This window comes from Pempheris klunzingeri, chromosome 23, assembly GCF_042242105.1.
Source record: "Pempheris klunzingeri isolate RE-2024b chromosome 23, fPemKlu1.hap1, whole genome shotgun sequence".
In the NCBI taxonomy this organism is placed as follows: domain Eukaryota; kingdom Metazoa; phylum Chordata; class Actinopteri; order Acropomatiformes; family Pempheridae; genus Pempheris; species Pempheris klunzingeri.
The window spans coordinates 9,166,885-9,410,677 of NC_092034.1; the positions used below are offsets into that span (position 1 = coordinate 9,166,885).

The 243,793-nt window shown below is 40.2% G+C and overlaps 2 protein-coding genes across 2 annotated transcripts; both read right to left on the reverse strand.

The window, feature by feature from the left end:
- Positions 1 to 63,716: 63,716 nt before the first annotated feature.
- On the reverse strand, positions 63,717 to 69,218 carry LOC139222774 (caspase activity and apoptosis inhibitor 1). The gene is made up of 6 exons (XM_070854636.1): positions 69,062 to 69,218; positions 67,394 to 67,588; positions 66,410 to 66,494; positions 66,245 to 66,302; positions 66,063 to 66,130; positions 63,717 to 65,928 (listed from the first exon to the last, which is right to left on the reverse strand). Exons 1-6 carry the CDS (start codon positions 69,164 to 69,166, stop codon positions 65,435 to 65,437), a joined length of 1,005 nt encoding a protein of 334 aa, XP_070710737.1. The 5' UTR covers positions 69,167 to 69,218; the 3' UTR covers positions 63,717 to 65,434.
- A 36,269-nt stretch (positions 69,219 to 105,487) lies between these two features.
- LOC139223010 (phospholipid-transporting ATPase ABCA1-like) lies at positions 105,488 to 243,194 on the reverse strand. The gene is made up of 50 exons (XM_070854934.1): positions 243,046 to 243,194; positions 236,745 to 236,874; positions 232,716 to 232,809; positions 232,335 to 232,476; positions 232,064 to 232,191; positions 229,911 to 230,038; positions 228,761 to 228,958; positions 226,194 to 226,280; positions 225,882 to 226,077; positions 217,704 to 217,843; positions 216,845 to 216,961; positions 213,027 to 213,224; positions 209,811 to 210,016; positions 208,794 to 208,970; positions 201,614 to 201,836; positions 197,156 to 197,377; positions 193,455 to 193,659; positions 193,011 to 193,127; positions 192,221 to 192,392; positions 190,763 to 190,894; positions 189,919 to 190,058; positions 189,020 to 189,157; positions 183,751 to 183,965; positions 181,999 to 182,077; positions 178,843 to 179,045; positions 177,063 to 177,135; positions 176,345 to 176,452; positions 176,155 to 176,187; positions 175,428 to 175,567; positions 171,820 to 171,947; positions 167,838 to 167,936; positions 166,838 to 167,027; positions 158,017 to 158,111; positions 157,232 to 157,337; positions 153,632 to 153,706; positions 151,296 to 151,465; positions 146,999 to 147,176; positions 145,800 to 145,915; positions 144,621 to 144,765; positions 138,519 to 138,642; positions 136,688 to 136,817; positions 136,095 to 136,224; positions 130,308 to 130,370; positions 128,693 to 128,799; positions 126,058 to 126,199; positions 124,944 to 125,078; positions 122,944 to 123,047; positions 121,702 to 121,794; positions 112,462 to 112,705; positions 105,488 to 105,912 (listed from the first exon to the last, which is right to left on the reverse strand). The coding sequence occupies exons 2-50, from the start codon at positions 236,808 to 236,810 to the stop codon at positions 105,784 to 105,786; spliced, it is 6,780 nt and encodes a 2,259-aa protein (XP_070711035.1). The 5' UTR covers positions 236,811 to 236,874; positions 243,046 to 243,194; the 3' UTR covers positions 105,488 to 105,783.
- Positions 243,195 to 243,793: the final 599 nt, after the last annotated feature.

Consider the following 243,793-nt stretch of genomic DNA (forward strand, 5'->3'; position numbering starts at 1 on the left):
GCTTCAGAGCTGGAGTTGCTCCCTTGGCGCTGCGCTGTGGCTGCACCCTGCTCCTACGTAGCAAGGAAGGGTCAAAAGCACTAGAACAAATTTCCCCACAGGGGCTAATAGCAGTGCAATTTTAAACCTATAACTTGAACATTAACTCACACATAGCGTGCCTGCAGAGGAATGCAAAGGAAAAAAAACAAATAACTGCATATTAAAACAGACACAAAACCTGTAAAATACAAAATGTAGTAAAGTTTTCTCATGGGACACTTTTAAAAAAGTCCAACGAAGGTTTGTGCAATTGTGTCCATCTAAGAATTAAAGTTCAGGCGAAGGCAGACCACAGCGACAAGATGGACACCTTAACGGTAATGGTAGCTGACAGTGTGATTAGCCACTGACAGCACCATTAGCTAGAAGAGTCGCCCACTTTAAGGGCCGTCCTCACTTTCTTTTATTTTCTTGTGGCACATCTGAGGCCCTGTGTTACCTGAAATCAAACATGTTTCTATCTTTACACAAGGGAAAAGTGATACTGATTGTGCAACACTGAAAGGTGTTCTTGCTCCTTAAGCATGTCTCAAGCAATTTCTGATATGTTTTTGCTGTTATTGATACAGGAAAGGCCGCATGCATATGACAAACAACTCAAGTGCTTCAAGCTGCGGTGCAGCTGACACACTCAGAGCTACCGAACGCTATAGCTATGGATCAATATAGCTTTCTTTTGACAGGGAGTGATTGATCACTGACCGACATGAGATTTCAAGATGAAAACAGCAGGTGTCTTCTCTGGAGGAGGATGTCGAGTAACAGAGCGATGCACCCGCTGATGAAACCGACAGGCCGGCAAAGACATAGAAACCAGAGCCTTCACTCGCCCACGCACCATACGTGACTAGAGAGACTCAATTGAAGAGCCCGAGACTGTGGATGCAGCAGCTCTTGCCGCTGCTGCTGCCTTGGAAGTCTGCAACCCCAGTCTCCCGCTGTTTTGAAATGATTTCCAATTGAGGTTTTTTGGTGTTGTGTCAGTTGCAGAGCGACAGGCCCTGACCACTGTTAAAGTGAAGCTCTTTTTCAGTGATTATGTGCCTTCAAAGTGTCGGCTTTGATGGTTTTCAGTGTTGTCTCAGGATCAACTACATGTTTTACGTTTCAAGGATTTTTATGCTTTATAAAGTGAAACATTCTGAACATGACGGACATGGTGAACAAGGACACCTTGACATTTCTAAACTGACTAATCCAAATTTATTCTTTAACAGGAGGCGACTGTTTTTCTGCTTTCTTTTGCTCTCTGTTTCTCTACTGGCGTATGGATTGCTCTCAGTCAGATATACACCTCTCTAATATACCTCTCTCTGCCCCTTTAAATCATGTTTCTTTCACATCAGTCACAGAAAAGCTGCCTTGGATGTCCCTTTAGTGTTTTAACCAATAGACTGTTTTAACATAGAACCCTGTTATCACTGCAACCGCCACTGATAAGGCAGGCTTTTATCACAAAGCAGATGTTTTAAAGGGACAAAGCATGTAAGAATTCATATGCTGCACATCTATCTCCCCTATTGTCCTGCTGTCTGTGTCACCCTTATTATATATCTATAGAAATTACAATGCAAGGAGCGTTTGGAGCATGAGGCATCCATACGGGATTGATTACATGGGTATCACATCCCATCAAGGACATCAGTGGGGTCCTGGCAGGCTTAAGTAATTCAGCTGCATGTTCAGACATGTTTAGGCAGGCTTTTGATACTTCAAAAAGGTTGAAATGTTTGTGATAACATCTCTTGACATCTATTCATGTGGTGGTCTGAGTCTGTGAATGCAACGTGTTGCATGCTTTCTAAAGGGCAGCGGCGACCATGGAGAAGCAGAGGCATGTTTGAATCATGACATTTCATGAGAATTCATGACAATACGGACAGCTTTAGTAGATGTGCGTGCTGGCTTTTCACTCGTGCTGTCACTTTAAGATCTTTTTAAAACAGATGTATTGTTGGGGAAAAACACCACTCGTTCAATTGATATGCTCGGTGAATTAGATAGTTGTTATGCTTTGCCTTGTGTCGCGTAGCCACATGCAATCCTGATGAGATTTAAGACGCTTTCATTTACACACATTCGTCTCTGTTGGTCAGATCACTAATCTGATCACCTGTACAAATGGTTGAACTGATCACAGATTAGATAAACTCTACAGCAGTTCGCTCAAAATTCCTGAAACCCTTTTTCCCTTGTTATTTTTCTTTAGCAGTTAGTGGTATGTGATATAAAGCCAATTCTTTGGCTATATATCACATACCAGTAACTGGCTACTTTGCACATAATTTCCACTATTTTAATCATCTTCATGGGTATGTGAGATATGTGGTTTGTGATATTTAGTGCTTAATCTCAAATATCACAACCAAACAGAAGCACAGACTCACCAATAAATAAGTGTACTTAACAGTAAATTGATGGTACTTCAAGGTTCAAGGTTTTGAGGCTGTACAAACTGGATTACTCCATGAAAATAAATCTACTTTTGCACGGTGGTCTAAATGTGTCAATCATAACTTTTTATTTGTTTAACAATGCCACTGTTATAGCTGAGGAGAAAATAACAGACCGATTGAGTGGATTTTAGCCCTCGGAACTCAAACCTTGATCCCCTTAAACCTAACCTAACCTAACTAAGTTGTTTTTGTGCCTAAACACACTAAACCTTAACTAAAGAATTGTCACATCACAAAACAGAGTTGCTTTTTTTAACAAAGACCTGTAACCTGTAAGGCATTTTCTTGTTTAATTTGGTGGACTTCTTGGTCATAAATGTGCACCAGAAAAAAACATGGCAAAATGTTTTTCATATTTTTTGTAACAAGTCCATATGACTGGTAAATAAGCAGTCAGCCACCACCTATTTACTTTTGAAGAACAATCCGGCAAAGTCTGGAGGTCAACGCACAAAAAGCCTTTCAGTGTGCATGGCAGAACCTTCTTTGTGTGAGTAACTATGTCTGCCTCAAGCAGCACCTGAAAACAACACTATTGTGCACATTACGCTCACCAGCTATGGCATTCACAGAATTGACACACATGGTAAAATGTGCAAAGTATAATAAAATATAACACCTTTTTTTTTATCCTTGCTGCATTAAAGTATTGGTTCCGAACTGTTTCACCATGATTTAACCAATTCTGTAACTAATGACCAAATAGTTGCAAACCGAATGACATTCCCATCAGGCTCAGCTGTAGGCTGCTTTGCTTTTAGCACCGATTAGCAAAAATTATCATGCTAATGCGCTAAAATAAGTTGGTGATCACTTTGAGCGTTCTACCTAATAAACCTCAGCATGTTAACATTGTCACTGTGAGCAGTGTGTGCATATTAGAATGCTGATGTGCATTTAGCTCAAGCACTGCTGTAAGTGAGTGCAAGATTAATCTTTTGATCCATTAGGGTACAACATTTTAGTAATCTCAATTAAAAAGACAAAAAATGCCTCAAAGCTTCAGGTCATGCAGAGAAGCTTAAATCATCAATACATGCCTGTTATTCAAGCTACAACAGCCTGTAAATAGCGACTAGTATCAGTGGCTAATCCTCTCTATTGATTAAATATGTGTCTGCTGTATCATAATTCTTCTGGATCCGCTCATTTGGAGATTTTTCACATACAATATCTCAACTTAGCCCGATCAGAGGTCAACATAAACAACCCCCAGAGAGTCATAAGGATCTAATACATTACTGGAGCATGGAGTCAGGTTGAACTTGTTTAGTGGGAGATGAGTTCCCACATTGAGAGGGTCTCCTCCTCCTCCTCAGACAGGTAGGGTCAAGGTTGGGAGGTAATCCAATAAAGCTGATTCACTGTGTTGCTGTAATATGGGGTCACAGTGTTCTCAGACGCTGGGGGAAGAAGGAAAACCAATGATTGTCCTTGACAAACACTGGTCGAGTAACGTGCATCAAGTCAGTCACGAGTTATACTGATGACATTATTACAGACCGGCAATTAAAGCGCAAAACTTTGCTGACTCTAACCTTTTAAGAAATTTAAGTCTTTGGCTTGTTGACTTTCCAAACGAGTAAATGGAGAACAGCGCTAAGATGCATGGCAGCGCCTTCCCCAGTGCTGTGGGACTGGCCTTGAGGGTGCCAATCGCTCTGTTATGGAAATTACATTGGCTACTTGTCAATGGTGATGTCTTGGGAGGCAGGGCCACCTAATTGGTTTAAAAAGTATTGTGCCAGCGGGGAGAGCATATCAATGCTTGATATCCAGACCTAGATTGAGGATTCAAAGAGTAAGACCCCATGAGAGGAGAAGACGGAGTTGACATGATGCAGGAAGACAACATATGTAGACATGAAACCATTTCTATGCTCATAGCTGCATATTCAACTAACTCAGAAGGGAGAAAATGCAGAGATGAATTAATAAAACAACAAATGAAAAATATATAAAACCACAGCCTATCAGTGTGCAAATTTCCCTGAACAAATTGTAGATAATGATCACTCAGAAGTGCACAGTTCTTAAAGGAACCCAGCACTTCATATTCCAAATTAAAAAGGTCATGTCTCTCTATCTCGGTTTTGCTCATCTCCCTCCTCGTTTTGCTTTTAAATCTTTGTAATTGTTTTCTGTTCTGTCCCACTGCTTCTCCTCCCACAACATACAGTAATATCTGAACTAAGAGAAATTGATTATGCTGCCCTTTCTCTAGATAATTTATATGTTGGACTCGGCTAATATTCGGTAAATTGAGGTCCAAACTTGTAAAGGTCACAGATCCCAGTACCTCACGAGGATATCTGTCCGAGCTCATCAGTGCTTAGGGTTGGCACACCGGAGGTGACAGACAGCATGGGGGTTGATCAATGTGCCGACACCTATTAGGTAAGTGAGGCTGAAAGGGCAAGTGTGTTTAAGTAAGCCGCCAGGGAAAGCATGGTTCCATCCCTAAAATTGAACATCAGCATTGAGATTAGCTAGTGATGGTGTGTTTACAGCCACAGTCTCAAATCAAATATTAGACACTGACACAAGCTCCCTCTTTCTGACTGGAAGCTAGTTAGCCTTGCTTGCTAGTTTAAATGGTCTGAGTGGAGAACAAACTTAACAGCATGATGGGGCTTCTGAAATTTTGTCAACAGGCAGACATCTTAAAATGCTAGCGACATAACCACCACTGTGCGGACCTGTTGAAAAAAGGGGAAAAACTTCTTGCAACAAAATTTGTAGTCAAGTCTATAACTTCTTTTTTAAGCAATTTTTAAGCAATTTCCCCCTGGGGATTATTAAAGGAATTCTGAACTTCCACCAGTCAGTGGCGCACCTTGGAAGTTGACTACGCGTCTCCTAGCAACGGTAGTTGACTTGCGCGTCTCCTAGCAACATCGGCTCTCGCTCAAATGTCAACAGCTGCAATGGGAAACGCCCAACCTGAGGCCTGAAGCTTAAACATTGTTAAAAGGTTTCATCCTCTCTAGCACAACATCAAAACATGCACAATATCTGCAGTATCGTTACAGTTTTTAAACAAACAAGTGAGGAGGAGGATTAGTTGGGCTTTAGAAGGGAGGTTTGTGTGGTTTGTTTTCATCGTACCCATCATCTCCTCGACCAAATGCAGTATCAAGGCCTCTCTTGCAAAAGAAATATAAACTTCTCTGAAACCAGCTCATTTCTCAGCACCGCAGGCCCATCTGTGGCAACTGAAAGCCCAAAGCACTATTTCTAAATTTTAAAAAGGTCACAAAGATGTAGAGGAAAGGGCAGTCATGCCTTCCTCTCATCACCCTGTCACTGATGTGTGTCCACTAGGAACGGTAAAGGACAACTGGGCCTGTGGCAGCGTTTGATTGTGCAATGACCCCCATAAGGGATCTATGCGTGTTAACTAATGCATTCGACAAGAAATCCAAGACAAATGGCAAATTAATCAGCCAACAAAGGCAGCTCTATTTTTTTTAATCTTTACTTAAACACATAAGACTTGTAAAATGGGTTGCAATAATAACTGACTTATAAATGATTGACACAGGACAATTGATTCCCATTATGGATGGTGTGAGCGAGACCCTGAGTCAGGTCACATGGGGGGGGGGCTTACGCGTTAGTAAATGAAAACAGATGCATGGAGGAATTGTAATTTCGAGGTATGGGGGAGAATGGAAAAGGAACAATTCAAGGTCTCAAGAGAATGAAATAAACTAAGATCCATCCCAAGGTCTCTATGTTTTCCACAAGTGAAAAGAAAAAAACCTCAACCTGCAAGGAGCGTTTTATCACAGTCGAAGCACAACATGAAGCAACTTTCTGCTTAATGAAAATTTTCTGAAATCAGGTTTTGTGTCTAAAAATTTTAGGAATGTACTATAAATATACTACGTGGGATTGGTATCGTTACACCCTTAGGATCATTAATCTGGATCTGGATTTCTCAACGAGATATCAGTACATATTAGATACTGACAATAGTAGTCAATACACTCAGTCGTTAAGGCTTAGACAGGGTCATTTGAAACAGCATTCTTCCACGTGTGGGTCAAATGACCTGCATTAAAATCAACAGTTTTGTTATTAGTTTTGCTCAAAATAATCACTTGAATTCTCCACCAGCATTCTGCAAAAGCCCCTATATGTTAACCAGTGATATCAAGGTGAGGTTAATTAAATTCAAATAACACAACTCAGTAAATATGAATTAGGCAAAAAGAAATTTGAATGGAGGAACATAAAAATTAAAAAAGATTTGACAATGCCTGGACTATGAAATACTGAAAGAGTTCTGTTACAATAATACTGCAATAAACACCACTACAGTATGCACTTAGGGTTACCTTGTGTCTATTCATTGGGGCCATATCACTCAGATTTTTAATTTCAATGTTCACTATATGTCTGTTGCCTCATTCCAAAGATTTTTCTTCAAGATTGTTTTAATGGATTTCAAATTAAAAAAGTTTGAGGTCCATCCCTGAACTGTTCTCACACCCATGGCAAAGATCATGACGTCTGTACAGTGATCATCAAAATAATCAAAAGAGACAAAATTAAACAAAATTAAACAAAATTGAAGAAACTATGGAAATAATCATCACGTAATTCCCTGAAATGTCCTGATGTGCCCTCTGTTCATTTCCAACCTCATACCTTGTCATGACCCAAGCTGTATTTATGGTAAATATGATCTGATCTGATGTGACTTGAGTCGCAGCAGTGGCAATCTAGCAGTTAGTGGTGTCAGTTATTTCCAAAACACAGGGGGCCGGGGCTGCCAGCTTTCACTTCAATCTGATAATTGGCCTGTCCCAAAGATCTGCAATTACAGCACATCATAATTAATAGCCTTCTGTCTGGAAATGATTTAACTTTTGTCCTCTCACAGCCTTTTTCTTTGTCTACAATTAAAGCTGCCACCTGAGGAAATGCAAACGCACAATTTCAACAGACAAAAAGGATTGGTCATCACAGGTCAGTCTAATTTCAGTACTCATCACAGGCGATGGGTAATATCGTAAAGGCTGTCCTGTGGAGTTAGGCTGGCTGTCATAACGCTGGACATCTTTGCCATCATGTATGACACTGATGTTACAGAACAGCACTATGAGGCCGCCAAACCCGCACGATAGTCAACTGAACATCCACTGCCAACTTTCCTTAGATTCTTGCTTTCAACAAATCTGCACATGGCAACTATGGTGAGGTTAAGGTCATGTCAAATAAAATTTGGTATTTGGTTGATAAGTATGGTTAGGGTTAGGCAACTAAAACGCTTAGTTATAGCTTGGGCAAAGATCTTGGTTATTGTTAATCACAGGCAAACATTAATTGTTCTGGTCACTGGCATGAAAGTGTTTTATGAAAGGTACATTACTTCACTGCAGTTGTATTGCTCGTAAATCACAAGGTATGGAACTGTCCAATATGGACATAAATACCTATGAATACAGGACTGAACCGTTTAGTTTAGACAATCACACTTTACAGCGGTTTAATTTTACCATTGCTTTATGGAAATAACCATTATAACCTCAGGTTAGAAGCAGGTCATTAAGATGAATTCATTTGTTGCCTCAACTGAGCTACATTTATTATTGTATGAGGTATTTTCATAGATTAAATTAGCCTCCAATTCACTTAAAACTTGACAGTGATATAAAAACTGAGCAGTGAATTAAAGCAAATAGAACTGTGATACAGTAATTAAAATGGTGAGTCAATTTACAATTCTATGACAACAGAATTTACAGCAAGACTGAATCCAAGAGGATTGGGAATTGAGAAAATGAACAAATTTGGACACAGCTCATGTCTCCTGTGACATCTGGTGGAACACACCAGTGCACTGAACATGAATCACGTTGCTGAAGCTGTTTATGCAGTGCAGGGAAGATGAAGCACATATGCAAAGTGGAAAATTGGCCTGGACATTAGGTAACCGACCATTTTTGCTGCTTTACTTTGCTCTATAGTGGCATTATGACTGTGTTAAAACTCCCGCAGTTCGGCTCACAAACATCAACAAAACAAGTTCTAAAGTACAAAAAACAAAACGGCACATCATTCTGTTCCATTTCGAACAGGCTTCGTTATTGATTTCTCCTTGCATCAATCAATCAGGCATTAGCATTAGTCAAGGACGCCATCACGCCCTGTCTCATTCCCCCTCAAGAAAATAGGCTGCAGCTGCTTAAGTGGCCAAATCACACAGAGGTAAACAAATGGGCGGCGTCACATTTAGCGTCACTGTCGCTAACGTCGGACATTAATGCTTTGTCATGCTGCGAAGTGAAATAACTCAGCATAAGTGATAGAGACGAGGATGAGCAATGATCTTCAAAATAAGGTGAGTTTGATGAGTGCATGTGCGTGTTCATTTGGTTGAGCGATGGATGTTCAGCACATAATTTATTCAATGACTCACTTGTACTCTTCAGATTCGGCACAATTACATGAGCCTCCATTCTCGGCATCAACACAGTGAATTTTTTGTGCCTCATTTCGTTAAAGTCTGTGGATACAAACCTAATTTCTAAAAGCACTGCGGGTTGACATCAACGTCTACCTGCACCTCAGCTTTTTGACTATGAGATCACTGAGGCCCTCTACACATGATCGGCAGTATGAGCCGTGCTCAGAAGCAAGGCGGGGTGTAGGGCGCAGTGCAAAGGCAATGTGAAGGTTTCCATCACTGTGCACAACGGAGCAGGAAAGAACCTGGAATTTCAAAAACAACAAAACAATGAGCCTAGCAAAAATGCTTTTGTTTCCGGGCAGGATGTGGAAATGGCAAAGTCACCACTAGTTGGCAGCGCAGGTAGGATTGTTTGCCTGGGTGCAGATACTTTATATCTGCAATAGGTTTGAGGTGCCAGGTGTTGTTTGTGCTCATTTGACAAAACACACAAACAGATCTTGGACTCTGTTTAAAACCATAGTGGTGGAGAGGATTTACTCTGCAGCTCCAGTAATTGGGCTTCACCTCATACTTCCATGAGATTTCACCATCTGGATGTGATGGCCCTGAGTGTGGAACATGCTGTCCTGTCAGAAAACGCAGGTGTGACCTCCATCTCTGCCAACTTCCTATTGATGTTATATTATTTCCCCTTGTGAATAGTTTTCTCTTTTACCCAATTCAGGCAACTTAATATGACTCTACTACCACTCTGGTTAGCCTAGAATAGAATTGAGGGAATGTATAAGTACAAATATGGTTTGGCCCTCCTAGGGGATTTTGAGAGACCGATAGGTGTTACTTCAGACTTCACACTAGAGCTGTGATGTTCTCCTGAATAAGTGTTACTTTCCTGAGCTGACTGAAAGGGCACAAGCTTTGTTCTCTTAAGCACAGAGAAACCCTAATATCACTTAGTTTAAAGATTTAAGGCCTAAATATGCACACTAAATCTAATAAATGCTCTGCTGCTTAATTGCATCTTTTTTAAATACTTTAAAAACAGCAATGCCCAGCATACAATCTGTGTAAAAAATCGATATCTCCCACTTGCTTTATCAGCCTGGACAGTTTCTGAGCACTATACAAGCTTCATTCAGAGTCTCCGGCTTGTCTCTTCCATTCTGGCCGCGGTCCATCCGGCCCAGATCAGCCATTCCATCGGATTATCATTGACAGGAAGTCTGGACCTGCTGAGAGAGGCACTTTCCCTCCTGATTCTCGATCTGACATTGGGACGGACAACAAACAACTCTTTTCCACGGGGAGCGCAGTGCTCCATAATCCATACTGACCTTCCCTGGCTGCAATTCAGCTTTATTTTTAGTCAGGCTGAAGAGGAGAAACCTAACAGTGTGTTGTTGATGCAGAGAACATTGCTGCAATTTTCCCAGCAGCGCTCCACCTTACCATCGCTTTTATTTGATGAATAGCAAGAGATTACTGATTTAGTTCCTTGAAGCATAAACCTGAACTCTCTTTACGACTCAAAATGTATCTTCATCCTCTTAATCACAGTACATACTGGGAGGTAGACAGAATAGCACAAATAAAAATAAAGCTGATGAAACAGGACATACAGTAAACTGTTTACCATGCTACAAAGGTCATATCAGGGTGAATGCCAATTTACAATATGCCTATTATACTGACTACTGATTATATTGACACAGACCTCCAGTGGTGGCCCAAAACTATTAAAACACATCATCGAGCCGCAGTGTTGAACAAGGTGACATTATTTAGCAACTACAAGCATGGACACGGTAGTCAATTTTGAGACAGTCCCGCATACATCTTTCTGCTGCCTTTAACACTCACTAATGAACCAAAAGTGTGGTAGTCCGCAGGTGAAAATAGTACCCAAAAAAAGCAGTGTTTGCTCCTGTTAAAGCAATATTTGCTCAGCTGTTCCAGGCAATTAGTTAGTCCACTTTTAAAATGAAACTTAATATATGTGAGATTTATCGACTTGGAGTGAACAAATGAGCTGGAGGTTTGAGATACACTGACAGATGGATACAATATTTACAACAGCATATCATTGGTGTAATTATGGTGTGTTGAAATGTGTATATCATGGTGTAATTACATTACGCACCGTAGTATATCAAGTGGAAATGCAACTGATTTACAATTTATCGATAAACCAACCAGGTAGAGTTTGTTTTCTGTTAGCACAGTGAATTATAAGCAAAAGGACAAGACAAGATGCACATTGATGCAAAATGTCTGCAAATGCATTTGTCCATGAAGCAGTAGATACAAGCAGAGTTATTAGAAGACAAGATATAGTGTATAGAAAAGAATCTTTTATGAATTACATATTTCTTTTGTCTCAAGGTTTTACATATTCATTATAGAGCCCAACCCTATATTCATTAGTGTAATAACGTCAAATACAAAGTGATACGACTATAATTCACTTAATTAACCTATTTACTCTTTTAAGTATGGATGTAGCCGTCTCAGCCACACATATTTTGCTTCGTGAATGAGCATCGTTCAAATAACCCGACACTGAGCTCAATCTCCACAAATGCGGACACATTAATCTTCAGACTGATTATAATCTGCTGAAAAAAACATAGATATCCATTTTAGCAAATCCCCCTGTCCCAAAGAATGACAAAACATCTGTTTGTCTTTGATAATGCTACTGCTAAATCTCCTCGGCTCACTTTAGATGACAACATGCTTAAAAAAAGGATGCTGTGTTAATGGTTATGGCGTGTTTTGCTTCTTTAAAAATCCTTTAATTATTACAAAGACTCCTCTGCTATTTGCATACTTTGGTTGAGCATCGGGGATTGTCTAGAGACCGGAGCGCCTGGAGCAAATTAAATGAAACTTTGTGCCAAAGATAATTCAGTGATTAATATTTTGGAATGTTAATATCAGAATAAGTAGGTAAGGAGAAAAAAAAGGCGACTTTACCTAAATAGAGTAACTCTATTGCTGCCGCAGTGTGTGTTTGTGTGTAAAGCGTGAGTATGTGTGTTGTGTGTGTGTGTCTGTGTGTGGTTCGTGGCTGTGTGCTTTCAAGCAGCTGCAGTGCTTTCAAGTCTCAGAGAGTAGAAAGTACAGAACCAAGAAATGGAGAACAGGGGGAGTAAATGTTAAAATTACCATATTGATGGATGTTACAAAATAGGGGCTTCATCTTTTTCATCTGAATTTCAATGATGCATAATCATAATGGTCATTTGCTTTGCCTATTTGCATAGTTCCCAGAATTATTCAATTTTTAGGTCATTTTACCAACAAAGAGAAATGAAGACGGAAACTATGTTTTTATGTGGGTCATGATTACGTGTCACAAACCACCACTTGTTGCAGTACACCTGATGGGGTGAACACACTGTATTTTTCAAGACGTTAACTGACTGAAAAGAATTACAATCACACGTTTAAACGGCTGATTTTTGCAGGTTATGAACACAGGCAAACACACTGTTCAGATTTGTGCCACCGATCGCCTCAGCTACGCTGTCAGATTGCATTTGGAGTCGAAAGAATCAAAGTGAAAAATCAAAGAGTCCGCGCTGACCTGCCCTTTTTACATTAACCATTGCTCTCTCTAGAGTCTTTAAAATCACACATCAAGGCTGTATTGTGCTTAGAATTGGGTTTTAAATGTGTTACTGCCTTGACAAGAACATATTAGATTAAATAATGGCTTTGAATTCTAATTTGAGGTACTACTAACTAATATGGTGACATCCACTTGGTTGATATTTTGGTAGGAAGTCCATTGGCCTGGAGTCCAATATCTTGTCAACCAGGTGCCATATGATACTCTATGAGGTAGAAAGCTATAAGCTGTATGTATGTGTATAGTGTTTAATTACCAGCATGGACTCCCCATTACTTCCAGCTATCGCACATTCCCAACCAACTACCAGAAGCCGGGCTAATCAGAGGAGGAATACCAGAACAAAGCTAGTCAGATTTTTTTTTCAGCTTCTGTGAAATCAAGAATATCACGAGCATTCATTTACAAGCACACTGCTTCCACTAGATGCTGGTACCTCTCCACAAAGGGGTTAAGGGGTTAACCTATGCAAAATCCCAGGCCCGTAGGCTCCCATCATCAACTGCAAGACATTTACATTTACCTGACTTCAGAAATGATAATTCTGAGTTACAACTAAGAACCTACACTGGATGTTTGAGTCAAATATCAATTTTCGAGGTTAAAAAAGTGGATGATATACTGTACATGTACATTTTTTAAATACGTTTGTCCCTTAAACAGTAGTGACCAAGATAAGCCCTGTGCTCGTCATTTCACAGATGAAAAAGATTTACGAGTCTTTGGCCATGCTAGCAGGATGTCTTAGGCAGAGTCGTGCTCTGAGCTTTGATACTAATCATCTTCATTTAGTGTTATCATGTTAACATTTGCTAACTGGCAACACACACAAAGCACTGAGGCTGTTGTCATTAGTTTTGCAGGGAGTTATAGCAATTCATCTAAAGGGGGACATGAAAGTTTGTACCAAATTTCATGGCAAAGCACTGAAGACATTTTACTTTAACCACTACTATATACAACCAATGTCTACCTCATGCGAGATGCTAGAGGTAAAATCAGGAGATCACCAAAGTCATTAGGATTCATTGTCTGGGCTGTGACAATATCTGTACTAAATCTAATGTAATGCATTCAATAGTTTGTGAGATATTTCAGTGTGGGTAAAAGTGGTGGACCAAATCATTGACCAACACAACAACATTGCCATCCCTAGAGCCATACTGCTAGGGTGACTAAAAATACACTTGTCAATGCAGCCTGGTAGACAAATTATGTAATGCTGACCACAAACATTTTAATACAGTACATCTGTGATATCTGCCAATAACATTGGAAGGCCAACTGTTTGGTCAGGCTTTAGTTACAACTGAAAAATAAATGTCAGCGGAATCATCTGCAGACAACATTGTTTGCTTCAAGGGGTCACATAAAAATCCCACCTCTTGGCACAATCGAGTTGACATAGCCATCGCATACTGTACCACTTTTCTGTCTTTGTATGTCTGATTTGGTAAGTTCCCAGTCAAAGAGATTTCCCATGCGATATTTCACCTCTGAATATGATTCAATATTGTCAGTGTATATTTCATAAACAAGATTTTGTCACACTGCTCCTTTGTTTTAATCAAAATACCCAATGTTGCTGAGGCAGTGTTTAACCTTGCTGCCTTTGATGTTTTCCACAAAACCGTGCCATAGATACACTCATCTTTGTGTTTGCATAAACTGTTCACGGATAGGCTGCTGCAGGTTCCTCGCTAAGGTCTCCATAGCAACACCTTGTCATCTGTGTTTAAGTCAGTCGGTGTAGCAGTAGTGTCACAGGGAAATACAGCCTCAGTACCCATCACAAAGTGACAGTGCAATTTACTTTACTCCCTAATCCTGTTTTCCCCCCTCAAAGAAGCATCAACACCTGCATTACAAAAAGAGAGCATCACTAACTTTAAAAGCTTTTTGTGTCAAAATTGATATTTCGGTTTATGACTGTAAATTTAAGTCCATACAGAGTCAGATGGATAGTATTCTGAACACTGTCTTCTTTATCTTCTTTATCAGCCATTTCTCCACACTGCATTTGCAGGTTACCTATGGCGGTCCAGAGGCCATTTTCAAATTCATAACAATAACTCATGTCACGTAAATAGATGAGATTGTTGTCATGGTCTTATATCATGGCGAAGGCAGCTCATCCAAACGCTGCAAAGTGAATCTGCATAATCTATCAATATGCTGTAAAGCTTTGGGCCTTCAAGAAGACTCAGGAGATCAATACTTTGCTGCAGGTATTGACAGGACTTTTAATGGTGGCTTAACACAATGTGCAAACTCTTGAAACATTTTTCACAGTTCCCCCATTATCCTGTTACACATTTGTTTCAAAGACACAGTCTATTCAACAGCAGCCTGAAGTTCTCTGCGCGGGACTGAGGGCACAAACGGAGTGAGTTTTAAAGGGCGAGTTAATCAAAATCTGTTCATCATGTCAGGTTGATATGAAAGGCTTCACTGAGCACTGAGTGGCTGTAATCAAACACGCATCATCCAGAATTTGCTAAATCACCATAATGGACCATGACTTGTGTGTCTCAAGGATCAAAATGAGTGCTGGCAGAGGTACCTGATGCAAGAGCAGTCTAGTTTTATTGGACACTGGCTTTTTGGATAAGCTTGTGACAACAACAATAACAACAACAGTGTAGCCAGCAGTGAACGAGTACCGACAATCATATAAAGGATAATTTCAGTTTATCACTATGTGGATATCATTTTTGTAGGTTTGACCATTGTTTCTGTAGGTTATGATAACACTGGATAGGATGTAGCAACATCATCAATAAGAAACAAACAGGCAACAAAGACATGCAGTCAGATGTACAGAGTCAGACTAAACTGGCTGCTATGTTCCACTGCTGTACTACACTGTAATTCATACTATGTTATATATGTATATACAGTGGACCCCAAGGACCAGCTTTGGGAAACGCTGGCATAGTGTCTTGCAATCAATGAAAATTGAAATTAACATACTTTACAGTTTTATATTGGGAATAAATGATACAATACTTGCAGCATCAGATGCCAGTCAGACTGTAACTTGAAAACATTACTGCCAATTAAACTTCAAAAAAGTCCCAGTAAACTATTTTTGTAAGTTCTTTATATGCTCCTGCAGCTGCTTCACCACCCACCGCAAATTAGAATTTTTCCAGCTCCTTCATTTCTTTAGTGCATTGCGATTTTGGATAAAAGTGTATATGAAAAACAAACTGAAAAATCAACAAGCCATGCTAGCAGTGTGGCTCCATGTATGGCCATGCCACTTTATACAACTATTATATGGATGACAGTGGAATATTCATGCTCTCCAGGTGATGAATCCTACTGACTTTGGTGATGCCCTGACCTTTCCGGTAGCTACATCATGATGTTGATATTTTGGGCTCACAACAACTCTTTCTTCACAACTACTGGAAGGATTTCACTGACATTTGGTACAGGTGTCCATGGTCCACAGAGGATGAATCCTACTTACTTTGGTGATTCCTTTGCTCTTTTAGTGCTACCAGCAAACCAAATTATTGACTTATCATATGATATATCTAAACATCAGTAAATATATCAACTTAGAGGGGTGAGGAAACCAGAAAATGTGTATATTTAAGAGGTTAGGTTTTTTTATTTAATTCAAAACATTACACAAATCAATTATCACAATAGTTTGCACTTTGTAGTTAGTATTAATTAGCAAATGTTAGCATGTTAACATCCTCAACTAATATGGTGAAAATGGTAAATATCATATCTGCTTAGCATCAGCATGTTACCGTTGTCATTGTGAACAATATGCATGCTGATAATCATTTAACCAACTCTAGTTTAGGATTAGGCTGTTAGTCACCCCTGTGACTAAGTACAGCCTCACTTCTGAGTAAATTGTCGGTTGTGCAAAAAAACAGCTTTTCTCAAACACACATCTCCCCTCAGATTGCCATTTTGGAAGGTCATTGTCATCTCATTATGGGCTTAGCACCATGATAATCACACAACACAGGCTGCTTTTTACATTGTCCAAGCTTAAAAATGGGCTTTGTCAGACTATTCTGCACTGTTACAGAAAAACCTGTGGAGAACTATCCGGATTATCAAGGCTAATGCGATAACATAACAAACAAGGTCCAAATTTATTCCATATCAGCTCCTCACTAAAATCTTGTAAAAGAAAACCATTTATCAAGAGTTCAATTATAAATTCTTCCCATGTCAGACTCCTTAAATAAAGTGCCATATTGGCAGCTATAAAATCCCAAATTGTCCAGTCTTCTGATTTCTTACGAGGGTGAAAGTGTACAACATTTGAGGACTTCAAGAGATTACTCCACCATTAAGGCTGTGCAGTCAATATGTAATAAAACTAATGGTTTAACAATGAATCCTTACAGATGGGCTTTTTTAGAGCAGTGATGAGAATGTCATGAGATGATGGTTACAAATGCTGGTGCTCTTTTGAATTAGTGGCTGAATTTGGTCAGCTTACAATTCACAGTGACAGATAATAATATTATTAATAATTATTAATAATAATAAGCAAAAGGGAGCAATATAAAGACATTCCACTCCTATCCAAGAGGTGGAGGTAATGTACCTAAAAGCTGTTTTCCAATCACCATTTGACAAGAAGAAGAAGTAGAAGTAGTAGAAGAAGACAAAGAAGAAGAAGGGAGGATTTGTGACAGGAGATTTGTGACATCCCACAATGCAGAGTCTGCTTGTTTCATTTAGACACCAACAATAGAAAGTCTTGTGATTTGTAATTTTACGTGGAGAGAAAGCCAGACGCTGCTTTGTTTTGTGTGTCGTCAATATGCTTCGAATGCCACAAGAGAATCAATAGCTTAATTACTGGGACCTCAACAGTTGGCCTGATGCAGATCACTGCAAGCGAATGTTGTTTCGATTCTGACAATAGCATTTATGTCACTGACCAATTCTTGAAAGCAGATAACACAATAATTTTTTTCCTTTTTTGTGAGGAGGTGGGAGGAATGTTTTTGTTCTTTGCTTAATCTGCCCAAGTCATCAAATGTAACTTCCATCAGTTCATGGCGTGTGTGTGAGTGTCTGTGTATTAAATGTGTATGTAAGGGGGAGAGAGAATATGTCAATATATTTTTACATTTGAATATTTATGTAATCAAATTAATTCAAAAAATCAAATCAAAAATTCATTTTCCTAAAAAATCATGCTTGAATATTGTAGATCTTGTTTTATTATTCTTTACATCCAGTACAAACAAGACAGTGGTTTATAAAAAAAATTTGAGTGACTGTTAGATTTTTGGAACCACCAGTGGTTCATTTTCAACCCTGGAACAGAAAGAATACAGCAATTCACCTTCAGCTGCCTTTTCTTTTCAGTTACAATTAAATAAGAGCTTTACTATGAATGCGCTGAAGCAGCACTATAAAAAGACAGCCATTTCTTATTAAATGTTGAGAATAAATAATTTGTCAACAATCTAACAATGTTCTGTTTTAATAATTGAAGCCATTCTCTTCTCTGTTTCTGTCAACCGTTAAATGAATTGTTGAAGAACAACACATCACTGTGCTGCTGTTTGAATATAATGTTATGCCGACCTGTTGCTGTTTGTTACCTTGTGCTTTATCATTTTTTACTCTCTCAACAACAAAGAAACTAATTGATGTCTAGTAAGGAGACAACAGGCATGTGACTAAAGAGCTTTTGCCAATGGACGTAAATACTGGGGGGTGAGGGTACTTCTAGGACAACACAAATCTCCCACGTTCATCTCGATTATCGACACTTAATTATTATTTATCTACTGTCAAGTGGTGCAAATTAACATAATAGACAGCACCAATTTCTCCGGTGGAGTGCTGTGTTTGTTTACCCCAAAAGGTCTAATTATCTGCAGACTCTATACTCAGCCCTCTCTCCCAGCCTTTCATCAATTACAGCTTTTTTGTCTTATTTTGACTTTGTGCTATTTGTTATGTTGTGTGTCCCAGAATGATGCAGACCCCATTGAGCATGATGGGCAAATAAGCGCAGAAAAACATCTTGGGCCAACATAAAAGGGTGCGGAGTGAGGAGGAATGTCTCGATCTGGAAATGCTGTCTCACACGGTGAGAGCCTCAAGGTATTCCGCACTTGAAAAGACTGAAAACTGACGACTTCTCCCCTTTTGCTGCCTATGATGTGCATCTTGCGAGCTTCTAAGCACAGGCAGTTTAAAAGGAGTCAACAAGAAGCCCAATGGGTCGCCGTTGAACTAGTAACAGCAAAGGCTGTGTTGAGGTGCTGGGGGAATATAGGCTAAGTAGGATATGAAGGTTTGGAACACTTGAAAGTGGAATCTGGCAGGTTGACTATTTACATATCTGGATGGTTAAAAATGTGTGAAAAGACAACGTTACAGTAAGTTATATTAAATCGCATGGCTGATCAAACATTATGAGCCTTGTCTCTGTTTTTGAATGAGGGTACAACAGTTGGCAAATACTGTAAAACGCCTCTTTTTAACACGTTTATTGAAATGGCTAAGATATCTCAGAGAATATAAATGCTTCAAGGAATAGAAGTCCAAGTTCCACATCATCACAAAATAAGGACACTAGTTTGAGATTGCAACCAAAAAATATTTTCCTTATCGATTCATCTGTAAATTTATTGTTTGGTCTGTAAGATATCAGAAAAGGTGACATCTTCATATTTCTTGTTTTGTCCCACACACAGTACAACAGCCACAGACTTTCAATTCAAGATCAAACAATTAAATGTTTGATAAACTGCTTAAACAATAATTTGTCAAAATTGTCGACAATTTATTGACTTTCAGCACTACACTAGTCCCAGACTATTTGGCAACTATGTTGTTTCTTTATAAGAGGTTTTATAGACTATGTCCAAAATCATTTACTTGCTACTTGCACAATATAGAATGCTTTATTTTCCACTGTTTTATTTAAATCAATTTATTTATTGATATTAACAAGGGATCAAGTGCCTGTCTAATATGAAAGAGACTGATTGTAATGATGAAGACCCCAGAAATGATCACGTGGAGCGTTTTAGCGTCTCTCAGTTAATTGTTTTGGGTTTAAAGTTTAATCTCACTGCTCTCATTAACCTTGTTTTGAGACATCGCTGGCATTTTCTTTTCAAGTAAAAAAGCTCTAATAGACAGGTAGCAACTAGCGAGTGACCATAGTAGATCATTCAGCCACTGATGTTTCACTCAGTAATTGGTGGAGACCAAAACAGAACTAAAAGGAAAGGCGACATTGGACTTATTTATTGTGTGGCCATGCCAACTTTATAAGGTGATTCTTTATCCGTGTTGTGTTTATAACTTGGTGCGCAGCCCTCAAGTTGCCATAAAATCAATTAATGTGTCTAAATTTTAAAATTTGCACTCTGTAGGCAAACGGCCTCAATTATTCCCACAATCGAAAGGTGGACATCAAAAAAATGTCCACCTTGAACGTTACTTTTGTTCAAAATCTGATAATGCAATGTGTCACCTTTGATGGATCCATGCATCACTATCACCTGAGTTATAGCTCAAAATGATGGTGATTCAAAAGTGTCATGAATCCTATTTTACTGCTATCTGAAGTGTAAACTGAATTTAATACGTAGAGAGTGGTGAAGGCGTGAAGTAGGGACTGATTTCAGACACATCCAGTCATAGCCTGCGCACAACCTCTGTTTCATACTATAACACCCTTTCAAGCAAGGAAAACAAGGCGACTGAAATGTTTTTGGAATGTGACAAGGTTAAAAGCAGATTCTTTTTTGAAGCTTCAATGTCACTTGGACTATTTCAGCATTTGACATTTGAAGGAAAAAGCCACCACTTTGCACTGAAACCTCAAAATAATTCAGTGATGAAAACAAGCTACCGCTAGTGTGTGGAGCCTATGAGTTTTGTGATCGACAGCACCCCTCTTGCATTGAGCTGCCTGCAGCCACTGCTGTGATTATGGGCCTACACAGGGGTAACAGTGGGGCCCTTGATTCCCCCTGTGCTATAGTCATCAGAAAGTCTGGCCTTATTCTGCCATATCCATCTCCCACTTACTGGAAACCTCTTAATTGATGGATGAGGACGTTATGGGAAATGGCAGGAGTCGTTATGCTGGTGATTTTCCTTCAAATGTATCTGCCACTTGGCTGGTGGAGGAAGGGATGAATGGCAACTTTCTTGGACCCTGAACAGGCAGTGAGGCACGTGGGCTGGCGACGCGACATCAGCAGGGGGTAAAAAGTGAAGAGTAGATGATTGATAGAGACTTAAAATGGAAGAGGGACACCAACCTTCTCTCTCATCATGCCCATAGCCACAGTGTCTGTAATTTCCAATGGCTAGAATCAGGATGGGTCTAATGAAAAAGGACTGTGCTCTTTTCCTCATCTTTATAGGCTTTCTCTATCTCTATGTCTCTCTGTCCTTCCTTGTTACTCGCACCCCTCCACTTTCTCTGCAGACGATTTCTCTATTGACAAAGTGTACTAATGAAATGTCACCTCCGACAGCTGGCCAGGAGGATTGATGTGCCAGAACTTTTTTCACTTTATTTGAATTTTCCTTCCCTGCACTTTCTCTTCCTCACATTTTCTCCATCGATTTTTTTTTTCTCCCTTCCATTTTTTTTCTCCCATCCATTTCACAGTAGAAACTAAATTTTTGCCCATGCCCATTTGTAAAACAAACTCACTGCATTGGTTCAGAGATATCATGTCATGCATACATGCATGACAATAACATATTTGGCATTCAAGTGTCGGAATATTACTTGTTTAGGAAGAAATGTCAGAAAATAAGATTAATTACTTCTATTCCACATGTAACCCATGTAGTTGAGATTACTATATCCCGTTAAGCGAGTTCAGAGGCCACAAAATATGCAGGATCATGAATTCTCACTGCTTAGTACATTGTTTGCTGGAATAGGACATTATGCTAAAAAGATAAAAAGCAAGCAGCAGTGGTAACAAGCACAATACCAAAGTAAACACCGTGACATTTCCAGTTTACATAGCAGAAAAATCCCCCCAAAAAATTGGGCTCAAAATAGACACATTGTATGTATGTAAATATTTTTTCAGTTCAAAATTAGCATAGGAAATTTTTATTTAAAGGTGCAACTTTATTTCCTAAAGTGCAGTACACTATCTCTTAACCCTCTGCTGCATACTTTTGCAATGAGACAAATGAATGTCTTGTTGACCCCACCACCCTCCCAATACCTCAATGATGGGAATCTATTATAACATAAAATTATGACTCTGGTCAGTTTTTTTTTTTTTGCTATTAACTGCAACTTATTTCCAATTGTGGACATGGTGTAAAGAGGACAAATGAACCTTCGTGAGTGCTTCAGGTAGACTAATAATGAGAACAGAGTGTTTGAGGGCAGTGGCAATGAAGGTGAATGGAGGCACTTATATAGGTTTTCACCAGACTACACTCAGAAAGCACAGATTATATTTCTGAAACCAAGAATAATCCATTGTTGGCATTTATGATTACAATAACAGCATATTGTGAGATATATATTGTATTTCTTTCGCTCTATATTTCTCACACAAAGGCAGTGTACGGAAAATGTGATGCTCATGTCTGCGTCATGAACAACGTAATGCTGTCGACGCATTACATTTCTTTGGGAAAAAATGCATCTGGACTGATGCATTGCTGTCATTTAAGCCTCACTGCTGATCTGGTAATCATTGGTGCTCTGCAGGGGTGGTTATACAGGGTGAAACTGTGTGTAACCGCCAAGGGAGCTTGCCAACCCAGCTGCCACCCACCTGCTCATGTCTGAAAATTAAATCCAAACTTTCTTTTAGCACTGGGTCCCTGCACTGCCTAAACTCATGAAATAGGCACAAATAGGCGGGGGGGTGATCCATAATTCAAGATGCCTCTCTCTACAGCCAGCCCACCAGTCCCCAGAAATCTAGACACACCGCTGCACAAGACCACTGCATGTGCTGCTTTCTCTCAGCCTGTTAGGAGAACTCAGCAGGGAAAACAGTATGACTGAGTGACACTTGAGAATTGCTTTGCATTGCACGCTGAGCTGCATCTCAAGGTGAAGATGCAAGTTGTAGCTTTTTTCTGGGCAAAAATTCAATCAGAATCAAGGCAGCAGCGAATGTGCTCGGAATTGGATTTGGTAATTACAACATTTCTATTAACATAGCAACAATTACCTAAGTAGACGCAATTGAGGTCAAGCTTTTGTCACTGGATTTAAAATAGCGTATGTAGTTCATCGAGTCTCAAATTTAACTGCAAATTGAGTCCGTTGTACAATTGTTTTGAAATTTTAAGGGAATCAGCGAGGAGATAAATTGACATGCCTCCCTGTTAATAATCTTCCATTGTGGTCCAGCATTCAGAGCGACTCTTGTACAGGGTTAGACGTTACATTTCCAATTATCGACATCCAGAAATAGCTGTCTCTTTTAATTAGAAGTCACTGTTCGGCAGTTTCTTACCATAAAAACGCATGACACATACTTTGACATGCACTACATTTTAAATGTAAAGCTGGCACGTTGGCGTTATATGTCCTATTCTGAGTAGATAATCAATTAAAACACGCTACAGTATTTCAACTCTTGCTCATTACCAAATAGCGAATCAGCGCTGAATCACACTGGACAGAACAGTGTTGCAGCCCTGCTCTGTAGGCGTCAAACCTTGCCACAGTGTTGCACGTCTCACCACACCCTAGTCATATGTCAAAGCAGGTGTTTTGCTTCTGACAGCTGATGGAAAACACCTGCTTAAATTCAGTGGTGATTTACCATTAGAAACTCCAGACAGGAAGCGTCAGGGGATGCGCCGACGCCTCAGGTTTTCCTGCAGCCACTCAGAACAATAGGTGCAATTGTTGACACCAGGGTCCGATGCTGTCTTCCTGCCCAGGGCTTAAATGCTGCCATCTGTATTCTGTCACTTTTATTTAACCTTGAGGGGAGGAAAAGAACTGCCAAATAATGTTACATCATGACTTATCCCTTTAATTTGCTCTCTATATACAGCTACAACACAATTCCCTATAGATCAAAACTGAATTATGTCCAAATCTATTTTTTAGAGTAAGACTTTCTCCTATTCTGAAGGCTCGAGGGGCCATCTCACTTTAGTCCCCGCTGCTGTCTGTCCAGTGTGCTTGCAGCCATTCTGAACATGATCAAGTACATGAATGAATAAATGGAGAAAGAAAGGAATGAATTTATCTTACTCTGCAGCTAAAAATAATACAGCCCTGGATGGGGCTGGATGATTAATTGAATTCAAACCGACATCGCAATGTGATACGACACAATTACAAATCCCAAAAACTGCAATGTAAAAAAAAAAAGAAAGGTGTTTGTTTTTCTAACCTGACCCCAGTGGGCTTCATGTAAACATGCTGCCGCGTCGAGCAAGAGGTCACTTTGGTGTTGAAAAGGAACAGTTCATTGGTTGTCTGAGGTGGGTATTGTGCAGAACGTGCTTTGCTACTGTAGCTACAAAGTGAGTCAACACTTCAAATCTATTCCAGCATATAAACAAGCGTTATAAGGTGCATGTGTATGAGGATTGCGTTGCTACCCGACTACCAGTGTGTCAAGGATGGACTTGACTTAAAAGTTTGAGAGCATAATTCCTTAAGAACAAGATTCAAAATGGCACCACAAAATCACCCAGGGGATGCGATCCATATGTTACACATTTGCAACATGGCTTTGAGTTACCTAAATATTGTGGCAGCCACAGTCAGTGTGCAATTAAGTTAATGTGATTGCATATTTACTTTTTAATATTCAAATCAATTACATCACACTGGGCCTCTGATGGGTTGGGGAGAAGGGGTTGTTGAGATTTTATTCACCAGACAAATCCACATGCTGACATTGGGCTATAAGTTATCAACACAGCGATGATCACGTGTTGAGATTTGCTCTTTTTTTTATATTTCTGCACTTTAGTTTGTGTGGTTGTTGGTGTGACTGGCTGGAGATCATGTTTATCTTTCATGTTTTAGTGCTCACACCCTCCTGTTGCTCCGCAGTGAATTGTTTTTCTAAAAGTGAAGCTCATGATGATCATATTACATGTTTACAAGACTTGAAATTATTAGTTTCCTACTGTTTCTACTAAGTTTTTTCCAATTCTCTTACAAATTAAGATGTTATTCTGCATTCATGCAGCAGTTAATCTCATTTCATCTAAACATGTGGGCCTGGCCTGGAGTATCCAGTATCCAGTGCTGTGTTGGTCAGACTACAGAATGATTTATTACTTTTGTATAGTGAATAATATAGCAATGGCAATACTGGTTGAAGAAAATGGAAATTGTGATGATTTTTCCATATCATTCAGCCTTAATCCTGGTTTTTCTAGATCACTGTTTGACCTTTTTGCTCAGTTAATCCAGTGTGTCAGAATTATTCCTCTTTTTTTTTGGATACATATGTTTTCATGCACTTTGTTAAAGACACATCACCTTTGTACATAGCCTCGATTTGCATGGATAGTTGACTTCATTAAGCAGCGGTGTCAAGCGCAGAGAGCCGGCAGTCATCCTGATGTCAGATGAAAATGATGTTGTCAGACTGGATTGAGATATTTACAGAGCACCTTACTGCGAGACAGCAGCATAATGTAGTCAAAACCCTGCAGTGCTGTCAAGTGCCGCTCTGACCTTTCAGACATGAGCACATTTACAAAATTATGTGAAAGTGACCAAACAAAATAAACTTAACAGAAATGGAGACTAATATAAATCTGCATCCCAGTAAAACACAAGGTGTACTTTGTCTTTTTTTTATCTTAGCTTACCGGTTGAGCAGAGCCACTTTAGATGTGGTGAAAAGAACACTTTTAAAACAGAATATGTGCTCAGAAGATCCCAGCTGACTCTTCCATTGTCCTTCCACCAATTACTATCCACCCCATGTGAAAGTCAGCTTTTTACAACGCTCGATATAGCCCAACCAGTCAACAACAAATCCACTTCCTTAACTTTAACGGCCCCATTTGTACTATTATCAGGTTATCGTACTTTGCTGTAAATGTCCAAACTCCTCTATACAGCACCGGTATAGATGATGCACATCAGTCACAAGGCTGTTCTGCTTAAGCAAGCAGGTTTAGCACGTCACTGAATGAACAAAGTGCACATAATCCACAGTCAACAAGCTACGAGCTAGAACTCTTCCTGTTTCAGTCATGCAGTCGGTGCATTCAGACTCAGGCAACATGCAAATCAACCTGCTCCCACACTTAGAAAAACAAAGGAGGAAACATTTTTGTGCTTTCGTCTCTGACTGTTTTATTTGTTTACAAACTGCTCCTTCCCCCCTTAATTTATGTTATTTGCATTTAGTGCAAGGTACTACATGATAATAATGACATTTTTATTGCTAAGTCTCTTTGGCACTCTCAAAGCGGAGATCATAGGCACATCCTAGGGCTAAAGAAGGATTACTCTGTAGTGAGGCACCACACAGCAGACATCACATTAAAACACAGACACCTCCAAGGATGTTATTTGCTTGATTTGTTTCTTAGATGGAAACATACAAAGGAATGGGGCAATAAAAAAAAACGAATACAATAAAAAAAAATGAAAAAAACGTCTTTGCTGGGATTTGATTTCCGGGGGGGAGAGAGGTGTGTGTGAGGTGCCCCTGAGTGACTTTTTGACAGCTGTTTGTTTTTGAAGAAGAAGCGCCGGGGTAATTTATTTATTTCTCTGACAGATTGTGGATATGCAAAGCGTCTTTGCTCTCTTTGCTCTCCGTACGGAAAATTCCTTGAGCCCTCTTTGTTATTCATTGTTTGAACAACAGCAAGACGTGGTGTGCAATGTTAACAAACATTTCCCCTCTTAAATGCACAGACTCTTAAGGAATAAATCTGCTGCAGGTAATATTAAATAGAGACACATTTCGTCTTTAACTACAATATCATAAAAGATAATAAATTAGTTAATGTGACCGGCGCATACCACACCCACTTTCATAATGCTGCTTAAAAATTAACTGCTTCAGTTGACTCTCGGGCTTCAAAGCCAATTTGCCGTGGTAATTGAAGGAGATGAAACTCTGAGCACAATGGACTCGAGGCAGCATGTTGATTAGAATTGATGACTGCATTTAGTGTCTGTACATTTCTTGTGTAATGAAACGGCTGCAGAGCGTCACTTGTTATGTCGAAGACGGTGAAAAAGTGAAAGTTTACGTCCTTAAAGTTCAGTTTTAATCCTATTTTAGTAGCATTTTTCTCCTCCATTGGAACACATCAGACAATGGCCTCATGTTTTCATGGTAATTTTCTATAGAAGTTTGGGAGACGGTGCTCTAATTTCGCACAGCTTCAACAGAAATTGTCCCACGCTACCTTACTTACTGTCGTCTAACATCCTAAGATACCTAATGATGGTTTTTGAGAGTTAACTTAACTCTGATATTAAGCAGCGCTGTAACTCCTGCTGGTCTGTAATCTTCTCAATATTTAACTTCTTTCCAAGTTACACCCTCAATCTGTCAGCTATCTGAATACTTTAAAGTGGAGTCAGTGCGTGTTGCTCTGCAAAAATGTTACAAGCTTGCACAGGCTGATAGGAAGCTTTGTGAGAAATAAATAAATTACTTGACTGTATGAATTATATTTACTGCAATTCCCTCCTATACAGCCTTTATCTGCCAAAGGCTTTATCGATACAGCCGTGACTTTTATTAATTTCAGTGCTCCACTGAGGCATTGATCAGAGCTTCTATCATTCCTATGATCTCATTTCAGGCTGTAATGTGAAACAAAAGGGTCAATAAAGACATCTTATTTAATCCCCATATTTAGCCAGTTCAGTGGTTTGAGGAACTGAAAGCATGCATCCCTACAATAAGCATCTTCAGTTTCATTTAAGAGCTGGTAATAGCTGCTGCCATGGTCTGTGTTGCAGAGATGTTTGCTTAGTTTCAAATGACAAGTCCCTTTGGACGGCACTATTTTTGTCTTCTGTTACATTACATTTTCTCCATGTCCTTGCAATATTAAGTGTCCTTTTCAGTTGGTGGTGGTCACAGACAGATTTTGTATTTCTATAAAGTTTTCTTTGAACATAGTAAACACTGTAAAACACTATAAAAGCTGGATTTATATTGCAGAATATCTTCCATCTGACTCAGAGATGTCAGTAGATAGTGTCATAGAGTCTTATTTGGAATTAAGATATATATCTATTATCAAAAGGTCTGGTCATAAACGTATACCTTGGAAGATTATATTGCATCAAGCCTTGAGGTCCAGCATCATTCATCAAAGCAGCTGAAGTCTGTTTTTGTTTGTTTTCTCTAAAATAACATCTCTGGCACTGCCACCGATGGCTATAAACTTTAATTTCCTGCCCAAAAGTACATTTTATACAGCTTTTCCATGTCACTGTGCACTTTTGTCTTTTCTACAAAGACAAAGATTAAAGAAACGGAGAAAATGCACAATGGAGCAGATAATGGCGATAAGCTTCATATTAACTGTAGGGGGAAGCCTTGATATCACCACACTCCATAGCCTATTCTTTGTTATCAACACAACACAGTATCATATCGCAAAACAAACCTCAGAGAGGATTCTGGAGACACACCGTTATGTACGATAACGCTGTAGCGAGGTGCCCTTTACTTGCAGACAGGGCTTATAATGAGGTAAAAAGAGGGAAAAACATTGGATTAATAATACATGGGTCATTTGTAAATCAATGGAGGGGCATCAGGCCAGTGAATAGGCTTGAGGATTTATTCTGATTACAGAACGGCAATAAAGGGCCATTTACAACCTGAATGGGACAGCTAGTAATTAAGAAGCCTGCCTTAAAACAAAGGGAGAAGGAGTTCTGTGGGAGTGCGCCGTTAACTCTGGGGAGAGCCACTGCATGTTAATGGCCATGCTGTATTTCACCTGCACTTGGTGGACAAGACCAAGAAATCCAGTCCTCCAGGAAAATGTGCAGTAGCCATCCATCTTATTATAATATTTGGACCGCACTGCAGTATAATACCATTGGCCTACAATGGATTTGCTGCATTGTGAGGTAGAATGCATTGGAGATTAAATGAATGGAGTCAGAGGGGACAGTGAAGTTGTTATGCCCAACCGGCATTGTTAAAAATTTACACCTCACGAAAAAATAATCCAGGCCTGTTGTCATAGTGCAGCCATTTTCATACCAATCATCTCCTTCCTCCGGTTACTCTAATTAACTTGCACTTTATTGTACACAGATTGCAAATACACCAACATATCGACTACATTAGTGTCGATCTGATTTTATCCCCGTGACAGCATGATGGATTAAGTGCTGGTGGCAGCAGTCAGCCACCTCTTTAATTGGTTTGTCTAAATGTTTTATGAAATCAAGATAAAATTCAATCAATCCCTCAAAACTGCTGATTCATCCTAAAACGGCGGCGGACATTTTGATTTATATCACTAGCCAAGGGGGCTGCAAAGGTGATATGTGCCCGTGTAGCAACAGCTCAAGGTTAAACGGCGGTAGCAGGGTTTTTTTTTTTTTTTTTTTTTTATGACAGGAGGAGGGAAACGCCAACGCCCACACATGGAGGAGAAGCCTGTGGGTTTTACTGCAGGACACACTGCAGCTACAAACGCAGAGCACAAGGAGCTCTACAGACGGGATGAGATGCTTGAGACATTTAGAAGACGGATTGTACAGTATGATCAATCTCAAACCCTGCACTGAATCGACTGTGCTCACCAGATGAAGCATTTCACAATCCGTTCATTCATTTCACTATCAGACTTCCAGTGGAAATCAATGGTCATCAAGCTTTACCAACAAAAAGCTGCTTTCTTTATTTTTCTGCTTGGTTTGGCAACTCTTTATGCAACGCTGTCCTCACAATTTGTCATGTTTTAAATCATCTTATATGTCAAACGGGTTTCACAGAAGTCACAACTTTCTCAAAACCTCAGTTGGGTTCAAAGCGACATTCACATATCTAAGAGTATAAAAAGACATTAGCTTGAGCCTTTTACTTTTCTTTTTGTTTGACTTCATTCTATGATGCTGTATTAACTACAAGCTAATGATAATGACTTTGTATGTTTGAGGAATGCCGTCGTCCTGTTTGCTAAGTTAGAGAACAGTTTGGCGGATTGATTTCATTTTACATTCTGTTTGAAAAGCATTTATTTCTATTTGATTCAATTTGATTTGATCCATGCAGTTTTACAATTCAATCAATCAATCAATCAATCTTTATGTATATTGCGCCAATTCATAAGTGTCATCTCAATTGTTTCGATGGATCGATTGAATGTGATTATGGTTTGCCTTTGCTGGTGGGTGCGTTTAGAAAACATTTGAAATCTGCTTTGGTGTTTGCTTCATATTTCTGCATATATTTTTGATAACTGTTTTGTAAAAAAAAGTGTAGTGTGCGTTCGGACCAAAGTGGTGGACCAACAGATCCCTAAAAATAACGATTTACCACGAACATTGCTGCCGATTATGATTCTGTCTATTAATTAATCTAATTGTTATGGCTCTAATGATGTTTTAGTCGAGAAAATGACACAACGCCACTTTGCAAAGAAGACTGAGAAATGCTCTGTTTTGTCTTGATGTGATTTTTAGTGTGAAAGTCTAATTATGCTTTAATGGGTTTTGTAATTGCGGATAAATTGCTTATTTTGAATGAGGATTGATGTTTTTATTCAAATTAGATTGATTTCTAATTAAAAGCTAATTGAGCGTAAATCAGGAAATCGTCTTGTATTGGAAGCAACCAGAAATAACCACTGAGCTCTCCTTATATCTGCACATTTTGCAGGTTGGGCTGTAATAGGAGTTTGCTGGCTGCCGACAGCTGTGATTCACAGAATCCTTGCATAGATATTTTTCTACAGTGTGACACATGCTATCTGGGATGTCAGCTGAAATGAGAGGACGGCTGAAATGCAAAGCCATTTCGTGCTTGTTCCATTGTGGAGCTCAGCCATGTTGCTTGCCTATTGTATGGCTTCCTCCAAGTTATCTGTCAGGCCTAGCAAGCACCCTATTATTTTCTGCCATTTGACTGTCCCCTCTGCCACAGTGCAACACTTCTGTCGTGCCATGTGATCAATCTGATTCTTTTGACATCCAGCGAACAGTATCTAGTGATCTGTAATGGCGGTAATGTTTCCTGTCAGAAAATGGTCCCAGGAAATAGGGTGTGGGAGAGGGAGAGAAAGCTAAAGTGAGAATAAGAGACTGAGTGAGAGGAAGAGGAGATAACAGAGAAAGGCAGACAACCTTTATGGGAAATATCACAGTCCAGTCTTTCCCCAAAGTCAGAGCCGCAGCAGAGTTTTATTGTTGTTGCTTCCTCTGCCTTCGCCTTATATCTGCAGTCTCATCCCATTTTTTTTTCTACGCCTGTGAGAAAGACAGAAAGCCAATCACAGAAACCGGCTGTGTATGTGCACACCACAACAAAGCAACATTGTTTGAGAAGCTGTTAGTCCAAAATGACTTATTCCTTATTGATTCTTTGAAAACTTGGAGGTAAGAGACAGAAAAAGCAAACAGAATTGTAATTCCACTGCTGCTACTTACACGCTGCTTTAAGGAGACACTGTGGCCAGTTATTACTCTATATACGACATCCCTGTCACACCAAACTGACAAAGCTGTAAAGTGCCTCTTGCGGCCGTTGCTCTTTTTGATGTCACAGAGAAAGGTCGGCTTTGAATAGGGCCTCAATCACTTCCAGTTTCTAGAAATCCAATGTCAGATCAGACTGTGAGGACAAAAGTTGAAAGAGAATTTTCCCTACATCTCATTTGGCCAAAAGTTTAAAGAGGAAAAATCCAGAGCCTGATTATGACGTATGCCAATTTCTACAGGACATATAATGATTTAGTATTCCCTAAACTGTGTGCATAAGAACATACAATTATTGGGTGTATTGGTACATTTTGTACTCTCATGGCTAGGTGAGAATGTTGGCTGTGTATTGTTATCTAATTGGTTTCATGCCTGTCAAACATTTATTTCTGTGGTACATTCAGCTACCCATGCAGGGGAGAAGCTTTTTGTAATTAGTTTAGCTTGCAATGGAAATTCTGCATTCAAAAGTTGTCACAAAGGCAGCACTTGGAGGAGAAATAAATCAACAGTAAGTAAGCTAAGGTGAAAAATTCTGCAACATTCCTAATAATGGCAAACTACCTCGGAATGGGGCATGATACTTCCTTGTGTGCTTGCTAGCCACTAACTATATCTCACTAGCTGCTATAATGATGTTTTGTGTTGCACTACACACTAGTGAAGGTCTGCAAGACTGCATGACAATAAACTAACTGGTAGAAATTTTGATGCATGTTATAATATCTACTGGAAACACAAAGTCCTCTAGCAAGAAATATCATTGAGACGGAACAGAGCAAACAAAATTCATCTGAATTCATATCGTTTATGTTATACTAATCATTATTTTTAGGTTAACAATGGAAAAATGGCAACATATCACAAACATATCACTTGTAAACAAAGGTGAGAACCATCTCCTGACTCTGCAGGTCCCCTCTGCTGTCCGAAATGATTTAGCATCTTTCAGCTCATTGTTTTGGTTTTAACGCCCCCAAATTTTGCTGTCGTGTCTCAGCCGCACCACTCTAATCAGCATTGCTTCTTCCATAGCTATCATTAGCAGAAAAGCTTAAATCAACAGTCTGTGCTCTGCCCACAGCACAAACTGTAGTCAGGGAAAGTTAGCGACTAGCAACTAAAATTGTCCATCTGTTGGGGACTATTTTCGGGCGCGGATTAATGCACATTTGCTTTTCCATTAAGTATTTCCAGGAGCGAGGCGGTGTCATGTGGGACTGATTAACTGCTGTGTCTGTGTGTATAAGTTACGTTTAACTTGCGTTTTTAATAGCTGAGCTTCTGTAATACAGAGGAATGTTATATCAGGCTACAGCCTAGTGTTAATTAATTGTTTGTTTCATTTGGTAATTTCATTCGATTTGTTGACAATAACAACTTAATAGCCAGGGTAGCTGTTGCCTTCTTTTTAGACTTATTGTGAGACGAGACCTATAACATGAAACTATCATTAAACTTGTTTCGCATATTGGAAATGATGTGTGGCACTCTATATGGAGGGAATATCATTTTGTTTACCCAAGTGCAGAAAAAGATACAGCCATCGAGCTCATAAGAATTCAATCCGAGAAAAGTCTGCAATCTAAAAAGGAAAGACATGAACATTGCAGCAAGTATTTTGGACTGCATTCAATTTTGTGGAACTAAATAATGAAGCTGCAAGTAATCAGAACAGAGCAGGAAATAGCTTGTTTTTTTCTGAGCAGGTTCCTCAATCAGTTATTTCCCTTTTGGTTTGTCTTTATAGCCAAAGTCACTCAGATTTGGGAAAGTACATATTCATAACACTGGAGCAACAGTGACCAAAGTTGTGCAATGTAAGTTTCAAGAAAGATCCTGAAATCTTAAATGTTTCCAAAGTTTGTTTCCTGTCAACACATTCTCTGCCCCTCTCTCTCTCTCTCCGTTTCACAATGACAGACCTTAAACATTACATCCAAATTGGATCTGGGAGATGCAAGCGTAGTCTGCATCTGCTCTGAGAGACATATACACTGAGGCGGCTGATCGTTCGAGGAGGCACTGAAAATTGTGCTGTCATGGTAGAAAATGCTGAGAGATTAATATGGGTGCATTTCGCTGCCATCATCTCGCTTTCATTATCAAGTAACAAGAGCTGGAGAAAAAAAAAAGACGCTGCTCCACCGCTCAACCTGAGATGTGAGTGTGACATTATGTTGACAATTCAGTGTGTGGGTACTGTTCAGACAGACACAGGCATATCAATGCAAACCATTACTGTCTATAGTAGATTGGCTTAGCTTTGTGCTGAGGTGTAATTGCGCAGCTGTCTGGCATTAGTCCTCACAAACAAATTGGCTTGGGTAAGACTGCCTTCCAAATGTACCAGCAGAGATACTGTATGATGCACACTGGGTGCTTTTGGTTTGCTTCTAGCTACATATGATTATTGTATTGTATTATTATAATCTTTGATGCTCTTTTGATAAATAGGTCACAATATTAGGACTGCATGACATTGTTGCCGACTGGCCATGACAAGGTGAACCTGTGTGGTCGACACTCCAGGAAGTCTATCAATATGCAAGATGTTGGTTTTACATCCTAATATGGGTTTAGGTCTGATATGCTCTAAGATCTCCTAAGATGTGGGGGTTGACAGTGTTAATCTATTCGTGATCATGCCGTTAAGGTATCGTACAAAGCCCAGGTGATGTGAGATGTTGTAGAAGGGGGATTGCGTGTTCCTGGTAAGTAATACTTACTGTATCATCTATTGGGAATATCTGTCTTAGCTAATGCAAGCTAATAAGAGCGTTAAAAAGCCCTCGCGGCTACACAGAGAAACCTCATGCATGAATGCATGTGTTGCTTGGTTTGTGACACATTGAACAACCGTGTAGCTTTTTCAGTCCTAGCAGTGCAGCTTAAAGTTGATACACCTACATCTAGCTAACACTTTGACTCAAAGCAAGATATTTAGACACCTGTAAACCAGAAATCAATGAAATTAGGTATGAATATTCATGGCCCCAGGAGGATTAATTATAATCATTTTGGTGGCTCTTTTGGCTTTTGTCAAGGGCCAGAATTCCCACTTAAGTTGCAATCTGAATACTGGATTGAGATTGGATTCACAGGAAAATGTGCGGCGTTTAATTAGTCCCAAAAACCTTGCACATAAATACCAGGTGCATGCACATGAAAAGCATCCTCACAAGGCTAAATTTGATGCTAATAAATATGACAGTGGCATATTCCGTCATAGACTTCCCATGTGAATTTCTACATCCATCCATTCCATCCATTGTCTATACTTTACAAATAGTGGTGTATATTGAACATGGCAGCCTATAATGTCTACACATGGTACTTCAGTATTTTAGTCCTCATGCTTTTTTCCTGTGCAGTGTTATCGAAACTCAAGGCAAAAAAAAGGAAAGATTTTATTTTGTGGCAGAATTTGTCTGCAGTCAGCACAAGTGTGCTTATTAGAAAACTGTTAACTGGAGAAAAAAAATGATCAAATGGGTTTCTATGACAACTTCAAGTCAGCAGTCTTTTAACAAATCAAAACATGATTAATCTCTCCCATAAAGTCGGTGGAATGGAGCCTCCCTTTTTATGAATGGACCTTCAAACTCCTCAAGAGATGATTAATCAATGTCTGCTGAAGACAGAAAAAAAACTTTCATTTTCTGAGAGAAATGCGTAACTTTTGTCAGCTTTGATTCTAATGAGTTCCGCTGAAGAATTGCAGATTACAATTAAGGTTTTCTTTTACTTTTCTTCTGCCTTTGTATTCGCCATCATTACTTGACACACATATTGTCAAATACAAGTGTGAATTACAATATAAACTGTAGTTTTAGTAATTCAGTGTCTGAGCTCACATCTCAAAGGAATTACAGAGTGAAACATTGAAGCTGCCTGAATGAAATGTGCTGTTTAATTAATTTAATTAATTACTTTGTGACTGTCCAAACAACAATTAATCAAAGCAGATTAGGCATTTGTGATTATATATTAACTTGCAGGATTTGGATAAACAATATGATTTCATGATTTTGCAGTATCATGACATTGTTTTTCTATAAACCTATACATATTTACAGTTTTCTTGGAAATATAATTAAGCACACACTCATTGCAGTTATTTCCAGCTGATTGCAGTGATCATAAAATAAAAAACATGTATACTGTTTCATCAGAAAATATCCTCACTCTCTGTAAGTTCTCAGTCAAGCCCCTACCCACTGGACTGGGCAGTTTCAGACCGCTTAGTAACGCGGCGTGAAATGTAAATTTGGAATTTTACTTTCAAAGTAGCTTTGAGCATTAAGGAATAGCAAACTGTGCCTATGAAAGTTTTATTCCAACCTGCTGACGGTAATCCCTTTCTCATCACTCCTTTCAACGCTTTCCGTGCAGTTAAAAGAGGAACAATCGATAATGAACTGAATCTGGCCACATTAGAGCCCCCATCTGGGATATGAATGTTCTCTTTCCCCCATAAATCCATAACATCACTGGCGAAATGCAGTGACAGAGTTAATGAGAGAATATGCTCTCAGTGCAAAGAGCTTTTTTTCTACAAGCTGAAAACAATGCAGCACTCTCGACTGTTTAGGAATCCATTGGTATCCATCCACTGAGCCCACCATTATTCCTCCATCAATGTCATTCAGAGATGTCATCTCAATGTGGAACTGTCTCAGGATGATGACTGAAATCTGTTTTTTTTTATGTCACCTCATTTTTCCTCAGCTCATACGCCACCACGTAAAATAAAGTAATTATATAACATTACAACGCAGGAAGCATATTCTCCTTAGCACTCTTAATCTGTGTTCCTCTTTGGCTTTACCCATTGCTCATTTCGGTCACGTTTGCCCTCTTCCCTCACCTGTTTCCGACACGGTTATATTCCACCACAGTTAATTGAGTAATTAAATATTTTTATATCCATGCTTGTGCGGGTGGGACAGCCATATAAATACTGTAATAACAGGGCAGACTTTCTGCTTTGAAGGTCAAGCGTGTGTCGCACACACTTCTGTCTGCCCCTTAAATATTTTATCACTTCAAAATGAAAAATTGTACATCCAATTCAAACATACCTGCAAGTAATTCAGAGAGGCTTTTAGATACAGTGTTCACAATATAAGCTGGGATGAGTTTTTATTCTTTTTTAGAATCATGTTTAGATCATTGTTTTTATTTGTTCACCTCTATAATCCTTGAAATAGAGATGTGATTCATCATCATTAGTGGTTCAAATTGATTTGATCATATGAAGGTTACAGGCTATGCACTGAATCAGCCTACGTTGATGGTAAAATGGGGCATAAACAACAAATTCTGGACAAAAATTGTCATCTTCGGAATATGTTTTATATATGGAATATGAAATGCCATTGTCTGCGTTTCCACCACATGCTACAGACCCATAAAAAAGCCCCTCCTCCCTAGCTCAGCAAGCAAGCAAGCAAGAAGGAGAGAGAGCAGTGGTGGTCAAACGAGCTGGTGAGAGAATAAAGAGAGGCCGACATTAGCAAGAACAGGCAGCAAATCAGAGAAAAAACATTTTCTGTTTTGATCTCCTCCTGTACCTTTCATGTAATCTGGTCCCTACGTTCCATCAGGAATGTTCAGCACTGCAAGACCCACAACCTCAGTTCCACTACTTCTGACAAGTACTACCCCTTGAGAAGGGACTTATTGGGGGGTAAAACAATGTCCTCGAAACTTAATCTAGACCCGGGCCCCTGCTGTGGATTGTACCGAGTTCCTCCAAAGGTTCAGAGTCCCCGGGGAAAGTTTCTGCAGTGGAAATGTGGCTTATGACAGACAAACACACATGGCCCATTTCCCTTCCTGCTGTTATAAATGCTCCCCTTGATTCAATAAGCAATAAACAAATAAATGAAGAGACAATTAAATGCTGAATCCAATGTCAGCCCTGATCCCTCCCTTGACCCCACCAGGCAGCCGCTCACAAGCATGCTAAGGTTAACCCAGGCTAACATTAACACTGATCAGGCTGCAGCCTTCCTCCTCACAGGGTGCCAGGCCCCTGCTGTCCAATCTCCACCACCACGTTTACCTCGGTGCTGTTCGATCATCCACAGAGTAAAGACCCCAATGTTTAGCATTAATTATTCCAAAGGCCGGGACTCATTTGACTAATCAGCAGTTATGGGACTGAGGGGCGCAGCCGCCTGAGTGGCAAATGCCAATATCCACTCTGTCGGTAGGAGCAAAGGGAGGGGTGACTATGGATCAACAAGCCAATATGGAAGAACTGATCCATCATTTTGTCAGACATTGTCCAGAGGGTGAACTGCGTGTTTTGCCAATGAGCTGCAGCAGCAGTGGTGTGGAGGGTCAACAGCTACGCCTCCTTGATGAATGTGTGACCATGCTAACAACTGCCACTTAAAGCTTTTAATTACATCAGAGGAGAAGGCAGAGGTGAGGGAGATACATGCTGCTCTTTCATCAGTATTACCACTGTGCAAAACCCTTTGGTGTCACTGATGGCGATCTACCAGTAATGTGAATTTTATTAATTTGTTTGAAAAGGCAAAATGAAGCAAAGGCCACATGTTGCCATCATCAAGTCATGATACCTAGCTATCAAAACAGTCCCGGCTCATCTGAATGATGAGTCTGTTATTAAAGACACCGGATCAAAGGGTCACTGAACTCATCTTCAAACAGATTGTGTACATGTTGAACCCTGTTGAATCAAAGTGGCAAAGAAAATCACAAAGAGGCCATATTTCAATGGTGCATAAATTATAACCCTCTTTCCTAAAAATGCACTCAATTCCATTCCAGCTTCCCACGCTATACAAGCATAGCCTTTACAGAGAGCTTTTAACCGATTGCATTATTTAAAAAGCCACCCCAACGCACAAAAGCAATTTGGTAGAATAGCAGCCGTAAAATATAGCTTTCAGTATTCCGTAGTGGGCACAAATGGTTTGTCTTTCATCAACGCTTTTTCCTGTGACTGCTTCTGTCCTCTTGTCAGACATGGCATCCACCACCCCCACCCCATTGCAGAGAGCATCATAAGTGTTACTGCTGCACTCCGATACAATTGATCTCACATCAGGTACACTTGAACCCTCCAACCCTTCCCAATTTACAGAGCATTTTCTAGGGCTCTATTTGAATTGTTTCATTTGATTTTAAGCAATGCCTTTAGAGTGAGCAGTAGATGCACAAAGACACCACAGATGTCCAAACTGTCATAAGGTCAATGACAAGAGTTTGTCGTGTTTTGAAAGACTAGAAGCACTACTCCCATTTTATAGGATCTGCAATTCAAAGACATCTGAGAAGTGGATAGAAAACTCGACGGACTTTTCATTGGGCTCATCTGGTTGAAGGATGGAGAAGGGGAGGGGAGCTATGCAGCTAATTAAAATGCTGAAATGGTGTAACCTTCAGAGTTTCTATGTTTAAGCATGGCTTCTTGCTCCACCAGAAAGTGGCAAATTAAATCAGGTCTGAGCAGTGACACGCCGTGAGAGACAAGTTCAATATGTATGATTTATCTACTTAGACAAATGAAATCAATGTCAGCTTATTCTTGCGAAAAGGTTTCAATGTCTCCTCCTTGGGAGGAAATGCAATTTGTATCAAATTTGATTTTGTCAAAAGTTTTTTTTCTATTTCCCCCAGTGGCCCATGGGAATGGCAAGTGGCAATGGCAATGTGAAGTTATGGTTTGTTTACATACAGGACAACTGCAAATGGATATCCACTGGCATTACTACAATACAGTGAAGGGGCAATCTTACTATGTATAGTTACTCTCATCTAGTCTGGAAAAAATACACTTGAAACACATTTGAAAATCAAATTTGAAATTTAAAGTTCTCATCTTGATAAAACCTTGCTCATGAAATCTATGCACAAAGTTTCATATTTGCTTCTCACAGCAGAAAATTAGATCCTTCGCTGTGTCAGGGAATAATGAGAAATTAAAGATATATTATTTTTGAGACGACCCTGTCCCTCCAACAGCTGCACTGACAGTGATGACACCCTCAGTGATCATAGGAATGATGACTCTTGTCTCTTGGGAGCAACAGAGGAAGCAGTTTGATGTTGTTATACAGTAAAGCTACAAAGTCTGCTGAGGGAGGAGGTCAGGATGGACAGACGGATAGTGCTGCTGATAGATTTTTAACGTAGTGAGTTCAAAGGGCCAACAGGTGGTGATTTGAGTGGGTCCAAGGGAAATTGAGTGGGTCCCCAATAAAGTATAAAAGTATTTATAACCCTCTTAGATCAGCTGCAAAATGCATTGACAAAAAGCTGAAACCAGGCTGCGTTTCTGAGCTCATGAAAAGTTGAATTTTTAAAGATATGTGGCTCTCACAATACAAAGGCATTGTGAGCTTGATGACCATGATGCATTGCTGCAGATTGAATGACTCAACGTAGATAAAATAGTGAAAATTAGCACAATTTTGCCGCAGCTGCAGTCAGTTCATGCTACTTGCTGTAGTTATCTCAGGCTAAAGTAGATTAAGTGAGCCTTAAACCAGAGGTCTCCCAAATACGGTTGCGAACTCCGGAGCTGGAAGCCATAGGTAGCGTAACAAACATGATCAGATGATTGATTTTTTTGAGAATGAAGTTCCCTTTGTTTATTTTTTATATGATTTCAACACAGATTTGTTGTTAACAACGTAGCATTATCAGGGAAAAAAAGGATTTCAGTGGGTCCTAGGGAAATTTAAAACCCCCCTGGATGGCAGCTGACTGATAATGAGTTTACTGCATCCTTTCGGATATTAAGGCATCAGAGATTCAGAACACAACATCGCTGATGGCCACAATTGTTCCCTAAGGACTGGACTATTCTAGAAAATGACGAGTTAGTATAATGTTTTGTCTGGCCACATCTGAAGGCACGAGTGTCATAACTGTTCATCATAGCAAATGTTTAAATACGGCAATAATGGAACACATTTTCAGACATACAGTACATTGTGTTGCGCTTTGAAATAGATGTCTAATGAAGGAAAAAAGAGAGCTTGACAGAGAAGCTAAAACCCTTTGTACTTTCTCACCTCCGAACAGCTGGCCAATCACTCCATGAAATGGGTGTAAATGGTGGATTCTTGGTGTCATAAAGTTAGAGCGATCTAATACAGATGACTGATGCCTTAACCTTCACCGGGCGATTTTCATTCTAACTATGATGATAAATGGATCGCCAACAAATCGGAATCGGAAAGATAAGCGCTGTGTACGTTTGCTGATCCAGCTACAAATGTTTACCCATAACTGCAGAAAATCATCCTGCGTCATCTTTGTGGCTAATGGAGCTGTATCAATCTGATACCATAAAAAAAAGGGCTTGGAAAACTTTGTGTTATCATTTCTCCCCACAGGCGACAGAAAAAAAGTGTATAAAAAGTGCTGACAGTGGATGTGTTAAGCAGCCAACCCTTTCTAGTTTTCAAATGATGCAACTGTCAAATTCATTAGTTCCAACCAGCCTCTTTCAAGTAGTAAATTTGAAGGCTTCTTGGATGTAGTCTGCAATGTGAAGAGTGATACAGCTCCGACTGAAGCAAACGCGCTTTGAAATGTGTAATCTCGGGATGGTTTGTTGATATCTAATGCCGTCACCTATGGATACTGAGCGCTTGAAATTATTTACTGACCTTTTCTTCAAATGTTCAATTATATAACCATTTATCCAGCCACACTGAAGACGCCTAAAAAGAAGAGCTAACAGATGTAATGGCTGAATTTAAGTGCTTTTCCCATTTATCCTCAGCCAGCCTATTTAGATCCCCTGGTGTCATCATTTCCTGAGTAGCATCCTTAGCGGCCAACACCGGTCTGAATGATAACAATGAAAAATGTGCTTACTTTCATTCTGCAATCACCATCACCTCCAAATCCATAGTAATTTTCTCCAAAAAGGATATCCACATTAGCTAACTGAGTGATTTATGAACTCGTCTGCACAGCTTTAAATACAGAAACCACAAAGGGGAAGTTGGATAATCCTCATTATATCTCTAAGTGGAACTCTTAAGTTATGTGTCCATGCACTTTTCAAAGCAATGATTCACTGAAAAATGGGAATTAGGTAAATATCGATTAAAAACATCATGTGAACAGCAACAGCAATATATCTGAATACAGTAACAGGATACTTAATATAATACATGTCCTTTGAGTCTTTCAATTTATTGAATTATATTAATTTTAAATGTATTTTAAGATGAACTGAGGAATAATACAAACTGATACATTATTTATCATAATTAACTTCAATTTGACTGTTTTTCTGTGTGATGAGTACAGCCTTTTATGATAAAAGATAAAACAGCAATGACCTTGCTAGTTTTCATTGACTGGATATAAAGCAATCCAAATCCAACCACATAAACAATCCTGAAGTAATGAATAAGAGGGAAGGACGTTTTAATTGGAGCTACTGGCTATCACTTAAGGTGACTATATAATAGCAACTATTGTATCAGCAGAACTTTTGTTCATGTCTGCATAAATGAACTTCCTTTTAGGATGTTATAATACCTTTGCCAAGGTCAACGTGACTGTAAAGGAAAGAGTTTAAATGCTCGCAGCAACAATTTTGATTTAAACAAAGACACTTTCATGGATAGATCTTGTGCACCAAACTGGTTTTGCACATGAACGAGAACAGGAAGGATGCAATTATTGATGAAGCGCAACAGAAATATGGAGAATAAGAAGTTGGAACAGACAGGTGGCAGGAGAACAGATACTATTGGCTGGGAAACTGTCAGCACTAGCAAAATACCAGACAAAGAAATGTCACATATACAAATGAAACATAAATACAACAGAGTAGCATCTGAGGCTCAGCAGTGAGGCTGACAACCCAGGGACGGCCCTGTGGAAGACGGTGCCAGGAAAACGCAGCATCTACATCCACCACCTGTTCATACAGGCAGACGTCCTGGCATCACTGCTTAAATTTAGTCATAAAAGGTAAATTCCAGAGCAGCTGACAAGAGCAACCAGAATGGTTAAAAAGGGAAGATACTGTAAAGCAGCCTAAAGTATAAAATCTAATGACTAAGACGGTTGCTTAAGTGGGAAGCTCCATACCACCTTTCCTTCATCTTATATAGTAGTAGATAGTTACTCTTATTGTATATGTGAACAAACTATAGCCCAAATGAAAATTACATGAAATTATAAAGTCACTCTGGTGACACATTAACTGTAACACTTCTAATAAAGCTCATTCGGGGGCACCCCCAAGGCTTAGGGATTAAGAGGGCAATCATGAACTACAAAGTACTCAATTTGAATCAAGCAGGACCCTTTGCTGCAACTCTGTCTTCCTCATTTCGTGCCATCTCTCCACTATCACTAAAGGCACGAAATGGCCAAAAACAAATTGTGTATTTGAATAACCAAAATTTCCAAATTTTACCCGAGAAAATGTATAATCTGTAGAGCTACAATGGTAAATGGGCTAGGTAGGCTGATAGTAGTTTATGGTAGAAACCAGATAGCATCACTTCACTGTTATATGAACATTTGTGGAGAGATAATCCATATTGGTTTTTTAATGTTCCTTCTTTGTTGTTTAGTTTTGGTGTTATTCCCAATGTGCTAATTTGCATTAATGTCTTGCAAAATCAATTAAATGCTTTAAAATGCAGTTTTAATGATCAGGCACATACAGAGCCGTAGAAAATGAATAATGCTCTTTGTCCATTTTAATGTAGATTCAAAGAGACCCAATGCATACCCTGATTCAGCGAGAATTGATGACAGCGCCTGCAAACAATGCTGAGGTGAAAGGAAACACGCAGAAGTTCATTTTGTTTACTGAGAATCCTGATTCGCCTCTAGTCCTGCAACTACTTTTCTTTTCACAATGCGCCCATCCATACTTGAGAAAGCAAGGACTGTAATTTCTAGCTGTGTGAGAGTGATAACGTGAGGGACTCTAAGTTTCTTCAGTGCGTCCAGTTTGTTGCTTTTTATTCTATTATGTGAAGGCCCAGGCTAAGAGGTATGGAGTAGAGGGATATAGACTGCCAATCAAGCTGTGGAGGCGGTAAGGTCCAGATCTCATCTGTAAGTACCCACTGGCTGACAGGGGGGACCCTGTACTACAGATAAGCAGTATTGTGACCTTAATCCCCCAAATGGAGCTTCCTGTGGCCTCAGGAAGTCAGACGAAGTGGTGCTCCAGCCAGTCTACCTATACCCACTACGCTCTCCCTACAGTATCACTCAGCTGTAGCTTAATTTTTCATGAGGCATCCTGCCAGTAAATGCTTGATAAAAAGCGATGTAAACAAAACGCTTGGAGAAAGCTCTAGGTCTAATCACAATTAGGGATATAATTGCTTACTGGTGACTATTTTCAAAGCAGACAAGTAAGGCTTTCCAATGAGTCTTAAAAAGCTAAAAAGCAGCAGAAGTTGAGCTAAGCATCAGTGTTGAGGGGATACTTAAAAATGCCCTCAAGATATCACTCTTTTCATTGCCAGCAGCACATTAAAACCCATATTTACAGTGCAGGTAATACACTTTTTATTTCCAGTGCCATTTAACTCTCTGTCTCTTCACACTATTTTAGCTATGACGTTTGGTCTAGACATACATAATATGGTGTTTACAGGCACTGCAATTATATAAAGCATGTGTCCTTTTGTCTAAATTTAGCAGATCAACCAATGGCATAAAGTTCACACTTTCCTTTTTGCTCATATATATTCGAAAGAAATAAAAACAAAAATATACAACAAATAAAATACAAAAGCTTGGCACTGAGGCAGAATCCTACTAGCACATTATGGTTTCCTCTCCAGCTAAACTACCCTGAAGGAGACAGTGTTGAAATACCATCCAGTAGGGGTCACAAGTGTTCTGGCAAGGATTTGCCAACTGCTTTCCACTAGTGAAAACTGCCAATTGTGTTAAATAAGGACCACTGTCAGGTATTGAGCCTCAGCCACCGCTATTGTGAGACCCTTTTCCCTGCACTACGTGGCCCCTCAATCAGCACTTCAGCTGACTTCACTGACTAGCTCCCGCAAAAGTCCACCAACCCTAAACAGCAAAGTAGGCGATTTGTCATTGCCTTCCAAAATTAGTATTTACTGATTTGATGCCATTGCCACATGTTCCTGGCATAAAAATCATGCATGTGGCCGTTTTCTGATCCGACATCTTTGCGGTTAAGGTTCAATCAATTTTATGCTACAGCAGTGATCAGCAGTCACCTGTGTCCAAGTCCTCCTCCCTAAGAGGCTTTGCAGTGCTATGACAATACCCCACTGCGTACACCGTCACTTTTGACACTTACTAATGTCAAAAGAGGTCCTTGTCAAAAGTAGGTTGTTGTATGTGTTTGAACAAAGACAGAAACTGACATTTTTGAGGAAAGTCCCCTGCTGTAACTGCAGCCTGAACAGCCTACAAATGAGTACCTTGAACTATGGAAAACAATTGCACCTAATTGCTACACATAAATGTTCATAGAACAAGAGTTTTAAGTACATGTTCACACGTTCAAGTGTGTAACTTCAAAAAGTTAAAAACTCTAATTGAGACACTGAAAACCCCCTCAAATGTTAAACACAACTCCTCTTGGCTTGTAGTCAAATGTATGCAATGGCTTATTTGTAGATAATGAAACTTACTTGAGAACAATTAAGAACAATTAAATCTATAATGGGCAGGTAATGGATAATCTGCCCGTTGTGGCACCCTGAAAAGTCCAATCAATTCTCAGTCCATAATTACACTTTACCTTACATTAATAATTGCGGTGGGCTTCCAGTGGATGCAAGCTTGAATGTGTCTCCAGATGCGAAGGTAACACTTCATTATCTATTCATTACTCATCATTAAGAATTATAGTAGCTTACTTAATACACTGATTGTGCCTGTAGGTAGTATTATGAGCAAATATTGTACCAGTCCAACATTTCTCTTGGGTTTTGCTCCCTGGATTCAGCAAACTGTGAAACACTTGGGGACTTGCAAACAAGTATGACATTTTCACCCTGCGGGACTGCTTACATTAAATATTAGCACTGACAGGTGTAGATTTTCTCATGCCAGCAAATCATCTTGGGAACTGCTCTCCTACATCCATGGGAGCAAGGGCTGCCAAGAAGTCAACCTTAGTCATGTGCAAGTCACCAGACCAGGTCCAATCAATTCTGAATCAAGACCAGGTCCTGAGAGGATCAAGACCAGTCCAAACTGGGGCCAGGGAGACCCCTGAAATATGAATACCAGCATTTAAAAAGGCAAAAGAAAACAGCATCCATGGCTTTTCTTATGCTAAAAATGTGATTTTTGGAAGATGAACGATGATACATGAATATTTGTAAAAACTCAAATCTATATCCTTCAAAATGTAACTAATAAATCAGGTCAGTTCAGTGTCTCAAAGCACCATGATACATTAGCAGGACATGTATATACTTAATCATGTACCCCTAGTATACAATAGTGGCAAGCATTGTTATAATGTTCGCTAAATGTTTCTATTGGATCTTTGCTCTAATTAGCAAGCTTCTTTGTCACATTGTTAAACTGTCACTTTTATATTACTGCCCATCTTTAACCTACATAAAACTGTACCAGACACGTGTCAATATTGTTGCCAATTTCTTGGTTGCCGACAGAGGTTGATAAAGTCATAAATTACTCAGCACACTCTGTAAATTGTTTATATTGCTGGGAAGAAAATAAACAGAAGTGAAACAGGTGGAGAATAGATCTATGCAGCTCTTGTGATAGGCTGGTGAAGCAGAAGTCATAATAAGCACAACAAAATAGACATGACATGTCAAGACAAGGGATTGTAACGCATCTATATGTATATGTACACATGTATCGAGCATTTTGGAGTGAAATGTTATAGAAATTCCTGACAGAACACTGCAGCTGCCTCCCGGCAAAATACAAATATGCAATCTTCACAGCCCACTGTCCAGAGGATCTACTTTTTGTGTATGCAGTGGGTGTTGGAGAAACCTTTTTTTTCCAACTAATTTGTTATTACAGTAAATTCAAATTAAAGTTATTGTTTTAAAACACAAGTTGTTTGGGCAGCATGTTTTAAAGCCAGTTTGGGGCAGATGTACGGTTTAGTGAGAATTAGTCTGCACCTATTACAACAGGTATGTTTTATTTGAATGGCACAAAATAAACTATTTATTGCTGTTTCCTTCAAAGAATGCAAATGGAATTTAGGGTACAGGGACAGAGAGACAGAGACAGTGAGATTTTTAGTGTTTGAAAAGTATTTTAAAGACATCTCTGATGTATGTAAATCGATGCCTCCTCACTCCTTTGTGTATCTGAAAGGACAGACAGGCTGTGGCTGCCTCTAGAAAGAAGGAGGCACCATTGTTATGAACTCCTACACTGCCCCCTGTTGGTGAAACCAGGACATGCACATGAAAGCATAGATGAAAGACTGAGCTGGTTAAGCGCTTATAGAAAATGGCTGGCTGGATGGATGATGATTTTGCCATGCATAAAGAAGGAGAGATATTCTGACCACATGTGCTGCTTTACATGCTGTTCCTGTGCAATGCAAATACTATAATGTAAAAATAAATCATGTCTGTGCAGCACATAGTGTCTTACTTCTAAATCAAATATTGGATGACAGGCTACTAGGCTCTCACATAAAAGCAACACAATCAATTTGTGTGCTTGCCATTTAGAAATTAATAAACACATTCACAGGCTTGTTAAAAATGTGGCTTTCAAAGACATTGTGTAACGCGGGCAAATCAGAAACTGAAAACCGTATCTTGAGGGGTTGGGGAATTTTCATTTTATGGGGACTATTGTTGCTTACTGCCTGAGCAGAGTGGATAAATCAAACCAATGGCCTGGGAACACTCCTGGTCAGTCGCAATGGGAGAGCGGGGAGGGGATGGTCAGAGTGAAAGCCCACACATCGGAAAATGAACTGCTGTCTTTCAAACCAAAATCCCACATGATGGGAAAGCAGCGAAGTGGCACTACACTGTGACAGCGCCTTGTTAGTGACTTTAGCTTAAGAACTACTACTGCATTTGGCTCCTTCTGAGAGGGGAGAGAGCTGGGAAAAATGAATAAAAAGAAAAATCGTGTGGGGGAGCAGAAAGAGAAGTTATAGTCGAGGGGGGGAGAGAACGGAGGAGAAAAAAAAGGAGAGGGCGAAGAGAGAGATATGGCCATGGATCACCGCTCTTCTCTAGTTCAAGGAAAGTTCATTGGAACTCTTGCTCGGATTCATCTGTTTAGCTGTTCATTGGTCCCGGGGGTACATCTCTCTGCCTTTACAGTCTGTTCAACTTGACAAAAGGGCAGGAGGCTTATCAAATCTCCAGCAGCCAGGAACAGGTTCTCAGCCAAGTTACATATTGTATTTCAAATGAAATTCAAAACATCAATTATGGATCTCTCCCAGTATGGACAAAGCGGTTTTGGTTTCTCACTGGCAAAAATAAGCATATGATGGTTTGGTGCTTCTGAAGGAAAAACAACCAGTAATTTGGCAGACAGTAATAGTAGTCTAATTACAAACAGTGCCTCTGTCAGTGAGTAAGTGGGCATGCAGAATGGTATGAAAAATTGCTCCTTCTGTCTTTGTCCAGATGACTGAAAAGCAATGGGAATACAACGAGTCATATGTAATTGCTACAACAAATGCCAAAATGGGAAATGGCTGTTGTCAAATGAGAGACATGTAAACAGGGAAATTAGGACGAAGACAGTTCATAGAATCAACTCTCTTGAGAAAAAGTATGTGCGAGCTTAATGTATTAGTTAAGTTTTGTATCAGTTCTCATAGTCAGTGAAAGTCATTACCAACCTATGTTATTCACTGCCAAAACAGGAACACTATGTGAGAAACAACAACAGCTTCTGATTAAGTTAACAGTTCTGAAGGCTGCTACACAAGTGAGTATTATTCAATTTAATGTTGAGGCTATGTTTAAGCTATATGGCAGGTTTTAGTGTCCTTCAGCTCATTGTTTTAGTCTTACAGCCTGCAAAAGCATCGTGTTGGTCAAAGAACTCAGCAATTTTTAATGAAAAAAAAAAACTTCGCTAAAAATCCACTGCTAAGCACCAAATAAGAGACAGAAAATGTTACCAAAAATCTGGTGAACTTACTGGAGTGTTTATTAGCTAGAGAGTAAACACAGAGCCAAAAGACAACTACATTCATAAAGTGAACACAAACATGACTCCAAGTTATGCCTAGTAAACAAAATCTAGTTCTGGCCAGTCGTCTTGATGCAGAAAAGTTGTCTGATAGAGTTAGCTGGCCTTTTCTGTACAGGGTGTTAATAACCAACTCACTAGAAGAATACAATTTCTATACAGAGACCCAAGCACAATGACCATCTGAGGCATACGCTGGGGCTGCAGGTGGAAATGGTATAGCTTGCTATACTACTTCTTATCACTACCCGTCAGTATCCCAGAATCTCAGTTTACAGCATGGGTTAAACAGATATCCTGGTTTATCTTGACAGGAGCTTGGCCAAGGGTAAAATTTAAGACACTCCAAATTGACAAGGAAAATGGTGGCAGAGCACTGACAACTCCCAGAGAATATTATTACATCGGCCAAATGAGATACATTGTCTATTGGTGCTCCCCGGAGTAACAACATGGAAACACACTGAGCTAAATCTGGGCTGATCTCAACCTCAGGCCAGGCTAGGTGGAAAAGAGTATACACACGAAAAGGGAGAAAATCGTAGAGGAATTTATGAAAATATTGTCAAAAAATATAAATTAGAAGGAGACAGCTTGATTTGGCCTCCTCAGACCCCAGGTTCAGACCTGGAGAGATAGATAATATATTTGCGAGGTGGAGAGAAAAATGAATAACAGCTGTATGTACATTCACAGAGAGAAAAACTGTGGACCTGTCCAAATATTTACAGCTAAGACATTTCTATGATACAGAAATTAAAAAAGAAATTTCTGCAGAAGGTAGTGAGGTGATTGGAGTGTTGAAAGGAGCACACAAACAAATCCCCTCAAAGATTGTTTCTAAACTGTGCAGTAGTGCAGTAGTAGAAATTCTTTGTATGTAAAACTGAAATGGGAACTAGAACTGCACATTAAGCTGGAGAAGAGTGATTGGCAATCCAAGTGCAGAACTTTTAGTAGCTCTAAAAGATGGAGGGAATTTGGTTGCAAGGATTAAATCCAGTTTTTTTTATCAAGACCCATATAAAAACTGAACAACTGTATGTACAGCAGCAATGCTGGAGACAGTGTGGGCAGATGTGATGAATTACTCACATATTGTCTGGGTTATTCAGATTCCTAGGGAGATTTTATGCTACAAGATTCCCAGGGATCCTAGGATTGTGTTCCTGGGATTGATATGTGGTGACATAATTACAAAGAAGGACCATCTTTCTCTTTAAAATCCTGATATTTGCATGTAAAAAGGCCATCACAAGAATTGGGCTGAGATGTGACCCTCAAGACCAGGACAGTGGTTGGACAACGACTTAGGCAGGAACCCATGAACTGCATAAGAGCAAAGATGGGTTGTGTTCTCAGTTGTGATAAAAGGAGCCAGCTGCATCCAAAGCAGCTGTTATTGCCAGTTTAAATGAGCATTAAAAGATGTTATTGACTTGCAGTAAAATAACTCCTAGCTATATGAAAACCATCGCTCTTGATAAGTAATTAGCTAGTCAGCAAGTTGTTGTTGTCAACTTTAAATTTTTTGCTTTGTTGTGCTTTTTGAAACACTGTCGTAACCTCATATGAAGCCCTTTAAATTAGGCTGTGTTTGAAGTGACATATGGCAAACTGTTTAAAAGATGCAATACAAATAAATGTGTCTCACCCTGCTTTTTTTTTTTTTTGTATTTTTTTTGTTTTTGCAAACGTATTCCTCCCACCTTTCACCTCCTCAGTTCTGACCATCTTTCTCTTTATAAAACCCTCTGCATGCATGCAGCTCCTTCCTTAACAGCCCGCCACCTGTTCAGTGAAAAATAGTGCAGGCTCAAACTCAGAGTCAAGGTCATGCTGACTTTAAAAGACCAGCTTTAGACCATAAACGCAAGAAACTGAAATGACGCTCAGTTATTTGTGCTATAGAATAGTCTTGTACTTTCTCTGTTGGTTTACTTCACCTTTATTCATGACGCCTCAGTGCTTTGCAAGGCTTGCCCTACTTTGTCGTCTGAGTGGGCATAAGTTTCACCGTGGGAGACGAAGAGGAGGATGGATGGAGAATGGCTTAGCTGTGAGTGTAGATTGCTTTCTAATCTCTATAGCATGTATCACTTCACCTCTGTGGAACATATATAATTGGTATTGAGGATCTGGCACTTGTAAGCCATAAGTCTACCATAAAGAAACTGTTTGGAAACTTCCCATTCATTCCCAAATGGTACAAAAACATTGTAAACTTTTAAAGGTGCTTCATTACTGTAGATCAGAGGCTACTTGACGCAAAGTTGTAGCATTTGCGTTTTGTTTTTCTCATCCTCTGATTTTCACGTTTTCATCTTCCAAATGAAACTAAAATTCTCGGTGGTTTCATTAAGACCCGGCTCCTGTCAATCACAGCACAGTCATGCCCACACACAGACCCACCTCTCCAACTGTAGTTCATAAAATTTGCAAGAAAAGCTAGATTTCACACAAATATCATGAGCATTTTCTACTGGGAGTGCCTCTAACTATGTCACTTTTGAAGAAATCAAGACTAATAAACCAGAGCAAACAGGTTGGAAAAAAGGATGTAAACCACGAAAACAACGTAGGAAATAAGCCAACGCTCCCATACACACCAGAATGATCCTTTATGGGAATTCCTGGAGTGTGGAGTGCAGTGCAAATTTCTGCCTCCTTCATCACTGTAAGAACTACAAGTTTTCCTTCCAGAGGGATGCTTTAACTTCCCACTACGCACAGTTCAGCACTTGTACGACATTACAAGGAAGAATGAAGCTGCTCTGACGGCCCTATTTCTTGCTAGGTAAATAATATTCAGACAGTATATTGCCTCCTCTTTCCATTACTTTGTTTACGACCTGCTGTATCTCAATATCTCATTATGAGATCCACATGTATACAACCTGGGGCGGTCTAAAACTACATAGACAAACAGAGATGATATGTTATTGAAAAGCTCGCGATGTGACGGTTGAAGACAGATTACATTTCATTTCTATCATGTCTATAATGCGCTGCTGCTAAGCCTCAAGTGCCTCCAGACGTTCAATAGCATAGCATTCAGCATGCATGCAGTTACACGTGTGAAATATAAACAGCCCTCAAATATACCTCCTGGTTGAGTCAAATGAAAAATGAAAGCTGTTAAAATTAGCCTCCCCATTCGTTTTATTATTCTGCTTAAACCATGCGGCAATGTGATTAAAATAACACCAAGTGCCGAAAAGGCTGGGATAATAAACCAAGAGGTTGTGTGCATGTATCATAATGCTTCATTTAGGCACTAATTCAAATTGAAAAACAATATAGGCTCATAACGGTGACATGATTTGCTCATGCTTGTTTTCAGCAATGGCTTTGCTTTGAGCTGAGAACCTCTTAATTCGAGGAGCTGAGGCACTTTACATATTTCAAACAAAAGCAACATTATATTGCTCACAAAACCTAAATACAAAGCGAGCAGACTAAAATGCATACATATGACAATTTATCAAATGCTTCTCTGCTGGAAATGATATATTTCGGAGAAAGGCCAGAGAAAATTGTATCTAATTTGTCCATCAGTGCTGTTGACATGTTCACAAAGAAACCAGTTCTTCAAAGTTGACTTCTTGTAGAGGTAGTTTGAGATAAAACACCCAATGTATTATTCCGTTTAGTTTTGGAATTACTAACACTTGAATGATACCTTTCTCCCACTGGAAATTACTGAAAGGTTGGAAAGCTCAATCATTTTAAGCTACAGTTTTGATTATATAATAGTACAACCACAACAATACTAAAATGGTAAATTAAACTGTCTTAATATTTTAGGATTAGAAAGGACAAACACCTTTTATCTAATGCCTTAAATTGCACGTGTGATGATGATTAAACTCACTGATTAAGACTGTAAGACCTTACAAAGCTGGAAAAAAAAACTAGTAGTGGTGGTGTCTTTTTTCTAGCCTCTGAAAAACCAAAAGCCACAGTTGTTAGCATGCTTACTTCCTGCAGGAGCAACACAGTGTTACATCCAGGTTAATGTAAAATTTTTAAAACGCCTTGGGCACAACTTGCACATCCACTGTGTAGTACTGTGCAAGCCGGTACAGGATGCTATCAGAGTTAATAAGCATTCACTGCCCACAGAAACTTGGTGTACTTGGAGTCAAGTTATGGAAGCACTAGCAACAGTCAGTACAGTGAATCAAACCAGCAACCTTTTCAGTAAGCATGAGGCCGGCCTCCCTAGCAAACTTCCCAGCTTGCTTACTATTCTGTTTGGGTTGCCTCCACGCTTCCTTTTATTGAACAATTCATGACAGCCCATAAAGGCCATTATAGAGCAGTTTAAAGTGACAAAGCATGTGATGTGAACAAGAAGCAGGGATGCCATTATCACTGTCTAGGGCCAAGCTGTGGTGCCAAGTCCAGCTGGTACCCGCAGCCCCTCGGCAGTGCCCCCATGGCGACTGAGCGTCCGCAGAGTAACACTTGGGTCTCACAACTGTCGTGGAATACCGCCGAACATCATCAGGATTTAATGAGGTGACAGTGCATTGTATCAAAAACTGGCGGGGGGTCCACTGCTGCCTTCCACTTTCCTCTCATTAAAACCCTTTTAATGGGCTCTGAGGAGCGCAAATCTCCTCTAACTGGCTTAACGCTTGTTCAGGTTGTCAAGGAAAATTATTTTTGTTTAAGGACAAACTTGCCATTCAGCACTGAAATATTGATTCAAGTAAGCAAGGGAGTTGCTGGCCGGTAATAGCGCAATGAGATAGTGTCTATGGAGCTGATGGCTTTCAGAGAGTTAAAGAAATAAGAAGCAACACAGACTCGACTTTAAATGTAGTGAGCTGCGTGAAAAGTAATACTGGAAGTGGTTGGAAAGACTGTAGTGAAAATTGGCCCTTGACACCCTTTCATGGCCACTCGGCAGTCATGTCTAAGTACAGCATGAAGTCAAGTTTAAACAAAAAAGGAAAGGTTAAGGTGAACACTGTAAATCGTTTGGGGAAGGTTTGACATTTACAGGCAGGCCTTTGCAGGAAAACTGATGGTATTTTCTTACAATAACAGCACAGCATGGTTGGTAAACAGATCAGATCAATCAAAGTATATAATAAGTTTAAAGAACATCCCCCACAGCAGCTTTTCATGTTTATGTTCATTATGTGCTTTGCACTTTTTGAGTTCACGCCTCAAAAGCAACCCTGGAGCCATTCAAGATGAATATATTCTCCATTCAATGTGACAGCTTATGGAAATCAAACCGGCGCAGGCATTACAGCCCGGGATGTAGAGTGGGGGTTTTTGTTGTTTTTTCAAGAACAACTAATTACATCATTAACCACATTAAAACGACTTTGCATTTCAGAAAAGGGCGAACGACTTCTACAGTAGAGAATGAAATCTGTTGGGTAGTTTGCCCGTCATAGTGCCATGGCAATAGGAGATGGTAGCTCTTTGAAAATTAAAGACAGGGCCAAATGACACGTTAATTAGTGTGACAGTAATTGTGTATTTACCCAGTTAATGAGTGCAGATGCTTAAAAGTAGATAATAGGCCAATATGTCCTTAAGGTACTGTAATTAACATAAAATGAGCTTTCTTTTTCCAGTCAGGCATGGCCACACTCCTTATCAAGGTTTACGACACAGCCATGAGCCTCAATGGTTATCTAATACATTGTGTTCAGTACTACAAAGCAAGCTAGCACACATGGATGTAAACACTGCACGATTTAAAATATTTACAAAACACACAAAGACTTAAAGGACACACTGAATGTAAAAATGTGTTTGTTTACAAGAAAGCTCCAAAGAGGCAGCTTTAAGTTTCATATATTTTTCATGCTAAAGGAATCTCACATTATATATGTTTCTATTTTTCAGTTTAAATGAGGGGATACCAATCGACTAAAGTGGCGACCTACGGTTGTATTTCCTACATTTCTAAATGGAAAGCATTAGCATTACAGATGGATGTACAAAAATGGAGGCTTCACTATCAATTGACCTCTGGACAGTTCTTACAGGTAACGCTGAGAATGCAAAGACTGATGGGATTCATGCTGCCATTACAATTTCTGTCACTCTAAAATAAAAAAGCCCACGAAGATGACCTCCATACTGGTGATTCTGGTGACAGTGAAGGACGAACCACTGCTAATCTTAAAAAAAACGTAATGAATCGCTTTTCCACTGACTGTCAGACTCAGTAATGGGGACTGACATTCAAACAGCCTTGTCAAAAAGTCTGGAAACAAAGTTTAGGGATGCGTTTTTGTTTTTTTCCGTTTTAAACAAATGCACATTTATCACGAGTTGTGCTCAGTGAAATTGAGAGACAAACCTGAAATCCCTGAATGATTTTCGCATAGAAGCACTTTCTGTGATGTGAAAGGAAGCTATAACTCTTCAAAACACCAGTTATCCCCAGCAATCTATAAACATACATCATCCAGTAACAACACATTCATCAGAGAATGGCAAGAAAAGAGCTGAGGAAGAGGGGGTTTGCGTAATACCTCTGATTAAATCTCGGGAAAGCGGCAAAAAAGTTACATTCTCAAGCAAAATCATTTGTTCTTGGCAAATTAGTGTGGGCAGGTGCTATTATTCTCCCATGAACTCTTTGGCTTTGGGAAAGAAATTCATCTTTTCAGAAATAGGAGTGAGCAAATCACTGTGAAGTTATTCAATCACTACCTGGTGATTCAAGTAAAATTACCTTTTTGCTTTGTATGCAACTACTGAGCTTCAGTGTAGATGGCATTTAGAACAATGATAGCGACTGTCAAAAAGTCCTGGTTCACAGCACCCAGGTACTGAAGAAATATGAAACTTAGTGGACTCACTGTAACTGCACAATTTCACTTTAAAGCTTCATTTAGCCCTTTGATGAATAACCTATTGCTCCCCTTGCAAGGGCAAAATGCCACTGCCCACGACTCTGCCTTTAAACTTGTCAAATTTCCACCAACAACACCTCAACGTGTTTAACTGACCTGTTCTTGCAAAACCGCTACTGAATGCTGCTGCAATATGAATAAATAAGCAAACATACGCTCATCTTGTGCCCCCTCACACAGCGTACAGTTCTGAACTCAATTTCACACTCCACTGCTTTCTCAGACAATTTAGACAGGCTGATGCCAACAGCAGAAAGTGAAGAGACAATGCATTTATTTATCGACTTTTTGGCAAAAGGGAGGATTTGTCAGACTGTGTGTGTGTGTGTGTGTGTGTGTGTGTGTGAGTGTGTGTGTGTGTGTGTGTGTCCATGTACCTATATATGACAGAGACACATTGGAGGGAAGCAAGAGGAATGTGATTCAGCCCCGAAGAGACACAGAAAGAGCGCACGGGAGAGGAAGAGCGAGACAACAGGCATATCCAGGGGAATTGTTTTCTTAGTCACTCATCCGGTGTTTGTCCCAGTGCAATGTGTCTGAGGAGGACATGAAACGCTCCACATCCACAGAGAGACAAACTCCAACGTGAGAATGCTGACAAATAAAAATGACTGTGGTGAAGTTTAAATACAAGTAGGCCAGTTGTCAAAACAGCCCAATGCAATTACTGTACAAAAATGTATGTTTCTTACATGTTTTATGTGCTACAGACACTATAGTCAGTATATTGGTCCAGCTGTCTATACACTGTACACTGACACTCAACCTTTCTTGACATACACTGAACAAAATAGTTCAGGGAGCTACAATGGGAAAGTGAGTGTTTTTTTATTTTGACTAGGGACTAAAATTCAGGATATAGTAGCCTCTGCTGCTTCAGTTTTAACCATTTTTCCTTTTTTTGCATAAATCTGTTGCATGTCCTCAAAGTGAGCGCGAGGCTAAATTGATGGAGTGCCCTTTTAAACCAATAATTCCACAGTGTGGCACCACGGAATAAAGTCTATATTGAAAAAGGAAGCACATAAGAAAAGTGAAAAATGCTTTTTGTTCTGTCTAACAGTCATGAGACCATTACTCACTGCATTTTTAGCCTCAGCCTGTCACTCTCTTTATGTGCAGGGTCTAGGAAAAGCAGCCCGGGCTCCTCTTAAAAGAGATCTTTAAGTCTTTATTTGGTATCAGTTGCACACACTTTGCAAAGTGACGTCAAGGACAAAACCTTTAAGCTGGCAGGGGGAAAATAGAGTGCCTTGCCAAAGAAGAAATTCTGCCTGGAAATTATTCAAAGCACAGTCGTGTACAAAATATCCAAGCATTCCCCGAGCAGAACTGGGGGTTCAGGTTCACTGAGCAGTTTGTTATCACAAAGACTGGGTAATTGACTCAGACATATCAAATAAACTTTCTACAAAATTCACAAGTAAGCAGGTATGACATTCTAATGGGCTTCTTCATTAAGTCTTTCGGCAGGGGGTAATGTGTTTGAAATTAATGTGACATTTTCAACTCCAAAGAGCTTCAGTCTTCAGTTATTTCGCCCCGCCTAATACTCGCTGTGGATGTAATTTATGCACAGTTGTGATCTAATACAAAGCTGTGTTTTCTAAGCTGCTGGAATCCGACATCTAACACCGAACAACACGCACATGTGCGCGCATATCAGCGCCGGGAAAAGAGCAACAGAGTGCTTGTGGGATATAAACAGGTATCTGATTTGAGCAGAGGTTTCTCACTGCACGGGGAGTCACCGGGTCAAAAAGCCTTCCAGGCTGTGGCAGCCACTTCTTAAAGCCACCGTGTGAGCAGTTGTACATAGATATTTTTCATTTGTATGAAGATTTCCAACTATTTTCTACAAAATATGCATCCACCACAAAGAAGCCAATTTCTTTCGTGTGTCAGTCTGGATTTACAAAACAGTCATAGGAGCAAAAACTTTCACAATTAAATAATGCTGCACCTTATTTTTCAATAGCTGAAGGACTGTATGTAGGGTGTGGCGAGTTTTAAAGAAGCACTATTCACCAATCTGACAGTAAAAACAGTCAAGAAATATGAATATATCTGACCATCTCCACTGTGTCTCCTTGTGCTCTTTATTCTTGAAGAGTTACTTTCACTGTCTGACAAAAGTGCGACACGTGAAATGATAAAAAAAAAAGAAAGAAGAAAGCAGTGAGTACAACATGCTGTGGTATGGGGAAGCAGGGGAAGCAAGTTTTAAAAAAAAACGGCTGCAAATGAAGATGAACATCATCTCTTTTCCCTGCAATATGAAGGGGTTAGTCTTCCCCGGTTGAGTTTTATCCAACACTCTGCGCTATTATCATCATTTCCCACTAAGCAGAAGCTCCCCAGATACTCCCCAGAGAGCGGCATTGAGCCGTAGTAGCGCCTTTGCCATGTTACCATGGAAACATTCCCATGGCATAGCCCATTACAGAAACAGACACTTACACATGATTTCGGAATGAGCTTTCGGGGGAAGATTTCAACCCCGGTGTGAAAGCACTGCAACTGTCTTTTGCTCGAACTTTAAACCTGAATCTTGCATTACCTGTGCAAGAACATATAGGGTGCTTTGTTGGAGATTTTTTTTCTCTGCAACATTTAATGCTGTCATTCCAATGTTGGCATCCCAAAATGTGAAAAACAAATTACACAGAACTCTTCTTTTAATACAGAATAAGAATGAATCATATAGGAAAATGTACTAATGTAATTATCACTAAACGGCTGATTCATTTGATTAAGCGTAAATTGAAAACTAACAAACATCCCCCGTCAGCAGCCCCCCGCCTCAGCCTCTGCGTCCTGCGTCACCTAAATGAGGCCCTTGATGAGGTTAAGTACAACAGTAGCCCCTGTCCAACTGATTCCCATATTCAGTAGTGGGGAGCCATTATTCTGGAGGCCTGCTTGGTTCTGAATAAGTCATGGTATATTATGCCGTCTCTGCGCCCGTGTAATGAGTCTGGCGTGAGGATGATAAAGTTTTGAGAAAACATCCAACATGGCCGTTATGACTTCTCAGCTTTCTAAAATAAATAAAGAAGGCTTTGGTGAATGCGAAGTCTAACTCTCACAGGCAGGATGCTGTTTGTTTACCTTGGGGGAACAGAGCAGAGAGAGATAGGGTGGGCATCTTTTTGGTCCCAACTGCAAATACCAAAGCTACTCCAATCAGACGTGTGCTGCATCACGTCTTGCATGTCTTCGCTCAGTCATCGCTCACATCCAGAGCACTGATTGCTCTATTATGACATATCATTACGTGTGTGACTAATGAGTCACCTAGGAATAGGTTGAGGGGAGGTTATCAATATTGAGGAGCGCTTTAATAGGTGGACCTTTGCTGTGAATACACAGTGACTCATGATGGATCTCTTGGTTTTACAGTGTTGATTTTTGAAGTGACTCATCACTTCTATATGACCTTTAATTGTGCAAAAATGATGGCTAATTCATTTTAGCAGCAAAAACGGCACAGAAGCTCAATGGTGAAGTGTTAAGGGGGCTGCCTTGCTTGCTGTTGATTAGTTTGGGTTGTACCAGATTAAACTGAAGGGAATGTTGATTAATGTTAGAGTCACTTCAAACTCACCTTGATTAATTCCACAGAAATCGTTATTAGTGCTGAACTACTTTAGCCTCTGACAAACAAATAGTTCATTTCCTAAGCTCATAATCACCAGCGCAAATTCATCTGACATTGACATTTTTGCTCATCAACATTTGCAGCAAATGGTTGTGTTCTCATTTGTTATGAATACACATGCTGGCATCGTTTTCCGTTGAATTATTTGCAGAGGACAATGACTGACAATGTGCAGCCACACTTTGTGCAAACTTACCGCTTCAGGCAGGCTGTGCAGGTCCTCAGGAGATGGAGCCAATCCAGAAGCTTTAGGCACTTGGACACAGAGATAAACAGCCACCTCTTCTCCTCCCAGCATGCCGACTCCATTTACCAGCAGGCCCAGTAACACCTGTTCCTGCTGAGGTACGTATCAGGAATGACATTTTAACATCTGTCCCCAAATCCCTCATTGAAGCTGAACTAGCTTTAACATTACTGATATGACAACGCTACTTTCAAAGGCAAAACTTGAGAGGTTTATTAATTAAGCAAGCACAATAGCCATTATTATCCAACTAAAAGAACTCTGATTACAATGAAGGGCACAATAACTGAACAATATGCCACCTCAATAATATGGAAAATACAATTATTTTGTAGTCTTTAGTTTTTGCTGGGAACCTCGCCATACTTTCTTTAAAAAGACAAAGATATGAAATAGTTCTTAAAATATAGATGATGTGACAATTCACAAAAGATACATTTCAATTAGCCAGTTGTGCATAGAAAGTCTGGGAGATGTACTGCAGTTAATTACAATCTATTGTACTAAATATGGGCAGCCATAATAAGAGTACTATATTTAACGACAGGATAAAAAGTTAGAATAAACGCTACTATTGTGTTAGGTTCATCTCTGCAAACACTTCCCTCTGTTCTGATTCAAAATAAGAAATACGCAAAGAGCAACGCTTGAAGTTCCACTGCCACCTGTAAAACTATTTCTTCTGATTGTATTTTCGTCAAAAGGAAATTTAAGTTGCAAAAGCACTGTTTCTGTATAGCTCCTCACAATAAGAGCAACGGATAAGCGCAAAGCAGACACTGGCTGCTTAATTGGCTGTCAAGAAGTGCAACTGAAATAGCATTCCATTCAAATGGCGTGATGAAGAAGAGAGAGTATGGATGTTGGGACTTGAAGTGGCGGTGTGGGGGTAATCTTTTGTGTGGCTCGGTTTATTGGTCGGATGACTCATGCCTATTGTATAATAGTTTGAGCGACTTAGACAACAACTTCCTATGTCTGACTTATTACCCTCCATAACTTTAGGATTTGGAGGAATCTGAAGGTTGGGTTCTACCAAGAATCCTAAAAGTTATCTGCTAACATTCAAAAGTCAGAAATGACACTTGCCCTACTTGTCATTGGGAACTGTAAAAAAGAAGGTATAATTGAGGCTGGTGCCACCAAACAGAAGCCAAGAGAGACACGCGAAACCTGTGTTCAAAACTGTTGCTGTCAGACTTAAAATGCAATGAAAAAAGAGTTAAGATTAATTTTCACTCTTGTATCGAGACTATAGCTTCACCCTGGAGAGCTACATCCTGCAATGTAGTTAAAACACATGACAGGGCCATGAAACGAAGGCAAGGAACGTAAAACCCTGATGGAGAGACAGACAAAGACTCACCGAGCGATATACTCCTCTCTTGACATTCCTTCTGACAATTACTTATGTAATACAATTGCTTGCCAGCTGATGGTGGGAAGCAATTTGACAGTTTTATCACAACTTTGACAAAAGTAATTTACTTGGCTCAGTCCTTCTGTGCTTCTGTGGGAAATAAATCATCCAAATAAAAATAAATAAAGGGCACCCCACCAGGATTTGACAGTTCAATGTCTTCCAAGCCCAGCACAAATGGTGCAGTCTTCACCCAGCATCATAAAAGTGAGAGTTACCAGGGCTGTGTGCTGTGATCCATCATCTGTCTAGGGGACACTTTGGTGGTCCATTGCTGTTCATTGGACAGCTGGGACTATAACCATGCAGCTGTTTAAAGCTTAGCTTCACAGAAAGTGTGATTAGTTTAAAGAAACAGGATTTAGAACGGCTTTAGACTTGATTTTCACATTAGGATCGCTGTGTATTCCACTACAGTACACGGAGGTCTGTTCCTGATATATATTTTAGGGTTAGTTGGATCGCATCGCATCTTTTACAGTAAGACTTCACTCAACTCCAAATTCCAAAAACATGTGAGTAGAAAATAGTCAAGTTAGGCATGTTTGTATAGGTATGTTTTAGTGTCCGTACACATTTATGAAATGAGATAAACCGTATATATACATACACACACACACACATCTTTGCAAGCTGTTACGGATTAGGATTGCAGTCTGCATATGTATTTCAGTGAGAATCAGTGACGTTGATTTATGGAAGATGAACCATATATTACATGAACATTTCAAAGCCACACAATATAAACCTAAGCCTAATATAAGTCTATTAGTTGTGAAATATATTCACATCAGGTCACCATCCCCAGCATTTCTGTGAGAAAGCAGTGATATCACTCGGATTGGGTTTGTTGATCATGTTGCAGTTGCTGCCGCGGTGGGAGTTGGCTTTGATGTAATATTGTAATATTTCATTTGATTATGCTGATTTGATTGTGTGAGGTCATCCATCCTGCCTGATGCCTCTGATATCCTTCAAAAGCATTTTGCTTTATTGGCTTGCTGGTCTACACACCAGAATTTCAATGGTTGTTTGATGGTATTAATGCACCATTTAAATGCAGACCCTGGAAGTTGAGGGTGGTGGGGGTAGGGGGGGGTCCCACATGGAGAGAGCATGCATGGAATCTGAAAGTCAGATGTCAGAGGAGTCAGTGGAGGGGGGAAATTTTCTCAAAATGCAGATACTACACTGGAGTGGAATATCAAATGTTCAAATCTCTTTCAGGGATTTTGTAGGGAGCTCTTCTCTTTCAAACAGCACCAAACTCACAATCACCCACTTCACATTTTTCAAAAAGGGTTCTGCCAAGCTTATTCCTCTTGGAGAAAAGCCAAGCATGCATGCATGCACGCAAATGACATGAATAGTGAACAGATGTGCAGCACACCTGAGATCAAACTACAACCATTGTCACTCTTTTCCATTCAAGGGAACAAAAGGATCCATTTTTCTCGAGCCACCACTCAAATTCTATACAACAGCAAGGCTAGAAATGAACACAGAGGAACAAGTTAGCCACCATTTCTCAAGGTATTGCTCCACTTAAATATATTCCACAAGTTTATTACATTTTCTACAGTCTTTGAGATGGCAGTCATGATTATTGCCAACTAGCACTATTACAAACATTTAATCAACGCAAACTGCACTAGGATTAAACATCTCCTCTTCTACTCTGTTAAGAAAAGCAGCGTCTGAAACTCGAAGAAAACAAAATGTGTCCGATGAGTCATTGCTTGGGGAAATCAATTCATTTAGTCATACAGAGGTGCTAAGTTATTTATTGCCTGTCGGTGTGAGCTGTTAGTTCAATTTAATTCCTTGCTGCAGAAAGAACAGAGATGCTACAGAGGAAATTTGAAGAGAACTACTTTATTTATGCAAACAGGATGCGTTCGTAAAAAAAAAAAAAAAAAGAAACTAATTTTTCAACATTTTTCAATGCCTTTTTTGTCCCTATAGTGTTTCCCTGTGGAACCACAGTAACTATATTGGACTAACATGTTATCTTTTTCACATACATGTGCTTCTTCTGCTACTTTCAGTGGCTACAACACACATTAAGAGAAATGCACCCCAAGTTATTGAGAACGTGCTCAAATTTAAAAAATAAAAACATTGCAAATATGAGAACACAACACAACACACACACAAGCAGAAATGTGCACAAAAAGAGAAAACAAAATTGCATTCAGGTGCACTTTACTGATCCCCAGCTGTACTTACACTCCACAGTAACTCTAAACACTAATGTTGGCATCTCAAGCACGCAACATTATTAGCCTTGAATTACAACTGACAGGAACATTTTCATGTTAAACGTCTCATCATGAACTAAAGGTGTTGGACAAGTGGATATTTTTTTAGTTTGTGGCAGTGCTTGGTGAAGCACGAGGGTCAAAATGTTCATACTCTGAGGACCATGGATGTCTGATCAAATATTAATGGTAATCCATTCAGTAATCGTTGGGATATTTCATTCTGGAGGTGCCATGCTGGTAAAACTTGCAGTTTTCGTGCTTTTGCTTTTGGTATTTGTAGGTCTGGATTTGAGTTGCATTCCTTTTTTCCCTTAACTGGGCTTTGCATCACATCATTCTAATGTACATTTTAGGGAATTCGTCTCAACATACTTGACTTGACGACTGTAGCTCAGAAGTTGAGCGGGTTGTCCAACAATCAAAAGATCAGCGGTTCGAACCCCCCCGGCTCCTCCAATCCGCACGTCAAAGTGGCCTTGGTCAAGAAAGTGAGCCCCAAATTGCTCCCAAAGCAGTTTCTCCATGAGTGTGAGTGAATGGTTTCCTCCTGACACCAGATTGGCAACCACCCATCAGTGTGTGAATCTAGATGCAGTGAAAAGACGAGAAAGGCACTATACAAGTGCAGTCCACTTACCATTTACTTTGCAGTGCCGCAGTTGAAATCGATGACGATGACTTCCAGGGAGAGAAGGTGATTGCGGACAGCTGGCATTTTATGACACCCATTAAGTATTCATCACAATAATAAGTGCACCAAACCTATCAATATATTTACATCCAGCTAGAACACAGTTTATAAAGTTCTCCAGACAGTTAGTGATCACATTATGGTCACCGTTTTGCTGCAGAACTAGAATTTCTTAAAGTTTTGAGAGACTGTTACATAGAAAAGGTTATCAAATTGAGAGGACAAACCACACAACAATTACTTTTGAGGACAATAGTATAATGAACATCTAACCAGATGCTTGGTCACAACACCAAGGAAAATGACAGGTGCAGTTATTACACAGATGAGCCCCTGGGCACAACTTTCTTCATGACCTTGTTTTTGACTTTCATAATAGCACCGATCATGGAAGCGTCAGACCCCGCATGGTTCATGAGGCTCATTTGAAAACCAAAAAGTACTCTCTCAAAAAACACAGTAACATCTCACCACCTATAATCCATTTTTCAGCCCACTCATTTCCAGGTCTGCTTAAAAAGCCATTTATCTGCTCACACCAAATCATAATTGGCATTCTAATAGCAGCAAAATGACACAGATAAATACTCACCAATCATTGACACCACAAGCACTTTAGAGTCGTTGTATCCCCTTTTTTTTTTTTTTTTGCTAAAGTGAACGTTTTCCTCTTCAAATCATCAATGAGTACAAAGATACCTGCACATAAATGCATACAGAACGTCGCATTTAACCGTCCCCACCCTCATTCCTCACATGAAATAACCCTTTTAAATGCAAATACCCAGGAGGCAACTGGCTTCTTATCATACATTTCATTGTCTGCTTTGGGGTAGCGGGGTAGAAGGCTGTTTTGCTCTGCATCTGCATGTAATTGCACACACACTCACTGCAACCTTACAGTTTATACAGGAACAAAGCAGCTTGAGAATAAATTACAGCAAAAATGCTTCAATATAGGGCGAGTGGATGTTCTTAATTCTAACCACTAAGTAGAAGTAGAAGAAAAAGAAATAAAAAATCTATTTTAAAGTTGGAATAAGTGGATAAGACTGGAAACTTCCTTAACTTGATGTATGAGTGACAACAGCTGGTCAAATGATCTCAGATTTATTTCACTTCATTTTGACTGTAACGCCATGGGAACACTTTTTGTCCTCTTTGCCTGATGGATATCCTTCTTAACCTGGTGTTAAGAGGCGTCAGTACATGGTAATACCATGCATGCTTCACCCTGATCAGACAAACAGGTGTTCAGTGAAAAATCACTGCAGGCATGGCTCCTGTAAAGCCAATACGACACTGCTGCCACCTACTCAGGCTTTCAAAGCATGGCTCCATAAATAACATATTTCTGATACCCTCCAACATCGACGCAAGGACAACCTCAACCACCAATTTTCACCCTAAGTGTATTCCTACATAACATCATTACTAAGAAAACTTGACTTTCATGCTGCCCTCACCATTTTGATTGTAACATGTGCAAATAAATCATCTCTTGCTCACCTCTGCACAGATTCGACACGATGTACCACGGCAGGTTAACACTGCTATCTAGTGGCCAGAGAGAAAAATACACTTGGAAATATTATGTTTATCAACCCACAAAACATTCATTCAGTGACAGGCCTTCGTGTGTCTCATTTTGCATGAAATAGTGTGTAAAATCAATCCAATATGGAGTAATAACACAACGTGGTTTGAATGGTACACTCACAGAACAGTAAATTAGAGCTTAAAAAGAGAAAATCAGTGTCAATTAAATCATTCACCATCATTCTTCAACGGTAAAGTGAATTATTCAAGTATAAGCCATTAAACCATAACAAAAATAACAAATAAAACGTGCTAAACATTTTTTGTTGTGCAAGGCCTTTTCCCATCACTTGCTTTCATCAGGGCCTTGATGGCCCTCGCCCTCATTTCCAGTTCCAGGAGCTCCAGCTGCTGGATTGACGGCTGACATGATGCAGGTGCACGATTTGACACCGGTCCGCTTTGGACGGGCGGACTAACATCTGTAGCCTGCGGAGGCGCTCTCTGTTCTTTAGCCGCCTCTTTGCTGGAGGTGGCCGAACATGCCAAAATCTCGCTGACGCTTCTGTCTATGTCGCTTTGGATGTCTTTCTTTGCTTCCACCCGCTGAGAGGCGGTCTGAGGTTCGTGATTTGCTGGGACAGGGTTTACCGCTGGGTCAGCGCCTTCCCTGCAGCTGTCCGCTACTTTAGCCGCCCCGCCCACAGCTTTGACAGCCTGCTCCTCTTTGGGTCCCTCTATGTCACTGTCGTAAGTGTCTGCGTTTATGCTCAGGACGTCGCTCTCCTCGCCTGACCCACCTCCCTCTGTTAAAAATAAAAAAATTACACCGAGACACTTTAAATGTAAAACGGTCCTTTTATAGCTTTTCACCATCTTTGAAGTTTTTGATTGAGTGCCTGGGGGGGAACGTTCTTTCTGCGCATTACACATTAATTACCTTGCTTAGGGTCCTCAGTTTTTGCAGTTTCTTTGAGGCAAGATGTAGAGTCCACATTATTGTCTTGCCTTGATGTGGAAAAAAATGAAATAAACACATAAAAGTATGAGAAAAGCATTAGAAGGCACCCTACTTTCTGTCTGAAATTGTGCTCTGAATAAGTTACCAAACTGTTCACTCACTGGCTTTCCAAGGTCTCCTCTTTGTTTTCGTCACTATTTCCAGATGTCAGTTCTTCGCCTGAATACGAACAACAGCTCTGGGTGAATAAAACTGCTTTGTTTGCAATACTAAATTGTTTTAAGCCCCAACAATTCAGACATTCAAAAAATGGCCGCAAGTCTTACCTGCTAAGATCTGAATAAGATTTTTCTCTGAGATCGGCTCCAGTTGCTCCCAGCACAGCTTTTTGATTTCTGCTAAACTACAGTCCTGAGAACCACAATGTGTTTAAATAGTATCTCTGATGATGCGTTGCTTTAACAGCAACAATCAAACAGCAGGAGCTTAACGCTTTATTTCACTATGCTTTATCATTTTCTAATTATAATTACATTTCATTTCACACACTTTCTGGAGTAGGCACAAACATAGATATACTCTTAACTTTACTTTAAGTTTCTATTCAGCTCCATAGCTAATTTATAGCTATAGGTAAAAAAAACAACATACCAGCAACTAAACACACAGTATGAAAAATAACAGTGACAGCAGCAACTTTCTACCCAATATCTGAAAAAGTAAAATGTGCATAAGGTGACTTAGAATAGAATGAAACACAATTCATCGTGTGCATCATAATGCAGTATATGCCTACAAAAAGATGGGACAAACCTTTTCATGAAATGATCACTACTGCTCAAGGTGTTGTTGCTTTTTCAGCCAAAGCTGGTGCTACTGGAATGTAGCCAACAGTTGAAAATGTGGCCATAGATGTTTGGAGGACAACACTTGCCACAATGCACAAACTGTGGTCCATAAAACCACATTAGTCTGCGTCACGGCAAATAAGACTTTTAAGTTTGTGGCGAATAGATGTCTTTCACGCAGTGTTTAAAGAAGTAGAGTATCAGTAGAGTTTGAAGAAGTACAAAGCTACAATGCAACTGTTATGGTGAGCATCTGTGCTTTGGCCCACGAATGCCCAATGATCAATAGTTCATAAATATTTTCTTCACTGAAAAACATCTGGATTTTATGTGTGAAAACCTTCAAACACTGAGAAAATGTTATTAAAAACTGACATTTACATTCAGCTGGTCTCTGCCAGGCATACTGAGATCATGAGTTTAGAACTGCACAACATGCAGTTCACATGATGGCACGCTTACCTTGAGTTCATCAGGCAGCATTTTCCTCAGCTTCTTGTCCCCCAGCACATGAAAACACTGCTCGAGCATCTCCTGCTTAGCAGTGACATAGGCAGTGATGGGCTTGAAAGGCAGGCTGAGGTCGAGTCCCCCTTCTTCAATGTCACTGCCAATCCTGTCCAGCTCCGGGTCAGCGAGTTCATCCTTGGAGTCGTGCTTTAGGAAAAACAATATGTTACTCAGAGACTGTTTTCTTTGTTTGCGACTTTTACATGAATGAATGCATGAAATCAGCTACTTTTGTTATGTGTCAAAACCTTTTTACATCTTTATGTTAGTTTTATTGTGAAAAATGTTAACCTTTGGTGTTGTTTAAATAAGTTCCAAAGGATAGCTTCAGTATTTTTAAACCTGGGCCCTGTTTTTAAGTATTTTTGAAATGACAGGTAGGTGCAAAAACATTTGGAATTATCTACTAAATCACCTCAGCCACTATACACAATTGTGCTACGAACAAGCTACAACGGCTGCAACATAATGCTTCTGGGCAACTGTGACAGTCAAAGTACATCCACAAAAAGTCCTTGTTTTCACCAGTAACAGCTTCAGATTATCATTCAAAGTGTCTGACAACATTACAGAAAGGATCCATTCAGATATAGACAAACAAGATCCTTTCTGGCTAACCAGAAACAGCCTTAAGTCGCTTGGATCAAGCAGACTGTATTGACAAAAACAGGTGGTCTACTGCTGCCTTGTTTAGTTTGTTATTGTGTTTGGATACTATCTAATAAGTTAACTAAATAACAGTTTCTTGGAGGTATAAACGTTCTTGTCACTGTTGAGTCTGGTGGCTTTGAACCAAGTGATCTAATGGTTACAACCTACACTTGAGCAGACAGCCTGTAGTACAACAGCCCTCCGATAAATCCTAATCCATTCATGAATAAACAGTGTTTGTGGAAATAATAATTAAAAAAAAACATTGATTCAACTTCATGGTCAAGCAGAGTCCATGATTTGTGATGATCTGTATTGTTTTACACTGAAGTGTTTCTGACATTTTAACCACCTCACATAAATATTTTACATTCACCTAAATATGATGTCAAACATCTCAATTTCTTTATTTTACCTAAACTTTCTGCTCTGTAGTACAAACAATCTTTATTATAATTTCCATTGATGCGCACAATGAAAATTAATACAGAAACCCAAAGTTTAAAGTTTTATTTTCTCTGCTTCCTGTTTGACACATCTAATATTTTTTGACAACCAAAACAATATTAGATGTGTCAAAGTATTACAAACCCACATATACATTTCAACAGCTAGCTAGCAGTGTTATCTGCACTTAAGTCACATAGACTGTTTGTGGTTAGTCTCGAACCCAAACCAATAAAACCACTAAACTTGTTGGCTGCATTTCACAATAAAGTTAATAAAGAAAAAGAAAAACAGCGCTACAGTGCTGCAGTATTAAAACGATGGAGCAGCAGCAGGGAGACTTCCCATGAAGTTAATTAGTACATTTTATCAAGCTTGTTGTCAAATTAACCTTTGTATATAAACATTATATTTTCTGGGGAACTGTTTCCTGTCAACGTCTGAATTCCGTATTCTTCTTCCGCCAAGTTAAACGTCTCAGCCCAAACTGACGTTAGCATGCTGCTAGCTTAAACATCTCACCTCCGGCTTGGACTCCGTGCTTCTGCGCTTATTGCCGTCGAGTCGCTCGTCAGACTGCGAGTGTTTCCTTTTCTTTTCAGTGTTGCTTGATTTCTTTTTCAGCATCTCGAAGGAAAAACACGCGGCCTCGTCTCCTGAGAACTGTTTACGCCTGAGCTCACTCTCTGAAGTTGAATGTCGCGGGAGAAACGTGTCATCAGCAGGCGACGGCTTCTTCTTTTGAAACACCAGCTTGGCTGTTTTGTTAGCGCCTCCTACCGGGCTGGGGTGTTATTGCTAGTCTTTTTCTAAGAAATCTAACAAGGTTAAGACTAAAACTTCAGCTATTTCACTGCAAATTATCTCGTGCTAATTAATGTAATTAGTTAATATTCAGTTTTTTTTATCAACCCCACAGGTTTAGCAGTGTTTTTAAATGTTACAGCATTTACTAACAGCCTTATTAAATGAGCATTGCAAGGCTAGAGTACAACAAAATGTCCATAATTGGTGTGCATACCCTCTAGATTCCCACATTCGAGCAAACAGGTTCTCTTCCAGCCACAGCTACAAAGACTGCCAGTCTGGCGCTATATTATATTCTCTGACTCTTTCAGCTGCTCAGCCGTTTGTATTTTGACTGAACCTTGAGAGAGGTACCGTTCCTGTGACCTCTCAAGCTGTTGATGGAAGTGCAAATACATTCAAACTGTATCCCATCATCATTTTACACTTCAAAGCTTGCCGCGGATTAGTTGTGACAGTCAATCACAAGTCCTCTTCCTGTATTTCACACGGTCTTGCCATCTCCCAGTTCCCATCTGCCTCACCATTTCATCAAATACAGTGTGTATCGGATTCATTACTGCAAAAACCTTCAAACCCAGCGCCGCTGCTCATTTACATCATTCGGGTTTTTACATTTTAAATCAGCCGGCACTATCCTCAGTGTACGTTTGTTTCAAAGGACTTCACAAAGCAGTTTGGGGTCACATAATAATGACACAAAGGTCACAAATGCTTGTAGAGCGTAGGCTACACTAAAAATAATGCAAAACAAAGGGACATATATGAAAATGTATCTGTATCTGGAGTGCATTATGTACGGCCCATTGAAAATATGTAAAACAGTGAAATTATTACTTTACAAAGGTAACATATGACACAAAGATGTTATTTTGCAGACAAAATTCCACGTGAGGCTACACATTGTTCTCAAAAACAAAACCCATCCTCTGACAAAAACACACTACTCAAGACTGAATTAGAGGCATTTACATACAGCTTCTCCCTCTGAAACATGACTTCAAATCTTTCTTCAGACAAGTCCATCGTGTATTCTAAACTATCCATACAGAGCATTATAATAATCCACGGCTCTGTAGAGAGCAGCTTTGGAACGTAACTAAGTACATTCACTCAAGTACTGCTGAGTTTCCCCATTTGATGCAACTTTACATTTCTACTCCACAACATCTCTGGGGCAAACACTTGGACTTTTTGCTCCTCTACATTTGTCTGACAGCTTTAGTTGGAGGTTTTTCATCCCCTTTCCTATCCAGTGAAAACCACGTGTCTGCAAATTTGATGAGTGTTTGTAATAAACTGAAGGATGGGAGAAATTCTTATACATCTTTAACTATATAAACTATTTAAAATCCTTTTGGATTGGTTGGTAAATGCATCGTCACAAAGGTGTTTTTCTCATGAAAAGTGGACTATTTAGCTCACTCTTTAACATCTACAGCAGTAAAATGCATCAAACATATTGATGCAACTGTAATATGAATCCAAAAACACTAACAGGGAACATTTCTCTGCACAATGAGTACTTTTACTTTTCATACTTTACATTCATCTTGCTGACAATACTTACATACTTGTACTTATATGAGGCATGGTTTGAATGCAGGACTATTACTTGTACTGGACTATTTCCACAATGTATTATTAGTACTTTTACTCAAGTAAAGGATCTGAATACTTCTTCCCCCACAGGCAGAGAGCAACTTTATACTCCTACATCCCCTTAACTAGCTGTAACGAAGGGAGAGGCTAACATTAAACAGGCGTCCCATCTGGAGCAGAATCACATTAGCTACATGTCTCCAATAAACAACTCTGCTGTTCTCTTCAGCATGCCCTCTTGACTACCACCCAGCTAGCCATGCATTTTCTTTAGCTGGACCGAGACACAGGTTTCAAGGTGGTGACGACACAAGCAAGCAGTAAATCACTCTAATTGGCTTCCCCGCCTCTGCCTGAAATAAGGCGGGAGCCAACGCGATGGCTGCCCAGGCGCCATGGCGACAGCTGTCTCCACATAATGCAGGTTGTTATCCTGATGCCATCCGCCAAATTATGCAGTGGATATGGTGGGAGGTGCGCATCGATCACAATCACGTCACAATGTGTTTTCCTTGCAACATCTGCTCCCATGTGTCTGGATATCACCTCGTTAAAAGGGCAATGATGGAGCTGGCGCTGTTGAAGGGGACATCGCATTTGGGAGCCATGGAGAGGGTCGGAAAAACAACCTCAGTCTGCATATGAGTGTGTAAATTCTGAAAACTACAGTCAAGCCAATTCTCAGTGAGGTATGCTGTAGAGGTTTGTGATAGGAGACTTTTCTACTCACAATAGCACATTATTGCTTTTTTAAATAAGAGGGTGCTCATGGAAATAATTCTTATTTCATGATTCTTGCTTTGTCTTCAAAAGAGCAAGAGTATCTGTTGAATACACATCAAGGCTCTGTTGTCTAATGAGGACATTTTTGCTAATCAAGAGATGTGTTACAATGAGTTGAATGTTTTTTTTTTTTTGCTATTCCTCTCACTTAACTCAGTTATAATACATGGAAACGAATCACAGAAAGAGAAGAATATTTCAATAAGTGAAAGTGAGACTGAAAAGCTAGAGGAGCTTATGAGAATGGCTCAAACAAAAGCAAACAAAGGGGGAAAAAAATAAAGAACATAAGTGGACAAGAAACTAAATGAAAACCTACTCAACACAGAGAAACATGTGTTTAAAACAGGAAATAAAGCAGTTCAATCTGATCCAGCAAAATACATGAAACTTACAGTTACAGTATAATATATTGTGGTGGTGGATATGTGTCTGTGTGTATGGGAATCAACATTGCTTTCAGGCCATAATACTTTTCATTATTTTAAACAACAGGTCTTCTGTTTGAAATTTGCATTCAAATAAATAAAATAAATACATTTTTGGCAATAACAGGCTTTGATTTCATTCAGTTTGTTACATCTGGGCATGCTTACATGCAAACAATAATGCCCCTTCCATGGTCTTGGTGCTACATAATTACATAAACTAATCCCAAAACTGTGCATTGTCATTACAGATTGCTTCGATAATGAGACATTTTCATATAAGGCTTTGAGGCTAATTATTAGAGTGCTGATTTAATGTGGAGCGCAGAAATCAACCTCATTCTACAGCTTATCTAAATCCACACCCATCCGATCTACTCATTTCAGCACTTCTGGCAGTTATGAACAGCTTTCTTGAAGCCATATAAGTTCCATGTGTGAACACACTGACTGACAAATCAAAACTCATTGACAGTGGGTTTTTTTTTAGTGTAGAATAACAACTTCTCTGCCAGCTGAGATAGGTGTGCTTTTTTTTTTCTGATTCACATGACACACATGTGAGATAAATAAAAATAGTAGAGTTTTTGACATCTGAAAACTTTTCTATTTCATCCAGTGATGCAGTTCAAAGAGTTCTTCCATACTGTAGGCGTCCTGCTTGCTTGCTCCACCAGCACTCCTGACTGCTGAGACAACACGGGACGCTCAAATGCTATGACATACATGTAGTATTTACATACAGTGAATTGTGAGTTTAAAGGAGAGAGATCACGCTCATTTTCAGGATCAAACTTACATTTGGGGGTCCTAGTAGAATGTGCTTACATGTTATGTTGAAAAAACATATTATTTTTCTCATACTGTGCATACTGCTCTCGCCAGCCTCTTTCTGAATGCTCTGTTTTAGGATGCGTCTCTTTAAGGCCCCTCCCTCCAGTCTACTCCGATTGGTCAGCTCCCACAATCCTGAGCAGGCACCGCCCACCAACTCCCCGCATTAGCTCTGCCGTCTCTGAGGGGGAAACACCTTAGCCGAGCAACATGCCAACACAGACTTACCAGCCAAATAAACCACATAAAACGCGCAACACTTACAGCTTCCAAATCTGAGGTCGGGTCACGGACAGGTCACATGATCAACAGATCCCTGCGTGATGTCACACATTCACTGAAAGATGGAGCAGGACAAAAAGAGAGAGGATTGTCTTTTCTTATATTCTAAGAGTCTCTAGATGCATTTATTTGAAAAGACATGGAAAAAGTGCCTTTTACATAATATGTCCCATTTAAAATCAAAGTGAGTCGGCAGCTAAGAGTTAAGCATTGCGACGTATTCCCAAGCGAGATAGCAGAATTGTTAAATGAATAGATTAGACCTGAACCACATTAATCTGGAAACGTCTACAGTTTCAGCCAGCTGAAATCCAAACACGCACCTCTGTGCTATGCTATGCTAGCTGGCCACCCAAGCTAACATTCAAGTGTTGTTTTATGTGATGTAACCGCCCCCAAGTTCAAGATGAGTCATTCAAATCGTTAAGGAGCGATTTTTTTTATACAAAACAAAAATATGTATATATTTTATTTTTTGACACACATTGTGCATACAAAAAGAGATTAACAGTGGCATAACATGATTTAACATGGAAAATGTATTTTTCTTTCACCCTGTCTTTGAAAGCACATGACTCACATTGATCCAGCTGTACAGCAGTACAACCAACCTGACACATAACCTTCCACTTTAAGCGGCAGATAAATCTAACCAAAGCCATGTCTGAGCCTACATATATCTAACATCTCATACTTAGTGTCCTTGGAGATTGAGTCCTGTGTGAGACTATTGGCACTGAGACACCTTAATATTGTGTTACAGGTCCAAACATGTAGTTATACAGATAATGGCCATCAGTTGGGTTCCTAATCCAGCCCATTTTAATGGCTGTCCAGACTGTCCCTAACTACGCTGTCATCCCTGATAACAGTTTGCTCTATAAGCTTCAATTATCCCTACACAGCTTTGTGCAGCAGGCTGACAGTTGTCAGCAATTAAATTTAACTAATGGATTAGCTGTCAGTTGTTGTAAAATTATAACCAAAGGATATAAGTCTTAATTACTACTTTTTTCCACATTTTAGAAGTGCCTCTTTTAACATGAAGCAATTCATCTACCACTAACCTGCCTTGTTTAAATAATCAGTTTTGGGCTCCAACACTGTAACATGTGAGGCAGGTGGGCCGGTATCTTTGGGCTTGCTGGGGTCGCACAATGACAAAGAGGTAAAACAACTTCCTAAATACAGCTAAAATTCTTCAGTTTGCTTGGATTTACAGGAGTGACTAATGAGCCTGTGTTGCAATAAAAAGATGAAATGGTTGGAAATAACCAGGTATGTAATAATGAACAACAATATTGGTTAAATATTCACATTCAACAGTTTTAGGTCACATCTTTAAAAAACAACTAGTAGCACCACATAAAAACACTGAATAATAGAACTAAAGAACTAATCACTCTCTTTTTGGCACAGGATCACAATACAACAGCTCTCCTGCTTCCCCCATTCAGCATGTTGTTAACTTAAATATCAATTGTTCTCACTTAAGCAGCAGCTTCTCTCCACAGTGCTGCTAGGCAGCTTGTTAGAGGATTGCAAAAACAAGGCAGTGTGTACACGGTTGTTGCCTTGAGTTATGAAAGCAAGTGATGTCTATTAAAAATCTATTCATTGCCTCGCACTGACTTCTAGGAGTAATGTAGCTCGTCAAAAACAGCAGTAACTGTTGAGTGAAGATGTTTTAAATCAGGTGGGATTCAAAAAGAGGCAAAACAGGAAAAGAGAAACTCTTCTAGTGTTGCCTTTTGGCATATACTTGTCAGTTCAAGTTCAGATTGCATATTGTCAAATGTACAGCAATTACAGCGAGACAGCTTACACTAGCAGAGGCATCTTCAAAATATTAACAAGCCCACAGAGGTTTGAATGAGACATGTTAAAGCCCACCACGTGTTTAGCCTTGTTGGAATGAAACAAACAAACAAGAGCTTTGAGGGATCATCAAGATTAAAAATTTGCCAGACAATACTGTCTAAAGAACATGTGAGAAGGTACAGTTGCAGTTACAGTAAATCCAGAGTATACAACTAAAGTACTTCGAGCCACGTTGACTTTGCCCCTCTTGGATGAAACATTCACCTGCAACAAATAAACAGATAAAGATATAATGTTGTGGGCCTTAAGGAAAGTCAAACATTTTAAAATAAGTTAATACTGTAAATAAAAAAAATAAAAAAACAAGAAGAATACTCAGGGTTCACTTATTAGCTTCATCATGTGCTTTCAAACTTATTTCATGGTCTTCATCAGCAGATTGAGTTTGCCATGTTGCCAGTTGCCATGATATGTTTATGTTCTCATCTAGTTGACTTAAAAGTTGAGGGCATTGTGAAGCTGTTAAAAGTTTCAAAACCAGCAAAAGAAGTTAGTGGATGTTGAGTATTCATGGACCAGTGCAGCATGTAATCAAACATTACTTATTTTATATTAGTTTGGAGTTGCAAATATTATTGGCTGACTATTGAAACTATGTGAGTTTGTTTGGCTGCACTACATTTCTGCACTGCATTTCTGACAAAGCAGCTGCTTTTAGGAGCTTTAATATCAAACCGCACTTGTTAAATTAACCGGGACTGAAATCCTCAGGATGACAACTTTAAACTCTGGACTGAACTGTCAAGCTCGAGTGGTTAACGAGTGGTTAACACATTAACATTGGTTAAGGTGCCCAGAATGACAACGGAGCGGGAACATGTTATATGGTTGAAGGCTCCAGAACAAGTGAGTCAGTGGACCTCGATTTAAGATTTGCTTTGTGTTGTGATGTTGCTTTGTCAATTGCGGTTTCCAAGGTCAAGAATGCTGTCAAACTCAGTAGTAACAATTTTGGTTTGAGTGGTGTAATGTATATAACATAATATTTTTTAGTATTGTTGGTTGAATTGAGAGTTGATTTGACACAGTAGTCTGTACTCTTGCAGTCATGAAATTGTTTTTCTTAAATTTTAAGAACGATTCCAAAACGATGGTGTATCAGGGCCATTCTAGGTAAAAAAAAAATAAATAAAATAAATGAATTAATTCCAAGACTTTACAAGAAATAGAAAAGAAATGTACAAGAAATAAACTCACATATTTAAGAGAGTTGATTTTCTTTCCTGTAAGCTGTAAGTTGACATGACATGCAGTTACCCATGAACCATATAAAACACATAAATAAATTCAGACATGAATAAACAAATAAATGTGAAAATATCTGAAAATTCTCGTAATCATTTTTTATTTGTCTTGATACTTCCATATTTATTCTTTTATTCGCATCTCTTTATACATTCATTTGTTTTATTGTTTTTACAAATGTATTCTTTTTTATGGCACTCCTATGACTTCTTATCCATCTATGAAAAACAGAAAGATAAATAAGGCTGCATGACTTATTGACAATTGCCAAACACCTAATGCATTTCTTTAACAGAGACTGGCTTTCATTATGTTTTTTTCTCATGAGAGTTGGAACACATTTACGCCTTATCTCTCCATCCCAAGCAGAAATCATCCTGAGAACATCCATCTTAAATCTACAATGTGTCCAAGGAAAATAAAAAAGAGGCTTTTTTTCACAGTCGGTGTGCATTACACATAAACCTGTCAAGTGATGTCAGTCATATTCACATTCCAGCTGTCACTGCAATAGTTCTTCTGCTGGCACAAGCCACCCTCTATCTATGCCATAAGCTTTTGTGTTTAATAAATAACAAAATGAAAAAGTAGGGGATAGCGGGATGAAAACGGCGCTGACGTGTCTCATCTGCACACATTCATCTGGGAGCAGCTTAGGAAAAAGCAACATGTAAAGGAGTGAGTGAGAAAAAGCGGTATGGAGATATCGGAAACTCACCCCATCTGCGCTCCTGCCAAGAGAGCAATGAACTTTGATGCTTCTTTGGAGCACAACCAGCAGCTCACTTGCAAGGTCCCCAAGAGCTGCGCTCTGTGTGCGTTCGAGTTAGAGCGAGTGAGAAAGCAGGGAGAGATAGCCTGTCAGGTCTAGCAGGGTGAGATGAGGACCAGACGCAGGATGGGATTCGGTCTTCCTCTCGCCTTTGATTCCGTAATTGAGGGCTAAGATTGGGAGGGAAACTGACAAGCTTTTGGCCCTCAAGGGTCAACCCCTAGCCTCCCAGAATCCCCAGGCACTGGTTCATTCCCAGAACACTCAGCCTAGGTTGGGCCCATACATTTCTCATTTAATATAGAACAGAAACTGAGAGAAATGAGTTCATTGTTATCAGCTTGCTTGGGGATTGTCTCAGGCAATACTTACCACCTGGCTGCCTTCTTTAGACAAAGTCAGAGCAACTCATCAGGGCCAAAAGTGCCTAAAAGTAAAGTTTGCAGACTGCAGGAAGGAAGGGTTAGCTGAATGTTTAGAACGTATCATATCCACTCAACATGAAGCCTATTGTTTACTTATTGAAATGACATGTTAATGTGTACATGGACGCTTGTTTGAGGTTTTCCACATCATGTTATCAGAAATATTGTACTTGTACAGTAATCCTCACCGTACTAAAATGTAATATATCCTAATGTGTGCCCTACAAATTCAGTGGCAGCAATTCTGGCGACACAGAAAGGTTTGATGCATCCCAAGGTAGCTTTGAGGGGACAAACGTTTGCAGCAACCTCTAAGTATGATTGACAGCAGCCAGGCCTGACATATTAGCGCCATTTCTAACTGTCAGAGGGATATTTACAGTCACATAAGCCCTGGATTTATCCATAACTAATTTTTCGAGCAATTTCTCTCTCCCTCGCTCTATCTCTTAAATGCTCTCTGAGAGAAAATCTAAATCAGGTCAGATAAAAATATATAGAAAGTAATTCAAGCAGCATCATTCATAGACATTCGTAAACCTATATAAATGCCTGCACATGTTATATATCCTGCGTCAGTATTTCCACAGAGGATGGTTGCATTAACGCTGCCGTAGATTTGTCTGCATTAAATCCAGGCCTGACACTGGGTGTTTCCATAGATGGCACTGTTTCATTGCAGAAGAGACACACGGGCTCTTTGCTGCCCAGAAACAATGATGCAGTGGCAGACATCAGTTCAACATGAGTATGATGTCATGCTGTGACAAGCATCAAATCAAAATTTCTTTAGACCATGATAGGTGCTGTTATTTTACAGTTACGTTTAACCGAAAAAACACATGTAATGTTTATAGGAGAAGTACTTGCACGCATAATTCAGTGGTTTTTCTTTTTCCCCTATGATCTGTTCCACTAAAGGATGTAAATAGGTTGATTTTTTTCATGTCTTGCATGTATAGTAAACCTTACATATGATATGATTCCTGTTTAAGAATCTGTACGTGTCAGAGACATCCAGGTAGCGGAAGAGAACAATTATTATTCTCCCATGAGTCTCTGTATAGGGGAGAAGTGGGCAGAGCAACTCAGGAGTCTGGACTGTCTGAACAAAACTGTCTTTTGTGAGTCTCAAGTGTATATTAAAGCCCGTCTATGCTGAATATTAACTTCAGCGAATCATTCCCAATTTAATTTTGATTGCACAGAATGGCTGTAGAGCACTTTTAATCACGGTGTAATTGATTTACTTTATGTGTTGACTGCGGCTGAGTGCTAGGTGATGTGAACTGTGCGGGGGCGACTCATGGCGTAAAGACCTCAAAAGGTGACTGATTTTCTGTACTTAAAAAATAAAACCAAACCTGATATACATATGAAAAAGCATTTTGGCTCATTGTAATTCTAACTGAAATATTTTCTAGCAAAAGCAAGTCTGCCTTATGCTGTCAGTCAGTCAGTCTGCATTATGTTAGCCATCCGCAACAGCTATATTTTATGTTAAGTGTTAATTAGCAAATGTTAGCATGCTAACACACTAAACTAAGATGGAGAACACAGTAAACACTATAATTGCTACACATCAGCATGCTAGTATTGTTTTTGCTAGCATGTTCAGGGAAGCACCTAAAATGCCTCATTTCAATTAGGGAGAGTCAATGCAGAGATAAATGTGAGGCGGTGAGTCTGACTTTGCCAGCCAACAAGTAAACTAGAAAAAAAAAAAAAAACAGCAACAAAAAAATGCTTGAATGCAAAGAAAGTTGAGGCCCAGAGCTGTCGCTACCCTCAGTATTGGCTGTTAAGGTGCCCTTGAGCAAGTCATTTGGGTCACCCGTTCCTTTGAAGCAAACAACAGCAGGCGGCAGTGCAAGTCAGGAGATGTGTGTGAAGGTAAAGCCGGGCGTCGGTGCTGAAGGAGTTTGCATGCTGCGCAAAACTTAACAGGATGTGTTGAGGTTAAACACACACACACACACACAAGACTCACACACATAAACACACTGACATTATAGGGCAATATCAAATAGGCAGGACCCGGGACTTACAATGTGAGAGACTGACATGCACTGTCAATCAGACGCCCTTCAGCTCTTTGGTTGGAGGAACAAAAAGGCCTCCAGTGAGCGGGCTGATGACTGATTATGCCTGACAATAACATTTCAAAAGCATCACGCCTCCTAAATATGACAAAGCAAAGTGTTGGGTGTGGGCTGCTGCAATCCCCAAACTACTTTCAACTTCAACTGAGTGCTGCAAAACTACAAAATGCAATACATCATTGATGCTTTAACTATTGATGTTCTCCCGTCACTGGTCCACTGTGTACCCTCATCATCCATCACAAGTTCCTACCTGTCTCTTCTCTTTCTCCTTACACCTGTACTCTTTACAAATGAGCTCCCAGGATGCAGCTTGTCTATTCCACCAATATCAGCCGTTTCACACTATTCCTCACAGTGGAGCTGAAGTGTTTGCTCAGATAAAACAGCTCCATACCTGCGCCCAACGGTCAGATCAATAACCAGGACGGATATGAATGCAGATCATGATTTTGCTTCACTGTGAAAATAAAAAGCTTCACAAATGAAGGAAAACAATGAGCATTTTTGACTCTGGTGGGACCTGAAACATCCCATCTTGGTTTTCTAATCAGAATTGCAGATTAGACATTTGCACATCTATCAGAGAGAAAAACATATGCATATTAACAGTCACATAATTTCACATTTTGGCAGATTAGCAGGGTAAAAGTTAAGGTTACAGACAAACCTGATAATACTTCACTAGATGTGACCTCATGTGTTTCTGCGCCTACATGGAGCCAATCAACATCTGAATCTTCTCTGCTGACCAATATGGAGGCGCATCAGACTGTCAAGTAAGGTGTAAAATTCAGATGTCTACGGTGTGAAAATGTTTCCTGGCAGGGATAGTCCCTGTGGCGTCTGGTGTTACGCTCACTTTTCTCTTTTTCACACACAGAAATGGTGCAAATTTCCAAAACTGAGTATGTATCAAGCACAATAGAAGGCAAAGCTCTGGGTTGTGTGGTGTTTACTGGTGCTTCCATGTCTGGATTTGACTCGATTTCCCTCATATTCTAACATATGCTGTAGTATTCTGTCCATTTAGGGGTTGAATACTGTAAATCTTTCCTCAAAGGCTGAGTTGTTTTAGCTTTAGAGGATAGGCTCAGTTATTGGTTGATGTGATCGCTCCTCCTGTTCCGTCCACACTACCCTTCCTAAAGCAACTACAATGTAAGATATGCACGACAAACTCCACATGCAAGAATGTATCAGAAATATTTTCCTCTGAAACTAATTTGAGGCTTTAGCAAGTGAGTTACAAAGATTGAGTTGGTATTTTTTGTGGGTCTTTTTTAATACAAAATTTACCTTTTTGATAGACTTAAAACAACATCTACAATATGAAAAGCACTACAGTGTGTTCTGCATCTACATGACCCACTGCTGACAGTGGGTTCTCCTTCCTCAGACAGCTTTCTGTCGCGGTCACACTGCAAAGTGACATTTGCTCACCGATGCGAAATAGGCGGGTGACATAATGAGTACTCGTGGGGCTAACTGTTAGCTCAGTCACAGTAGCTCCCACAGCTTCTCGCTATTGTCTCTCTGCTGTTCAATTCAAAATACTACACAGACGGCACTATTCTAAAGTAGAATCACACAAAATCTAACCAGATGTTCCTCCGGTATGTGATAGATGTCGCTTCACGAAAGCAGATTCAAGCCATCATTTTGTATGTGCTCTAAAATGTCTAAAATGAAACCTTTTTGATACAAGAACCATCACTGATCATCCTTGACTCATGTGAATCTTACCTTGAGCTCACATACTAGATGATAACCTCTTTCCCAACCATTGAAAAGTGTGAGAAAAGCTCTAAAGCTTACATTTAGATAAGACTCAGTTTGCTTTAACGAACAAATTCTTTAAATTTGACCCCTCATTATGTACCATTTAGCTTTAACCTGCATTTGAATATTTCAGAGCATCATCAGTATCATAATGTAATGAGTGAGTGAGTGAGTGAAGGTATATCTGGAGTTTGGGTGGGTTAGGGTGAGCTTCTCTGTTTTCTTGTTTCCTTGCTGAGCTTCAGTGGGGGGGCGACCACTTCATTTAGTTCTCTAGAATTGTTGATTCTGTCCCTCATCTCTTACACTCACGCTACAAAGGCATCACTTCACAGCCAGTAGAGAGATGATGATAGCCACCTGACCAGTTTGGCGCTTTTAGACCAGTAGCACTGCTTTACAAAGTAGTGTCATTTTTTTCTGAATGAGCACCAGCGTTGGGATCAAACCCCGTCGTTACCCACTGCACTGCATGCCACGAGGCGTGGCCTCGCCCCATTCACATGGAGGATCATGGCTTTGTTGGAGCAACCTCACCTATGTCCCTGTGTCCTACACCGCTTGGCACAACCCGCTCATTAGCAGGTCCAAGGGTCCAAAGCTGCCATCTGTCCCAAGGCTAAGGTTCAGAGGGCCCCCACTGTGCCCCATTGCACTCTTCGTTGCCCTCCCAGTCGAGATGCCAAGGAGCAGAAGGTGACATTCCAACTTTCTGTCTCTCCCTCGCTCAACTCCAACTCCAGTCAACTCCGGGTTAGGTTTATTCTGAGAAGGCTTGGATCCAAGTGAGGCGCTGCACTGCCAACACTGACTACAAAAGGAGGCGGAGAGAGTTTGGTGTGCTTGTTTATTTTGCTTACAATGTGAAGAAGGAGCAGGGGAGAGTGCGTCTGCGTGAGTCTCAAATCGGCAGCATCTGGCTTTGAATGTCTCACTGTGCTTTTCTGTGTGCATGCACTCCCTGTGCACATTTACTTGTAACCCACTGGCAGTGTGTGCAGGGGGAGATGGAGATGGGCAGGAAGATGTTCAAAATAAACAGCTTTTTTTTTCCTTTTTCTTCTTTTCCCTAAAATACTTCTCCAGGGGGCACTGATACTTGATAGAGATGTGGAAGCCAAGCTCAGCATGACAATGTTCACTGTTCTCCTCTAAAAGTCGCGCAGAAAGGCCAGGGAGCGGTACACAGAGAGAGGGATCAATTGTGGTGGGAGGAAAGAGTGAGAGATGGGAGACAGTGCTGCAACTCTCCTGTCAGAGCCTGAAGCCTGACTAGCGCTGACGCTCATCTCATGTGTCACCCAGACTGAAATTAGGACAGGCTTCGACAGTCATAAATCAGCGCCCGAGCCTTCGCAACTGTTGCGGCTATAAATGAATTTCTCCATTTAATCACTTTTAATCTCCCCTCTCTGCAGGTACATCTCTCCTCAACTGGCCTTTAACTGAAAATAGATTTTATAAAGAATGTAAGTGATGTCTTTAAAGGAAGGCTGTTAAAGAATAGTCCAATTTCTTTTCCTCACTCCATTAGACGTAATGGTGTTATCCATTTGTTTTCAATCACAGTAATGAAAGATTTGAATGCTACTGTCTGTAAAAAAAAGAAAAAAAAAGTAGGTTGAGGAACAAAGTGTCCTTACAGGAAGTCTTTTATCTGCTTTGTCGGCATATGAATTAAATACAGTATGTCCTGCTAAATCATTGGCAATATAAAGTACATCAAAAACATAACATTTAATGTATGGGTTATAAAGCAGAATTGCTTATAAATTTCCCAGCAGAATAAAAGCTTTGACAATTTGACAATTAATGGTACAACTTCCATTCAAAGTAATGTGAAGAGTAGGATTTTAGACTATACATATAAGTATATCTAAATCATGTCACATAATCTTTCCTGCAGGCCATATACAGACACCTGCACAGCACACGCAGCACATCCACACTTCTGATACTGCAATCTGATTTTCTGGCCTGAACCACTAGGGGCCAGTAACAGAACATCTGATCAATATGTACTCAGCATTTCAACAATACAGCATGCGCCCTGACATTGCTCACAGTTGGACAGTTCACCAACATGCTATTTCCAAAGTGATTATCTGAGATATACAAAAGCACACTGACAGCAGGCACTGTTCTGCTGATGGGTAATAATTATAATTTACTGTCTGATGTTGTTCATAATCTCATGACAAGAAAAATTATGACGTCTGCCATAATGTATGTGATATACTCTGCTGGAACACAAAGGCAAGTTTTCCTCTCAGGTGCCCCAGCCAGACCTGCAGCAGGGTGAGATGAGGAGTCACTGCAGCGAGGACGAGGTGTAGAAGAGAAGGAATAAAACATGGCGTTAATGCTGTGTTGCAAATGACTTCATGCTGCATGCCTCTCCAGTGAGCGTTTAACATAGCCACCTCTTTGTCTTTCTCTCTCTCTCTCTCTCTCTCCTGTTTTCTCTCTGGTGACAAACTCCAGCCCAAGTCTTATATGTGAAGTTTCTATAGCAACCCTGTTGCCAGCATGAACTCATCAGTTAATTTCCCCATAGGGTGTCTGACAAAGAGAGAAAAACAAAAAAGACTTTGGGCATCAGGTTGACTTTGCGGGGGTGAGGTCTGCTTCTTGAACTGCACTTCTACTCAAGGTTTAATCTGCTAAATGACTGTCACTGCTGAATTGTAACCAGAGGCAACCAATCAGGGGAGGAGATAAATGTTTTCGATCAATTCTGTGACCTAAGACTCACTTGCTGTCACCAGGTGGTGAGAGACATTATTGTTTTTGCAGAAAAAACAATGTCAGCAATCACTGCAAGATTGGAAAATGTGTGTTCGGGCTTACTGTAGGCGCCTAAAGGCAACAGTGCCACATTCGTCGGCTCTTCACAGGAAGTGCGTGGTGAGGACACAGTAAACAGTGAGCAGAAAAGACCACGAGTTAGAGAGCAGAGGACAGGGCACAGCCTGCCTTGTTAATGTCTCCCTGACAGCGGGAGATACCTAATGTGGGTGGAACACACACAGCCTCGGCATTGATGGGCATTCGAGGGGGCCGCTCACACTGCTGGAAATCCGGCAGCTTTTAGGCTCTGACTGTGGCTCCAGAGGTCTTTGGAAATGTCAGTCATGTGCCCTTGGGCCACATGCTGGGACCTGGACTTTACAACATAACTTGGCACTGCAATTCTCTCATAATCTAAGACACCTCAATAGGCCATTTCTTCTAATGGCAGAAACGCATTAAATGCATTAAACTATAATAACTCTGAGAATCTTGAGGAAGTGACCCACCATTGAAGTCCTATGGCATAAAATCCTGACATACAAAATTAATCCGGGTCATTTTGAGGAGTAACTTTCAAGACTATACTGATTCTTCAGACACGTATTCTTAAAGGTACAGTCAGACACTTCTGCTGCCTGAGAATGGAAAGGTCAAATGAAAAGATCCACATAACTGTCTGTAACAAATATCTGTTAGTTATTTATGGAGCTACAGCGATGAGACAGCTATCTTAACTTGGCTGGAAACAGGTGGAAACAGCCAGTCTGGCTTTTTCAGTATCAACATACACTTGCCAGTGCCATGAAAGCATGTTAATTACCATATTAGATCTCTTTTTATCCATACAAAAAAACCCAAAAACAACTAATTGTGGTTTTACAAGAGGTATCTTATGCTGGACTATGTGTCAGCCATGAGCAGTGATGTCCTGGATTTGTTTTGTCTTTGACCAGAGCCAGGCCAGTAGTTTCCCCTGTTCTGTGTCTTTATGCTAAACTAGACACAGATATGAGAGCAGTGTTGATCTTCTCATCTAAATCCAGGTAAGAGTCAGGAGAGCACATTTCCCAAAATGTTGAACGACACCAAACGTGAAATGACACCAAATAAACAGAGGCGCGTTTCCTGATTTTGATATTTCCTAATTGTGCAATACAGAAATAAGACAAATAACAAATAAGAAAGGTTCTTAATTCAGTGTTTCAGTGTCAGTGCACAGCAGGTCTACTGAACAAGCAAAACTGTGAAATGTGTCACCAGACAAGTGTAAAATTCAACATTTACAGAGAAGTTTCCAATAATAAGTGAATGAATGAATATTTAAAGTTCTCCTCCACAGATGTTTAAAGACACTTGGAATAATAAGTTGTGATTGATATGGGTTTTCAATAAAAAAAAAAGTTACCTTGTGAAAAAATTCTTATTCTCTTCTCTCTTCTGTGTCTTTAAGGAAGCCCTGAGAGGCCAGTGAAACAACAAATGTGGTGATCCATTTTGTCAGTCTGATCTAAATTGTTTTGTCTCCTGTCAGGTAATTAAAAACTGTTTTTGCCATGATAATCCTTCCACAATCATTCTTATTATCTGTGAAAACAACAACTTACGATAACTGTCTTGTTGCTGTACTTTCATAATTAACCAACAATGAGATATGTCGGTCTTCTCATTCAATCTTCTCCTCTGCAGGAAAGCAATATTTCCCAAAATGGGAAATTGATAACTTTTGTTCAGATTTTTTTTTGTTTCTAATTTGTGTCTCTGTAATTCTGTACTTTCTCCATTATAATAAAAAAAAAATCAAATTCAAAAGTCGCCTAAAAGCCGGATGTTTTGTACAGTGTAAAGCACTTGCACAAGAGACTTGTGCTCGTACTGCGTCTTAAATTCAGATTTAAGGAGTTTAAACTCTGCACCTACGATATCCTGCACAGAGAAGCTCAAACATCCAAGGGAAGCAACAAAAATCAAAACATATTTTTGACTGGAGATTGGCCTTGAATAAAGCTGCTTTTAAGGAACTTCCTGTCCTTAATAAATGCAACACAAGTGACTAAACTCAAGTAGAAATATATTCCTATTTTTGCTACAATTAGTACTAAATTACAAAGAGCAGCTGTCCAATGAAAAACCGCTGAGAAAATTATGAGCAAACCGAAACCCTGCTTCCTCTAACTAGACACATTTTTAAAGGAAGAAGTAAGTGCTTTTAAAACATATCTCTGTCATAAACTAAACTTAAAAACACTGTAAAACTTGAGAAAAGTGGCTGCCAGGTTGAAATGGTCCAATAATCCAAATCCAAATGCAGGCCAATATTTGTTGCGTTATTGATTTTGCCCTGCTGTTTATTTTTTTATGAGCTTTCCCATTTTCCTGCAAGTTGACAAGAAGAGACATTAATTCGGCTGTGTATAATCACTGAGGCATCTATTCGTTTTCCCATATATGGCCTAAAGTAATATGATTTATTACAGCTCAATCATTTTATCTACGTCTGTAAACATTTTAAAACATCAGTCTGCCACTTGTCATAACCGATGCAGCCTAATAAGTTCAGGTGGAGCAGCCAGACACTCACACAGACATTGATTTGCAGTTCTAATAAACAGCAAGGCTAAATGTTTGTGCAAAAGTTATTACTGCTTGGTATGCTGAAAGCTGGAAATGCAAGCATCCTATATTAGGAATGAAATTTTAATATTGGAGGTTTAACCAGGGAAATGTTCTGTAAGTAATAAAAATGTTTTTTTTTTTCCTTTTCAGGTCCTGAGCAAGGACTCAACTGTGGACAAGAGTTCCCACAACTAAAGTTTGAACTTTTGCTGACTCTGGCAAACATATTTGATTTATTAAAGGCTGCTTTATTTTGTTTCTTAAAGTTTGACCCGTTCTGCTCAAGGCCTGGAAAGCTGAGCATGTTATTTGTCTTTTGAACACACTTTTCCACGATCTTGAGAAACGCACTCTCTACAATCAAAGTAAGCACATCCCCAACGCCGTGCAATCTTGCCATTCAAAAGCTTTTCCTGCTTTCCGACTGACTGTGAGGACAAAGATATTTAAACCATCTCGTGAATTGTTATTGCTCTTTTGTCCTTGCTGGAGTCGACTCAGAAGAGAAACAGAAGCTGTCACCTCAGTGGTAAAATGCTTTTCTGTGCGACAATGGATGGATACCAATTCATCCACTTTGTCTGAGCAGATTAAATGACCAGTTATATTAAATGTAAAAACGGCTCGTTCAACAATGCAAATGCGACACACAAAATGTTTCCTTGCAACAAATAAAGCAAAAACAAGAACTATCACTGCTAGAACTATACTGCTCAATCTGCTATGAGTTTAATTCAAAAGTTGATATATTCATGTTGTGTAACTCCACCTGTTTACTAATGGAAGAACAGTTCTTTATAATGTATGAGCTGCTGTCAAAGAACACCAATTAGTAAAAGCTGTGGTTCAGAAGGAGGCTAAGTTTGCCATTCATCTTCAGGATTGCTCTCAGTCGCAGCAGTTTTGGTGCATAGAGCAAAGTCCCTTGAAAGTCTGCTGCATTTCTAGGTATCCGCTTTCACAAAGTGCTCTCCCCTCCGCCTGCGAAGAGGCCTAATATAATCATATCTAGCCATGACAGTACTTCAAACCAAGCAGAACAGACAAGACTAAAATGGCATCAATGATATTCCAGCGCAAAGGGGGACAGGAAATCTTCTTAAACTTTTACATAAAGATCCAAACAATTTCATCAGGAGCCTCATTCGGTCATGCCAGGTAAAAGCTTTGACATTGTCACCGGCACATCATAATATAAACTGCAGGCTACCGGTGTGCCTCTGCCTGTGTGGCCGTGACACTGCCATCTCTATCTTTGTGATTGTGGATGGACCTGCCACTCAGCTCACCCCGCCACCTGTCAATCACACGTTTCACCGACACATTAATGACCCTCATTAGGTGGTGTGTTCATGAGGCACAGCGCTGTGTGTGTGTGAGAGCACGTACGCCTGCGCCACCGCGTCTGCTCTGCCGTCCTGAAAGCAGATTGCACTGGAGACGAGGCCAAGCTCTTGGTCACCTCCCTTAGAATCTCATTGCCGTGGTTACGCTGACAGAGGAAATATGGCTGCGGAGCTGGGGGGCAACTGTAATGGACTCTTTGCATCTGCTTCAGAATGTCATCCCAGATGTCCCCTTCTGTCCGGCAGAAGCGGGAAAATGAGCAACGGGCAGAGCCAAGTAATCGCTGTGTGAGGCCACTGAGGGGTGACTGGGAGGCTCTGAATGGTACTGAGGGTGCAAGTCACAGTTCTCAACCTTTAGATATTAAGGGTGTCCATCTTTGTGACAATCATTTCTGTCTGAAAAAGGGCTTTATGTGGGTTCTGCAATCAGAAAACAAATTTACACCTCAGATATCGCTACCCTACAGAGGAAATTAAAAACTGATATCGATTTGAAGATTGGCCCAAGACATGGAGACCTCTGCGTCTTTGGGGTATACACACAATTACAAAGTTAAACTGCTTTGTAATGGCAATTTATCTCCTTACTGGAGAACTTTGGAGGAGATTCTCTCAGACATTCATCCATTATCTATACCACTTATCCCTTAGGGGCCTAATGGGGGATGGGGCCAATCCCTGCTGGCACTAGGCGAGAGGGACACCCTAGACTGGGCACCAGATCTTATAGAGGGCCCACTCACAGAGACAATCATCCTGACCTGCATGTCTTTGGAGCGTGGGAGGAAGGAGAGAGCGTGCTAACTCCACACAGAAAGGTCCCGGTCAGACACAACCAAGGAGGCTCAAACCCAGAACCTTCTTGCGGAATTATTGTGTTTGAACAGGGTGCACAGACTCAGCCTGTCAGGACATTCACAGTCCACAGTTTTCCTAACAGACGAAGCTAGCTAGCTTCCGTGCCTGCGTGTTGTGCAGTGCAGTCGCCTTCGGGGCTCATTTTAGATGGGAGGATAACGTTCCCGTTGATACGATGTGATTCAAGATTCGATATGAAGCCAGGACTGTGCGACACCGACAGCTGTTGTAGTTCTTTCAATGCACACAGCTGCTTCATCTGATCCACCATCAGAAGGCGGCGGGTGACGGTACTGCCACCAGAAAAATTCAGCTCAACCATAACAACTGTGCACCTAATGTTGACCAACTTCCAAATTATTCAGCATAATGATTTTAATGATGAGAAGCAGCATGATGGAAGTATTTATTGTTGTAAGGCAGCGTGGCCATCACCAGCTGATGAGGCAAAATGACTAATGTTAGATGGCAGAAGCACTTCTTGTAAAATCTGTTGTATGAGAAAGCAGAATTGGTAACGGTAAAAGCTGTCTGACTTCTGAACTGCATACTCCGCCTTTTCTACCGGCTTCTCTTGGCAGACCTGCGTTTCAACCATAATGGTAATTGAGCAGCTGCTGCACTGATGGTGTGGTGTGTTATTATGTACATAAAGATCTTTTTGCTTTCACCGGCATATAAATCGACCCTCATGGAGTCTCTCTAAGAGGGCCACTCACAAAGGTCACAAAAGACCCTACGAGAGAGAGAGAGAGAGAGAGATGCTGCCTCGTCCTCCGACTGTACCTGCCCTCCTTTCCAGAACCAACCACAAGATCACCGAGGATGATGCAGCTGGCCTGTATTTCACATAGCACAGCACAGACCGTCAGTGTGAAAGAGCACATGCGTTCTACAATTTATATTCATATGAATCTCAGCCACAGAGGTAACGTACTCAGTTACATTATTTATTCGTGACATTTCTGAAAAACATGGTAAGAGAGATTTCGATGAAATCTGGTAAACAATTAACTTCTTGTTTGTTTGTTTTTTTAAGTTTTCTGAATATTGCAAGAGAGCAATTTACATTTTGCACTTTTCATTTATGGTTATTGTACTCGGTCGGAAAAACTATGGTCTGTGTGTATTTTGATGTAGAGCCAGATGCTAATTAAAAAAATGCTCTATTAATAAAATATTGAAGATATCACAGCTTTAGCTGGGAATACGCTCACTGAGTGCTTTCGGTTTTAAGTGGGTCAACTGGTATGTTTTCTTTTGGTGATGGTACATCCACATGCATATTTTCAAAGGCCAAATCTTGTGTCTTGAGTTTTGGTGGTGGGACTAATTCTTAGTTTAAGTCTTCTTAAACTTTTTCATTCTCTCACAAAACTTTAAGTTGGGTTCGTGTTCAGCCAGGCTGTGGTCAGAACCATGTAGACAACCACAACACTCACCGCTTTATTAGTTAGTAAATAATTTTAAGGTAAATTCCAAATAATTTTCAGTTCTCTGGTCTTTTGTAAGAAAGTGAGCAGCATTTGTTGATGGACACTGACAATTGTAGGAGGATGTTTTAAATACATTATACAGACTAAAATCAATTTAAAGCCACCTAATTTGGAGAATTTGTGATGGGATATTGGTATAAGTTCTAAATTGATGTGATTATTTAGACACTGTTTAATCTCATTGACTTTAAATGTTTTATCACATTTATTAGTGTTAAACCTGACTTTTTTAAAGATGTAAAATTCCCTCACAAATAAAAGCATTTGATGTGAATGTGCTGTAATGCTGTAATCCAATTTTCTTTTTTCTTTTGGACATTGCTTATGTAGCATTTGGAGTCTATGGTCCATGCTGGCCTCCACCAGTGACCCCTCTATAGCTCTGTGCTCCACTCCTTTTTGCATTTTTTGGCAAGTGTGGCTTCCATCTGTATACCTCACAGTACACAATGTAGTACTTAAAGACTACAATTCCCAAGATGTGGAGCCTCTACCACTATGGGGTACATAGGTGTGCTGCATGCTGTCAGTGATTGGAATGGGATTGGTTACCTTTACCTGCCCGTCCATTGTTGTTTCACGTGTGCTCTGATGAAGGTCTGACAGACCAAAAACTCAAACATAAAGCGACACACTGCACAGATCTCTGTGTGGAAACAAGCGTAATAAACACAATGGAAACATCTGTGTTGCTAGGATGCCGATTCATTGTGGCTGTGATTAGACTGAACTTTGCAGACTGACTTCTTGCTGTCAAGATCCAACTAATACTGCTTTCACATTACAGTATGTTTTGCTGAAACAGTAAAAAGTAAAATCATACTTAAACTGCCAATAGTATTTTTTTTTTTCTTTTTTGTGAGAAAAAAATTTCTCAGGAATTCTCCTCCAACTCCCTGATTAAGCTGCCTGTTAATTCACAGTGAGTCTCATATTTAATTATCTGCAAAATATACCCTGATAAGACGTTTTGAAATTGAAATAAATATTGAAAATTAACATTTACACACAGCTATTTATTTTGATTTGGATTTATGTGGATTGGCTGAAGCACTTAATGAGAAGTAGGGTTACCATTGCTGCTGACTTGCGGCTCATGATGCCACCAGCTTGTTTATTTTTAGATCGCAGTATGAATGCTACATATTTCTCCGTCTCCCTCTTCAATCGGCCCTATCCTCAGAGACGACTGTGCGCAGAGGAGCATCGCCCCCTCCTCTCTACTGTCAATGTATTCCAGTGATGTGGGACGCCAAGTGGGCTGGAGCGCAGTAATCAAAGCCGCTGGAAACACAAACAACCAGCTGCAAGGCTGGGACCAAACACACAGAGTTTTCCTCTCACACAGCCAAGAGCCATTGTGCTCGGTTTCAGGTGATCCATTTGATAAGTAAAGGGGTTTGATTAACTGTCTAACAGCGAGGTTGAGATAAGAACATGCACAGGTTGTAACACTCGGTGAATTAGTCCAAAATGTGGTTTTGGTTGATAACAAATTACCCGACTCTAAAAAGCAATCAATTACTGGCGATCATTTAGAACTACTGTGTTGCTAATTACATTTTAGCCTATTTTGTCTGTTTTAGTGCATCTAAATTAGCAGAATAAAGTATTTTTGTTGCAAATAATCAACTCAGTGCTCCTCAACAAAACACACTGTTGGATTTATGAGATTTGTCTTTAAATACCTGGTGTTTTATTTCATTCAAGAAAGCATAGAAATGTAAGATGATACCACCAACGTACGAGTGAGCATTACTGATTTTTGCTGTGGGTATTGTTGGATCAGAATTAGAATACAAATGGAGACATTTATTTACTCCTAGAGAGCTCAAAGGCTATTTATTTCCTTTTACCTACAGGCATATTAGAAACCTTTGTAACTTCTATAAATAAATCAGTCACTTTAGCACAAGTCAAGAACAAAAACATTAAGGTCCCTACTACGACTAATGCTGGGATCTGAGGCAAGAAGCTAAAGTCACTCACTCAGGCTGTGTATCTGTGCTCAGGCCTCTTGTGTCCTTACGGGCTTCAGATACAGTCAGACAACTTGAGGGGGTAAACGGAGAAGACATGCTGAATCCAGAAGTCCACACTCGCCCAGAGTTGCTGACCTGCGGGCTTTGCAGAGGGGTTACGGCGGGCCTTTGCCAAAATTCATCTAATCTGTGAGGGCTCTCATGCGAATATTTGGTGTGGGCTCCACAGAGTGCACACTGTAGCCTGTAGACTGTACTAGTGAGATTTTTCACAGTTCACTGCTCTGCTGATGTGATCATATAAGACATCAGGTAACAGGGGCTTGTTCTTGTCTTTGGAATGAGATCTAGAACAAGGTCTTCAATTCCCGGCAATAATAGCAGGGAGCTAATAACGTCCATCTGGTGCTGGTGTGTCGAGTTGACAACCAAAATATCTGGGAAGTTGCTATATATATATATTGCTTTTGACAGCTTTGCATAACTATTAAAATGTGTTAACATTAAATCTGTATTTCTCTCAGTGACGCGAATGTCAAAGAGAGGAAAGACAAATCCTTTAACACCCCTAGAATCTCTTGACCTTCATCAAGGCCACATTTGTCCCATTCAGCCTCCCTTGCATCCCTACAAACTCACACTTTCACAATGAGCACTTCAGTCATTGTCAGACTTCCTAGAATCCCAGTCCGCCAGGGCTCAGACTGCACATACGATGTCTGGACATTTGAATTCACCAATAGAACAACCACGGCACAAGAAACCCACAGAGCGTAGAGCAGCAAGCCAAAATGTGCTCTTTGACTAAAGCTGTTAAGCCCCTGCTGATCGATTGGCCTGGCCTTTTACAAGCACTGTACACACACACACACACACACACACACACACACACACACACACACACACACACACACACACACACACACACACACACACACACACACAGTAGGACGCTATTCTCTCTTGCCCATACATGCATGAACAGGCCCAGATACAAGCATGCACATGTGGAACAGTGATATGTAAATTCCTACAGACACTCCAGATGTAAGATAATATAGTTAGTTTATACTTACATTTCTTCTTCCTCCCTACTTCTGCACCTGCTTTGCTCGGGGACCAAACCCAAGGACTCTTGTTGCTATGGATAACTTTCAACACTGTCTTCACCACATCCAATGTCTGTTAATCACATATTCAAGTTAATTCATTGCAGCGCAAGTCAAGTCTCAGTAAGATCTCTTGACAAAGGTTGCATAGATGAAACACTCTTGATACTGAGATGGAATTGAAGTGAGAATTCAAGTTTGCTCAATGGGTTTAGGTCACATCTAAAGTTATATTGGAGCAAAGCAACCATTGACATATGACTATAAGAATAGTCAAACTAGAAGCAGTAGGCCCAAGACCATTTAGCAAACAATATCTTTGTGAGAATCCATAGTAGCCTTGACTATTGTGAAGTTTTCTAACACTGATTCAGTCACAAAAAGTATCTCAAGTGGATCTTTTTTCTATGATTTAACATATTTCCATTTAAAACATGAAGTTGGAGTGGGAGAGTAAAATTGGCAATGAAGGTTAAAAAGTTTTATCTGATGGATATAAAATCAAAAGATTTAGTTTCCAAGCACTGAGATTTTGATACAGCAGTTCAGCTTATTTTTGATGCATTGTGCCATGTTGTGCTTTTATGTGTGAGACTTGTGGTCAGATACTTCCAGTCATTGGTTACGGCTATAGCAGCTGCTGTCAGACTACCACATCAAAGTGCCCTAAATGTCTAAGCTTCTCTCTTCTCAAATCTGTTTTGGGGAAATGTGCTCTTGAAACAACAGTAGTGTTCATTTCATATATCCTTGCCCGTGTACCCAAACAAAATTAATATCAGAGCTAGTCGTAGCTAACGTGGTTATTGTTGGCCTAACTTTAGCCACCATAGCCAGTCCTTAAGAGAAAATAAAACCCCACATCATGGAGCCAGTTACTCATTTTATGTACTTATGGTGAACAATAAACGTCATCTGTATGCTTGGTTAACGTTTTGCAACATGAAGTTTTATGCCATTATGATAGCAAGTGGTTAGTCATTAAAAATCATCTTTAACTAATCCAGTTAAGCTGGTTAGGTCAGATGAGGGAAGCGAGTTCCTTTAGTAATCTAATAAGAAAATGAAGATTACTTGAATGGTTTGTCTGGCTGCTGCAGCGTTTTGAAGGTCAGCCATTTTGTGTGTCCTTAACATTTTTCCCTGATGCAGCGGAGTATAGGGATGGTAAACATATGTATCTGTTTCCTTTTTAGCCGACTGCGCTTATCTGTGGGAGTGCAGGGTGCTGATACTGTTAGTTTCCAAGCTGTGGCACCCTATTCAGATCTGGCTTTAAACAGGGGCCCTCTTTCTCGCCTACTTTGTATTCCAACAACAGTAAGGTCAAACCTCATTTGATTTAAGTGAGGAGAAAATATATTGAAAGAAAATCCCCTGCCTGTGCAAAATTTAGGGCTCATATTGCCACAGGCCTTAGCAACAGGCTGCTGTCTGGCGTTTCATGAAGAGACTCGCAAAGGGATGGCAAGGTGGTTCCTCAAGTGCGGTCCTGAATCGCTCCGTCAAAATAAAGGCCTGGGTAAATCATTCTGTGCTCAATGAAGCTTTGCAGATCAGTATGCACCTGCAGGCGGATGTGTGTGGTGCATTAATAGGTTATTTCCTGGCTTTCTTTTTCACCCCTAACCCTGCACTGCATAACAATTCAATTTAAAATCAAAATTAGTGTTTTTCATTCCCTACATGGGCTGGGTTATTCCAGCTGTCTTTGCTATCATGTCGACCCCCCAACGACAATTTTCTTGAAAATAAACACGGATCACAACCCCAACTTACCCATTTCTCTTTCAGTTTATTTACTGTGAAAGTCTCCTTAGTCAGTTGCGGTTTGATAACAGTGCCATAGCTACAGATTCAAGCATCTGCTCATGCTCCCAGAACAAGGCAGGGCATAGCTGCTGGTTCATAAAACCCTGTCAAAGTGAATAATGAGGTGGTCTCCGAGGCTGAATCTGTGCCAGACCAGGTAGGTGACGTGCTGAGGGCAAAGCATGCTGGGAGCCGCGTGGTTCTGCCGACAGGCTCAGCAGCGCTTTGTCATCTGGCGAGCTGGCTTGTGTGCGCACTCCGAAGGCTTTGGGCTGTCAGCGGATCTGGGGAAGCCGAAACCCTTCATGATGTCAGATAAACACTGGGAGTGGAGTAGCATGCCTGGCTAAAAAACAGATTGGAAAACGCTGGGAGGCATTAGGAAGAGAGAGAAGTGAAACAGTCGGGCATGTGAGTGTCTGGGCCATGAACTCTCCTTCAGTTTTCTTTTCCGTCTCTTTTACTCGTCTTTGCCTCCTATAGCAACCTTGTTGGCAAACCGAGCCTCTCCACAAACCCATTAGACAGTGAGGTTTTGAAGTGGCAAGAGGCAGTGAGAGCCTGCTTGTTATTTCGCCTCTATTGTCAACGAGATCAGTGGTGCCCTTTCAAGCGAGTGCATCACTTTCCAGACAAGATTACATACAAAGTCACAAACACTGTTGAGACTTCAAGGCACTCTTTAATGGACAAGACAACGCAAAATAAAACAAACCCTACGAGATGATAGAGGGGGGCTTTAGAATGAAAAACTGTCTGTCAGAAAGCTCTCCCAAGCACATGTTAGCATGCTCACAATGCCGTTAACATAACATAAACTCGCCCTAATGGAAGGACAAAAGATATAATTAAGATATAAGATATAACATTTCTTGCTAAGGAATGTCTTTGTATGTTCTGGTGGTGACGTCGGCGTGCAAAGGTCCAACATGCATTTCTAATGTTACAGGGACAAGACTGAGATTAGTTTTAACTCAGCTAACTGCCAAACCCTCTAACCTTTCTGGATGACAAGCTACACGACCTCTGTCCAACAAATGAATTAATTATGAGTCCATCTGAGTTTTACTGGGGAGACCTGGTTCACTTGTGGCATTTTGAATTCAAACAAAAACAGAAAAAAAACTGAAAAATGAAATTAATCAAGATGATTTCACCCTGTCTCCTAAACAATTATATATATAGTCGATATAGTAATTGACCATTTTACAGATACATTCATGAAATAATTCCTTATTTTGCCTTACACTTCCTTGAAAACCCATTTGATGTTGCAATTTAGCAGTATAGAAACATAATCTTAAGTAGCCAGTGATATTTCATTCAGCTCTTAATATGTTATAAAATGACCCAGCTCACTTATCAGCCGGTTTGAGCTGAGAATGTCACAAATTTTATAAGAAACGAAGCTTTCAGTGACAGCTTTTCTTGGATAAATCAAATGTATGTGAATGCAATGCAAAAATAAAATGGACTTGACATTCTCTTGGCGAAATGTGTTGGTCACCTACTGCATTTTTTTGGGTGAATACTTGAGTGTAGGGAAATGGAGGGAAAAACTTGGGGAAAAAAAACATTACTGAATCATATTTATCATATTTAATCATACAAGAATTAGCACTTAACTTGATTCAACTGCTGATCAGGTTTGTCCTCAAGGTGTCTGTGGATGATTCATTTCCCCGTATTATTATAGAGGGATAATAATTAAATTTCCCCCAAAAACATGATTTTATAATCGAAGTCCAAAGAAGACGTGATGTAATGAATCCATAAAGAAAGTAATTCACCACTGATTGTAAAGGTGACTTAAAGAAAGCTAAATTATCCAAAATGGCCATCATCAGTCAGTGCACCAGACAGTTCATGCCTGACAGTGCAGGGACAGTGAACCCCACCTTCCCCAACTAAAAACCCCCAACTAAACCACCTTCAAAAGACAAGCAACACTTTGGAGACGGCAGCCGGACAGGAAATGAATTGGTGCTGAGAAATGTCTCTGACTTCTCAGCGGTGTCGCAGCATTCATCCCTGTAGGAGGTCCTAAATGAACACCAATCAAAAGGGAACAGGGGCCCTCACAGCAAGCTCGAACCCTCATCATCCCTCAGCATGGTGCCCCAGAAAGGTGGGTGGCTGTTAAAAAAAGGCATCTGGTGTCGGTGGACTAAAAGTGCCACAGCACTTGGTCACCATAGCTATTTCTGATGCAATCTCGCCCTGTTAAAGATCAGAGATTCGATCAAATCGAACCCAATCAGAGTGTGTCATCACAACCTCCTGGTACCTCAACAGCCACATTTAGTTCCCAGAATTACTCTGTGAACTTGCTTAAAATAGTCCAAAGCTGTGTATACGTATCACTGAATACCCACTGGGTGTGAGCTTTGCTGCATCTACTACACGTCAGAGAGGAAGTTAATAAAAGCAGAAATATCCGCGACAAACACTCAGAGCTGTAATAGCAGCCATAAAAGGGAGCATGTGAAAAAATATTTTTGGAAGCTCATGTGAAGAAAGAGGAAAGAAGAAAGAGGAGCTGGCATTTTCATCCTCTAAATCAAAACCGGAGACAAGATGGAGAGTTTAGCGTGGCATGTATGCATAAAAATGTCAACAAAGGCAATTAAGTGGAGAAAGGGGGAAGCTTTTCTACAAGGCAACACAAGCAAACGTGATATTTCACACAGGTTTTAGACAGGGGTCTACACTGGGGTCTGCTCTTTGAAAAATGCATTAGTTCAGGCACAGAGTCCAGCATTTATTTTCCCCTTTTCTTTTGTCTGCTGGAAGCCGCTGACATTAATTTCCACAGCAAATATACTGCCTGCACACATATTCCTGCAAAACATGCAAAATGTAAGTGCATGCCAGATTTTGTTTAGGTTTGGATGATACAGGAAATGTTAGTCATCAGGAAAATTACCTTCTGTACATGTGTTATGCAGAATTCAGAGCCTGACATCTAAGCCTGTGGAGTTTATGTTTTTTGTTACAGCATTTATCATTAAAGCACAGCTTTTGAACTCATATTACTATTATACTAGAAATTAATAAATCAGTACGCATGCAGGTGTCATGTCAAAATGTCCTCTGTGACAAGAGTCAACAGGATGCAGCAGAAAAATTACTTAAAGGCATTCAAATATTTTAGCAAACCACTTTCATTTCGCAAAACTGAGAGAGCAGATTGACACCAGCTATCAGGAGTCAGTATTTATTTCTGTTAATAATAATTAACAGAAATAAACTTATATCACATTTGACTTTGGGGCACCGCCCTTCAAAAAGGAAAAGTGATAGCCAATTAAATCATTTAGTCTTGATCTGAAGGTTGCTACGGAGATCTTGATTCATGTGCTGCCACTGCAATACTTCATACACACAAACCATGTCGTCAAGTTCTTTATAAAAAGAAGGGCTAATTGAATTACATGCACGCAACTCACAGCTAATAAAACACACATGGATGAATGAATGAAATTATGACTGCAACAATTATGAAATGCTCTGAACACAGCGATCAACAATTAATGAATGAATGAAGCCATGAATATTGTGATGGACAAAATGAATGAGGATCACCATAGACCAGATGAAACATGATATCTTAACCATTAGTTAGTGGCGACCCAGTAAACGGAAACTTTAACATTAAACAGTGAAATTCTCTTGAGGCAGCATTCAGCAGCTTGGAGATACTGGATGCCAAAGGAGAATATAGATATCATAGAGTTATCAAGTCATGATGATATCATTCTATATTACTGGGAGATCCAATTTTGAGCTAACGCTTCTAAAGTATTCTTGTCCATCTATAGCAAAAAACCCCAAATCACAAGCTAAAGCTCCCGTTCACCTGACTGTTCACATGGGCCGGGGAGCATTAGCTCTGGAGGGAAAGGCCTCTCTAGTGGTGACCCGGTCATTTGGCTCCATCTCTCTCAGCTGGCAGATCACACACCCCCACTTGTGCGGAGGTCTTGTTTCTTGGGTTTGACTTTTTGTTGTGTTGGCACATAGATGTTAGCAGGCTTCTTTCAGAAGCTTCGTGCTTTCTAAGTTGGTGCGTTCTGTGCGGCTTGAGCGCAGCTGACGTCCAAACGGGCAGTTATATGCCTTTAGGTTTATTGTCCCTACATCAAAACATCAGCATGTTACAACCAATCTTTAGTGCTTTTCAGACGGTCAGTTAAACATAGCATATTAATTAATGTACACTTTAATTCTGCATGGCAGAGCCAATGTCATTTGTCTTTTATTGTGTCCTGTATGAGCCCTGAGGGAAGCCAGAGACCACGGGACACTGGTTTTTAACAGAGTCAGAGTTGGGTGGTGCCATACACGATCTGTGAGAGTAAGTTGAGGTAAACTGGTGTGACGTAGCTTTCCATCAGTGTCCTCTTAGAGTCTCTGCATGCATGTTTTTGAGAGGTCATGTGGACCAAAGTGTTCAGGGGTGTTCATCAGTTCTCTGTGAAAAATGTCAAAATCTTCATCGTCACCATTTTCATCACACCACAAAGTGTTTATGGAGAAAAGAAACTATTTTCCCTTCTCTCTGCCTGAAATGTTTATCACGTCTTTTCATTCTTATCGATACTTTTCATTTATAGTAGAGAGAAGATTAATGATTGTGGAGTGATAGAATGCGTGAATATAACTAATATTCATATAAAGTTCCTCCTGGTGCATAATTACATCCCAGCTGCCTCGTTTCATATGGGAAAAACATCACATAAGAAAATGACAAAGTTAGGACGTTTTACATGACCACATTAACCAATACCAACATTTACTAATAACATTGTCTGGATAAGCCTACTTCGCTCCTGCAAGATGGATGGGGGATCCAAATAAAGAAGTAAATAAATAATGTCAGACATAAATAAAAAACATCAAACAAACAAATACTTAAAGTAAGCTCAAAGTTAAAAATAAATAAATAAAGCAACTCAGAACCATAATTAGGTTTCAAAATAGCTTTCCAATCACAACAAAGGCTTTAAAAGGGCAATTTTTCAAACACTCAGATTTGGGACTCAATCCCCAAATGTCAACTACTTTCTTTTAAGTGAGGAACAGCTTCAGGCAGCACATTGTTATTGCCACAGGCCATGTGATTCACATATGTTTTATACTTTAATACACGTAAAAATATGAAAATGTAGTTTAGTAATGAAGCCTGCAAAGACTGTCCATCTGGATATTGGATTAAGTTTCCTACTTTGATAATTAAAGAGTTTTTTTTTTTGTTTTTTTTTGTGAAAAATTAAATATCAAAATCCACGTCTGCTTAACACCTTAATCAGTAACAGCATGACGCCAGCTGAAACATTATCAGCCCATTCCTGTCACTATGGAGACCTCTCAACTATTCAATTGAAGAGATGCTTTCATACATTTTTAAATTACTGCACGGGCAATCAGTTCAAGGATTGCCAGTGTGAGAGTCAAAGGGCAGCATTTGAATGTTGCAGAGTAGCCATCATACAGTATTCAATTTAAAGAAAAAAACACAGTGCAGCACAGTGAAGATACACAAACAGTTAAAGTCTCACCAAAAAATCCTATGTATTTTGTCTAGATTCATTCATATGTTTCCTGTTGCATAATGTCTAATTTATCGATATCTAATATTGATTCCAACTGTGAGAACACATCCTGTTTTTAACATTTTGCAAGATCTATACTTATATACTTACATATTTCTAATGAACGAATGGTTAGTTAAGTTGAGTCTGCAAGTAGGACAAAACATAAAAAGACGATCATTAAAATAAAATGAAAATGAGAAAAAGTAGAAGATAATTTTAAAAATCACTCCAGACAGACAAAAAGTACAAGTTCCTGTGAAGTGTCTATAGTGGTTTGACTGCAGTGAGATGAACAGAGGCATTGTACCAATTACTACCTATTCTAGACAGCCTATAACAAGTACCCCGAAGCAAGAACAGCAAACTCAGAGTACAAAGGGTGATTACAGTCTGAAAGGGTGGCAGAGATTTCTGTAAAGCTCGCCTGTCGAGCAGATCATTGAATCTCCTCTAACGCCTGTAATCTTCCCATTCCGACTGACAACGTCTTTTATTGTATTCTTGTGTTTGACACAGAGGTGGGCAAAATATCAAGTCATGGGAAAGACTACTGTATATACAGTATGAGCCCTAACATCACAATCTGTGTAATATGTTGTTTGTGAACTTATCATCCAAAAGCACAAGTTCGCCGATTTTACAAAAAATCTGATAACAAGACGAGGGTGCACTGCCTGGGATTGATTTCTTTTTAGAAGAAGCAATGACAAACTTCACTCCAAAAATACTGGTGCAGCATTCAGTTCCTCAAAATGGAAAATAACTTTTGTGTGTTGTTACCTGCTGTTCCTGGGTGTATTTTTCCACTCTCTTTCATTTCATGCCAAGTAATAATGGTTGCTGCAGCACAGAAAGTGGCTATCATGCAGGAGGCGGGCAACCAAATAAACATTTAATGAAAGGCCTCGAATATTTTGGTCTGTGTGGGAAAAATCAGGTGTGGCCCTGCTATTTTAAATAAACATGAACAGTTCTGCACACTTAACCCTCCTGAACGTGAATGTAACCTCTGCTCATAAAGCTCCTAAGTATTACACCAGGACGAAAGGTGCGAAGGAATGATGGGGGAATGTGACAAGTAATCTTACCTTAAGACTTGAGTTTTATCGCCTCTGCGAAGTTCGTGGCCGACAGATTGCCTCTGGCAGAGTGCCCCTGAACTCGACGCTCTTGTGAGTAAAGAAAGACAAGCAGATACTGTGCATGCAGCAAGCCCAAATGCTAATTCAGGATACTCCAGTTAAAGTTTGCCAAGATTAGGAGGACGACTTAGGTGGGGAACATGAGCGGTCTGATGGATTTAAGGGAGCTGCTGAAGAACGAAAGAGGTCATATTAGAGCCATTAAAACCAACATGAATAACCAAAAGGCACGTGAGTGTCTCACATATACTCTCTATACATACATTTCAGCTCTTCATCTAGATAATCTTTAACAAACATTAATCACAGTGCATTGGCAGTGGAATTATATGTAACTGAGCGTATTTATATCACACAACTAATCTCACACCTCATCAAACAAATTCACAGATAGGAGATTAGTATATTTTGCATTTTACGACACAACTTGGTAAGTCATTAACACGTGAGCATGACACATACTTACCTAAATAAATGAATCAAACTGTGGCTGCAAGTCGTCAGAGATCTTTTCTTTTTCTCCAACTGCCAGAAAACAGCGAAACGTCCTTAAATGTCCATAAGGTTTCCAGCGTCCGCTTAGTAATCCAAAATCTAAAAACACTCAGGCTTAATGATATAAAATAGAGAAAGCACTGCAAACTGAAACGGGCAAATATTTGGCATTTTTTAATTCATAAATGACAATCCATTATCAGAATTGTTGTTGATAAACCGTCTGTCTATCATCTGTGCACGAGGAGCGTTGTTCGCGGGATCAGAGACAACTCTGATGTTTCTGTGGTTCAAGAGGAGTCTCAGTAGATGCTTCAGCCAGGTGAAAGACAGCAGAAACTTACAGGAGGGGTGCAGCTATCCCCCTCTTCACGTGACTGCCACTCACTAGCACAAAACAAACAAATCCATCTGCACTTTAGACAACAAGCTGAAAATCCATATACGTTCATCTCTGTAATAAAGACTGAAAAGTAGAACAGATGGATGAGGTTTGATTGTCTAATCCTGAGGGGAAAAAACAGGAAATTGGTATTGGAAATGGTTTCAGCGTTAAATAAAAATGAGACGTCTTAATGAATTAGTGGAGGACAGGCTGTTCAAAACAAGAGCTACATATTTTGGTGGTACTGAGATGAAATTGAGAAAAACAATTGGTTTAACCTTAAGACACACCAGCTTTGAATTTGCTGGAGGAAAAAAAAGTAAAATAAATAAGAAAAAAGCACTCACTAAGTGTCTGTCTGATAGTTTGACAAGAAAATGAATCAATTCTCTGGCATCTGGCAGACAAAACATCTCTTCCCCTTTGAGAAGGAGCGACTCCACCAAATAAAAAAACCTTACCCACTGTGGTGCAGTCTGTACTTTGGCATCCCATGGTCTCAGCTAAAGAATAGACCATGAGAGACTCAACAAATGTGAGCCTGCAATGAAGACTACACTCAATGTCAATGCCATGAAGGAGTAAAAAGAAGGGCGAAACAATAAAACAGCATGTAGAAGGTTGAACTACAGAGACTTTCAAACTGGGACCATGCGAATCGGTGGGCAAATACAGCAATGGGCAAACATTAAAGTCAGAGTCGCATTACAATTTGTGCAAATGTTTAATCATTTGTCTTGGCGTGAAGCAATATTCAGTACAAATAGGATTCATTATTCTTTGCAACGGGCATGATAGTAATGTGAGGACTTAACACTGCATACAAATTATGTCAAGCTCTCAAAGTAAACCAGAGCGCCAGTGAGGGGCAAATTGAAGAGGTATTTACATTCTGAAGTAAGTGCCAAGTAATGTATGCTGCATACGTAGGGGATTTGAATCGTTTGGCCACTTATAGTCTATCGATGTAAAATAATAAAAACATAATTGTGAATAACTCTTTCCATTTCCATGCAGATATCCCTGAGTCAAAACTGCATATAAAACATTCCTGAGATAGGCACTATTGTGTTTGCCCACTATGTGGAAGCCGGCCCTGGATGCCGTCACTGTTTAAGGCTGAATGTTACAGGTGAAAACATAATGCTAAAAAATCTGAACAAGTACGTAAACTAAGTAGGCAAAACTAGTTATGTTGCAATGAAATAACAGTCTAATCGTACATTTATGTGATCATAATTACATTACTAGGACTAATTAGCTCCCCACTCAATACAGAAGCACAGCTGCTCCTTCATTTAGTTTTATTTGTCTTCTACTTTTAGCATCAACTTCACTTCATTTGCAAGAGAAGGACTGCTACATTCTGTGATATTCACACTGGTCTATGGCGGTCATAGATCAACACAACAGTGACAACACTGGCATGCCATGTGACCAAGTTTTCTAAGGATTCTACAAAGAAAATGTGATAAATGAAATATTTTTCACAAGTAAACGCATTAGAAATCTCATTAACTATACATCTGTTCTTACACATTAGTAATTCTGTTTCTGATGTGTGTCCGCTTGTGTTCATGATCGCCGCGTGTAACCCAGCTGCAGTTGTCAGTAAGCTGTGGTTGGTGCACACATGGGACGCGCTGTCTCTCTCGCAGACCCAACATGTTTGACAGCTGGTTGACTCTGACTGGCTCTCTATTGTCCCACTGCTGTAACCTCAGTGTCATTCATTAAGCACCATCTACAGCTGATTGGAGGCTCATTCAGACATTCAAAATCAACACACTGACAGAGTTGTTATTATCAAGCCATCGCTAAAGTGCCTGTCAGCCAATTACCATGTAAGGCTGCAGCTAACTGTGGTTCAGTGCCAAAATATTCTTACATGCACCGCTTGTTGATATTCTTTGATGTGCCAACAAATGTCAACGGAAGTGATCCAACATCTGACCCTGATCACCCGAACACATCGGGACAAGCTCTTCTCTTTTATAGTATTAGGGTGAGGGAGACAAATCGTCATGAGAAACAACAGCAAATGGAAACAAATGTAAAAATATAATTCGATTAGAAGCTCAGTCCTGAGGTATTGTAAACGCTGTGCAATGTATGATGTATGTATGAGGACCATTTGGTCTTTTCATTCTCCTGAGGTATGCTATGCTCAGCAATATACCCCAAACAGATCTGAGGTGGTGGGTCTCAGTTGTTGAACCTTTGTGATAAAGTATTCCAAACGTGATTGTACACTGAAATTTTGTCATAAATGTCTATTTTTCAAGAAATTATTTCAAGTATTTTCTGAAATTCAGTTTAATTTTTCTTCATTCTAGTGCAGCGAATCTCCATTTTCATTCTTGTATCAAGACACTCAGTTCCAGCAGTTGGATTAGAGATGGTTAAGCTTGGGTACAAATGGTTATGAAAGACAAACAATTGGTCATTGTTGACCAATGCCAGGCACTAGTGCGCTTGGGGGCTGAACAAGGCTGCGCAAAAATACTTTGACAAATTTGGAAGGTCAGCCAAGGCACAATATGGTGATTAAAGCCAAATACTGCACCTTATTTTGGTCATGAACGCATCATTCTCCCACCCATTCAAACTTGTTTGAGGTAGTCTGCTGGCCTGCTGTAAGTGCAATGTGTTTAGCTTTTCTTATGGGCGCTACACCTTCTCTGCGCTTTGGGAAGTCTTCACAATCGCAAATGGCAACTCATCCGAAGTGTCCACTGGGTTGTCATAGGCCTGAGAGTCCTTCTCCCCATGCTGGTGCCTTGCAAAATTCACAAAGACCTGGAATATCAATGCAGAAAAGAAGGTACTCAGAGGCAAGATAAAGAAAAAACTAAAAAAAACTTATAACTTAAAATACACACAGTACTGAAGGGCCTGTGGACATTTCTCTATCCATCTCATTTGCTCTTCCCCACCCTCTGCCTCTAAAACAAACAGAAATAGTGGTACAGACAACGGGGTGCATGTGAATGAGATGGCAGACAAGGGCTATGAAGCATCAAGTAAGCGTCTAGGCTCACACAGTGAATGTCAGTTTGACATCTTTGACCAGCTGAGAAAGAGAATAAAACAATCATTCTTCTCTCTGTGATGCCCATTTAATGTCAGAAGAAATCAATCCTATGGCGTTCATAAAAAGCTGTGTGTATTTCATTGTGTTGTAAACATCACTGTAGTCCAGGCTTTTTATTCTCTTAGCATTAGCTGTCTGCTGTGATAAAGCTACACAAAGATTTTTACCCTTCAGAAAAAAAGCAACACAGAGGGTCATATAAAATGATAAGAGCATTGCTTTTTCATTAAACGATTCTTAGTGGCTGTGTGAATATAAAACGATATGTGAATTACTAGATTGTATTTAAAACCTAAATGGAAAAGAAATAAAACATCTTTAAGACCAATTCTATCAAAAACTACTCAGACTCCCTTGCCAATAAATTAAACAGGACAGAGAGTAACAACATGTTACAGAGCATGAATAAACAGGGATAAACAATAGTGTCCTTTCAAGCTTTTGTTTTTGAGAAGCTCGAATAATGAACACAGGGTAATAAAGATCTATCCTGTCAGCCTTTGAGGCTTCTGTTTTTAATTAGCCAATTTATATAATCAGTAGGCTTCTGATTTAATGTTAATGATAAAGAGAAAAAGTCTAATTAACATCAGTAAATTCAATTTTTTGGGAAAAGCAAGGTGTTCCAATTTCTCTGATGTAATTATTTTGTTTCTACTGTCTAATATGTTATGTCCTTGGTGGCGAAAATATAACCGGGAGGCATTTCTGTTGCTCATGTAATAGGCTGTATTGATTCAAATACTCTGACACCTTTAAAAAATAGTTTCATATTTTGAGAAACACAGAATATGGAGCTTGAGCCTTGAAATGCTTAACTTAACTCCCTCTGAAAACATAAATTGTCATTTTTACATTTCTGTTTATGCACCATTAATTAAGTATGTTTCTAGAGGTGCTGGTAGGCACATGTTTTAAAAACTTTGGACAGAACTGAGCTTGCTGTTTCACCCCGCTTCCTGTCTTTATGCTAAGCTAGGCTAATTGCCTCCTGGCTCTAGCTCCATACTAATGACTTCGCCAGAATGGCATTGATTTCCTCATCCCATCATATGCTAATTTACTATCTCTGCAAGATGAACAAGCATATTCCCCACATCTATTAATGTGAAACTATATGAGTTAATTAATTGTTACTACAATGTAATTTTATAAAAAATCTTGAGCACATAGATATAAGTGCGATTATGTCAAGTTGTCAGAACTCAAGTCCTGCTCACAACCTGTATTTTATAGTTCTAGTCCCTTCAGAAAACCTTGAGTGTTATTACAGCTTATATTTCCTACATTTCTCTTTCTTTTTTTTTTTTTTTCCCTGGATAAGTTTACTGTACAAATACCCATTTGCTGGAAAACCCTGCTCCAAAGTCACTCTTGGAAGCAACCCAGTACAAACATAGCATTACTGTATTTGTTGGCCTCAGCTGAAGCAAGCTGGGGGTTAAATGCCTTGCTCAAGGGCAGCTCAGCTGTAGTAATGAGTGGTGGCAAAGCCCGCTCTTTCACTATTCCCAACTCGTTTTAACTAAGGAGTCACACTGTTTACACGAGGGATTTCATGCAATCAAACCGTTGTGCTTCCAGTAAGGAATTGTAATTCTACAAAAGCGGATTATACTCTCTCCAGTCCAAGGTAAAATGGGCTCCAAGGTAAAGCAGGCTTTTGCCACTTCATATACCGTATTTCCAAAGCGTAAGCAACAAGTCTTATTCAGTCAAATAACACTGTTTGTTCAGCTATCATTTTATTGGAATTTGGTACCTACATATGTAAAGCTTTCTGACCCCAAAGCTCATGGAGCTGGTGGCTAGTTAGGTGTATAAAATCAAAACAGCTACCTTGTAACTGAAGAGCGAGCTACGCCTGCAGAACACCCGAGGCGACTGCATGCACCGATGTGTGTGATGTCAAACCATCCGCATTGTGTATCAAGGTCACAGTTGTCAAGGCGTCTTATCGAGGCAGAATGAGTAAGAGTAAAAGAATGACAGTAGCAGCAAATACACCCTACGCCCATCTCTCTCGGCCTCTGACCCTGCCACTGGCTGATATTGGCTTGATGTGCTGAGGCATGCACAGCATTTCATATTCATAGTCAAGGCTGTATACTTTTCCCATAGAATTTCTAAGTACTGTCTGTATTCAACTTTCTGCAAGAATCCTTGTATGATAAAAAGTGTTTCAATGGTGCATTTGACAGCACTTCTGACACAAATGGCCATTGTAAATCCATTCCCTGCTTTGTGATGAGGCTGTCTCGATAACGCATACTTTCTGCATTTAGCTAACCATCCATTCGTGACCTGAACATCGTGCACCAGTGCTGGTGAGTGGCATTTTCTTAATAACAGATGGATCCAGGCATTAATTACATTACAGAGGGTACATTTGGGTGTTTATTTGATGCCCATTCAGGCAGAGCAGAGTAGAGGGAAGGGAATCACCCAATTAACCTCTCCTGTTTATCAAAGGAGTCCTTGCAGAATGAGGAATGGCTATTTTTACATACATGTCATCCACATGTGTATGCTCTGCCATGATGCTACACTGACCTTGAAAAATGGTCTTTAGAGGTACAAGATCTTGCTTTAGTTTTCTAGTCTAAGAATGGACAAAACAACTGAAACTTTTGATCTCCTTAAGCCCCTGAGGGAAATCTTTAACTCTAGACAGTAAACCAGAATTGTAAAGCCGTGGCCCGTAAACCCAAAACAAGTTGCTGAAAGACGCCAAAGCTGAGAAAAACTGCAGATTTGAGGGAAATCTGTGTAGGTTTTCTAACTACAAGAAACCCTTTTCTATATTAATCGTACTCATTTGACTGATTGTTAGTACATACAAATATCGTCTGGCACAGTATAAGTATTATTATATATTTAACAAACTAAATAATTTACATCTTTCTTTGTTTTCTTGAAAAGTTGCGACAGGTGCATAATAAACAGAGAAATGGTTATATAGCCATTCACATGGGCCTGTAATTATCATCACACATTATTATTTAGCCATGATTGATATTTTTATAATTCAATTTACCCAGTAAATTTATTATTTAAGCATGCATAATAGGGCTGTGTCTAATTTCCTATAATTAAGAGGTAATAGGATGGACTGTAAATTAACTATACAATAGTCACAGTGTGGGAGAGCCTATTAGCTTGTAATGGGGGAGGGAATTCAAATAGGATTGTTTCCTAGCAGGAAAAACAAATGGCATGTAAGTATTCAGTACAGTAATAGAGAGGAAGGGTTTGTGTTTCATTTACTCGGGCACACTGAGACGGGCAAACACGTCAACTTAAACCTTCTTTTAAACACACTGAGCGTAATGAAACTAAAAAGCTAGCAAAATATATTGAAGTTAAAGTACATTTGAGCTAAACATAAGGATACTGGAATGCATGCATGATAATCAAGACTACATATGTTATGTACCTGCGAGGTTATCTGCTTCAGCGGTGCAGTATCGTCAAGACTGACTGAGAACCATCGTCCAAACACTAAATAGCAAATGCTTCACATTCCTCTCACACAATCTGCTCCGAAAAGACAGTTTTGAAAGTCACGTTTTTCTTTCAAATACACCATATGCTCTGCACTGTCTCGGTCATCAGCGTTAACGCCTGAGCTCCAGGCTGTGTGGATCAATATTAATTGTAGTGCAAGTCGGGTGTTATACTATAGGTCAAGTCTCTTCTCTATAAATCACTGGCTGAAAGGTGACAGTCTGGGTCTCCACAGGTTCTCCAGTCCTCCCCTCTGTGTTTTAATACAATGACCTCCTGGTCCAAGTATGATTTATTTACTATCTCTGATCTGGTAAATATTGACCGCTGTAGAATGTGGGGCAAGTTGCTGAAAAAGTTAAAACAGAAATTATGCAAGGTTGGAGGTAATAGTATGGCTTAACACCAATGATGTGTGAAGTTTAAATAGGGCTCTGCTAACAATCCTTTAGGAGACAACAAATCTGACTTTAAACCACAGTAAGTCAAAGTAGTTAGATCTTTATAAATGTATTTCCTGTCACAGTGGTAGGCTAATTGCCCCCCTGAAAGGGACATTTCACCTAAATAATAGTGCAAAATATGGTTTTATCTTGAATTAGGGGTTATCCACAGGGGGATCATGGTGATAATTAAATGCTTAACATCCCTGCAGTATTCTTTATAAAACTTAATATAATCAAGTGCCATGGTACAAATGAATGCACAGACAGGCCACTTAGTCACCGACTCACTCATTCACATCTCGCTCTTGGTGTTTTTAAACCAAGAGAAGGCTCTTTTTCCCCTCATCATGAAGTGGACTGATGACCTCTCTGGACCGTTCAGAGGTCATCCTCACCTCCCACCTGGTCATCTGCTGCTGAGCTGATGGCAGGCTTGCAAGACCAGACACACTCACACTCTCCTCTGAGTAGGTGATTGCATCAGATCCCTGAGGCCATTTGGAAAACACAAGGTGAAGCCAGTCCATGACATGCAGGACTTAGTTTATCTCACCATTCAGGGGGTCTAGCTGGGCTGGGGGAGCTTTATATATAGAAATATATACATGTACATGAAAAAAAAACGGTCCAGATTCTCGATCAATACTGGACCTGGAGGCTGAACTATCTTGGCTACACACACTCAGTGCAGCCGTCATTGGTCAGTCTGACAGCCTAAATGGGACAAGACAATGTGTAGGCAATGATAGATCTTTAAATCTTATCCTGGACAGAGCAGACTTGCATTAACTCAGAGCACTTAAAATGCTGAATGCATTGACTGATGACCTAATGATGTGTTAAACTGAGCCAGGACTCTACAGAATTACAGTGGGACAACAGAACACGACCCCAGTTACTCTACTGTCAGCCTAAATTTTACCCATGTCGCGAATGAAATATGGAGTAAAAGTGCATCCCTTGCTACTATACAAGCCGAAAACTCTTAAAACTAATGTTTTCTCTCAAGAACAATCACAAAAAATATTGAAAAACCATTGAAAATCTTTGCTAATAATACTTCACTTGGCTTAATTTCTGTGCCTTGAATAAACCTTTAGTTTCTACAATTTAGACTATAACTACCCAAAGTAAAGCGGAAATGCCTCACACATCATGGAGCCTGTGTGTAATTGCTCGTGTTGTGCATGGTTTGCTCCTTTTGCTCTCTTGCTCCTGCCAGGTGAGGTTGGAAACATGTGTTTAACCAATGCATAGGCACAACTGGGAAAAGCATGTGAACAAGAAAAAGAAAAGGAATGTGAGTGGGTGAAGTCCTGTGAATATGATTTGCAAAAATATTTCTAGACTTTACGATGGTGAAGATGAAGATCAAGTGATCAAGAGATTGGAAGAAATGCATTGCTGGCTTTGTCTAGTATTAACAATGGATGGGGAGAATGAGAGGAGATTTCAATTAATAGATTTTTACCTTTGCCTATGAGAATGATACCGTGGAACATTGATCAAAGGGACTGTATATCCCTTTAGCGATGGCACGTTGTGTTAAGAGCAGATCAATCTTTAGTTTATACAATGTATTTATGTATTAACTCCTTCTTAACGTCCATGTCTTAAAGTTTTACTGTATGTGAAAATATCTGCAAAACTTAGGTGATGAAATACAAGTGAGAGGCAAAATAAATTCAGTGTCATATTAGTTGGGCTGAATAAGACTGATAAATAGCCTTAAGCTGGCATTTTCTCCATAATAACCAGATATGTATCTTATTATACCCTGAATATGTACATGCCCTAAAGTGCTGTCTCTCATCCTTTCACTATCCAGGGTCTGTTCAGGGCGAATTATACAGAAGTCTATTAGTAGACTCCACAACTCTAAATTGAAGCTATGCTTAGTTTATCTGTGCTGTATTGTGCTCACTCTGCTTCTGTATTGTGCCCAGGCGTTGGAAACGTGTGTACATGTTTTAATACAGTAAATAATGGCCACACTTTTTGATTTATTCCTACATCATTTGGAGGGCTTTTTAAGAAAAAGTTTTGCATAAGAAAAACATTATTTGCAATTGGCTTTTCTTACAAGTGAAGGAAACAAACCAACAAATCGCAAAACAACAAATCAGATTGTGGTTTCTTTTTGCAATTTTCGCAGACGATGATGGTGATCGCTAAAAAAGTGAAGTACCAGTCAAGTTGCTGAAATGAAACTATTAAATGAAATGAGACACACTTCAGTTCAGAAGAATAGAATACTCTGGGAAAAAAGTCCTTGCACTCATCCCATCTTTCAAGCCTTACCTGATCCAGAGTGGTCTGGGACACAGAGTAGTCTTCCACACACAGCCTCTGCTGATGGCTGGTGAAATGACTAAAGATGGTGGCCAAAGCTCCTTGTGTGTACGGGAGCTGATACTGCAGCGTGTTGTGATGCTTCTCCTTCAGGACGCTGCCTGGGAAGGTCTGCTGGATGAAGTCCTCGACTGGCTTCAATTCAGGGGGAGAGCCACCAACCCTCACAATCACCGTGTAGCCGTCACCAAATCTAGGACAAGACGCCACAGTTAAGTGTTTGGTACAAAAAAAATTAACTGCACACAAGCATGTTTGTGCCAGATTGCTCACGGCCGGTCATCTAAATAATGAATTTTTCTTTTCTCCTGTGGTCACGGCTCAGTGTGATGGATAACAGGGTGGCGTAGTGGAAGAAAGAGACGAGGCAGGAAGCAAAAGACATGACAAAATATAATTGGTCTCATATTTCCCACCGTCTCAAGCTTCCTGGATGTGGTGAGCTGCGCAGGTGAGTCATAAGCAGCTGAGAGCAAATACAGCTTGACAACAAGCAACATTACGACAAAGTTGCTAGCTGATGGATAAACTTTTTCAACATTTTCAAGTACTATAACAGTAGGTTTCAACTGTCCCCTGCACCAGATATAAAGAGCATATCAATTTGAGTCAAGCAAAAAAGCCAGAAGAGCTGAGGCAGAAATGACCTCAGACGAGGGTGAGGTATTATTTAAGGGGTGGCTGTGGCTCTGGAGGTTGAGCAGGTTGCCAACCTCCTCCTGTCCACGTGTCAAAAATCGTTTAGCTCATTGTTTTGGTTGTTTTTTACTGTTTTGGTCCCAATGCTCTCATCAACCTTATTTACAAACAGCTTTTTCAGTAAAAAAAAAAGATCTGATGAACCACACTTCTGTACATGCCACTTGCCAGGTATCGAACATCAGAGACAATGTTGGCCACAGAACAGATTGGAGCATTTAGCAGGTAAAGAGCTAGATCATTCCCTCAGAAGCTTGAGGCCAAAACAGAGCTAAAGGATGAATTGGTAACAACGGTAATAATAATGATAATGATAATAATAATGATACATAATTCAGGGTGCATATAAAGTGTGTGCTTGGGTTGAGCGGCGAAGGTTTTGCAAATATGTCAAAATGCTGTAATGGTAAAATGTAACAACATGAACGGTATCTTTGACATTAAGTATTGTCACAGATGACAATGGACCATAGCTAAGCTCTAATTAGCAGTCTGAATCTTCTCGGTTGTATGCTACATCTGGTGAGCACCAAATAAGACTCCGTGTCTTGTTATTCTGTCGTTAGCACTCTTATGACCCATTGTTTTCTGCCTAATTAATTCCCTAATGTTGGATATACTCGTAGAAATGTCCATTGTGGGCTAGTACAGAGCTACATGCAACGAGAGTCAGAGGCTCCCTTAGTGGCAATTACAGATATGGTGAATAAACTGCAGGCCTACACGATCCCAAAGGGAGTGAGAGAGGAAGTGGAGCTCTGTGCTGGAGCTGAGAAGCACAATGAGGAGACTCCATAGGTATCAGAGTCCCTTTAGTTAAAACATGACATGCTGCAGTGCACAAATAGTGTGACTTTGCATAAATTGTACAAGGAAACGCTTATTTAAATCTCATCGCCATTAAGAATGCATGTGTGTCTTTTTAATGTTACTTTTAGAATAGGGTGATGCCAAGGCACGCTGACTGGCAGGTCTGCACCCTCCTTAACTACAATTTTCTTCCATTATGATTGGACAAGCCAGAATAAACCTTGTGATATGATGTCATTAGTATATTGACATAAGTCTGAAGGAGCTGGAGATCTGAACCAATCACCTGCCACATCATTATAACCATGTCCCTAACCTGTCTGCTGCCACATATAGCTGGTACTGCCATGGAGGTGAATAATGAGCAAGTGTTGCTTAGATTTGGTGTCTCTTAGAATTGAGGTCACAATGAAGGAAATGTTAAAAAATATGCACACATTTAGATTAGCTACAATGTTTGGAGGGGGGAAACATCTCAAAATGACACACAAGAATGCAGACAGTATGCAGCACTGACTATTGGACGATTTCTCATGTTATGATGCAATTGGCCTGGTGGGATGCTATCCTTCCACAACCACATCTACGTCAAACCTACTGTATAGGGAGGATCTGAGAGTTCTGTCTGCACTGTGATCTCCTCAGGGGCTGCACACTGCGGGTGATCAAAAGCACCCCCATGACACTCAAAGGTATTTTATGTACTACGGATCATGTGGATACACCTATGGGTGCCCTGCTAGTATCAGCATGTTAGCACTTAATTAAGCATCTGCCCTTTAGACAGCTCTTGAACCAAATCGTCCAAATTATACAACATACTGACCTAACACTGTTCCCTCTGGTGGGCGTTCATTGAGTACATAAGGCTACTTCAGCTCCAAGTGCAAAGGAAAAGCAAGATCATCATTATCCTCAGAGGAGGAAGGGTCTCAACAACTCTAGTATTATAGCATAATACAAATCACACCATGGTAGCATTGCTTTGTCCTTTGGGAGGCTTTCTTCAGATAGTAGTGAAACTATAATTTGTTATTATCAAGACTACATTCATCATAATATGATTGTTGATACGATTTATATTTGCTAATGAAATTAGGCACAAAGGACTATAATCATCAGAGATGTTACAGAGTAGGACTTGGTGCTTGTTAATAGGTTATGCAATATGTTCATTTGGGCATTTTGAGTATGAAAGGTTCATGAATAAAACTGGGTTTTAAGTACTTCAATACAATAAAAGTAAAAGCACATGCACATCTATCTCAGCCTGGTGCTCAGTCGAGTAGACTTTAACTATGAATTTATCTCACGTGTTATCACCATGGCACGACTGCCTCCAAAAGACATCCAACAGTGTGTCATAACATGCTGTACGAGCTGCAACATGAGCTGCTCCAAGCTGTTAGCATGATATGTAAAGACACTACACGTGTATGAAGTGTCTACCTCTAACTTTAACAGTGCGTATCTGCTTTGATTTGCACACTCAGCGTCGCCATCTACAAGTAAATTGCACATTTTATGTTAAATACAGCCAGAAAAGATCTCTCATTGTGGAACGCTGCATAATTCTTTGATGATTTTTATAAGATGCAACAGACTACATAGTCTGTAATCAGACACCACCACCACCACCACAACATCATAGCCATCCCCACACATCAAGCTTAATTCATCATCCCATCAAGACTATGACCATAATCCCCTTGTGTTTATTATAGCTGCCGGCTCAGGAAATGTGCTTTGTCCAAGGACTGCCAAGCTCGGCCGAGATGCAAAAACATTTTTGCAAAAAATCCAATAAAGCCAGTAAGTATTGTGGCAAAAGGGTTTGGCGAAATGGTTTGGGGCGTATGTGGGTAATGAAATGCTGCTTGTCAGTGACTGTAAAAGGGCTTATCAATTAGCTTCCTCTCATTCTCTCTCCCTGCCTACCTCACTGTTATTTCCGCTCTTTCTGCAGCTACACAGGGGCTTCAGGCATCACTTTGGGAGAAATATCTTTCTTTCATATTCATCATTTTTACTCTGCCTATGTATTCACAACAAAACAAGTTCTTTCATCTTTGATACACTGTCTGTCTCAGCTCTCCTCAAATAAACTCTGCCTGTGGAAAGAAAGGTAGGCTAGGATATGTTTGAACAGAGCCTGTGCTATGCTGCATGTTCCCAACAAAAGCACGACATGCTTGAAACAATTAATTAGCTTTTAACTGGTGACTGGTGATTTAAAAGCTAAAAGCAAGATCTTTGCAATTTGGGGTTGAACCCACACGCCTTAGAGAAAATAATGAATGGATTATGTTTAAAGTCATGACTGCACCACACTGTCACAACTAATCCTTTTGTAATATTTTACATTAGAGATATGATACAGCAGCTCAACACAGCATGGCGGAGACAGTGTAATGTCTGCGCTGCAGTTCTCTCTTCTTCATTTTCATTATTCTGCCTCAATCCTCCTCCAGCCTGGTCCGCTGGAAAGTCGTTGTTCCATGTAATTTAAAACAAACAACACCCAAACACAGATAAGGGCATGACAGGCAGAAAATAATTCTGCAGCCTTCCTTCATCTGTGGGAGTCTAGAAAGGTCACCCTCACCACTGCCAAACCTTGTATTTGTGTCCGCAGGGGGGAGGCCAGACGCAGGGCAAGAGGTCACAGAGTGGCTTGGGTGGTCTGATGCTTTGATCATGCAGGAAGTCATCCAAAAAACATCCTTAGTTCCCGCAGAGGGAGCTAACAGAGCTCCAGGCACAGGCTCCAAAGGCAGTGTGAGAGTGCATGGATGGATGGATGAATGGATGAATGGAAGGACAGTTTTGCAATGTAAGTAGGCATTCAAAAATGTGTTGAATTAAAAAATATGGTGTTTATCACAACTGAAGCTTGCAAACAATGTGCTTACTCACTGGGAACCTCTAGCAATGGAAAAGGGTAGAATTATCAGTGTAAAATATTGGAGTGGAAGGTCTTCAAGTAAAAATGTAGCTTAAAAGTGACAGTGTGAGCAGTTCAAGTAACTTGAGCATGAAGTTCATTCTTAACCTTGCAAATAGTAGTTCATTTAAATTAATCTTAACTTGACGTCCACTGTGAGTCCAAAGCAGAATAAAGATGGTGAATGGACCTTGAGTTAAGATTATTGTGTGCAAATAAATCCTAACAGTCCTTAGTGATAGTTTTCAGTGATTAGCAGTTGCAGTCCACCTCCGTGTGGAGACACATTTACAAGGTGCTAGCATGCAATATTGTGTTTCAAAAGCAATCTTACATGAAGGCCATCATCTAGCCTGTAAACGTGATAAGCTTTTCAAACGTGCATACCTCAACACGGACGTAATAAAGTAGCTAAAGCCATGCAGCAATTTCTGCAGGCCATGAAGGATCAAATGTCGATGCAGATGCTTGCTTTACTTGTAGGCACCAAAAAATAAGCTATGATTAAAACTTATGTCGCTACAAGAAGCGAAATCCCACATAAATTCAGATTCTCACCAATTATCATGCGTAAAGATGTTGTATACTTTGAGTGCAGACAGCTCTCAGATATGTACATTATATGTACAGTACACCATCTGTGTCTGTCAGTGTTCTTCTTAATTACACCTACGTTGCTGATGCATTGTAAACCGTAAAGGGAATTATTTTGTCATCCATCTCCGCCTGTGACACGCACTTAAAAGCCGTAAACTATTTAGTTAATGGCACACCTGCGGCGCTGATGCACAGTGAGTAGGAAGGAGTTTATTGGACTCCTCAACGTCAACTTCAGGGGATTGATCCAAACTTTTAGACACCACTCTTGTAAAAACTCTCCAGCGCCCACACCGCATTACCTTAATGCATTAAAGGCACTTTAGGCCCCACTTTTATATCATGGCGTGCTTTAAGCAAGGAGAAAATAAGACTCCAAGCTGTGGTGTGTACTTACTGCAGGTACTCTATGAAGAGGGGATATGAATGATATCAATCAGTGAAAAAATCCTGCATTGGCTAGTGGGTGTCCTTCCAAACTGACAAGATTATAGGGGAGCTTTGAAGCTGCTTTTATTGGTTTCTCCACTTCATTTGGGTTTACTTAACACCTGGGAGCTTTCATACCAGCACACTGCTGTACTAAAGCACTATTTACAGCCTCTCGCACATCTTTTTTTTAAACGTATTTATTTTCCCCCTTCCCCCGTCAGCCTTCCATAAAATTCTAGAAGTGTGATTGATTTGAGGGCCTCAACATCAGGACAGGTAAGGAGGATGTTTTTAACAGCCATGGAGGAAGATAATGAAGGGGCCTCTTGAAATGGCCACCCTGCTGTTCATAATGCACCGCCTGAATGAAATCTTCAGCCCCTCTCACATGCTGACCACCTCTCTCGCAGTTTAAATGGGCTACTTTGGCTCATTTGGGGCTTGATTGATACACAGAGGCGGGGTAGTTAAAGCGACAGAAGGGCACCTCAGTGATAAAGACAGGGTCATCACTGATCTAAAGGGGGCAGCGTTAACAAGCACTTGGATGGCTGGGTTGGAAGCCTTGCCACCTGAGAGTAGTAGAGGGAGGAATAAATAAGGGTAACATGGTGAGAGGTTTTTGAGGGAGAAGAGGTGATGCGCGGAGTGAGGGTTCTCAAAGTAGGCGGGTGAGCAATAGGGGGTCAAAATGTGAGCGCTGCCCCCGCGGTGAGATTCTGCACTGCTTTCAGGGGCTTGTGATGAGAAAGAGATGGAGATGTTGGGGAGGGGGGCAGGGTGGGGAAAAGAAGCGGCAGCCCCAGCTTTGCAGGTCAGCCTCTCACGTCCTGTGACAATGGCGTACACCACCTGCCTCTATCGCCATGCCTCCCCCCTGTACTTCAACCCCTGCTGTCTGATGGAACTCTTCCCATCTGCAAACTGGCAACAGCTTGTGCATTTGTGAGAGTCAGCCCCTCTGTTCCCACATTATGGACTCAGATGTGGAGACAGACACAAAATACTGGATGTTTCACCCCGCAAAGCTGGATTGATAAGGCCCACAGAGCTTAATTGATGGTTGATCACATGCACATCTAGGGGAGTGCGCGTGTGTGTGTTTGGGGAGGGCAACATGGTAGCACAAACATGTGGTGGGATAGTGACGAGAAAAGAAAACAGAGAAGACAGTCCTTAATTGCCTTTTCAGTCATTAACAGGGTCCCACACCTCATGAAACATTAATTACACCAAGTGCTGCGGAGATAGGGACGCTTAATTAGAAATTATTCACTGCGTGGCAAGAACTGAGCGATAGCATTTCAGTGGCATGTAAATTGTCCGTGTGAGATCTAAAATAAGCACGGCAAAAATCGGTGTAGACGTCATGCTTATCTGGCTTCCTCTCACTTGACTGTCTTGTGAAGTGTGATTCCCTTTTACCTGATAGCATGTTGAGTGAAGTAGGACACGTGTTAACCCTCCGTTCTCCTCCCGCTTCTTCCATTCCCCCTGTCGCTCCCATGGCTCTTACCTATCCTACACCTCATGTGTGGTTCATAAATTATTTACACCACACTGCTCGTCCCCCTCCAGACAGGATGTAATTGACACAGAGGATCTGTCAATTACCCTAACATCTGGGAGGGACTGATTGGTACATCACTCTCCCACTTTAGCCCTTTGCCTCTCAACTCTCCCTCATTCTCACTCTTTTGTAGCCCCCATCTCTAGTCTCTCCATGGTGAGACAGCGGCCAATGACATGACATTAACGCTCTTGATGTGAAATACCCTTGACACTGTTGCCTTCTCCTTGCTGTTCCAGGCGTTTCCTCTAATCCCCTGCACAACTTTAAAAATGGTCTGTTCCACCCCTCATCCCAGGTGTATTGATCTTCCTCTCCACCCAACGATTGCCACCACATATTCCTGTTGTGTGTGTGTGTGTGTGCGGATTGTCCTTCCTCTTACAAGATCACACAATGGAGGCGTAATAATGTCACCAGACTGTACCTAAGGTAATGGATGGGCTTCACTGTTACATGCAGGGCTTGGAGCATAAGTGCTGGCCTTGGGAAATGTCAGATGAATATCAGAGTGCTGCCCCGACTGCTAAGAGTTGAGGGTAGGGGATATCTGTGATGGAGATGTAACAAAACGCATTAAAAGGCATGTACAAAGCCTATTAAGGGTGTGCATAAGGACAAGACTGGTGGAAATAGAATTTATGGGCCTGTAGAGAAACAAGTGTGAAATAGAGATAATGGTGAAAGACTTGGGACATTAACCTAATGCCTACAGACCTGACTGTCTGCACATTTGCCTCATATATGGATCTTTTCATGTGAAATCAATAGAATCACGTTGATGAGTCGACACTTAAAAAAAAAAACTGTTTTAGCTTAGCGCATCAAAATACAGGAGGCATACATGAGACTTTATTAAATGGACGTTTTCCCATGTTTTATGTGGATGTCCAATCAGTGTTGATAGCAGTCAGCTGAAGCAATAAATAGCTAAGTGCAGGCCATTCTGACCAAGGAAGCTGAGTCCTCCTGCTGCAAAATCTGTTGTTCTTCCAGCACCGTCATATGACATGTACGGTTACGTAGTTCAGCTCCCTGCAAACTAACTATGCTTCCAATAGTGAAAATGGCATCCCAAAATAGGGTTGCAGGGAATGTTATGGCATTTTATAGTGTTTGAGAGACAGACAAGGCTGCAGCTGCATGAGCCATGCAAGAGAATATGGCCGGCGGGGGCCATCCAGAATCGGAGCTGCCGAGAGCAATCAGCAATTGGTAGTGTCTTTGCTTATTGTCCCTCCGTTGCCAAGAGAAACCCCAAGAAAGCATTAGAAGGTCCGTGCAAAGAATCCTGGTAGATATAAGCTCTGCCACCAAGGCTCGGTGAGCAAACCTCTGCTTTCTATGTTAATAAAGCACACACTGAGGTATTTATTGCTTCAGTTGACTATATTTACCATCAACACTGATTGGACAGACACATGAAACAAAGCAAGCTTTAAGCAAAGCAAATGAATACATTATTGTGACATAGTCTCTGAAACTTTAAAGTATATATAAACAAGAGGTATATATATATATATATATATATAATATTAAAAGAATAGTTTTACATTTTGGGATACTTTCTTGTCGGAAGTTATATGATAAGATCGATGACACTTTCATGTCTGTACACTAAATATGAAGCTAGAGCCAGCAGCTGGTTAGCTTTGCTTAACATTAAGACAGGAAACAGGGGAAAGCAGCTAGCTCAGATCAGTCCAAGGGTAACAAAACCCTCCTACTAGCACCTCGAAAGCACTCTGATTGTGTGACACACATTATATGCAGTTTGTTTAATCCATACATAACTTACTGCCATGTTTTTTTAAACATGGCAAACTAGGTATTTATGTGCAGTTCATCTAGAACTGTATACTTTTTGACACAATGTGTTTATTTTTGAGTATCTCTCATTGAGTCCGTCTTAGCTGCAGTAATGAATGATAAAAGAATATGAATTTCCTCGTCTTTCCTTCCCTTCTGTGAAAAACTTGAATAATGTTCTTTCTTGTCAATATATGTGGTCTTACGTTATTTATATATACAGTAAATAACAGAACACTGCAGTGTGGGATTTCTTTCAGCTCAATTCAAGGAGCTTCAAAGATTTTCCTTGGTCTAACACAAATTATGGTAAAAGAAGGACCCTTACCTGTTCTTCAGATGCTGGATGCTCCCGAAACACTTGAAGCGACCGTTTACCATGATGGCCATGCGCGTGCACAGTGCCTCACACTCCTCCATACTATTGAAAGAAAGAGAGGGGAGGGAATTTCGCTGGATAAATGAGAAGCAGGAATAATACCAGATGCTGTATTCAAGGCTAGAACATTGATCACAGATGGTTTTTATAAAGAGTAGAACTCAATCAACTTTAGACCAGATCAATTATTTTGCTGATAAAAATCTTTATCGGTTTACTGAGTCTTTTTCTTCTCATTTACAGATAAAGTATGGGTTAAAACATTTTTACATGTCTACTTTGACATCGTAAATGGACGACAAATTTGGTAATTAGAGGAAAAGGATGGGACCATCTGTAGTTCTTATTATCTCATTTTTTCTCTTTGGTGTTGGGCTGGAGCAGGAGTCATTTGTAGCTGAGGCAAAACCTGTGAAGCCTTTCTGAGGAATGGTGCAATTAGGATTATGACTTTGTAAAACCTGGTGAATCTGCCACTTAACAAAACACAACCACCTGGTCATGCCATGGACGATTGGATGCAGCTCAGCCACACTGCCCGGGACAACAACAAATGCTTTTATTTCCTCCATGAAGGGAAAACATGTAATGAGAATAATGTATTCCAAATGAAAGAGCAGCACAGATTATTCACATGCACTGCAAGGTGCACAAATGACTCCAAAGCCCAGGCAATTTGGGAAATGGAGAAATGAAAAGGGTTGTGAATTGTTAAATGTTCCATGTCGACTTGGCCCATCAAGTTTTAAGTTTCACAAATAAATTGGCTTTCTTTTACTCACTCAAAACCATGCCCAAAACTGGCCAACACTGGGGAAGAAAAAAGTTGGAAAACACTAACTTTGCTCAAAGATAATAAAAAGACTCCAGCATCGATATTGACAATTTCTCTTTTCATGGAGGAGAAAAAAAAAAAAAAACAGCAGTCAGTCAATAAGCCCTCATGCTTCATGAAAGCTTTATAGCAGCCAGTGTGTTTCTGGCAGCCAATATTAACTGCCACGCAGGAAACAATACCTTTCAACTAAAGTGTAACTTCAATCAAATATAATTACGATATTGACGGCACGTGTTCATTTTATGGACAATTTGGTTAATCTGCTTTCCCTGGTGAACAGCCAAAATATTTTGACTTCATCTTAGTGGGCAAGTCCATCAGAGAAAATCAATGGATGAAGAGTGATGTTGCACCTGTGTGATGTGAGAACAACTGAGCGTCCCTCTTTGATGATACTCAGGATGCAGTCCCAAAGGAAGCGCCGGGCTTTGGGGTCCATCCCAGTGGTTGGCTCATCCTGCAATAAATGGAATCTCTTTCATGCCCATTATATTCCACTTCAGCACATCATTTAAGAAGGTGCCACTTACCAGCAAACATTTATTTTTGACAGATCGTTTAATGGTGTGTGTGTGTGTTTGTGTGCATGTGAATAGGCATACAGATGGTCAGCAAATAAAAAGAAAAACATGGATAAATGAGTGGAGAAATATAACGAGCAGTAATAACCAACATGAAGCATTTATCACATCTTATCCCACTTGAAACAACTATGGATTTTTGGATTGACGTGTATGACAGCTCTCTCCAAAACTACCATGAAAACACCAAAAGATGAAATATTTTTTTTGCCCAATAATGGCCCAGAGATGTGACTAATCTATGCCAAGGTGCATTGAAGCTAATCCAACACATTAATAAGACACTTCATGGTGATTTTTCCTTAATTTGTCACCCATAAGCGTATGTTAACACATAGGGGAAACAGAACTGTAATGCAAAAATAGGAGATGTATAAAAATGGCACACGCAGGTAAAGTGTGGGTTAATTCTGGGTCTACCCATTTACACACAATAGAGACACATAGTGAAGCACTATCCAACATAGCACAACACACACACACACAGAATCACAGTGACTTGCTGTTTCCTTCTCCTGAGGGCTAGTCTGTCCATGCATGATTAGAGAGTGACAGTACTCAGTCCATTGGCTGGTTTTCATTCCAGGCCTGGTTTTCCCTCACTAGCAGAGTCCTACAAATCCCCAAGGGGTATTTCCATCACCGTGCCCAATGTGTCCCTGTGCAAACCTTACGTGGCACTGCCTCAAGGCCGCCTGGGCTCCCTGGGCTAGCACACAATACTGAAACTGACACAGACACTGACAACACATTATCCCACTGCCCCAAAGTGAAGGCCAGTCTGGCTAAGGCGAGTAAATAAGGAGGTTTGGAATAGTGCAGCTCGATAGGCAAAGCACTGAGCCAGTAAACAGAAACGGTTGGAAAGATTATTTTGCAAATGTAATTTATTATGGACTACTCATTACCTGACTGATTACTCATTAAATTGTTATTAGCAGCATATGCTGATGGATTGCTTTAAATCATGCAAAGTATCACATTTATTAGAGTTTACAGGCAGCACATTCAACAGCATCTCTAACATTAAAACTTATTTATATTATATGATATTTCTGCTTTAGCGGACCATGTGATGTGTTGGGTGAGACATGGGATAATAAGTAAAGATTTGCAATAATCTTAATGAAAATATATACTTTGGTGAGTCCCCTCAGGGAGCCCCCAGTGTGATTTAAGGTCATTAAAGTTTGTCCCTCATAATAACACGGACATAACTTCCTCATGCACATTAAAGCCATTTAATTGAAAGCATGTGATGCAGTGTATTCTGAGTCATGCCTTCATTAATCCTCCATCAGTGAGAAAATGCTTTAGCGCTCAGTTTTAAGTCCTGATGAATTGGAACTTAATATGTGCAAACACAGTTCTGTGCGCTCTATGTTTTTCTAAAGGAATTGGGTCTTTCTGGAAAATAATGAATTAAAACATGACCAGTGAGTGACTCCTGAAAAGTATGGTCATCTCATCCACAAGTAATGTACTTGTAATCCTATGGGAAATTCACTGAGGATTTACTAGATGGACCAAAAATCTTGTTTTTCTTCTCCTCCTCAATTGCAAAATACACGTTGCCCAAAAATGTCTCGTCTCTATCATCATCTTACTACAGTTGAGTCTGTTTGTGCTATTAAAGAGAAAACGATATGCTGTAATCAAAACACCTCCACAGCATCAATATTGATTTCAAGTATCGCACTCTTCGGACTTAATGAAACAGCAGCATATCACATTTTCACCATGTACATCACATCAGCAAAGATGTATCTCACCAGGAAAATCACAGGGGGACAACCAATCAGTGCTATCGCTGTAGAAAGTTTGCGTTTGTTCCCACCGCTGTAGGTTCCTGCTGACTTGTTGGAATATTTGACCAGTCCCAATTTCTGGATCCCCCACTCGGCCACCTTTTGAAGAGAGAAATCAAAGTGACCAAACCCATTACAGTGTCAAGAAGAGTGCTCACGTAAGCCCTATCATCAGACTCTCCGTGATGGATGATATTTTGGCTTGCATATCCTATGTATTTATGCTCTGTGGTTTTCAAGGACATGGCATGACAGCTGGCATCACTGTAAGACCTTAATCGCAGGCTGCTGAGGTGCTTTACTGTTCTTTTTGCTATTTAAACAACCTCTAGTCAATCAGAACATCACCAAATGGCGAAATATCGCCATGTCTCAACATGTCAAAATAGGACCTGCATCTAACTTCCAGTACATTTTTTGAACATACATGTGAACATTTCTGTTTACTGATTATGCAAACATGACTACACAAGGGCTCCATTTCGATACAGAGTTTCAACCAAAAAACGGCATATCACAAGGGGCCACAGTAAAATTAAGAGTTATGCTAGCAGCACAGAACTGGGTCCCTTTCCACTGCAGCTAAGAGATCAAAGGCCTGGCGCCGGGTCTGAGGCCTACGGTCGCCGCCAGCCTCTTCTTCTTTTGATCTTACTGTTGTAGAAGCGGGCGGTGCTAGAGGAGCGCAGGGAGGCCGCACAGGGCTGGCCACACCACTGGGCATGGTGAATAATGTAGAGCCATAACCCACAGCTGCTGCTTTTCTACCACCGGCCATTTTTCATTATGTATGGCTTCTTCCATTGAGGTTATCTATCACTTCGACATGTACTTCAGCATGCCCTACATGCATTCTAGTTGAAAAGTATTTTGATGGTAAAAAAAACAATAAAAACACTTTGAGAGGAAATAAACACCCCTCGAAGTCGAAGAACATTGGACGTTTTCCCATCTTTTTAAGATATTCCAATTACAACAGCTTGACAACTAATCTATACTGGCTGTTTATGTTTAAGATTTAGTGCTACCCACGTCAGCCGTGAGCAAAACAGTAAGTTAACTCAAAAAAAATGGTTACCATGGTGACCTCTTTTTCTGGTACCCCTCGTAACCTGGCGTAAAACTCCAGATGCTCTCGTCCAGTCAGCAGGTCATCAATAGCATCAAACTGGGGACAGTAGCCCAAGTTCTGGTGAACTTCCCTCATTTCTGTCCGTATGCTGGGAATGGGAACATATCAGAGATTTGATAATGGAGGTCATTAATGTTTGAAATCAAAGGTTATATTAAATGCCTTAACAAGATGGCGAGTATGATATAAATATAGAGGAACACCAAGAAGTATAAATTAATTTATGCTCCCTTTTGTATTTCAAAAGGAACTAAGATTGAAACTGATTTACTCTGGTTTCAAAAACAAAAAAAATGGCCCTGTAATCTTTTCTAGGCTTACAGTTCCAGGCATAGCAACATACACCTTCTAGAGGAAAGTAAAATAATAATAGCAGCAATTCTGGATGCGCAAATGCCCTTTCGCAATCTATAATATTAATACTTTCCCCACCTACAGGCAACAAACGTTATAGCTGCTTTTTTCAGCTGCATTGTCTTTTATTAAAGATAATATTGGGTCTATTTTTTCCCCTCAAATGTTATTTTCCAGGAGCATTGCTGAGCCTTAGGGAGGATAAATGTGATTTAATGTGTCTAGAGGCTGCTGGATGTGAACAAGGCCATAGTGATCTGAAAGCTTTGCTGATCTAATATTTTGTTTGGTTTTAGCTTTGATAAAGGTTCATGACAACACTAAATTATGGAGCCTTAACCTTTGGGTTGTCCCTATCCCACCACAGCATTTAAATAACTATACATTATACAAAGAATTAACCTTTAACACCTTCAATTAACAGCATTCATGCTTTTAGACCCAATAACACAATGATACTAATAAGAAGAGCAAGAAGAAGAAGTCACAGTCAGCATGTAGCAATAACCAGTAAAACAGCTCAAGTTAAGGATAGAATAAAGGTAAAGCACAAAAAGGAAGATAAATAGCAGGCCACAAGGTAAAAGTTACTTTTGAGAGATGCTTCAAAAGAGGGCAGCCTAAGTTCCACAAGTAGGTTATTCGAAAAAGGTTTGATCCTTGACAGCGTAAACGTGTCACAACTGATCTTTAGCCTTGGCCGGGGGAATAGCTAACAAGGACTTATCAGAGGACCTTAAGCTACGGGCTGGTGAATAATGATTTAAAAGCTCAGTCAGGTAGCTCAGTGCCAAATCATGCAGGGCCTTAAAAGTCAAGATTAAAATTTTAAAATCTATAATAAAACCAACAGGCAGCCCTTGAAGGTTAGGTAAAATAGGGGAGGTATGATCTTGCCCTTACATTTCTATGATTTTATATCATCTCGTCTTTTCAGATTTACTTGCCAAACTGAAAATCTACCTGCTTGTGGAGTTTGGTGGGTGATAAATCCGTACCCTATTCTGATGCACGTGACTGTCGTTGTCATTGTCGTGTCTCCCAAAAACTGTCCTTAATGTCATTGTGATTTGATGGATACTTTTAACCTTTGGCTTGGCCTTTCCCCTAACTAAACACCAGCTGGCCGTGGCTTCATGTTCAGAGTACCGCAATGACATCTAACTTAGAAAGAACATGAATAAGTGTATTTCCAAAAAACAATAATTGAAAATTTGTGGATGTAGCTGAGAGGCCCTAACAGAATCACAGCCAAGGTAGTCCACTGCTACTGTCAGTTGATCTTCCATAACAACAGCCAACAGAACGCTAGCTTTCATAATCTATTCCTTGTAAGTGTTGTGAGCACACAATCACAGATAAAAGAAACAATTATCTGCAGAACTTCTATTTATGAGATGCTGCTTCTTCTTTTCTGCCGATCATCTTTCTTGCCATTGCACAGAAAGCGTAATGAACTGAAAACAGAAGTGTGGGCGTACTCACATCTGTTTTTCTCTCTTTTCAGTTTTTGTTTCCCCTAAAGGTCTCTAGGATTTTTTCTTTGATCTCCGTTACCCACATTAATCAACATTTACACTGCTGTGTTAGGCCTTGCTCTATTCAGCTCTCTGTCTTTGTTGAACACAAAGTCAATTACTAGATGTATAAATGAACACCTATAGCAACCGTTGCGATGCAAAACCAATCACAGCTCACATTCAACCATGCCCACGTTTGTTGTTTATTCCTAAAAATAAGGAGGTGCAAGCCTTCCTTCGTTCACTCAAATGCTTGAGTCTCATATTGCTGGTGTCAAGGTATTTATTTGGCATGTACAAAGATTTCTTATGACTGATTCTGTACGGCAGAGACAAAAAACAGAGAAAGGTACAGGGCGAAGATGTGAAAAGGAATGAAATATGTGTAAGAGGCAGGAAGAAAGCGAGAGCAGATTCTCCAGAATTTCTGAGAATATCGCAGCGAGGAGACATGAGAGAACCAAAGTTGAAAAGGCAGAGACGGCAGAATGTATAAGAGATATCGAAACTACCTAGCCAACAGAAAACAAAGTGACTGAGAGTAAGAGAGACAGAGAAATAGAGAGCTACGTTAGACCGAACAGGAGAAGCTGAGAAAGGGTTTGAGCTATAAAAAAACACCTCAGCTGAGTTCCCATCTGAGCAGCCATGTTGGGTGGCTAATTATGATGAGTTACTTGGTGCACTAGTGGGAGTTGGAGCCTCACCTGTATCCATTTAGGAAGGCCTCTCCACCGGAGACTGGGATGTCTCCTGTCAGCATCTTGAAAGTGGTAGTTTTACCAGCCCCATTGATTCCCAGCAAGCCGAAACACTGACAGAGATAATGGGGAGGCCTCCATTAGGAAAACAATGTTTTGTACATAGATGCCTCATTGGAGAATAGACAGGAAACAATGGTGTTGAATAACATTTCAAGTATTGTGTATGTAAATGAGTTTTCTTTTGAATAAATATCATGCATTAACCCCTTCAATTAAGTTTGTCTATAGTCAGTGTAAATGTTTGTTCACTACATACAATTGAAATAACAATTTATATAGTTTGCATGACTTGGGTGAGTGTTTAGCCAAATAAGAAATTGATATATTTCTGTACACAAACAAACCAAAACAGCAAACACTAAATCAATGCGGCGGGCAGACATGAGCAAATACTCTAAAAACCTGACTATTCCCAACAGCGTTTCTTCCTGCCGGTGCAAATTTCTACAACAAACACCATCCCTTCCCTGTCTTTTCGTCCTGATGGTGCTGATTTTACTTCCCTCTGGAGGGCATGCAGCAGTAGGTTGTCTCTGCTGAGCCCTACGGTCATGTGACCCGCCTTAGGTGCTCTGGCTCCGGCATAAATATTTGATTTCTGTCATTCATTGATCCCTGCTTGTTTGTGACCTGTGCTTGTGAATGCATAGAGGAAGGCTAAGCTTGATGTAAATAATGCATGGAAATGCAGTGTGTGATCAGCAGAGCCCCCTGAATGACAATATTCCACTGGCATTTACATTGGGCTTTGAGTAAACAGTGGCAGGAGGATGGATACCACTGGAAAGCCCACCAAGCACGAGTCCCTGTCAGCATTTGAGATTATGTTTAAGTCAAGCTTCCAGCGGTACAGTGTGTGTATGTGTGTATGTGTAATGTATGACATTTTATAATGGGAAAGGGTGCTTTACACTGACAGTAGATCAATTTTGCACCAAAATTGTGTAAGCTTACTTTGTTGTATTTAGTTAACTTGGTTTCCCACTGGTATTTTCAAAGTGTATTGAACAAAACATCATGCCTTTGCTTCCCAGACTCAGCTGCATTTCTGCTAGCCTGGTTTTGTGTTTTTAGCACACACAAGCTTGGCAGTAGCATAATGGCAGAAAACAAACCCGATAAGGAGCTTAGTGTACCTCTTAATACTTTCTCTAAGCAGCGATATTTTGATTTGACTCAGTAAAAGGGAAAGTCAGAGCCAAACACTAATTCAAATCTTCAAGAAATAACTGTAAACTGTAAATCAAAGCCCAGACAGAGAATCTCTGTCACTGCTCCCTGTGTAAGAGCAGGGAGCAGTGAGTCAATGCAGTCAATATTTTGTAAATACTATCATTAATATTCAAATTTTAGTTGATTGTGTGTAAGTTAGTTAATTGATATCCAATTGTTACTTTCACAGGCAACAGAGGATGAAATATTTTCTCCCATATATACTGATTAATTTTGAAAAGCAATAAAGCCTGTGAATGCAAAAAAGTTCGGTAATATGGACAAAAAGCAAACAGACTATAGGCTCGAAAAGTGTGCTTGTGCGATTCAGCAGCATTTGACTCACCTCTGCGGCAGGCACGCCCACACATAGCCTGTCCACAGCGGGGGTGTTCTTCCGAGGGTACACCTGCAGAGAGCAGACAATAAAATGAATCAACAAGCCAGCCAGAGAAAGAGAGAGAAAGACGGAGAGAAGGCAGGAGGCAGGGAAGGGTGGGGAGCAGACAGTGAGAAAAATAGCATGAGAAAATATGGAGCGATGGGCCAGAGCAGCAGGGAGGACTGGAGATGGAGGAAGAAGGTGGAAAATGAAGGAGGGAGAGAGAACGTGAAGGAAACTAATTTTAACAAGAAGGGATAATTTGCAACATTTAGAGCGAGCCAGATGGGAAAAGGTATTAAAAAAAAATTTAGATAGTTGCACAGGGGGGAGAGGAAGAGGACAAGAACATTAGCATTTGTGACTGCAGTGACAGTATTCATGAGGAAATCTGTCCCCACTTTGGTACCACTTCAGTACCCTCAATAACCTTCAACACACTCACAAGTCACCCATTATTTTATGTGCGAACACCAACTTTAGATACGTTCTCAATACAGAGACGTGGCACTAAGAGACCATGCTGTCATTAATCTGAAAAAGTACTTCAATTAAATCAATCAATTAAATGTGGTACAAGTAGATAACAAGTCTTAAAATTTACAGCTACACCAGGGACTGTGTATGGACGTGACACTTCCACATCCAGCGCACACAGAGCAGCATTACTGTGAGCTAATAATCCTCCTCCAGCCTCTGCACACAGGAGCTCCCCCAGGTCACGTTCGGGTCAAGGGGTCCAATTCAGGCCAAGTGTGAAACCTAAAGTTGGGGGAAGCCTTGCTCTGCCTTTGGTACACAGTTTAGCTGTTTGTTTGGAAAGACTGGCATCCTCTAAATAATGAGAGAAGTGCTGTTGCTGAGGTTACCAAGGTCACAAGGGATAGATGTGTGTGTTCCAGACATTGCGAGATAGACTCCTGTTAAGAGAAACATGCCGATGGCGACCTGTAGATCCATACAGAACAAGTGTTCTGGGCTAATGGAATGGCCATAGTTCCTTTTTTAGAAACCAGGGAACCAATAGACTGTTCACACATATTTATGGTACATACAGAATGACCACATTTGGACACTCAATGATTCTGACATGCCTAGCAGGGGTTAAGAGATTGATCAAAGGAAGCAACCTTCAGAGTATCGGGCTGTGTTCACACTGTGTTGATATTTTCTCTGGTATAATTGGCCGAGCATTAATAAACTTTGTTACCTTAGACATCAAAGAGTCTAGACAACTTCTTCAATGATTTCCATCACAGTTAGAGCCACCTGATGAATTAAAGTCCAGTGTCCACTCTGCTTTTAGCTCTGTTGTTGGTCTCCACCAACTCCTGAGGGGTATATCTGACCCATTAGCTACTAAATGCTCCACTGTGTTTTTCACCTGGTAGTCACTAACTTTGTTTGTCTTCCATTTGTTTGCTGAACAACTAGTGTACAGCTTTTTATTTGTTTTGCTGAAAACAGTTGTCTTTTGTTGATGGAAACTGATGAGAGCTGTAAGAGTCACTGGTTGTAAAACAATGAGCTGAAAGTAGTTGAAACTTTCTGTAAGGCAGAGGGGAGCTGCAGTTTTGGGGATAATTCTCTGTGTGGCTTAAAAAAGAAAACGAGACCCCACGAGATGCAGAATCCCATCTCGTAGGACAAAGAGAATGCAACTCCTCACATTCGGATTGTTGGCCAGTATCCTGCTAAGATCATGTGGCGACATTGGAAATGAGAAGGTGGTTGATGTTTTCCACATCTCACTTGAAAACTTTCCATGCTGCATTCCCATCCTCCCCTGCTGACCGGCCTCATGCATGCACATTTACATTCAAGTCTGCATCGTCTGAAAATCTCACCAGAGGAGGTAAAGAAACCCCACTTGAAGTGAGCATGATTTCTTACCATCTAAAAGGGAAAAAAAAATAAAGCAAAATAAAAACATTCGACAAAATAAGGTATTTAGTATGTAGTAAGGTGTTTTTCCAAATCCAAGACTATGTTAGGGTTTTGATATGTTTTCAAAGTAGTTCCAAAGCAGCGTTGTCTTGCTCTAACACAAAAAGACAAGACAAGGCCTTTGTTGTTGTTGCTGAGTGTGACAGTAAAGACATTTAGCATTCAGAATCAAGGACAGCACCGTGCCCCTTTGAGTTATGAAAAAGTCACTAGTGTTGGCTGTTTTTTGGGTTTTAAAAGTTGAAAACATAGTTCCCGATGAATGCTGAGTGTGTTTACGTGCCTGTACGAGAGTGTCAGAGACTGGAACAGTGAACGTTCATTAAAACAGGAAAGTGACAGCGAACGTTTCTCAGTATGAAGGATACATTTCCAGTAGAGAATCTCTAGACCTAGTATCCACCATTAAAATGAGTCAGCTGTCCCAGCTGTATCCAGAATGCTACCAGGCAAATGTATATTTAGAACTGCCACTTCAAGCCTGACAAACAATGACGTTGCATTTATTTCACAGTTGGCACATCAAACGCATTTGATAAAAGCAGAAGTTGCACAGATCCACCATTCTTTCAGTGCCATCTGGCAGCTGCACTCTGTACTTATCAACCTGGATAACACATACCACTTTTTAGTGATAGTTTGCAGTGCTAAAGCTACATCAAAGCAGCAGATACACGTAAGGAGGAAGGCAATTAAAGGATAATTCCCCTCTGACTGGAGCACCACAGCAGCTGTCATGATAAGCAGGCAGACATCTAATCAAATGAGACAGTTGAGAGAGTGTGGTGGCGGCAGTAGTGCAAACCTAAAATATAGATTTAAGTTGGAAAATGACAAGCTTCAAAACCTAAATACTACAATTCAGGTACTAAACCATGACACTCACTGACACTGCTTTATTTAATAAGAATTCGACAATATATAGTCCATTGATTCCTTCCCTTTTTTTCCGTGACAGGTTCTAAATGTTTTCCTTTTAACTGATTTCAAACTGGGCATTGCTAAACACTGGTAACAGTATAAGCTGTGGTCCTCTACCAGAGACCTGGGAGTTTAAGGGGTTTTGTGCAGTATGTTTATAGGACTACGCTCTTCTGGACAAAGACCTCAGATGTTGAACCTGGTATCTGCTGGAGCCGCTCTCCAAGTTTGTGGGTCACAGCCCGCAGTGCTCCGATCACCACTGGCACCACTGTTGCTTTCGCTCCCCACGTCTTTTCTAGCTCTCACTTCAGCCCTTGGTATTTTTCAAGCTTTTCTTCTGATGTTGCTGTTGCTCGGGATTGCTACATCTATCACCACCGGCATGTTCTGTTGTTTCTTATGAGCTCACATGTTGTGTTTTGATGCATCCATATATCCCACATCCTCTGTATGTAGCCCCTCTCACTGAGGTTACTTCTATAGTAGCATTCCAAAAAGGTCCATATTCTTGGCTCTCTTCCATTTATGTTTTGTTCCAGTAGCCCATTTCTCACACAAACACACATATATATACATATACATATATGTATTTGTATGACTATATATATAGCGTTTCTATGACTACAACTTACTTGCATACTTGTAGTATACCAGGGTGCCACTCATCATTCATTGATCTCCTAATTTCAAACAGCTGTCACAAGGTTCTTTAAACTTTCTCTGTCAACTTAGTGAGTGACTGGAAGGTTAAACTGACAACACTGGGCCTGAAAAATGCTCACAGACGGCCACACTTCCATTACAGTCTTCATCGATTACAGTGCAGATGCTAATGCAGCAGCTAAGTGGAGGCTAGCAGGTGGGGCGCATAGCAAAACACTCCTGTTTAGAGCCGTAGCAAAAGGAAGGGGAGGAGCAGGAATTTGACACATGATTGATGGCCTGTCGATCGCTTGAGAGGCATGCTTAGATTTATGACAGGGCTCAGCCTGTGGCGCATGGCCACTGAAGCCATGCGCTCATTGATCAATTTGTTATCTACACCCCAAATGGATGGGGCACAGCTGTGGTGGGAGTCAATGAGGGCACTGCAGGAAGATTCCTGATGCCTTCTGCCATTGCTGTTTGTGTGTGGCGATGGGCCGCTGTGTCTCATCACAGAGAAATATTGTCAGCCATGAAGGTGTGTGTTAACAATCGGTGCTTGTTAACAGCGGACAAGCTCAGTCAAATCCAATCTAATATCTTAACATTTTTGGCACAATATGTCCCAGTAGAGATAAGGGTTTGCATGAGTTTATGGTGCATCACAAAAAGCTTACTCGATAAGTTGTTGCTGAAAAAGGAACATTCCCCTGCACACCTTTTCACCTTGTGAGACATTTTAATACATTGCCCACCCAACTGTTTTACCCAGAACCTGTCCAGTAATTACCCTAGGGAGTGTGGCGCACGTCTGTGTCCGTGAGTATTGAGTGAAAGACTAAGTATAGTGAGACTGAGAAGGCAGATGGAGTAAAGGAGTGAAGAAGGGTGGTAAGAAGCAAAAGGCTGTTGGATCGTCCAGCTGTCAGCACTGGAGCTGTAGAGCAGGCTGCTGTGGTGACACTTCCTGCTGCCACGCCGCCCGCAGGGAGGGAACATCTGCCGATGAATGAAGCGTTAATTTCGGTGGTGTTGAGGCATGCACCATCACAGCACGCTCGACTTCACTTACTGCAAGGAGGGGCAGGCTGTAAGGGAGCGCTGACCTTTACAACCCTAAAAATGCAATTTTGTATGGTTCCCATGCCCACTTTCGATGTTTGTGAATGTTCACAGGTGCAGACTAGCAACCTGTCTTTCCAATTTGCCTTGCAAACTCAGTAATGCAGATGCAATGGAGGGAAAAGCTTTGAAAATTCCTCTCTACCATACACATCCACACACACAGATGCAGTGGATTACTCCAGTGTCTAAGTTCTTAATAGTGTAGGTAATTACTTTAGGCCAGTTGCTTTGCTCAACAATTGTAACAATTGAAACAATTCACTATAAAAGCCGACCCAACCCTCCAGATCCACGGATTGACTGCAGTGCCTGCAGATATAAATACAATCCTCACATCACTACTGTCCATGCAGGCGCATCTTATCATCTAAATAAAGCAGCACTGACTTTTAACCTGCTTTTTGTTGGTCAATGGCGCAATCACATTTCTGCTGACTCAAGATAGCACTGCAGCAACAATGCGCTGAATCACAACTCATTATACGTGCCCATGTATATTTACTACTTACAAAACATGGACACTGTGTGTAAAAATGACACTTGAGCTGTGCTGTGTGCTGCTTTGTGCCAGGTGTAAGACAGGGCCCACTGTATGGTTTGTTATGGGGATTTAGATACCACGCTAAAAAGGCTAGCATGTAATAAATAATATGAATTGGAATGAGAGTAAAAATAAGAAGTTAAAGCACATAAAATAAAGCAATAGGAAATGTAAGTAAATAATAGGTATTATTAAAATGTATATTGACCTGTACACCATATTTTGTACATGCTTCAGTGAAAATATGCAAATGTAAAGGGTAGAACGAAAAAGTTGCTGGAGGGTAAGACAAAGCCAAGGACATACAGAGGTCAGAGTTTCCCATTATAATGGCCTGAGGGAAGAAGCTTTCTGAGTCTCTCTGTGTTTGACTTGTGGTTTGTTGCCCTAAGAGATTGAGAGTCTCACATTTTAGAAAAAAAAAACATATAAAGCAATCAGTCAACTTCTGACCTAAAAAAATATTAACTAAATGACTGAAACACAATGTGGGAATGAATGAATCATGCACTATTAGCTACAATCAGAGCAGTTCTTTAGCGAGAGCTGAAAAACACACTGCACAATACCTTAGTGAGGTCACAGACCCTCAGAAGGTCGTTCTGGGCATTGCCTTCATACACCCGTTCACGTTCCCGAGCAACATCGATATCCTCCTCCTCCTCCTCCTCTGCACATAATGGCTTCACTGAAATAAGCCTGGCAGGGAGAAGTCAACCACAGTTGGCATAACACCCTTCATTAAAATTAACATGAACTCGCATGACAAATTATCTCGGTCAAAGTTTAAGCTCAGTGAAACAATCTCAGCAATTTCCATAAACAGTAGAAACCACAGGCATTAGTTTCCATGGCTACCTCGCTTTTAGAGTAAGTAAACACTCGAGCAGAAAAAAATCGGGTAGTATTTGCCAAACGGATTCACGGTGCAACAGATGTTTTCTACAAAATGAATATGAAGTACATTACTTATTTAAATGAGGAAGAATAGGAGGGAATGGTTTATCTGGCTGAAACAAATACTGGATAAAAATGCACAACTTCTTAAACTTCTTCGTAAACATGAAAATGACACAAATTAAGGTGCGTAACTAATTGGGTTTTTTAAAACATTTTTGATTTAATTCACTCTGAAATAAGAGTTGTTGACATTCACTTTTACCTCGGTTTGCAGAAGAAGCGATACTGGATGAGGATTGTGATGGCAAACATGAAAACTCCCATGATGGACATGGCACAAAGGTTCTTCCCCACCATTTCCCAGCTGAGCGGGTCCTGGAAACGGTCTTCCCCTAATAAAGAAGGAAGGAAGAGGGGGGGAAAATAAATATATATGGTAATAAACAAAGTCAATACACACGGAGAAAGGTCTGCCATTAAATGCATTATTACCGTGCGTCATCTCATGTTTATTTCCATCCCTTATCTACAAGCTCCAAGGTTTGATTTGTCAAAAACAAAGATGCGTGATTGCTTTCATGGACAGCCAAATATATCTTTGTCAAAAGTTAGTGGAGAGCTGGAATTTGTCAGCTCTTTGAAGTGTTTTTGAGACACATTCATTGGTGAAAGCCAGCAGTTTAAAATGCCACTTAGCCTTAAAAATAAAATATAAAAAAATGGCTGTCACTTATGTCATGTGAGGAAATCACTGATGTCCTGCGCTTTCATGTTGAAGCCTCTTTTGGCTAATGAACATGTAAGTAACCCGCTGACAGCTCCCCCAACTCTAATCATTGTCAATTCTGCTTTCTTTCTTTCCTCCCTCTCTCAGCGTCTACAACCCTTCAGCCCGAGGGTGCAGAGTAAGGAGACAAGAAAAACGAAAGCGCTTTCAGTCTCATTCTCTGGTAAATAGCCCCTCTCCACACTAGCCCTTTTAGATTGTGATTACTTTTCTCTTCCTGCTCTCTACCACCACCGCAAATGATTCCTCAAATCACTATTTCCTGCTCCATCTCTCTACAGATAAGACTCCTCTTCCTCTTTCATGTGCCTCCTTGCCTCTTGATGGCCCTCTCAGCGTGGCTGCACCTCGACAGTGACCTTCCCCTCATCTCCCCTTCGTCTGTCTAAATTTGCTGTGAAGATGAAGAACTGGCATTTTGAATTACATGGTAATGTGAGTTAGAAATAGTAGAATTACAGGAAAGGCATGTTGTTTAAATGTTATTTAGGTGTGCAGTTAACAGGCAAGAGCAACGGCACAGTACGCATATTCACGTGCACGTCGGTCACGTGATCCTCTAATCTACAGGGGGTGTTAATGTAGCAAAGGATAGAAAGCAAAGACTGCTAACAACAATAAACATGAATGTAAACTGTGAAGGTCTAAAATTTTCCAAAAACTGACTTTGCAAATGTTTAAATACAATACAAAGCGGAATATTTACGGAACGGTTTCTCGTCCTTTTCTATGCCCCAAACAGTAAACCTGCATTTGTCTGTAATCACTTAAGGACAGCACTGAGGCGTTGTGCAGGTAAAATGGAATAAAAGAAGCACAGCTAAAGGTTGGGCTCATGCGATGCACTTCTGCACAAAATATGGAAGGAACTAGTGATGGAATAAACTATGGCTGGGATGATTTACATCCGTGGTCTTGAATAGAGAACAAGATTGCAAAACTGTATAGATGCATTTTTCCTGACAGTTATTTGGTAGAGGATTTGCAAATAACCCCTATTATAATACTCAATGTAAAAAGAAACTTTGTTGTTCACTATGGAGCTTACTTTTAACTTTGAAATTACTTTGAATCATGTTGAAAGCTCTATTTTAGACGACTGCTGTGGAATCAAAAGAAAGTCATTAAGTCAAGAAAGGCTCAACAGGTTTAGTTGTACTGTATGAAAAAATATCTCACCCCTTTGGCAAGTACTTTCTTTTGTTTGAGGGAATAATATTAGACCTTAATATTGCACAAAATAAATCATTAAAATGAGGATTTTTCTTAATGGTTGCTCATGCTGATAGTGGTGGTGGCCTCTTACCAAAGCTGCTGAAGAGCGTGCCCATTGCCTCGTTCTTGGCCATGTCAATTAGCCCTCTGCCCAGACAGAAATGTGGGAATATCAGCAGCACCTGCTTCACTATGTCATTGATGTGGGAGACATTCTGTTGAGGAAAATGCACACAAGCACACACAAGACACAAAGCTTTGAATATTTTAGCCCTGGCTGGGAACTAGCCAGCACAAGCACAATATGTTGACTCGCCGCCTTGACTCAGCTGGGCCAGCGGCCTGAGAGGTTTGGAAGATGGTGCGTAGCGCCCCGACGCGAGTGTGTATAATTAACAAACATCCTGCACCTCATGCTGTGCGCCGCTGTGTTGCGAGGCCCTAAATGGCATGCTGAGGGAGCGCGGAGCATCTGAGTTCATCTACCTTTGTTATGTTGGAATTTAGCAAACGGGAACATACTGTGTGATCTGTGAGGTAGCACACATACAGTGTGTGTAAACATAAACTGATGAGGTGGTGCTCAAGTAAGCAGATGTTCATCCTTAAAACCATAACTGAGGGCAGAAAGGAGCACCCAGAGACCAAAAAGCCACAGCAGGAACATAACAAAAAAATGTGAAAACACCTACAGGCAATCTCTGTGTGTCTGTCTATTTTCCTTCTACTGATACTACGTACAAGTACAAAGAGACAGATACGCAACAACACAAAGCCAAAGCATACTGTTTCACTGTTTCACAAGGCATACATAAAAAGCTAGTCTTATCTTGACAGGGCATTTCCTGGCTACAACTTGTCTTTCTCCCTAAAATTGTACTGTCCCTTTCCTCCTCCCTGAGGCTCGAATTCAATGGCAGCCCCATGAAGCACAAAAGAAATAGTTAATTATATGAAGACACAATGGACGGGGCTGTAACAAACTGGCTCACATCGGGAGGGAAGTACAGTAAGTCAGGGAGGAAAAAAGGGGTGGGAGAGGAAAATATTACTACGTTTGGCGCGGCATGGTGTTCAAAAGAGACCTCATGCATTATGCATACTGCTTCATTGCAGCAAAGTCTTCAAAGCTCTTGCATACATAGAGGGAGACTGTAAATTTATCATTTCCGTTTTTTGGGTGAGCCCACGCAAAAAGTAGGTGGGGCGGGGGTGGCAGTGCATTTTGTTACAGCCGTGTGTAGGATTTCAAGATGATGGCCATTACTGTGGCAGAATTTATTCATGGATGTGTATTACTGCTCACTATAACAAGTTCCACTAAGTAAGGCTTCAAATGGCACTTGAGAATGAGTACATGCAGCCTTATGAGTCTACCAGCCTTAAGAAAACAATCCAAATGCCAGATTTAACGATAATTTTGTCAAGTGAGTTTGCTGGATGTCTGAATGTCTAAATGAATAGTTCAAGATTTTGGGAGAGCTGCTCATTTGCTTCCTTTCAGAGAGTTAGATAAGAAAATTTGGCACCAAATGCCTTGTGTGTGGTTGAAATGTAGTTAGAGTCAGCAGCCAGTTAGCTTAACTTAGCATAAAGACTGCAAGCAGAGGAAAAAAGCTGCTCGGGCTCTGTCCAAGGCAATAAAATCCACCAACCAGCACACTAATTAACATGTTTTATCTTGTGTTAGCAACTTCCTCTCTCTCAAGTCTCTACTGGTTCCCTGGTTAACTGGTGCCAGCCAAGAAATCATCCAGCACACAACCCCCTCGTGAAATAACTAATTGGCATTTTTAGACCTCAGGTAAGACAAGATATAACATGCTAATTTGTGAGCTTTAGAGTGACTGTAAGCTGATTTTGTTACCTTTAGAAGCTAACTGACTGCTGGTTCCATATTTAGCAGACAAACATGAGAGTGGTGTTGATCTTCTAAGGACAGCAAAGAACTCTGAACTCTGTATACCTGCTTTCCTTGCTTCTTTGTCTAAAATTAACATTTATGCGTCAAAAGCAATCACAGTTTTTTATGTGGAAGGAACATGCGTTTCTTAAATTGATATATAAATCCTCATAACACCTCCAAAAGAAGTGAGTATCTAACTCATACAGTACCTGCCTTTTCCCCTTGTGGCAAAACATACAGTAATGATCAAACGCAGGCACATGCATATGTAAAATGATTTTTCTGTATGAGTAGGTGGCCAATGGCCTAGTTTCTCTCAGAGAGATACGAGAGCGTGTTGAAAAGGCCTCATTGATCATGATGTCAAAGCAAACCTTCAGATGTCCGGCAAGGTGTTAAACAATAATTCATCACGCTTTTTATCTACATTTACACATTTGCTTGGAGACTAAAAGCTACAAAGAACAGCAATCACAATTCAGAGCAAAATGTAAAATCCACTCGAAATGTTGAAGGGAGGTCATTTAGAAAATGGATCTCCTTCGTCAGTCAGCACAGTGCTATTCATAACGCTCAGAAGATATTCAGAGATCAATAAAGCACAACAGTCTGACAATTTGTTTAATTTCTGAGATGTTCACGTCTAATAGCTCATTTTAAAGGAAGAACAGGTGCTGAGGTGCATTTAGGAACCTAATTTTATCGCTTAACCGTTTAATCTTACCGGATCATTTTTAAACATGGTTCCTATTGTTATACACTTTGGCTTCTAAATGACCGGTAGGTACAAAAAGTTTTGGAACTGGTCCAGTCGCTCACCTTAGCTGGCAGCCATTAAAAGGCCTGTCTGAAATGTACTCTTTTGAGGTAGGAGGAGGTGTTGCTTGTCAAACACCGTCTAAATCAATTAGTCTCTTTGTATTATTGCCTGACTTTGGTGTTTTAAAGGTTAGGGTTTTGATCCGAGCGAATGTATCAAAACATCAAAGTCACAGCGACTAGACCGCTAACTCCGATGTTCTGTGAGGTAAAAACGCTGCTTTTGTCAACGGAGTCTCTTGGCTTTGGATAAAGGGATATTACGGCTGTTTCTGGTTAAAACTAAAAGGTCTTACTGATCTGTCTCTTTAAGGATCCTGTCCGGGACGTTGTGACACTTCCACTGACAACCTGAGCCTGTCAGTGGCAAACACAAGCACTTTTAGTGGATGTACTCTGACGGACGAGGGTGAGCCAAAGGATTACATTACAGCCATTGTAGTCAGTTCACAGCTGCTGGCTGAGGCAAACTAATGTATTGTATTTTTAAACCTTGGCCCTAAAGTAGGGCCAAGGTTTAAAAATACCATTTATTTATTTATTGAACAAGTTTTTAGGTTGACTTTTACTTGACTCAGTTGATATGGATTTGTCTCTTCATTACAGTATTTATATAAATAAGTACAGTTTTTATATAAATATGGAAATAAGGTCTTTTTAGAATTTTTTCATACGGTCTGCAAACATTTAATGTCAAGCATATTTTTTTCCTGGGTTGTTCACGAACGTATACAAATGTTCAGATACACACACACACACACACACACACGCAAGTCTTGGGATTTGCTGAAGGCTCCTCTGTTCTTTATATTCAACACTAAGCTTATACAGAGATAAAGAAAGTCAAATAAATAAACAACAGCTATGACCTTGGCTGAATGCAGCCCATCTGTGTGGCAGAGGAATGCAAAGAAAGTGAGACCTAATTTGAGATCAATACATGAAACAGCAATATCTTCACTTGACTGGGTGTTCATCAAGGAGATCTAAGAGGCTCTTAGCCGGTGATGATGAAATGCTGGACGATTTTCCCCCTTACATTTGTGCTATATGCCCATAAATCATTTTCAAATGGTTTTGAAGGTGGTATAGTCTACGAGGCGCTTATCTGACCCATATCGCTACTTGTGCTTATTCCCACAGCACGGCTTCATTCATAATGCTGGATATCACAATGAGAGCAGACAGACACAAGTATAAGGACACAGTATGAGGCTCAAACAGTCTACTTAGATATTTTCTGGAGATGAAATTTATGTTTTTTTAGCTATGGTGGTTGTTGTGGAGCTACTAGCTAAATCAAAAAGTTTTACTTAATTTTGAATTTGTGCTATGGTTGTCAGACTACGCTAGCGATTTGAAAAAAAAGGGGGGGTGGACTACACTATACATAGAAAACTACTGGATTTGATTTTTTTTAAATATCCTGTCAATAAGAGGTGCTTCACTTGGTACAATGCACTCGAATTACACTGCATGCGGTAGGTAGTACCTGGCCACGCTGCCACACCTTTATGTTTATCCCGGAAAATCTATCTGTGCCTGTGGTTATCTCTGAGTGGCACGTGGTGGAGGTATTGACTCAGACACTGCTTCCAGCATACAAGGCAGGCTGGGATTGATGCAATCCACAGGGAGCTGGCCAGTCCTGAGGGGAAGAAAATCTCCCATCGGTCTCAAGACAAAACTGGGGCACTGAGTCTGTAACACTGCAGCTCTGCTTTCTCACTCTGTAACATCTCCTGGAAAAAAAAATGGTACTATGCCCAAAAGGGATCTAGATTCACCCTGTGCTTTAAAACAGAGAACAGATTGAAGCCTTTATCTTTACTTGTGAGCCACAGTGTTTAACTAATGCCACCGCTGAGGAGTCTAAAAATGATAAGATGAAGCTTTGAAACAGTGGAAATCGCAAAGGGAGAAGGCTGGATTGAGCTGTCATATGTAGGATCTACCCTTTCTGCCTAACTGGGGCACACCGGGGCACTGTCGTATCTATGTTAGCTGTTGTGAGAAGAGTCTGTTCCGTAGAGATATCCCCTCTGAACAGGAGACACATGGAAACCTGGAGAGTTGTAACATTTGTTTATTGATGTTGACCCATCAGGTGTTCTTATCAGCAGCAAAATCAAGTCAGATTAGGAGAATTATTATGCACCCCTGTCCCTGTCGAGTCTCAGAGAAACACTATCTTCGTTCCTAAAGCCTCGGACAAGAGAGTAGCGCAATGAATCTGTCCCTTTGCACTGCCAGTGGGCCCTTCATGAGTAATACACAGCGCTAAGACTGTATCAATAAATAAAGTTAATGCAGACACAACAAAACGGCAAGACTGGCATTCTTTGAGGAGAGACACACGAGCCGAAAAATACAAATTGGTAATGAATGCTGGTGATAATGAAATCACAATGCAAATGAGGCCGCCTCGTTAGGAGCAGGAAAAATCCCATGCCATCGCCGAGCGGCGCCAGAGGAAACATCAAGTCAGAAGCAGGCTCGTCGGAAGGGACAAAGTGTGCAGAGGCAAAATCTTTCAGACAACATTACGCTCCGTCTGAAGTGTCGGCTCGGAGCTGTGGGAGACATTCTGATGAAGCATCAGATGTATAAGCAGCTTGTCAGGGAGTGAGACGCGGTTGTGTCTGTTGACAAGGAATGACTGATCAGCGTGAGGCTAAAAATGCAACGTGAAAAAATCCAAGTGTGGGTGATGTATGCTAATCATGCAAATAACAATTAAGTCTACAAATCAAATTAGACATATTTAGTTCAGAGAACAAATGAAAGAAGACATCAAGAAAAGTAGAAACATTTTCTCAAACACCACCTATGAGTAATTGAGGCCCTGCTGGTGAGAGTTCTGGTTGTTACACAAATTGTATAGTCAGAATAAGCCAATTTCTCTTTTTTTTTAATAAATGTGATTTAAATTATAATCAAAAGTAAAATGACTGTCAGTCAACACCCGCCCCCCCCTCCTCTCTCTCTCTCTTCCTAAGCTCTCCATTTCTCATGCAGTTCTTTTTTGGTGTCTTTGTCTTTTGATTCCACTGAGACTGGAGCAGCTTGCAGTTAAAATGAACACTAGCTAAAAGATGGATGAAGAAATTTCTCCGAAGACCCAATTCTCACCAAACGATTAAACATTAAAGAGAATAGGGAGAATAACTCCTTTGAAAAATCCTTGAGAGCATAAAGGAAATATATTAAAAGTTGTACCAGGTGGGCACACACTCCACCCACATGCGTATGGAAGCCTTTGCTTCGAAAACACAGAGCGCTTATCTATGATTCATGTCAATTAGCCATCCTCTACTTTAGTTTCCAAATATATTTTTTATGCAGCTATGGGAGCTTGAATGTGCGTGCCCGCTGTTTCACAAGACCTGTCTTTCATGGTGTTAAAACAATGCATATATGTATGTGAGGCAGGCTAGGTGTGTATGTTGTGGTGTGAATGCCACTTACATCATCATCAAAGAGCTCCATAACAAAGGTGGCCACGCTGCCGTTAATACCAACGAAGAGGTTGATGCAGGTCAGCACCACGTAGGCTGTGCTGGGCACGCTGAAGATGAAGGAGGCGGGATACATCATGGGGGTGATGGACCAACTGCCAAAAACAAGACGCTGTCAGACAAACAGACAGAAAGGGCAAACGAGGATCCCCCGACCTGATTTAGCGATATCACCTGAATAGTCGAGTGCTCAGAAAAACATTAACTTTCAGTTAATGGACAAGGATTAACTTTCAGTGCCCCATACTCATTAAACTCAACACCAGGGTTTATGTGACGGTAGTAGTCGATTTAATGTTAGCAGAATTTATGCCATTTTCAATTCAGAAGTGCAGATTACCAGGTGAGATGTGTTTCACGGCATCACCGGCCTCCTCTGATCATTTGCATGTCCAGTAAGTGACCGATATAACACCGCTGAACAATAAATGCCACCCACACATGGCCGGCAGTAGTTCAAGTTCAGTATTAGAGGTAGTAGAAGCACTACTCAAAGTAATCATTGAAGTAGTAAAATAACTGAGGGCTGTATGATTATTTGGCCCGCAGGTAGAATTGAAAAAAAAAATCAAATGGATCACAGAACTGTAAATACTTAACAACAATAATGGATTATGTGTAGGCCGGCAGTATTAAAGGTTCAGTCTCTACATCTGTTTTTGTTTCACTTTTACTTTTTCCACACTGTGCAACCTATTACCGGATGCTTCATGATGATGGCTGATCATGTTGGGTGCTATACATGTAACACCTCATTAACATAATGTTATGCATTGTCTTTCACTTGAAAGAGCATGATGCAACAGCCCGTACATTGCACTCACGCTCAGATCAGCACCACGGCACAGCGCCTACTTAATTTGAACCAGCTTAAACAAATGTGACGAACCTTTTGCCTGAAAGCATGCATAGAAGCAGTTTCCCCTACATGAATAGACAGAACTCATGTCCAATTTGATAAAACTGGACATGCCATCACTCCAAGAGACAGAATGAGGAAGAATCACGGTCCGAATAAAATAAAAAAGGTAACCCCACAACGAAAAGTTTAACCACAGAATTACAACCTGCCATCACTCTTCAACAATCATCAATTTTTGGTGAATACTGGAAGTATCACATTACTTACCCATACAAAACAAGCAGCAGAATCAAAGCAGGCAGGTTAGCAGGTGAAACGTAGGCTTTTTGTTGAAAGCAGAGGAAAATCACAATCACTATGCAGCATGGGACGATGTAGTTACACTGTCAGGACAAACATAAACATGCAAAGAAAGAAGAAAATACGCAGTTATTCCCCTCAGAAATGGGCCAGTGCATGATTAAGAAAATGATCTTCAGGCCGTTAGTGACCACATCAAAAGATGTCTTGCTTTAGACATTCTTTGTTCATTTTTTTCAGATGAATTGAAAAGACGTGTAATTAGGAAATCTGTGGATTCCTTTTTTTTTTTTTAATTAGCACCCAAACATATTCCCCTTTAAGTTTCTAATTAAGTATAACAGACCCATCTGATTCTATTTGAAGTAAGTGGTCCCTACATAACACATTGAACAGTGTACAAAACTTTAATACAATTTTCAAGTAAAAGACTAATATTTCTTTGGAAAAAAAAAATTATTTATTGGTTTAATAATAAATCTGGCTGCAGAGCTCTTATAAAACTAATGCAGTATTTTCTATGGTGGACCACTGATAACAAAAGAGACAGAATGTGTCAAGATACAATGATACATGTTTATTTCTAGGTCACAGAAAAGGCTTACACAGGAATTTCAGCATGGGTTCCCTGTAATATCCCCATTGTCGATAGAGCACGTATGCTAATGCAGACAGACCAGCTCCTTAGGCACATTTGTTCCCCACTCAGGCAGCATTTATCCACCATAATGATGAGCATCCTGATGCCATTTCTTTACCAGAGGTACCTGATAAAATGTTTACTTCAATTACGCCTCAGGGAAACTGCCGGTAAGCCTGTTGAGCCTAACCAGCGGGGGCAGCCGGTGTCGATAATTACGGCTCAGTCAATAACTGTTGCTCCGGTGAAGCATTTCCCCGAAGCCAGCAGTGTCAAAGCTACATTATCAATTATAGTGGATAGATATATATATTTCTTTCACATATAGCCTTAGGTGGAAACAATTTTCATGGTAGTAGGGTGAAATGAGGCCTTCAGCATTGAAACCTGTGTTGGATGCATCACATTATGTCTCATAGTTTTAACCTAGATTTCAATCAACATGTAGAAAAGAGGCAAGCTAAATTCAGAACCTTCAGAAATCAGCTAAGAGATGATACAGCGGCGTGATGAAGCTTGTTCTTACCATGTCCCAGGCAAAATTGGCCAACCAGTAGACAGCTGGGTTTACTCCACTGACAAATTGAAGATGCTTGGCTTTGTTCACCCTCTCCTGGATGAGAAAGAGGACAAAGCTGGCAGGGATGAAGGACATGGCAAAGATGACGCAGATGGACACCACCACGTTGGTAGAGGTTGTGGCCCTGTGATTGAATAGAGCACAGCAAAACAGGGGGTTGGCAGGAGAGCAAAGCGACACACGTGGATGCTAAAATATGTAAGCCCTTACCTCGGGGGCTTTGATTAAACTGTAAGACGCATGAATTGGAATACGAGACATCTTAATGAAATACAGAACTTTAACTCAATTGAAATATAAATGAAATGGTCTAATGCTTCCAAAGAAACTGATTAAGGTTCTGGTGTGACGTTCACAGCATTTAAATCTTTTTCTCAGCGGCTCACTTTCCATTTAAGTGGGCACTCATCATCCCTATACACCACAGCAGCCATATTTACATCAGAAAATATTACAGATCACCACAATGACACCAGTGAAAATAATAAAAAGAAGCTTAGAGATGGCAGATACAACACTGTGCTGTGAAAAATGTGTATGAAAGAGATTCTAAAAAAAGAGATCAGGTCTGGGGTTGGTTCTCTTGTTACCAGGACATTAGCCAGAGCAGCATTTGGCTCATTTCCTATAATCCAATAAGCGTGTAACATTTATTACTTTGCAACATTAGGATGCATTTAAACAAATTCTGTTACACCTCCAGAAATAATCTATATAGCTAATGTCACAGACATGTGCTTGTGAGTATTGATGAGTGAATTAGACAGGCATTACATTCATTAATAGAAAGCACTGACAATGCTGTTTGTACATAATAAAAAAGCTTTTAAAGATCATTAGCCCTCTGAAACCATGATAGGCCATTATGCTGGCTTCATCTTCAATTCACAGCTCCTGTTGGTCTCTTGGAAACAGTCAACGGGAAAATAGAGGAGCACATTTTAAAATCTGGACCATACTTCTTATATGCAACTCTCCTTTCTTTCATCTTAGAAGCAAATTGTTCCTTTCTCCTCCAAGATGTTGACCTTCACTTCACTGTCGCATGTCTTCATATATGCCACCCTAGCTTTGAACATATCTTTCGTTGAGCTCGCTCAATTAGCATTGGAAAGAATTCTGGAGTATTCTTTTAACCCCCGCCGTCATCCTCCCCTCCCGGCCCATGATTATCTCTCACCAGACTTCCTGTTGTGTAATTAGCATATTAAATAAGTTACCCTGTGTGGCTACATGGCTGCATTTATCATCGCCAAGCAGATGCAATTAGAACACATAAATAAAACCATTCGCCGCAGTGGGTGCCGGCCCACATTTCAACAGGTTTCAAGGGCTGTGTGCTCTGGTTGGGTGGGGAGATAATGTAAGGGAGAAAGCTGTGAATGATCTAACCCTGGATGCTCGAAGCTGGCTAATTGCTGTGAAGAAGAGGACAAGCAATCTGCTAATTAAGTAATAATGGAAGAGCAAGAAAGATGAGCAGCGGGAGTAAAGCTTTAAAGGATGTATTGCTTTCCTTTAAGTTTTTTTAATGACAAGTGCTATAGGGCACAGCCTTAAATGTTAAAGTGTCAGGGGACTGAAAGCATGAGATAATTATCAAGCCTGAAGCTCCAGGCACTACATTCAGGCCGTTATTTGTATTATGCAGCACTGCGTAAATAATGCAGAGAACTAGTTTAATTCTGATAGAAGAAAAAGTGGGAATACAATTCATTTGGCAGTTCACCTGTAAATGTTTTTTTAACTGAATATTTGAATCAAAAACAATATTAATTGGCGAATTGCAGCTAAATTACATATCAAATTCCAGAGAGGGGTAAGAACATCACTAGCGCAAAGTGAAGTGATACACATATCTATCTCCATAATGGAATGGTGCCAAAGTATGACAGAGATGATAGAGAAAATTGGGTTGGCCCTATTTTTTTTGCCAGCACAAATTGGTTGTGAAGTACTCTCCAGTACACTGCAGGGGAGCTTCACTTCAAATTAGATGGTGCAGTGCAATTTTTGTGTCCGAAACCTGGCGAGGGAACAAAACATTAGTGATGAATTATTATCGATTGAACAGCTCCAGTAAATGTCGTTCCATGCTATTGAAAAGGTGTCAATGAGAAATATAAATTCCTTTTAAGACCTTAAATCTCAATTGTTAAAATAGGACAGGGAGGCACTTTTCCTTATTGGTGGCATTCGGCGGTTTTCTTACCTCTCTGTGATACAGGAACATTAACTTGGGCTGTTTACAAGCAAATCACCATAAATTCCACAACCTCAATTAAAGCTAGCTACAGCGAGCTGGCATTGAGACCAAAATTAAAAGGTGAATTCACCTTCAGCTGAACTAAGCTAAAATCAAAGATAAACCATTCCTGTCTTGCTCACCACACAACGTTATTATCTCTCAACCAGCAATGACTGAATAACACACAAAAAAATATGTACCAAAGGCTGCATTATTTTTTTCCCCCTCTGGTTTCTTTGTTTTTTGGCCATTTGGAGGCAGCAGCATAAGTTTAGCAACACTTTTAACATTGTTATAGTAAACCTGTTGGCAAATATTTGCCCATTTACACATCCAGTAATACCAGAGCAAAATAAGTGTTGATTTTGAGTTCTGTCTCTGGCCCCCTGATGAACAAAGTTTAATAGTAAGAGTAGAATTTGTGGCTTCAAACCCAAACAAAATCCATTGCTCATATAAAAAAAATAAAAATCTTGAAGTGGTGCTTTAAGCAACCAAATTCCACACTGCTTAGTCATCTGCTCAAGCAGATTCTTCCCTTTTCCTCCATTCTTGTCTGCAGCCTACGCACTTATTCAACAATGAAGGAGTGCTCAAGCTAATCTGGAAATCATTGTACATAAATTGTAGTCGTCACACTGCACAGAGAGGTAAGGAGGAAAAGAGGCTCATCCTGAATCTACCCTAGGCAGGCCATCGTTATTATCTCCTAACCCTGGCACAGTCTCTCTCTCTCTCCCTAACTCAGGGCTGTCGTCAGCACCTGATCACTACATGAATACCTGACTGTGGGCTGGAGCAACGGCAGCAACATGGGATGAAACTGCTACTATGTGGTGATTGGTAGAACCATTAAATTGCCTGTATAATGTCAGGATTAGTTGTGGTTATGGCACTGCACAGTCATTTGCTGCAGTGGGATGTAAATATTAACTACTTCCCATTAAAAGCGTTGATCGCAATTATGTCTCCGAAGAGACGAAATGCAAAATATCAACACGAGGTAATGTTGAAGAATACACACCAGCTAAAAATCACTGGTCATAATCGCAAAACAAAACAGTGTACAGTGCACAGAGAGCAGTTATATCCATATGTTGTGATTTAGCACATCATTAATCTCTCGCTCTCATGGGGAGCCGCTCTCTCGCACGGCCCTGGGATGAGGCATGAGAAGAAAATAGTATATCCTCGTAAAGGGCTCCCATGGGCCTCCAAATCTGTGCATGCTCAAACAAATCCCTCATTTATCTATCTGTCTTACATTTCCATTGTATTGTCTCTTACTCATCTGTTCTCCCTTTGTCTATGCTGTCTCCGCTTCTCTTTCTGTCATTCCAGTGCTCTGTCCCTCTAACTCTCCCTTATCTCTCAGCTCTCTCTCCTGCATCTCACGAAGGCATTGTCAGAAAATCCTAAAATTGTGTCTTTCAACGAGAGAAAAAAGTGATGTGGCTGCCCAGCATGTTGGAACCCGATGAGGAAACTGCAGACAGGGTTTGCAGATGAGGTTTTTCTAAAATAAATTGCAGCCAACACTGTAAACACACATAGAACATTTCTATTAAATGTGTTTAGATCCTCAGCACACTCTGTGTTATCTGTGTTATTCATATAGACTTGCACAGGCAAAAGAGTGGGCGTGCTTGACGCTCAAAGTGTAATGGGAGCTGACCCAAAAATCACAAAGCAGCAAATTAAGTCATCAGCATTCGGAAAAAGTCTGTTAATACTTTTAATAATGCACAGCAGCACGAGAAACACTGCTCAGCTCTGGGTCTTACTCAGTGATAAATCCATAGAGATTTGAAATGTATAGTTATACATATACTATGCTGTCAGTATTTTATACTAACTTGTCTGGCTATATAACTAAATAATGAATTGAGGCCATTTTTCTGCCCTATTTTTCATTTCAAGTTGCACCTTTGCTCCACAAAGATCAACCCCAGCAGCATCTACCCTTCAACCCATTTCTTTGGTCTGATGACTCACAGGGCAACATAGGAGAGCTGCTCCTTAGTGAGGTTGAGGGGGTGATTGGACACGGAGATGCCGTACTGGCTGGGATCCTTTCCTGCCGGCAGATTTCCCCGGAGGATGGCGTTATTGGCCACACTGAGGAAGGACACCACGCTGTGCCATGCCTGGTTGTAGAACCACACCTGCCGAGGTAGAGACGAGCATTAGCGCCGAGAGCAGCATGTAGAGAATTGCAGTTGCCTCACGTCTCCTAGCAACTACATCTGGCCGTGGTCAAATAATGGAGAAAGATTTAAAATGCAGGTTATAAAAGAAAAGACATTTCAAAAAGATGTAAGTGTGGACCAGTTGCAATTTTATTTTTTTTTCTGAGGGGATTTTTTGTTTTTTTTTTGGCTCTGTTAGTTAACTAGCCAGAAATGTAGCAAAAAAAGGTACAAAACAATGATGGGACAGACAGGACATGTGTCCATCTATCTGCTAGTTGTGCTTTAACAGCTGACTTGCAGTCACCCGTAGTGGAATGCTCTTATTGAAAGAGCTGTGGACCACCCATATTGTCTCCAGAGAGTATAATTCATCACTTAACACTTATTTTTTCACAACTGAAGAAATTGAGAAATCATTGCCTCTGCTGTTGTCATTTGCTAAGGTGCAACATACGGTCAGATTTACAATAGTTTGCTGTTGAGCTACTGTGCACATTTCAACAGATATTTTCTATTCTGTATGGCTGTGTGTGTGTTCATATCTTTGTGTCTCATGGTGGCTAGAACACTGTGAGCGATCCAATAGATTTTTGCCCACTTAGTTCACCAAAGGAGTTCTGAAAAGAGGGGTCAAATAGTCTCTCAAATATTTTTTGGGGCAACATATTACTGTTCTATAAGAATAAGCAACTGAGCTGACAAACATTATTTTTTCATTTATTAGAAGACAAAGACCTGCAATGACTGCTAAATCCCGTTGTGGCATAGCAGGCTAGCTGCAGACTTAAAAAATATTTTTTCCACACTAGTGTAAGTGATTCTCTGAGTCCGTGGCTGCTGGGGTGTAGAAGAAAAAGAATGGATGAAAGAGAGTGGGAGTGAGAGAGGACTCTCCACTGATAGTGCAGCGCTAATTAAGAGTGGATGGTGTTTGAGTGTCAGCCTAACATAACACTGCATCACAGAGGAGGATATGGAGAAACTGGAGTACACACACACATGTGCTCACGTCTCTTTCTGCCTGTTTGTGGCTCTCTTTTCCCCTCTGTTCTCGCTGTATCTCAGAGACACAGACCGACCAAAATTGATATTATCTTACTATTATATTTCTTCAATCCTGGAGTTTCTGAAAGGCCTGCAGTCAAAATATCATTTGATGTATTCAAGATAACAAATCGTAAAGAGCACAAGCTTGTCTGCTAAACACATGAGGATGGTATAGAGGGAAAAGTATATGAGGAGATATGATGACAAACCACATTTGCGTTTCCACTTCTGAGATTACTTTAAGCATCCACTTGTTTTGGGGAGGAGCAAAACTCTAGACTCAATATGAGATATATAAGTGTATGAGAGATGTGTGAGAGATTACATTTCAGATTGTTTAAGCTCTTGTGCTTTTTTTTTTTTTCAGTATTTCCACATTCTGCTACTTTGTGTTTACACTCCACTGCATTCATCTGACAGCTATACTTTCTAGTTACTTTTTCAAATTAAGATTTCACACAGAATCATTTATGAGATAAGATCACAAAATATAATCCACTGTTAAAGATTAAACTCGTGGTTCCCAGCTGTTCTGGCTTGTGACCAGTGTCCAGCTACGTTGCTGTATTGGTATTTTTACTAAAATACAAATAACATATCTGAGTACTTCTTCCACCATTAATGTAGTAATTATACACCTACTTTTGAAACTGCATTTTAATTAATTGTATAACAAACTATGTGAAACCGCATTACCTTTAGTTAATACTGGTAGAGATCCTTGTAATTAGGCTTTATTGGATTTAATACAAAACGGGGTCGTACTTATCAAGTTGCACTTCACTTTATAGCAATATACTCATCATTAACCCATCTCCTCCTTACTTTTGTCAAGATAAATTATATATATTTGACACTACCTAATTTATAATTAAGCAAATTGTGCAATAAAAAAAATGAGTAGACCAGCTTTAGGTGGGTATGTCCCTGCACTGCCTCTGCCTGTGTCCTGTTTCTCTTAATCAGGACTGCTCCTCCCCAAAAATTCAAAACTGCATCTGCCTTATTTCACCTCTGAGATCATTACACTTTCATCTCATTGGATCAGATCAAACAGTAGAGCAAAGGGGCAGACGGCAATTAGTATAATACCTTTGCGTTGTCCCTGGTTCCCAGGTTCTTCAGCAGTGTCTCAGCCTTCTGAAAGATCTCATCAGTCACATTATCCTAATGAAGATGAGGAAAACAAGAAAAAAAAGATTTAATTGGATACACTAAGAAAACCACTACTGCTCTTTGAAATGCAAAACACAAGGCAGAGGGAGACATGAATTAAGACTTCCTGAGAGCGTTTGGCTGGGCTGAGCCACTTATTTCACACAGACTTGGGGAAAAATGTGTCCCCTGTTATTTTGGCTACTTGCGAGTATTTTCCTTTTCTGACGTTTCTGTTTTATTAAATAGTGAGAAATAATTAATACCACGAGAGAAGGGAGATAAAGATGACATGGAGATTCATAGAATGTGCCTCATTACCACGTGTACTAATCAGATTTAAGTAATATGACTGGATTGTGAGTCTCCAAGTGTTCATATTCAGATAGAGATGAAAATAAGAGCAAGAAAAGTGTTTTCCATGGAGTACAGAATGTCTGCTAGGTTTTGTGGTGAGGTGAGGAGATGAAAATGGTAGAGAGAGGCTAGACAGGTTGCATTAAAAACCTACTCTACTCAACTCATGTTTCATGTGAAAAGAGCTCTGGGATGAGGCTTGAGATGACAGGCATGCGATTTCCAAAGTGTCATGTTGATACCATGCTGTTCAGCCCAACCATAAGAGCACTGAGCACATTACATGTGTGATATAAATGCAAATGGACCTCCTGTTGGACCCAGCCTCCGTCACAGGGCTGTAGCAGAGGAGAAGGGGGAGAGAGGGGGGAGAGTGGATGTGACATGGAGTGAGGAGAGGTCGGCGGAGGAAAAGTGTGGGTGACAACTGGGGAGAGAGCTGGGGGGTGGAAAAAATAAGAGGAGAAAAATCAAGAGAGACATTCCAAGAATGCAAGTGTGTGCTCAGGTGCTAGTGCTTGTCTGCTCTGAAAAGGGGGAGTGTGGAAAGCAGCAGATGCAAAAGATATCTCGAGCCCCCAAGACAGCTACCTAAGGGACTGAGGAGATCATACCACTTCTGTTCTTACTTTTTCCATCCCACAATCCCTCACTCAGCCAATCCTACACCACACTGTGACATTCTCAGAAATCTTGAGACAGTTCAAGAATGTATTCAGAGCATGTTTTTGCCCTGCCATAGATCAAGTCTGCTCCTTTGGCATAACAAAATGTTTACACATCATTTCAGTAACTCAGCATGAACTCTTTGTATCTTTCCATATCGCAGTGTGAAAGAGGAGGGGAAAAAAAAACGCCCCCATCTACACTGACAGGAGTACTTGTGTTAAATAACATTCCCTCTGTTCCAAGTCATTACCTATTCATTCACCGGGCAGAGAACAAGAGTCCTACTCTTGTCCGTAACACTTTCTGCAGCAAAAGCAGGGGAATCTTTACAGTGTTCTGTTGTTTTTCCTTTACTTGGGTTTGCGTTGTGCGAAGCAGCAACAGGCAGCGGCCATACACCGCCATCCTGAAGATTAGCAGTGGCTGAAATGAGATGAGAAGAGGGCCAGCAGCTGCCTGGGTCTAATCCTCGACAAACTCCTCCCCGCTCAAGGACAATGACAAGGCTGGTTTGGCCGGCGGACCTGCCGGTGCCACGGCTAACGACACAGCAATAAAGCCACTCGAGTGTGTGGTGACTTTTTTTGGCCAGTATTCCAAAGTGGTCTGCATAGTTCAGTGGTCAAATGGTGTATGTGACAGCGTGGTCATATGGTCTGTGGCATGGTGTGCTCATATATGTGTGTGACTGTATGTGTGTGAGTGTATTGACCTTGCCAGGAAGGAGTTCACGGTTTGTTAAATTAGGAAAAAATATTGTTTGAGAAGGTTAAATAAACAGTCCGTGGAACAGTGACATTAACGTCATCTACATAAAATGCTGTGCCATTGGAGATACATTTTTTGGCTTAATTAAACAACTTCCCGCACATAGGCTTTCTTGTTCTCAACGTTCCCGTCACCTATTGCAACACTAAACCCCATTTCTACCAGCTAGACAGAGGAAATGCAATTAAACAGAAATTTCAAAGCCCACTTCTCAGCCTGTGCAGGTGGCTCAGAGTGCAAAAACACGCTTCTTCACGCTAAAGTCTCACAATACCTGCCGAGCAGCAGAGAGGCAGACATTTCCCAAGGACGGTGTAGCACTTTAATAACAAGGAATGCAGAGCTGGGACAGCTAATGCCGGGCCATTAGGGTTACATCATTGCCGCTTCACGAATTAAAGTCACATTAGCGTCGAGATCCAGGAGACAGAGAAGGGAGTCTGGGTAGGGATGAGACCGGAGACGCCTGAGGGCGAAGCAATGTGCTGATCTCAAAGCAGTTTGAACGTCCAAAATTTGAAATGTTAATGAGAGACTGTGTGTATGCAAGAGAGAGGCTGGGAGAAAGATGGAGAGAGATACAAGGAGGGGACAAGTGAGTTGGTATTAAGTTCAAGAAACACTGCTTGACTAAGAGTGTATGAATGTGTATAAATTAATGAAATTGAGGTAGTTGAAGCAGATTAATTTAAATAAATGTGAGAGTGAAAAGGTTTGCAGGATTGTGTGCGGACGCGTGTGTTCTTGTGCAGCGGAGACCAAAATTCCTCAAATTATTTAAAGCAATGCATAGACAATCATAGCCTGTTGCCATGGACATTGAACAAAATGGATCTGAAGAATCTAAACCTCCTTTCCACTTTGCTTTCATTACTCTTTTCAATCGTTCAAGAATTTAGCGGGTCCAAAAGTCCACCTGTACATCACCTGTATCCAAGATACAAAGCTACATGGACAAAGAATGCTGTGCTCCAATTAGAAGCAGCTTGCTCAAAAGGTGTCTGCAGCCTTGACAGAAGAAAATCAGTTTCTGAAATCACTTCTTCAGTCATACAAACCTACAGATTTAGTGATGGACATGGGCTTCTGACACAAAAGTCACAATACTGAGGATGACTCAAGTTTTGTGTTTCATTTGTATTAATCAAAGGAATACCACGCCTGTTTGAAATACCAGCAGCCTGGACCTGCATGGATTTCCTTTCACAGTCTACACAGTGTGTCTCAGACAATAATCGTTAAATAAAGATAATAATGGTTGGGAGCATTTGAAAAGACCAAAGGCTAAACATACCAACAGAACAATGTCTTGGGTACTCTAAAATAGAGTCAGAAATTTGTTTGTTTAAAAGTCTGACAGCAACTTGCAGTTCAGTAAAGAAAGACCAGATGATACCACAGCCATACGTTTGGCACTGTGAGGCTGTACTCTCTGACTCTCTGTCTGGAACAAAGTGGTAGAATGGCACTGAAAAACCTGTATAATTGGGAAATTCTATTTGGTGGAGTCATTTATGATATTCTAACTTCAAGAACTTTTGTCAGTGATTTCTCAGAATCAGACTCATTTGACCATGTTTACCAAAGCCCACATTAAAGGATCAGCACTTTGCTGATTTGAGGTGTGATTTGAAATGTTTTTTGTCCTTGGTTTTAAAAGCAAATTCTAAATCTTCAGGGGGCTATTGAAATAAATCGGTCTCAACAGGTTTGACTTTGTGAAAGCCAATATTTATTACATACCTGAAATGAACTGAATAGTTCTTTGAGATCCCTGAATGCAGCTTCGATTGCTGCCTCGGTCAGGCGTACTTGGGAGTTGACCGCTCCGACAGAGATCCCTCCGTACCTGGAGTGGCAGAAAAAAACAGACAGAGAGGGAGGTTCAAGTGGAGGTAAGAGCATATGAGTAATGTCATGGATACATGCACCTACACATTTTCCCACTTGCTCTGCAACGCCACACACACAAAGGCACACGAGATACGGACACACAGTAAAAGCCAATATTACATTGGAAATATAGGTTTGAAATATATGTTCTGTAAACACGACCAAATGTTAACACGGCTAATGAGCACATCAATCCAATGCTCATAATGAATCATTTTTGTTCACTGACAGTACACTATATGTTTTCATAAAGTAAAATGACAGGTTAAGGGAAGCGTATCAAAGAGAGGACTAGCAGGATTTATCAAAGCATGGCAACTGCATAACATGTAGAGATGGAAACGTGCAGGATTTGTCCTTTCATTCATATTTCACTCACCTGACCTTCTAAAAGTGGATGCAACGACACCGCAACAGCAGCCTAGGTAGTAATTTGCCTCTCTTTGTGTAAAAGAAAAAAATAGACAAATCTATGACCAAAACTGAAGTGCCTGAGGAAAGTCACTAGTTTCTAAAGTGCTACTATATTCGTGAATGCACCATACCTGATTCAAAAGAACCCGTAAATGCTGCAGCATATTTGAAAAAGTCTAGTGGATGTCGATATGCAAAACATTCACACTAGCATGCATTACCTCGTTTTACCCGAGCGTTCAAAAGTCTTGACCAAGAAGTCAGTCATGTTCCGTCCAGTTAAATTCAACAATGTGTCTGTTGTGTTCTGGATCCTCTGTTGAAAAGAGAACAAGACGAAAAAAAGTTGAAATGTTAGTACTTGTATCTGTGTAGTTTGGTTTGCCATTTGTTGTTGTTTTTTTTTGTTTTAACCTTGAGTTTAAAACTTGCATAATTGGCCCCTTGGGAGCAGCAAAACAAACTGAAAACACAACACTGACATATTATCACCATAAAAAGACGATACTGTAAATAAATTAGCAAACAGTTGCTTATTTACACATCCAGGACATATTGAGCAAAAATGGCACTCATTTGGAGTCACATTTCTAGGCACCTGATGAATGTTACTCCAATATTGCATCTCCGTTTAGCCAGATTTCGTTTTCTGAAAAGTCCTGAGTAAATATCTGGCTCTCAAGCTGCTAATTGCTCCACTTTGTGTACCCATTGGTCACTAACTTTGTCTGCTATTGGTGTTGGGCGAGTGGGTTTATCTGAGTTTTTTCACAGAAAATTGCTGCCTCCTGCTGTCTCTTGCTGCTGAAATAGAGGTTCATAAGAGAGGTGAGACTGAACCAAAGCATTAAAGTTGCACAGTGAAACCAAAACGATGAGCTGAGAGATGCCAAATTGCAAAGTGGGGATGAGAGGAACCGCAGAGTTTGGTGAATTTTCTGAGTCTAAGTATGTCCCATTTCCCAAAATATACAGTCAGGTCATTACATGTTGATACAAAAATATTGCTGAGAGCGATATAAGTTTAAGATGCAGAAAAACGTCTCCAAAGCCCGTCGGGGATGCATGACTTCCATGCAAAAAGAGGCGCAGCGCTCTTACTTGAGTTATGGAGGGATGTAAAACTTTTGCACATTGCATTTCACTGCGTCTGTGTCCACTGGAGCATCGTGAGCAGACAGCCTACCCACAGACTGACTCCAGCAGGCGCAACTGCTCAGCCGTCCCTCAGAACTCTTCCAGTACATACAAAAATCAACAAAACTTAAGAGCGACAAAATTTTGCAGGTGATATCTGTTCACAGCGCTGTGGAACACATACTCCCGACCCTTATCATAATAGTCAATTAAGCCCGGCTATGGGAAGCCTGGCTGAAATCTAGAATCCCGCCAAAGCTGCAAAAGCAGTGTCTAATGTCAAAGGACCCTAATTAGATGCCCTTCTGTGGATAAATGGGTACATTCAAACATCCAATTAAGGGAGGGTGCGACACACCACCATGAATGCACTCCACCATGTGTAGACTGATACTTCACAGTACACACACACACACACACACACACACACACACACACACACACACACACACACACACACACACACACACACACACACACACACACACACACACACACACACACACACACACACACACACACACACAGACGCCGACACCAAGCTGCTTTAGCCCTGCTTATTTAGAGACGTAACACTATGCTAATTAGCAGAGTGATCCTTGATAAAGTGCAATAGAGGCCCCCGACTGCAACGCAATTTACAAACGTTCCCTCCAGTTCCCCTGGTTATCTACCCCTCATCACAAACGGCTTGATGTAGAAGCTTTCGGTACACATGTGGTGTTTTTTTAATGGTTTTCCCCTTAGTGTCAATTACCTTTGTGTGTATACCCATTCATATTACTTATGACATACAGCATGTGTCCACAGTATAAAGTAGTAGAAGTCCAGGTACCAGTTGAAAGGACCTTTTGTTTGCATCCTGGTGATTCCTGGGTCCAAAACTCTCATTAGAGATAAATCACTCTTTGCTTGGGTTTGACACTACATGGTGGTGCTGTTCCAGGGGGCACACAAGAAGCAGTAAAGTGAAGAGGAGATGAGGGTGAGATGAAGCAAAGCAAGAAGGAGGAGAAGAATAATGAGATTAAAAGCAAGATTAAAGAAGTCGCTACAAAACAAATAGGAGAGGAGAGCAAAGCAGCAGTGGAGTGAGAATAGAGACATATGCTAAAAGAGCAGAGGAGGACGGAGAAGAAGAGGAGGAGGAGAACTTGAATCGCGAGGCAAAGAGCAAACAGAAGGAGAAAGCAGAGGAAGAAGAGGACCCATCTGGCTTATAAAATCGGAGATAAGGAGGACGAACGGCACAGCAACCTTGGCTTATCTCTGAATAAACATGCTTCTATTTCAAAAAGCCACAGGAACTCGGAAACAAACAAAACCAAAAAAATGTGAGCTTTTACACTCCGCTGTGTGTACAATGAGTTTATACCCAAGCATGTAGTCAGTGTGGGTCTAATTATTTTGGCCTTGGTCCATATCCCCCATCCAAAAGATTGAAATGGGAACATTACGTGATTGTGCAATACCTGGGCCTGCATCTCCTGTTCATTATGTGGGAACAGCTTCAGTGTGCTTGGCATTCTGTACATAACATCAGTTCTCTACTACACAGTGGTAGCTTGATAGCTGGGAAAGCAAACAGGGGTGAGGGAAATGTAAACTAAGGAGTAATCAAATCTGTTGAATGAGCTGGCATACTCGAGCACTGCAGAGATAAGAGACTCTGCTGTGTTCGTATTAATCTTGGCACTATTTATATCTGCTGTACCTCTAAGGTAAAATTTAAAATTTATCTAGTATGCACAAAGAAAAGCAATATCAGGAATTTGGAATCTTTCATAATTAAACATGTTATGTTAAGGCAGGAGGTCACTTGTCCGCTGAGTTGAAGATTTTGCAAGTGCTGATCGGGTTAATTGTATTTTCTTGCAAAACAACATGTTTCTGCATGTGTGAAATCATTTAGCCCATTAAAACATGATGAGTTGGTAGAGGAAGTGACAGCGGGCACACTGTGGAATTGTTCATCATTGTGCGTGTTCCAGGAGCTGCTCTTCAGTTTAGCGCAGTCCATTGTGTTCTGTGATTACGTCCAATGTGATCGCATTGCAACAATCTTTAAACCGGGCCAAAAACGACCATCAGATCAGAGTTGGAGTAGTGTGTAAAGCACTCGCTGGGTCACAAACACGCAGTCACTAACCACAACAAAAAGCTGCTCCGGCTATTCTGCCCCAGATAATGGCAGATTGAGTTGCACACATCCACACCCGATGACAGATTTTCATCCGGACCTCTTCTGTTCAGTTCTGCCACAACAAAGGGAAACCACTGCCTCATCCAACATTTGCCTCACCTCACAATTCAATGACCTTTCTGCTTTTGTTTTCGAGCATCTCTTGCCTTCTGCTGAGAGGGTTGCTCTGGACAGGTCGTTTTACACTAAAATGGATCTACAGGTGTTGGGAGTCAAAGTGACAAATCAACAGGGCCCAGCAGAGAAAGGATGTGTCAGCCTGCTGTGTTCGACAGGCTGAATATGGACTAAACGGGGTCTGGAGCTGATCTACAGTTAGTTGGATTTATTCTTTCCCGACAGCAGCTGTTGGAGACAAAAACCTGCCCTCAGATGTAAAGTTTACAGATGCATTATGGTTCCATTGATCGGCATGAACAGATAATAACATACTGCAGAAAAGAAACAGTTATAAATAACTTTTTTTTGTCTTAACTTGCTAAGGATAAGCACTTCCATAGTTTCAGTCTGCTTAATTTGGGCCAATGATGACTGCAGTCAGTCCTGCTTTCTGGCTGGTTAAAATTGTATACATGCTGCATGTTAGATGGTTTAAGTTGACCCTATGGAGCCTTGAGGGGCACTCTCATCTTTGACTGTGTTTCATATAAACCCATGTATGTGCATGTTTTCAGCATTTTCTCACCAATCTTTATTGAGCACTAAAAGAAAAAAAGTTTTCAGTAAACGGCTGAACTCAAGAACACGGACTACCAAGTTTTAATGAAGCACTTGTCAACTACACACTTCGACTATATAGCTCACAGTGGGCATTTTCAAGAAATAGACGGAGTCGCACTAACACATAATAGTTTGTCAGTTCTGCTGATTTTAAGTTCTACATTTAAATGATTGGGCACAAAAAAGCAGCTTTGGGGATTATGCTGTGAGCATCACTTTCTTTGAAACAGGTAAAACAAATACTCTTCCTGAAAGAGTTCCTTTTGTCAAATCAACAAACTGAGGAAGGTAATGGTAGCTGCATTTCCCATGCACAAGTCCTTTTTTTTCCCCACACAAATGGTAAGCCAATGCCAAACTTCAATAGCCTGATAGATGAGGCCAAGGAGAGTAATTTGCAAGCGAGCTGTAGTTAGGCCAGTCTCCAAATGATAAAGACATCAATCGTAATTCGGTGAACGTGACGGCTTTATCAATTCCTCTGCACGCATGACGGCCTATTCATCTATGAAGGTTAAATATCACCAGTGAACAAGAGTCAATACCTCAGAATTGATAATGGGCTTACTGTTGCCTGCCATTTCCATGGAAACAATGATTTCATACTACCTCCTGTGGAGATGTGTCCATGTTTTTTTCTCTCTCGTCTTTTCTGTAGTTTCTCAAGGGCATATTCGGATGGGCAGGATAAAAGATAAAAAAAAAGAAAGCGAGTGTGAAGCTGGTACACTTTGTCATGATTTATTCAACGGGGGAAGCTTTCAGGTCAAAGGGAATACATCCTCGCAATGTGCTCAGATTCTGTGGGTGGTCTCTGCCTTGGACTCGCATTAATTTATGGTCCCTTGCCAGCGACCACGGTCTGAAGGTAACTAACGCAGCAATGATGATAAATGCATGTTCCCCTGCATGCGGACATACGTACTCATAAGTGCATATGTGTGTTAAGCAGCGTGTCATGTTCACTTATTCATATATTTATCCTGCACCACAGCAAGCAACAATTCTCTCAATCTGCAAAAATGACAGTCTTCAGACACCCCACTGTGTATTTGAGCTTGACAGCCACACTATATAACACTGTGTATGTTTCTGTCTCATGACCTTATGCACTACACTACATTTCAAACTGTAAACTATGGGTTATGGCCCGCTGGTGGATTGCAGTTCACAGCACTGAGGTAAAAGAGGTTGGGGGTGTGGCGGGTTATGGATTACAGTTGTATGCTTTCATTCACTGTCATTTATAAAGAAGCTGAACTGGTATGCTTGTAAAGAAGGGTGCTTTCACTAACATTTACAAAAAGGACCGTGATCAAGCATTTCACCTCAAAATACCATTGTATTACAGTATCTTTCAGTGGTACTTATCTTTCAAGATTTTAGATGATGAAATAAAAGGCTGCAAAACTTTCTGGCTGTTACAAACCTGACCTCTACCAAATAAATAAAGTGTTGCATTATGTGAAAAGAAGGTGATGAACAGGGAAATGTGTCTGTTAACAGCATGTGTGCTGCATATCTATGCTCTCCTCCCCTCACTTTTCTTCTGCTTTATTCTCCTCTTGCAGCAGCTACTTATCTTCCTCCTATCTTATCCCCTAAATTTAAAGTTCCTTTAACCACAGGGGGAATGGCTGGCAATAATTTTGTTGCATGGTAATAACTTAATATCCTCAAGCTTGTTTGCATGCATCCATTAATATCCTTGTATAGGATGTGGATTGGAACAAAATAAGATATTGTTGACTAAAGGAGAAATGATGCAAGAGTGGACTAAAAGTACCAGCCACTTCCAGCTACGCACGATAAAGTAGAAATTCAGTAAAGCAGCAAAGTAGGAGCAATTCATAAAGTGACAGGAAAAGACTCAGGTCAAGGAGCATCTAAAATGAAAAAAATGACTGATGCTATTTTAAATGGAGGAGGCAGGTGGAGAGACCTTGATGGCCTAGCGGGGTACCAGGAAGATACAAAGATACGAGTGGCGCATCAACAAATGGGGGATTCCTTGACAGTGCTGTCACAAGCTAGGACCGCACGTCAGCGAAGGGAAAAGGTTACATAAAGGGCACCTCTCTTGTTTGACTGTCTCAACAATCATCCTATAACATGATACCTGGACAGTTGCTCCTTTAATGTGGCTCTGGATGGCCTTGTCACAGGAAAGAGCACGCAGCAAGACTCACACAAGTTCAACGAGGCATTACAGACCTGTGGAGGGTGTGAAATGGCATATTACATAGTGTGCAATATAGTATAGTGGACGTATGGGGGATTGGAAGGGAAATAAAAGAGTGGCAGACAGGCCCTGCAATTTCAACTGTACCATTTCATGTCCTGCTCGTTGAAAGTCACTGACTTTAGTTTTTTTATGTAAGGTCTCATTTGTCCTTCCAAAGATGACATCTCAAAGTACATCAAATATTGAAGGGGGAAAAATGTCATGGCAATTATAAGACAAAATCATTTTAGATATGTCTGCATGTAAGTGTGAGAGTATTTTTTTTTTAAACTGGGCCAGAATATCTCTTTTTAACACTCCCTCGCTTCCCTGAAGAACTGAGGCTGAAAGAAGCTTTGCTACTTCATAACTGCTTTGCAAATCAAACTTACACTGACTGTGTAAACTTTTATCATAGACATGTAAGACCTGACACTAAAAAAAAAAAACAAAGGCATTTTCATTCACAGTGAAGCATAACTTAAGTGCCTGTTGTGTAATTAGATTCCGCCCGACAAAGTCACTTTTTTTCACCGCCAAGCACATTAACTATATATAAAATTGTACTTTTTGCCTCCAACTCCAAAACATACATTTGCTCTTGCTTCTCTTATCACTTAAAAACTATATTCACTGAAAAGGCATTTTCATTTACATTTGAATTTGGATGATTATGTTGAATTAAAGTAACCAAAACAATTGATTTTCTCAAATAACGTCTCTGGAAAGTCAAAACCACTAAATTTCAGCTACTGGACCATGAGTGAAATATATACCCATATTATCATAGAGTATTTTTAAGACTACATTTAGACGCCTTATCACATATCTTCCCCACGTTTTCTGTTAAGTGTGTGAGAGTGTTTGTGCAAGTGTGTGTGCAAGGGCAAATGAAAACTGTTGAAAACTGGTCCTACTGTGTAATGTAGTTTTAAAGTACTTCGAACACAGTGACAAGGACAGGTTGTGTTCTCCAGTACGGCAACTATGTCAGGAACGCAGGCATGCAGAAAAAGTAAATTGTGTTTTTTATTATACTATTATAATGCGAGTTGTGAGGCAGGTGTGGGAAGTTGTGTGACAAGTGTTGGTCAGGCTTTCTGCTCTAGATGTGCAATTGAGAGTCAAATTTTCAATTGTATAAATGTGGTAAGTGCTCTATAATTAACCATAATCAGAGAGCATACTTTTTTAAAAGTCTCTGTTGTACATGTCTTTGATGCATATGCACACTTATCCAATGGAGTCGTTGTCTGTTTGACCAGCAGGGTGAGGGCATGGGATGATAAGGAGGATGGACATTGGTTAGGGGCAGACATGAGCACAAGGGGTGTACATCATGCATATATTACTGTATACTTTACATTACTATTATATGCTGTTAGTTATATGGATTTTGGCATCACATCTACCTGCACACACACAATGTGCTGCCACTGCTGTTAAACAAAACAAACAAAAAATTGCAAGCCACCAACTTCAGCTGCAGGTCTTGCAGGAACAATCAGCACAGATTTGTATGAAAATGAAGCTGAGAGCGAAAAATTGTTAGTTATTTATCTTGTAAATATATTTTGCAGCCAAGTCTCGGGTAAGTCAGACACCAGAACTCCCCTGCACCCTTTTCCCTCTATTTAGGATAAATTACCACAATCAAACTCTCAAAGATCATAAGACTCCAAGAGGAAGAGAACATTGGCAGAATTAGGTGAATCAGGTGGGGATAGGAATGAGATTCAAATTCAAATCTCTTAAAATGCAGGTACAGGCCTAATAAAATGAAACTGGAGTGGACGTGGCAGCTTCTCCACCTATTCTCTCTCAAGCTTAGAGTTCTCATTATCATTGGGAGAGAGCAGTGCAAACCAGTTAGCTCCAAATGAGACATTACTTTGTCTCTTTATCGTGATCGGTTCAGTCAGCAGGGGGTGGCAGTTAGGCAGCGATGCGGGGCGTCTAACTTGCCCATCGATCTCGGGCTGGATCAGACCTCTTCGGGTCAGACTGTGCAACATTTGCCCTAGCTGCATTTGGTGATGTATATTGTTAAAGTAATGGCCTATAAAGGATTGGTATTGACTTCTGGAGGATGAGACACACAAGCCTCCCAGGACTCGTGATGTAAGCATTTGTAAAGTCTGTGCTGGCAGTGCATGCAGTAAAATGTCCTAATAGACGCTACAAGGTCAAAGTTTGGCGTATACCTGAAAGGACCCAGGCTGGGAATATTTTGACTGAATTTTTAGCAGATATGGGGAATAAGCTGAATTACTCTAAATGGCCAATTCAAGGTATTTTCAGCGGAATCAATTTTGGCCCTACTTTCATGCATGCACGCTAGTTCACAAAAGAGAGGCAGCACAAGAGGCTGATTTACATTTTGCAATGCAATGCAAATTCCTTGTTAGTAAGTACCTTTACATTTTCAAATCAAAATAATGCTGACTGGGACTTTTAGACTGCAACCCAAAAGCTCCCATGACAAGCATTTTTTTTTTATTGCACTGTTCTGTCACTGGATTATTTATACGTTCATTTTTTTTTTACATTTTGACCATTGCACTCTCTTGCTGCTGTATGTCTCATCGTGACGCACATACAGTACGCGTACGAATTCTACCAAAGAGTCCCGAGTGCACAGGCGGCCAGGAGCAGTACCACAGGTGGTTCAGGCAGGGTTTAAGTCAAATAACACACTCCCAATAACTACCTCACCACCCTCCTACCAACAGGCATACCTCCAGTGTAAGAGACTAACCTGAGGTGGAGGGAGCCCTCCCGCACCAAGTGGACAGTCTGGTAACATGATTGTCCGTTTGGGCGTGCTGCACTGGCACGAGGGGGAGGGGTTCGACATGCTCCAGTTGCCATTGAGGAAGATGTCAGCGACAGATTGATCCACAGATGGAGTGAACCAATCAGAGCCACTAGAAGAACATGGTAATTCCCTAGGGGAAAAATTTAGGAAAATCAGAGTGTTGAATTGGTATCATTGAGTGCTGACAACAACATCTGCCGAAAAACATATCCACAATATTCTCTCTTATCTTCATCACAATTGTTAAAAGGTAAAAAAAAGAAAGTGATAAGTCGGGAAAGCAGAAAAGCTTGATAAGTAGTGATGAAAATGAGAGGGAAAGGACAGACAGAATAATGAGTGAGCTGAGCCATTACAGGTATTGTGTTAACTGAACATCAGTAGGAGCTTTTTTGTGCCCACTTAGTATAAACAACATGAGTCACAAAAAGTATTATTAAAGGCCGCTAGATAATACATCTGAATTAAAAGATCTGTGGTGTCTGTTTGGAGAACTTGAGAAGTAATGGAGAAGTAAGCCGCTCACCGCCTTTGTCATGCACAAGCACTTGAGAAGTATGTGGGCTCGAAGCTCAGTAATCATTCCGTTTCATTTTTACCTTTAAAGAGGTATTCAATTATTCATTTTATTCTGATCAGGATTATCACTTGGTTTTCAAAATAATGCATAAAACTCCTCTCTAGTGCTCTGGTTACTTGTCTTTTTAATAGCTTTTTTTAAATTTTTTATTTCTGCAACAGGATTTCTCAAATGAGGCACAAACACAAGCTCACACATGCAGGATTCCACGTCTGCGTATGTGCATACATGGGTGTAAGGCTACATTTCACACACACACAGAGCTTGCAAAGCTTAACACTTTCTAAGTATAATTTGACACGAATACATGCGCACACACTAACACTTCTTCTGACTTCTTGTGGAGTTAAAGACACTTACGGTATTGGGTTTCCATCCATGCAGCGAATCCCAAAGCCGGGCTTGTTCACCAAGGTTTCCACCACCTGAGACACCTCCACATTATCAGGCCCGTCATTGCTGTGAATATTGGGAGGATGATCAATACAAACGCACACTGAGACTGTTTCAGTGCGCAACAAGGTTTTCATTTTCATCTGTGACAGTACACATGCCACTTTAATCCATGAGCATCAGCCAATCTGTCACAACAGACCAAAACATATTAACTGGGTCTTAACGTTCTGACACAAGTGCAGAATTAAATCAAGAGGATAAAGCTTAGACCAGGCGTCTTTTGCTGGAGCCATGGTGCGACACCAGAGAACATATGGAGTGATTTACATTAGAATTATCCTTCTAGACATTCTAGAAAAGAATGGAAATACTAATTAGAGGCTTGGTGGTCATGATCAATGACTGGCGAAAATCTATGCCATTCCATTGGATGAAAGAGTACCGTGATGGAGTCGATCTTGAACAGCTCGATCAATTTACAGAATGACCTGTGTAGGTATGATAATATAGAAAAACCCTGATATTTGCAACCAGTCATCTCATCTCACATCAAAAGAGAAGACTGCTAACAGTCAATAAGTTTATATTAAGGGGAGGCAGAGCGAGCTGGGTCTGACTTTTAAGCTCATAGTTGGCTTGACTGGTGTGACTTTTAATTGGAAAAATATTTGGATATTAAATCCCGTGAAATAACTTCAGATGTATTGTGATCTCAGTAGTTTGTATAATAAGTAGTAGTGCTACTGAATCAACTAGTCTGAGAGAGAAAAATCTCCAAAATCAGTCATTTTGTCTGGAATACAATTAAATGTCACAACTCGTTAAGATTTAACAAACTCTTCTAATCTGCTTTCCGTCACAATCGGTTGGATTTTTACATGTTGTATGATCTGTCTCTCGTCCCAATTGATTAAGATTGCACAAGTCATCCATCTGTCTTCCACACTGAAAAGCACAGGAGTTCAGATGATCATTAATCTTAAACGTATCTTGACACTCAAAAAGGCCTGAAAGGAAATGAGACATGCACCAGAGGACACCTGAGGGATCGGATGTGGTGCATTTCAAGTAAATACCCGACAGCAACGCCGCATGCCACTGGGGTTATCTTAATCAAGCGTGAGAAAGCAATCATTGAGTTTACCGTCTCTTTTCTTTGGCCCAAGAATCAAAACATGAATTCCCAAATGGCTATACAGTGATGTGCACTGTTTCTCTTTGGCCGGAGCACAGCTCTGTCCTGATGTGTACTCTTATGCAGGCACATACTGATATGAGCCTGTTCAAGATTCTGTGTACAGTGTAGGCTCCTCACAGCCTTTCATTATTATCTGAGTGTCCCACACATATCTAAGCCCTGTGTCTCAGTTAAACAATCTTCCCATTCCAATTTCATTCTCATTACTAACCACACACACTCTGCCCTTTATCTTAAGGGTACCGGGGGAGTTAAAACAGTGTTTCATAAAGACCTTCATGATGGCTTTCTGCCAGCAGTAGCCACAGCCCAGCCAACCATTTGGATTAATACACTGTTCATTGTCTAATTTAGAGGCGTCTCCATGAAGGTCAAATGGTCATTTCCTTGACCACCAGTGAGCGCAATTGAAGTGGTCCGATTGTAAAAATGGATTATGTGCAGCCATCTGTTTTGCAATTAACAATGGCTGGGTTACCACGTTATTCAAGCTAATAAAACTGTTGGACAGTTCCAAAATGAAGACTTGTGCATATACACAGAAACAGTGGAACTAATGAACAGACCATCTAGTCTAAACTAAACATCTCACAGGGAAGAAGTGAAACAATATTCGAAGAAAATCAAATGAAGACTGCATTATATAAGAGGAGTGTAAATATGCCACAGGGTTCATTAAGTCCTTTGAACTTCTGAATTAGATCAATCATTATCAAAGGGGATCATTGGGATTTGTGACGTATATAGTACTGCAATGCTCATCTGAATGAACTTTTAAGATGAACAGACACACACATTACTTTTAATCACACAGTCATCATCAACTAGGACGTTTTAATATTGCTCCAGAGATAAGACAATATTTAATAATTGGCCGGTGGGAATGTCAGACAAATTAAGAACACTTCAGTTTCATGAATGCACCATTCAAGCAGGGGTCCCCTGAATACCCAAGACAAATGAATGTGCTGTTCAAGTTTCGTGACAAACACTGTTGAGGAGAGCGCTCAGATATTCTGAGCTTGTGAGCCAGGATTTTATTCCCACTTGTGGCATGTTGCGTTGTGTTGACATAAAGAAGAGTGTGTAAACAAGTAAGTTACTCTGATATGAAAACATCAAGTGTTTGGAGCCAGGACAAGCTCAAAAAAATGAATTACATTACCACAGTATCATGTAAAGGTCGTATCAGTCTTATGAAGCTGGAAAGACTGTGCTGCTACGGTGAAATTACCTTTTATAAGTTGTTACTGGTTGTTCTGGATTCTGCGCCACTGGATGGTTGGTTGTTATGTGCTAATGATAATTTCATGTCCACCGTGCAGTGGTCACAGAGTCATAATAGTGGTGGAAGTTGTCACAAATAGACTGTTTTAGCACCATGGACAGAGAGACGCAGACAGACTGAATTTGTATTTTTTTCCACACTGTGGGGACAGACAATTGCTTCAGTGCTTCAGTGCTTCAGTTGCACTGTTGGCACTTGAAAACTGTCCTTTTTTTTTAAATATTAAAAAGCCTCTTCAATGTAATAAAGTTCTAAGTGTAAATCATCAGACTGTGAGAAAAAGAGCACATTAAAAACTATATACATATTTACAACCATGTTAAAGACAAATAAAATACAACAAATAATGAAATTATTAATCAAACAAGCTTGTCTCTGTCTGGATAAGAACATGCGTTTTATGTTTGATCGAATATAAAAACAGCAGCATCTCATTCTGACCAACAGCAAAGTTTGTATCATAAATAAACCAGTCTCAAGTTACAGTTAATTGTGTCTTGACATCTTTAAAGTGAATTTCTACAAAGTGGTGCCACGGGGAATGAAATACCTGCAGGCTGGATAAGCAACGACAGCTTCGTGTCAAAGGAACAGATTATAAATACAGCGTCAAGATTAGTTTGATAGTTAGGACGGATGCTGTGACCAGTGATGCATATTCGAATTCTGCTGGCATATTTACAGCACTTTTGTTGTTAGAGAGATGGACAGATTATGTGGCAACAATCTGAGTTTACTGCTGTAGATCTGTAGAGATTTTACCTTTAAAATCTTTTTAAAAATCTGTAGCTGTAAGTGTCATCAAGAGTAAATGTACATAAAAAAATAGGGACATATCTTTTTTTTCTGTTTCTATTTTAGCTTGTTATTACTACAGGTGATACTTAATAAAATACGTCTCTTTTAAAAAAATCATCTTACGGTGGTTCACATCAGAGTGTTGTTTTATGTTATTTATTCACATCCTCTGCAATAAGTCAAGTTTGTTCTCAGTGCTGAAGCCTACCAAGGCCGCGTCTTGTCACTAAGCACGACTGTGATTTGCAATGACAGCATAGACGGCTGCCGCTAAGGAGGGGGGAGTGTTCAGACTGAGCAATTCAAAAATCTCTCTGCAATGCTGAATGAGCAGTGCTGTGACATCTTTTTCCTTTAATTTTCCGTCTTTTTAGTTTTTTTTTTTACACCCTATTGTTCATCTATTCAGCCATGTTTGCTATTGTCTATTGCTTTAATTAGCCACTTATTCTTCAAATCATTCACACACGTTGGCCTCTGATAACATTAAGTATCATTTCCTAGAGGATTCTTCCCTGGATAAATCTTGTTGCTTTTGGGTAACAGCAACAGAGAGTGTTGTGATAAGCTTATAACTATTGTATTATATCATTCAACAATGGAGTAGATATTAAACTCAAAGGGGAATATCACAAAGCCGTGCTGTGTCATAACGCTGTTACCTGTAAAAGGTGGTCTGAGGCAGACCGTACATCCAGGGCTGCAGCTCCAGACTCGGATACTCAGTGAATGGTGGGACAATGAGTGAGAAGATCAGAGACAGGCAGACGAAAACAGCAGGCAAGACCACCTAGGAGGATGATGACAAATTCAAAGTCAAAACAAAAGAAATACCTCATTAAAATATCCCTGTCACCGTTCTGCTCAAGATGTTTGTCCTGCTACATCTAAAAACTCCTTTAAACTGTTACAGGAATCAATGAAAAAAGAAAGAGATTTCAATAAAAATCACGGGTATTTTTGGACGGAAGTAATTACCAAACAAGCTAATTTCTGTGCTGCACAGTTTCAGTATACCAACACCAACAAAAGCACCACAGATTAAAAACAAAAGATAATATAATGGAACTAATTATTCAATTTTGCTACTTTTCACTTTCACCTTAGAGACGAGCTAACAGCCACTCCAACGACTGCTCAAGAACAGAAATAGAAATCCTTCAAACCACAGCTACGAGGCTTCATTTAATCATTGAGCTAATCCACAGTGCACAAGTACAGCCGTGTGTGTGCTTGTGTTATATTAACTGTAGAAACAGGCTGTGTTAATTTTATGAACAATGTAATGTCACAATATACAAAGACGCTGTTATGACCTCCTGTAAAGGAAAAGAAAATGCATTATTCCGGCACACAGTGTGCATAGGATGGGTGCATGGGTGACACAGATGCATGTTAATGTGTGTAAGCATGACAGCACAAGATTCAATGCCAGATCAATTTCATCACCCCACCCCCTCCCCGAGCCCCCTCACTGTCATTACGTGCTACAAAATGACTGATGCAATCAACAATAACACAGGGCCGCCGCAATAACGCGCGCACATTAATATGCTCCCCACCAACTTGTTTGGGCTCTTCTGCACGGTTTATGAGTTTGATTAAACACTTCCAACACTGCCACCATCATCTGGCCACTCAGATATAATTAGTTTCTCGCTATTCTCTTGTCTTTTGTGTTACTTTTTTAAAACAAGTCGCTGCCACGCTCCCCTTATCCTCCTCGGCACCCCCCCCACCACCACCACCATCACCGCCATCCAATCCTCTTTTCTCCGTCATGTAATTCTCTTTTCATTTCATTGTTAGAGCTGACAAAAAGGTCAGTGGGAAAAATGCAAGATATCTTTAATGTTTAATCACTTGTAGGTTGGGGCGCAGTCGGCAGCAGGGGGAGGTTTGCGTACACTTGATTAATTGCAGGGCATGCAATTTGCTAGGCCAATTCAAGATGCTACAATTGAAAAATTCGGAATTTACTGCAAGGAGCCATGGCTATGGAAATGTGCTTAGAAGAAAGATAAAAAGTAGCAATGAGACTGAAAAGCTTAATGGCAGGCCGCAAAAGAAAGAACTATTTTTTCTCTGTTGCGCTCCCTCTCTCTCTCTCTTTTTCTCCCTCTAGACAGTAATTGCAGGTGACAGCTGGTACTTCTTCCATTGAGAGAGATCTGCAAAAAACAGGGAGAAGTCATTACGCTCACAAAGCCAAAGCACTCCCATGAACAATGCATGAGTTTATGGCATTCTCAAGTTTGGTGAGGGTTTAAAGAAGAGAACAGGATTATATGTAAAATGGGTATAAACAGCAAAACACGATTAAGGTGTGTTTATTTCGTGCAAAGCTAAATGGCTCATTAGAATAAGCTTGTTTTCTCAACAAACATCTACATCTACCCAGTTTAATTTGCAAATGGTAGCTTTTTTTTTTTTTGCTGCACGTGGATAACAGCATCACCGTGGATACCTTTTACTGACGCGTTCATGTCGTCTTTGCTGCTCATTCATACAAAACACAAAAAGTAGTTTGTAAACTTGTCATGCCCGATGAAATATGATAACGAAAAGATGAAAAGATAGCACTAAGTAGATTAAAAAAAAACAACAGGAAAAAATTTGGAACACAGTACACACCATCTGCTGCTCAATGGAAGCTTGCTGCAGCTTGAAAAGGGGTGTTTGAGCTCCAAACACCAGAAACCTGCACCTCATCCACTGCAACATAACCAGTAACGGCTTCTCTCTCATTCTGACATTGCCAAGGCTCGCCTGTCCCCAACTTTCATTCCCATAAATCACTCCTTTTGTGTTACATGCCATAATCTCTTTTATATTCCCCTAACCGCTTGTATTCGAGGAGCTTACCTCACCACACAATCATATCTGCCGACAATGGGAGCTGTTGACATGTTGGGGAGGGGGGGGGGGGGAGAAAAAGCTTTAGCCAAATGAATAAAGAGGCAGAGGTAGGAGGTGCGCCCTTGCAGACAATGTGCACCCTTGTACGTACACACTCACACACTTATCCTCCTATCCTGTTCTGCGTCCCCACTAAAGAGGGACGTCCAAGACTGACAGTGACTAATGGGGATTGGTACTGCAGCAAATTACAAGAACCTGTACACCTCACAAAGGTGAAACATCGCTCTCTCTCTCTCTCTCTCTCTCTCTCTCTCTCACACATCACACACGACAGCACACCGGAGTGGATGAGCTGCACTTCAGTCACTTTCAGTTCTGATTATTTTAGCATTGGCAGCTGTCATAACTGATGGCACTACATGATATGTACATGCACACAATGAATCTGGATGGGTGCCGGCATGCGTGTGTCAACACAATTTAAGTCAGAATGCACTTTTTAGAACTTCAGGGAGGAAAGAAATCATTAAAGTACTTCGGGGACTGCTACTTACCAAAATTGGTTTTGACTTGTTTAAATGAGGTCTGTTTATTGGTTTTGACTTTTGAAATCATGTTTATGAGGAATAAAATAATATAGACGTACACTTAATGGGCTAATAGCAGTCTGTCATCTCTGTAATTGTTCTGCGATCACATTTAATACACAGCCACGCACAAACTCATGATTAAAATGAAGGAAAATCAAATCACAGGTGTCACTTTGCCTTTCTGGTGCCAATCACAGCGATCAGGTGAAACTGACGCTATTCTAACCTCTCATCGACTCGCTCTACATACAAATGGATTAACCGTTTCCTGGCCACACTAGGCAGGAGTTTGGGTCAAAATGCGAACGCGAGAGACAATTCTGGTCCTGAGTATCGACACTTTTACCCCCTCACAGAAAGTGTTTAATCAAAAACTGAAGAGCAAAATCTCCACAGCAACAATAAACACCCTGTTCATTCCATCTATAGCCTCTGTGGTCCCTTGAGTACTCTTTATAGTATCTGAGAGATTCCTCTGGGAGGTAAAGACGATTATTGTACGTGCAGTTTACTGACATCGTGTTACATCATCCTACTCATCATTACTCTTTCCTTTTATATATATATATATATATATATATATACTGCTGTCTGTGTCCTGTTCTTTTTCAACAACTTAAATTCCACAACTACTGACTCCATCAAGATGGATGACATGACTTTTCCCTCCAGATTTTAAATTAGCTTTCTCTATCTTATATGTCATTAACTGATTTTGAAAGCCAACATGTAATTCATACAATCCTACCTTGATCCTCCCATGCAACCCCAGCAGCACCACCCTTCAATTCATCAATATGACAGACTGAGGCCATTACCTGGGCAATGAGTCCCTTGCGGCTCCTTCGGGCGTTGTGGAAGCGCTTGATAAAGAGCGCCAGGAACTGCCTCCTGATCAGCTCCCATCCAGTGATGACCGTGGATCCCCTCCCTCTGACACTGGTGTTCCTCTTTAAGTCTGGGGTGGACATAAACCCACCGTGTTATTCATCATCTATGCATATGTAAAAGATCTGCTGAGCACGCTTTCCAGCACAGCTAATGGGCTGATCAGATATAACTTAACCTGCAAACTAGCTCATTCCTCAGTGTGGCAACTATTTTTTTTTTTAATATATCATGAATTTGGAAAGGGTATTTGGGAGTGACTCAGGAGGGAAAAGGTGATAAACAAGAGCTTTGCAGACATTGGTAGCACTATATTTTCACAGTAGCCATTTAGATAATAAGACATATTCTGATTGAAAACCATTTTAATTATGAAAGACATTGTGTGAAAGTGAATTTCGTTCATAAGGGGCAAAATTGAAAAGGTGAAGAGACAGCTTTGATAACGTTGTATGGATTAGAAGGAAATTGTGTTTGAAAATGACTTCTTCTGAAGACAGAGCTTTTGTTTATGCTCTCTTTTCAAAATGGCCACTGAGGTGAAACAGCCAAATTGAAGCCAAACTAAAGAAAGTTAATAGCTGAAGAATAAAAGGCGTCGTTGCTGCTAAAACAAAACTAAGATCGTCCGTAATAAGGATGAAACACAGAACCTACCTTCTACTTTGCTTGTGAACTTTTCCTTCAATTCTGCATTAGAGAGAGAAGGAAACAAGCAGGAGTAGTTGTTCACTTTGCTTCTTTGCTTCCATTTGAAGTAACATACATAAATATTACTATTGTTAAGTAAATTGACAAATGTTTAATTTAACTAATCAATATGTATGATAGATTTAGAGAGACTTGCCATTCATTCCAGAGACTTGTTCTGTTCTAATGTGGACGCTGGCGATGCTGTTCCGCTTGGATGCGCGGGAGCTTCTTTTGCAGTCTCTCACCAACAGCTCCTTTGTTGCTGTGGGAATACAAATAAGATATGTTGTTTTGGCCTGACCCAATTTAGGGTTATAAATAACAATAAGAATAGCTACCTGCCCTGCAAGACGCCGCATTATTCCCGGTAAAGGCACAAACGCAGGTGTTTAAGGAATGTGAGGGAAATCAGATTTTGAGATTAAGCTGTGAAGGGAAGCTTTTGGTGACAGATGCAGACCAAAACGCTGCAAATAAGGGAGTGAAAGATTTATGCCCTGAGGTCAATCACTGAGAAGTAAGAACTGGTTGGAAAATACAACATCGTTCTGTGTAAGTGTAACTGCATTGTGAGTGTACTGGGCTAAGACAAGCACCTAAGATTGGAATGATTCCAGAGACTGTTGCTTTTAGCACATTAAATACTTCTTTGGGTTTCTGCTGAGTTGTCCCAAATATCAAAGAGCTGATCGTCATACTTCTTTTAACAGCTGACAAATAATGCTACCCGGCATTCAGCCTCATGCAGCTTGACTAAAACACATAATTGGAACAAATAAGTGCCTTGTGTGGCTATTCATTACAGACATAAAGTACAACGTTTTATGCCATTAGAATTATCTATACAGTTAGAATGATTACTAATCTTTTACCAGTGTTGATGTGTGGGACCTTAGTTGATATTTCTGCATCCACTCCGGTATCTTCCGCCACTTTCAGAAATATCTGAAATAAGCAAATTGTGTATGAATATCATATCTTAAAAGCTACAGTATGTTTTCTGTCACCTTACAAGCATGAACACAAGCAGGAAGAATCCAAACTAGTCATACAGCAGTGGATGAGTGTTCACTAAGCTGCTGAGCTAAAACTTAAACTTAAAATACGCTCAAAAAATATACACAGATTTGATGCAGACATCAGTTATCCCTGTTTAATTTCTGCTTGGAATCAGATCAGGGTTGTGCATCTGCAGAGACCCTAACCTTTACTTGAGCACCTGCCAAATTGCCTTCTCTAAGAGAAGTGCCCTCCTTGACTCCATTTATTAATTCAGGCCATATGTCAAAATAAATAAATCTCGCTATTTGTGAAAAATTTCCAAATGACCTTCCCTCATTTAATTTTTCCTGTGTGTCTTAAGCCCCGTTGCAGCATCTGCCTCTCTTAAAAGTCTCTGCACACTTCAGAGAAAGGCTACAAAATTTATAATTTGGACTGAATGTGATTTTTGTGGATTTCATGTGGTGAATTATATAAAAAAAACACATAAAATAGCACTACTGGCATCATAAAACACACAAAAACACTAGAAGTTCTCATAACAATAACCAGAGTAAATGTTATTACATGACTAGCTTCCATGGAACATCCATCTGCTCTAGTTTATTAGTGAAGTACAGAGAAAATCACATCTTATTTCAATTGAAGTGTAGTTGGACTTCAAAAGAAAACATTCACAGATGAAATGACCTTGTTGTGTCTGAATTTAAGACATTCAAAAGGAATTATTTACATTGCCTGCGGGCCATGAGTATCTGATTCAAGTCTGACTTACATGACGAGCATTAACCAACAGTCACTCATCTTTAAGATCCAAGACCGGCCTGGATGCCATACATACTGCATGACTCATTTATTTAGGAGAAATAAGACACCACTATTATTACAACAACGACTGATTTGAAGACGCATAGTTTTCTATGGCTGGTTGAGTTATTTTGTCCATATCAAATAAGAATAAGACTCCACGACATCAAGATGATGCAAGAAGTTGAAATGTGTAAAATCTAGTTGAGATTAAAGCTACTTTGTTGGAGCAATTTTGAAATATATTGTAGTTGCTAGAAGGTTGGTTTGGTTGTAAAAATATTGAACATGTCCACATGTGGTGCGTGTAAAGTTGCTGCTCATCCAAAATTCATTACGCCGGGCATGTGCACAGATAGACCCCAGGTGGTGCTAAAGCATCTGCCCTTTTGGCCTCTGAATAGATAAGTGCCCTTTAAGTGCCCTGCTCGTGCACTCCCGTGCCCGTTCTTTCAGGTGCTTCCACGGTACACCAGGGGTTGGTGGGTCGGGGGGGAGGTTAGAGCACCAGCCACTCAATATGCCTGTGCCTGTTGCTGCATTATACGTTAAAAATGTGTTTGCTCTAGATCAAGGTTTAGTTCTACCTTTCAATGACCATGAATGTGGGTTTGCAAGACTGAATGTGATGTCTTTATATAGTCTGTATGCAACATGCATTCAAATATTAAACAGCTAAAAAAATAAGTAAAAATAGATGAGTAATATGTTAAGTATATGAAGCCGCAATAACGAAAGAGGAAAGCTGAGGGTATGTGTGCTCCTGTGTGTATGGAGACAGTCTCTCTATATGCGTCCATGCTTGTATCTCTAGCTGGGTTGTCAATCCCACACTTAGTGTACCTCCTCCAGCGTGGTGTCAGAGATGCCGTAGCTGGTCAGGCCGAGGTCAGCCATGGCCAGGTCGAGTTCTTGGAAGAGCAGGGCAAAGGTCCCATCTCTGGCTCCACCATAAGGCAGTATGTAGGTGATCTCCTGACCGATGCTCTCCAAGAAGACTGCCTCAGGGACGTGGCGCTGGACAAGTTGACCCACAGCTGTCAAGTCTGTCGGATGGATAGCCGCAACATTACTCACAAAACAAACTGCAAAGGATGGTTAAAGTGCACACCCACAAGCAAAAGACCTCTGTGGCAAAAACATATTTCTATCCCTCCCTTTGTGTCTCTTTCATCCTTTTCCAAGAAGTTGTTGGAGAGGAACACAACAGACAGTAAATTCAAGGGCAACTAGCATTGTTGGCTGCAAAAGAATACAGTATATAAATGACAACACCTTTTTGAAGTGTCTAGATTTAGTGTTGATACAAAATAATATCAAAGAAACTTTACTTAAAGTTAAATATTAAAAAATGGCAGTGAAATGTATTGAGATGACAACATACCTGATGCTGTGACCTTTAAACATAGTGAAACAGATCAGTGGACATAATTCTCCTGCCTCATCCATTCTGAAGCTTGGTCTTAGTGAGGATCAATCAGGACAGTGTTGCAGAACGCACCGCATCCATTATTGATTCAGAACCTCTCATACATAATTACTGCAGCTTAACAACCAACGGCTTGGTGCTTTATGAAGAAGTAAATGGATCTGATACGCACATCAGACTGAATTATTTGTGAAATGGTATGTGTGTTTCTCTCTGTTTCCGGGTGGGTGTGGTAATAAAGAGAAATGTGCTGTCACTTGAGGAAATATTAGTACTTTTATGGCATTATGGCATCTCATATCTAACCATGGTGTATATAATCATTTTGAAGTTGTGAGCAGGTTTGATTGATTTCCCATGCATAATAAACTGGAGCCTACCTGGAATGTTCCTTTTGATCATGTCTTTGCTTGAGTACTTTTGTTTATATATCATATACGTATGATCAAGGGTAAGAATGATCAAAACAAATCAAATCAGCAGCATCAAACTGTACGCTTTAGTTGGGCAATATCTGCTCTATTTATTCGGTCTCTTTCTTTATTCAAGACAACTGCATCCAGAAACACTGACATAAGGTCAGGGATTTGATCATTTACCAAACACACTACTGTAAACTCCACTTGTTTGAGGACAAAATAAAATATGGGATAATGTACAATAGATATAGTTACATGAGTGTATCAGAGAATTGTCTAAAATGTGGATTTACACATGCAATGATTCATGGTTAGTTTAGACATTAAACACGGGTTATTAGAAATACTGGGGGTGAAAGTCAATTGCAATCACTACACAATTTAGGTTTTCTGCAAAACTGATGTGCTGATTGGATTATTCTTTCATCAACTGTATTTAAGTGCAAATTAATTTACTCTTCAACATTAGTGTACAACAATTGGGAAAAAGGAAATTATTCAAATATGAAAAAGGAGGCTGAAGGAGGTAAAACAAAATGAAACCACACTATAAGCTGTGAGTTCATTAGATTTTAGACTTTAGACCTGCAATAGCAGTCTCTTTTGGCCACTTGTGGGCAGACAGCAAACAAGCTGTGAACACAACATCGATATATCAGCTGTAGATTCAGGTGAAGTGTAAGTTTAAATAACTTTATTTGAGGGGGACATAATATGCAAAGTGCACGTCTTAATGTCTAATGTTCTAATGTCAGCATAAACATGTGACCCTGAAGCTAAGAGACAGACAGACCACCTTTTCTCTTTTTCTCTTATTCCATCTCTCAGTAAATGTGTGTGACAAAGCTCCATTTAGATTTTGATGTCACACTCAGGGACCAGTTGATCATGTGACCTCCTCGGCTGACGGTCCCTCCCACTGAAAACCTGAAAATCACCTCGGTGTCCGCCATGTATGCTATGTAGCTAACGCTAGCTCTGCTAATAAGATGTCGAAGGTAAGAGCAAAGCACGGACGTTGTGCTGGTGTTGGCTGCAAAAAGCCACACAACAGCCTTCATGGTTTTCCCGTCATCTGAAGGAGTGAACACCCAGTGGATTTACTTTATTCTGGGTGAACTTGTGACAGAAATGTCCTCACAGCAACTGCAAAACATGACTGTTGTGTGTCTCTGTGTGTATACCATATGTTACTGTATTGTCTTACTGCTTATTTTGACAGGTTAGTCTGAAAGCAGACTGGGCTTTTGGGACAGCGTGCACAGTAGGAGAAAAATAATGTGCTTTTTGAACATAACAACATATCCTAGTCAGACCCTCAAATACAAGTGTGAGCCTGAAATGAGCATAATAAAAAAAGAAAAAACAATGCGAAAAGTTTACTACATTAGTTGATGTTTTTCCGGTTAGGCTCGGCTGTAGGATGCATCGCTTCCTCTGTCTCATCACAACAAAAACCCTCTCAAATGTAGCAAACAGTACTTTCCAGAAAATGCATTAAATTTGAACTCTGCTGCTATTTACTATGAGAGTAACATTGGTAGAGGAGAGCTTTTGATCAAGACCATCATTCATTTTCAGGGAATTTGTCATGGTTTCTGAAATATTATGTTAAAAATACACTTGTGTGTACACTTTGTGCTAAAATACCCATCGTGTCTTTTAGGTTGTCTGCACTCATTTAGCTGCACAAACTCTTTCTCTATCACTAAACAACCACTATTACTTCTTCCTATCTACACCTACTATTTGGCAGGGCCATTAAAGTGCACTCTACCTGTAGTTAGAGTATTTCAACAGCATCCCAAGGCAGCAGCTACATTACTAATCAAGGTGAGTTTGTACTTAGGTGGATAAAAAACGGAGCTAACAAATCTTCAGCACACTTGGATTATACTACTTTGAATTTTTATGGCTATTGTTAGTCTGTTCCCAGACTCTTGTGTTGCTCTTTGTGTTGCCTGACATGGAGCTGACCTCTAGTACCTAACAAGTTGTGTGTTATGGTAACTTAGCAGGTTGTAAATGAGGCTGAAATGGATGAAATATGCACACAAGCATAAACCATTTTCATATAGCATAGATTTACAGGTTGGGTTAGGTGCTCATCCTAAAATACGACATGCAGTAACAGAGATAAAAAGTTTCTACCTGAGGGATCAGAGTTGGCCCAGCTTAAGCTGCCGATGCCATCATCCGGGCTGCTCCTCCTCAAAGGACAGTCTTTCTCCTGTTATTCAGAATTGGATTAGAAAGGCCTTATCATGCTGTACCACTTAGAACATCCACTGGCTTATTAATGGAACAGCGAAGGCCATCCACAAGTTTCTATTTGACTGCTCTAAATAAAACTGCCTGAGACATCAGGTGATGGGTCAATCTGTAATGCAGTGTCAAAATCTTTTCAGTCTAAGACAATACACGCAAACGAAGGCTACATTTTAATTTCAACAAAGATTGAATAAATGGCATTTATTCAATTCATTTCTCAAGAGCTCGGTGACATTTATTCCATGGAGTTTAATCATACTGAATGAGATCAGGACAATCAAAGTTTGTCCAGCTCTGTGTCTGAGTTCAATTGGATGTGTAATTGCAAAATCTTCATCTGAATTACAAAATTGTTATCTTGGAATCGTCATCATCTATTCTACCTTGCCCGCAAAGTTGTTTGCATGTTTATTTATTTATTTCAAACAAATGACTCTGCTCACCTCAAAGAGCCTGCAGACTAATGGTAATTGCTCTAGCCCTGCTGGCATCAGTGCATCTTGTTCATTTGCTCCTATTGATTAAAACTAAGTGTGCGAGGCACCATTGGCTCGCAAAAGCGAGAATCACCCCTCTCCCCGGTGACAATTAGTATCATCCAGCACGTAGCCGTTTGCCAATTCTCATGCTGGGAGAGACTAAACACAGATCATTATAGGGGGAGGGCGGCAAGAGAGAAAGAGAGCACTCAGGAAAGTCAGAGGGTGCCATGTTCAATAATAGACTAGAGAGAGGTTACTGTGTGTCAGAGGGGCTTGCAGCTGAAGTTCTTTTCTTGATACGAGTCAAAAAGAATGATCCCCTTCCAATTACAGCAGTTTTATGTTAAGTTATTTCAATAAAGATAAAAAAGAGGGCTAATTGCATGGTCAGAAAAGGGCCCTAATCATCAAATCTGATCACCCCTTGTGTTTATCTGAAGCTAATGAGATCACACAGCCAATGTTGTGTCTGGTGAAATATCCTCGAGGATACCAAAACAATGGTTTTTAATGACTTACTTAGAGGAATATCAACATGTTTTATTGCAAACCCTTTTCTTCATTTGGCAAAAGAAGTCAAAGTTCTAAAATGCCAGATGTTAATTTAAAAAGAGTCTTACACAGAAGTAAAAAATGTCTGAATAAAATCCATCATCCCCATGATGGCCAATCCCTCGCCCCCCCCACCAATTTTCCTTTTTGTCTCTACTGACGACTTTCAAATAATCAGAATTAGTTTATCTGGGATTTTTTTTTTCTGACAACAGCTGCCTGCTATGGCAGAAAAGGTTATATAAAAATTCTCTGTTGGTTTGTCCCCATAAGCGAAGCCTTTTATATTGCACTCATTTAATCAATTGTTGATAAGAAAACATGATTAGTGCTGCTCTAAATAGCAAATTTTGGTTGAGTGAACACACATCTCTTTTGGAAACAGACTTAATGTAATTGAGTCCATATGGTCAATAATGGAATGATAATCCATGAAGTGACCAGTTTGGCAGCAGGCTGCTGTGCAAGGATAATAGCAGAATATACGAGGAACAGATATCAACAAGCTCACTGTTAAAAAAGGCCATAAATACCAAAGCAAAAGTAAGGTTCAAACGCTAATAAGCAACCGGGAACAACACACACTTCCTGTTCATACCTCTTTGGCCTGACTGTGTATCATACCACTGCGCTGAGCTGTCATCTTTTCGGTCCCATCTCGGACCAGAGTGAGGTAGTAGCCGCTGCCGAAACACTTCTTGAGGAAGAGTGAGGAGCCACAACAGCGCATCTTGCCTTGGGAGATGATGGCAATGCGATCACCTAAGATGTCTGCCTCGTCCATGTGGTGAGTCGACAAAATGATGGTGCGACCTGAAGAGAGACAGAAAGACAGACTACATTAATCTCACCTGAGTGGTCTCAATATGTGTGTGTGTGTGTGTGTGTGTGTGCTTAGTGTCTAACGTCAGAGACATAGACAGTATGTTTGAAGGAAAGAATAAACACACTGGATTGCAAATATAAAAAAGTTAAGGCACAGACTGAAAATTATAAAATAAATAGCACTTCTGAAGCACTTTTCCCTTGGGACCTTGTTTATTTTGACAACTGTCGTTCTGAAAAAGACGCCTGACAAGAAAAGATGCCACAGATCAAAAGTGTTCGAATCAAGCCAATATCACAATCTGTCTCTGCACTTATCTCCTTATTGCTGATACCGCTGTGTTTCTTACCCATGCTTATCTGCATGGCAACAAAGCAAACTCTAGAGGAGTGCGTGGGCGGGAATCTGGGACAAAATTAAAATTATGATAAAGGCCACCCTAAGCCTACTTTCCAGCGTTTCTATGAGACCACATTTTATTCCAGCTCTCCCTTTTGTGCTGCGAGTCCTTTGATTCGAGAGGCATCAAACTGAGCACAATTGCAATTACAACTACAGCATGCATTGCAAGGTTATTCACAGGTGTTCTAATCCTTTCATATCATGCCGCATCAGATAACACATATTAATTATCACATACCCCAGAAATCGGAAAAAAAAAGACCAGATCTGTAATGAAGTCACAGCATGGTCACGTCTCTGCGGTCGACATGAAAGCAGTATCACAGAGTTCTGGGTAACTTTTGATCCATTCATGTTTTAAAGCAGAAAACATTTAACCTGATGACTTTATTATTAAGTGACAAAGAAAGACATCTGCTTAGAAGTCAGTAACTTTGAAAAGACTGTGTTAGCTCAAGAGAATTACATTTTATTACAGTTACTAAGGCCAAGAGACAGTAAATGGTAATTACAGCCATGCCAGTGACTTGCTTCTGTGGGTGGTGTTTGGCAATGCTGGTGTGTTGGTTGGTCCACCACTTTGGTCCAGATTTAAGAATCACAACTACTGAATTATTTGCCATGGAATTCAGTAGAGATGTCCATGGTCCTAAAAGGATGAATCCTAATGGTTTTGCTGATCTGATGGCTTTTTCTGTAATGTAATGTCACCCAAAAAGCATTTTTCACATGGACCACCATTGTCAGAGATATGTTTGTAAAAGGTCATTTATTATTCTGTGTATTGTATATTTAATGCTGTGCAGTTTGATCTTTGTAAAACTTTTCCATAGTCCAGAAAAGTCATTTTTTCTGAATGACATCACTGCTGCGGCACAAGCCATTCACCTGCCCGGCGCTTGGTGGCATGAACACTCCAGTGAATATTCAGCGAGCTGCACAAACCAGAATCTAACCTGGAAGAAAAAAACTTTTTTGGTGTTTGCGCCAGGTCAGCAGTTGTTATTGGACTAAACAGGTACCATTCACGGCCCAGTTGCCAGTTCTTATGATGCACTCGTGATGTTAGCGTGCTGACATTAGCATTTAGCTCGAAGCACTTCTATGCCTCACAGTGCAGAGCTGGAGGCTCGTAGTCTTGTTGAGGGATCATTTTGAAAAGGAACCTCCAGATCACATCAACTCCCTACAGAGATGACAGGTGTGTCACATCAAGCATGTTAATCTCAAAACATGGCAAAGGGAGTGAGTAAGTAAGTGAGTAAGTAGCTGACTGGGTGGAGTTTTCACTTTTTCCTCCCTGAATTTCCTGCTGTTTACTGCAAAAGGTCAGGTGCTCTGCTGAGCTTGGTGGCTTTTTTTGCACTGAGCTAGTTAAATCTGTATCCTCGCAGGTCACATTATCCCAGGGACAAGGACACACTCAGAGGGCATTAACTGCAGCCACTTTGCTTTGGCCAACTCTTTCTGCTCCGTCTTCCCTCCTCCCATCTTCCACCCCCACCCAATCCCCCCCTTTTTTGTGCCCTGCCACCAGCTGAGCTGCTAAATCCATCCCTTCTTAGTTAAGTATTGCTCCTTCATGCTATGCCAAGCAAGTCTGGATCCCTCTATATACATACTCAAACAAAATGCCCAGCTTGAATGAATGCCCACAACCCAGTCAATTTAACATATTGGGGGGTGGGATTGGGGGTGGGGAGGTTGTGCTTATCAAGGGGGTAGGTTGAGGAGATTGCTCGAGGTTTAGTTTGACTGAGCCAACTAATTCCGCATTGGATTTACAAACGCAGATGATTTTACTAGAAATTTGTTGTGGTTTACACGGGGAAAAAAAATAATCAAATCGTACTGCATCATCCTTGAGTGGGGAGCAAAATAAATGTGTTTGGACTGCAGATGGCCCACAAAGGTATTCTGATTTATAGTGTGTTTTGGTGCATTACCGCACAAAGTGATATATCAAAACGGAGGTAGGTGTGCTCAGGTAAATTGGTAGTACTCACATTACGCACAGCAAAGCGAGGCTGGAAATCTGGTTTCTGTTATTCAGCTTCCTTCCTTCTAAATCATGTTGACAGAATGGATTTCACAGTGGTTGACTAAGGCTGGACAGATATTATGTACATCGGCAGTAAAATGACTTATTGGACAAAACTGTATTAACTGCTGTTTGTGGCAATCAATCCATCCATTAGCTGTACACGCTTATCCTTTGAAGGGTAGTGGTGGGAGGCTGGAGCCGATCCCAGCTGACAACTATTCACCAACAGACAACCACTCATGCCCACATTCACACTTACAGGTAAATTAGAGTCTCAATTTAAGCAAAACCGAACCTCTTTTGACGGTGGGAGGAAACCAGAGGAGCCGAACAAAGCCAGCATAGGGACAGGGAGAACATGCAAACTCCAGACAGGAAGGCCGCGGCGGGTTCAAACACAGAGCCCTCTTACTGTGAGGCATCAGTGCTTATCAAACACAAAAAAAAAACCAGATGGCTATAAATGCTGCTGCATGTTGAAGCTTCAAGTTTTGATTACTGTGTGAGCTGTTTAGAGTGCTGAAGCACACTCGAATGCCTGTTTATCGGCACAATTGAAACTCAGACCTTGTGGTTGCGCTTGAGTTCACACAGTTCTCAGGTTTTTTTGTTTTTTTTTTCCCTGTGAGTATTGTGTTAAATGTTATATGATGTTCCAAATACTGTCGTTGAAAATGTAGAGCGTTCCCGCCCCCACCCTCTATAGCATATTTTATTGAAGAGGTTCGAACACATTAGCATTTTCACCCAAAAGAATCTTCAGAATAGCTCTTTTTCTATGTCATGAAAATGACTTACGTAAGATGACACACGCACGAAACAAAGGCTGATGCATTTTTATACCATTTGTACTGCAACATTGGCTTCAACCCTACATTAATTTGTATTCCTGGGAAAAAATGCATTATGTATGGTGGTTCAATTTTTCACAACTAAGGGAGAAATTCTAAAAAAAAAAAAAAAAGCAAGCAACTGCAATCAGAGTCTACAATAAATGGAGTTGCTCAAACATTCTTGGATTTTGTCGGTGTGTTTCGAAGATCAGTCTGGGAAAACTTGGATTTGTAATGTCACATTCAATATATCCTTGGATTTCCTTGGATAACAAGTTTCATTCGCTTTGTCATCTCAAATATGTTAGATGCACATGATACACTATGTTAAATACAATTTCATATGTATGTGCCGGCAAAGAGCTATGTAAGGTAAAGATAAAAGAGAATAGAGAACCACAGAGCCTCATGAGGCACCAAAAAGGCACGCAAATTGGTAAAGTTATCAATTTCAATCAATAAATTAGGTGTTATAAAATGATGCTGTGGCAGCAAAAACACACAAGGCTGTAGGCACAAGGCTGAACATATGAAATCCATTACATGAATACCATCCTTAAGGCCCATTTTATAACATAATGAGTGGGGTAATTTAATAGTAATCAACTTCCAGTAATGGATAATAATTAAAAATTCATAATTTTCTAATTTGTACTTTAAATCTTCACCTTCTACGGTAATTTCCAAATGACACATGACAGCAGAGACATTATAAACCTTCATAAATGCAAAGATTTAAGGAATAATCCAATACCAACATGCCACCATATCAGCATTTTGATGAACACTGCCTATTTAAAACAAGATATATTCAGCATATTTATCTTAAATGTACACTGAGGGTTTAAATTAACCTATTAGCTCATGTACTCTATGTCCTTGGTACCATAAGCAATTTTAAGAACAAATAAGCCCCCACTGAATTTAATCAAACCAACACCCACTTAGGGCAATCGGCTCAACCCGTCTGTGTGAAGAATCTGCGTACTTAATTAGCTATGAGGAACCACAATAATACGTCCAATTTCAGACAAATAGACTGTCTGTAGCCCTTTTTTTTGCTTAATGACAAACCTTACAGTTGTAACACTGTGGTGCAAATAAGACTCGAGAGGCACAAAACATGACTCATTTAACCAGCCAGAATGTGGGTGTTCTCATTATAACGGTTATCTCTGACTCCCAACTGGAGTGAAAGGACTTGATTAGAGAGGGAGAAGCTAATGACACAGTGAGGGCGGAATGTCACTCAATGCACATTAAACATTTAGACATCTGTTGAGAGAATGTGCTGGTGAAATGTCCATGTCCTGCTTGCAGCCACTAGCAACCACAGAGTGTATAAGGCCAGAGAGTGACAAGCTGACTGATATGGCAGACAATTAGGGACTCTGTTAAATAGCAATGTCAATTAACGCTTCTTGGATTCACTTCTCTTCACTACCAGTTCAATCTGTTCCAGTGCAAATTACAATTTCTCTTCACCCACAATTGAGTGTCACAAAAAGCGAGGCTAAAAAGAAAAAAAAAAAAACTTGTGCAGGCTACTCAAGATGGTTCATTACCTTAACAAATCTCATACTGGATACGTTTGAGCCTTGTCAGTTAAAAGTTTACCTTGAGCTCAGCACAGTTTTGGAAAGTTTCTCAGTATGAAGCAGATCAAACATGCACTCTGTGAATTCCATCCAGCCTATTCTAACATCTTACGAGGACTTCAAAGTCTTTAGTGCAGCCTTGATTTTTACCGCTGATCCCATACCTTGTTTGTACTTTAACAGCAGTTCCCAGATACCCCTGCGGGCATAGGGGTCCACTCCTGCAGTGGGCTCGTCTAAGATGACAATTTTTGAGCCACCGACAAACGCTATGGCCACAGACAGCTTCCTCTGCATCCCACCTGGAAGACAGAGCAATCTACATCAGCTACATCATCTTGGTTATATATGTTGTCTTAGACATGTGCTCTTATGACAAACAGTGTAAAACACTGCAGCTGACATAAAATGGATACTCATCTGTGTCCTGGGTGGTACAGACATTCTGGCTGAAATCAGTGATAAAGCCTGTACAACCATCTGTCAGCATTGGGTTTCAGATGTAAAATGGACACAATATTGGGAACTGATTATGGAATAAATGTGTCGAGATGTACCTCTCCACATTTTATTGTCTTTTGCATGGACTAAAATGATTGATGGCAGGGAAGTAGATACACCTTTCTCGGCTTTTTCCGGTCTCCACTCATAGCGAGCTCTTCAAAATGCATCCAATGTAGTGCTAATGTAGTGGAAATGTCAGCATAGATCAACCTTGAAAGTCATATTTCAGTGATTTTGCTCACAAGCAATCCATGACTGGGGACAATTTATCAAACAGGACTTGCTCGTGCCCCCCAGACAATGAATTACCAACTATGACACACAGGTACAGTGCATGTGTACATCGAGACAGCCGCACACACACGTGCTGGCAGAGGAACGGCGTAACAGGGAGTCTAATCTACAGATGATATTCCTTCCCAGGGGAAATGAATGTACCAAGCACAGAAACTGATGCTTACATCAAAAAGTAAATTTACATCTCTGCATAACTCAACTCAGACACGGGAATACACACATCTAAAGCATGTCAACATACACACATGCAGCACAGACACACCTGACAGGTTCTTAGCAAGATCCTTCCGCTTATGCGGCAACCCAACGTCCTTAATCATCTGGTCCATCTCAATTTTCACCTCATCGCGGCTGCGTCCCTTCAGCCTGGAGTAGAAGTAGATATGCTCCTCCACTGTCAGCCTGTTAAGGTGAAAATGATATCATGAAGCACATTTGATTGACACCCTAGCAGGCAAGAATGACCAAAGAGGCCATCACCTACCACTTATTCATATCTAAGTGTTTGAAATATCCAAAATGTCACATGAATGTATCTTGCAGCTCTATTCTAAGTGCACTTTTGTGAACTGGCAAAAAGGAAAGACTTGAATGCAATCAAGACTACCTCTCAGGTGAGACAATAATATGTCCTAATGTCTACTCCTGTGTTTGCATGAATATTTTATCCCTACTTAATATAGATGCTCGACTGTCTGGGATTAATATTAATGAAAGTAATTTGCAGGTGCTCAGCCATAATTATGATGTAGGACATGTGTCGACTCTCAGGTAATCAGTTTGTAGGGAGAAAGAAATAGAGGGGATTCCAAAGGTGAAATTAAAAAAACGGAATATTAGTTGGGAATGATGCTGTTAGGAGAAATTTAGTGGACGGCGTGTGAGCAAAGTTCATTTTATTTTTTCAACAAAAAAGGGAAAGGGATAATGATGTGTTGATGTGAATCATAAGCGGAGACTGAGCCCTCATTATGCGTGTGATTAAAATGCACCGTTATGATCTTTCTTCCTCTTTTTTTTGTTTTTTTTTTAAATACACCAGAGGCAAAACATGATTATACCAATGACCAGTTGACTACAAAGACGGATCTGCTAAACTCGCTCACTCATTGAATAAGACGTTGTGCTGTGGGCACATTCCCAGGTACTTGCGGATGCTGTCCATGTCGGTGCGGATGTCATATCCATTGATGAGAGCTGTTCCTGATGTAGGCGGGAACAGTCCTGTCAGAATTGACCTACACAAAAGAAACATGACGCAAAAAAACACAAATGATAGAGATTTTTCTGGCTATGGTTATTTTTACCTCATGATAAATAACCTGATCCAGAATTATAGAGCTGCCAAAGCATTTGGAAGGACAGCACCTGCAGCTTGGAAGCAGCGGCTTGAAGCAGAGTATTAGATAATTTAAGGTTATCTAAGAGTGCTACAGCTTTACTGATTTTAAATTCAGGATGAAAGTATGGCTAATATCTACCCAATCATGTAACCAGCACATATAAACACAAGCACTAGATGTAACTTAATGTTGTAAAAACGTACTGTTGTTGCAAATGTTGCTGTTATATAACAGATATGTGCTGTTTTTTAATTGTATTTTTATACTAAAATGTTCTTTTTCTTAACAGATATGTTATTTTCTGTTTCCTGCCCAGGGACTACGGATGTAAATTATCTTACAGCCAACTCTGATATTGTTAACTAGCTGTGCACTGTCCCTTTCAAATGAACAAATAATTGAACAAAAATATAAATTAATTCCCTGCGCCATTTCAATGTAGTTGTCGATAGAAATTATGTGCTACTTCATCAACATGTTCTAATTAAATGTCCATAAAGTAGGAAAAAAGATGTTTTCATCACAAGCCCTGAAAAACGGAATACTGTACTGCTGTATCAGAAGATTTGGAGTAATGATAATCCATCATCTCTATTGACTTATATTTAGTCTCAGGCTATTTATTATGTGTTCATTAGTTACTAGTTTAGGCAGGAAAATATCAAAACACCATGCAAAATATCATAAAATAGTACAAATTTAGAAAAACACTGGTGGTAGCACAGTTTTTTTTGTACACAAACTCTATTGTAACACTGCATCAGAGAGATAGAATCTGTGCTCTGGAAACGCATCCACACAGAGCGTCAGTGTGTGACAGAGTCCTTCCTCTGTCCTTTTCTGTTATTGTGCTCTGTTATGTTTCGTTACAGTTGCTCAGAGCGGATGTCTTCCCTTCAGTCGTACATCACTTGCTCTCTCCCTCGTTCATTCTTTCTGGGCCACTGGGTTTCAGTTATTTCCTGTCATTCTGAAGCCCTTCCAACCTTTCCACTAGTTTTTAAACTGCAATTAGATGAGTCTCGCTACCAACACCACAGCTGACTCTGTGTGATAAATGTCCTTTCAGAAGATGTCTCTCTTTGACGGCAGTGACCACTGAATTAATGTAGCTACAGTACAGTCAGCATTGTGTACAAGTTAGATTAGCTGCATCCTGAGAAACTACATGAACATTGAGCCAAGTGGCAAAGAATGGGAGAAACTGATAAAGCAACTCACATTGTGGTTGTTTTTCCAGCTCCATTGTGGCCCAGAAAAGATGTGATCTGATTCTCGTAGAAGTCCACGCTCAGTCCGTCCACAGCAAGCTTCTTTCCAGTCTTGTAGATTTTGACAAGATTGCGGATTGAGACCCCTGCTTTCATATCGGGCAGTGGTTTCTCCAGATACTCTTTAGAAACACATGCAGAACATTCATAGACGCACACATATGACAACGGAGAAACAAGCGCAACAGCAGGTGAAAATCTAGATCTAGAGATATCACAGTCTTTTTAAGAAACAAGAACGTGATCCAGACTAACAAAAGATAAAATTACACTTACTATTTACATTTTAAGTTTGCTCAGTAACATCTGAATAAAGGAAACATAAAATATGTTTTCCTTAAATAATATGACTGACAGACAAAGTGCTGTTTTTCCTCTCAATCTCTTTAATTATGTATGTGATTGTGTATTCATATTGTCAAAAATACTGATTTACAAAAGAAAACACTGCTGAGCGCTGACAGACAAAAGCAACCAAGTCACTCATTCTGAATGTTAATTGGAAATAGTTTTTTTTCTTTTTTTTTAACAAGTTCCTTGCTTCAAACTCACCTTTTTCCCCACAAAGCACCAGGCTCTATTATCACCCTATGTGACAGAAAAGGTGCTAATGTTTGTTTGCAACCCATCCCAATTAACTTACTCCCCAATTAACTTGAAAATCTGACAAGTGCATAATAACCGGGAATGTTACACTGCAGTTACACACCACAAGAACCGAAAATGATATGGCTGTTTACCACTATGTGCAGTGGAGTCCTTCAGCAAGTCGGGGTCAGCGTCAGCTACTGAAGCTGTCCCACACCAATATGATGCAGTGAAAGGGAAATACCATGGCTTAGGGATTCCATATTGGCCTGGGATCAAGCACAGAGAACGTTATTTACATTTTAATAACAGTTTGGCTTCAGGGAATATGGTGCTTTACAGTGTATGTTTCCTCTTGACAGCCTGGCACAAATCCTGTCTTCTTTTAATTAGAGTCGATGAGAAAAGCATTAAGACCGGCCTATTAGGATAGCTGCATTGGCTATTGATTAATTTTGGGCTAGAGGAGGGGGTCTAACGCTAGAAGAGTGAAATAAAACAACAGATTTTAGCATCACTCCATCTTTTTAGATAATGTAGTGGTGGATAGTTTACAAATAACATACTATTGATTAAAACTACTCAGAAATGATTACCTGGAAAGACATTCTCAATGTACCAGGTGAGCATCCAGTAGAAAGCAGCATCAAATAGCATCATGACGATGGACACGATGAAGGTGTAGCGTTCGCCCTCTTCTGGACTCTTGTATATGTTGGACCACTGAATACCAATGCCTTGCTGCTCATACTTGGAAAGGTTCTCGCAGCCATAGCCAAAGGCCACACATGACAATAAACTCTGGGAATGAAAGAGGTGCAAGTAAAAGCATCCATAGTTATTAAAAGAGAAGTGTGGCATTTTGGGAACGAGCTAATTTGCTTTAAGAGTCAGATGAGAAGATCAATACCGCTCTCATGTCTGTACGCTAAATATATCGTTGTCTTAGCCTAGCTTAGCTTAGAATAAAAAATGGAAACAAGGGAAACCAGCTCACCTGACTCCCCCTTCCTGTAGTCTGTAGGTTTCCAGTCTTTATGCTAAGCTAGGCTAACTGGTCTTTAAAATACTGATATGAGAATGGCATCTATCTTCTCTTCTAATACTCAGCAGGAAAGTATTTCCAAACATGTCCTTTAAAAGTGATGCAGTGTGGCCTCAAAGAATAGTTCATTGAACCTTTGGGAAAAAAGTAAAACTGGCTAAATTAAGAAAAGGTGATTACCTTATTGTAAGAGAAAGACTGTTCCCACCCAAGGTCACACCCATAACTGATCAATAAACAATTGCTGCAGACAGGAACAATATCTACACAAGAATCGGCTAGTGTAGTTGTTCTGTTGCCCTTGGAAGCATCTCTGAGGATTCTAAGGACAAGAACGAAGACAGAGACTGAAGTGTGTGTGCTGGAACTAAGATTTGTTGGATCCTTCATACAGTAGGAAATTGCAAATGATACTTTGCCCATGAGACATCATCTGCCACGGCCAATCACTCTGCATTGCCATGTTGCCTGCCAGCTGTTTTGTCACGCCTCATTTGCTCGCAGCATTTTCACTCAGCAGAAGCATTTGCTGAAGCTTCATAGACGAACCATCGTGGAGATTGTCTACCTGATGCTGCATTATCAGGCTGAGAATCTGAAAAGCTCTGCAGCGACGCCAAACTTCTAGCCCGGCTGCTGACACTGCTGGGCACTTCCTGTATTGTCCTCCCGTGCCCATCTACTGCCAGGCAATCAGCAGTGAGTCAGTAGATAAGGGGTGACAGCAGGGCTAGTGGGCACCCATCCTTGACCTCTGTATGAACGGCTGACAAAATGACAGGAGCTACTCCTTTGGCTTTTGAGGAAAGAGCATGAGTTGGGAGGCACACGAAACAAGCCCCCTCTATTGAACACATGTCAATACTGCAGTTTCAGCCACCATTCAGCTGGCAGCAGAAAAAGAGCACTGTTAAGAGGAAGAGTAATCAGGGTTCCAGCTTTGTCTAAGAAGTCATTTTTTCAGGGCATTTTTGACAAATCGAGCTGGATGACGGGCTGGATGACAACGGGAAAAAAATGTGTTTCTGTCTAAAAAGCGATTCTCAGAGTGAACTGGAGGAACAGGAGGCTAGAGAGTTGCAATAACCTGTTCCATTAATCCATTAGTCGATTGACATAAAACTGGCTATTTTGATGATGAAGTAATTGTCACTCTTCAAGGAAAATGATCATAGATGTTTTGGCTTGTATTTAGCTCAAACGTGAGGATTATCATCTTGATACCCTCTAGGTTTTGGACTGAAAAAACAAGCGATTTAAAGGCATCATCTTGGGTTTTGGGAAATTGTACGGGCAATTTTCACAATTTTCTGTCATTTTATAGACCAAACAATTTATCAGATTTATTGACACAATAATCAGTAGGACATGTGATAACTGAAAGGTTAAGGTCGACATCACATAGCTGCACCGACCTCAGTTCAATTCCAGGCGTGTCATTACGAGTCTCTTGTTTCCTGACTGTCACTATATTGTATGCTATTGAAATAATGCAAAAATACTCTAAGACTAACCTGCTCCAAAAATAGCATTATATTATATAATAAATGTCAGAATTACTACAAAAAAGTCTGACCATATTCATAAGTCAGCTTCCAGACGTTGCAAAAGCATAGATCAATTAACTGATTTCAGCAAAGGAAGACCAAATCCTAAATCATTATGCAGAGTTTTCTAGGACTTCAAAATATTCCTAGTTTTCCAGAATATAAAAGAGCACTGGGCTCTCTCTTGTTTCTACCTAATTTAAAAACGGGATGAAAAAGTGGTAGTATAGCCAAAGTACAGTAGATAGGTAGTTGGAATCATATAGTGGCCCTCTGATACACTGCCTGTAGCTCTTCACACAGCTGCAATCAAAAGCTGTTCACATAAATTCAGGTGATCTTTTGAAATTCTGTTCCGATTAAAGACTTCATTATCAAGGACAATGTGGGGGGAGAATTTGTATGCCTTGGCACGATGCAGTTTCATCTGCGCTGGGAGAGACAGAAACCTCTGCACACGCGCGCGCGCACACATCTCTGATAAAGTGTAAGGATGAACTGGATAGTGGTTTGGTCAGAGGAACATTGCTCATGCTAATTAGAGGGCTAGAGGGCTATCCATCTAGTTGGAGCAGGGGAGAAAAATCTCAGCGCCAGGGGAGGACCCAGCAATGGCACTTTGTGTAGAGATTAAATAAGGTTTGCAGTGCTTTATATGCAAAATGCTTACCTAACCTGCATGCAGTCTGTAAAGGCATACCGACTAAAGAGCTTCCCAAAGGAAAAGAACAACATCATTTTAAAGGACTTATTCAATGACAAGTATTTTCAGGTAGTATGTGGGAAAAACCAAAGTTTGCAACATCACTGAGGATGAAACATGACAGCAGAAGTGGCTTGTGTCAGGTGCGAATGTAAGATATTATTGACTGCCACTATTTAAGTTTATCAAATAAGAAACATGAGGCTGTTTACCTCGGCCATCTGCACCTGATGCCGCATTGTTGAAATTGACAAACAATAAAACATGACCTGATTGAAATTCTAGGTGGATGCACTCGCATGCACGGCAATGAAGATTCAAGATTTTGTGCGTCTTTGTCTGCAGAAAGGACAGCTTGAGGACAAATGATACCAGCGCCGCCATAAAGGTCACGCAGAAAGGCTACACTGAAAGTTGAGCAATGGTGTACTATTTATCTTTATCCCTTAGAGGACGGGAGAAAATCCCCAACTTCCTCACTGTGTGTCTGTCTAGTCTCCTCTTTTATGTAAACGTTTCATGTTTCTGTCACTTGAGTATGTCCAGTTTTTTGAATTCTTCGAGTTTGTGCCAAAATATGCCAGAACAAATGAAAGCCAGCGCACAGTGACAGTATGAATATTTAAAACTATTCCTAAATGGCTTTTGTGTTGCTATTAAAATTTAACAAGACCTCTAAATTCATCTTGCATCCTACCTTCACACCTCATTATCAGGAGAGTTGTGCAGGTACGGTAAAGGCAAATCTCTTAGACAGATATTATTGACACTGAGGGTGAACTCACTTCCTTTCATAACCACCAGCACCACTCAAATCAGACATGTGCCTGTTTGGATTTAAAAGGAAATGGAAAAGGATAAAGAACAAATGACTGCGATTGCTGAAGTGTGATTATAGTGGCAAAAACATAATCTAGGAGTATAAATCAAAATACGGCTCTCATCTATGTTAACAGCAGGGGAAGATATTAAAAACCATGTCAGACCTAAAGGCAGACTTACCACAGCAACCTTGGCCCGGAAACCCATGACGTCCCTCCAGGCGTAGCAAAGGATGTGCGGCAGGTAGAGGACAAAGTAGATGAGGCCACCGCACGCCGCTGCTAAGTTGGCCTTGGAGAAGAAGACGCTAATGAAGAAGCACTGAGTGATGGTGGCCAGGCAGAACACCAGCAGGAAGACAAAGATTACTGTGGGGTCGCTGTATTGCAGCACTTTGCCAAACTGTGACAAAAGAAACAAAAGGAAAGGCAGAAGGCAAACATGAACATGAACGCTGGATTTGATGACAAAAGAACCCCCAAAAAAGTGTGAGGTTCGGTAGAAGAGGTTCATTAGCAGGTTATTTATCAAGGGAACAGAGATATTCAGAGAATGATTACAGCTGATTTTTACAACACAGCAGGCAGAGTAAAAGAGTTTAGAAAATGTTCATATATATCAATACTTCTGATAAACCTGAACATTTTTTTTCCCCGATTGATTTTGACTTTTAGTCTGCCGGTTTGAAGAAGGACCCTTCTCTAATTTTAGTGAGCTACTTCTGGATCCATCCATTCTCCCACATCACACCATGATGCTGATGTTCTCTCCAAGCCTAATTCAAAGAGGCACTTGAACTGTTAGGATAATGGTGCTATTGTAATGGATGCAATTATGATTAAAAACCTTATAAAGGGCACCGTTACATGCAGCTGTACGAATGTTCATTATAGAAACTCTAAATTCAGACAGACTAAATGAACTCTCAAGTACAACCGTGTTAGCGTCAAGTAAAATGATCTCATTTCAGTGCATAGGTTTCTCTTCAAATGAACATCTTCATTATTTTAAATAAAAGTCTCATTAGTTCGTGTGGCTTGATAGCCAGAACTCTCCAAAATTAGTGTTGGGTCCTCCTTGAATCATTGTTGAATCATTTTGAAATCACCTTCAGTATAAGGGTGAGGAGGAGAGCGCTGACGGCCAGCGGCACCACACTGGACAAAGCCCAGCTCAGCCAATAGATGGCATTTTTCAGGCCCATGATCCTCACTGTCTCCTTAAGTCTCGCCTCTTTCTCTGCGACGATACCTTTAACAATCATGGCCACTGAGTAGATCCAGGCTAAAGTCATGTATAAGGGTAGGGAGTTTGCCAGAGTCCGGAGGAACCTGAGGTGTGGAGGAACCAGACCAGACAAGACAATGACCCCATTTATATCTGGTATAAACATAATCGCAAGGCACCCTGTGGCTTAGGGGTTGAGACACCAACCACGAACCACACTCAAGCAAACAAAAGTCCTGGGAAACGTATCGGCTGCTTTTTCTGGAGACAGCTCTGATGAGAGCCGTGAGGCTGAAGCAGGACAGTTAAGTTGCCCAAATAGTGAGCTCAAAGATACCAAAACGCTCTACAGAGCTGAGGGGAGTGTGATCATTCTTTGCGGGTTCATCACTATGAGAAAGCCCTTCCACATGCACATGGGTATTTGATCCATTATTGATAAAAAAACACATTGATTATGACTGCTTTAAGAATGAGGCTTAACTGTACAGACTGCAGTTACATCCCACTGGGATCTTATCACACTGCAATCCATATGCATTCTGACTGGAGTGTGCTCTGCATGCCTTTACACCTTGCACTAACATGTTTTCTTTTTTCCTTTGTCAAGAGGAGATAACCCGACACAGGTTTCTTAGTACCAGGAGTGAATGGCAATAAGCCTGTTGGCGACTAACTCACTTTAGCATATCTAAAAACAAACACTTACACTTGACAGTACTGTTGCACAAGTTGAGCATTTTCAGCTGTGGCAGAAGTACTCAGAGGAAAAATAACAATAGTAACAGGAGTAAAATAGTAATCTCACAATGCAAATGTACTCAATTTCAAGTGAAAGTCCTAATTTGAAAATATGTCTTAGATGAAAGTACAGAACCATTATTAGGAAAAAGGGCCTAAGGTATTAAAAAGCATTCATTATGCAGCCAAAATTGTCAAGTTAATATGTTCATGTAGGCAACATTTAGCTGTTCAAGGTATTTCAAGATGTTTTATGCTAGTAACTGTAGCTACAGCTGCCAAATAATGATGTTAAAATATATTTTCCTCTGAAATATTGTGCAGTGATCAAGACAAGTACCTCAACACAGACTTTAGTACTTAAGTAAAAGTAATGTTCCACCGCTATATTTCTGATGAAATCGTGTCTCATTTTATTAGTTTTTTAGCCCCGTAAGCACGGGTGATTGATGAGATGTCAATAGCTGCCTTCCAACTGTGAAGGTGGTCTCTGACTGTCATTTGCATTCTTTTCTCAGTGCCCAGTGTTGTTGTGCACAACAAATTAATCAAATTTTAATGACGGAGTGCAAACATGTCAAAACATTTGGAAGGTGGTTTCATGTTGTCAAAACAAGGGCAAGTTGTTTGGGAGAGGAAGCGCGTATTGATCATCACTGATCAGCATTAGTTTTCATCAAGAAAATCTTGTCAAACAAACACCTTGATCCAGCTGGTTCGAGACGGGACGGTGGGAGCAAGGTAAATATATCAGCCTGGGTGCCAGATAACGCAGGCATTAGCTCCTCCATAATGGAAGAGAAAACAAGTGTAAAGCGACAGAGGACTCAGGTGCAGATGACAAAAGTGGTTGTTGTCACACCTAATCCAGATACAGCCTTATGATAATTACCATTTGATTTGCTATTATTATTAATGTGTTGAAAATGGCTGTGAAATTATCATTTAGAATGGGCCTGTGATCTGAATACACATCCTGCTTGCACTTGCTCCTCCAAGGCACTCTACTAACTCAATTTATTGTTATTAATGTTTGCAAATTGTTGATGGCTTGCAAACACATTAGGCTGATGGGAAATTACATTTCAAACAGCTGTTCAAATATCAGTTTTTATTTACCAGCCACATTTTCCAATTAAACTGCAAGAATTGATTAGGCCCATCTAAAATAACCATCCTATTTTATTTCATTAACGCCGCCTACAAAACAAGGAGTCGTTGAAGGATGCGCCGTATCTAAATAACCCAATAATAATGCTGCTACATCGTATGTCACCAAAGGCACAAAGGGTCTCTCTTGTGTGAAAACAATAGATCCATAAGCAAGCGATTGTGCCAACAGGTAAGCAGGTCCATTACATCCAACCAAATTATTGATCTGACAGAGGGGTCGGCAGATAAGCAACAACCTAGAATATATTTCCAGCATGAAGACACTTGCTAAATAAGAAATATGATGATACACATACTTCATATAACTAATGTTGGTCACATTTTCCTCAGCCTGTTTTCTGGGAATAACACCAACTCCATTTTGCATATTGTTCCAAAGTTTGTCCAGTGATTGATGATGTTAGACCCATTAGATGATTGTACTTACAGTGCATTATACAGTACATCATGAGCGAGATGATGCTGAGATAGGCTTCGGTTGTCTGAGGTACTTTCATACTGTTCCACCCTGTGTGCATTATGCATGAGCTCGAAGGCTGGTAAATCGAAACTCAGTGCTAGTTGCAGGTTCGTATTACTTCTGAAGGTTTTACCTTTAGTTTTGGTTGGTGTAGAAAAAAAGCCTGATATTAATATTGTTTGTTCATATTTGTCTCCCAACAGCTAATTTATCCAACTTTTTCATCCAAATCAGGGCAGGATATAATAAAGAATATCAACTTCAGGGCTGCAAAAGGTAATTTAGTCCGTACACTACAGTCCCTCTCTGAACTTGAGGTCTTTGTTGTAGAGCCAATCCTCCCACTTCTGGTTATTACCCTGAAAATTCAATAATGTAAAATAGTGCACAGCGTCCCAGTGGCCAAAGATAATACATTTTCATTGCAATCTCAGAAATATACAGGACCAATGATTCTCTTCTCAAATGACATAACAAAAGCCTTCATAATGTATAAGGCACAGAGGAGGAGGTGATGCAATTACAGGAAATAAAGGGCATGATTTTAATTTCACTAAATTGCAGTTTTGGTTGCACGCTCAATTAATTAGCCCGAGAAGGCCGATTTAAGGAATCATGGACAATGATGTGATTCTGTGCTCCTTAATTGGTTATGATTCACAACAGCAGTAATACCAAAACACAAAGCATGAACAATTCTCTGACCTGAATGACCCACGAGAGCTTGAGATTATTTGGTTGGAAACATTCAGTCAGATGCTCATTTTCTTGCTACATCTGATGGGCTGCACTATAGTCTTCGTTATGTTTGTCATTTACTGTAGCTACAATTGTGTCTTAAATGAAAATAATTTAACACAGAGAGACGCAGCCGTATCGGGGACGCTACCTTACGACAATATGCTCGTGCTTTGGTGGCAAAAACAAAGAATTTGACTTTTTAAGCACAACTTTAAATTCAAAATTAAGGCCTATAATTTTCATATCGTATGCTTTGTGTTGTGATGCTTTCCATTGAGTGACTCTTTTCTACTGACCTTAACCATGACACTTATCAGCACACAGGGAACTGTGAGCAGAACAATGTTTTCTGTGAACCTTGCAGACCAAAGGGCACCGTTTTGAATGCCAACAGCACGCAGCACTTCCTTGAGCCGGAGTTCCTTCTCCAGCACCAGGCCTTTGATGGTCATGCACACGGTGTACACAAAGGCCAGCACAAGGAACATGGGAAGGATGCCTCCAATACTCTGGATGAAGCTGGTTGTAGAGTAAAGCAATCAAAAAAAAAGGTTAACACTGCACATTGACAAAGAGAGTATATGTGGGTAAACTTTTACTCTGGCTTTAGCGGTCTTAACCCGTACTTGCTCTTGGTAAAGAAAAGAAAACAGAAGCTATTTTGCAGATACTGAAAATGTTATCGCCGGGGATAATCAAGACAATCAGAGTTGCATTCATGGATTCAATGCCAGTGAGGCACTTTTATTTTTTTACACTGAGCTAACCTTCATAAATGTGGTGTATCAGCTCAATCAAGCCATTTAGTGCTGCACCTCGTGCCAGAGATGATGTACGATTTGATGCTGTTACAGCACAATAAGATGATATTAAACTGGCTTCATAATGCCACCAAAATGCCATGTCAATATCTTTTCCTCTGCCAATATAACAAAGTGCTTCCTTTACTTTATTAGACAGTGAAGGAGGGGTATCAAACAGATTTTGACAAAGTATAGGTTTCATAATATTATATTACTTGTGCCTGCATTCCATAAATACTGATGCAAGCAAAGCACTGTTAAACACGGATGTATAGATGAAGCACAAAAGTGAATTTGCAGTCAGTGGCAGAATTATGCCCTTTTTTTTCAAGCAATTTCACATAAACTGATCAAAGTACACTTCCAGCACGTTTTCATTAGATGTGTTTCTCCCGTAATTCTGGACAAGTTATTTTTATAAACACCTCATTGAATCTCTGCCAAACTGTTCACGCAAACATCTACTTACCATAATTGCTAGGTAGCCCTACAGAAGTGCTTTTTGCAGACGGTGATTTTTGAGTTGTGATTGAATGAGTAATTATTTTGCTTCTTATTTCTATTTTTTCCAACTATAAATTATTTTACTACACTGTTGCCCATAAAGTTGGAATAATTGTTCAATACCCCCAATTTTGTTAAAGCCTGAATACACAGTTTGCAAAGGTTTAGGTTTTACTGTGATATGTTTGGAAGAGTTTGATCAATAAAGTTGAGAAGACTTTATTTATCAAGAATAAATCACATTGTCACAATCATTTCATGAGAAGAGGTAAAAAACATTTTATTCCAACTTTATGAGCAACAGTGTATAATTGTCAAAAAGTATTTTCTTGCCCTTTTTCTATTAGCTTACTGTGGCAGTTTTCATTTCATCGGGTAGCTTGATATTTTCCCGAGTTAACAGGAAGCAGGCAAAACATTTGTTTCAAGTACATTTATTTTAGGTTTCTGTCTATACAAAATGTTATTTAATACAATTTTGTCAATAAATCAAATGAAGAGATGATGAAAGTATTGGACGGTCTTGCCAACGCAACAAAGAGATTAAGTTAGTTCCACTGAGACCTTAGAGGAAATTCAGTTATATGAGAACTTGAATGAGACATAGAGAGACTGGTTTACGAGGACACTTCCGCTGTCCTCGTGGGATGGATCACTTACAAACAAGGCCTTGAAAGCAGCAAGAAAGAAATAGGTTGATGCGCAGAGTTTCAAGAAGTTCAGACCCAGAGTAAGAAGACATAAATAAAATTGTCTCTTTGAACCTGGTAATTCGAACTTGAAGAGTCTAAAATCGATACACTTGAATGAATAAAGCGAACACGCACATTAGCATCTTTTCTAAAGAGGTAAGAAGGCTCAAGTAGAGAATGCATCAGGCCAAATACTCATTCTGGTATTATCTGCTCTCGATTCTACCCTAACATCTCTGTAACAGCTGACAGCTTGTGTGCGTTAACTCCTTCTGTGACTTCTAGCACTGGAGGGAGAGAGATCAGTCATGCACACCGTGTCTGACACTGACAACCTTGCCACCAGATGTTCTTGAATTATACATTCGCTGATCGATCAAAGGTGCTTAAGTAATAGAACTCCAGGCGGGTCTGTGTTACGGGGCTCCAGTTACATTGGCAGCCTGACCTAAATTTAGGGAAGCTGGAAGACTGATTTCTCAGTAAATCGAGAGATAGTAGAGCACAGCCTCCCCAGAGGTTGGTGCTCTATGCTAAAAAAAAAAAAGAAGCTTCCTGTCTCATTTTGAGCAAATATACCGATGAGTTCCTTGGCTGGCTTTATTCAATGTGGATTATCTCACTGCTGAAATTATTGCTTGAGGAAAAAACTGCATGTGGTTATGGCATAAAGAGTACTTAGGAACCCATATGTCATGTAATTTTTCTTTTCTTTTTTTTGTTGTGACAGCAAGGTCACATCTATAAAACAAAGCATAATGCCAACAACCAACAGTGAAGCAAAGTTTTGAAAAAGGCGGTTGAAAGATTATTCTATAATTTCAAAGTTGATATTTCAGCCTTGCATTTGGGAGAAAAGGAGCCATTGATAGAAATGTACTGCTTTCAATACAGCTTTCTTTGCTGAATTCTTTGTGAATAATTCTACTAATAATTAATAACTAAGACACTGACACTTGTGAAAGCCAAGCAGAAGTGCTAGCCTATTCTAAAAATCTTATGTTCCTAAGGTTCTATTGAGATGTGTGGCTCACTATGGAAGTACAATATATTATGTCAAAGTGGGGTCAAAATGAATGCAAGGAAGAAGTTAAATGTTTAAATTTTGTTTTTGTACCTTTAGCAGGCACAGTTTTACATACATTTTAGTTTACATAGGGGCGTAACATATTTTACGTGACGTAGCTATCGCAAGCCTTTTCTGTAACATAAAATGTTTTACAGTAACCCCCGAACATTTACTGTTAGTGACAACTAAATGATCATCTTTTAGCAATGGTCACTGCATATACTGTATTAGATACCTGGTATTAAATATGACCTTGAAAATATATAATAGTACACGACTTATTTTGTGAACAAGCCAGAAGCAATTTTTCAATCAGACATAAAGTACAATCTCATATTTTAGAAGTGGTTCAAACTAATTGCTGCAACTACTAATGAGACATTTTGTGGAAGACTGTCAACAAACTTTTTTTAAAGCTAAAATTTAACTACTGTGGTGATTAGTTCTGGATGAATACTTTTAATATTAAAGAGATTAAAGAACGATATGAAGCCATGTTTTATCTAGAGCTCAGTGACAAGTTCCTTGTTTGGAAAGCTGTTTACAATACCTCAAAACTGGAAAAAAAAAAAAAAAAAAAAGTAATGCAGTGAGTTTAAGTTGAATGTGACCTAAAAGTCTTATTCAAGTTTTATACCTACCACTGCACAGGTTTAGTCTAGGTCATGTTGAAATGTTGAAAACCCACATATCACTTTAAAGATAGTTCTGTCAGCACTGTTTTTAATATATAGCCCAAAAAATGGCTTGACACAAGTTCCTACAGTTTGCATTTGTTCAGCAAATACAACATCAGTGTCCAGAGTGCTCTTATCCAAAAGAGACGACGAATGTGAGTCTGAAATGCTTTCTTCTTTCAAAAGGAAAGAACAAAAACAATTTACTTTACAGTGAATTAAAAACATGCTGGACTCTTCTGTGCTTGGACTGTATTAATACTGCAGCATCTGTCATGATGGGCCTCCATCTGATCCTATTAAATGCCAGGTCTTGAAAAGACCACAGGGTCAGGATCAAACAAATGAATAAACAAACTCATTAATGCACAGCTCTTATTGCGCACTCAGCGCTGGCACTAATGAACATGTTGATCAGCTACACAATAAGGCTTTCCATTCTGACCATTTAGAATCCATTTAGAGTACAGAAAATACAGTATCTGGGCATCCTGGTATCCAAATTGTTAATTGGAGCCCTAATAACTAAATCAATAAACAGACTAAACTGAGCATGCCTTTGATCCCTGCTGCTCTCTTATGAAAGCATAGAAAAACAATATTTGGAAAGCTGGAATGACAGTATATTATAAGCCCTTTTTTCGGTCAGGGCTATAAACCTGTGTGGAGTCATACAGGAAATATTTTCTGATCTTATTAATATGAGATGTTAGTTATGCACAGCTAGAAAGCGCTGTAAGGATATAACCAAACATCCACAGTTTATTTTCGCTCATTATGATCCCCAGATGTCCCAAATATACTCAACCGCTTCACCCACTCTCAGTACCAACAGTGCACACATAAGGTTGATTAGCTACTGTATGGTCAAAAGCATATTCCTCTTGATTTAAATATTCCTCACGTCCACTGCGGGCCTAGGTTATGCATCACTGAAAGCAGCCTTAGATCTCACATCAAACCCATGTGAATGTGAAAGACCTATTGATGAGGAGCACAGCCTCCGGATCCAAACAAGAGATGCCTCTGATTCAGCAGTGTGCAATGGCCGCTGATAAAGGACCGGTTTATGTGCTATCAGGCCCTACAAGGGTCAAGTTTTATCCCCCACCGCCATCTCAACCCTGTGCACAATGTGAATACAAAGACGGCGGGAGCTAATACAGTTTTGTTATCTCAAGTTGGAAATGCCAACAGGGTCAGCTTTGGTTGAGGCCGCCCCCGATCGCTGGTAGTTCATTGGATGTGTTACAGCCAAAAACTGTGAGGAGGAAATGAGGAACGCAAAAGGAAATTATTTGAAAAGGCAAGCCTGATGTCAGGATTGTTGTTGAGTGTCGAGTTCATCGCAGTTAATGCTGCCTTTTATTTACTTTATCAGAGAAGTAGAAATATATTATATTTTTGTGAGAATGAAAAGAATGTAAAAGCTAAAAGGAAAGTGATGATGCATTACACGAGTAGTTTGCAACAATTTCTTGAGATTTTGTCAAAATATTTTCTGTTTTGTGTAAGTCGTGCATATTGAAACCTAAATAGTGAAAAGTGCTTATTAAATGGATGCATTTTCTGCACGGAATAATCTTTAACTGTGTTTTGCCACAACTTTTCATATTTTCGATTGGATCAGACCTCTTTCTAAACTGAGAAATGGTTACAGCAGACTGCAAACATGTTCCTCTGAATGCACAATGTTCTTTCCTTCCTTCTGGCCGGTGACACACAGTTCGAGATGAAAATAATTACCACCAACGTTCTTCCCCATCATGCCTCTCTGTGTAGCGCATCATCCTTTGTGTGATTTCACTCTCAATTATTTATGAATGAAATAGCAGTTTTCAAGTGTTAATAATTTATAGAAATGCCCAAACGGCTAGGCAGGCGAAGGAGTAAGTGGTGGAGGGACTGAGGGTATTGAAGTGCTTTATGGCTCCCATTTATCAGCCGTAATTATTAATCCTTTGTTTTATGCTGATCAAAACTGAGGCTATGGGGCCGGCATTAGCAAATAAGCTGTACAATAACTGTCTGATTTCATATCATCATCACAACAATGACTTGTAAATGAAGACATGTGCAAATGAGTGAAAACCACTATGAGAAGTGGCTGAATATAGAACATACCTACACTGACGGTGCTGCAGCATATAGAGGAATATAGCACTAAGTTTTAGTATTTATGCTGTAAAAAACAGGTACAGTCAAATAAGATTAAAAATCAACAGTAGGGGTGTCAGTCTTTTTCCTTCTGAAGCGTGTCCTCTCGCTAATGTATGGGGGGATGATTTTGCACTTTAGCTAATTCAAAATGCCAGAATTCCTCTCAGCTGAATATCTCCACTGGGCCCAATATTTAGTTCAACTTCCCTCCAATTAGTACTTCTGAAACTTATTTTATTGCTTGGCATGCCAAACCAAGTGCACCCACTTCGGCAGTTAAAACAAATATGGAATATGTGTCTTAAAGCATGTTTACTAAAGTAGCTACAAATTAAAGTGCAAAGCGGTGAAGCTGTATTTAATCTGAAAGCCACAATGTAAATATAAATCAGAGGGAAATACGGGCTTCATAAAGAACCAATAGAAACCCCGGATGATAAATTCACAGCACTGATTTCTCCTTGTTTCCATGTCTCCAAGCGTGTGATGAATTATCATTCAAAACATGTGCTTCAACAACCCCATGCTTGTAGATCTTATGTGAAGTCGTAATTTTCATTCTTCTTCTTGTTTCAGCCTCTTTAAATACGTTTATCCAAACACCCTCAAAAGGTTGCCATATTGTAATTTCTGTGCTATCCAAAGCACATAATATTTTAAAATTAGATCCCTAATCTCTGGAATTCTGTTTTCCCACAGGCTGTGAATATTTTGTGTCTACTGAAAGGGGCACATTGTGTTGTTGGACTTAAATCTCCCTGGTAATTATCTTTTTCTCTTGATGGCATCACTGGGCTTTTTCTTTTATTAATGGAGATCATAACGTTGTGTGGATGGGAGTCATTTCCTAGACTCTGAGGAAATCTTGGATGTGGAAGATTAAGAGAGATACCGCATCATTTCTGTCCCTAGGTGGCTGATCTAACATGATAGAAGCCGGTGCTATCAATGGATACAAACATAGCACAGACAGAATCCTGAAGCTCTGCACATGATGGAGCTATGTGAGACGTGGGGTATGGCATTCTCACTTTGTTGAGAATAAAGTGCCTCGGAAATACTAGGAAGGAAGATACTCATGGTGGTTGTCTAAATAATTCAGCATCCATCAACTATTCAGGAATTTCCTGTGGTTAGGCTAAAATCAATAGTTTTGGCCAACTCTTCCTCCCTCTTGTTGTCTTCATTCATTTCCTTTTCTTTTGCTAACCCTCAATGCATGGCTAAAATTATCCTCAAGCATGTTACTTTTTTATCATTGACTTTTAACGGTGACATTATTAGAGGAGTTCCCTATCTTAGTCCCTTCATCTGTGATCAGTGAGAACATAAGACACTAGCAGAAAGGCAACATAGATATCAAAGAAAAGGGCAAGTTAGACAAACAAGAGGGAGCATCTTGAAGTTTCCACAGGGAAATCTGGAGGGCCTAAGTGACTGATAAGACAATAACTCAACAATGTGGTGGTAGTGAATGGCGATTCTCCAGAGTGAGCACAATTTTATTGCTGTAATACCTCCTTTCTTTTCCACTAATCACAACACTGGCAGATAAAAGCTTTTGTATTTACCTGTCATCCACGAAGCAAGGGTATGGCATTTGCTGGGCAAAAACACCAAGGGGCTGGGGCTTTGACGTGTGTGCTCGTATAATGCCGTGGTCCATCATATCGTGAAGGTAGGCGAAGCCACCCCATATATAGCGCAGGTCATTAAAGGAGTTGTCCCGAGCCCCAGGAGACCATAACCTTATTAAAAGCAGACACACCATGATCTGTCTTAGCAAAGGGCAAGTAAACTACCACCAGAATGGTCAGAAATACAGTGAGAGTATCATGACTGTTTTTAGAGGTCATATTGTTTGACAGTAAACTTTAAAAGACAAAAAAGGATCCGATCTTTTGGTAAACATCAAGGACAGTAAAACTCAGCATCTTCTTCGGTCTCTGGGCTTGAAGGAATACTTTGACATTTTGGAAAATATGCTTATCAGCTCTCTTTCTGAGAGTTAGAAGCAAGGATTGATGCGACTCTTGTGTCTGAACATTAAATATGAAACTAAAGTCAACAGGTGATCAGTATAGCTTTGCCTGAATGATGCATGGATGATGGAAGCAGAGGGATATAGCTGTCCTGGCTTTGTTCATAGGTTAGGTTAGTGTTACCGGCTGGCAGACTTTTTTGACTAACGAGCCACTCTTGAAGCTTGAGAGAGGAGACAGCGTTAACAGCTAGCCAAGCTGTGTCCAAAGCTTTAAAAAACAGCTCATCAAAAGTTCACTAATTACTGCTTTATTATCAAGTTTGTTTGATAACGACATATACCTTTGGAGCCAGACAAGCTGTTTCCCCCTATTTCCAGTCTTTATGCTAAGCTAACCTGCTAATCTCTGGGCTCTAGCATCATATTTAGTTTTATTTAGGTTTCGATTTTGGCAAGAAAGAGAATAATTTCACTTTCTTTAAATAAAAGCTATGAAATGTAACGTAACATAAGAAAAGTCAGTAAGAAAAAAAAGATGATTACAGTTTTTTAGTGTGTAATTGCAGTATTCTAATATGTGCAGTCCCTTATCTGTGTCACATACCTGTCTTTGGCTTTGTTGGTACGCTCTACCTCATCGATGTCCATGCGAATTTTGTATTTGACATACGGAGGGGGGCGGCTGGAGTTTGGCTGCAGGTTTTCAAACACAACAGCAGCCCAGAACGTATCGTTCTCCAGAAGCTCCAGTGCTTTGCTCACAAGATCGCTTTCATCGGGGACTGCCACAAACTTGTTCAGGTCTAAGCACTGTCAAAAAATATAGAGCATATCACAAAAATGCCATACTTTACCATAATCTTCTTACAGTAAATCATTCCCCTTTTATATAAATCTTTAGTACCCACAAAAAGAGAGAATGAAACAGAGGCAGGCATGAACCCCCTAACAGAATAGCAGATGGATATTTATCAAAAAGTAGCATTCAGCTATTGACTTAACCACACAGAGAGTAGTTCCAAATTATCTGGAGCTGCCTGGGGGTGGGAAATGTTCGGGGCTTCAGAGAAGCAAATGAGATACAGCCTCGCTAGCACTCCCTGTTCTGTAGCCTCGGCCCTCTGTTTCATGAGACGATAATGAGCTAGCCATCCTGGGAGGCAGTCACACCTGACAGCTGTCCACACATCTCAGTGCTGCAATAGTTTTATCATTTCTCCCCCTGGATTCTCTGGTCTGTATTCTTTATCAAGCTATGGTGGGAAACAAAATATCACAGCAGCAGCATCAGTGGACATGGCAGCAGTGGAATGTTTATGTGAGCCCGAAGTCTAGACAAGTGCTGAGTGAAATATATGGTAGAAAATGCTCACAACCACCACATCTGATGACTCTGACCTGTTGACCATATCTGATTCAATTATAATAGAGCATCGTTTGAACCAAACAGCAGTAAAGATTACTGTTCTTTCAATTACAGCATGCTTGTAAAGACTGTGTTGTCTACTACACACATGACAAAGCCAGCTTTATCTGCTCATGTCGGAGACACATTCGGAGTTCTAGACGCTCATACAGTAGATCCATCCATACAAAAAGTGTCTTTAAACTTTAAGCAAAACATGACTATACTGCAATACATTGTCCTCAACAAGTGCCATGAAGCTGGTAATATTTCCAGGGTTACAAGGATGATGCAGTGATACTGTTTACTATTGTTACTACTGCAATGAGCACCTTCATAATGACCTGTTACGCAGTTTATTTGACTGTTGCTATTCTTATTTATTTTTATTAGTAGAATGCTCAAATTGAATTGTGGGGCAGCTCACAAATGAAGCAGAGCAGCAGCAGTTTGTGGCTCTATTTTGGGCCTTTGTTGTTACATGGATGCGGCCTGATTGTTCGGTGTTGCTGGTGGAGGCAGAGTAGAGAGAAGCCGTGCCAGTTCTAAATTGACCACAGATTGTTGGGCATTGATCTTGACTTATCAATTCGCTCACACAGATTATTATTTCAGGGATACAAATTACTAATTTGTGAGCACGTCATAGGAAAGATTTTCTCTCTTCTATGTGCTGTATTTGTATTTGGAAATTTGACACTTGTTAGCTTGTTTTTTCCTCCATAGATGCTAAAACAATCCCTTTGCTTTTAACAGGGACTGTTGTCGTTATTCACCATGCAGCTGGTGCATGCAAAACCAGTAATTAAATTAGGCTAAATTAGGTTCATCAGAATGGACAAGGTGTTTGTCTTTAAGATTAGTCACAATAAAGCTACATTTTAATTTTCTAACCAGCGGTAAAATAGATTATGTGGTGTAACATTGCGGTCTTAATTTGTGTTACTATACTGAATTATTTGCCCTGTGGCTACTGAACCTGCTTACATGGCCTTGTAAATGCTGCAAGTATAAAGTCTTCAGCTCTGGACAGAGACAATCTCTCCATTTCCCAACAGATGTATATACCCTGATCAGAGGACACCACAGTAAAGGTTGTCTAATAACTGTCCCCATCCTGGTATCCATTTTGAGCAATGCAATTTCCATTAGGGCAGAAAATAGATTGCATTATGTTGGAATTTCATTGGCCATGTATGGCTAACACCCAAAGGGCCCAACCTGCCATCTTAGCAGCCTGTGGATTGATATGTGTGTGTATGTGAGTGTGGCAGGGGGTGTGGATGGGCTTTGAGCGTGTGTTTGATCACACAATGAAGAGAAAGGAGGGTTTTGCTGCAAACTGTGCCACAGATCAATATATCAATGTCAGCTGTGTTTGTGTTCCTACTTAGAGACACCACTCTGTTTGATGCCTTTAAAGATTCACTATAGTCAGGCCCATAACAGTGTTTTTTATGATTATCATGAAGGCAATGTAGTAACATATCTTCCTGTGTATTTGACAGTTTGCTAAGTCAAAGACATTAAAGTTTAATGAATAAAAGACTAAAGCCTTTTTTTTTTGCTTGTTCTCCAAATACAAAAGCAGATGAAGCAGATGAGCACGATGAAAACCCTACATGTCATCTGGAAAAGCTTGATTTTGGTTTTTACAACAGCAGAGCACAGATACAGCAACAAAAGAGCTAGGAAACAAAAAGCACAGTGCTAAACATGGACACATTGTTTCTTAGATGCAAAGAACCCTGCTTGCATGCTGGTGTTCTGCCAGAGTTGTGTCACAGTTGCGAATGACAAGATACAGGAATAAATTAAAGTGCAGCAATTATGTCAGGGATACAAGACTATTGCCAGATTGCTGTCCTCAGTCTGTGAGTAAAAATGTGTGTGGTGATTGAATACTTGATACTGCAAATTGTTTATATATCCTGGCAAACTGAAATTACCATCAGTGCTGTAATGTGTGAGACACTGTTGCAATGGTTTGGCTGCAGTCAGCTCATCTGGATCATGTTTTTATTTTATCAAGCCAGCAACCCAACAAAGAAAGCTGATACATTAGAATTAAATTATCATTTTTACTGAAAGACAGTTTTGTTTGAGTACTTTAAAGGTCATCTCTTGTTTTTAACGCCAACTCCAGCCAAAGAAATCACATGGGTGGTGTAGGATGAATCAAATAAATAACATAGAAGGGAGCGGATGAAAGAGAACAGTGGAACTGATTGGCTATTATCTCACTAGTGAGAATTATGCTTTATAAAATCCTAAATGTCAGTGAATAACCTATATCTTTTAAATCAAATCTTTGACTTCACTGAAGAGGTCACAGAGAGCAGCATGAGTGGGCCGGAAGCTCAGCTGGTGTGTTGCTATGCATCTAATGAACGTGAAGACAAAAGAATTACATACACCAAGAGCGTTGGAGACAAGCTTCAGGATTTGGGTGGTGGTGTTGTAAACATCCCGCCAGTCGCGGGGCGGCATGCCGGGTGGACGATCCTCTGGGGGCCCGTTGTACAGGAAGTTGGCCAGCAGCTCGGCCGTCCATCCTGTGCCGTTGAGACGCTGGTCGAGGATAGCAGCAAACACCGGATTCTTCAGCAAGGCCTGATTTCAAAAGTAAGAAGAGGGGTTTAATTATAGTTGCTCCGGCTACTGGTGAGAGGCCCTGAATGAGTGTGGCACGAGTGCAATGGAATCTGAATGAGGACCAAAGCGTTTTAGATTGCAGCGTATTATTTTAGACGAGAAAGCACGGGAGGTCAGCTTTGTTCTTCGGTGGCAGTGACATTCATTCTTCAGCAGAATTAATTAGGAGCGTTAAGATAGATGGCGCTGTCGTACTTCAGGCTCTGGGATACACATCAACTGCTCTTATGGCCAAGAAGTGCTCGTGTACAGTATACATTATGAAAGTACAGCAGACACACACACACGTGGGCATTTGCATAGACATACATTAAGGACTGGAGTATGAAAATGAATGCAAATTAAAACTCTACACCACTCTAAACCTATACACAATACACATATACATCCAAATACAGGATACAGACGATTCCCTTCCTCTCAATCCCCTTCACTAGCACGATAAGAAACATGTATGTGAAGCCTCTTCCATTCATCTCAGGTCATGGATCAAGCTGCAATTGCTCTAATTATGCAATGAATTAAAGGTGATTTGCTGATCTGGGAGCAAATATAACCTCTGCACAGCACTTAAGCCCTACATTCAGTAAGCACAATACATGAATATGTATGGGTATTCTTCTTGCGTGAAATAAACTGTTTTCAAACAATAGCTCTTGCATAACAGGATCATTCTACTCCCACCTGTTGGCTTCAGTGCTTTACCCCCTATTTAGCACCTTTACGTACCCTTTGCTCCCACCCTGTATTTTCATGGATTCAAACTGCTGTGAAATAAACTCCCAAGTATTAAAATAACACTGTTCCTGTAATGACAGTGCAGCAACACAAACTAAAATGAAAAATAACAGTGATCAAATACCTGCCATGTACACAGAGGGAAACTGGAAAGGAAGCCACTCAAATAATATGTAATTTATAAACATCCTTTCAATTTCATGTATCACTTGTAGTGATAAAAAAGTAGCTGAATGCGTCGGGTTCATATTCTAAAGCGGATCATGTGGACTTTTGGGATGGAAAGGGCGCTGTGCGTCAATCGGGACTCGGGCCTCTAAAGAATTAAATTCTGAGTTGAGATTCAGATATATTCTGGCCAGTGCGCTCAGTGGCATTTCGGTGTCAACACTCCTGATGATATTCTGCTTAACCTTAAGACAAAGTGTCAAATTAAGTAATCTCTATGCCGCATGTGACCTTTTAAAAAATCAGTACATCCATCTTAGTGGGCGCTACATTAAGGACTTGACCCATCAAAAAAAGTGTGTATTTTAAAGTCTCCAAGTCATTTTGAAATAATTGTGGAAGAGTCACACTGGCAAATTGACTGTAACTGTTAAATCGACTAAGTATTTTAAATGTTCACCCAGCTACGACTGCTTTTGGCGTAATGTTTGGTGGCATTTGGGCCAAAGGTTTGCAGATATTTCTTTTAACCTTGTTGGTCATGTGTCACATTAAATCATGAAAGGATTGTTTAGTGGGTAAGTGAAATGTATTTGTTTGGCAGGTTACATGATAGTGAACAAGTCCTCATGTTTACTCAGCTGGGCACTGTGAATTTAAGTGGGTGTGGATTAAAGCGTCCTGTTTATGTCACATGTTTTAAATTAAGAATTGCATTAAAGTTATAATCCTTAGAATTTGCAATAGCCATTTGATGTATTTACAGTCAGGAATTACCTCTTAATATAGTAGTTTTAATTCTTAGTGGTGGAGTCTGACATTCCCACAGTGGATTGAAGCTACTTTCAAAGACACAAGATATTGGAAGGAAACAAGGCATGCATGCATGTAAACAGTAGGGCTGACATCTCCTAGTCGGCTGGTTGATTGGTTGGTCAATATGCTCAATTGTTAGTGACACTTTCATAAAGAGAAACACCCTTTTAATCCATTGTTTCTGTATTTATTATGCTGCGATATTAGTGGAGGACTGGCGCTGGACCGAATGATATGAGAGACCACAAGAAGAAGGACACAGAGCAGAGGAATAAAACGTGTGTGTTGTGTGTTGACAGTGCAGTGAATGAATTAGCGTAGCGGCTGGAATAGATGTCCACCTAGACAGATCACAGATATTACAGTAATGGAATGGGACGGAGCAGCCACAGCGAGCTGTTGGATCTAGTTACCTCACCTCCAACGAGGTGACACCTCCAAAGACACCTCAGCTTTACTGTGGCCTGCTCTTGCCTTGAAAACTACTTGTACAACATGAAATTAGACTGCAGTTGATCGGGGATTGATGGAAAATACTTACTCGGTTTTAGAACAAAGTGTTTGGACGTACTGTAAACAGAAACACCGTTAGCTCCTCTCTTGTATTTCTGATGAAGAAGCTGCTCTTGAATTATAGCACCTGTAGTATCAAACCGCACTTGCTGTCACCATGGTAACCATAGGTGTCACCAAATCACGCTTAAGGATTACAATTTTACCGCCTAAACACCATGTTATGGCACGAGTAGTTATTTCTAACACATTTTCAACCACTTTTATTTGTAAGCCATTACTGTACAGAATGTCCTTCTATTCATCTCCACACCCTAACCCTCCTCTATCTCAAATGTAGTTGTGGTGGTGATGGTAATTGGTCCATCAGCGTAAAACGTGTCTGCGACCTTGAAGGACCTCTAAAGATGACAAACCTCCGAAGCCACCAGCTTCGTAGCGCGAAGTGGAGAGAGAGGGAGCCAGGCTGGGAGAAAATGAAGACAAAGGAGGATTGCCGGCCCATTTGTGTAAAGGTTAGGGCTAGGGTAATGAATACCCTGGCTATATGGAGCTCCCAATGTCTGCTTCCCTCCAGCTGCCTATAAGCTCATTTGGAGTGACACTGGAGTAATGTCAGTGTCAAGGAAATACAGCGAGAGGCAAAGAGAGAGAGAGAGACTGAGAGAGGGAGGGAGGGAGAAGTGGTGGTGAGTCCATGTCCTCTACTTCTATAGATAATCCTTTCTGCCAGGATGAAAATTATCCTGCACTTATCCATAATTACTTTCCTCCCTTAGTTTCCATATCTAACAGAAGGTGCAACAAATTGATATACACAACATGTATATTCTCACCTGCACTATATGTGAGGCTCGTTAGCTTCATTTCTTTACTGAAAGTTTGCCCCAAAACAGGATTTTTAAAAGAAAGCTGTAGGATTTTATGTTCCAATGCATTAAAGTTCATTATTTGCTGCAAGTGATAGTATTTTTTATGGCTTTTTAAAACAAAAAGCTGAAAATGTAGCTTCATTTTTTTTTCCCCGTAAAAATATTAGAGAGGAATCATTCCAACTCTGGGAAAGAAAATGAAAGTGTATTTCTTAAAACGTTGGACTATTCCCTTAAGTTTGTACCATACAGGTAAATGTGAAACAGCTTCATACAAAATACAAAAAACGCTTTTCAATACTATCCCATTGAAGTCAAAAGTACTGCAGGTGAAATCTGGCTGTATGTTACATGTTTACAGTTTGAAAATGAACCAGCAACGGGCCACGATCCGTAGAGAAACTAAACACAAAACTTTCCTGAATATCTAAAAAGTAAAAAACTGTAGTGCTTCTCTGTGCAGAATCTTACCCGGATTGCGTTGACTTGAGGGCTATTTTGAAGGAAATCCCAGACACGCGGCCCGACTTCATCCCACATATCAGCGAGCTCTTTTAACATAGCCAAGGCGTTGAATGTGTTATTTGCCTGAAACAAAAAAAAAAAAGAAAGATAATATTTAACAATACAGTTACTTCACCTTTCCCTGACTGAAAGCACTCCCACTGAGTTTCTTCTATTAGCTGTGAGCCAATTCAGACATGAAAGTACTCCACATCTGAACATTTCTGCTAATCCCCAAAGGAACTCATCACATTGTAACACTCTCACCCCCCATGGTGTTGAATGTAAATGGGGTTATTTAACCCTGAACATTGACTTGTAAACAATCTGACGATGTCTGGTGTGAAACAGGCCTCCTGCGCCGGCACCGGGACGCTCACTGTGAACTCGTTATGTATTCGCACCGTGAAATCCTCCCCGCCTGCCTGTTTGTGTTGCTTAGGCAGTTATCAAAATAATGCTAATATCTTGGAGAAATTTTATGTCATGAAAATACATTACATTCGCCACGTTCTATGAACAGGCCCGAACAACTATTATATTATTTTAATTTTCTTCTTCAGGAGGTAACTTTGTGTGGCATGCGGTGTTCCTCATTCCCCTACTGGAGGCATCTTCACACTTCACACTATTACTGATACCTGTAATTGGCCTGATGCAGTGCATTACAAGATATTCAAATATATTCACAAAACAAAAAAAAAAGTGCTTTCAGCTTTTGCTAAACTTTCTCAAATCATACAGTAAAATGAACTTCAGCTAGTTTCCAAGTGCATGAAAAGTCGGTGTGCATGTGAATGAGTTATATTTTTCTCTCCAGACTTGCCTCTTTCACCATGAGGCGAGCTGCAGGTGTATCAGGTGTGTAGAGGACTTTCCCTAGCAATAACGGCTTGAAGGTGCTCCAAACGTAGTGCAGACCAGGTGTGTCCTCCAGGGTGTCAATAAGAGTCTGACAAAAAGCATCTATGGGAAAGAAGAAGAGAGAGTAGAAGACAGGGGAGAGTTAAGGCAAGACCGAGAAAAATTCCTGTGAATTTTGAAATCCGATGTGCTCACTCTACATATGCTCTTTCATGGGACAGGAGGGAGGAGAAGAAACGAGCTGTTGGATGTGTTCGAAATCATACCATATGCAGCGCCCAAGAGGCAAGCATGATTAGTTCACATGAGCTACAAGTTCATTCACAGCTACCATAGCAACCCTCTCAATACTGTTTGTCAATCTAAAAGTGAGCAAATATATGCATATATACACACACATAAATTACTGGAAAGCCCATTGCACCCTTAGTTTACACTACAGGGTCGGTGTTAATGCAATAACTGCACTTCTGGTATTACTTAAAACTGCTACTGATCTCTCCTTTTTATAGAGACTTGATGAAGAATTCTTGTTTCATTTTTCTGGAGTCATCGTGGTGCAATGTTGGTTGCTTTTCTTTTTCCGCAATGATCAATTTGCAACGGTTTTACAGTTACTTTGAGCCAGCAGGACTGTCAGCAGCTGCTGTCACTATAAGGCGCACAATTGTTGCAAGTGTAATTGTAAGAGCCATGTAATTACTGGTTTTATATGAGTCATGTTAGAGGACTGAAAAACTGACAATGATTTTGAACCACAATGAGTTCAGACACACAACATCTTGACTTTTATTCTTCATCTTTAAAACATTGCTTATAAGAAAGCCTTTGTGAGCGTTTAATGCTTGCTCTGGTCTTACTGCTGCACTCTGTCGTATATTGTCTACTTCTTCAGTTTTTGTGTGTATAGTCTTCTGCCTATATGTAATTATTCCCCTTAACCCTTCACAGTCTGGGGTAAAACGTCGTTTTTTACTACTTTTCATTTTACCTTTGTGTTTCCCATTAAAACTGCTTAGCTTGCCTTTCTTTGTGTCTTTCTTTTCAGCACAACCTCACCTTTGTGATTCTACAAGTATTTATTTATTTTGACATAATATATGGACACACTGTATGTAAAAGTGCAAAAAAAACACAAAATCCGAGTAGGAACTAGTTGGATCTTTGGAGGAGCGGGGGTCTGCGCGGACACCTCCTCTCGTTCGTCTTCACGCGCAGCATCCACTTCATCCTCTGAAACTGGAGTCAGAGTCTTCCAGTGGAGGAGTCTTCCTCAGAATCAGAACGTTCTTCCCCAGATTCAGCATCTTCTAACTCGTAGAAGAGCTGTAGTGCGCGACTTCGGCTCTTCATAAATTTAGTCTTAATAGGCCGATTGACAAAATTCAAACACTTGTAAAAAGTTTGAAGTGTCCGCTTTCCAACAGTCTTTGAATTGAGCACCTGCGTGCTTGTGTCACAGCTTAACGTTTTCAAATGTGCGACATGTGACTTTGACGCCGTGTGGTGGTCCTAGACTCCGAAGGGTTAAAGCACTTTGGCATCCAAATAATTGGAATGCAATTTAAAAAAAGGGCACCTATCATTTCATGAGTTTTTATTCTGTCTGTGAAATAACACCTTTGTTGTCTCTTCCATACCTGAGCAAGAGCTCTCATGAAGTGGATATAAGGTCAGTTACTGGTACTTTATCGTGCATCAGCGACCACAGAGTTGCAAAATGGATGTATGTACAAAAAGTTATTTAAAGTTATTATTACTTAAAAAAAAAAAACGCACAGGCAGAGGAAAACAGAAGCCAAGAGTTCAGACCTGAGTGCATGAGTACAGAGCTTCTATGGAGCAGAAGGAAAAAAAGTCAATATGCTCAGCAGCAGTACAATCATTACTAATTTAACCTATCTGCCAGCGTGAATATTGCCAGGTTGGGAGAGTGCTGAACAGGTTACATGAGGACCTGTACTGCAAGGGAATGGCGTCTGAAGTAAAAGAAAGAGAGCTTGTGCCCGCCTTGTTGTGACTGAAAACCTGTGATTCTTGCTGTGTGGTAGTTAATCAGACAATCGATCATTTCAGTGTGTCGTCTGCCAGTCAATACGACCATCAGCCTTTCTGATGTGCTGCCAACTGTTGCTCTGTTGTCCAGACACCTGTCATTACATCAGTCTTTTTTCACAGTCCTTTTTCATTTTTCCCCTGTCAAGGCCTCAATCCTCAATTTCTTCTCATCTCACCAGGGTGACCATTTCCCCCATCAGGGAGATTTTAGCGGCCATTTTCAGTGCAATTAAATGTTAGCCTTTCTGCCTGCTGGCCATCTTTCCCAGGTGCTCCTGGGAGGTCTGTGCGCGGGCAGCTAATGGCCGCCCCTTAGTCTGATTCTGTCCAGCTGTTCCCACCGCAGACTGCACAGATGTCACTTCCTGCAATCATAACACTTGAAAGACAGGAAATGTGTGTGAAATACAGCTCAGTAGCTCTCTGTTGTAAGCTGTCTCTTGGAAAAGTGAGACCACAAATTGTAAAAGTTTAAAAAGCATTCAGGAAAAAAAGGAGAGAAGAATTTTATATTGTATACGTCAATAACAGTGAGGTGGAAGTGGAGGTGGGAACATGTACATTTGTATCTAAAAATGAACAATCTGATGATTTATAAAGCCTTTACAACCTAATGAATAAGATGATTAGAAAGCATTTATGAATCCTACATAAGGATAGTCTTATCTTTCAGTGGTACCAAACACAATTCAGGATTTAAAGCATTCAAAGAAATCAGCTCTGCAGGAACCCAAGTATATAGATGACAGCAACGAATGCTAAAAACTCTAATGCGTATCTTTGTATCATGGGATATTTTGTGTGCTAAATGGAGCATCAGATTACATAGGTTACATATTCTCGAGAGCTGCACGCCGTGTGGTTCTTTTTGACAACAGATCTTTACTCTATGACTAAACGGCAGTGTGAAAGAACAAGAGAATCCCTTTTTTTACACCAGGTTTAGCCACAGTCAAATAATTGCTTGGAGCCCGAAGTCAGCCCCTCAACTTACCTGGCAAATTTAATCAATTTGAGTTGCACCCTGGAGATGGGCTCACTTCAGCACTACAGTGAGAAAGCGCCGTCGACACACTACAAATGCTAGTGCTACGCACACACACACACACACACACACACACTGTGTTGCACGTGCAATCGCATGTGAAGACACGGCATGTGTGCGCACCCTGACATTAGGATATTACTCTAGGTTCGGATTGCTCATATTTCAGGCATTTAAGCACATTCACACTCAAGACAGACATACACACACACACACACACACATACATACAGCTGCGTGTACCCCCAGTGTGACGTGCCAGTCTAAAGTGAAACACACCGTGCGTCAATAAAGTGGTGCTTATTTTTTACAGTTAAAACAAATCAAGTGATGTCTCGCAGCTTTCCGACCGAAAGTCAAATAACAGTGAATAAATGTCATTGAAGTCACTTTCTCATTAGAGACAGAGAGAGGCAGCTTTGACATTCAGCAGTATGAGATGAGCCTCTCTCACTCCAAACAACTTCCATGATAGACACATATTCTGCCTTCACTGGCTCCAGTACTTATTAAAGGGATGTGCTTTAACCTACAAATAAAGGGTACCGGTTTTTTTTAAGAACACTAAAGTACATTTGTGAATAAATATATACGCTTCTATTTTGTTACATTGGGCTACACTTTGTTGATAAGTCACGTAAGGTGTGTGTGGGGCGGAGCAAGGGGAGAGGGAGTGTGTGGAGGAAGTGACAGTGAATGCGAGCAGGGCAGCAGAAAAGTTTAGCAATAAATGCAGGCAACAGTTTGTTCAGTATGAAGTGCAGCTTTCCAGTTCTGTGTGTTATTTTTCTGGCACCTGCTGGAAACAGGAAAGGGTTTTAGTGCTGAAATAGGAATCGACTTCAGCCCTGGAGCAAATAAACATCTCTCACACACACACACACACACAAACACACAACACAGAAACACAATGCAGACTGTGACAAAACTCTCATTTGAAGATTGAGTAAGTGACACAAATCTTTTTTTCGTCTTGTTTGAAATGATTAAACAGTGCTTATTTTTTGTACTACTACTCAGGTACTTTTTCACTCAAATAGTTATCTTTTCGAGTACTTTTACTTCTACTTGGGTTAATATAATTCTAAAGTAACAATACTTTTACTTGAGTACCGTTTTTAATTAGTCTAGCCATCACAGGACGGCGCTAAATGAAAGCGGGGAGGTTATTTTGACAGATCAACAGGAGATGCATTGATCTGAAAGGTTGATGTTTGGCTGTGGGTTCAAACTACTCCTACTTTGCCTATATCTGTGTGCAGAGAAAGTGGGAGCCGCTCCATTCAAGTTCCATATGGTACCAAATAACATCTAATTCAGTAACAGCAAGGAAAATAACCTCTAAAAGGAGCCATATGTACAAAAGCCTCCAAATACATTTGCAAAACATATTCTAACTAATGTCTCAGACAAATGTATAAATATAAGTATCTGACAGTGTAACTTTGTAATCACGTCTTATTCATGCTAATAAACAAATTTTGAAAATGGTAACAATTTAAAATTATTGTTTAGTGTCACACAGTTACCAGCCCAAATATTCTTTATAGTGACTCGGAAGTTTTTCTTTGCTGTCAACGATTAATTGCAAGGGGATGATTACTGAGCTGTTCACAAAACCTCGGCACTGGCCTTTATTATTGCTATTCTACTATTCCTTTGAGTCTACTTTTACACTTACAAAGGCTATAATTGGCCATTATGCAGACATACTGCACATTCCAGATTCATTTAACTGTACATAAACCAACACAATGAAATGCCACGGCAAATCCAAAACAGCCATTAGCATGCTAACAGAGATGTTAGAGCTTATTTTGTATGGATGATACAATGTTTTTGCTAATTTGCACTGGCACTAGCATGCAATTCCACTTTACAGTGTAACTTTATTCCCAGGGAATAGAGGCTTCTTATTAAAATCTAATTTTGTGCACTTGTCTCCAAAGAACAGGCATTTAATGAAATAGGAACGTGCGGCCTCTAATGAGCAGGGGACTGCTAAAAGTTAGAAAGAAGATCTAAACCTCGAGGATTTTATGGAACAAACATATTCGGTGATTTTCAGTGCCGTCCCCACCACCTCAAACTGTTTTTATTTTTTAATACAGAGTGACAGACAGCGATTTCTTTGCACAGCACCAGTCAGAAAGGTTTATGTGCATGTACACTTAAAAAGCTACTGGGTTAAAAAATAACCCAACTTGAACCCCACCGCTTGGTAACTAAGGGACAGAACATGCCTTAGGTTGGTTTGATCAAAGTGCTGGGTTTTACCATTTTAAGCAGGATGTTATTCATTTGACCCAACCTAGTGAGTGAAACTGCATTCCTAGGTTAAATATCACCTGGTTAAATGTTTCCTATTTCCTTATGACCCACTACAATCAAAAAACAAGCCAGCATTTTTTCTGAGCATAATCTTTCTGGGAAAAAAATGTGATTATACCTTTCTCAATTATTCCTATTGGACTAAATCTTTCCCAAGTACTTATTATATATATCTAACCATAAGTACAGTGCAGCTTCAGCATGTATCCCTCCATAAATTTAAATGTATGGTGAATGTATATGTTATATTGTATATATGACAATACATTTATATTTTTACATGCTTGTTCTATTTGGGTATCATTTCCAAAGTACTCCTTTTTTCAGTTTTAACAATAAATAATTGTATCTGCAGATGTAGAGCAGAGAACTTTACTTGGGAATTATTTGTGCTGTTAAAATAAACAGAAATGCTTGTCTCCAAGCTACCATCCCTTAAATGACTAAAAATAGAATCAGGTGCACTTAAACAGGTGCAAATGATAAAAAGTTTGTTAGTCTTAGAAAGTCTAGCCATAAATCAAGATCAGCTACGTGGTCAGGACTAAACTTTCAGGTGTGTGATAATCCATAATTACTTTTTTTGGGCTCTTCAGGTACCATAGATAAAAAAAAACAGATATTCTACAAATATAGAGAGTTTCCGACTGCTGCCAGTGTGTTCACAAGAGGTCAACTTCACATTCTTTAAGGCAGCAGAGGGAGGATTTCCTCAATCATCGCTTCATGACCCACTAAACACATGTGGTGGTGTCTGTATCTGCAGAAACCCTGCTGCCCTTTGCCCCCGTTTGCTGTTTTTTTTTTTTTTTACTGTGTTCAGGACGTTTCTGGGCATCAACCTTTGGGTGGTGGGTGTGTGGCCCCCAGTCAATAACGTAAGGTGTCAAGTCAGGACTGTATCCATGATTTTACACAACAAGCAGCATATTCAACAAATATCCTTTAGTCTGTTACACAACTGAGCCACATAAATCACAAACATCTTTTATGCACTGTATTTACAGTATGACTATTTTACTTTGATATAAAGTCCTCACCCACTAGACAAATTTATGCATCAGAAACACACTTTGATGCAGTAATGCCAGCAAAGCAGAGTGTGTACTAGGTTGGATCAAAGGGTGATTGATATCACCACTCGACTCTCAAATCTATCATCCACAAATGCTTGCAGAATCTATCTTTCCTCTTTTATTAATTAAATCCTTGAAGCCATGAGAACAGTCATTCACCTTTGACCATACTGAGAGTGGGCAGTGTGGTCAGATTTTCAAAGCAGTGTGAATATACCAGTTTTTTCAAATGTGGCAACACATCTTTCATTAAGTACCAACGGGCTGCTGCAAAACACACAGCTCTGGGTGGCTAAAGCTGTACTATGTTTACACACTGCATATGATTTGAGTATGGGGGGAACATGACATCCTGAGGATGCCCTGGACCCAGCAATTTAGACAGCTCCAGGACATTTGAAAGGCCTCACTGAAATCCATCACTACTGAACTCCCAAAAATCTTTACAGACTGAGCCAGGTTCAGTGAAATCAACACACCACCAGGGAATTTGAGTACAAATGCTGGCAATGTGGCCGCCGTGGATGGATTTCCTCATTGAATAGTACAAAACACCAGTTTAGAACACAAAAAAGTGTTTTAGTGACACCATCTGTCCTCTGTGGGATGTTTGGGTTGCCATATGTTCATGTTTAGGATGTTATATATTTGCGCCTTGTGACTCTGCACAGCCTCGACGACAATATTAATTTCCACTTGGGATGAGTTGCTCTAGACTTTCCTCTACATCAAGAAAACATCATTATGTCAGGGTGGGGAGTGCACAGATTTTAAATGGAATGAGAAGAGCTGATTTGATTGGCTGCGATTGATGCCAGCCCCTAACACAGCGGCCAATAATGTATTCCTAATCAAACCTGGTTTCCAGCTCTGGAACAGGAGCCAACTGTGCCACAGGTGTCTGCTCCTTCATGTGCACAAGTAGCCACATCCTGTGTAGCCTGCACAGTTGGCTGCACTATGTACCATGCACTACTAATTCATGAAAATAGCATCCACTGTTTTATTTCTCACCAGCGTGCATATTTTAATAGCAGAAAATTCTGGGGTTTTCATTGAACCTGACAAACATCTATTGTACAGTGCACTTCATCTAATATCAACACTTTGAGTATTTGTCCATTAACAACACACTTAACCCCCCCAAAAAGATGCCTACTGAGGATTGCTGGGCCAACACTGCCTTGCTGGATTGACATTTGTGTGCTGCACTAGCGAGGCCACAGTAGCTCCACACTGTTTTCTAAGTTAAGTTATCAAACACAATAATTTAGACATGACACTGCTTTCAAGGGGGAAAAAAGCTTTGATTTGATCCATGCCTTCCTCCACACCCAGTGATCGAGCAGTCCAACCCTTCCCCTTTTTCCAAATGCAACAGTCATACTCTCTGCCTCGGGCTGCAAAATAACCAAAGACTAGTTGGCATGTCCTCTGATACTGTGCTCTTTGCCCACTGACTTTTAGAAAACACCAGATTTTGTCCACTTTCTGGCTACCATGACTACATACAGTACTGTTAAACTAAAATGTAGATTAATAATTAAGTACTGTGTGACAATTTTATTTTTTAAGAAAAATATTAAGAATTAAGAATTCACCCAAACTGTTCCCCGCAATGCAGGACTTACCAGAACTGTTGCCCATAGTGGAGACTGTCCTGTTGTTAGCCACCTGTCTAGGTGAGCGTAAACTGATGGGCATATTGGTGGAATTGAAATCAGGCTGCTTTTTACAAAGAAGCATATTGATACTGCCAATCATGTCCTCTTGGAAATCCAGTGTCCTCGCATCCCTGAAGATCACAGAGTTCTGCAACCTGGCCATCTGGGTGCACGAAAGAAAAAGTCAGGATTTTTAAAAGTGCATTAAAATAGTTGTGCCATGATTGAGTATAATTATGGAATCCTGTTCAGTGCGTATGATAAGGTAGCACCACTAACCTCCTCGACCACTGGTATCGCATCTCGACTGATTTTCCCCACCAGTGTCATTGTGTCTGTTGCATTCAGGTCCAAAGCTGAAGGCAGCTAAAGGAGCGTATGGACAGTTGGTTTACATCACAATACTGAACAATTACATGACTACTACATATATGGTTGAAGCTTAACATGGAAATGATCTCATGTATAAATGATGCTTGCAGGAATGCCATTTCAAAAACATTCAAATGTTCTAAAAGTTCTCTCTTCTTTAAAGACAGACACATGTATGTTCTTGTACTGTATTCCTTGCAGTTACAGTTGTTGTACAGTTCAACCTGTAAATTGAATCCTTACATTATCATCCCTGGCATTGGTTAATAAAAGCAGCATTAAAATGACAACTGTGTTACTGTGTGTTACACTGACATTCGGAAAGTACACAGTATGGGTTCAATTAGAAGAACTAAATGGCGTGCCCTTTTAAACACTGTCATTTTCATGCATCAAGTGTCAAGTATAGGCTGCATTACGAACACCTGTATGGTCTTTCAGCAAATGAAATCACAAAGCTTAAAAACAACACAGGTCCAGAAAAACAAGGAGCAGGAAGATCAGAGGGCTGAGAGTGGTATAAAGAAGCTGCATTAGTGCGTTTAAATGGAACTATTCACAATACATTACAGGCATGGTTCGGACAATAGCCTGGCTATTGACTGAGTCTCATTTACATTCATTTAGGATCACTTTTACTCTCTGTGTCTCAGAGCCGACCTAAAGAGGAGCCTTAGTAAGAAAACACAGGAGTCTCAGACAATTTTGTGCAAAAGAGCTCAGCATCACCTGTAATTAATAAATGGATGCCATGTCACATTAGGAGGTAGATAAAGCGAACCAAGAGATCATCTCAGGCTCATTTGTTAAACTCGATTTCCACTGCATTTTGTTACTCCACTGTTACGTGTTTCTTCGTTAACCAGGTAAGGCCTCATAAGAAAAAAATGTATTCAAAAACGTTATTCCACAAGATTGAACTACACATATTTTGAATGGCTTTGTTGAGTTGAGTTAAGATCGGTTCAGTTAATGAACTGCAAAAAGCAATAATGCAATCGAAGACAGGCTGACAAAGACACATTTTGACATTTGAATGAGCGCTTTGTTGAGCGCCACCCGTTTAAATGCTTTTTGTTTACACTCCTCCCCGTGTGCTGTGTTCTGAAATGTTTTCCTGGAGCCCAAACAAAAAGTAGCGGAACCAGTGTCTAAATCTACCTCAGTGATAAACCCTGACTTCTTCCCTTGTCCTTTTCTGTATGTTGTTGTTGTTATCACAATCACTCAGCAACGTCAGGCTTTAAGTGTGAAGGCTTGATGTTCTTTTCCATCCATTTGCTTGCGGCACTGAAGAGCTTTTCCAGCCATATCTTGTTTGGCCTTTATTTTTTTTCTGTGTCTGAAAATGCCTGTGGGCTTAAATTGTTCAAATGCTCTCTCCTACGAACTTCCTGCCTTATCACTTATTTATTGGATTTGCTGTCCCATATATTTTCTCTCAAAGATAAACTCAAAGAAAAGCGCAGGCTTTCATCATCCCAAAGGGAACTCAGAGATTTAAAAGAATTCAAGAAAACATTGGTTCTAATAAATAATTCCCACCTGATTGCATGCATTCTAGTAAAATCACTTGAAGACACAGAGTTACACGTGACAATAACTTTTAAGTGCTCAGACCCTATGGGACGGAAAGTGATTTCTCACTCAAAATGAAGACAAAACAATGCATTCAGATAATGGTGCAGTAATGGTATGAAGTAAGTGTTGAGGTTTTTCTGGTAGCTTTGCCTTTCAAGTGGATGCATTAGCAAGTTTTTACTTGTTTTCACTAAAAAATTAAAAGATATTTCTTCATCTCTCTAATTCACAGAGTCAGACAAGCATAACATTTGACTTTTAAACTGGTAACTCAATTGGCTGGCACAGAAAATCATTGTCTTACTACAAGTTATGCAACAATTATAGTTAGAACAGGCCATGCGCCCCCATGAAACTGTATTAAATGGCGGAGTTTGTTTTGTCTTCCTGCATGTATCTGATAGAATGCCCATGCTGCAAATTACCTTGTGCAACCATGTTTACTTTTTCTTATATCTTTCAGTTTAGGGTGAGTATCTTAACTCCCACACAGAAAATGTCAGAGACAAGAGGGCTCAACAAGACATTTTGGCATACAAAACCACCTACACTACCGTGGCAATTCATTTTTGCTTAGGCGTGAAGTTCACAATATCACACTCAGTAATTTAAGACCTCACCATCAATTTCAGCAACAATAGGCAGGCCAGATAGCTGAACCTCTTAGCTTAAAATGGCTTGCTCAGCAGTTCAGAGCCACATTTGCACCGACAACCCTGCACAGCAATTACAGTAAACACGGTTCCCAAACGCTTTTACTCTCTTTTTTAAATTCAAAATCAGACTAATAGTGTCCAAGGTACAGTGCCAAATTCCTTTAAGACTCATTAAACTCAAATTAGACAAGATGTGAGCTTTGTTCCACGTGTGGGCGACAGAAAAGAAAAACTCACCTCAGAAAGCACTTTCCTCGCATCCAGGTTTTGTAGGAGTACTTGCTGGGTGTTAATCAGCTGCTGTCTACTGAGGGAGCAGCTGACATTTCGGAAAGCCTCTTTTTCAGCTTGGCTGCTAAATTGGACATACTGATCCAGATCTGTCCCCTCACACAGGATGCTCCTCAGGTTGTCTGGCCTCGTGATGCCCATCATCTGAAAAATCAACGACAAAAAAAAACACCAACTTTGGTAGAAGCTGACAAACAAGGGAACTTTGCATCTGAGCATATTTGTTTTATTTCTGTGTCGTGTCCTTTGGGTTCTTTGTGCAGGTGGGTGGTATGTTATAATTCACATTTCAAAATCAGATGTCAAGTAGTGTTTTTATTGTGATTGAGCCTTATTTTTCTTAGATCACCCTCTAAAAAAGACTGACACGTGCACACTACTGTGCATATGCACAAACACAGAGACTGACACTTGAAACAACAGTAAAAATGTGACAGGCGCAAACATTAACACCCACACACATAGATCCGTACACGCAGATAATTTGTATAATACCAGACAGTATGCAATGAAACCAAGCAAGACAGAATGCGTCAGCATGCGACAGAGAATGTACTAGGAGCTTTTGCTCTCTGCCACATAGTACCGTCTGCACCAGGGCCCACTGCAACCATCAGAATGCTTCATACACAGAAGGGATCTTTTAATCAGTGCATATTGTATTTAAGCATCCTTGTCAGTGTCAGTGGAACATAACTACCTTCTTGCAGCTCATCTGATATTACTTGGTACACACCACAGTATCAATTGGGGAACATTTAGAGACAAGACACTCTTATTGCTGCTGCAAGTTCATTTCATTCTAAATTATCTACTGCAGGCAGCATCAAACGATTTTTTCTGTCGAGCATATACTAGAGTTTACTTTGATTATAACTGTCAGGACAACGTCTCCCTAAGACAGTTTTTGGCCGCGACTATTTTTCCACTTCATCACTTTTTTCACTTTTTCTTAAACGCTCAAGCACAAGACTCCTGACACATTTGGTCCTTTGAACATTTTGGCAACATTTGTATTCATGCATTTATGGAGGGATGCGGAAAACCTTGTTTCGAAGTAGTTGGGATCCTTATAAGAGAGCAAAATCAGACTTACTGGATTTAGTTGAATCTCGGCATTCATGAGGCTTTGGACCACTGTTGGGGACACCCGCAAGTTGTCTTTCAGATGAGTGGAAAAAGTCTCATTGTCTCTTAGGACACTCCTTAAGACCACTGGTTGAGCTTAAACATATAGATGGAGAATGATTAGTTTTGCAGAACAGCAATTGATACACAGCAACGGCACACAAACACACGACAGGAAATATAGTGCACGACAGTGAACTTAGTTAAAGCTGTGAAAATAAGTTCACTGCTGCTATGTTTTAGCCATAAACCTTTCTTACTCACCATCTGCACTACATATATTTTGCAGCCAACCCTGCAGCCTTTCTGTCACAAATTTGTGTGCACGCAGAAACGTGTGAGACTTGTGTCACTTGCTCTAATGGACACATCTGCCAACCATGGAGGAGAGCGTGTCGTGTCACAAATAGGACAGCAGCTCTTCTACTACAGTGGAAGGTTGATCTAACCGGGGCACTAGAGGATTAATTCTGCTGTTGAAAGAACAAGGTTATAACTACAGTTCCTGTCTTTAAAATTATAATAGTGAGGTTGCTGAGAATAATTTTATACTAGTTGATAGTATCAATGAGAAAAGACCAAAAATGGAAAGGAATCCCTTAAAATCAAGAAAGCTAAATTCTTGGTATCATTTTGATTTATCTTTTATACATGCTGCTTTGAGTGGCATTACAGTCTGATGAATTTGAGATTAGATTATGCTTTTTAGGTGACTGTTGCAATTAAATGCTTCACTATGGCAAGTAGGGTTTGAGCACTTGAGTTGCATGAGCGCATGAGAGTAGACAATTTGTTGCTAAATATGCACCAGATTGTTAACCAACCATTTCCTACTGATTAGCTGCCCACAGATAGCCAGGAGTTAGAAGAGCCTGCTTCAAACCCAATCGACACATCATTGTCACTCCCTCACAATGGCTTAGCATAGCAGGGATCCTACCACAGGATATTCATACACCGGTGCACATACTGTATCTATCCAACATGTGTTTTTCTTCCTGGCATGAAAATGTACTGTTGAGATGATGAAGGGATTCTGTAATTACTTATTGAATTACGTAATTTAATTAGATCGGCCTTTTTGCAAGCGTAATACATGCAAGTCAGTCAATTAGCCGGATGAGAGGAGGAAGTGACTTACATTGGGTTATTCGAGGTTCAATTAAGATAAATGTTTGGGAGAAAAACAGTCATTCAGTATTGTCCAAAATTAATTATGCTGCTTACGCTCTATATAACACCTCCTGATTTCCTGCTATACACGTATTATTGTGGTCCTCCTGACTGCAGGAGCACCAGGAGGGGTGGACAGGGTTAGATTTTGGGGGAGAGGAACATGCTTTGGGTTTTTCTTGAACACTGTTGCCTTTCTGATTGAAGTGACCACCTGAGTCTTTTAATCAGCCCTTGGTAAACACAAAAAGAGGACAACACAATCACCTTTGCCTTCCTAGTCTTTTGATAGTGCTCCATTTCCCATTCTTCTTAATGACCTTTTGTGCTCTCGCCTCAGACAGCGAATGCCATTAATTATACCCGGGCTTAGATCTTTGATGGATTTAATCTTGTATATTACAAGCCAGCGACCCCAAAATGCAAATGGCCCACGAGTCGTTTGTTGAACAGAAGTGCCCCCCCCTCCCAACACCCCCCTTGTCTTTTTGCAAATTAGGTGCCGTATGAAAATCTGAATATCATCAGGCTAAATGAGCCTAATGCAAAGCAGCAACTTATCAAGACAAACGATCTGTCAGTCTGCATGGCAAATTGCATCATAAATAATCACGCCATTGTTTTTGAGGGATAAAGGGGAATAACAAATCCTCCAACTTGTCATCCACATGAAGGGGATACTTTCCTTGATGGAGAGTACTTAATAAAGATGTAGCTGAGTGATTGTTGCTGAGGCTTAGTATTTTCTATACCAATTATTTTTGAGCCATTACTCAGTAGCAATAAAACTTTTCTATCAAGAAAAACCAATCAACACTTTGACCATGCTGCTTTTCACCAACTTCCGTGATAGCGTTTGATGACAACTTTAAAACAAGGTCGTTTGAGAAATAGTACCATTAGTTTAAGGTCAGTGCGTCAAAAAATTTGGCATTCAGATCCCCTTACCGTTGCCAGGGTTGGACTGTGACATGACTGAAGCCCACTGGTCGATGTCATCAGCCAGTAACTGTGTCTTGCTGAGAAGAGATCTGTTCACCAGGAGGGTTTGCAGCTCTATCAACATCCCGGCAATTCTAGTTTACCCAACAGATAAAAAAGTTCACACATGTTCTGTAATGTTTTGATATAATCTGAAGTCAAAACCAAAATACACGGTCTGATTGATCCTTATGTAAAATGTCTCAGAAGACAGAAAGAGAAATATCCTAGTACATACATGGAGTTGTTGAAGTTGTTGACTTGGCCTGGTGCTTCCCCCGGTGTTGGATAGTTCAAACAGGGATTGTTGATGTTACATATCATACCTTGAAGCCAGGGCAGCACGCCAGCCGATGGCATGGCTTTATTTGGGTAGTGGCCTAAGGAATAGAAGCAAAAACATTCAGCAGCACAGCTAACACATTGTTGTTAAGAAGTATGCTGTGATGTCAGAACAGACTTCGTATTTTAATATTCTTGCTGGATCATTATATTGTCCTCGGCATTTTGTTACACAGATTGGCTTTAAATTATGAAAACACAAATTAAAACCTGGGTAGTTGCTCTGCGTGACTTGCAAAATGGAGCTCAAGTTCATTATAACTTGGCTTGTACTTACATTGGTCCTTGTATAATGGCTTGTTGGTGGAGCGCACCGACACCAGTATGAAGAAGAGAAACAGAGGCCATACCACTTCAACAACCAGCCGCACCTGCACAAATGATAAAATGGCCTTATTTTCATAATTTGTTTATGAAAAACATCCTCTGAACATATTATGGTTCACCTCATTTGCATTATTTTCATAATTTAAAAATGTCACATCACTCATAAAGTCAAAGCAACTCTCTACAAAGGCATACTGTGGATGTGAGGATGGGTGGACAACAAAGAGAGAGCAAACAGGAGTGTTTGGGTTTCAGCAGTTGAGATATCTTTAATAAATGACTAAAAAGACCCCATGAGTCCGTGTGTGTATCCATGTGACCGAGTTCACAGTGTAGCTGTATGTGCCGTTTGTCCAAATGTTTTGCTGTTCGTCTTGCTTTTTCTCTAAGCTTACAGGATTGTAGCAACCTGTGCTTGTGGCCCCACAAGCCAAAGCTGTCACACAGTCCCTATCATCGCCGCTCCACATTTAATCCTCTTCTGGATGAAGAGTACCAACCACTTCCTTGCTTTAATACAACCACTTCAATACCTGGCAGCAGGTAATGCCCCATGTGAGGCTTTTATTTCTACCTCAGGGAGTGGGTGAAGAGAGAAATCAACACAGCACAAATGATTGACCTCAAGGCTTTACTTGTTCACGAGGTTGTTTCTCATATTTTTCCCCTCAGTTTTCCTTGAGGGATATTCCTGAGACAGAGTATCAAGACCCAAGAGTTTGGAGGTTTTGCATATAAATCTGAACCACTAGGCTCAAGCTGGCAAAACACGCATACATGCTTTTTTTTTTTCTTTGCACTGCTGTCACTATGGAAATGCCAAAGCAGTGCAGTTTCTTTACACATAAGTCAAGGTAACATGCACCTCTAAAAGCTGAAGGCCAAGTAACATTTGTACAACAATAGATTTCACTTCATGAAAGAAATTCGTCTCTGTGGTAAAATGTTTTCAGCAGGAAGTAATATCCACCAGTGGATGACTTCCAACGATATATTACAATGCTTCAGCTCATCCGTCCCTGACTCTTCAACCCCAAACCCCTCCACCATCTAGGCTTTTACGCCTCCCTTGGCATGCCAGCGCTCACCATCCCCACCTCACTCAGCTCTGCGCTCACCCACCAAGCCCTCTCCGCTAACCTCAGCTGACCTGGACTGCATGCACACTCATCCCTCCCACCATCTCTGGCGGGAATGTCCTGCCTTGAGGAATCGGCTGGAAAGCACCAGTCAGCTAATCCCCAGCCCTGCTTTGGTAATATGTTCAGACACTGTATCTGACGACATGTATTAGCACAAATAAAAGAAGACATTTATACTGATGTTGTCTTCATAATGAAACTGGAGGGCAGGCAGAGGTGAGGGAAATATAATATTGCTTGTTATGCCACAGAATCATGGAAACTGTTTTATGAAATAAAGCAAGGTGTCTGAAGCAGAACAGGAATGAGGGGTAGGAGTTGAACACATTGTATTAAGTTCTGTTGGTACATAGGAATTTTCAGTTCAGTAATTTTGTCCATGAATTACAGATGCAAAAAAAAAATAAAAATCCACATGTATGCATGCATGTATTTCAAAAAGTAAGCAGATAGAATTTCTAATTCTGTCCTTTAATTCCCTACAGTCTGAGTGTCAGAGAGGATGTCGTTCTGCTGAGAGGGTGAATTATCATAATGTATTCCAAAGAAAAGGCATGGAGAGGGAACACAAAGATCATGGGGACTTTCTCAATGTCTGGCTCCCCAGGCATTTGCCATCGGACACCAGCGTCTTTGTGAATAGATAATCTCCTCCTATGAAATTATGTGAAATACTGGACCATAAAATCAGTTTCATGCCTGTTATAAAATCTTAAAATGCTTGGTGAGGCATTCATATAATTGGTCATTAACCTCCACAAGCCCTCCAGAAGCACCATTGTCCTTGCTAACTCCCACTGGTTTTGTCTAATAACAATATTTCATGTTGACATTGGCCAAATATCCTACATTCCATGCACAGAACCACCACTGTCCCCTTACATATTCTGGGGGAAAAGTAGGCACATATGTCTTCCTAATACAAAAGGAAATGATATGATAAAATTTACAAGGAGGATGTTTCCCAGATACAAAGTTGTAAAATTGCAAATGACTTTGCCTTGAGTTATTCCAAGAAAGTGCGAACTTTGATGAAAGCTGATTTTTTTTTTGGGAGAGGATGCCTTTTGTTCTTTTCTGGCAACAGTCACACTACTGCGCTTGAACCCCTAACAAAACAAGTGGGTGGATGCGAGTCCTATCATCACCGCAAGGGTATAAATCAAAAGAAGACACTGGAGCTCTTTGTAACAGCTCCATCTGCCTTAAAAAATGACTCATAAGGCTAACTGGATTCCATGACAACTAGTTCTGACCCTTGAAACACAGCTGCGACACATGAAGGAATCATAATCTTCCTGCAGCATGTGACCTCTTGGCCAGTGTGGGTGACATCAGAGGCAATAATGTCCACCATATATCAGTGGCTGATCATGAGCAGGCTAGTGTCTGTTACAAGAATGAGAAAGTAATGACTGGGCTTAAGGGAACTGGCTAGGGCAGAGGGGCAACGCCTAGGAGACTTAGGGTAAGACTCAGCAGCAGGGATAAAATGTTATTGAAGTTTTCTTTTGCACAGATTTCCATTTGTATGAAAGCAATGCAAATATTGTTTTTTAAATAACTGGATTTAAATGAGCATAATTTGGAGTATCATCTGTATCATTTACATTCAACTAGCATTTGCATTTAGTTAGACTAAACAATTGTGTCTATCTTCTGGTTTAGTGTACACACTCACATAATCCAGAGATGAGGCCCTACTATAAACGAGAAAATGTTCAATTATCTGATGAAAGTTTAATTGTGCTCCCTTCAGTTAGGCTTTCCACATGGATGCTCGCACAGACGAGAGCTGATGTGAAATCATGAGGAAACATTTGGAGCTTTCATACTCCGTGCAGGTTTCTCCCAACGCTGCCTGTACTTTCTCGCATCTGCTCCACAGAGGTCTCCAATTTCTCCAGTGTAAGAAAAAAAAAAATGCACTGAGAGGCGAAAACACGACAGGACTCTCTCATAGGGCATGTCTGGTGGTGTGATGTCGCTTTGGCTGTACAGACAAACGTAACCCTCAAGGATGTCTCAAGCAAAAGTCAGTTTTTAAAACTTAAAATCACAGGTGGAAGAACTGCAAACGGGCTAAAATGTCTTGAAACGTTAATTGTTTGCATCACAGATGCACCATGGGAGCTGCAGTTTCAGTCGAAGCACTTTCTGTAAAGTCTCAGTTGACGTTGAAGCCCCCAAAGAGTTTGAAGTGTGTTTTGAGTATAAGAGCCAAAAACACTTGAAACATATTCACTCAAAATATTTAAATTTCTAATATCAGGTTTAATTCCTGTGTGCAGTTGAATTGTTAGTTTGTATGTTAGAACTAAAAGTAGGTAAACTAACTGTTGAAGCGTAAGCAATGAAAGCAGCGCAGAGCTGCAATGAGACTAAACATTTGGATAGCATTGCTGGAGACAGGCTGTGACACAGAGTTTGTAAGTAGAGCCAAAAAGAGTATTTGCCCTTCAAACAAAGCATTTAACATTCGTCACTCCCTATCCCATCCCATTAGGCCAAAGACTGGCTTTGTTAGGGCTAAAATACAGGCAATGTGACATAACATGCACAAGAGATAGATCTCCAAAAATTGAAGGTGACACTTGGAATTGGTCGGCATTAAGGTAAGATTGTTCTTGTTCTCTAGTGGGCGAGTTAAAGGCGGCTTACTTCTATAGGAGACAATTTTCATGGTAAATCCCTCCTATTACTTGTCCCTCCCATGAATAACTAAGTTGCCCTTGATAACACAACCATGGGACCATATACCCATTTCCCCGCCATTGCTGACCAATTTTAGCAGATATACGTTGATTTGCAGAGGGGGTTGGCGAGCACAAGTGTACCTTTTGTCTCTTCCTGAGAGTGAAGTTCTTCCACAGGAGCAGAGTGAACTGCGTCAGGAGACCCATTACGGCTTATCCTGGCAATATCCTGCCAAAGCGTCGCTATGGCAACTGGCCCACTTAATAAACCCTGGAGGGAATAAAAGGCAGAGTTTGGTTTTAATACAGAGGAGCAATGCATCTTGGGGGAGTGCCACTAATCATTCACTTCCCCAGGCCTTGGGGCTTATGGTGCAGCACCTGTTCTAAGAATTATTATCACCTACACTCAGCAAATCTCAGGATGGGGCAGTGTCTTAGCACGTGCAGGTTACGCAGTTTGGATCTACAGAAGCAGAATCTTTATTAAAGACAACATGGTTGTTTTACTTAATGTACTGCACATAAAACTATTAGGTCAAAACCAAAATCTCTTTTCTTTTCCTCTTAAAGGGGGATGAGGCAATGTAAACTGTGCTCTCTGTCTCATTAACCACCACTGCACTACAAATTCTCTGCAAATTATTCAGTCTTTTTTTGTTAACCGGAATGAAATATAAGACAAAAACTACATGGGCAAGTGTCTCACCAAAGATTGTTGTAAAATATTTATTGCAGGTTTTACTAGCCCCTGAACACGGATTACATAGATAATAAACAAATAGATCTGCCGTGGCATTTTTACACTGCTACATCAAGTATGACCTTTATGAAAAACTCCACAAGTGACAGTCTCTCTTTTAACTACAGTTCATTCATTGGCCTGACATGAAGTCCCATTCATTAGTACAGAAATGTTAGTTGTTTTTAAGTCTAATTAGGCTTATTAATTCAGAGTTTTACCATTTTACAGCCACCATTTAAAATGTACAGTAATGTCAAGGCAGGCAAGAGGTCAGTGTCCTGTCCATTTATTAAAGCAAAAGGCTAACAGTCTGCTATATACAAAAATGAGAAATTAATTGGGGCTAGTTGGGTCTAATCCATCGCAACACCCACAGTGTTGTATAAAAGAGGAAGTAGATCAATTCCACCTGAGTGTCATGTGAATGCATGCTTCAATAGAAAGGGATACAACACCAGCAAATATGTCCATTTGTACTAAGGAATTCAGTTGGTCACTGCCACAAATTAGCTTGTTAGAAATGGTACAGAATATTTACTACGTCTTCATCATCTTACATTATATTACCTTGTGTTTCTGAATCTTCAAACTTTCTGATTATTCCAGGTTTATGTGAAAATAGTAGAGATTTTCAGTGTAGTGAAATTATGGTAAACAGTGATGATGGACATGCTTTGCACTAATCTGCAATCCACTGTGTAAATTACATAATCATTTCAAAGTGTTATTATGTGTGTTAATATTTCAGATTTCCGGATTTAAAAGCTACAGATTGAAAAGATTAATTTCTAAAGTACGCGTACTGTAAAAAAATTACAAATACATGGAGGGCTTTTAAATGCTCAAAAACATTCAAAAGGTAGACTGACAAGGTGTTAATATTCAAGGTGTGTTACCTTGCTGTACTTAAAGCATGTTGCAGAGCACTTTCACTGATCTGTGGAGACTTTTAAGATTAGAGTAAGTGTGTACAAGGTAGGGCAGGTGGGGATGGGGATGGGCTTTTTCGCCCAAGGGTAGTCCTGACAAATGTGCCACCTTTTAACGCTCCATTTCCTCTTTCTGTACAGGTTCCATCTTCCCTCTGTGTGTTTACATTATTTACCGCTACTTCATGGATGTTTTATTTACTGTCATGGGACCAAATGGCCAAATAAGCGCTCTAATGGGCTTAAGAATTAGAGCACTAAAGGCCATTCAATAATCTATTACAGAACATTGGTGAGATGGTAGCGGGCTAAGCGTGGACTCGCATGAATAACATTTTGGTTTTTTGGTAATACCAATTTGTACTGTTATAGGCCAAGTGCAATGAATCGTGCTATTACTGTTCTTAAGCTATCAAATACATTCCATATTTTTATTTTTACCACAGATCGCTGTAGAATGAATGTAATACAATCACATAATCTCCTCCGCAGCAGTTTTTTTCGTAGCGTACTATTCTTACTTATTTTAGCTTTCAGTTCACGGCTTACTTTATATATCTTTGGTAGGACACAGTGGTTATGGAACCGAACAAGGGTAAAATGGCCCGGGTTTACATAGAGGCCTAGTATACGCATGACCACTCGACTCCATCAAACGCTTGTATAATTGAGTATGTGCTGCATTCGCTTGCGCAGCTTTCAAGCCTTGTCTTTTGAAACATGTAATGCACAAGACAGCTTGGTACCACCTCCATTCTGAAATCACGTCAAGCATGAAGGGTAAACAACAACTCTAAGAATATAGTCAACCCATATGTCAAAAATGTGTATGCGTGAGTTGTGCTGAAATCAGAGAGAGGAAATGTTTTGTGTGTGTGTTTGTGTGTGGGTGGGTGAGTGAGTGTGGAAAAGCCCAGCTCAAGGACTTCTTTCTCAATTCCACATCTAAAGAACAGATAACAAGTAAGAAGAGAGGGTATGATTGTGATTTGCATTGCAGCCGCAGTGTTACACAATGAACACAGTTCTCCAGAGGACACAAACCATACAGTGTGAAGAGTGTTTTCCAGATCATCGTTTTAATCTACGACTAGGAGCGCAGAGAATAATTGAAATAAGTTCTTTTTTTTTTACCACTTTCTGGACTCTTTTTTTCACAAGACTGTGGCCATCAGGTGCCGACATCAGCTTTTCACTGTATCATTAGTTCGAAAGAAAGCCCCATGAAAGGAGCCGGGAAGGGAGAAAGGGAGAGAATGTAGCAATAAAGAAAAGGAAAGGAAAGCAAAAAAAAAAAAAAAAAGGAGAGTAGTATTGAGAGGATATAAGTGCTGATGCATGCCTGGCGTTTGGGGACCAGGGAGAGCAAAGTGCATTATTTCAGCCCCTAGGATGATCGAAAGAGTAAACAGATATTTGTCATACAGCATGAGAGCAGAGGACGGCAGAGAATGTCTGCAACATCCGTTACAAGGGGCCGCTACAGCCTTCTGAAGGGTATAATGGTCCCTGGGCTCCTTCATTCAATCTGTCTTTTTTCTTTTTCTAACTCTGTCTCTATCATAAGCTCCCTTACAACCCCACTGCAGAAGGAATTCATGCTGTACACACTGTGAGAGTGAAGGTTCAACGATTTATTTAATAGCAGGTTATGTGTTTTAATTACTGGCAATACACGATGATGAACTTCAACACTCTCTTTGGTTGTTATATTCCAGGTATTGTTTTGCAAGTGAGGAGTTGTTGTTTTTTTTTTTTTTTGTTTTTCTTTTCTCCAAACACCAGCATGATCATTCTGCTGATTTAATTGCAGCATAATTTAATCAACAGCATGACCCCTCATCATGCTGCTTTAGTTCACTGTACAACAATAATCTAAACTGATGAACTGAAAAGAGACATTAAGAGAAGCGAGTTATTCTAAACTATAGTGTATGATAATAGTAGGGTACTTTTTAAACATTTGATGCTGTTATCCAAACTACAACTCACTGTCAAGTCACTTTTACTGCTAAGCTATAGTATTTTAGGTAGCAATAGAATTTATAGAAATACAGTTAAGATGCATGTGAATTGCAAATACTGAATTGGATAGTGAAATATAAGGATTTATACATCTGAAGATTATATGAAAAATACCTAAATTCACCATGTTTTCACAGTTGCATTTATGATTTAAAAACACAGCCGCAATTAATGTTAGACGCTACTGACACGCTTTATACTTTAAATATCAAAAACCCAGCCCTGCAGCCTTCAGAGTGGCTTTGGAAAGTTTATGGCTGCCTGCTCTCTCCTTCACAGAGTACTGCAGGTTAAATTTAAGGCAATTAGTTACAATGGCTTCCAACAGTGACCCAGTTTCATGGCTAAAAAAAAAAATATCTAAATGTCCATGGAAACATTTCACTGCTACTCTGTCCATTCATATTCTGAGAATGTTACACAAAACTCTGCTTTTTTTTTTCTTTTTAAATGTCGCTCAATACACAGCTTGTGTTTGTTGCATTGTGAGCCTGACATTCACAGAGCTAAGTAGCCCTGAATACTTGAGCTGTGTATCTGTCCAGTCTTGGACTCTGTAGTCCAACACTGGTGATGTAATTATATGGTTGGCACCCATCCTTCTTCTTGTTTTCATCGGGTATATCTACGTTGCATTTATTTTTTATTCATTGCTATGACCATAGCTGTGCTGCTACAATTGCACTTTTCCTGTCTGATTCATTTGAAGGTTTTTCAGTTGAAGCCTGGATTCATGGCCACAATCTCCATAGGCTTTCTACAGCATACACTCCACTATCAGCAGTGGCAAGAATCTCCTTTGCATCTCTACAGTACATGGCTTTAGTTGCAATCCTAAACCTTACTTATAACTGGCTATCAGCACCCTGTTCTCCCCGGGGCAGCTCTCTTGTCTGTCCCTGTACCAGCTCTGCCAAGCCGATACAGTAGGGAGGAGAGTTTATTGACCCAAAGATGGATCTTGATTATCTTTTAGAGCCTCACACTGAATTCTCAGCAATAAAAGTACTGAGTGCTTCTGGAATACAGTACTTGGACTTGGAGGATGTGTATCCACAGCCTTATGCAGCAGCAATGTAACCTTTTAAAATGGCAACATGGCCAATTTTGGATATTATTGATGAATTGATTACCTGACATCAGATGTAAATAATAATAATAAGTCATGCCTAAGGAAGAGCATATTTTGTCAGAAACAATCAAGATATTTAATGCTACAAAAACACACTTGTAGCATAAATATATCAAGTATTTCTCTCAGCTGTACCTCAGTGATGAAATATGTTAATCCCAGGGGGACAGTGGGGCCATTTTAACGTTAATGCTATTACTTTTTTCTTTATTTTTGTATTTGAAATAACTTTTACTTTCTTATTACCCATTCAGAACACACTGACAAATAAACAAATGTGCACTGAAAGCAGTAATAGTGAAAAAAATATACCACACACTTCATTTACTTGCTACACTGACAGGGGCATAGAACCATAATTACTTATTTGGGCTGAAAAATGATGCCATGCTAGCGAGTACAATGTGGCAGCATCACGCTGCTGCACTCTGGTGTCAGCAGCACCGCCACCTGTGGCACTCATGTTAGTTTTGAGAATAGCAAACAAATCAGTCAATCTGGGGAATTTGGTCACACCTGCACGAAGGATCCTCACACGTGTGTTTTTCAGAGCGAGGGCGAAAAGCGAGCGCGCTGCTTCTCTTGAAAACTTTTTAATTACTTGCTTGTTTAATACATTTTTAAACCAGCCCCTCCCATGGGTAGATTAATCACGTTGGATTGTAATTCCCATTCTAATGGCGTTTGACAAAATCTAATTGTTTGTATCGTTTTGAGTGAAAGACGGAGTAAGTGTGCACGCACTCTATATGTGACAAATAAGCGTGTTTTTATTTCTGTCAATGATTCCCACCTTCTTACATGACATGCCCCATTTAATCACATAAACTTTAAGCTGTGATAGTGGCATCTCAGCCACTCACTACAGGTAATTAATTTTAGCAAAGCAATATTTCTAAATGTGCTTCCTGGAGCAACCTGCCAGTCACTGTTAGCGGCTAATTACTCATTCATTAGAAACAAATATAAATGATGAATTAAAATGAGATGGGATAAATGTTAGCACTTAATGACAGAGACATGTCATTCAAGAGGAAGTCATTTTGCATTTACAGTATACAGTACAAAGGTACGCCACCTGTGGCACCGCCTCTTTACTACTTGTTACAGCAGGCTGGGCAAAGTGTAAATCATTAGCACTGGAGTCATGTTGCTCAGCATGGGCTAAAGGCCACTGTCCTCTGACTCAGCAAACAAGTCGTTAGAACGTGAGCGTGTTCGAATTTCCTCTTATCTGGTCAATAAGTATAACCCAACGCAAAACGATACGCATTTAATTTCCTTCTGTTAGTGTGTAACTAAAAGGTATCATTGAAATCCTTGATTTCCTCCTCAGCTATTTTATTTGTAAAAGCAGCCAGCCCGGCAGACCTGCTTATTAAATGCTTTCAAATAAGATAAGCAGTTCTCAGGGCACTCTATTTGATCCGCCACAGACAAGACAGACGGAGGAAAACAGAGTGTACAGATAGCGAGGCCTGAGCCCGAGCTAGCCTCAGGAGTAGAGAGCAAGCTACAATAACAACAACAACAGAAGAAAGACGGCATCACGGGAGGCTGCGCTACAAAACGTGTCCTGTTAGAGAAAACAAACTGTCAAAAACAACCTACCTCCAAGCTGTTTGGTTTTCACCCATCAGCACATCTCAGGGCCTAAAGATGGATTTGACCAGTTTTAACAGCCGGCTCTTATGACTCACTCAAAAAGCCAGGCTTTTACCATCTCTACTCCTCCTTCTCTCTCTCACACGCTCCCTGCCTACCTCTAATGGTCGCTATCCCCTTTTACCTAGAGTCATAAAGTATGCAAATGACCTCTGCTGAGCCTGTCGTAGAGACTGTAGCCACAGTAATACCACGGCCAGGAAGCACACAGGTGGTGTACATTACGCAGTATGTTCCCTAAAGCTCAGCCCAGCAGCAGAACACATATGTCTGCTTCTTGTAGCATTGTCCATGTCACCTGAGGAGGCGAGGAGGGTGAGCGAGAGCGTGGCCCCACATCTCGCTGGCCTTGTTTTCACATTAATGGGCCCTGGAAGTTTGTCTGGTGGGCTGAAATTCAGTCACCTGTTGACTTAGCACAAATTATTCATGAGCTAATTAGTCTTAAAACTAATTTTTGTTTTTTTTTTCTTTTTAATAAGTGAAGCGTCTGAGAGCTTAGAGACCAGATGGGATCATGGGAATTGTTTACTGTGAGACAGAGTAGAGCTGAAAATGTTGATGAGGTTGTTGATGATCAATCTAATGTGTCACGAGAGGGTGTGGGGGGGGGGGCAGCTAAGTGCAGTGACTGTAGGGTTTTATAGCAACTATATAATTTGGTAACAAGGGGGCTAAGACTTTATTATGCTAG

What these genes read in the sequence shown, in the direction of transcription:
- LOC139222774 (XM_070854636.1), bottom strand. Translation starts at nt 69,166, where the DNA reads ATGCTGAAAAAGAAATCAAGCAACACTGAAAAGAAAAGGAAACACTCG. An exon ending in GCACGGAGTCCAAGCCGGAG is followed by an intron (nt 67,589 to 69,061) that starts GTGAGATGTTTA and finishes TTTTTCCTAAAG; the next exon opens with CACGACTCCAAGGATGAACT. An exon ending in TCTTATTCAGATCTTAGCAG is followed by an intron (nt 66,303 to 66,409) that starts GTAAGACTTGCG and finishes GTTCGTATTCAG; the next exon opens with GCGAAGAACTGACATCTGGA.
- LOC139223010 (XM_070854934.1), bottom strand. Translation starts at nt 236,810, where the DNA reads ATGGGTCTCCTGACGCAGTTCACTCTGCTCCTGTGGAAGAACTTCACT. An exon ending in CCGAGATTCAACTAAATCCA is followed by an intron (nt 228,959 to 229,910) that starts GTAAGTCTGATT and finishes TTGATTTTTCAG; the next exon opens with ATGATGGGCATCACGAGGCC. An exon ending in GGACTCCACTGCACATAGTG is followed by an intron (nt 192,393 to 193,010) that starts GTAAACAGCCAT and finishes GTGTTTCTAAAG; the next exon opens with AGTATCTGGAGAAACCACTG.